General features: G+C 37.9%; 3 protein-coding genes and 3 long non-coding RNA genes across 8 annotated transcripts; 2 read left to right on the top strand and 4 right to left on the bottom strand.

The window, feature by feature from the left end:
• Nucleotides 1-5,309: 5,309 nt before the first annotated feature.
• On the bottom strand, nucleotides 5,310-27,645 carry Il7r (interleukin 7 receptor). 2 transcript variants are annotated; one of them, XM_059276567.1, is made up of 8 exons: nucleotides 27,564-27,645; nucleotides 23,196-23,334; nucleotides 14,502-14,659; nucleotides 10,421-10,578; nucleotides 8,661-8,829; nucleotides 7,728-7,821; nucleotides 6,522-6,597; nucleotides 5,310-6,150 (listed from the first exon to the last, which is right to left on the bottom strand). In XM_059276567.1, exons 1-8 carry the CDS (start codon nucleotides 27,643-27,645, stop codon nucleotides 5,641-5,643), a joined length of 1,386 nt encoding a protein of 461 aa, XP_059132550.1. In that variant the 3' UTR covers nucleotides 5,310-5,640. The 2 variants fall into 2 exon arrangements, with proteins under 2 accessions (XP_059132550.1, XP_059132549.1); XM_059276566.1 differs by lacking the exons at nucleotides 5,310-6,150; nucleotides 7,728-7,821 and having other exon boundaries at nucleotides 6,518-6,597.
• Nucleotides 27,646-44,531: 16,886 nt separating this feature from the next.
• LOC131921708 (small ribosomal subunit protein eS12-like) lies at nucleotides 44,532-44,990 on the bottom strand. The gene has a single exon (XM_059276437.1). It carries the CDS (start codon nucleotides 44,956-44,958, stop codon nucleotides 44,560-44,562), a length of 399 nt encoding a protein of 132 aa, XP_059132420.1. The 5' UTR covers nucleotides 44,959-44,990; the 3' UTR covers nucleotides 44,532-44,559.
• Nucleotides 44,991-66,579: 21,589 nt separating this feature from the next.
• Spef2 (sperm flagellar 2) lies at nucleotides 66,580-232,825 on the bottom strand. The gene is made up of 37 exons (XM_059276634.1): nucleotides 232,690-232,825; nucleotides 221,299-221,401; nucleotides 211,340-211,592; nucleotides 208,980-209,150; nucleotides 206,992-207,132; nucleotides 205,280-205,344; nucleotides 200,416-200,602; nucleotides 197,596-197,784; nucleotides 194,369-194,556; nucleotides 180,732-180,900; nucleotides 162,047-162,266; nucleotides 161,254-161,405; nucleotides 159,391-159,448; nucleotides 158,067-158,119; nucleotides 156,220-156,323; nucleotides 153,155-153,411; nucleotides 146,174-146,282; nucleotides 145,026-145,183; nucleotides 143,991-144,152; nucleotides 139,913-139,963; nucleotides 132,514-132,662; nucleotides 129,164-129,291; nucleotides 128,945-129,083; nucleotides 122,360-122,497; nucleotides 116,477-116,628; nucleotides 111,569-111,749; nucleotides 104,029-104,182; nucleotides 103,268-103,396; nucleotides 98,976-99,114; nucleotides 96,810-97,039; nucleotides 88,504-88,610; nucleotides 87,671-87,853; nucleotides 83,861-83,953; nucleotides 80,768-80,947; nucleotides 72,888-73,124; nucleotides 72,619-72,741; nucleotides 66,580-66,718 (listed from the first exon to the last, which is right to left on the bottom strand). Exons 1-37 carry the CDS (start codon nucleotides 232,745-232,747, stop codon nucleotides 66,629-66,631), a joined length of 5,400 nt encoding a protein of 1,799 aa, XP_059132617.1. The 5' UTR covers nucleotides 232,748-232,825; the 3' UTR covers nucleotides 66,580-66,628.
• On the top strand, nucleotides 165,474-181,775 carry LOC131921874 (uncharacterized). Of its 2 annotated transcripts, XR_009382128.1 has the most exons (4): nucleotides 165,474-165,845; nucleotides 171,898-171,967; nucleotides 178,760-179,040; nucleotides 181,304-181,775. It is a non-coding gene; the product is annotated as an uncharacterized LOC131921874 (long non-coding RNA). The 2 variants fall into 2 exon arrangements; XR_009382127.1 differs by lacking the exon at nucleotides 178,760-179,040.
• LOC131921875 (uncharacterized) lies at nucleotides 193,567-194,841 on the top strand. Its single transcript, XR_009382129.1, has 2 exons — nucleotides 193,567-193,778; nucleotides 194,671-194,841. It is a non-coding gene; the product is annotated as an uncharacterized LOC131921875 (long non-coding RNA).
• A 34,113-nt stretch (nucleotides 232,826-266,938) lies between the features above and the next one.
• LOC131921383 (uncharacterized) lies at nucleotides 266,939-278,375 on the bottom strand. Its single transcript, XR_009381983.1, has 3 exons — nucleotides 278,213-278,375; nucleotides 276,538-276,638; nucleotides 266,939-267,069 (listed from the first exon to the last, which is right to left on the bottom strand). It is a non-coding gene; the product is annotated as an uncharacterized LOC131921383 (long non-coding RNA).
• Nucleotides 278,376-288,358: the final 9,983 nt, after the last annotated feature.

The following is a 288,358-nucleotide window of genomic DNA, read 5'->3' as shown; positions in this document are numbered from 1 at the left end:
TGCTGAGCCCTCTCTCCAGCCCCCTCGTGAAGTTCTTAAGGCCATACTTCTTTGCAAGCACACCCAGCCTCTGTAGGGTAAATAGCAACATGTAAATTGCATCCTTCATTGTTGACCTCCATCTACTCTGTCATTTCAACCACTCACCAAGTGAGCCATTACTACCCATCTTGTTTTAAATACATTGGGGTTCCCATTAAGACTTGGCTGTGAGTACACCCTGTACAACTGCTTCTGCTAAGTGACATGTAAGCTCACAAAAGACAGTTATAGCTGTCCTCACTTGTTTAAGGCAGTAGAACTTATTATAATTATATTTAGGGAGCTAATGAATTTTGAATATACAAAGAAAGGCAGCTCTTGATCTAAGAGAACTACCTTAAAAATTCTGAGGACTTAATAACTGTACATTGCAGAAAAATTGCTGAAAAACTGGGGTGGAAGAATGATGGCAGAAATTCAAAGGATTGCAAATTTTTTTAAGAAAAGATGGAACTCTTCAATGATCTTGAACTCATTTCTTTTTTTTTTTTAATTTTTATTTTGCAATACAATTCAGTTCTACATATCAGCCACAGATTCCCTTGTTCTCCCCCCTCCCGCCCCCCTCACTTTCCCCCCAGCCCGCCCCCCCATTCCAATCTCCTCCAGGGCAAAGCCTTCCCCACAGACTGAGATCAACCTGGTGGACTCAGTCCAGGTAGGTCCAGTCCCCTCCTCCCAGGCCGAGCCAAGGGACCCTGCATAGGCCCCAGGTTTCAAACAGCCGACTCATGCAATGAGCACAGGACCCGGTGCCACTGCCTGGATGCCTCCCAAACAGATCAGGCCAATCAACTGTCTCACCCACTCAGAGGGCCTGATCCAGTTGGTGACCCCTCAGCCATTGGTTCATATTTCATGTGTTTCCATTTGTTTGGCTATTTGTCTCTGTGCTTTATCCGCCCTTGGTCTCAACAATTCTCGCTCATATAAACCCTCCTCATTCTCGCTAATTGGACTCCCAGAGATCCACCTGGGGCCTAGTCATGGATCTCTGCATCCAGATCCCTCAGTAGTTGGATGAGGTTTCTAGCATGACAATTAGGGTGTTTGGCCATCCCATCACCAGAGTAGGTCAGTTCGGACTGTCTCTCGACCATTGCCAGCAGTCTGTTGTGGGGGTATCTTTGTGGATTTCTGTGGGCCTCTCTAGCACTTTGTTTCTTCCTATTCTCATGTGGTCTTCATTTACCATGGTCTCCTATTCCTTGTTCTCCCTCTCTGTTGTTGATCCAGCTGGGATCTCCCACTCACCCAAGCTCTCTTTCCCTCGCCCCTCGCCCTTCACTACCCCCACTCATGTCCAGGCTGTTCATGTAGATCTCATTCCATTTCTCTGTCATTGGGCAATCCCTGTGTCTTTCTTGGGGTCCTGTTTTCCAGGTAGCCTCCCTGGTGATGTGAGTAGCAGTCCAGTCATCCTTGTTCCACATCTAGTATCCTGTTGAACTCATTTCTTATTTCAAAGAAATAAAAATATTAAAGAAAGTAGTTTGTTGATCAGTTTGTTGATGAAATTATGCTCATATTCCAGGAAGAATGGGCCTGGCCTTGTAATGTGTTTTGGTCTGAGTGTTGGTGTCCTCCCAATTCATGTAGAAATTTTAACTTTAACTGCTGCTGTGTTGGAAGTGAGATGGAGGGTCTTGCAAAAGAGGTCCGAGGTGCACAGTGAGAATCCAGTGCTATTTTGCTGAGAGCCTTCATCAGACCCCTACCATGCTGACACACTTCCCAGTTTCTAACACTGTAAGCAATGAGTTTGTGTAGATGTAACCAACCGTCTTATTAAATAAGAAACACAGAGCCGATTCAGAGAAGAAAGCCAAGAGGTCAGAACTAAGAGCCTTACCCTTCCTGCTTCAGCCAAGAGAGCTCTCCGAAAGGGACCTACTTCCTGAGTGTATGTCTTTATATAGTCTAGCTGTTCTGCCTTCTCATTGGTTGTAAACCCAAACACATGACTGCCCTCGTCACTGCCTGTCTGTAGAGACTTCCAGGTCTTCTATGGTTGGTATTGAGATTAAACGCGTGTGTCTCCAATGCTGGCTGTATACTTGAACACACAGAGATCTACCTAGCTCTGTCTACCAAGTGCTGGGATTAAAGGTGTGCACAACCACCGCCACGCTCTTGCTATGGCTCTAATAGCTCTGACCCCCGGGCAACTTTATTTATTAACATATAATTAAAATCACATTTCAGTACAAGTAAAATACCACCATAAGTTTGTGTTGTTTTTAATCTACCCAGACCATAGTGCTTTGTTAGAGTAGCTTAAATGGACCAAGAAACAACAGAATAAAAGGACATGTTTAAATTAAACATTCAAGATGAGTATGTTATCTTTATGGATCTGTGTTTTCTCTGTCTTTCTGAAGTAACACATTACTAGAGCCATCTGAGACAGTGGTGACTATATCAGTTGCTATACTTGTACATTCCTCTGAATACTTTTCCTCACAACTCCATGGCTTACTATGCTTTTTCTTATGTTGAGAAAAATCCCTGTGTGATCTCCAGGCTCAGTTACCTGGCATACTCCAGAGTCTTGCATTAGCATATGAAATGGGACTTTCATGTTGTCCTTGCTTGTATCTTCTTCCATATAGCCGTAACCTGTTTTGCAACATTTTAAAAATTATTATTTTATATGTGTGGGGGTGTTTTATTTGCTTGTATGTCTGTATCCCATGCATGCTTGATGCCCAGGGCGGCCAGAGTAGGGTGTTGTATCTCTGGAAATGGAGTTACATAAGTGCTTATTCACCATCAGGGTACTGGGATTTGTTCTTGGGTCCTCTGGAATGGAAGATCAAGCCAGTGTTTTTAACTGTTGAGTCATTTCTCCATTCTCTTTACCTGGTTTTGCTGTTCTTTTCTTCTGTCCTAACAGCGGGATCTCCATTGTATGTTGGGGATTCCCCTCCTCTGTAGCAATGCCTGCCTCTTACCATACATTTAAATCGCAGTTATTCTCTTTATCTATTGCTATGGCTCATGAAAGGGACAAACTTGCTGCTGTCAGCTACAGGCTCCTGCTCTGTTTTACTCTAGCAATCTGAGATGTGAAGTTGCTGGGTGTCATTGTTAAGACTCCCCAGGAGCAGATGACCCAGTGAAAGTAACTATTTTCAGTTTCTAGAGCTGTGAATCACAGAGATACAGGGAGACCCTGTAGCCTGCAAGATTGGCTATTCACCCTTCCAAATGTTTGTGAGCCATCTAATGTTTTTAGTAAACTCTCTGCTTAAAATTCACTTATTTTGCTAAATGCTAAAGATCTTGACTGATATTTTGCCACAAAACATTAGTGTGATATTTTAATACTACTTTGGTTTTTTTTTCTCCATATAGCTGTGGAGCTTGGAGTATCTAATTCCATTGTTCAGTGGCTAGCATAGTGTAAATGTAATGCAGTATGGCTTCTTAACAATTTGCTATTCTTAACTTATTGCTATTAGTTAATTATTGAATTGATTAAGAAATATCTCTCTGGAAACCCTAACCCACCAAACAACTTAAGAATGCTTTCATTAGCTAAGAGGCCTGTGCTGAACTGTAGGAATCTATTTATGTATAGTGATCACAGTCACAGAAGACAGTACAGCCGTAAAGATTTCCTTAGCTTTTAATGAAATGTGAAATGATAACACACACCATAAATCTTTCTATGTAACAGCTCTACAGACTACTAATAATGCATTTGAAAAGTGCACAGTCAACTCAGACAACTTTACTGTAGTGGCTGCTGGATGCTTTAAAGAACACCAAAGAAAAACTGCTGAGCTCACCAAAAAATGTCACCTGAGCTTTATCAATCCCAGGTTCCTTACTACATATTCTTAAGATTTTTGACAGTTCCAAATCTTAGCTCTGAAAAAAAACCTAAGTATACGTATCTGAAACAGCCTTTCTTGGATTTGAAGACACAAATTCCCATGGAAACCTCAATGAAGAAAGAGGCAAAGGCTTATAGAAAATAAATTGACTAACGAGAGAGTCCCTGGATCCAAGCATAGTTGATTGGTCAAATTAGATGCTTGCTTTTCATTGTTTTATTTCATATTACTTGGAAGTAGCAGTTGGCACCTCTGTTTTGCATATTATCTCTGACCAAGAGTTTTGGTTTTTCTTTTTGAAATCCAAGAATGAAATGGACAGAGCCAATCAGCAATGTACATCACATGCTGTTCCTGAGTATATAATTAAGCATTAGCAGCAGTTATGGTTATGTGAATATAATATATGGACTTAATACATGACCAGACAGACACATCAAATTCAAATAACCAATGTCAACACTGAAACTGAAATTAGTGCTAAGGATCCCAATGGCATCCTTCATTTACCCCCTGTTTCCTTCAGGAGATTGGTCATACACACTGGGGATACAAAGTTGTGGCTTATAGTCATGAATTAACATTTGAATTTGGGCAATTTACCTATCTTCTTTGTGTTTTCATGATCATAGTCTCAGCTGGGTTACTCATTGAAGTGTTCACATCCCCTCCTTCCTATAGTTCAGGCATCATCCAAGGCTACAGAACTTGGGGTAACTTGTAATGGTATCTACACACATGAGGGCTATTCCTCTGCTCACTGGTCAAATGTTGCTCTGTTGTAGATTGTCAGCAGCTCCTTCAATGGTCTATGGAGGCAGATGAATAATAGCAGCAGAAGGATCATGGTCTTGATAACTGACTCTGAAACTTCTTGGCTTAGAACTTATGGCTTCTAGAGTTTGTTTTCAAAAATAAACAAACAAAATCAAATGAGCTTGGTGGCTCTTTTCTTTCTCCCACTTCCTGTGACATGGTCATGGTACTTCACATCTATAATACATTTTTTCCTCTACTTTCTTCCTCATAGCCACTTTAATTAAGGAGACCACACATCCACATCTTTCTGAGACGGACCCAGTTTATGCTTACTGTTAATCATTTCTGATTTTCCCTTTCCAAAATGGCCCAGTTTTGATAATTACTATATAATCACCCACTTAAAGATGATGCTTGGCACTCAAGAATAGGACAGGTTCATGGCAAGGGAAGGCTGAAGTTAGAATGCATGCCTCACTTGCTGCTGAGAGGAAAACTTAGACAAATTATTTAAAATATTTACTCTCAACTTCAGCATCTCTGGCAAAGAGTATAACAATTATAATGGATGAACCCCCATTGCAGTATTATTGTGAGGAAGAAATGAGACGAACTGTGTAGAGAGCTGTATATATATAGTAAGTCCTACTGACAAAACTGCACTGTTAGGCTTCTTTTCTTTTATTCCTTCTTCCTGCATTCATCACAGCCTTCCATCTTCCCATTACTGTTTATTTAATTTGAGTTTTGTTCATATTTTTTAATTGGGTCATTTGAACTCTTAGGACTGAACCAACAAGGTAGAAGCAGATTCTTCCTGTTTTATGCAAATGTTTCTGAGCTAGGAGATCAAAATGATTTCTCAGAAAGTTGATGATGTGTAGCAAGGTCATCTTGACTTTATCTTCTGTGAGCTATGAGGGAGAGTAGGCCTTCAAGACTTTCCATCCCAGTGATCATTCTGTTTGTGATGGAAGGGTCTTCAGTTTCTCATAATTCACTTGTTTTGGTAAAAACTAGACATGGTGACATATGCCTCTTCTTGATTCAGTACTGAGGAAGAGGGGATAGGCTGTCTCTGAGAAACTGGTATCAGGATTCCTGACTGGAGAGGAAATGGTTGAGGGAGGGTGCCATTTGTGTTTCCAGGCCTTGGCAGCAAGTCTTGATACACATGAGACCCATTTCTTTCACCATCTCTGTAGTCAGGAGGCCTAGGCGAAGGGAATGTAGGGGTATTGCATCCACTCGGATTTCTATCCAGGAATCTGAGGGGTAACTCTCTCCCGAGAGTTTCTGGAGTGCTGACTGAAATTTCAGCTAGCCAGGTTGGGCTATGTACAGCTGCTCCGTGTCCCTGCTTTTCCAGCTCCTCAGGTGGAGGATCAGGTTGTGGAGGATGAACATTTTGCAGAAAGCTTTCTACTTCATCTCTGGATTGAATGCCATTTACCTCATGAATCTGGCAGTCAAGGAAACTTTCAGGATTGAAACTCACATTCAAATTCTATAGAGAAAGACAGGAGCATTAGTGGCTCTGGAAAGAGGTGTTAGTACACATTTAGTTCAGGAAAGTGAAAGAAAAAGTCTAAGAAACTCTCAGGAAAATTTACTGTGCAATGTTTGAAAATTGCCATCTTACTCTTCAGTTGGTTTGACTTCTGCCTGAGCTGTGATACTTCAAGTTTGAGTTAAACAATGATTGTGTCCCCACTCCCTGTCCTGTGTGTCTCAGCTTATCATTCCCCAGTATCCCATAGAGAGCCTCAGCAACGCAATGCATACAAGGCCAAAAGTTGAGTTTCAGTTTTCTGTTGTCTTGAATGTTCTTAGACTAAGATGTCATCAGTATGGTGTTTCTCTGCCACAAACACTTACCTTTTTTGGTTTCTTACATAGCTGTTCCAGAGTTTTCTTGTGATCAGGGAGACTGGGCCATACAATAGGCTTAATCCTAGAACCAGAGAGCATTCATAGATGAAACAATGCAAGAGAGAGAGCATACACTTGCCTCTTTCTCCTTATTGGAGGGAGATTGTAAAAGTAGGCTTCTGGTACTGGCTCTGCTACTGTTAGGTAGCAACTATGGACAAACGTCTTGCTTTCCGTGGAGAGTATCGCCCACTTGAACAAAGGAGGGCATAGAACAGAACTCATTGCTATTGATCAGTGTTGATATTGTCATCTTATTCATTTTATTTACTGGAAGTAACCGTTTTACTTTAATTCTAGCAGAAGTGGGGAATATGTTCTAAGCTATTCAAGTAAAGTTTTTATGGTAACATAAAGTATGTTACGCTGAGGGCATCTTCCTAGGATGCTGAGTAATTCCCTAGTGCATGACTCTATCACAGAGTAGAATACAAAAATCTTGAGAGTTTGTGTGCAGAAAGTCATGACATTAAATATACTCCCCATTAGAATTGGTAATTCCTCCTCTGTCCTTTAGAAGGCTGTGGGGAAAATGTTTGGAAAACTCTTCACAGAGAATCTTATTTGGGGGGCAAGGGCCTAGGGAGATGATTCAGTAAATAAACTATTTGCCATAGAAGCATGAAAACCTGAGTTCAGATACTCAGTGATGATGTGTGGCCTGGTGGAGACAGGCAGTACTCAGAGTTTACTGACAAGCTAGTCTGACCTAGTCAGTGCATTCCAGGTGTAGTGAAAGATCCTGTCTGAAAAAAACAAGGTGGAAAATGATTGAGTCAAACAAGCATTGTTGAGTGTTGGCTGCCTGTAGGCTAGCACACGTGTACATGTGCACACAGATGAACACATACACAGACAGACAGAAGGATATACCCACATCCCCCCACCCCCCATGCATGCACGGGGAGAGAGGGGGTGGTTAATATTTGGGGAATAATGTTTGTCTTACATCTAGTTGAAATATTTTTACTTTTTCTGAGATCAACTATATAAAAATGACTGGGATCTAAGAATAGGAGGGAGTGTACTTGCTACTCTAATTCCTGAAATGTCAATCTCTCCTTAAGATTTTCTAGATCAGCAAGTGGGGCCTAAGTCCTGCTTTTCTTTGACTACTCACGATCACCCTCTTGATTATTAAAGAGAACTCACCTTTTTTTCCATAGCACACAGGCTAAGATGACCAACAAAACCACAGAGAAAAAACTCAGAATGCTGACACTTGGCAAAACAGGGTCCCATCCCCCTAGAACACAAGGAGAGGCCATGGTTAGCATTCAGTAAGCAAACAATGTGGGAGTAGAGAGGGTAGATATTTCGGATGGTTTGAGTTTACTCAGTAACACAACCTCCCTTATTGTTTCTTGGAAACAGTTCTTTGATAGACAGGAAGAGTGGCGCTGCTCCACTTGAAATGTAAAGATGACCTTTCATGATGGCCTATAAACTCCTATCCAACTGCCAACACCCAAAGAAAAAAAGTGTAAATAAGAGTTGAAGGGATGAGTGTTCACCCTGAGGCTGCAATGAGCTGCAGAACGAGAGTGTGACGCTGGCATAGCGGGAATCAACTCCATCCTCCTCAAAGAAGTCCTGGGGGAGGTGCTTTGGGCAATTTCCTGAGACGTGTTCTCTGGTTTCGCTGGCTATTGCTTTTCCCATACCCCATAACATCTTATACTGAGAAAGGTTTGTAGTAGATAGTCATATTGGCCTGCTCACTTGCTATTAGCAAAGGTGTTACCTAGAGGGGTCACAGAGAGATCACACATGATCCCCGATAAAGATAGAAACGGCTGTGAGTAATAGTTCTTACAGATTCATTAGTAGATCCAGGAGAACCTGAGACAGTGGCATCAAAACAATCTGTATCCGTTATCAGGTTCTATGGATCCAGATCCCATTGCTCTTATTCCAGACAAGGGGCAAAGGAGGCAGGCAGAATATTCTCCAAAGAAAGTGGAAGAAAGCCCCCAGTGTCCTGACTTTTGGGTAATTTACATCAATCTCCTGCACAACCTCTGCTATACTTCAGTATATGAAGTCTTGTGGAGGGGGCACAGGGATGCTATTGCTTTTGATTACCTGGACTCCTGGGCTCTGGGGTCTCGAAGGTAGAACTTGGACTCCACTCACTCCAGAAACCTTTAAAGTATCTGGTATCAGGGATGGATCGGACTTTAATTTCATACACAGCTCTAGGTTGTAGCTTTCGCTCTAGGATTGTAGTTCTTGTATTCAATAAATATACATGCTAGGGTGGAAAAACAAGTTATATCACTTGATGTAAAAGACACGTTGCTTAAATCTCTTAACTCACTTTAGTACAAACGCTTTCAGCCGGGTCGCCACACTCTTGAAGTTCTTTCGTATTTCTGAAGTGAAAGAGTTCAACTATGCAAAAGGTTCAGCAGCAAAATGAGGGGCAGACTCAAGTGTTACTGAGAGAGGCGAAAGAGAACACTGACTGGGTGGGTTCTCAGCTGAATTATTTGGCTCACAGGTATTTCTCCCAATCCAGTATCTTTTTCTCTTTCCATGCACCAATGGGAAACAATGGGTAGGCTAGTGGACAGTAATCATTTCCTTCCCAAAAGATAACATCTTACACTGTGCAAAACAGTAAAGACAGAATGAATTTTCCAATACTATATCATTTTTAAGAAAAAAGATGTTATATCAGTTTTATAGACAAAAAGTAGTATCCAATTGTTATTTATATTTGTTTGACTCTGTTAATTGAATTTATAGATTTTATTTATGATAGTTTTCTAAGTTTTCTGTTCATTTACATGTCTGTTTGTCTCTAACTTAGTGATTTATTAATTTTTTTGTGCCAACAGACCATCTGTTAGCAGTCATATAGTAACTTAATATTAATTTTTGGTTTGACTAACAATTGTGTTTATGTGTGTTGACACAAACCTCCAAGAGAGGGTGGACATTTAATTTATATATTTTTAAACAGACAATAAGCTGATTGTCTTGAAATAATTTATTCATAATCCTCCTTCCTTCTACTAATGTTGCTTTCTCACTGGTGGCATCTTCAGATGACTAGTGAGAGAAAGGAGGATGAAAGTCATCCAGTTTGTGTATGAGTGCGGAGTAGGTAGAGAGAGAGGAAACATGTGCCTTGGACAGGAATGCAGGTCTATAAGTGGCATTCCTCAGCACACTGCAGAGTAATGTGGATGACCTGGCTCGAGCAAAGGGACGTTGAGCTTAAGGAAGCATTCTTTTATTCTTGAGAAAGAGTAGCCATCTCTTGGGGAAAAAAGAATATCTATGTGACATAGGGAGAGCTGAGGTTAAGCTGGTAGGTTAAGAGAAACCCAACTACCCAGGATACTCTGCGTCTCTCCCAGTTCATCTCCCAAACAGATGCTAAGAACAGCGAGATCTTTTCAACCTCTGTGGACTGTGAAGAAGCCGACTAAACATCTAGAAAATGAAGAGTGAATACAAATTGTTTCTTCTGTGACCGAAAACTTAGACATTAAAATAAAAACAAGAGACAGACAAGCCTTCTACCTCTTCTTCTGCTGACCTCCTGCTGACCCCAAAAACCCCAGAAAACAAAGAGCATGACTACTTCTTGGTTACGCTATGGAGAGTAACTATTTTTCCTGATTAACCCGTGAACTACAGGCTTTGTATAGTGAGGATCAGGATTGTCTGAGCATTCGTTCTTATCTAAATCTGAACCATGAAGATAAAATAGAGCAAGTTAGATGATGGTGAGCCAAGAAAGATGCAGGAGTTATGGGGTCTTCAGTGAGGATGATCTCAGGAGCCTGTCTGAGTAAAGTGTAAGTTTTATGAACATGATTGATCTACATTACCGTCCAGTTGCTTTCGCCCTTTTCTGGGCGGTAGGCCATGTCATGCATTAATTGTTTTACATACTTCTTTTTTGAGTGAGATGTATTAAATGTCACCAAAAAGTCATTTGCTTCTTTTCGATAAACTATGTCCAGGCCAAAAGGAGCCTCAGGTTTAACTGGAAAGAAACAGAAATGAAAGCTGTGTATGGAGCTACAAAGGACATAAGGACATTTAAGATTTTTCTTGTACTTTTTGACATTAAAATGTAATTACAACATTTCATACTTTCCTGTCCTGCCTCCAAACCCTCCCATACCCCTCCTTGTTCTATTTCAAGTTCATGACCTCTTTTCCATTAATTGCTGATAACTACACTTCTTAGAAGTCCATCCACCCCAGGGCTCTTTGTGTTAGGAGCTGGTCATTCACAAAGCCAAATATGTTTTTCCTTGATTCACATCCAGACATCATTGCCAGCCTTCCTGTGGCTGGTGTGGCCTTCTTAGTGTTGTGAATACTTAGAATTGTACCAGTTCCAACCTTGGCCTCCAAATCCTCCCGTGTATAATTCCCATATTGGTCCATTTCTATATACCAAGTCCTTTGGGAAAGATAATTGGGTCACAGTGTGGAGGAGGCCCTAAATGTTGCTTAGGGTAGCAATGGTCTGTGCAAGAAACAAACGTAAGAGTGTTAGACCACATGTTCAGGAATTGTTCGTTTTGATAGGTAGTGTTAATTTTACACGTGCACACGTGTGCGCAAGCATACACACAAACACACACACACACACACACACACACACACACACACACTTACTATCAGAATACTAGACTATGTGTTACTAATGAGCTCCAAAGTAAGAGAATTGCAAGGCTACATCTACATAGAAGTGCAGAGTCTGCCTCCTGGCCCTGGCTAGCAAATTCCAGAGTGGCCTCCAGACTTTCTCCTTGGTCAGTTTTAGTTAAGTCAACCTACTGCTCTGTAAGCCTCTGCCTGCTGTCTGTTTCCATCACAGAGTTGTTGTTCAGAAACAATATGCTAGGTAAGATAAACTCCTGGAAGGAGAAAGCTGTTGTACTAAGCAGCACAGACCCAGAGAAAATTATTGATTTTCTATTAAAACATCTGGATCTGGCTGTATGTTCCCCTTTGACCTGAGACAATTTTATCAATACACTTGAAACAAAGTAGGAAGGCAGGAAGCTGGACCTCCAGCCTTAGAGGCTAGGGGGATGCCTTAGTTAGGGCTTCTATTGCTGTGAAGAGACACCATGAACACAACTCTTATAAAGGAAAACATTTCACTGAGGGGGCAGCTTACAGTTCAGAGGTTCAGTCCATTATTATCACGGTGAGGAGCATGGCAGCATACAGACAGACATGGTTCTGACTATATCCTGATCAGAAGGCACCAGGAAATGGTCTGTCTCACTGGGAGAAGCTTGAGCATAGGAGACTGCAAAGCAAACCCTACAGTGACTATTCCCTCCAACAAGACCACACCTGAAATAGTGCCACTCCCTTTGGAGTCCGCTCTCTTTCAAACCACCACAGGGGAGGTGATGAATTGGAAGTGAGGGAGAAAGGTGTAGATGGTTAGGGTTTCTGGTTCTAAGATTCAATCAGGAGCATTTAATTTCAATTTGTGGAAATGATAATTCAATGACTGTGATGCCTCTTGAGGAGCTAGGAGAAGATAATCCTACAAGAAGCATCCTATCACTTTTCATCTTATTTGCTCAGGAGTGCAAGTACTTTCTAGTGCCCTAGCAGAGACCCACAACACCCCTCTCACAGGGACCTGTCCTACCAGCAGTGTGCAAACTCTGGCTCCCCTCATTGCTGCTCACGTAGGAGGTTAGTCTTGTGGTCTGCTGTGGGAGATGCAACATAGTCCTTGATGAGCACTGGGTAATTGGGAGCTGGGACCATGGATGGGGCAGGTATCCCCAGATCCTGTGGGTGTGTTCCCATGACTGCAGAGGCTTGTGTGTTTAGATGGCCTTATGCAAGGATGACAATAGACTTTCACCTGATGTTTCAGTGCTTTCTCAGAAGATCAAGAATTGTTACTTGCTCTGCTCACTCTCGAAAAATCATACCCTTGCTGGATAAATGATGAAACTTTAAGTAGGATGCCTTTGTGCAGTACACAAAATGAGCACTGATCCATAGAAACCTCATCTCTAAATGAATAAAACCAGCTTACTGCTGTGGGATGGTTTGTATGTCAAATTTCTCTGATTGGTCAATAAATAAAATGCTGATTGGCCAGTGGCCAGGCAGGAAGTATAGGTGGGACAAGGAGAGAGGAGAATTCTGGGAAGTGGAAGGCTGAGTCAGGGAGTCACTGCCAGCTGCCGCCAGGACAAGCAGTATGTGAAGACGCCGGTAAGCCACAAGCCATGTGGCAAGGTATAGATTTATAGAAATGGATTAATTTAAGATATAAGAACAGTTAGAAAGAAGCCTGCCATGGCCATACAGTTTATAAGCAATGTAAGTCTCTGTGTTTACTTGGTTGGGTCTGAGCGGCTGTGGGACTGGCGGGTGACAGAGATTTCTCCTGACCATGAATGGGCCCGGCAGTTAAACTCTAGCTACAGCTTACTCATGCTCAAAACACAAGGATAATGTTGGTTGGAACTCTTGCCTCATCTACCACTCATGCTGATCTAGCTCATGTCATTGTGTGGTCAAACATGTAAAGCCATCTGTCCAGTATTTCCTGTCTGTGACATCTGCTCTTTCCCTAAGACTATTGTTCAGACAGGGAACTTGTCTACTTTTATTCCTTGTCACCATAGTTAAACAAAGCAGAGGTAACTTTCTCATATCTAGTGAGAATTGCTTTGTTGTCTTTTCTTTTAGAGCAGTGAAAGCGATATTGAGAATAGGGGAAGAGAGTTCATAGCCTTTAAAACTAGCAAAAAATGCATTTCTATGATCATTCTGAATGTTTTCCCATACACATTCACTTGTAAATCTCCAGAGGTAGAAAAAATACAAGTAGTTAACATGTCATTTTCATGCACTCAAATTATAATTTAACTTGAATTGTAACTGCTTTTACTATTTATGTTTAATAAAATGTAAGTATGTATTCTGAGTCAAGTTAATTCAGCTATGTTTCATTCCTCATTTAATCTCTTTGGAAATATATTATAGTTCATCATGGCTGGACTGTGATCCTTATTTTTTTTTTAGTTAAATACTAATCCAATGATATTTTTAAAATATGATTAAAATTTAAGTCAGTAGATTTTGAGTGACAAGACTCCCTTTCATAGTGAGTAGGCATTGTTTAATCTATAAAAGGCTTTAAAGATAAAAGGTAGAAATTCCTTTAAGAAACAAGTCTGATTCAAGAATGCAATATATTCTTGTTTCTTGTCATGAGAACTTGGACTCAAGTCTGCAACGTCCACACTTAACCTGAATTTCTAGCTTCTTGCTTATCCTTAAGATTTTTAACTTACCACTGCTTCAATCACATGAACTAATTCTTAAAATTAATCTGTCTCTCAACTATCTATCTATCTGTCCGTCCATCCATCCATCCATCCATCCATCCAACTATCTATCTATCTATCTATCTATCTATCTATCTATCTATCTATCTATCTATTTCTTCCACCAGTAGAACTTTGACAAATATGGAAAATGTATATTTATTTTTAAAATGATTTGTTAATTAAGCTATGCACATTTGGAATATTATGTGAAAATGTAGAAAAGATTATAAGGCCTTCATGAGAAATAAATTCAAAAAGGAAAAGATGTGTGGGAAGATGATCCATGACTGCTTCAGTTACATTCCACATACTGATGTGTGTCTCCACCAATCTGTAGGTGTCATGTCAAACACCCTTTTTCATAGCTGAGTTTAAATATTCTCAGCATATTTCTCACAGTAGGAAGTCATGATTCAAGGGTCAAATTTTTCATTTACTAAAAATGAGTTAGAAAAGTTGCTATTGTCTATTACAAAGTGTTTTCATGATTTGCCTATTTTTAGCATACTGAAAGTCAAGACATGTGTTTGCAGCTATCCAAACCATGGCAATCATACCTTCATACACAACTTCTTACCTATCTTTGCTATGTCCATTCTTTTGCAAATTAAATTCCGTTTTTCAAGCTTCACACATATAGTGCTGCTACCAATCAGTAAGAATCTTCCTGTCTTTACAAAATATATCTCTTGCAGCTTATTAAGAGTTAGGCACTCCATCTCTAAAAGAGACCCACTGTAGAAACAAAAAGTCGGAAGTCTTTATTCAGGTGGAGTTTCTGTATACAATGAAATAACATCTTAGGCACATTTTAGCTGTGTGAATTCAACTTTAGTGTCTACAGATATATAGCTAGGTGAGATAATACTGCAGAGAAAAAGAGAATGAATTAAAATAATATAATTTCCTGCTCCGTAACTATTATTTCGTGCAAATTAGTCTAAAATAGTAAAAGCACGCTTGTGGAAATTAGGAGGAAAAAATCCATGTAGTTTTTAGACTTGATCATTGAGAATCAAATATTTTGTTTAAGTAATAAAGTAATTGGTATCTCTTGGGGATAAATAAAAAAACATCAGGGCTATAAGAAATACTGATATTATTCTTTCATATAGGATTAAAGGAAATGCTAAACTGGTTGAAATGTTTATATACATAAAACTACATATATTTAATAAGTAAACTGAGTGGTTTTCATAGGGACTTTGTGTTTTGCTTTGTTGTTTGACACAGAACAATTTTATATAGCCCTGGCTAGCCTAAAACTCATTATGTAGACCAGGCTGGCCCTGAACTCACAGAGATCTGCCTGCCCCTACCTCCATAGTGCTGAAGGCATGTACCACTATACACAGTGTCATGGGGACTTTGGCTAATGAAACTCAACAAGATATGCCAAGATATAAAAGTAAATTTGAGTGTAGTGGCTCATGACTCTAATGTCAACACATGGGGGATTGGGGTAGGAGGGTTGCTGTGGATTTGAGTCCAGCCTGGTCTACATAGTAATTTCTGTGGCACTATGGGTACAAAAATTATAAGTTACCAGTATGTGAAATGTCAGAAACATCATTATATATTATGTGGATATCAAAACGATAGGTAATCTAACAATTTGTGGGAGTTAATGTAATATTTTTTTGATGTGAAAACATTTTTAAAAATACAAGTTAGTGAAACTGACCCACACACAAACTGAATATCTCAATAGAAATCATATTCCTATTAACGCATACCCTCACAAATGTTACAGGTGCTGAATTCTGTCAAATGTTTAATAGGTATTACCAATATCACATAAATCATTCCACCAAATAAAGATGATCTATGTAATTCTTGAAACAAACTTACACTTGGCACTCAAACCTAGCAAAACATATAGGAAAGAAAATGGTCCCTAAAAAATGCCGACAGAGGTCTGGGGATGTATGTGATTCTCTTGGTAGTGTGCTTGCCTAGTTTGCTCAAAGCCATACATAAATCTGGGGTAGTGGAATATACCTGTAATCCCAACTCTCAAAACATGGAAAGAGGGATACTAGAAGTTCAAGATCATCCTCATTTACTTAATGGGATTAAGCCAGCATGGAATATATAAGACAGGTCCTTAAAATGTGTATGCAAAGTTCTTCAGAATGATAATGCTGCACTATGACAGGTGTGATGAGTACCCAGCAAAACAAAGTAGGTTCAGTATTCAGTGATCAATTGGCATCATTTACCACATTAACAGAATAAAATACTAAAAAGTTACTCCTCTTTAATGAAAGCAGAAAGCTTTTTGATAGAATCACATATTTATTCAGGATTAAAACTTCCTCAACCAACAAGAAATAGAATAAAGACACTTGTTCAAATCATTAAAAAGCTATTACAGAAAGTTAATATAAAACACAATGGTAACAAGAAATAGAATAATGACACGTGTTCAAATCAGTAAAATGCTATTACAGAAAGTTAATGTAAAACACAATGATAGAAGATCAGGGCAAGGTCGACAGTTCTCCTTGTCTATTCCTACACAGAAGTACACTGGATGTTCTCCTCAATTCATAAGAGAAGGGAAGCAAATACAAGTGCATGCAGATTTGAAAAGAAGAAACCACATTTATTTGGAGAAAAAAAACCCTATTTGTTCATATGGACATTTATAAAGATTTCTAACATAATGACAGGAACTAGTTTAATTCATCAAGGCCATCAGAAAACACCCAGCTGTGTTTCTATGGATAGCATCATCAAAAAAGTTAGAAAATGAAGTTTATTGCTGCTGGTTCCTTTGTGATAGTCATAGAAGGATGAAAGACTTAGAAACAAAATTTATAAAAAGATATTCAATGCCTTTGTACTGGAAATTACAAAACACATCAGAGAGATATTTGAATAAATCAAAATGAAAGAGAGCTAGGTTCATGTGCAAGCAAATTTACTACTGATAAATTACACTTTTCCCCTAACAGGTTTATATACTATTAATCAAAATCTTAGCAACACTTTAAAAAATAGTCTACCCAAAACAACACTGAAAAAAACTAGAACAAACATGGACAACTCAGAATATCTTAGTGTAGAATTATCATCCCTAATCTTATGCAATTTTATACATGTTTTTAATTTAAATCTAATATTTAAACAATAAAAATAAAAAATATAAGAAATGATCTTTCCAGTTTCGAGAGTAACCAGGTCTTTAGTACATTAAAAGAGAGAGAGAGGAGAGAGAGAGAGAGAGAGAGAGAGAGAGAGAGAGAGAGAGAGAGAGAGAGAAACACTCACGTAGTTCACCAAAGAAATCAAATCTTCTCAGTTTCCAAGACTTATAACATATTCCATTTTCACACACATATACACACACAGTGTTAGAAAGACAGAGAGTCAGATAGAAATACACACAGAGAGAAACGCACATACACAATTTCTATCTTTCATAGACAGAAACACAAACACATATATTCAGTCAGAGAGACACACACAGAGAGACACACACAGTCTCTCCCTTTCACACATGCATACATACAAGAACACATAGACACTCTCACACATACACACTCACACGAATCTGGTTAGTTGGAAGAATTCTTTGTGTGTGTGTGTGTGTGTGTGTGTGTGTGTGTGTGTGTGTGTGTGTAAGCAACTTATACTGAGGCATTCTGCCAAGATCTCTACTTCCAACTGAACCTAGCTTTCCCTCTTTTTGGAATGACTAAGATGGGCTTAAAGAGTGAAGAGCCAAGAGAAAAAACCTCATAAGGACAGTTCTTAAGAAGAGGGATATTAAACTTCAGGTATGTGAAAAGAGAAAAAACAGTAATCTTCCTTTTATTCTGTATCATTAATTTTTATGTGAGAATATATAACTTCATGATTTCTTTATTTTCCCCGTTACTCACTTGTCTACTTGTATGACATGCACTTATCAGTCAATTTCTAGATATAGGATTTTTCTTTCACATTGGAAGGTTGCCTTGCATATGTGTGGTAGTTAATCTTATGCCTAAGGAGCAACCAAAATTCTTACTTCAGGTTTCACCAGCCAGTAGTAGTTCTCATCAATGCAATAACATTACTATCTTTTCATACTTGATTTCTTTCACTCAGTTACGTGTTTAATAGTTTTATTCTAGGTGGTGCTTATCTTACACCTCATCTTTATAACTACTGAACACCAAGTCATTGTGTGAATATGTTACAAAGTTTAAATCTTTATAAAACAGTTCCTGGCCTCTGTACAGAAAGAAGAAGGTATCTGTATGGCTTAATATATATTTAATATTTGCAGAACCTTCTTTAAAATTTTATCCCCGCCAAAATGTAGTTTTTGTGAACTATCTGTAAGGATAAGGAATTGTTCAATACCCCTCTTCATCCCCAGAATCTCCATGTACATACAAGTGTGGTTGAAGGCAGTGTCCTTACTGAGAATTATCAGAAAAGAGTGAAATACAAAAAGCAACAAGGTAAACCAGATTCAAGGGAACAAATGTGGAGTGACAAGCTCAAAAGCCTGTCACTGATAGACTTTTAATTGCTACACTGCTGTGATCTGCTGAATTAGAATAGAAGAGAGAGCACTAGGGGAATATCAATTTCTGAGCTGGAGGTACTCATGCAATGTAGAGAAAACAGAAGTAAACAGACTTTATGCAAATACTTAGACTTAAAAATCTTTGTAAGTAACATATGAGCGAAATATTCAGCTATGGGTCTTGAACCTGTAGCAGCTTTCTGGTATTTTAAGAACTTAAACCAGACCATAAATGGTATCAGATCACTGTCATTTCACAGACAATGAAATTAATAAGTGATGGATAATAAGGGATTCAATATATCTGTCTAGGAACCTGGGCCCTTTGTGGAGAACTCCAATATCCAAGAACTGACTCTATGGAGAGGAAGCCATGCTAGGAGACTAAAATAAAGCAAGCAGATCACAATGGCTAGTCTTGGTTTGTGCTGTTGACCTCACTTCACACAACTGAAAAAATCTTACTATCAGCACCAGGGATAGTATTCAGGTCACTTACAAGAATTTATTTGATTTCTAACTGTGTATTACATGACTTAAGGATGGTTTTAGACTCTACTATCCAAAACAATAGCCACTCTCCGACATGTGTTTGTAAAACAATTGAAATGTGGCTGGTCCAAATTGCAAAGTGGTCTAAATGTAAAATGTACACTACATTTTGAACATTTTTCTATAAAAAGAGCATAAAATATCTCAGTATGCTATTCATGTTGGTTACATGTTGAATTAATAATTTCTGAATATATCAAATGAAGTCAAACATTTTATAGTTAATTTTATTTTTCCATTTTGAAAAGGGGGTTGCTAGAAAAAGCTGGTGAGATGGCTCAGTGGATATGGACTCTTGGTTGATCCACAGAACTCACATAGTGCCAAGAAAGAACTAAGATTCCTGGAGGATGTCTGTGACCTCCACATTTGCTCTCTGGCACCTGTGTACCTTCACACATAAATACATGCATATACACTAAATGTCATATATAAAAATATTTTTTAAAATATGCTACTAGAAATGTCAAAATTACCTATGTGCTCATAGATTCATGGATTGTACTATACTTACATAGTGCAGCGCTGTCTAGGGTATGTAAGGCAACAGAAAGCTCATAGTTACTATCCAAGTAGTACATACATGGGTCAAGATTTTGATCTTGTATGAGATTGCTTGGAACATGAGCCCTAAGTCATATTTACAAATCCAAAAGTAGAGAATGACTGCTAAGGATCATTTAACTTAAATTTTAATTCAATTTCCCTCTTCTTACACCTCCAGTCTTATGCAGTTTAATATAACAGATGAATTTGTCTTATCTGTGCAAACAGATGTTCAAACTGAAGGGCAAAAGGACAGAAAAACAAAACAAAGCAAATAAAAAAACAACAAACAAATAATGGCCCTGCAAGACAGGATGTAGCTTGAAAACATTGAATAATTAGAGAGATAGTATAGTTTACTGTCCAGGGAACTGAATAATTAACAATGCTTGATCAATATCACTACTTGGGACTATCACATCAGTTGGCCTGTGAAGATGACAGTCATGGAGGAAAACAGTGTGGCACATTTGAAGTTGCTTCTGTAGGTGGTATGTGGGATTAATCGCTGGAACCCAGAAAATGGAATCAAAAGAAGTGTGATTGCTTTTGTGGAAATGCATAGATGTTATATGAACACCCAAAGAGTAGGATCCTGAATTACAAGGCCTTTGGGAGCTACCTAGGTAATTGCAATGAGAGAGAGAGAGTCTTAACATCAAGACAGACCAAATTTCCCATTTTCAAAAGTAGCCAGAGTCTTATTAGAGATGCTTTGTGCTATTTGGGTACAGTGTCAAGAGGTCTGACTTCTTAAAGACAGATCTGACTTTTTCAATGCTGGCAGTAAACGCTTTTATGTGAATTGCACTGAAATATGAACCAAATGGTGATAGTCCTAAAAACAACAGTTGCCTTTGCTTTTTTCTATATTTATTTTCATATTAAAATGTTCATACTGAGAGAAAATTCAAATACTATTTACAGATTTCTACTATAGGCCAGACATTTACCAAATATAAGGCAGTTGCTATAATGGTAGTGAATATCTCCCTGGTCACAGGGTTAGTTGGCTTTGATTTGTGGATTCCACCACAGGTACCTCTTTCCAGAGCCCCTACTGAAATGTGACTGGCATTTCGGTGAATGAAGAAAAGGTGAGACGCTCCTCCAAGTAATGGTGGGTTATTCTAATATGTAATCTGCTAGACCTTTCCACCCTCTTTATCCTTCCCCCACTAATTCCCACAGGACCACAGCCTATAATGAGTAATTGTGTTTTTATAATCATTGTATCTGTCACTGTGAACTGTGAATTAGTCCACTGGTATACTAGTAATTCAGGTCTATGAATAACCTGATCCTACCCTGGAGATCAGTTAACTGAACACTAACTAATTTACTATCTATCTATCTATCTATCTATCTATCTATCTATCTATCTATCTATCTATCTATCTAATTAACTATCTAGTAAACTACTCCATTTCTTGTCCAGAGAGACTGGTGGTCAGATCTAGAACAGATGTTAAATTTACCACTTTCTGAGAGAAGGGACAAAGTATCTACCGGTGATTACCTGTGTAACAACTTCAGCCAATCCCAACTTCCACTTTATGCATTTATATGTTCTACAAAAGCTAGTTCCGTTTAAAAAAAAAAGAAACACACACATTCAGAATTCTTTAGTTACCGTCTTCTCAACCTAGAAGGTATATGAATGTCTTACTCAAAATGTATATGCTTTATGGAAATGTTAACGCTCTAGAAATTACTTTTACTTACTTGAGGTCAACATTCTGTTTCCCACTAAATATACCTTAAAACATATGTTACAGGAATATCTGTCCAACTGGAAAATACAAAGGGATGCTCTGTCAGATAAACTCAAGACACTAGAACAGTTGGTTACAGTGGGCAAGAACGTGGTTAAATATGTGAATGTAAGTGGGCAGAAAGGTCAGTCATGGCTTGCTCAGGTGAAACCACAGTGTTTGTGACAACCCACTGACAACCTGGTTGGAAAAGCTAAAGTCAAACCTCACAATGACCTGTGTGGAAGGGTCATTTTTTTCCATTAAAAAATGAGAACATTGTTTAGATGAATTATTTAGCTGATTTAGCAAGTTGGAGGATTGATTGTGAACCTCTGTATTTTGTTTTGGTTTGAGTGTGGGGCATGTATATATACATTTGTGTGTGTGTGTGTGTGTGTGTGTGTGTGTGTGTGTGTATGTATGTGTGTGTGTGTGTGTGCGCATATGCATGTGGGTGTTTTGCATGCACACACATGTGGAGGGCAGTGGTTAACACCTGGGGTCTTTCTCTTTCATTCTCCACTCTATACTTTTTGATACAGAGTCTCTCAATGAACCTGAAGGTCATTGACTAGACTCACTTGACTAGCCAGTAAGGATCCACCTGTCTTTACAACTCCCCAACACAGCCCAGGGGTGGGATTCCAAATACCACATTCAGCTTTTACATAGGTTCCAGGAATCCCAACTTAGGTCTTCTTGCTTGCATAGCAACCAATTTATTTTCTAAGCCATGTCTCTAGACCCTGGATATTTATGTGTTTGTTCTCCATAGAAAATGTGCTATGAAAGTGCAATAACAGAAACAGACTGAGGATATACTGTGACATTCAAATCCAAGATGTTGTTCATCCAGTGACTTCAGGGAAAAGCTGTGTGTAGATTCAGGAAACTGCTATAAATTCAGAAAAGTCAGAAGCTAGAGTTTATCTGGGTTGTAGGTGGCTAAGGACTGCCTTAGTGATCATGGAATTTATGAAGCCTTCTTTTACTACTGCAGATCTTGACATACTTTCCTCATCCGGAAACTTACAAAAAAAATGAGGTCATCTGATATGAATTTGGAAATAGCCACAGTCAGAACTTCATATTAGAGTATTTTTTTTCAAGTCACCAGAGATAGTAACCCTTGACAACAAGCAATGACTGGTGGGTGAGAAAGAAGATAAAACTCCCTGAGTTCTTTTCCAACTTTCAGACCAGAAGCTTTGCATTTTCTTTCCTCTAAGGCCATATGAAACCAAGAATTAATTTGTTCTTATGAATTATTGGAAGTTCGACATTGAATAGATCATCCAGAATTAAACTGTTTTAAGAGGGTGGGTATTTTAGATATATATTCACAGAATTATCATTTGATGTTCTTTCTCCAATTACTAATTAAACGTTGGAGGTTTGGTTTATTTGAGCTCTTTGTACATATTAAATTGTTTAAACACCACAACCTTCCTATCTCTAAATTTTTAGATGAAGCAATTGAGGAATATATGTTACAAAAGTTGCTGCAAATCAAAAAGTTATTAAACATTGGCATTGGAACTGGACTCCAGGCAAGTACACTACATAATGGAATTTGAAAATAGTCCACTGCCTTAAGGGAACGTTCTAGGAGATGTAGTCTTTAAATTACTGTGGATATGAAGGAATGTAGAATCTCTGAGAGCCACAGCACCATTTGTATGTTTCCTGGGGAACTAGCAACTGAAGTGAGAGTTACTTCACTTTAGTTTTTGTCAAAGGACAAAGCAGTTCAGGAAGTTTTGAGACTCCAATAATTTTTAGCATTTGATACTTAGGACAGACACTCCTTCCTTTGCAGGTGCTGAAGGGAACACTGATAAAGAAAGGCAGGAGATGGGTTTCTAAGGACCACGGAAACCATCTTCCTTACCATATTTGTAACTCCAGGTTGGTGCTGTTGATGTCTGGATCATCAAAGGCACAAGTCAATGAATGCTGATTGCCATCCACTTCCAACTGGCTGTAGCACCAGAAGGAGTAATCGTCAGGTTCTGCATCTTCTAGGTCTCCTGGGAAGAACAAAACAGCTGTTAAGGAGGCAAATGAATGCCTCAGTTGAAAACCTGAGACTCCTTAATAAAATGTCACTTGTGTGGCAGACATGAAGGAGGGCTTATAGTTTATCTAAATAAATAAATTGCAAGGACAAAGACAGTGACAAAGTTTCACACACACACACACACACACACACAAAACCCCAATATGCAGGTGCAGAGTACAGTGTTATAACTGAAAAACTTTTATCACAATCTAGGAATAAGTTCCAGGTGCATATTAGTTGTTCTACTATTGGACTAGTATGTTAGAAAATTAGATAGGGCATGGAAACACCTCTTTCCTTGTTCACATCTGAATTTCTTTGTTACACTTAAAAACCATATTTAGAAGGTATTTATTAAGGCTGTATTCTCTACTTCAGCCACTTGATCTAACACATGCAGGAAAGCCAATGCCTGGCAGATATAGAAGGTGCTAAATTTGATGAAAAAAATCCCCCGTGAGATTGTAAAATGTTGAAATTATCTTTTTTTTCACACTGAAGTGTTTACACATTTCAAATAGGAGCTCCTGTATTTCATTTGTATGACACCTAATCCAACCTTAGTTTTCAATGCTGGTCCTTTTGTTCCCTTCAAATTGTTATTTTCAAATGAAAGATGATAATAACTATTTTAGCTGTAAGTTCACATTCCTATGGGGTTGCTCACTGTCCCTTGAAAGGACATTACAACTAAGAGTATGAAATAATCTTGTCTTAAAACAACTGTAGCTGTAAAATAGTAAACCCTGAGGATGCCAATGTTTTTCCCTGTGTGATTAGAGGCTTTTTTTTCTTTCAGTTACTGTATTCTATAGATACTAGAAAGTGGGAAATGGAATTCTGTGTCTGTGTAGCCACTTTTGGAAACTGCAATTTTTTAAAGATATTATTTGATTTCCTAAACTGAGTGGGAGAGCCCATGATTAAGTATTTGTGTGTGTATATGTATAGATATATTTAATAGCAGAATAAGGTCAGAAAAAATCTTCCACTAGACACATTCTAATAAGGACCAGGAAAATCTAGAGCAATCAAAGGTTTATATCATAACGGCAGAATATGGAGGGCTCCTGGCAACTTCCAGGTATTTAATCTCACCCAAAGCTGAGATTTTATGCTTTTCAGGCTTTAGTACGGAAACACAACATACTAATAATGGGCTCCAGCTGAGGGTCTTGGCAAGCATATGCAGTTTTAATTGCTTTCTCTTTATTTAATTAACCCCAAAGGTGTATGGGAAAGTTAAAACAATTGGTTGTGAATAGACCAACCAGGTAAGCAACTATTCTGTGCAATAAATCTAACAGCTCACCTAAACACAGATAGTGGACACGGCTCACAGTCACGGGCATTTATCTTTCTATGCATTCCAAGAATCCAGTCATTTCACCACGGGAACACCGGCAAGTTTCTTTACACCTTTTCTGCATAATATGCTTTCCCCATTGACAGGGTTAAGTAACAAAGGAGCAGCACACATTTAAGAGCTCATACTTTGAAACGCGTTCACTTTTAATTTTCTAGCTTTAGGAAACTGCCACTCAGAGCTGTCCCCTTTCAGAATGGAATGGGGACAACACTCTGGGTGCGTTGCCTACTCTTACATGGCAGCTCACAGCTCTCATACTGTCCTATACTTTGCTTTTACTGGGACCTTTCATCAACTCTATGTAATATATGTGAATCACTATTTGGATTTAAACATTCTTTGGGCCATCTTTATTACACAATTTTCCAATATTTGACATGAGCCAGAAAAAGCTCACTTCTAGCAGATGTCAGGCACTAGCTGAAGAGAAGACTTCCACAGACTCCAACCACCCAGTCTGGCAACGTATGTCTCAAGTTATCTCACACAATATGCAAATAAGTGATCATACAAATTTTCCTGCAATCAAAGAATTTGTGTTTGAATGAGCAGTTCATTGGCTCTTTAACAGGTGTGTTATAGGGCACAGGTGCATTGTAACAAAAAAAAATGTTCCTATAAATACTAGTAAAATCACATGCCATTTGGGAGAATATTCTACTTGATGTGAGCTGAAGATCTCTTAACTAAGAGATCACAGTGGTTAAGTGATGTCATTTTGGAGCAGATGTGCATGTGAATTCTCACTCTTCTAACTTCATAGCTGTGCCCTTTCTGCATACTCAAACTCCCAAAGCTCATGTTCTGATACATATATGCACTTTATAGCAGTCATTGAATAGATCTACACGAAGATTTCTCTTAGATCACAGTAAGTCCTCGGCAAGGATCTGAGAGCTCTCTTACCATTTTTTGAGAAATCTGTATGAAAAGGTAAGATGTGAATTATCATTATGCAAATATACATGCAACATTTGGAGTTCTTTTGGAAAAAATATGTATCAACTGAAGCTGTTATTCTTACTGTGGTTTTGACATTACATGGATTATGAGTTAATGTATTAAGCATTCCATAGTAAGTATCCTTAATATTTAAGTAAGTATCTAAGCATTTAATAAAAAAAATTCTAAGTACAGAAATTTACAACATTTGGAATACATTTTATAAACAAGGTAGCATCATTTAGAAGGTTTTTCTCACAGAATGATTACTTGATTAACAGTGTAAACTGGGCTTTTGATGTTGCCTTTGCTTGTTTTGTTCATCCTTGTAGTTATGAGAAAACTAACTTTATCTTTCAACCAACAATAGCAAATTACTTGTGAATTCCTTCAAGCACCAAGTATTTTGATATGATTATGTGATTGCCTCTATGCTTTCTAATCGGATTTTTTTTTTTTTAAATTTAAAAGGCTGAAGTGAAAATCCAGTTTTCAGCAAGAATTTTTACTTATTTTAGAAACAGTGTGGCCAACAGGAAGAAATAGTGGCCAAGTGTGGCATCAAACAGCAATAAAGTCCTCATGCTTCCTGCTGTGTGTTTGCACGCAGTTAACATGAGATAATGACTCTCCCTCCCAAAGTGAGTCATGCTCAGTCACAGTGGAAAATGTCACTACAATTATGTTAGTAAGAAAATGCGAGGGTTTTCCATCTTTAGTAATTACTAGGTAAATGGACACAGATATATAAGCTTAGGAAAGCATGACTAAGGGAATTTGACTTAAAAAGAGCTGAACTAAGTCATAAGGCTGATGTGTATCGATATTGTCTATGAAGAAAAAGTATGCGTTTTGAGACAAGCTTTCAGTATGTAACTCAGGCTGGCCTGAAACTCATGATCTTCCTGTCTCAGCCTAAGTTTGCTGAGCATGCTCTGGGATTACAGGTATATGCTACTACACTCAATTTACAAACGCACATGTAGGACAGGCATGGTGGTGCATGCCTTTAATCCCAGCACTCAGTGGACAGAGGCAGTGTGTGTGTGTGTGTGTGTGTGTGTGTGTGTGTGTGTGTGTGTGTGTATACATACATCCTTTTTATGGTTTTTTTTTGTGTGTGAAAACAGCTGAATTTGTAGAAACAAATTTAAGGTTCAAGTTCAATGTGGCTCCCATGGCTTTTAGCACTGTTGAGCACACAGTCTTGTAATCAGAATGCATATTTTTAAGGAACTGGGATCTAAGTATTTTATGCATTGCAAAGAGAATTATGATGACCATATGATGGATCTGCTGGATACAAAAGCAATCCTGTGTATTTCAAATAAGACTTTACTCAGTGCTCTAGTGAATTATTCATTAGCAATCTAACATGAATCTGTCAAAGCTAAAGTTATTTCAAAGAAATACATTAGCAAGTAACTCCTATGTTCTAGACACTAGAGATATAGTTCTGGTGAATTCATAAACTGTTGCTTCTGGCCATTAATTTATTATGGATATTTATGGTTTTAGAAATCCATAAATAGTTAAGCAAAAAGATAGCTTGATTTCCCTAGCATGTACAATTTGGAAGAGATTCTGTAACAAGCACAATCAGAGAATTGATATGAGGGTTCTTTTCTGGGAGCACCAGCATTTATCCACATTTGTGAGCCAGTGTTTGAGAGAGATACAGTGCTTCTTGACAGTTCTTCTGCGTTACAAGCCATCTGTAGTATTGTCTTCTTACTATCTGTCCTGGTGATTAATGCAAACAACATAAGCATACACAAGCCAAGTTCTTGCTGCCCAGCTCTGGCCTATTATAGAACTAAGTAACCTGACCATATATGCTAGAGACGATCTAAAATCCTTTAAGAAAGAAGTTAGAAATGACTCACCATTCTGTGCATTGCCACTTTCTCCAGAAACAGCTTGAAGTAAACAGAAAACCGTAGCAAAAGCTCTACCCAGAACCAACATTCTGAGAGAGAGAAGAGAGAAGCAGCACGCTTGTGTGTGCAAATGAATGAGAGGGAGTGACTAAACCCAGTTCTGTGCCTTCTTAACCACAGACAGGGAACTATGAACACATCACAGAAAAATGCAAGTGCCAGAAACAGGAAGTCTGAGAAAAAGGATTGCTGCTGTAAGCAGAGGTAGAGGAAACGGAGAGGTAGAATGTGACATCTTTTTCTGTATCAGTATTCCTTGCAGCACCCAAACTTAACTGCTTACTTTCGAGCAAGGTGCTAGAATTCAAGTGATGGTTCAAGTGATCTCAGGGCTCACTTTCAGTGGATCACAAAACAAAAATCCAAACTCACAATGTTCGTCAACTGGTTGTTTGAAGGGACTTTGTTTTAGAAAAATAATGCTAGGATATAGCTGTCCCACTTAGGACTCAACCCCCAAGGGTCACTCCGTTTTTGGCTCGCTGAGCAGTTGGGAGTCTCCATGCTGTGAGAAAGACACTTCTCTGATGAGGAGTGGGGCTGCACTAGCCTATGGGTGTAAATATAAATACCTAGAAGACAATTTGATACTATTTCCTTTTAACAATTTAATATAAGTATGTTTTACCCTAGGGCCTATGACCTCTTCAGGCATGGGTTCTTGGCCAGGTTTATAGTACCAGACATGAATCACTCCCCTCAAAGGCTCAGAGAACATTACGGAAGAGAGGAGGGAAGGTTGGAGGAGCCAGAGGCCAGAGAGAGATACTGTGGAATTATCTATTCTAGAAATGACAGGACCTTTGCACTCATAATTTCATAGTAGCTATCGTTGCCTACGTAAGACTGGCACAAGAACAAACCAGTCAACATTGCCAACATGGATGGAGCATGGATTCAAGAGGTCCCATCCCTACCTGAGGAGCTACTGGCAACTTGATGAATACAGGGGGAGTAAGAATCAGTTTTCTTTAAAAGTGTGTCCCATGGTAGGCTGCCCAAGCTCTAGGGGATAGTTCTACACTCATGAACACAAGAGCAGCACTAACTGGGCTCTGTGGGTTTTTAAGGCAATAGAGGACATAAATTTGTGAAGGAGAGTAGGGCTCCTAGGGGAAGTAGGGGAGAGTGGAGGGTAGTTATGGTTTAAATACATTGTATACATACATGCCATTTCTAAAACCAAATAAGTTTACAAAATAAAGATCTCACACTTCACAAATTATTAAAGGTTCATTTAAAATATTTTACACTCAGTCTTTCAGTGTAGAAAAGCAGCAGTGTTTCTACTGCGTACTCTGCATATCTCTAGTACACACCTGTATTTAACTACTCAGTGCAGGCACGCATGGCTTATCAAATGCAAGTGTTAGCAAACTACGATCCAGGGACAAAACTGATCCTTGACCTTCTTTTGTAATTAATTGTTGGAATTCAGCGTTACCCAGTTGTTTGTGTATTGTCTACATCTGCTTTTTCCCAGCAATAGCAGAGATGGGTGGGCAAAGAGGAAACTTTATGATCTACGAACAGTAAAACTTGCCACCTGACTCCAGAAAACACCTTCTGATCTCTAAACAACGGCATAATTTCTCTCTCAGAATAAAATAAACAGAGTTTTATCACACGGGTTATCAACTTCTCGGGAACGTAGGTTCCATATAAACTTTATTGGCTCCAAGGCATGTAGGACAGAAGTCTGAGGCAGCCATAATTCAGACAGCCTGAAGTTGTATCTCAACCCACTTTGTTTTCAATATGGTCTCAAGGTGAAGTAGTAGTATTTGCTGAGAATGGATGACATTTTGTTAAGAGTTGCATTATTTTCTTTAAGTTCATTATCAGGATTAGTGTTGACGGGTTAGGAGTCCTTTTATAACTGGATGGATAGTATCTTTCCAATTTTTCAAAAGAATCAGGAAACCTGGACCCAGACCATAGAGCACAGTTGGGTTTTTTTGTTTGTTTTCTTTTTTTGTTTTTGTTTGTTTTATTTATTTTTTTTCATGGTGACTTTTTCTGGAAAGGAGCAGAAAGACTGATTGTAAAAGAAGGAGCTTAGAACATCTGAGTAGATAGGAAGTTATGGACTTCTGTTGTATCTCCACCATTACATAGGCCTATAAAATGGTTAAATTAACATAGATGAACAATTTCTCCCAGAGTTTGAATACAATTAGTCCTTGGAAGGTTAATGACTCAGCTTCTCTTGTAATGACTTATTGGGATGACATGATACAATAATAAGAAGACATGGGTTATTTATACTGTTCTCTGGAAACTTTTTCTCGGGTTTGAGGGGACCTTGGAGACAGATGTGATTTACACCTGTTATAATGTCATGCTCTTGACTACAAGCCACAGAGAAGTTTTAGGGAAAGAGTTCAACTCAGGTGGCATATTCTATCCCTGCTATGTGTTAGGGCCTCTTTCTGAAATTTCAAAAATTCTCCCAACTGAAATAAGAGATGATTTGGGGAATCAGGTAATCATTTATGCTCTTGTTTCTAATCTTGTTTTGAAAGCTTCATTAGAAGAAAACATATTCATAAAATCAGTGCGTTTTACACATTAAGCTTAATGTGTTTTCTAGAAATCTACAATAATAAATTCTCTCAAAACTATGAAAAATATTTAAGGAGAAATATACGTATGTATCTCCACCAACCAAGATCTCATAAGCTTCTCATGAACTGTAACTCCATGGGTGAGCAATTGGGTCATGTCTCTTTAAATTCTCTTGTTTATCATTTAAGTGGACTATCATTTTGATTGTATCTCTTTCCTTTAGTTGTGAAGATGTGAAAGAACAAAGTCAAGACATAATATTTTGGTACAGCATGTGCTAGTTTGCTCAGGGGATTTCCACTAGTGTGCTTACCCCCTTTGGGTGGGGCTGGGGATGCTGAAGGGACATCAGAGAGAAATCTAAATAAAGTGTGGGGAGCTTAAAGAAAAGTGAGAAACATCACCAATCCTTCTAAAGACTGTGGGCGAGCAATGGTAATTCTGTTTTCTTTACGTGGATCCTTTGAAGCTGACAAAAGGAGAACTTCCCTTTTTTGTAATCTGTCCTGTGTCCTCCACATGACAGGCATTTATTATATTGCTTTGTCAGTGTGGTTTGCAAGAAAAACGTGGACAGAAAGAAGAAAGAATGAGGATGAGGAAAAACTCTCTGGATATCTGAGATGTCAAGACCCAAGTACAGATGGTCCTTGGGTGTGGCAGTTTGCTCAAATCATTAAACTCCTCTCTTCAGTCATTACTCCTTTTCTTAGCCCTCTTTTATACATCTTTGGTCTGATGAGTTCTTAACTATGTGGTGCATCACTAAAAATGGATGCAGAGTCTGAGCATCTCATAGAACTTCCAGTACTACTTGTTCAAGTGTCTGGAATCTTCTCTGCTTTTGTAAGATGGTTCAGAGTATTTATAAAACAGGCAAAACATATAGAAAAGATGCTGATTTTTATATCACAAACTCTGTCTTCATATACAAACAAAAAGCACTGCTGTCTTGGAGAGCTGAACTTTCAGTGAGAGTCCAGATCCCAACATGCTGGAATTGGAGGGAGGGTTTTATGAATTCTTCATGTGAATACTCCTCATTCACTGATTCAGAATTCACCCAGAGAGACCCACATTACTTATTTCTTCCACTTAGGAGAGGTTAAAATATCTGCTGGAAAAAGATTAGGCTGAGCATCTTTTAAAAATGAATTATTGTTGTTTTTAGTCAGTATATAAAAGACTGGCTTTGTGATGACATTTTCATAAGTATGCATCCTTTTATGTTGGTGGTACTCACCCTAACTATTTTTTAACCCTCATTACCATGTTCTCTCCCTTCCCACAAGAGTTGCCCTTCTTCATGTCATTCATTCATATGCATATATATATATATATATATATATATATATATATATATATATATATAAATTCTGAAGATGAGAGAAAGCATGAGACATTGTTTTTCATCTTTTTTGTTTGTTTATTTTTTGTTTTTACATCCCAACCAAAGCTTCCCCCCTTCCTGTCTCCCCAGCTCCTCCCTCCCCATCTACTCTTCCTCCTCTGTTTCTCTTCAGATACAGGCAGGCCTCCCATGGATATCAGCCAGTCATGGTATATTAAGTTACAGATAGATTAGATATCTTCTCTTCTATTAAGGCTGGATGAGACAGTCCAGTAGGAGGAAAAGGTTCCAAGAGTAAGCAACAGAGTCAGAGACAGTCCCTGATCCCACTGTTTGGAGTATCACAAGAAGACCAAGTTTCACAACTGTAATATGAGTGCTTAGGCCAAGCTCATGCAGGCTCACTGGTTGTCAGTTTAGTCTCTGTGAGCCTCTATGAGTCCAGGTAAGTTGATCCTGTGGGTTTTCTTGTGGGTTCATGACCCCATTGACTCCTACGATCCTTCCTCCCCCTCTTCCGCAGGATTCCCCGAGCTCTGCCTAATGTTTGGCTGTGGGTCTTTGCATTTGTTTATATCAGTTGCTAGGTGAAGCCTCTGTGATGACAGTTGGGTTAGGCACCAATCTATGAGTATAGCAGAATATCGTTAGGAATCATTTCATTGACTTGTTTCTTGTTTTTGTTTTGTTTTGTTTCATTTTTTTGTTTTTGTTTTTTGCCAGTCATGTTTGGTTCTATACTAGGTCTTTGTGATATTCTGGCCTTCAGGGGTTAACTCTCTCTCAGAGTATGGGTCTCCAGCTGGGTCAGTCATTAGTTGGTTACTCCCACAATTTCTGTGCCATCTTGCACACCAACCCAGCCACAAACTCTTTGACCTACAATTTGCCCTGCCTATAAGAGGTGCTATTTTTCATCTCTTTAATCATAATGGTACTGTATTTTTCTTCTTCCTCCTCCCATTTACAAAACTTAACACAACACACACACACAATTAAGATTCCATAAATGAGAGAAATTATGCTTTTTTGTTTTCTTTCTGAGTTTGGCTTATTTTACTGAGTCCTATCTGCAACTTCATTCTTTTTCTTCCAAAAGACAAAATTTCATTTTTCATTATGCTTGAGAAGACTCCACATATTCCTTATCCATCCATCTGCTGTCAGTGAAAAAGTACTTCTCTGAAAATTTTTAGTTGAAGGCTATAAAACAGTCTTTACACATTCAGTAATATTCTCTAAATGAGGACAATTCAAAAGTCACTCACACTGAGCTTGTGTATTGAAGGACAATGAAGTGAAACAGCAGCCACAGTAATAGGTAGGGAGTGTTACAATAAGAATATCCTGGGTCCAAATTTGATGTTTGAGAAATACTTAAAAAACGGTTTCAAACACATTCTATCAGATCTGTACTAACCACCTCTTTTCACTATTTACCTTCCTTAATTAGCAGATTTTGTATTTAAGGCATGAAGCAGTGACATGAAAATACTCAAGGGTATCAAGTTGGTGAGGACGGTTGCAGGGAACCCATGTGCTCTAGTTCTAACCAAATAGAACTGTCTTAGCATTTTATCAGTTGTGCTGACTCAGTCCCTCCAGCTCTGAGGGGGAGTCCCAGCATTTTGAAGTTTCATTTCCAGGAGTACAACATTTTTCTTTCTGTGGCTCTTTTTACATTTCTCTTTCCTCATTACCTCACGTATTCAGGCCCGTGTCTTGTCCTTCCTTTCTTTCTTTCTTTCTTTCTTTCTTTCTTTCTTTCTTTCTTTCTTTCTTTCTTTCTTCTTTCTTTCTTTCTTTCTTTCTTTCTTTCTTTCTTTCTTTCTTTCTTTCTTTCTAGGCATAATGTAAAATGGCATAGTTGCTATGCCTTCATAAGGTTTCAGACTATCTTTGGGCATGGCAGACATAAAGTCTATGAGTACTGGTGGTTTGCTGCTTGCCAAAGACCTTTCTACAAATAAGTGAATAGTTTAACTTCAGGTTAAGCTCAAATTTTGATTAAAATACTAACAAGAGGGCTGGCTCTTAGGGAAAATCAGATGCTTCCAGGAAAGCTGCTCATGGTGCTCCTATAGGGATTGGAAGCAAGCATTGAATATCCCTTCAGCTACAGTCTCTCCTTCAGGCTATTGATGATGTCCTTGTCAGGAAAACCACCCCACAGTGGTTTGAGGAAGAGTCTGGGCTAAGAGACTGGTGCCTGATGATCTTGTGTTATGCCTCCATCTCTTGTCCTTACATCTACAAAACATTTTCTGAGAGACTTCAGATGATTGCCACCACGCTGCTAGCCATATTGTAACCCAGATGTGATCTGGAAATTACTCCTTACTTAAAACTTATTGGTCAGAAAAGTAGTTGCCATGATCACTTTAGTTTCAAAGGAAGAAAGGAAACGTAGTCTGAAAGAGGGTTTTTCTGTGGCCAACTAAAGCTAGAGTCCTCTAAATGAAAAGAAAAAGAGAATAGATAATGGGAAAGCAAGCATTTGGTAAAGTTACACATTTAGTAGCTGTGTGAATGTATTAGTCATGAAACACACAGGTAGCCACCACTGTTTCTACTTGCAGGGGGAAGGGGGCATTTGAGCTAGAAATTAAAGAGTGAAACATGAGTTTCTAAGTTGAGTGGATCAAGACCTAGGTGAAGGAGAATTTGCACTTGGCCAATGAGAATGTGAAGATTTTAATTACCTCACAACTATATTCTTTTATCTCAGGAAACATTAAACATAATCAAAATTCTCTAGATGATGTCTCAAATTTGGGTGTTCCATGAATTTCTTGAATTTTTAAGTAACATGAATCTCTAAAAGATTGCTTTTCTAGAGTTTCAAGAGTGACTGTGACCTAGAAGTTTTAATGTCAATGCACTAAGGAATTAATAGTAGAGCACAGCCAATAACTGTGGCCCTGGCTGTGAGAAAAACTGTGTAGTTTTATCTAAGACTGGATTTGAGTTTATAAGTCTTGTGATAGTATGCGATGCTGGGCAGTTAACTCACCTCCATCTTGGCAATTGGGTAGAGTAATGTCCAACAGCACGGCTTTGGCCTTCACCCGTGTGCTGCTCTCTATCTTCTCTACTGAGGAGCAGACGGGGGAAGACTGCCACTCTTAATCTCCGCCCGGTGACTGTAAAGAAGTTCCACTTTTCCTGCGCAGGCTTCCCAATACTGCCTGCTCTCTGAGCACTACCACTCCGTGTTCTAAGGCAACCCTCATCTTGACAAACAGCATGGAGTACCTACTTCTCTATCTAACCACTCTGTCCACTTCTGGAAAACAACAGCAAGGGGTTTAAGTCACCAAATGTAACTGGGATCTCATGGAAAAGCAGGGAGCCTTAGATTTTAAATTAGTGCTCATCTCGTGCCCATCTTGTGCATGTTCTGTTTTTTTTTCCATTGAACGGATTCACCTTTTCCAATTCATACACAGGTTTGAGTATCAACTGTTCATTTTGCCATTTCAAAGGCAAAATCTTATCTTAAGTAAAATTTCAGAAAGAATTATACAGTGTACTATGTCTGAGTTTTCAGAGTGTCTTGTTGTGAAGAGACACCATGACCATGACAAATCTTATAAAAGAAAACATCTAATTGGCTTGTTCACAGTTTCAGAGGTTTAATCCATTGTCCTGATAGCATGAAGCAAGATGAGATGCAAGAAGATGCTGGAGCAATAGCTGAGAACTGCATCTTGCTAAATAGGCACACACACACACACACACACACACACACACACACACACACACGACAGAGAGAGAGAGAGAGAGAGAGAGAGAGAGAGAGAGAGAGAGACTCTGGGCTTGGCTCTGGTTTTTGGAAGCTCAAAGCCCTAGTTTTTATCTCTTAAAATGTGATTGGATGTCAAATTGACATGGGGTGGGGTTGTTAGGGTTAATCTTGCCTGAAGGATTAACAGAAGAGGAAAAGCTATCCTGAATGTAGGGAGCACTACACCATGGGCTGGATTCCCAGACTGAATAAATAAATAGAGCTAAGCAGAAAACAATGAAAAAGAAAAAGAAAAAAGAAAGCCCAAAACCCTTCCTATTAGTCCAAGTAGACCATACTTCTTGATCCTTCTAATCCTTTCAAACAGTGCCACACTGTTCATGACTAAGCATCCAAATGCTTATGTGAGCCTGTAGAAGCCATTCTTATTCATATCACCACAAAGAAGGTTCTCTGGAAAGGATATAGGCCACCAAAAGATGTAGAAGAAAGAGAAGGAAAGTTGAGCCTATGGCCTGCGAGTCAAGTTCCAATGTTGATATTTTATAGAAACAAGTCACACTTTTCTTGTTCTAACCACAGGCTTTACTTTTCTTTATTGTTCTTCTCACCATCTCCTATTTTCATTCAAGGCCAAACATCTTGAATCTTTGATGCAAAAAAGAAAGTGTCAGCTGCCTCTATTGAAGTAAAGAATCCCATTCTGGATTTTATATATTAAAAGTCTGATCCTGCAAGTTAATAAGAGGTAGGATGAAAAGGGTAACAAAAGGAAGGATTCTCTCACTACAAGAAAAACACCTTGTGGTGAAGGTTCCAAGATGTGGAATCATTTCCAAATGAGAATCCACACACAACTCACTAACCTACACAGTCCTTCTGAGATTGTTAAACAGATGACTTTGATCAGTACTGAGCCAAGAGTAGAGGTTGAAGTTACTATTGCAGATGCCTAAGTCAGCTCTTTTAATAAACTGACTTAGTCAGTTGTTAAAAAGAAAGGATTCTCAATCCCTTTGCTCTTAAAATGCCAGTTCTTCAAACCTACAGACAAAGGGTTTATAGTGGGCTAGAAGACAACAGAAATAAAAAAAAAAGATGGACACAATTCCAGGGTAAAGGGCAATGGAGGATTTAAACAGAAAGTAATGGAGTTCAGAAGTTAGCCACACGTCGACATGTTGTTCTTCTTGGAATTTAGTCAGATCTCCCTCCCTCCATTCTGTAATCCAAAATATTGATATCACCAAGGACCCATGGGTCCTGGCAAAGATTTCACTTTAACAGACTCAACAGTTTCCCATTTGGCTGCAAAGTAGGGATAATAATTCAATGCTGTTCCTTTCTCTTTATGTCAGGACCATGCACTTAAAGGGAAATGACTCTGAGCCAAGATAATGGTACTTCTTGGTAAAACAGATTTCATATTGTAGCTCTCTATGTAGGATTTTGTTTTAAAAAATGATTTCTATGCTTAAAATTCAGAAAGCACTGCACTGAACTACCAGGAATGTGGCATGGACTTAGAATCATGCCAGAGTCACAATCTTCCTCTGGCAGAGTCTTTCATCGGTACTTCCCTAGTCTGCAAAATAGGGGCTGGTTAATTCCTATGACCATTATGCTATCAAAGTGCATCATTTAGTGCTGTCACATGTCATTTAATGCAAGCAAGTTCCTCCCCTGCCTGCTTTAATCACGAGGCTAACAAATGCAGCAAACTATAGTATAGAGCATTAAGTCATATGCCCCTGTTCCCATTCATGGCTCTCTCCCACCAAGTTTTCATTGCCCCAAGAGAACATTGTCATGCCAGAAAATACATCCTTTAAATTTCACTTTCCACTTCTAAAGCCACATTCTAGAAGGCAGGAAAGAGAACAGCTGTCAGGCAAAGCACACTTCCCCTTCCTACGTCATTCTAAACTAATTTACCACCCACACACACACACACACACACACACACACACACACACACACAGAGAGAGAGAGAGAGAGAGAGAGAGAGACAGAGAGACAGAGAGACAGAGAGACAGAGACAGAGAGACAGAGAGACAGACAGAGATGGAGAGACAGAGATAGACAGACAGACAGAGATAGAGAGACAGACAGAGATAGACAGACAGACAGAGACAGAGAGAGTGTTTATTAAGAACCTCTGAACTGGAAATGGTAGGTGAATACCGTGAGAATGAAGAGCAGGGTGAACGCTGACGGACCTGCAATTTGACACTTCACTGTTGCTGAGAAAACCCCCCATAAGGTTCAGGAGTTACAAGAGGGAAGATTAGCTTCTCAGAGTCCCTCTCCAGAAGACTTTAGTTGTCTCCCTCAGTCCACATGTCTCAGAAAGAATAACATTATTTATTTATTCCTAAAAGTTGCAAGGTATGGGACCAAGATGTTGTAAGGTGGAGGAGTTAAGTGGATACGTTCTATATACAAGGAGATCTTGAGACCAAAATTAAACTTGGTATACTCAGATTAGGATTAAGATGATGAACCATCAGCAAAATTTGCAGTGTGAAAATTTTTGTCTACTTTTGCAGGAAGGAGGTCTCTAATTTTACCCAAATTTCCAAATGTGTATGGTCTCAATGTTGTTAACAACTAATGTCTGCCTGGCTTGAAATGGGGAAGGAGAGGACGGACCAAAAAAATTCACAGTACTTATTGCCTTAGGACCCACGTCTGGCCCCTACGCTGTGGTTTTGTCATTTTTTATTCCCATTGGTTCTCAGTCCTGACAGAGCATCTGACTTATTATAGAATATGTAAAGTTTAGGATGTTCAGCTTTGTCCTTGGCCTGCAGCCCCAGCATGTGTTAGCATGGGGCTGGAGAGATAGTACCTTGCATAGAGGGGTGATGGAGGACCAGTGTTTCTTTCTTTCTGCTACTGCATCATGTGCTCCTACCAGGAGGCTGAGTTAAGATGTAGCTTCGGTCATCAGCTTTGATTCCTGGAGCCTCTACCCTCTCCTTGTCTGTCCGCACCAGCTACTGAAAACTCCTTTCTCTTGATTTAGTGGATTTGAACTTTCCCGAAGAACTCTTACGTTGAGAGTAAAAATAAACTAGATTAACAAGGAAATAAAGCCACCTGCAGAGCTTAGTTTTTCTCTTCCCTGTTCAGATGACCTAAGGAAGTCCCTCTACTATTGACTAAGCTGTTGCCACTCCTCTCAGATTCCTTGCCTTTGATGACCCCAAACCCAACTGGCAATCTACTCTCACTCTATCTCAAATCAACCTTCCATGTTCGATATTCCTATCTGTTTTCATTGGCTCTGGTAGTGCTCAAACGTTCTCCTCACTCTGCCTCCTGCCCCTCTGTAGAACTGGGCTGGCTGTTCTTCCTTAGTGTCACAAGGACCTGCCCTCCTAGACCAGCCGTACAACTCCAGGCAGCAGGCTACTGTAGCCACATCCTGACTGCTAGGGTGTCCCTCTCTGTCCCTTGTCCTATATCACATGCACCACTGTTTTCACCAACACTGCATAGCCGGCATACAGCTATTCTTGCCAGCACTGAGTCAAAGAACTCTTAGAGTCAGAATTTCCTATTACATCACCCTACTGATTTGGTACTTTGTATAGACAGACATAAAAATAACTCATGTCTGGGAAAGGAGGAGCTAAGGGATCCCCACTACTAATGATCATTCGTAGGCTTTCTTCCTTCCTTTTTACATTTTTTTGAAGTTGAAATATAATGACATCATTTTCCTGCTTCCCTTTCCTCTCTCCAACTTTTCCCAAGTACTCTTTTGCTCTCTTTGAAACCCATACTCTGTATTTAATTACATGTACATATGTATACACATATATATTCATAAATGTATAATATACAACCTACTCAGCTTATAAAATGTGACATGTCTGTATATGATTTTAGAGCTGACTACTGGATATTGGCTAACCAAATGAGGGGCTCTACTATTTACCTGACTCTTAGAATTTCGTAGTTTTCTGTAGTTTTTTTTGTCTATGGTTGAGACCCCATGATATTTTTTTCCCATTCCATGTTAGCAAGTCTATTAATGTCATCCTTGCTCAGGTCTTGTTTAAGCATCTATGATGATGAGACTTCATGTGCATAGCTTCTTTGACATTTTCTAGGAGACACAATCTTAGCAAATGTCCTGCTCCTCCTTCTCTCACAATCTTTCTGCCCTCTCTTCTGCCATGATTCCTGAACCTTAGAAGCAGGCATTATGTTGTAGATGTTTCAGTTGGTGCTGGTCACTTGTTCTCTTCATGTTGATTTGCTGTGGTTTTCTGTAACGGCCTCTGTGGCAAAAAGAGATTTCTTTGATGAGGAGTGAGACCTATGCTTATCTGTGAATATAAGAATACATATTTAGGCTGGGTGGTGGTGGCACATGCCTTTAATCCCAGCATTCGGGAGGCAGAGCCAGGCAGATCTCTGTGAGTTCAAGGCCAGCCTGGTCTACAGAGAGAGAGATCCGGGACAGGAACCAAAACTACACAGAAAAACCCTGTCTCAAAAAAAAAATATTTAGAATGCAGTTAGGAATTACATTGCTTTAACAGTGGTGATTGTGGATTCTTCTCCAAGATCTATGGGTTCACTAATCCCAGGCAGTTGACCAGGTTTTCAATACCAGGTATGATTTCCCTCTTTTTGAGCAGAACTTAAAGAGAGGTAGTGGTTACTGCCAAGGTGTGTGTGTCAGTGATGTATCCTTAGGGATATTGTGCCACGTTGGTCATACTTGTAGTCCACAAGCATCATGGTTGGATAGGACTATTGGTTGTTTCCTTTCTTTGGAAGCTTGCATCTGGTAACAAAGAAGCTAGTTTTCAGGAAGAAGGCTTTCAGGTCCTCTGAGTCTGTCTGAACTACATGGTGTCTGCACAGTAGAGATTTATCTTTAATGTCTGAGAAGCAGCTTTTAAGGGCAATAGAAATAAGCTATAATGCTTTGGTAGTATCTTGGATAACCCTGTCTAATAACTCAAAGGGGATGTCTCACGCCTGATGTTGTATTTTACTTAGATAGTCTGTAGTTACTTGGGGTAGTATTGTCAGTCAAGATGGAAAAATTTCATTTAAACTGTGTATGTATATATATATTTATATGTATTGGATGTAATTTTAGGTAAATAAATAATAATATGATTACTTATAATTTTTTCAGACATCCTTTGTTATTTTACTCGACCCTTCTCTTTCCTTCATCTATGTTTATTTCCCTCTTCTCTTCCTAGTTAAAGCCCCCTCCAATTTTTTTCCCATTTCCCCCTTCAAATCCCTTGTACCTTGCAATCCTCTTCTCCATTGCCTCTTCCTCCCTCCCTGCCACCGTCTATTTTGTTTTCTTGGTTCCTGCAATAACTGGAGGTTGCATACTCACATCTGAAGCTTTGTAGGTGGTAAGTGCAAATGAGGAAGAACATGAGACATTTATCCTTCTGGGGTTGGGAGGCTTTCCTTCTTTTTGGCTCCATGCTGGGATGTGAACTTCCTCCATTGGCTTCCACGATCCTCCTGCCTTTACCCTTCCTCAAGGTACAGCTGGTAGCCTTTGGCTGTATCGCTGACCGTTCTTGTTTTGGGAAATACAGAGTACATTAGCAGTCTCAGAGATGTTCTCCCCACTTCTCTGTAGTCAACATGTCTGGCATAAAGCAGAAGAGAACTGCCTCCTCTTGTGTGAGCATGTTCACCTCATGGAAAGGCCGTTAAGTGAGACTATCCCTCCTCTTTTCCATTGTGCTGTCCCTGTCTAAATCAGCTAACCCGAAACATCCCTTTTTAGAATCCTCAATCTATTCCATTAACATCTGTGCCTTCATCTTTATGCCAACAGGGTCCTGCTGCCATCTCTTTACCTCTGTAGTGAGCTTTGAAGTTGGGTGAGTTAGTATCCTGGCTTTGTTTCGCTTGGTTTTATTGTTTTCCTTAATCCCATTCACTTCCATGTGCACTTTAAGATCAGTTTGTTAATTTCTGAAAACAAGGTTGTGGTGGTATTGTGTTCTCCAAAATATTGTGTACCCTAATAAACTTATCTGGGGTCAGAGAACAGAAAAGCCTCTAGATACTTAGGATAGGCAGTGGTAGCACACGCCTTTAATCCTAGCATTCCAGAGGCAGAAATCCATGTGTTCAAGGATACAGCCAAGCATGGTGACTCACGCCTTTAATCCCAGAAAGCGAGCCTTTAATCCCAGGGAGCGGTGGTAGAAAGCAGAAAGGTATACAAGGCATGAGGACCAGAAACTAGAAGCATTTGGCTGGTTAAGCTTTTAGGTTTTGAGCAGCAGTTCAGCTGAGAGCCATTCGGATATGAGGACTCAGAGGCTTCCAGTCTGAGGAAACAAGATCAGCTGAGAAGTTGGCCAGGTGAGGTTAGCTGTGGCTTGTTCTGTCTCTCTGATCTTCCAGTGTTCACCCCAATAATTGGCCTCAGGTTTGTTTTTATTAATAAGAACTTTTAAGATTCATGCTACACAAGGCTGCTGGGATTTGGTTGGATTTCACATCATCAGAGGATGAAATTAGAAGTCATAGCCACCCTAAATCTTTTAGTCCAACCAAAGATGGTTGTTCACCCTTTTGTTTTTTTTAAACACTTCTTTCAATAATGTTTTGGCCGGGCGGTGGTGGCGCACGCCTTTAATCCCAGCACTCGGGAGGCAGAGCCAGGCGGATCTCTGTGAGTTCAAGGCCAGCCTGGGCTACCAAGTGAGTTCCAGGAAAGGCGCAAAGCTACACAGAGAAACCCTGTCTCGAAAAAACAAAAAACAAAAAAAACAAAAAAACAAAAAAAAAAAACCAAAATCAATAATGTTTTGTAGTTTTCAGTGTACTGGCTATACATTCAGTTGTTCAATACATTCCTATGTAATTTTTTCTCCCTGATGCTGTTTTAAATAAAAGTATTTTGATTTTCATTTTATGATATTAACTAGTTACATATAAAAACTGCAATTGCTTTAGGTATATTTGGTTTTGTTTTCTGCAGTATTTTGGAACCTCTTCACGAGCTCTAATGCTTTTCTTTTGAAGGCAGAGAATTTTATGTGTAAAAGATCTCATCATTTGCAAATACACTTATTTCTGTCTTTCCATTCTGAAGACATTTTACTTCTTTTAGTTATCTAATTGCCCTGGTTAGATGCTAGTGGCCTATGCTGAATAGACAGTGTTGGACTAGGCATCATTATCTTCTAGGATACTAGATGTGAAGGGCAGTCTTTCACCCATAAATATGATGCTAGCTATGGATTTTTCATAGATTTTCTTTGTCAGGTTAAGGGATTATCCTTGTTTTGTTAGGTATTTTAATTGTGATCAGTATTTGGATTTTTGTAAAAATGTATTGTGTATATCTACTGAGATGATTATGTAGGCTTTTTCAACTAATATAATACCTTAATTTTATCTATTTTCAGATGGCAAACCAACCTTCCATTTCTGAAATGAGTGTCATAGGTTTGTATGCTTATCATACTATGTGATTCAAATTTTGCTAGTAATTTGTGCATCAATTTTCATATAAGGAATTGATCTACTTTTTATGTGCTAACTTTATATGGTTTTGCAATAGTAGTTCTAGCATCATAGAATAAGATTGATATTATCCTAAGTTTCTTCTAGTTTTCTGGAAGAATTTGTCAAGTATTGAAATTGATTCTTCCTTAAATATTTAATATAACTCACCAACAAAGTAACCAAGACTTGTTCTTTTCTTTGTGGGAACATTTTTTAAAAATAATAAACTCAATCTGTTTAATAGGGTAGGAATACTGAGACATATTGCCTCTAGAGTCAGTTGTTTCTTTTCTGTTTTTTTAATGATTTAAATGAACAAATATGTAGGTACACAGTTTATTGGTATTCCTTATGATTAGTTTATTATGTAACCAGTGTATGTTTACAAGTTGCAGTAACAGTAGTGACATTTCCTCTTCCATTACTGATTTTAGTGATCTGAACATTTTCTCTCTTTTTATAATTAAAATTATAAATTAAAATATGGTAGAGGGAAGTTTCTCTGTATCTTGCCCAGTCCTGCAGCTGCTCAGTTCCAAGCAAACACACAGAGGCTTATGTTAATTACCAATTGTATGGCCTATGGCTCATGCTTCTTGTTAGCTAGCTCTTTCATCTTAAATTAACCCATTTCTATTAATCTATATGTTGCCATGTGGCCGTGGCATTACCAGTCTGCAAGTGGGCTGGCGTCTCTCTTGACTCCACCCTTCTTTGTCTCCGTCTTCAGTTTGAATGTACTGCCTAACCTTATTTTGCCTTGCCATTGATCAAACAGATTTATTTATCAACCAATGAGAGTAAACATATTCACAGTATACAGAAATACATCCCACAGCAAAATATAGTTACATCACTTCCCCCTTTTCTTTTCTCCTTCCAATCACTCTCATATACCTGCCCCTCATTCCCTCTCAAATTGATTTTCTTATTTTTGTTATTATTGTTACACACACACACACACACACACACACACACCAATATGTAAATACAATCTGGTGAGTTTGTTTAGTGTGACTTGTGTCTGGACACTTCATATTTGATAACCCATTAGGGGCTCATCTCTTGGAGAAGCTAATTCTCTCTCAGACTCATTACTTTCCTGTAGTTCTTTGTCTGTTTGATTGATTATCTCATAAAAGTGTGTGTCAATGTTTTGATCTTTTCACTGTCTGATTATATATAATATAAATATAAATATTTATAAATATGAATAGAAGTAACAAATTTTACTCATAAGACTATGGTAGAAGAGAAGCAGAGGGACCAGTGCTTTGGTAAAGTCTTGGTCTGCTATCTGATTGAGAAAAGTATTACTGACAACAAATTCATACTTTATCATCCTATTATGAATAACTAAAATCACAGCATGACTATAGAAAGAGATGAATCATAGTTCAGATGATGTGATTTAAGAGCTACACATGCCTCATGGGATTCCAATGAAGTTGATCAAGATCTCATATGTCACATGGTCTCATGATCATAGATATGCATATGAGGCAGAGATAATCCATCTTTGAAACTGTGCTGTATGTACTTCATGGTGGCTGTAAGTGTGGTGGAAGCATGTCTGACCAGGAGGACACTGAGATCTTCCCTTTGAGTGTTAGGGTGTAGACAAGAGTACTATGTAGCTGAGTGAGTAATGACTAGCTCTGTCCATGTGTAGTGGCAAGTGACCAGGATTTAGAACTGGCTTCATTTCTTTTCTTTCTTTTTTTTTTTTTTGAAGCAAAATTTTTATTTATTCATTTCTTGCACTTGAAGTACTCCTCGATGACATCCTTGGCCTGAGATTCTTTGCCATAGTCCTTAACCACTACACAACTGCAACCAACCACTTTCCGTGGTTTCCCCTCGCGATCGATTTTACAGAGGCCTACCCATTCCCCTAGTTTCTTGTTGTCATCAACCTTAATTAGGTTGATTTGGTGCTCAGCACAAAGTGCCTCCACCAACTTGACATACATAGGCTCATCACAATTGGATGCGAGCACACAGAGATGGGCTTGGCGCTTGTCTAACGCTTTGGCAGCTTCGCGGATGCCACGTGCCGGGCCATCGTGGATGGGGGCGGTCTTCAGCACCTCTTGTAGAGCAGTATTGACGTCCATTACACCTCCAGCAGCAATGCCTTCCTCGGCCATGGCGATGGATTACCGGTGAGGCCGAATCTTGAACGCACAATTCGGCGGCGGCAGGGGAAAAGCTTCATTTCTTCTATTTAAGAAAAAGATATCCTGATGTGACTCTATGGAGGAAATGTGGACATGGGTTTGGAGATCTTGAGTGGCCAGAGAACAGATGAGGCTGGGGACCAAAGGCAGAAGACACTGAACTGATGTGGCAACTGGCATACTATATAGACCTGTGAGCAAATTGAGTTTGGGCTACCTTACTGTGTGTTTTCATAAATGATAGCTCTGATATCTATTCTAAAGAAACTTGCAGTAAAATCAGCACCAGAGAGAGAGAGAGAGAGAGAGAGAGAGAGAGAGAGAGAGAGAGAGAGAGAGAGAGAGAGAGAGAGAGAGTCTGTATATGAAACATGATCAATCTTACACTGGCTGTATGGTACAAACAAGGCTTTAGAAAGTATGTTTTGGTTTTCATGGAGTGTTAGGGTTCTGGAAAATGCCTCTAGAGACACTAATAGTGGGTGCAATTGCACACTAACTGCTTCCATTGCAGTCAGTTTGGGTGCCTTGTTGATTTTTTTAAAATTGCCTAAATTCTATTCATAATGATGAGTGTAACTGTAGCTGAGTTACATTTTGTGAACTATCCAGCTACACCACTGCAAATTTCAATTTGTTGATACCATCTTGCTTTCCCTCAGGTTTCTTTCTACAGCTTAACCCTTTTTAGTTGTTCTTTGTTTTTAACATTTTACAAATCTTTTCTCAATTTTACAATAAAAAATTAACTTTGGCTGAGCGGTGGTGGCGCACGCCTTTAATCCCAGTACTCGGGAGGCAGAGCCAGGAGGAACTCTGTGAGTTCGAGGCCAGCCTGGGCTACCAAGTGAGTTCCAGGAAAGGCGCAAAGCTACACAGAGAAACCCTGTCTTGAAAAATCAAAAAAAAAAAAAAAAATTAACTTTGAAGATCTTTTGTCAGAAAGTGTAGCGCTCACGAGACTTCTGATATGATTTTTGCAGTATTATGGAATAAGTGGAACTCTTTAGGTATTTGATTTCCAAAGGCATTGTGTTCTAACCAGTTGCATTGTTTACTTGCCAAGGAAAAATTGTGTTACTCAACAAACATATTTATGTCAGGTGTAATTGTATTGCAATTAGCCACATTAAATACTGGGTGAACTAATAAACAGTCAATGTAAAACAAAAGTTATTATTCTATTAAGAAATATTTACATTGAAAAATGAAGTTGATTAATCCACTACATGGCAATACCATCATGACTAGGTATGATATGATTGCTATGGTTAACAGCATGCACATTTAAATGTATTATCATTCAGTTTCACAAGTATCATTAGTTAATTATTCCACTTAAAAGAAAGAAACAAGAATTTAATCACATGAGACTTTGTGACCAGACTGGGAAAAAGACATCAAACTCTTTATATTGAGGGAAAACTCATTATTTTTAAGTCAAGAAATCAGAAATTAATGCATTTAATGTACTTCAAATATAAATGTTTAGGTTATAATTTTCCTTAGTGAATCTGTTTGTTGTATTTTTTAGTTAACTGGCAATCAATCCCTGCTCCTGACAGGTCAAGAGTTTCTACAGAGGTCGAGTTTGTTATTTGTTTGTTTTGTGCAGGGATTATTTATTTTATTGATGCCTCATCAAAATAATTTTAAACGATTGCAAGAGTCCTGTTTCATAGGTTAAATGTCTAAAACCAAGTTATGGACTGAAAGTCACACAGTTAGAACTCTAAGGTTAAAAAAATAAACAATGAAGAGGTTAAATATCAAAATTCTGTCCTATACAAATTTTCTTAAATTATAATTCTTATTCATTAAAAACAAACCACCAAACAAAATAACTAAGGGCTAGAAGGATATCAAGAGATTTTTTTTTAAATGCACATTTAAAAGTAACATGAGTGGATGAAACAATTGAATCAATTAACCATAATTTAATATGTAAAAGACTATGGCTACTGGAGCACCACAGATCTAATAACAGGGAAGTTAAAAGGTGTTATCAAGAATGTGGCCATGCAAGCCATTCCTCTAAGTCTGTTTCTTTCTTTTTTGGTGGGGGCGAGATTAGCTTTTAAAAATTTTTGTTCTGTAAATGAAATTGCATAGAATGTAGTTTTAATGTAAATAGTAATGCCACTGTAAAGAAAAGCTTTGAGTGAATGCATTTAGCAGGACCTAGTGTGCAGCAAGTGTTCTGCAAAAGCCGGCTATAAATGCTGGCACAGCTAACAGATCTGTTTTCTTTGTGCTCATCTGAAACAAAGATAGGTTCTGCCACAAGTCCCTTTTGTTTATATGCAAACGGGAGCTTTTTAAATAGAGACCCACACATCAGTGATTCAAACTAAACCCATTAGATTAGTAATGCCTGGAGGTCAAACACACAGAGTTTATCTTCTTATATCTTCCTGAGCTGATCCTGAGTGGATGCAGTATATGAGCAACATCTTCCAGATCAGTATGGCCCTAGGAGGCTGCAAGAGTTGAAAGCCAGGGAACAGGGAGCAGAGCTCTCTGGAGTGATGTGAAAACTCACCGAGCTGATGGACGACAAGATGTCTTTCTTGGTATCTGCATTTATTTCTGTGTTTTGTCAGGGATGGGATGGACATACCTTACATATGTCTTTTCTTTTCATACGAGTTTTTGTTTGTCTCTATTTTGGCAAAATAAAAATTTTAAATGCTTTTATTGCCTATTTCCTGTTACTTTGATGCTTTTTTTATTCCCCCACTTTGAGTACTTTCTGGTTTTCTTTCACTGTTGCTCATAAGCTTATTCTCCTTTTTGGTCATCAACACGATAATTCACTGCTGTTTTTCACATTTGCAAATAAACTGGGATATGCATTCCAAACTATTTTTTTTATCATGCTTAAAGTTACAGTTATTGCAAATTAAAATTTCAAAGTTTGGAAAATTAAATTTTAAGAACTGAGTTGAAACAACAGAAAAGCATGTGGAAGCCATATTTAATGTTAGCCACAGACTCCCCATCAACTTGAAGAGTCTTAGTTCTTCGAACATTTAGTCACAAAGCATCCCTTCCAGTCTTTCGCCGATTAACATAGAAAAAAGAAACCAACGACCAATGTCATTACTCTTTCCTCTCAAATTTCTAGGTAGATATTTTCGTGATTATAAGAAATGTTTGTTGATGAAGCCACTGAAAGAACAGTGTCAATGCAGAGTAAGAATTAATTATGAATGTCAGCAGTAGTCAGCATCATCATTGTTTGAATCATGAATGGTTGTCTTTCAAAGGAAAAATTTGGAAGCATTGAACGCAGAGTGAAAGAATTCTAGGCAGAAGAGAGGATTGAGCAGCTCATTGTGGGGAAGCTTCCCAGTCAAAAAGCAGTGCAGCCAGGGTATTGCTTCTCCATGAGAGTAAGTTCTGAAGTTGTCAATCCTAAATGAGCTGCGTGAGAAAACACATATGTAGAGACTTTCTCTGTGGCTGCTGTCCTGTCCCTGTCCTTGCTGACATCCTCATCCTCATCACAGCTAAAGCCTCAGGACTCATACTCATGGCTTTTCAGATGGGTTCCACTTTCATGCAGAACATTGTGGCATCATAAACATAATTTTCCTTCTGATAAGGAAATGCCCCCAGGACACGAATTTTGATTACTGCCTCATCCCTCAGCTCTTACCTTCTTTCCTTATAGGTTCCCAAGCTTTTCTACATGTGTGCATCTTGAGACTGCATAGCAGGATTTGCAATGGTGGAAAAACAAACCCTTGTGCTTTCCATGATGGCAAATGTGTGTGTTGGTGTTATTCCAGTGAAACAAGTAAAGCAAAGGAATGTGTTCAGGAGCAAACTATTTTTATATTTAAAACTTTCAAATCTGGAAGGAGGTGACTTCAAGCCTTGTGAGAAGAGTGGGTTTTGAGTTTAAAAACAAGATTGTGTTTATTGGCCTTGCCTCGCATTCTTATTTTAATTCCAAGTGAAACTAATAATCTGAAATCCCTTTTGTCTGTATTTTCTCCCTGTCTCTCTTATAACTTGTTCAGCTCTGGTTGCCTACAACCATCCATCCCCTCTTTGGCTTGCAGTGAGCCACTATGTCAAAGGATCAGTATTTTAACCAATTCAGGTGGCCGCTAGCCATTCCCCAGTAATGTATCAACATGCTTGCTGAGCACCAAGTCAAGGTGCACAGGTAGGAAATTCACAGAGATGAGGTTTTCCTGTTTACACAGTTTAGACAACAGTTCTGTCTCAAAGCACAAGCTTTGTTCTTGTCATGCACCAGAAGTGTCTTTGGCTTTAGTCACTTTGAAATGGAGGCACAATGCAAAGCTGAGTTTTCAAAATGAGTAGAATTGAGTCTTGCTTTTCAGGCACTGAAAACACAGAAAAGCCTTCAGCAAGTTTTTAGCTGAAATGGAAAGCGTTCCTTTTGTCCTTCTAATAGGTTTCTAACGCCTAGTTTGGGGTTTGGCTCTTTCTTCCTACAGCCCTTGTTACTTTTCGGGCTATGAGGCAACCCATAGACTTAAGTCAGCATTTTGTCTTAGAACTGTGTTGATTTCAAGTTTTGCTTACAGATACAAATTGTTCAGGAACAAATGTGGGAACAAAGAACTTTGTTTACTCTGACAGTACTTCACTTGTGGTTTCTAGGTGTTAAAAACTTTTTTTTTCCTAATAAGGCAACATTCAAAACACATGTAATCAGTGCTTTGGCAATTGTGTAATAAAAAATCAATGGATTTGGGTAGGGAGATGATTTTCAAAGTTTTAAATGTGTGAGTCTCATCAAAGCTTCATCCTGTTTCATTTTAAGATGTGCACCAACTAGAGACTACTTTAGATGGAGTGGTGTTCCGCATCAAAAATATGCAGATGGGTTACATGAGATTTCCAACACTACTAGCTAGCGATGAAGTCCTACAAATAAGCTTTAAATCCAGAGAATTAAAACAGTTCATGAATCATCATTCATTAGAAAAGTTAATGAAAGAGAGGACTTTGTTGCCTTTTTTTTTTTCTTTTCTTAGACAGAGTCTTGCTATATATCCCAGGATGGCCTCAAACTCATGGCAGTCCTCCTGCTTCAGCTTTCTGAGTACTGAGATTATAGATATGACCAATCATGCCTACTTCAAGGCTGGGATTTTAGTTCTTAAGAATAATACATCATTAGAGGCACTAGTAGAAAAGTAGAAAATCATGGGAAAAGATGTCTTTGTCTGAAGAGGAAAAAATATGCTTCATAACAGCATTTTTCTGTCATTTTATTTCTGTCTGATTGAAGAAGCAGGTCCATAATGATTTTAATTTATGTTCCATCTCAACAAGTACTTTGCAGAAGTTTTTTTTAGAATTGGAAATAGATCAGCCCAGCCAGAAAGGTGAATGATTTGCAATTGTGCAAAACATTCCCATCAAAGTAGGTCAAGGCAGTGTCCTGCTAAGAATAACTCTTCTTGTTTAAGGAGTCCAGCTCTAGGGTGGATGATCTATGTAACATTTGACAACAGCAAGAAAGAAATTAGAGTTGTACAGTTTGCCCTCCAGAATGCTAAACTTCGTGTTTCAATGTATTAAACTACAATTGGATTGGACTACATGGCAGTCTGTCAGGCTCTCAGGTTGGTTGGAAACAGACAGTGTTAAGAGCAAAAGCAGCCTTTAGAGCAAAATCCCTGTCTCTATAATATCAAAGATCTCAAAATTTCAGTAAATAAAATAACCACGAGGGAGGCTTAATTATGGGATGACAATAAAAGAAATACTTCCTGGATTACAACATAGTTTAAAAACAAAGGGTCAAACAAACCAACCAACCTGACAAGGCTGGATTAAGAGATCAGCTTGTTTTACAAGTCTTTTAACTACTTAAGCATGAATAGCATTGACCTGTGAATTTGGTGCTGTTCTTACTAAAATTCGCCAAATGTTTGATAATGTTTTTTTCATTCATTCCAACTTCAAGGATGTTAATTGTTGATAATTTTCAAAGAAAATATCTACAGAAAAATGTTGTGAGAGAAAGCCCTTTGTCACATTCGTCTTACAAATGTGTGCTTGATGAATGTTATGGTTTTCTGTAATTAGAGTATATTCTATGTCAAACCATCAAAATTATACTTACCATGCAGCTACGAGCAAGGGTCACTTGTGTTTCACAGCACATTATTTGTGCATGGTGCCTTTTTGACTTATCATGAAATGCTCTCCCAGTACATCTTCTCCCTATATCCTCTTCCAATATTATTTGGGTGCATTTTCAGGGATCAGCAAGTCTAGAACCTAGAATTTTCAAGTGACATTAATATTCTTGAGATGCTAAAGAGAAAGAAAACAGAGTGAGGCTGTGTCACTGCAATGACTACTAGCCAAGCTAATGTCTCCTAGGGAGGAATGGGCCTGGACACCTACTGCCTAGTTGTAGGTTAATATTTGTCTGGAAGAAAGAGCAATGAATTAGAGACTGATTATTCTTAGTGAAGGCCCTCACCATTTCAACCAAGTAGACTTTTGGTCTTGTCTACTTAAAATGTGAAATATGTTTTTCATAGACAAAGTGAACACACACACACACACACACCAGGTCGTACAATTATATTTGCTAAAGAAGGTTAAATATTTATATTCAAACAGAACTATCTTTGTCCTAATCTATGGGCAGGACATTCTTTTATATATAATAATCATAATCATAATCATAATAAACAACAAAAAAAAAAAACAAAAGCAAAACACTTGAGAAAAGAAGGAAGCACATAACTAATACTTTGAATGTCTGGATATCACTGTACTTCACAATTGCCTGAAAAAGTAAACTTTTGAGTGAAATAACATATTTATTTAGACTCAATAGTTTTGCACTGAAACCCAGATAAAATCTGTGCCCAATATAGCACAAAGAAAGCTTAAGAAACTTGCATTCAGTTATATTCCTGAAATGGTTAAAGAATCTCCCTGGACTGCAAAACTAGGACTGTGGTTTGGAAACAATCTTTGATATGATCAGAAAATCTTCAAAACAAAATGCAAGTATGGCCATATTTTTTTTCTAGTTGATCTGCTGTATATGCATTTTAGGTGTCTGATTGTGTTCAGATGTGGGTAAGTAGTGAGGAGGAAGAAATAATACTTCTTAACTTTGAGGAAAAAAAAAACCTTTCAAATTGTGCATGCATCTCATGTACTTTGGTAATCTGTTCCACATTCTGCACCACAATGTGGGACAGGTAGTGTTAGGCGTTGTGTTCCTCAGAAACACAAGGGGAAGGAAGGATGAGAGTAAGCATTGAAGAAGTTTCTAGCAACAGATGGTAGGTTTCTGAACTAATTGATATAGAATCAGGTAATAGGACTTGAGGAAGATGTCAAGGAGATTTAATCATTGCAATGGTACTTGCCTTTAAAAGAAATTAATTTGCAGGGTGGTGTGCCCATATCACATCATCCTTGGTTGTCATTAAGGTTTCAGTCTTCACTGTCACTGAATTATTTGACAGAACAATCAGTCTGAGATCTCCATAGGTGCTGATCAGCTAAGCAAGACTCTTAAAAAAGTAATATCAATGCTATTTTGATAACTTAAGAAAGATAGAATATGCTTTGCTAGTATTGAAGCACTGTGTTTTTATCATAAAGGTATACATATTTAGTTTTTAAAGTTTTGTTATTTGAGATCTCATACATGAATATAATATGCTCTAATCAAACCCACCCTCACATCCTTCCCCCTTAAATGTTCACCCATTCCTCACATCACATTTCTCACCCAACGCTTTGTGTTCTCCTTTTTAAACTTATTGAATTCACTTAGTGTTGACAGCTTGTTCATGACTCGGGAGCTACATACTGTAACATGGCTAGCTTACTGGGGCCATAGCCGAAGGAAACTGATTGTCTCTTCCCCAGTAGTCATCAATTGTCAATAAAGCCTCAGTGAGGGACGGATCTTGGAGAGTCCTTCCCCCGTCCATGTTGGGATTGGACTGGGTTAATCTTGTGAAGCTCTTATGAAAAATGTTCTTGGTGTCAATAAGTGTTTTTCCAGAGTCAATATATGCAAACATGGTTATGTGCACATGTATAGTTTTACATCAATATAGCTGTAAATATTATTGTTGAATAAATTCTTCATTTTTTTGTGTGTGTTTTCCCTTGTACTATCAATTTGATTCTTCAATTTAGGATAATTCTTAGTGTGTATATGCCATAGTTATAGATTTATTTAGTGTGTGTGTGTGTGTGTAGTTGTGTGTACATGAGTGTAGGTACCCAAGGAGGACAGAGGATGACATTAGATTCCCTGGACCTGGCATTCCAGGTACTTGTGAGCTTCCTGATGTGGATGCTGGGGCCTGAACTCCAGTTCTGTGCAAGGGCAGATTCTTAACTACTGAGCCATCACTCCAGACCTCTTCCATATTTCTATATATGAAAACAGAATAATATGTAGATTCTATATACATAAACAAAGATATATAGGTAGTATTATTTCTTTCATCCTGGGAAAGTAAGATCCAAGCCCGACTTTAATGTTCATTCAACAATGTTCTGTGGAAATTTCTCTAAGTAAGTTAATTAATTACCTCTACAGTATTTTTCTCTTTTTTTTTTAAACACTACACTTCTTTATGTTACAAATATATTACAACTAATTCAATTATTTCCTGTAAATGAGCTTTTATTTCCTACTTATTTAATTGATTTCTTAAAATACACTTTTTGAGAGAGAATTTGCTGTGTAGCCCCGGCTAGGCGTGAACTTGCAATCTTCTGGTCTCACTTCTTGAGTGCTTGAATTAAAGGTTTGTGCCATCACACACAACTTACTATATATACATACCAACAGAACATGGTTTAAATATATTAAACTGTCAATGTTTATAGCTATGTTTCAAAATCTTTCCCTACATAGCAATACTGAATGGAATTTCTGTGTAGATTTCAAGTATTTAGTTTTAACAAATTTTATTTTGTACTTTTCAACATAGCTTGTGTTGATTCTCACTTACTTCATCATGTATGAGAGCAAATAAAGTGTTTGAAATAGTGTTCCAAGTGTATTTATGAACTAGACAAGCAGACAAAGAGATTTCTCTGAGATTGGAACCTGTTTTTAATGTGATCCCCAGTGACTCAGGTGTAATTAAGTAGCTGAAATTCCTGTTTTCAACCATTTGCCATCAGTTAAGCTGGAAGTCTAGTCATCCACTGCCCATCTCTAGATGAACAGTTAAGAACACAGTGGAGGGGTTGTTTCTTCGGTGGGAAATGTGAGAGCTGGCAGGCAAGCCTAGGATAAAAACTTACTTTTTAACCATACACGTGTGTGAAATGGAATCCCCCCATGTGTGCATTATCTACTTCAAGAAGGACTCTTTACAGTTATTTTTGCCTTCAAGTTTTCCTGGGAAGCTAATACTCTCACACACTACTACTACTAATGCTCTTATACCACTGTCCACCAGTTTAAGAGTTGTGATGTTAAGGGAAACCTTTCTAAACCACATATTTTAATTTTTGAGGATATGAAAATGTAGTGATGTCAATGAGGGTTTATTTGACAGAGGATACTTGGTAAAGTAGAGAGTGAGTCAGTGTCATAGGAAACTTTCAAACTTTTCCTACACTGTCCCATGGTTTGAACTATGACTTCTCCCTGCTCCATCTCCCCCTCCCATCCACTGTCAAATTTGCAGTAATGGCTCTTCTAGAAAAGCAAAAGTTACTAAATTTACTGAGATGTAGAGATGGGAAGACAGGTTTGAGATACCTCGACTGTAAGGCCTAATGTTAAATTTGTTGAGAGGGTGAGGTATGAAGACCCAAGCAAGCTTCTCTGCCATTTTAGGTTAGCTATGGAGCCCCCTCACCACAATGCTGGTTCCTGGAAGTCTACCTACATTGACATCCCTTTCCAGAACTGAAAAGGTGACTCAGAAGTTAAGAATCAGTTCCCAACATTAACCTCAGGTCTTATAATAGCAACTACAGCTCCAGTGGATCTGATACCTTCTTTTGACCTCTGCAATGGCCTGCATTGATGTGTGGATACTCATACACCACACACACACACACACACACACACACACACACACACTTAAAAATAAAATAAATCTTAAAGATGTCCCTTCCCGGCATCAGGAATGTATTGTAGATATGTTTTCTTCTTTGTTAAGATTTCATGAAGCCTACTTGAGAATATACAGAAAGCTAAGTGAGTGCTTATGGTTAAATTCCTCAAGTCTTTTAAACCTGGTTGTTTCAAGGGCCACCACCTCAAACGTGTGAATGGCCTTAATCTTAAAAGCAGATTTTCACATTTCTCTGATGTTCTATCTACTCACTTTCCCAGGGGCAACAGACACCTAAACATGTTACCTGGTGTTTCAGAGTAAGAGGATTTTCATCATGCTTTCACAGGCAAGCCTTGTTGCCATGAGAGAAGCTGCCATCCTTTATGTTCCATCAGATTTGCACCATTTCATCTGGGCGCTCTCATTCTTGCTGGTAAAATCCCCCTCAATCTATCTTCCAGAAGCACCGATCTCTAGATACAGCTAGAACGTGTAGGGATGGTGGTGAAGTACATAACATTCCCCAAGATGAAGGGAAATGACTCGGTCTCTCTTCTGTTCTTTTGCAGAAGCACCAAGCACCAGATGTTAGAAAAACAGCATTTAGCATGTACTTAAGTTTTCTCCTTTTTTTATGATTATTTCTGAGTTTACAACATAATTACATCATTTTCCTTTCCCTTTCCTCCCTTTGGCCCTCTTTGCTTTCTTTAAAATTAACACCCTCTTTTTCATAAATTGTTGTTAACATGCATATATGCATACCCCTATCTATATCCCTAAATTTGTAAGTACAACCTGTTCAGTCTGTATCATGTCACTCATATATATTTTTTCAGGGCTGACCATTTGGTACTGGATAACCAATTGTTGTGCTCTTCCTGGGGAAGACTATCTGTCTCCCTCTCTGCATTTCTTAGCTGCCTGTAGTGCTTCGTGTAAGATTTCTCTTTCCTGAGACCTTGAGTACAAGAAAGTTGTGACAGAAGATAAATCTGAGCAGTGGAATCTGACTGCTGGTCTCTGTCTGCTTCCTTCTGTGCTTAGGGTCCATCTTATACAGTATATTTTACTCCTGTTTATGAGCTGCTGAGTTCTAGAGTAGTGCTGAGGTGGTGTTCCATCTGTGGTGGAAAATCTAGGTTCATGAGAAATGATAGAAATGATAGCTTGTTGTCTAGACTTCTCTGAACCCTGGAACATCTGTGGGCCTGGTGAGTGACTTAATACCATCTACTCATTTCCTAAGGACATTCTAAGAACTAGAAGGCTAGGGACAAAGCCAGGATTGGCTTTGTTTTGGCCACTTCCTCCTGCTGTCTTGGGAGTTGAAAACAGAATGCAGAGCCCTCTGGAGAGAGAAGAAGCAACAGTGGTCATGTCACAGGTAAATTGAGGAAGGAGAAGAACCAGCTTCAGTTTCAGGTTCAGTAATGCCCATGTGAAACTCAGCTTTATATGTGTTTGGTATGGGAGGCTGGAGGCTGGAGGGTGGAGGCTGGGTTGGGAGATGATTGAGGACAGGAAGACAGAAGGAGAGCAAAGAATAGTCTATTTACCAAAGTTCCACTAAGCATGCTAATGAAGAATTTCAGGATAGGCATTGTATTTTTGCAAGTCTTATTTTACTTTGCAAAGAAGAAAAGGATTCAACAGTATCTGAAAACAAGGCAATTGCTGGGTATGGGGGTGTAGGGGGGGTCACACCTTTTGACTATGGTCTCTAAGACTTTCTGGTCTCTAAGAATTTCTGCAAGACAAGGGAAATTCTTTATGATGTCGGGGCTGCAGCCTGTTCGGAAAGGTTCACAAGCTACGGTTTGTAGACCAACAGTTTGATCACAATTAATGTCTAAATAGTTACTCATTACCACCTCAATTACCTTAGTCTAGCCCTCATCAGAGAGATGGGGTAGCTGCAAAAACCTGAGCTGACTTTTCCATTTCAATTTACTCTTGTGGTTAAAATTGATGGCTAGGTAAAAGTGCATTGCTGAACATCTTCCTTTTGCTACCAAACTTGCAGGCAATTGCATGATGCATCAAGAGATTGTGAAATTTGTTCACGTACTTATTCTCAGAGCCTGCTGTCCTACTTTACCACTTCCAGGTTTCTTCAACACTCAACCTCATCCCACGCAGAGGTTCAATGTCTCTCTTCTACTGCTCTCTGTCTAGCATGGGCGACGGGTGCAGGCAATGAGGAAGCAGACTCTAGAAAATGTTTTTAGCTCTATCATTGATCTAGTTGTACATCCCTAGACCTCCTGGGTTCAAATGGCTGGCAGCTGCAGACTTGGGAGGCACCATCTGGAGAAGACAGAAGCTAATAATGTTCTTTCTCCGTACATATACACGCTGTGTACTTATATACAATATATCAAGTCTGATATTCCTGGAGAGATACTTTGTGCACTGCGAGAAGAGGGCCTGGAATGTACTAGTCTCCCATGGTGGTGCAGCTTACTGACAGAAGAGACAATCTTCTGTAATTCAACCTCCCAGAGGATGGCTTATAAGGGAGCACAAGGCACTGGAGGAGTTGGAGGTGGAGGGAATGTTGAGATTGTCAGTATTGAGACCAGTAGTTCTCAATTTGCTTAAAATAATGTCCTTTCGCAAGTCTGACAGTGGGAAAGTGATAAGCCATAGGTCATGCAAAAGTGTCGTACACAATATTTATTTCTCTTATACAAAGTTGGGCCACATAGTATTATAAAACATTTGAATTAATTGCTAATATTTAAAACTCAAGAGACTTTGCAAAATATTCTGAATTTATTTTTAGGTAACTTTTGGTAGTAGCTAATTAATGTGTGACATAGGCCTTCTCAAACCCTGTGACCTCCCCAGCTAGCCCTCAGCATGAGGTTAATTGCTGTTTATCACAGTGCTTGCCCTTCATTTTCATTTAAAAAACATAAGGGAAAAGTGAAATTTATCCTGTTCTCCTTAAAAAAAAAATGGAAACATTAGAAAAGACAAGTAGGAAATCATTTTTAAAATTATTTGAGGAGGTAATTACAACATTTCTCCCTTCTCTTTCTTCCCTCCAAACCCTCCTATATACCTCTTCTGCAAATTCATGGCCTCTTTTATCACTAATTGTTATTATGTGCATGTGTGTACACATAAATATAACCCACGGAGTCTATATAATGTTGCTTGTATGCATGTCTTCAGGGATGACCATTTGGCAGTGTATCAGTTGGTGTGTTCATCCCTGGGGAAGACCAACTCCCAGGCTCCCATCTTTCCCCAGTTGCCTTTAGTTCTTCATAAAGGATTGAGACCTCAATGGTGGGCTAGATAAAAAAGTGGGCTTTTATCTATCCACTTTGTCATGTTCCTTGGTGTCACCCTTGTTCAGCTTACGTTTGAAAATCCATGTTGGTGAGACTTATTGATGTGGGAAATCACTTTAAGAATATCTGGGCTACTCCATATTTTGAAGAAGGCTACCCAGGAATCTAACATTTGTGTTCACAGCCTTAGCTTCAAATAGTCTCCTAATCATGCAATAAGAGAAACTTGAGAATTTTTGTCTACTGTATGTGCCTTTATTTGATCATTAAATCAAATTTAGATGTACAAAAGAAACTTGAATCATTATGGCCCTTCTGTTGCGGAGGCTTTTCTTGGGAAGTATAGTCTCAGAACTCAGCCTTTCTGAGATTGTCTAAAGTGTTTATCAGGGCAGAAGGACTGGGCTTTATGCTAATACGATTCCTGGTTCTGTAGGAAAATACCTGAAGTGATTTATAAAGAAGAGAAGTTTTCTTAGATTCACAGTTCCAACTGTGTGGTTAGGAGTTCAAGAGCAGAAGACTAGACCAGGGAAACAGTGGAGTCCAAATTCCTTCCCGGATAACAGCTCCAAATTCTTGCTAATTGTTCATACCTTTTCTTTTTTCGTTTTATCCCCAGGATAATAAAATACACGTCTTACAAGTGCCTGTAGGCCAAGAATAAGTGAGTAAATCTGCATGTCAAAAATAAAACGAAACCAAACCACAAAAACAATTGTTATGCAATAGCTTGTTTTCCTACCTCTTTAAGGAAATGTAATATATTAAAACCATGCTCATCAGCTTGGAGAAATTCACCTGCTTAAAATATAACAGTGGTATAATCTGACAAGTTGGTGCCTTGGCATTTTAAAGGAAGTTTCCAAGGCAGAAGGATCAAACTCCTAAAGGCAGAAATTCAGAAGGAAAATGCAAGGAGTTCCTGCAGCACTGGAAAGCTAAGCAATGCCTTCCAACGTGTGGAGGGGGCACGGCAGCAAAGACTTTAATTTGCAGGGACTTTGCTATGAAATGGGCTCAGACAGTGAAAGTGGAGGGGAGAGGAGTGAGTTCTCCGCCTCCAGAGCGCGTGGTGAAGTCTACCGTACACAAGAAGGATGTTGTGGTTTCTGCCTGGTTTGTGGGGGCACAGCAAGGTGAGGCTGTTTCAGAGATGGCGAGCGGCATAGCTGTCTCCCTGTGGTTAGTCTGAAGTGAGCAAAGATACAGCAAGTGTTTGAGCTGAGGTGCTCAAGGCACATCTTTGAGCGCCCTGGTCCCCTTTGGGGCTTTGAACTGCAGCCACAAGTCTGGGCCGGCATCTCTTTCGAGATTTGTTTTGAAGCAAGCTTGAAAACAAAATTTCCTTTGTACTTATGCTAAGAATCTGAGAGCAAATCTGCTTTGTAGACTTGCTTACCTCTGGCTCATCAGGATGCTCAGAGATGTCTCTGTGTCTTAAGGCTCTGTCAGGGAACTGCAATGAAAACTACTGGAAGGAGCTGTGCCCGCAGGCAACACGAGTGTTTATTAGAAAAATCTAGTGAGATGTGAAAGGAGGTGGAATAAATCCCAAACAATGTCAAGGTAGAGTCATAGAGGCTTTGTTTAGAAACAAACAAGCAGGAGAGAAGAGAGGAGAGGAGAAGAGAAGAGGGGAGGGGAGGGGGGAGGGGAGGGGAGGGGGAGGGGAGGGGAGGAGAGGAGGGGATGAGGGGAAGAGAGTATAGGAGGAGGAGAGGAGGAGAGGGGAGGGAAGAGGAGGGAAAGGGAGGGGAGAGGAAGAGAGGGGAGGGGAGGGCCCAGGGGAGGAGAAGAGAGTATGGGAGGAGGGGAGGGGAGAGAAGGGGAGAGGAGGGGAGGGGAGGGGAGGGCAGAGGGGAGGAGAAGAGAGGAGAGGAGAGGGGAAGAGCGGAGAGGAGGGGATGAGGGGAGGGGAGGAGAGTATGGGAGGAGGGAAGGGGAGAGGAGGAGAGGGGAGGGGAGGGGAGAGAAGGGTAGAGGAGGAGAGGGGAGGGGAGAGGACGGGAAGGGAGGGGAGAGGAGGAGAGGGGAGGGGAGGAGGAGAGGAGAAGAGAAGAGAGGAGAAGAGAAGAGAGGAGAGGGGAAGAGCGGAGAGGAGGGGATGAGGGGAGGGGAGGAGAGTATGGGAGGAGGGAAGGGGAGAGGAGGAGAGGGGAGAGGAGGAGAGGGGAGGGGAGGGGAGAGGAGGGGAGGGGAGAGGAGGGGAGGGGAGGAAACTCTGATGGCTGCTTCATAGTTGGCCTGTTTAGGCTCAAGATCCTAAAAAGAGCTGGTTGGAATAGTCTGTGGCTCTCACTAGCTTTCATGAATCCTTGCTTTCTAGTAAATATACTCTAATTTGGTTCTCTCTATAGAGTTGGTATAAATAGAGCATAAGATTAGGGGAAATGCCCCCTCCTAGAAATAACACAATTCGAGAAAATGGGAACAGAGTTACATATCTCCTCTCTGGGACATTAGTTTCCATTTTCTAGAACTGTGTTGCTGGGAGATGTCTTTCGTACATTAAGTCATTTCATGTTTATTAAGTGTGGAAGACAGATGCTATATTGGGTCAAGCTGCAATCTTAGGTATTGAATATGAGAAAAAACCATGACTAAGAAAGAAATCAGATTCTGCATAATATTCCAGGAGGTTTGGAAGTTGAGCTGGAGAGTAAGGCAAAGACTTTTAAACAAAGGTCTGACACTTTAAGGCAATTTCAGGAAAATGATGCTGTATGCTCTCAGAGGCTGGGCTTAGGGAGAAAACTGGATCTGTGGGGCGAAGGTCCAAAGAACAACAGGGACAACTTAGGGCTATTGCCAGGGTCTAGAAGGAAGTTCTGAGAGCCTTTAAGCCAGGGGTGACTGTTGTGAGGGACACTCACAGGAATAATCAGTAAGAGTTGGGTGTGAAGAAGGCAGAGTTAGACTAGAGAGACTCCTGGACGTTGCCCTTAGTACAGGACAAGAAGTCAGGAGAACTTTAGAGGTGACTGGGGCCACAGTCCTGCAGGCGAGTGCTCCATCTAACACCTGCACTCACTCTACCTTCCCTGGAATCTTCCCATAGAGAAGTCAGGCCTAGGCGGAGAGACAACTTAATGGCTGCTATTTCAGTTCTAAAGAAAGGTTTGTTCAAATACTGGTCAAGGAGTTCAAGAGGAAGGACAGACCCAAGTCAAAGTGGCCCACGGCGGGGAGAGTAGCCAAGGAGAGAGTCGAGAGAATGGCTCACTAGAGATGGACTTTCAGAAAAAGAAAGGCAGTGGTGAAGTACTGGGTTTCTGTCCTCCCAAACACCCCTGACACCTGGTACCCTTCCCAATGCTAAGGCATCTATACTTCCGGCAAGAGGGAGCTCATGGTGAACTTCATCAGGCTTTATTACTCACCACTATCAGGGAGCTGGGTTTATCCTTAGGGGAAAGCTACTTCATCTGAACAGTTTTGTGAATAGTTTACACCTTTATTTCTTAACAGTCGCAGCATGACTCACGTATCCTCATCCTCATCTAATCTTACTGCTTCTTGATTATTGTTTACATTGTCTCTAAATCTGAAGTTTCTCTTCTCAAAGCCAAGGACTTTTGAGTATCTTTGCAAATATACTGTGATTATTTATGTATAGATAACATGTAAACGTAATGACATATAATTATAACATAATGTCTATATTTAAGCATATATGATACAAAATATGAAAGCATAATATAGTATATATACAAAATACATGCATGTAACACATGTGACATATATATATAATAACCTATAATTATATGTAATATATACCATTTATTCATATATATAGCATAGGAATATATAAAACTGTATGGTCATGAACTGTTTGGACAATTGTAGTTGACATCTTGCCATAGTTGATCACAGAAAAATTACCTTGTCCCTTATTCTATCTGTCACACTGTCACTAATATTCTGAGGATATTGGTTTCCTGAAGGGTTACATAGCAGAGCATGCTGGGTTCAATTTAGTTTAAAATAAAAACCACTTTTATTTTTAAACACTTCTAAGACATACTTCCTCCACCCTGTGCTTGTGAAGTTGGTGTTTTATACACAAGCATAGAAAACAATGTAAGTGTGTGGCTTTGGGGGGTTGAGAAATTGGCTTCTAGTGTACATATATTATTTATAGCTTTGTAACTTCAGGCAGGTTACATAATCTACCTAACTCTCTTCTACATCATTTGCCATGATCAGTCTTGTGAATATCTGTGTCACAAATTGGTGAGAACTACATCATGAGACAAAGAGCTCTTAGTACATTCCTGGCTCAGAGCTAAACATCAATAGTATCATCTGATACTGTCTATTGTTGTGTTATTAATATCTCTATCTTGTTAGGTATATCTCACTTCTCAGGAAACTACTGGGTCTTTTCCTCTTATTAAACAGGATTTACTTCGAAACTCTTCTAACATAGTGGCAACAATAATTATAATGTACATGGAACAGATACCTCTCTGAATTTCTACATTGATTAACTGGGTCATAATGGTGACTAAGACATAAATGGATAATATCTCATTATTGTCCATGTAAGTCCACAAAAGTCACAGTTCATAAAAGATAGCAATTGATGTTAACTCATGAGATCATTACATCTTTGCTAATTTTACTCTACTATCTACAAATTCATTTTTCATTATGTTATATTTGTTTTTCCATATTCATGATATCCTATTCCCAAGGATATCATGAATGATTTGGGGAACAGGGTATCATTAATAATTTTTCAAAATGCCTGATTAATGCCCAAATACTCCATATCTAGGAAGAGATGGGCAGTAATACAGCTTCAGGTCTGGAGCTCTGTATAGCCAAGGAACACTGTGACCTTAAAGTTGGCAGGCAATTAATTATGAATTACTGACGATTATGGGAGTCAGAGATGAAGAAAAACTACTTGCTCCATTTACATGTAGATCAGAGTTAAAGATAAATATGTGGTTATAATAACCAAAAATTGACTTGTCTGTAGTATAAGAAGGAAAAATAAATTATTAGATAAAGAATAATGAGAGAAGTAAAAGTAGGGATCATGGAATCAAAAGAAGATAATTTTAAGAACAAGGGAGTGCTTAATAGTACGAATGTATGAAATGTATCTACAGATATATTTTCTATTCATTGATGTGACGAGAAGGCTATATACATTAATGGTTAAAATTCAGGTGCAAACCAAAGAAATAATGGAAAGCCTAAGTAACAAAAAGTTGTTTCTTTGAAATAATTAATAAATATTTAGCCAGAAAAAGTAAACATAAGTAAACGTAATTGACAAGCATAAAAAATAAAAATAGAATCCTCGCTCCAGAAACTGTCAATAGCAAACAGAGAAGAGGGGCTGGGGAGAGAGCTCCACTGGTTCAGTGATTTTCCTGCAAATGTAAGGACCTGAATGCCATCCCCAGAACACGTTAAAACATCTCTCTCTCTCTCTCTCTCTCTCTCTCTCTCTCTCTCTCTCTCTCTCTCTCTCTCTCCCTCATGCATTGTGCGTTCATGTAATCCCTGCACTGTAGAGTGGAAAAGGGAAGACCCCTGGGGTTCACTGGAGATCCTTGGTTCAATCAGGATCTATCTTGATTGACAAGTTCCAGGCCAGTGAGAGATCCTGTCTAGATGAACAAGGTAGGCAGCTCCTGAGAAATAACACTTAAAGTGGTCTTCTTCACATGCATGCACATGTACCTGAATACATACAAATACAAGGGAATATTAGAAAATGTTATAAAAACTAAACCTAAAAACTAAGATACAATTAAAACATTCCTTCAAAAACACTAAATAGAAAAAGATAAACTTAATGATCTCATTGCTACTAAGTTAATTCACAACTAGAACTTTTTCAATGAAGACAACACTAGGTCAGGAGTCTTTACTAGCAGTTACAGCCACTATCTAAGGAAGAAAATCTAATTCTAAAAGGCTTCTTTATAAAAGAGAAACTACATACCAACTTATGTCACAAGCTATAATTCATCTGATATGAGAACTAGATATTTTAGGAAAATGAAACTGCAGAGCAACATCTGTTTTAAATATAGATTTTAAAAATCCTCATAAAATGTTAGTGACTCAAATAAAATGCAAAATGTAACACATTTCTAGAATGTAAGCCTGCCTCATCACTCAAAATTTAACACAATATAGTTCCCCATATCCAGATACTAAAGAGGCAACATTATGTGATAATTTTAGATGCACAAAAATTGTCCTAAGACTTTTGTAATAAAACCTGGTGTCATAAAATAGGAAAAATGAGGTCACATCATACTCCAAAAGCAATCCGGAAGTACAAAGAGAAAGGATAGAGGAGGAACTACCATAGGGATAAGAAGAGCAGGGTGAAGAGAAGAATTATCCCAAGGTACTTGAGTCTTAACTATGTTTTTGTATGGAGAAGTAACCAAAAGATGAAGATAAAACAAACAGACAGAACCCTCTCAAAGACAACAAAATCAGAAAATAGTAATGAACTGAGATTTTTTTGAGGTTGAGATGGGAACAAGATCTATATCATAAGAACAAATAGAATTCAAAAAGTTCATTGCTCTGAGGTCACTGGCAAAAGGGAGAGTAATGATGAGAAGACATTGTTAGAGATAACAGGAAAGGTGAGAGGCTCATGGTTGGTAGTGCTCACACAGTTCCAGGAGCTCCCTCTGGGAAGGAAGTGATGTAGTGTAGAGCAAAGAGCACCAGTGGCTTTAGCATGATTCAGAAACTGGGTTTGAATCAGGCTCTGCCAGGGCTGATCCAGTATATGGAGTTTAACTTGTAAGCAATTCAGTATCCTTATCTGTAAAAGAGGGAAAATGATACTTGACCCCATATAGCATCACAAAGGTGAAATGTGGAAATGATGCATCATGGGACCTTGCACACATTCCACACCACAGAGCAGGTGCCTGGGTCCTTCCATTCTCCTTCTCTTTGCTTTTGTTTTCTGATTGTAAAAAAAATAAAAAACAAACAAACAACAAATAAACAAAAAAAAACAACAAAACAAAATGAACAAAAAATGGTGGTGCTAACATTTTAGAAAGATTTTTCCAATGTGAACCCAAACATGTGGGTAATGCAATGAGAAAATTTCTCAAGGAATGTAAACAAGAATAGAGCAGCAGGAAGAACAGATGAGAATAAAGTCATATGGGTCATACTGTGATTGTCAAGTGCCAACAAGAAATAAAGGTGAAAAACATGGGTGGTGCTGAGGAGAGTGATGACCTTGGTATGAGTTTGATGATGGGAAGAATTCAGCCATAGGGAGAGATGGTAAAGTATTCTGATGAGACCAAAGTTCTGTCAAAGTAAATGACCTCACAACAACTATCACAACAGTCGGAGATGACACCTACTTTGAACCTACAATGTGGAAAAGGTAATGACCTTCTTAGCATGACCTGTTGCAAGGTGTGACTGTATTGAAGAGGAAGAGATGGCTCCTTGAAGTAAGTGGACACAGAGCCAGACATGAAGAACTGTAAGCTTGAGCAGGACCTATAATTTCATAGAAGTGGAAGAAGACACATCTGGAGGTTGGCTGTGAGTAGATGGTTTATTCATGTCACCCTCCCAAACATGGACTATGAGAAGAGGAGGACCCACCAAGAGATCCTCAGAGAGAACAACAAAATGAGGAGACCAAGGAGGGCATCATAGAAGCCTAGCCACTCAGGAACATCACTACTCATTTTTATGACATTTTCTTGAGATGACGTCATTGAATTTGATTTCTCGTTAATCATGTAAACAACTGTCTATGAAGGAAATTTTTTTATTTTATTAGAAATAAGTAGAAATAGTTAAAAGTGCGACTGTTCTAGCAGCTCAGTGATGAACCTTTCTTCGTGGCTACTAGGATAAACATTCAAGTCTTACAGTATATAAAGCAAGAACTGTAAAATGGAAGAAAAGCTCTGCTTTAATACAGAGTTTTGAAAGGATTTTCAATATATTCCCCTAATATAATACTTCCCATAGGGAGTCTTCATGGCTTATGAGTACATTGGCTTTGGACATACTGTTTCTGGTAATTTCTATTTCCAGAATTACTTGAAAGTTCATTTTTATGTTTTTAATATTTTTCTCTTTTTAAGGTGTATGATTAAAATGTTCTCTGATTTAAAAAAGTTTCATTTTCAACTGAGAAGGAGTCACACCTTCACCTGTAATAATGATAATGTACATGACAGACACCATAGTCAATTTGATTATGAAGCTTTATTCTACATTATAAAAAAACCATAGCCTTCATTTCTTTTCCTCTGTAAGTCTTGAGGGTGACCTTTCTCCATCACTGCCTTGTGCATGTTCACTCCTTTGAAGAATCATTTTAATATCCTAAGAGAGAAAGAGCAAAGAAAAGTTACAAATGAAAATAATGAATGTATGACTGATGAACATTTTGTATGTGGCATGATTAAACATTTGCTTTTAATTTACTCCTTTCTTTTGTTTTCTTTGAGAAAAATGTTCCTCATTTCGTGTGAATTCTATTCTGAAACCAACCATGTAGCTGTATCCCTGGAATGATATCTAAGGGTTTCAAAAATTCTCCTTTCTAATCCTGTAATGGAGTTGTCATGTTAAGCAACATTTATAAAAGCAATTACTCAACTATGTCATATAGTGTGTAAACCAAAAGATTATTTTCCTATAAATGAGTAAGACAGTATTCACAGTCTATTAAAGAAAAATTATAATGCCAAATCAATCACATCTACACAGAAGTTTAAATATAGAAAATTTGAGCAGTGGATTTTTTTCTGGAATTTTCATACTTCTTCATTTGTTTCTATCAGTAATGTTCTAGAAATTTAATGTCTTAAAACACAGATTTTTTTCAAAATAAATGTAAGCTTATATATGTAGAATGAATACTATCGTATGCACAAAACACAAAAATTGCATAGTGATGGTAGTTTTAACTTTTAATTTTTTTTTTCAAAATTTAAGAAAGTGTTTTAAGAATCTAAGTTACTTTTTTCCCAGAGCTGATTTTCACGACTTTCAGCTTGTGGTCATCTTACCCATGAAGTCATGGGCTACTTCACTGTCTAGCTTGACTTCCATATCTGTCATACTGTCAGTCACTGCCAGGAAGCACACTGAATAATTCCCTTGAGGGACCCTGTTCCTTCAAAACACTGATCCCCTTAAAGGTAGAGGTCACCCCCTGAGTAAGCTAAGTGGAAAAGAACAGTGGCTCCTATTGATTTCTAGGTCCCACTTGGGACCATTCTACAGGGCAAGCATTAATGTTGGCCGACCTGAGTTAATTTGGGAACTAAGGCAGGAGTTCTGTGATTGACACTCCACAGCATGGGCAAAATGCTGAGATGTGCTCCAGATACACGACAACCAGCATTGGCTAAATTCGAGGTGAAACAGGGGGGCATAATCATCAGTGACAGTGACTGGTGAGAGGACTGATAGTGGCAGATGCCGGGCACTAGTGTTCTGAAAACAAAGCAAGGAAGCAGGTGTCATATATTTTAATAAGGATAAAAGTAAGATTGGAGAGTATGTCAAATCAGATGCCTGGGAGACAGAGTGGGTTGAAAACAACTTTCCAGTTATGATTACATTTGCATGAAGTTGTGCTGTGGGATGCTCTTTCTGTATGTGGTGAATATGTGTTGTTACCACTGGTTAATAAAGAAGCTGCTTTGGCCTATGGCAAGACGGGTTAGAGCCAGGCAGGAAATCCAAACAAAGATACAGGGAGAAGAAAGGCAGAGTCAGGGAAGACGCTGCTGGTGGCTGGAAGGAGCAAGATGTAACGGAACATAGGTAAAGCCATGAGACATGTGGAGATACATAGATTAATAGAAACGGGTTAATTTAAGATAAAAGAGCTAGTTAACAATAAGCCTGAGCCATAGTCCAAACAGTTTGTAATTCATATAAGCCTCTGTGTGTTTATTTGGGACCAATTGGTTGCAGGACACAGGAAAACTCTTGGCTACAAAATTGGGCTTTTATTTGTTTGTAGGACACTCTCTTGTGACACTTTGATCTGAACAGTAGAACAGTTGTTCCTATTTCCCACTGGAGATGTGCTTCGATTGGGAGATTTCTACACCAAAAACTCAGTTATTTGGCATTTGCTCACTATAAGAAATAGTTTTGGTTAAGTTATTGCTGGAGAAAAAGAATTTATCCAGTTATATTTGTCAGTGTACTTGTCATAAGAAATTGCTTCACAGCAATGTAGTTATGATGTTCTTGCTAATTTTGTAACATTTACCCCAAACATTTTTCTTAATAATTTAAGAATATTTTTGAACATACTTTCTTTGCACAAGGTCTGGAAGAGTAGAAGTTAAACATATGACACAAACTGCAAATCTGTAAAATCCAGCACCAAAATATGGAATTTCCAGTTGTATTCACCACTGACCCTTCCTGGAACTTCAGTTAGCTCTTCCCTTGGCTCTTGTCCATGGGAAAATGTGGTTTATAGCCAAAGAGATGAAAGGCATCTATCTCTTTGTCCATCTACCCATCACTTTGCGTGTTTCCTTACAATTGAAAGATTTCTTGGTTACTGATATTTCTATATCCCATAACAGTATCAGTAGTGGTATCTACTTTTATCTGCCAGGAACTGAGCTCAGCACTTTGTGCATGTCAGCTCATTTCATCCATACAAAAGCCCCATGAGAAAGGTACGATAGTTATCTCAATGTCACATTTGTGGAACAAATGCCCAGCACCACATATTTCCAAGATTCTATCATTCACTCTCATAAGTGCAGAGCCAGGCCACCTTAAAACAGAAGCAAAACTAAGGTGTGTTGCTCATTACATATAAACCATTTCTTAAAATATATATATTTTTGAAAGCTGTGGCTTGTAAACACAGACCTTGTAAACACAGAGCTGTTGAGCAACAGCCCCCGTCTTCCCACTGTTTATAACAGCAAACAACTTTTTAACCTTGAAAAACCACACTCTAGGTTTTGCTCTACTTATCTTGAACGATCTTCAAATAACATCACTGTGGTTAAGGTTCATTTAAAAATGCGATCTATTTACTTGTACATGGATATCTGGAGCAAAAAATAACAGTACAGGCGTGAGAGCCCCCCAAGTCTGCAATGTTTATTTCTTTCTGCTTTTTTCCTCCCTCCCTCCCTCCTTCCCTCCTTCCTTCCCTTCCTTCTTTTTCTGATCAGCAAAAATAGGAATGGAATGCCTTAGTGAAAAGAGACCTCCCTTTGATCTCAAATACCCATTTCAGGCTTTCCAGGTCATTGGCTCAACTCTTGCTGATAAAGTCTTATCAGTGAGAATCACATAGATTCTCACCCAGTCTTTTGATTACCACATCAGCCACTGCAGCGAAGTGGAGAAGGAAAGTAAGAGTTTAAGGATCTGACTCAGACTTACAAAGAAGCATTCTGCCACTGAGTTGACTCACTAATGGCTTGCTAGCTAATGGAGAAACGAGCTAGCTTTCCAGCGCGTTAAGTGATATTGGTACTAGGAGTCTGTTGAACTGCAGGATGGTTGGGAGGAGGGGTTCCCAGAAAGAGAGTGAAGTGAATGCATAAGAAGATGTTGGGAATGTCCAGAAGGAGTTTTGGTGATCAAGATGTCAAAACTCTCCTGGCATACTGTGGGTGGTGGCTTGGAATCTCTGACATCCTGCTACACTCCTGCAGAAGGAGGAGCTGTGAATGTCATACTTTGGTGTCAGGACCTGCATCAACACATCATCCTTGCTCTGCATCCTTGCTCTATCTGGGAGTCATCCAGCTTCTGTCCTCCAGTTCAAAACACATCTCATAGTGTTGCTATCACTAGACACTACTCTATAGGAAATAAACGCTTTCCAAAATGAGAGCAATATATCAGTTAGACGAATTCTGTAGCCTCTTGATGTCCCTGGGAACCTTGTGGCTCATCAGAGGCTGACTCTAAAAGCTGGTCATCCCAAGGGTTCTCCTTTCAGGCAGGAACCTGAGCAGAATCTTCTCTGGCCAGTTTAAAGGGCTGTCAAGCTGTTCAGACTTTGTAGGTGGTTTTCTTCCCATTAAGGGAGGAAATAATTGGGCTGTCATTTTATGCTCTTACTTATTCTGGGTAACAGAAAATGAAGTCTATTATACATGATTATAAGAGATTCAGTAATTATTTTACTAGATCAGATGAAGCCTCTCCCCTCATGTGGAACAGATCATTCAGGGTGAGATGGTGTCTAAATGATCAGCTATTGAACTCACTCTATTTTTAAAAAAATAGTAACATAATATGGTTATGTGATACGGAAATGTTTAGAGATGAAAAAATATAATAACATACTCCTATGCTAAGAAGCCGATTGATTCCTCAATTGTTTTATCAAATGATATTTGAAATTTGCTTTTATTTTTTTTAGTTTAATTACTCTTACTAAATCAAGGGAATCACCCTATACCCTTTGCAGAGAGCCTTTCAAGAGGTTGGATCCTGCTCCTCCATGCAGCCCTGCTTCTGTATCTTGGTCCAAGCCTGCCTTCTACCTGGGATGCCCCCATCACCCCATCTCAATAGGAAAACATATTCAGATTTTTCTCCCTCTTGCTTCCCAAACTCCAATTATCTCTACTTTCTGTGTAGCTTAATCCTTCTATGCTTTTAATACACAAAAGTTACAGTTTGAATACCTACAATTCCGTACTTAGTTTGTTTACATTCCGTCATTATTTTGCAATGCTTACATGTCAAAATTATATTGTAAACATAAGTAGAATTTTCACGGGGCAGCAGTCAAGTTTGTTACTCATTCCCCTGCCCCCAACTGGAACTTCTGCTGCTGAATCCAATGGTAGGAGCTCAGTATTGAACAAAATTCATAGCAGCCATTACATGTTTTCTGTGCATGATCCCAGCTAATCTTTTTTTAAATTTTTCTTTATTAAGAAATTTTCTACTCACTCCTCATGCTATCCACAGATCCCCCCTCCTCCCTCTTCCCACCCCCTAGTCCTATTTCCCAAGCCACCCCACATCCTCACATCCCCCAAATCGAGGTCTCCCATGGGGAGTCAGCAGAGCCCAGCTCACTGAGCCTAGGCAGGTCCAAGCCCCTTCCCAAGGCATCAAGGCTGTGCAAGGTGTCACACCACAGGCACCGGATTCCCAGAAGCCTGCCCATGCATCAGAGACAGATCCTGATCCCCCCTGCCTGGGTGCCCCCCAAACAGTTCAAGCCAAACAACCGTCTTCTGTGTCCAGAAGGCCTAGTCTCAGTCCCATGGGGGCTCCACAGCCACCAGTCCACAGTTCATGGGTTTCCACTAGTGTGGTCCAGGTAATCTTTACCAAAACATTTTACACAGAAATAATCATTATCTCTAGTTAATAGACAGGACAACCAGGTACCACCTTGGGGCAGGTAGTCCTGGGTTGTATAAAAAGGCAAGCTGAGTGAACCACAAGGAACAAACCAGTAAAAAGCATTCCTCTATTGCTTCTGTTCAGTTCCTGCCTCCAGGTTTCTACCTTGAGTTCCTGCCATGGCTTCTTCCTCTGATGATGATGGACTATAATCTCTAAACCAAATAAACCCTTTCCTCCCTAAGCTGCTTTTGGTCAGGGTGCCTTATCAGCAATAGAAAGCAAACTAATACACTTATATTACTACACTGACAATATATGCCATGGTTTGAAAATTATGGTGATTATACCAGCACTTGAATGGATAACCTAGTCTTGGTTAGTCCTTTTTGGCAAGAGGAGTCCTAGTCTCTACACCAGTGGTTCTACAATCTGTGAATTGCAACCCTCAAAAGACCACCAGAAAACACAGATATTTACATTATAATTCATAACAGAAGCAAAATTACAGTTATGAAATAGCAAGAAAAATGATTTTATGGTTGGGGGGGCGGTCGCCACAACACAAGGAACTGTGTTAAAGGTTGCACTGCTCTACACATTTCTATTGTAGACAAGCATCATTATTTGACTAAAATAATTCATATCCCTAGTAGTCCATATACTTGGCATTAACTATGACCTACAAACAACCCTGTGCTATACACCCAAGGTAACACCATGTACTAAGGATGTAAATCCATAATACTGAGAATTATTTCAACTGTGCATTAGTGTGCTGCCCTTGAGCATTATAGGCTGACTGCTTTGGGCAAGTCCAGCTTGTTCTCCTTCTTTAATAGTTCACAGTAGGAATGCACAGCATGCCCTTAGTTGGAATCACCTGGATTAGGACAGTTTTGACTCATACTCACAGGAATTTTATAGTCTACATAATTTGCAATCAGGTCCTGAACATAAGGATGTTTCAAGAGAATATTAACTTCAATTGGCTCCAGGTTCTTGGCACCCAGGTCCTGAAAAGTCTTTACGAAGTTCTTTAAAGAAGAACAAAAGTGAAGTTAATTTACTTTGCAATCTTGAAGTTATTTTAAAGTGGATTCATATAATAAAGTAATTCACCATAAGCTCTCTACAATACAATATGTTATTGAAGCAATTCCATGTAAACAGTCTAACCAACCTCTGAATAAATATTCTCTATCTTTAGGTAGCTGGCAAATCTGTTAGCATCCAGTACTTCATTTCCTCCTCCAAACACTTTGAGCAGGGTTTCCAGGGAAATCTTTTCAGTGTTTGCATTTTCCGGGATTTCTTCCTCCTTCTCATCTTTCTCCTCTTTGAGTTCCCGCTCCTCTCTAGTTACATTTTCCTCGGCTTCGGGAAATTCTTCGTTGGGACTCACAGTGGAGATGGAGGTCTGTCAAATCAAATGATGACAACATTCAGCCAGACTGAAGTACTTACAGCAATAGAGATGTTTCACCAACTCATTCACCATACAGGACCTGTGCAAAGGAAGGCCGGTGCTTATCACACAAATCCACTAAACAAACTGAAGAAGAAAATGCACTGACTACATTCAAAACCAGTGTCAAGATCCTAGAGCAGTTTAGTTTATAGTATCCAGAGGTCTCAGTGTGTGATGTGTGCCATTCATCCCAACCAATCCTCATGCTTACTACACTACCAGGTACATAAAATTCTTCATAAAGGTACACAGAAACAAATTAGTTTAATTGGTTCCCAATGTCTATAGATGATAGGTTTACTGTTGAAACTGATTTCACTTGAGGTTATGGCAAGTTCACATCCCAAGTCAGGTTGGGATTATTATTGGTGCTTTTCAAAATTTACTCAAGAGATCTGAATTCAGATGCTCTCATTTCATATATAGATAAGATGATGTTGCTTCTGAAACAACATCTTATATATGGAAAGTCATAAAAGTAATTGTGTCTCTTGACTCCATAGGTATAGATTAGGAATGACCCTGAATATTTGTGAACAAAAAGTTTTGAATACAGAAGTTAATTCAGTTTTTATAATAAAACAGATAATTTATAATCTCCAAAGTGGGGGAATAGTGATACAAATCATAGTTTTATGACGGGACACAATTCTGTTATAAAACTTACAGTTTGGAAGGATACCCAACCTAACAAGAATGCACTCACAGAGCAAATTCATAAAAATCCTAAAAAATATAGTAATAGATATACTAGAATCATTTTGTTATATGACCGCTTATCAATAAAATAAAGGACACATTATATTAAAGTATCAACAATAGTTATTATTCAAAATTTCTGCAGTAAATTTGTATGTATAGGGCCACACATGTGTATTTTCTAATGATAAAATAATCGATATTTACTTACTCAGCATAGAGAAATAAATTTTGGTTGGCCAGACATCTGTGAACACATGGATTCTGATTTTCCTTTACCACTAGGGATGGGGAACTGATAATTTAAGAGAGTGTAGATGTCTTTAACTACTCAATTCAATTGCTTCATTAATTGTTAGTTAAGTGCTTCCTAGATAAATGTGACATGCCATACCCAGCAGAATGAGGGCAATAAATTAAGCCTTTGGAAGTCATGTGTCCCCATAGAGGTTTTGGAGGTACCATTGCCAGAGTTAAAAAAATGACATACAATTGATTTAGATTGGGGAAGTCACCCACCTTGCTTTTGTTGGGAGTTTCTAGCTTTTGCTAAATAGAGAATTTAATTGAATTTTGAAAAGGGGGTAATCACGGTTGAATATTTGGTGATTAAATATATATTTCCACTTATTAAAATATTTATTTCTTTTTCCACTCACAATTATTAAAAGCTATGTAGTTAAATTCAGAAACAGATGTTAGTCTCTTTACTTTGGGTCCTTGGTAATTACTTCTTCAGTTACTCATCGGTAGGTTTCTAGGTCAGCAGAACATTTGGCAGAGTGAGATGAATATAGACTGGATGGAAAATTTCACGTTGAATAGATGCAGAATGAATGGATGTTTATGTGAAATGTAGTACAGGCCCTGTGACACAGTGTAGAGACAGAACCTGTGGGTGAATGAATCACTAGTTTGTTCAATAAGCAGGCAGTTTCAAAGTTAGGAAAACCTGGCCTCCTTGTCACCATGTATATAGTTAGGGACACACTTCCTTTTGAAAGACCTGATATACATACACATCATGGAATAAATAATTTTTGATCCAAAATGTAACAATTTATATATCCAACATTTTAGGGGAAAAAAATCTTTCACTTACTAATGCCAGAGGCTTTTTACAAAGTTCTTGTTGTTTTTGCCCTTTTGAACTTGGAATATACATTGTGGCCCAAAGGTAAGAGAGGAAAGGATGGAAGGACAGCCTCTGTGTTCTGAGAGGCATAAGTATAAAAGGAATATGCAAGAAAAGGAGTTCACTCTAACAGATGCTGGAAAGAGAAACCGTTGATGGCAGTGAGAAGAAAAGCCAGTGCTTTTGAATATTTACCCATGGCATCAGAACAGAGAGATCCATGCCACTTAAACAGAGGAGTGGGAGCACCTTGAGCACTGTGTTCTGCTGCTCTGACTCTCAGAGACTGACCTCAAAGCCTTTCAATAACTGTGTCCCTGAAATGATGCCTGTGCAACTTTCTGACCATACATTTCTGTTATTCACTCAGCTCAGGCCTAATCCTCTAACGCAGAAAATAATTTTGGTTCTGAGAACAAAAGCATCAAATGAAAGAGTGAATGAAGTATACGTGCTTTGAACTCCAGGGTCTTAAACATGCTGCCAAGAGGGGTTTAATGAGACCTCAGCAGTGTGGGAGCAGCAAACTAACAATCTATTAAGTCTAACACCACAGTCTCATACCACAGGGGTTCTAGAATTAGCCATTTTCCCCAAATTTCATTTACTTAAAGATTAAGTTCACCTAAACTAGTACATTCTTGATAAATGCTTTGCTCATGAACTTTTAAAAAAATTACCTAAGAAGCCATGGCTTTCCATAAAAGGTCTGGGCTACGTTGGATAAAAGCAGCATGGCAGTAAAGATACGGAAGGAAGGTATAAAATAAGGGGCAGGATTTCCCATTGTTATAATAGTATAGGCAGAAAGTAAAAGCAGAGATTTGATCAAATGCCTTGAGGGTGCATAGAGGTTGGTTGGAGGTGCTATTTCTGAGTGAGATCTTTGCAGACTCCTGGGATGAGGTTGCCCAGGAAACCAGAACACAGTTGGAAAGGACTCAGGAATGGGCGGGCATTACTGGGGATAAAACGCTATTCAGGAGTGAGTGGGAGTGAGTGAGGTGGGCAATTCTTGTATTCCGGAAGTGCTCAGAGTTCATTCCACGTCTGGAACAGTCCCTGAAGGCTCAAGAGAGACACGTCCCAACCTCCACAGCTGTCTTTGGTTTCTGTTGCATAATAGTTTACTTTCTAAACAATGTCCTTGTGCTTTGAGAGAGCTCTGAAGAGCTGCTCTCAGACAGAGCTACCTTCCTGGGTAGGAACGCTAACATGAGGTAGTGAATGAGTCAGGGACATCAGGGATGAGGGCCACCGATTCCATGTGACTTGGTGCCACCCACCACAGCAGTCACATGCTGCTACAGTAATAGCTTTGGCACAGCCTCTCACTTTTTGGTCTTTCTTACTCTGGGCAGAATGATTTGTCCCTCTCCTTGCCTCCTTGCTCCTGTAGCTGAGACTCCATTTCTTAGACATTCTGAGACACCACCATCTCTCCTGTTTTCTGGCTCTACTCACACATACTGAGCATTTGCTATATGCAGCTACTTTGGAGGACGTAAGACAGACTTGACTAGATCGCTGATGGGGATAATGTGGACCCAGGAGTCAATGGATAGACAAAGCCCTGCATGAATTATTGCATCTCCTTACTTCCCTCCTTTACCCCTTGGTTTAGTCTGTGCTCAGAAGAGCAGCCAGAGGGATTGTGAGATGATCCAAGTCAGGTAACTGTGCTCTTCCAATGATTTCATCTTTCAAAGGGCAGTGCTGAGCTAGGCTTTCCCTACAGCCCTTACTGTCAAGTTGTGCAAAGCCAGGAAAGTAGGGAAGACGAAGGCTAATAAATCACCTTATGAGAACCTTGTGGCAGAGAGAAAGGCTAGAAACGCTCCTGTCAAAGTCAGCTGGAACTGTCTGGAGCTGCTGGCCCAGGTTCATAGGTGCCTCCTCAGAGTGTCTAAAGGTAATTAGTGACTCCTAATAAACTTCATGTGTGGTGTTTTGAATAAGAGTGGCCCCCATAGGCTCATCTATTTGAATACATGATCATCAGGGAGAGGTACTACTGGAGAAGGATTAGGAGGTGTGGCTTTGTTGGAGGATGTGTGCTGCTGAGGGGTGGGCTTGAAGTTTCAGAAGAACAAACCAGGCCCAGAGCCATTTCTTTTCCTGCTGCCTGCAATTCCAGATGTAGAACTCTCAGTTGCACCTCCAGCACCACGCCTGCCCGCATGCCATCATGCTTGTTGCCTTGCTGATAAAGAACCAAATCTCTGAAACTGTAAGCAACCCCCCAATTCAATGTTTTCTTTCATAAAATTTGCCTTGGTCATGGTGTCTTTTCATAGCAATAGAACAGTGACCATGGCACCACGTAACAGGAGCATATACAGGAAAGCCCATGATACACAATGGTCTACAAAGCCCAATGTAAAGTAAAAGACCAATCCCTTGTACAATGAACTGATGAGCTTCAATTTTCTATAATCTTCTGTAATTACTATCGACTCTTTGACCGTGTGTCCCTGCTTGGTTCTTTATTGTGGAAACCCAGATAACTTGCTGAATGTCTGCTGTACCCAAAGATATTCCAACATATATCATATATCCATATATCACTGCTGGTATGGTTTTTTTTTTTTGAAACCTGCCCCCATCTCAGAGCCTTGTCAGGCTCTCTTCTCCCACCCCTCCAGGTGTCTTCCTTGGTTTTTGTCAACTTGACACAAATGTAGATATATCTAGAAAGAGGGAAACTCAGTTAAGGAAATCCCTCCCTAAGATTGCCTGAACACAAGTCTGTAGGGAATTTTTTATTTTTATTGTTGATTGATGTGGGAGGGCCCATCCCACTGCAGTGATGCTATTCCAGGGCAGGAGTTCCCAGGGTGCACAAGAAAGCAAACTGAGAAAGCTAGGAGGAGCAAGCCAGTGAGCAGCATTCCTCCATTGCTGCTGCTTTGGTTCCTGCCTTGAGTTCCTGTCCTGACTTCCCTCAGTGATGGACTATGAACCAAGAGCTGTGAGCTGAAATGAACCATTTCTTCCCTAAGGTGCTCTTGGTGTTTTTTGTTTGTTTGTTTTTTGCTTTTATTACAGTGAGGAATCCTAACAAAGACACTCAGCCTGTTTGTAAGACACTTCACAAAGGAGAACATATCTATCCAAAGTCTTGTATTCCCCCACCCACATATACTCCCATGTTTTTATTTGTTAGTCTTTTTGTTTAAAACCACCATCTGACATGTCTGTATTTTGCTTATTTAATCATTGCCTATCACCATCCTTCTGGGATGCTTTTTATTCACTGGTATAACCCAGGCACTGTGGCCCCCAGGAAATACAACTGCTCACTAAATGTTTATGGAAACAATGATACTTCTGTATCCTATGTGGGCTTCAGAACCCTCTGAGGTATGATTTAAAAGATACCCAGAAGAGGGAATGACAAGACCAAAGGCAAGAGGCACAATTGCCTCTTGAGACTGAGGTCCTACATTAATCTACTCTTTAGCCTGCACAGGTCTGGGTCCTATGGGGTCGCAGAGCTGAGAATGGTGGTGAACACAAGCCCCTATCCCTAACCCAGAAGATATCTCCAATTAATGACTGCTCACAAGTGAAAAATTAATTTTCTCCAAAGGAGTCTCTCTGTATATAAAAAACATATTTAAGCTCAGATGCCCCATGCCCAGCAGTAGATGGCCAACACAAAACATACCTAATGGTATTTTTAGTCTCACAACGCTTTGTCATGGCTTTTTTTACTTTTAAACTTTACAGGTCCTTTGCATATATATTTTGGTTTCTAGTTTTGTGTTTTTATGTGATTTCTGTGTATCTCTGCATCTATATATGTTTCTTGAACTTTTTCTTTGGTTCTTTTTCTTCAGTTTGCTTTTTTGTTTTCTCCTATTCTGGTTTGTTTGTTTTTTATATTTTATTATTATTATTTATTTGGACTGATTGTATCCTAATGAGAGAAAAAGAGAGGGTGTGGATTTGGGTAGATAAGGTAGTAGGGAGGATCTCAGAGGAGTTAAGAAAGGGAAAACCATATCAGAATATATTGTATTAAAAATGCACTTTCGCCGGGCGGTGGTGGCGCACGCCTTTAATCCCAGCACTCAGGAGGCAGAGCCAGGCGGATCTCTGTGAGTTCGAGGCCAGCCTGGGCTACCAAGAGAGTCCCAGGAAAGGCGCAAAGCTACACAGAGAAACCCTGTCTCGAAAAAACAAAAAACAAAAAAAAATGCACTTTCAATTAACATATATATGTATATATCTTTCTAGGCTTTTAAAAATATATGTTTATATATTCTTTAGTTTGAGTTATCTCCCTGTTTGATACATCATTACTTCATTTCTTAGGGTATGGATTAAGCAATTAGATGGAATACATTCAGGAAAGAAAACACATTTCTAGATCTTGCCCTAAGTTTGAGGAGGCAGAGTAAGACAAGTGCCTGCTGCCCACCAACATCCCCCCATACAGTCTTATGAGCCCAAGTGGAAGATGACTTCAAAGAAATTTTCACCTTACCATGTGAGCAAGATGGATATCAGAGGGAACAGGTGGGACAGAGAAGGGCAGCCACCATCTGAGATCAGGGAAATTCTCTGTCCCTGGTACAGCCATTTCACTGAGATCTCAGAGCAGGCTGCAATTCAGGCTTTAGTCATAAATCCAGTATTAGTTCAAAGGAAGCACAATCTATACAGAGATATAGAGACATCATTGTGAAAGTGACAAATGCCATTCTCAGGACAGATGCCCATACCTAAGTTACTAATGCAGGAAAATTCTAAAGTTTTCTACTCTGGAAAAGACCAATATTCCTTGCTTGTGTATTTACTACTGTGTAGGTGTTGAATCATTAGCTGCAGCATATGTATTTGAAGACCCCCTTTTTAGCTTATTGGGTACCAGTCATCCTCACCCTGGCCTGCTTCTTATTGTCAAACTGCAGTTTCAAATGTAACAGAGCCTATTTCTTCCTGTAAGTTAATGCTGTCAAGAGACTTCCCCAGTTCTTCCTGATCATCTCTACTATTGACAAATATATGTGAACAGGAAATAAGCATGGCCGGGACCCTGAGGGATCTGGACAACAGCCCCCTTGCCACTGAGACCACAAAGAGCACAGAAAGAAACACCATCAGGATTCTGCTCCTGGGAGAACAGATGGGCAATCAAAAGCCAGAAAGAAATGTAAGTGGGCACCAGAGAAGCATGTTAGTTTGTATCTGATGGGAGGTCTTTCGATCTGAAAATGGCAAGAAATAACAGGAGAATGGGTGGCTTCCAAATTAGCTAGAAAGTCTCTGTGCCCTTTGAGGGAAATGTGGCAAACGTCTGTGGTTTTGAGGCTAAAATGGTGTCAAAGGTCGTATTCTTGAGGGCAGTGTCCAAGGTCAGGGTTTGCTTCAGATCCATTTTTCATGTACTCTAAAACACTTGGATCAGATTAATAATCTATTTCCTTTTTGTTTATCATGATTGAAACTTCTTTCAAAACACAGTCTAGTCTGCTCCTTTGGGAGCAAACTTCAACCCCACCAAGAAACTTTGAACAGATGTTAATTTTTACTACAAACGTGTTTGGAAGAATTTGAGTCCCTGACTTTAATACGATTGAGGCAGGTTTACTGGAAGACCTGGTACATGTAAAGCATTGTGCTGAAGACCTGGCAAAACATGGTGAAAAAAAAGAAAGAAGCGAGTCCCTACCATCATGAGTTTTGATTGTTCTGGTGTCCTCACTTCCATCCAGACCCCAGAGTTGTTGCATTTGTGCCATGTAGTTACCTTTTCTGCAGTCAGCATAGGAGTTTCGATCTGCCGGAAGATGTGAGTTCCCACAGCCACACTGAGGGCCCTGTAGACACCTTCCATAGGGTCCGGGTGGCATGCGAAATACAGCAACATCTGAGTGTAGTCAAGCAGGGGTGGATCCTTCTCACTGTCAGCGAAGAGCCTAAAGAAGAACTGTCACATGCACAGTCTTTAACTAAACATAAAATAGGTTCACGGTATGGTGAAGAAGCAGACGGGGCAATGAGGAGCAGATAATCCGGGTAAGCCATCCTTACATTTACTGAAGCGTGAGACAGCAAGTGGGCATTACATCAGGCCACCCACTAACTGTGGCAATTGCTATGTGACACAAAATAACACAGATTCATTGCTTTAGCCATTTAACAAGTGCTTGCTGAGTACCTTAATGCGCTAGGCCTGGACTTTTTAAGTCTTTAAAAACAAGTAGTAAGGGACCAGCTTATGAGGAGTTAATTTTGCTATGGAACAGTGTTTGATGGACAAGACATTGATGCACTCCTAACTCGCTGTATCTGTGGTTACCTGCACAAAATTGGGCCTGTCAACATTTCACTGTAGAAGGGAGGAGTAAAGGTCTCCTGAGTTCCTACCCCTCTCTTAAGGACTTATTGATGGTTAATCAGTTGGTGGCGACAGAGGAAGTGGGATGCTTCTTCAGTGGTATAATTATTTAAATTGCTCATGCTCCAGTGAATATTCCCCCACCCGTGCTCATGTAGATGGCCCTATTTAAATCCAGTGGGTCATACATTTGAAAAAGACATAAAAATGGGAGGTCAGATGGTGACTTGTTGGGAGGAAAAAGGATTTCAGTAGGGAGAAGAGAGGAAGAGGGAACAGGGTGATAAGGGCTGAAAAGACTATTACAGATATATATATATATATATATATATATATATAAAATTATTAAAGAATAAAAAGTGACTTAAAAACAAACAAACAAAAAGCCCATAGTACAGAACATCTAAGTAATATTGTGGGGACCTCACAGTTCAGGAGCAGTGTGTAGTGTTCAGTTACATTTTACCAACACTGAGATGTTAAAAAGTGGTGCTGAGAATCCCTGAGGGGGTGTGTGTGTGTGTGTGTGTGTGTGTGTGTGCGTAAGCAGTACTCAGATAATCTTTTCTGTCCTGTGGACACTACACGGCATGTGTCCATATGTTCACTCACTGACATTGTCAGCCATCTTTACCCATGTGAACATCTTTTTCTCAGATTCCAGTCTGTCTCTTTTGCTCCATAAATTTCCTACCAGAATGTTAGAGCCACACCTTTCTATGTACCTAAAGTCATAGGTACATGTTCTATGTTTCTAAGTTCCACTGCTGAATAAAAAGCTACAAACACTGTCCGGGATTGACATTTCTAAACACTTTTAGCTTTCACAAAAAATAGTTTTCATGTGACCTGATGATCACAGCATTCTTCCCAAGTACTGAGGAATCTGTTCATATTACTGGAAGATGTGTTCATAAAGTCACGTGGAAACCATCTTCCAAGGGCTTTATATGAGGAACAAGTGTGGTGACACGTGCTTTAAATCCTAGCACTCAGGATGAAGAGTCAGGCAGATGTTTGTGAGTTCACGGTCACCACCATTTATGTAGCAAGTTCCAGGCCAGGCAGGGCTACACAGTGATACCTTTGTCCCAAAGAAAGAAATGATTCATGGGATAATTTATCTTAATCCTCCTGTTTCACATTAAAAACATCAACACACAACTATTAATCTTGCATGCCAACCACATATCTTGGACCTTGTTGATAATTACAGGGCTTCTCCTTCAACTTCTCTCCTGCTAGCACATAGCAGAAATGCTTAGGGGAAATAATCATGAGGTTTTAACTCCACACAAAGTTAACTAAGGAATGCTGAGAGTGGGAGAAATCGCCTACCCCAGGAAAAAACACACCAATTGGTTATCCAAAACCAAATGCTCAGCCCTGAAAAAATATGTACAAATAATATTGTGCAGACTGAGCAGGTTATATTTAGGAATATATATGTATTTACATATATGTATAGCAATTAATGAAAACAAGAGGCTATAAATTTGAAAGAGATCAAGGATGGGTGTATGGGAGAGTCTGGAGGGAGAAAAGGGAAGGGGAAAATGATGTAAAATGATCTCATTGAAAAATGATATCAAAAGTAAAGGAAAAATATTTTAAAAATTGAGTTCAATTGAAGGGAATTGCTTACTTAAATGTTATAAAGGAGTTATATCCAATTTTGTACTGCAATTTTGAGCTTATGACTGACTAAAATCTGAACCACCAATATATTATACAGAATTTGCTGTGATGTCTAAATCTACAATTCAGATATTCTATTATATCACTGAATGTGACTATGCATATATATAAAAAACACTCAGTTTTTTATATAGAAGTCAGAGTGACCTCAGATTTTAAGGTTTTACATCTATTGTGGCCTCAGGGGGAGCAGTAGATTATACTGCTGTTATTGATGTCATACTGAGCACAGCAAGCTACTTATGGACAAAGGTAATATTATATGTAAATCTTATTTTTTTAAACAAAATCAAACGATATGGGTAAGGCAAATACTTGCAAAATGATAGAATCTTGTCCCTCAATTTTAGAATTGGAAGAATGCTTATGAGTTTCAGAATTGGGAAAATTACTTATTAGATAGATGGGAAAACAAAACACAACCCAAGTGAGTCCATGGAAAGTTTCTGATAGTCATATAGGTAACAGAAGATTTTGGTCTCTGTCTCTTCTTCCTAGAATTTATCTACAAGGAACAATTCTCTGAATGAGTATTAAAGCTTGGACTTTGGAGAAACAACAAATGATCTAAAGTAAGTGCAGAATCAGGGAAAATTCCTTAAGGGGAAGAATGGAAGAAAATAACCATTGCCACATACTACATAAAAAAATTATCCAAGTAACATGTGTATGGTGGGTTTCTGGCTCTAAGCCCAGTATTTGGAAAGTTGATGCTGGGCTAGGCTTGCTGCACATTCTGAGTTACAGAATAATAATCATCTCAAAAAAATCAATAATAACAATAAAAAGAGTCTTACTAATTACCTCTATAAGATGTTCCTGCCTATTGAATGGCAAGGGATCAAGGGGATTATCTGGAACTTTTGCATCTTCATCTCCTGTAAACCACAGACCCGCCTACAAACAAACAAACAAAAATATATTTACATATAATGAAAATCCTTAATATACTGTGCAAAGATGTAACATCTCCTCTTAAAGTCAAAGATCTAAAGAATACTGTTCTACTCTCCATCCAGTGATCTCCAAAATACAGGGTAAAGAAGACACAAAGGGTCTGGAGAAAATAATAGATTTGCATTTGCATTATTTTTAATCTCATTCTTTTGCCATTTTTATTTTTATATTTGATAAAGTATCTGTTAGTGCTATCATACCAACATATATTACACAAATAAAAGTCAACATAGTAGGGATTCTAGTTATGTTTTAGTGTTTGGAGTGTGAAAATCCCTGGGAAGTTACTACCGCAGCTTAAGCTCTTACTGGCTACACTTTGCAGGGGGTCTGTGTGTTGATAAGCGCAGCCCTCATTCCCCATATCCTGGTCATATCTTCAAAGTGTCTTCCTATTCCCATTGGAGAATGCCTCCGCCATCTTTTCCTTCTTTCCATTTCCACTGCTACTACCCTGCTTTACAGCCATATGACCTCTGCCATGCATCAGCCACTCAGTTCTTTGTTTTCATTTCTAGTCTCTGTTACTTTTTTTTATGTGACCCTATTGAATTACTCAGACCTTCAATGCTGTTACACCAGTCTCTACTCAGATCCAGCGTCTGATCCTAGTCTTTAGATCACATTATCCTTTGTGTTGAAGGTGACTTCTGCACTCCTTTTCACTCATAAAAATCAATACTTCTTTCTAGAAGGTATTAGATCACACAGAGAGGCTCCTTTAATCTCTGTCTCCTTTAAGCTCCACTTGACCTGACTATACCACGACTTTGGCACTTCCTCCATTTTGTTTGAGTTGTCATTCATGTCTGCCAATTAACACCACACAAAAAGTGTTGAGTTAAAAGATTATATATTAAGAAACTAGAATTTTATATCTGGTAAGCTCTTCACACACACACACACACACACACACACACACACACACACACACACATACACACACACACAACTTGTACCTAGGTTGTCTTCCAGAGTGATAAGCAGTCCTTAATACTATCTACTACCAAGAGTTACTACATTGTCTACGCTCCATGCCTTCTTTTCTTCCTTCCAAGAACTGATAGCACTTTCTGTAATCATTAATGGTATCCCTGGGTTTCCTGTAGAAGTGAAGCATGGATTTCCTTTCTATGTTGGAAAGGAGACACTTTTACAACTAACAAATTAAAAAACAATACCGTATCTGATGGGAAAATATACTTGATAATGTCATTAGGAAGCTACTCTGTAGAGGAAACATCAATGAACTTGAAGACACAGCAACAAAAATTATACAAAATAACTCCAAAGTCTCAAAAATTTTAGTGATGTGAAATTTTAAGTTTGGATCTATGTAGTAATGCGCTTAAATTGCAAAGCAACATCCAGTTAACTGTGTATTGTCTTACTGGATTAATAGGTTATTTCTCTTTAAAATATGAAAAAGTTCTTGGCACTCTTATACTAACACTTGACCAAAGAATTTAGACTATTTGTGTTTCCTTAGAGAAGTTGTTCTGTGTTTATGTTGGTCCTAGAACACCTGAATGATTGAGCTCGCGGTAACTATATGTTCTCATCAGTAAAAGACAAGTTGATGCCTCAACAGTATATGATTCTACATGTTGTCCATCTCTAAATTATACAATTCCACAGTCTGAGTATTCCTCTACATAGGACCGTTTGTGACAGCGACAACAGGACCAGAAGCAGAAGGCAAACAAGACTTGACGCCCATTACCCAACCACAGGACATTGTCCAAACAACTTCCATTTTAGAAGTTTCAGAAATCAGCACATGTCTTAATGGCTGCTGTGGTGAACTGGGAAAGGAGGGGGGGGCTGGCAAACAGAGAGCAGAGCAGACAGCTCTTCCTTCCCAGAAAAGTTGATTTCAGCGCCACAGTTATGTTATTTTACTGGTCTAATGTGACATATTCAATAGTTCACATACAATTTTCCTCTAGAAATGGTTTTGACTTTTTCCCCCATGAAACACCATATTTTTTGTGTGTGTGTGTGAGAGCCATTGAGTGTTTGAAATCTGAGAGAGGCATGCAGTAAAGTCAAGTGCACATTCAGTGTCCTGGGAGATCTGGGAGTGGGAAGTAAAGGGAGACAGTCAACAATTCCCCAAACACAGACCGTGATCACATAAGTACATGAGTTCTCCTAGATGCATCGTCTAACATCCTGCAAAAAACTCACACTTTTGGTGAAGGATGGTTCTAGTTTTGGATCAGCGTTTTGGGAAAGGTTGCCAGCAGCCTTTGTTCTCTTGTTTGTAAAAGGATGATGCTCAATTTGATAGCCTGTGTCAACCAACAACTAAGGTTTGCACAAAGGTCCACTTCTTAAAAATCTTAAGCTATCTGGATACAGTGTAAGTTTCACTCTGCTGCTTTCATTTTCAAATAAAATCATCATAACAAACGGGGCGACCTTCCTAATTTGCTGTTTGAGAGGTACATACATCAGAGCTCAATTAGCCAAGCTAGCATCTTGATCAGCCTTAAAGAAACTCATTAGGATTCAAGTGTTTCTTCATTTGGCTCAGTGTGTGAGCACAGGAACCTCTAGGCTACCTAATGAAAAGGATGCCACCTATTATTTCTAAACAAGACAAGACTGGAAGCTCTGTAAGCTTTCTGTGAAATCACACACACACACACACACACACACACACACACACACACACACACACACACGGGAGAAAATTCTCTACAGATCAGCACCCTGCTTCAAAGTTAAGGCCTTATAAGCGACTCCTTCCTTTGTTGTCTCTAATGATATGGAATAATGGACAAGTTACATTCAGTTAATAGAGACAAAACAAGTAGTTCAGGCACCCCTGTCATTTATAGCATTCCATCACCAATCACAACATTCAAATTTTAAAAAGATGGATTAAATGTTCATATATCTGACCTGATGATTAGAAGAACTTCTATCTATCTATCTATCACCATTTATCATCCTAATGACCAATTATTTTCTTCAATCATTTGTAATCTGGCTCCTGTATTAAAACTTCCAGCAATCCTGCTCTATAGCAAGCCACCAGTTACAAAGAGCAGGTGCTGTGTTCTGGGTTACCCTTAGATGATTTCATCTGTTCCTGTTTTTCCACATCCATTTCTATAGCAGTGACTTAGAACTGCCTCTTGACCTGCTGTATCAGATGGGAAATTTCTGCCTGCATAGTCATAGACATTTTAAACTCAATCTGTCAAAACAAGTCCCATCATCCACTAGCCTCCTCATCCCAAAGGAAAAGAACAAACATCCTTCAGCCTCCATGTTCTTCACCACTGCTCTTGCTATTCTTGGGGGTATAGGGTACTGGACAGTGGGATTATTTAAAGCCCTGCATGTGGTTTTAATTTACATCCATAGGCAATTAACTACTGGTTGAGAACTCAGGAGAAGGAATAGTGAAGTTTTTGTGACTTTATTAAGGATCATTAGTTCTCCAGAAAATTTTGGCTTTATTATTTTTATTTTTTTCTGATGCTTTCCCTGAGGATGGAAGCCACACTCTTGCCTAGGACCTTGACTCTGTTTGTGCTGGCTGCATCGGAGCTTCTAAGGAGCACAACAGTGATCTGAAATGTGATGTGTCATCAGTGAGCTGGATCCTTGTTAGGACAAAGGGTTTCAGTATTAATGGTGTACCTGCTTATACTGTTCGAAAGTGATGGTGCCTGTCTGTGCTTCATCCATGTACTTAAACCTCTGCAGGGTCTCCAGGAGCTCCTCCTCAAGGGGCATTGGCCATGGCATTGCTGTGACCATCAAGAACTTCCTCCAGTCCACAAACTCTGAGTTTACTGTTAATAAGGATGTTATCTCCTGCAACTGGAAGAACACAGGGAATCTCACTGGAGTGTTTGTGTGACTAACTTGAAGCTCCTCCCACTAAGACTTTCAGAGTTTGGTTCTAAGGAAAGAGGGATTTTGCATTGGCAAGCAGAGCCAGTTCTGGCTCAGGTTTACTTTCATTTTCTGTTCTAACAACCGATCCACATCAGCTAATAACCAGAAAGGGTTTTATTTCTTTTTTGCTGTCTTGGCATTTACGGTGTTTGTTTACTGTGACTCATTCAGTTTACTCATGGGATTTCAGTTAACCTTGCGTCCTTTCACCAGTGGAAGGTTAAAGACTGGGAATGTAACATACTGACAGGGTAGCGCACTGTAACTATTGTATTTCCTAGGGCATTTATGAGATGACCGTGAGAAACAAGGACTCTCAAAATCATCTACTGTTACTTGTTAAGAGAGTTGCAAACTGATAGTAATTTAGTTGACTCTCTTAGTTTCTGAAATAGTTCAGCGTTTAGTCATCAATTATATGTCTTACTTTCAAATTCATCCACTCATTTGAATTTCAGAGATTTCTTGCTAGTGCCACTAGCTGGGTAAGCACTAGTTCTCTTAGAACTATTGACTGATCAACTAAGACCAGTATCAAAGCCTCTGGGATCCCAAACGAAGCAGAAGCTCACATCAGGTTGGGTGAGGTGCATCCAGCTACTAGGAAAGTTGTTGGTTCCAAAGTTCAGGGTCACCAAATCAAACAGAATGTCAGTGAATGCTTTATTTCCTATGATGCCTACAACACAAGGAAACACTTATTTATTGACTTTCTTAATTATTTAGCACTGCAACCATTACTTTAGAAAGAAGTTACTTTAAAAACATTAAAAAACAAAAGCAAAACTCTGATGTTCTTGTTATCTCTCCAAAGAGTCCTCTTTGGTCCAGGAAAAAACAAAAAAACAAAAATAAAACAAACAAACAAAAAGACATTCCTGATTGAGAAAATATTGAAATTGCATATTTAGGTTGAATTTTTAAGAGACATGCTAAATTTTGCTATACCCAGTAAAACACAGAGGTAAAACATTTCATATTTCGAACACATACAAACAAGATGACAATCATAAGGAAGGTAGCACCCATCTCCCCGTCTGTCCTCCAGTTAGCAATTGCTTGCTTTTGTAACTGCAGGGGGATTTAGATGGCTATTGAATTGAATTCAATGAGATTGCAGGTTCTAAATAAACATAAAATACCACTAAACATCCAACTGCCTTGCTCTTGTGCACTAATCTACGTTAGCATATCTACAAGACACAGCTCCTTAGATTCTTATTCCAAGTTGCATGCACATGCACTAGAAATAGAGAAACAAAATAAATAAACTTAAACAACAACAACAAATACATTTAGCCAACACACAGAGCAAAGGTACCTTCTAGAATTATGGCAGACCAGTTATATATATCCAGGTATTTGGCAGGTACACTGTATAGAGCTGTTCTTTTTTCAGGAATAACAAAGATGAATTAGACATAGCATTCTAACGTTTCCTTTTACATCTGAGTTTTCATAATATCTGTAAGTCCACTTGAACCTCACTGTTTCTTCTAACTTCTAGGGAAATGCAGTTATCCCTTTAAAATGTCAGTGATTCTAACCACATGTACAACTCCAAGATCTGTAAGGTAATATGATGAATGTCGAGAGTTCACTCTCAGTCTTTTGGTATAATTAACCATTCACAGGCAATTCTGAGATGATTTTTATATTATTTTAGTTTCACTGAAACATCTAATATTAGTCATGAGAACATTTTCCTGGGTAAAAAATTTCCCTGGAAATAAAAGTTTATATGATGCCACGAGTTTCAGATTATATAAATAAATTAGCCATGTCCTTTAAGATGTTAGAACCACAAATAAAATCTATTAAAACTGCAAAGAGAATCAAAGTACTTAAAATTCTGGTAATTATACAATATGTTCTAATGTCAACATTAGGAAACAAATGTTGCAAAATGATATTTTCAGTTTACATAGGAATTGTTTATCTGGAGATCTTAGTGTCAAATGTGAAAATCACTTTAACATTTAACCTTCTTACTAAGCTGTCCAAGGCATTTAGGCATATGATGCTTTCACATACCGTTGATAACAGTTTCAATGACAAAATTTGTTTGGAGGTAAATTTTTTAAAAATTCTATCAGTTTGGTCTGGTTAGTTACTCACTTCAATTAGAGTTTAGAACTATCCAGGAACAAGAGTCAGTTGTATGGCAAGTCTGAGATAACTAAGATCATCAGTCTGCTCACCCTTAGAGAAAATGCTCAGAAAGATAATATTGAAATAGTGCTTAGAAGTATCAGCCTTCACCAAAGAATTGAAACAAAAACCATTCCAACACAGAAGCAAAGTCAGAAAGTTATAGAAAAACAAGTCTGGATTTTTTTTCTTTGTACCTCTGTATATTTAGAAAATACCAAGTGTCTTTTGTGTCCGAGGTAAAGACTGACTGTTACTTTGCTTTAAATTTTTTGAAAGTTATTTATTTGTTTTTGCTGTGATCAGTAACAAAGTCAACATAAATCCCATCACTCATCACTTTCATCTTGGCTTTCTGAGTTTGATGAGCTGTCCAGATTGTGTCCCACATGGGCAACTGATGATTGTGTTCTTGTAGTCCATAAATGTATAGCTTTCCTAGGGTCAAAACTGCTGATGTCTGGAGAGTTCAGCTGGATGATTAGCATGTCTGTCAAGCTTTCAGCCTTGATTTTCTCATTCATGCATGAATGGGAGCGTTTCATCTGACTACATCCGCGTTCTGGTTCTGCTGAACTTGCAGGGAGGGCCAGAACTAAGTCAACAAGTGTTAGGATATTTGGATACTTATGTGAGTAAATGGAGTTCACAAAATCCCAGGTCAGCTTCCGAATGTTCTGAAATCTAGGAGGCAAGATGAAGGACAGGAAAGATTGAGAGACCTAACTTTCACCCAGCTACTGATACATGTCGCTTTATTCAGTTTGCTTTCTTATTCACCTGGCATATATTTCTAATTTTAACATGCTCCATTCTGTGTCTACTTCATCAGTTTTCACATTGGCAGCTTCTAGAACTGGTTCATAATGTGAAATCAGGATGGATATCTCTTTTTCTCCAAATTCTGCAATCCATACAGATAACAAAAATGTCACTTACCCAAATTAACATCATGCAATCAAAGAATAGTGAGTTCAGAGTTATTGGTGCCGATGGGTTACCTGGATTTATCCTTGTGGGCCATAGTTTAAAGCTTCCAATCATGGTTGCTCTCACCACATCTAGGCTGGCATCTCTGAAGCAATCTTGCAGCCTCTTGATAAGACGTGTTAAAACCACCTTTCTCACAGTAGAAATGTTTTCTTTCCCCTTGAGGCAGTTACCATGAAAGTGTGTGGCTGAATCCACCCTGCGTTCTTTTGGCCCTGGTCTGGGAGAAGATCACCCAAATAAAGAATTAAATGGGCGCATACCTGGAAAACAATTCCCCAAGTCAAACTGTCTACCTTGACAGACCCTCAGATGTTCTCAACCTGTCACCTTGATTGATATATCTGGAGCAATTCCAGTGTTGACTCCAAGGTAGCAAATACATCTGCAATTGAAGAATTTCTGTTCTGACTGGCACGGGACAGAACACTAAGAACACTAATGATGTCCATCAAGAAATGAGCAAATTTGATGATATCAGCTTGGAGAACACAATCTAGAAGTTCATTAGCTTTCTGTTGATTGGTATCATTTTTGCCTTTTTCTGCCTGTAATACAAGTTGGGAATGATATGGTGGGTACGTCTCCATCTCAAAAACCTTACTCCAAAGAATTCAGTAAAATTATTTCTTGATGTTCCAGAAAACATATTTCAAAATTACTTACTGAATGCAGTTGCTGAACAATTGCTGGGTATCCTTTTAGAAAGTTCTGGAGGGCAGCCTGCAGTCCATAAAGCCACGGTCTGCCTCCTATTTGAGAAGGCATCACAGGTTGAAGGTGGAGGCCTCTGAAGGCAGTTATCAGAGAATTCTTCAGGAGAGGAGAGTGGTGATAGAAGTGGTAAATATTGGTAAGGAGTTCCTCGAGGTTGTTGAACAGAGGGATACTCTGGAACACAGCTTTGTAAGACAGTTCTAGGTGATGTGCAAAGCAATACACACTTTGCACACATGGCTGTATTTTTCTCAAAAGCAGGGCCACTCTGTTCTCTCCCTCTATTCCAGGGAAATGATCGCTTCCAAAACCAACCAACTTCTTCGCCCAGTCTTGACTTGACAGCCTAAGTTGAAGATTCGTCTCTAGAGTTTTCTCGATAACAGTTTTCATTGTCAAAGGGTCCTTCTCTTCTACTGACTGTACCCCAACAATCTGACATTGTACTTTTCCTGAATGTGCAAATTGAACATAGACCATTGTGACTTCCTCAGTAAAACTGTCTGCAATTCCATCAGTAATGACAGAGAAAAATTTACTTTTTTCTAGCTTTTCTCTTAGATTTTTTCTTTCTACTTCGGCAATGAAATATGTAAATGTTCTTGCTGACTTATTAGTTCTGAAGACTGGGCCTATATCAACACCCTTCATATCATCCAACTTACACATCCAAATAAAGTCTTTGAGGGGACGTCCAGTCTTTGCTAGAGCATGGCATGATCTAAATAAGTTCTCTACTCTCCCAAGAGTCACTTTGCTCATGGTCCTTACCATCAGCTCAGTGGCAGCTCTGTTCACTGGAGAACCACTTGTTGCTTCCATCAGGGATGCCTTGGCATGGGCTTCACTGAGGTGATGTGCACTGAGAAATTCAGCCTTGAAGTTGTCGGTGCCATAGAAAAAACTCACTTGACTTCCCCCCGACTTTACTCCATGCTTACGACACAGGGCACAGAACATAAGGTTTAATAGCTCATCATATACAAGCCAGGGGTATTTTTTTAGCCAAATTTTCAAAAACTGATGATTTCTTTCTGGTAGGTAGTAGTCAAGTTTTCGTGACTTTTTCTGTTTTTTGGTGCCTGGAATCACAGCATCTGGAGCGTCTTTGCCTTTAAATAAAAACTCCACATGGTTATTTAAGAACTCCTCCCACTCACATCTGCCTCTTAAATACATGTACTCTTCTCATGTAATATATGTATTATATATATACATATATATGTATGAGAAGAAATACATATATGTGTATGTATTTATATATATATATATATATAAATATACACACACTTATGATAAATGCAGTTGGTATTGCTCAAATGCAATGAATATGGCTAATCATTTTGGCATGGGCAACCTACTTATGAGAGGGCTTGACTTGAAGAAAACATACTCCCCTTTCAGTAGCCACAGACTATAGCTCCTCAGCTAGGGGTGGAGCCTTTTGAGCCTTTCCATCTGTGCTGCAGTGTTGGCCGGAGTGGTTTTGTGAAGGCCATGTTTAGGTAATCAACAGCAAGAGCAATGACAATGAACATTACTTCTGCCGAGGAGACACCAAAGCTATGGTTAAGTATTTAGCACATATCTAAAATAAACAAACATACAGAATGCATATTCTTTTCAACTGGAGTATTGTTTGCTCATAATATGATCAAAGTTAGACCATAACTAACTTTGAATCATCAAAAACTCCACATCTCATAGGAGGCTCTGTACCTTCTGTCTAAATGACAACAGATATCCATGTGTGGGTTAGTTCTCCAGTGGACTGTGTTGGGGGCACTCCTCTGATAAAGACCCACCATCTGTTTCCCTGCAGTTTTCATACAACTGGGGAAGGAAATACAGGTCAGTCTCTTGACAATTCCCTCAACATTCATCTTCCTCTTCTCTTCGCTATACACTTTCTAAAGTTTATTCTTCCAAATTTAAATACCCTCTGCATCCCTGTCACCAATTACTCCATGATGCCTTAGATTTGCTAATCTTTTTCACCATATTTTTTCCCCTTGATCACTACACACCAATTCTCCCTTACTTTGCATTCATGTGCATTTTCCTAAATTTCATATTCTGTCTCATAATTAACCTACTGCCTTATATTATACTTTTCTTGGTCTGTCTTTTCAAGTCACACCCTAACTCTACCATAGCAAATGGTTTTCTTTTAATTATGTTTAAAGAAAATTTAGCTATTACTTACTTTCCCCTTTCCCTATCAGCTCTCTTGTGGTGGTTTGAATAAGAAAGACCTTATAAACTCATGTATTTGAATGCTTAGTCCGCAGTGAGTGGCACTGCTTGAGAAGGATTGGGAGATGAGGCCTTGTTTAGAGGAAGTGTGTCATTGGGGGTGGGCTTTGAGGTTTCAAAAGCACAAGCTAAGCCCAGTGTCACTCTCTTTCTGGTGCCTGGGTATCCAGATGCAGAGCTCTCAGCTACTTCTCTAGCACTACGTCTGCCTGTGTGCTGCCATGGTCCCTGTCATGATGATAATGAACTAAATCTCTGAAACTCTAAGCAAACCCCAGTTAAATACTTTCTTTTATAAGTGTTGCCAGTGACATGGTGTCTCTTCACGGCGATAGAACAGTGACCAAGACATCACTCTTGTTGTTTCAGCATTGTCTGAAAATGGTTCTACCCTATTTAGTATATTCAGAAAAAAGATAAATTGTATCTGCGGACATACTTTTATTTCAATGTTCCTAGAGTTTATGTGTTGAGGTATGTGTGTGTCAGGTTGTCAAATGCCACTTGCTATTTTAAACTCTTAGCTAGAATGTAATCTTTGACTTTGAGGCTATATTGAAGAATGTATAATGATATTCACCATAAATACTAGGCTCCCTTTAAAAATAATTAAGAATGACTTATAATTTTCGAAAGTCTACTTCCACCTACTCAAATGCCTCTAAATGCTTTTCATTAGCCCACTATATTGTATAGTTTCCTCTCAGTCACCATTACTTTGCATGTAAAAGAATATAGCATGGACAAAATTGTGGTGATATTTTATTTGTGCTGAAATGTGGTATTTTATTTGTATGTTAATAAATAAAGTTGCCTGGAGATCAGAGGTCAAATAGCCATAAAACAGAAGTCAGGCAGTGGTAACACACGCCCTTAATCTGATCACGTGGCAGGCAGAGTCTCTGTGTGGTCAAGGACACAGCCAAGCACGGTGACATGAGCCTTTAATCCCAGTACCAACCATAGAGACCTGGAGGTCTATATAGACAGACAGTGACAAGGAAGTCATGTGGCTGGGCTTCGAGCCAATGAGAAGGCAGAACAGGAAGGCAATAAAAACATGGGTTAGATGGGAAGAAGCTCTCTCTGTGGAAGCTACTGCTGGTGGTAAGCTAAAGCTAGTCGTGGCTATTGCTCTGATCTCTTTGGCTACTATCTCTGTATTTGGCTCTGTGTTTCTTATTTAATAAGACTGTTTAGAAATTCATCTGCACAAAATGAATAGCTACTGCAATTTCAAAATGAAATGATGTGACAAAAGGGCATTGTAGGGGCTGGAGACACTTACCTCAAGGACCTAAATTTACTTCCCAGTATCCACAATGGCTCACAACTACCTGTAGCCATAGTTCCAGGGCTTCTGATACCTGTCTCTGACCTCCACAAGCACCAGGCATGTACATGATGTATGTACACACTGCATGAAGGCATACACACACACACACACACACACACACACACACACTGAAATAAAAGTTTAAAAGGCATCGCAAAATTCACTTAAGGGGAAAAAGGATGGACTCTGCCTTGTTAGACGGTAACAGGATTTCTGAGTTGGCTTTTGACAAAGTTGGATTTTTGGTACCTGCTGCTGTCCACATTAATCTTGTTCAAATGTTGCCATCATGTCTATCCTTAGACACATTATGGTTTTTTTTTTTTTTTTTTTTTTTTTTTTTTTTTTTTTTTTTTTTTTTTTTTTTTATACATTGGAGGTATAAAGACTTCTCGAGCTCTTTGGTAAGCTGACACATGTCAGTGCATGTGTTCACACAAGCAAACATATGTACACCTTGATACCCATTGACCATTGCAAGGAAACCTATAGAGTGAGTTATCGCTGTTGTTATCAATGATATTTCCTATGGATTTCTGGAAATACTGGGACTAATTTTCAAAAAGTGAGACTGTGTTTATATTAAAGCCCATTGACTATCTCCGGGGAAGAAGGATGGTTTCCAGATAATTAGGACATTTTGGGGAAGTAAAATAAACCTATTTATGAAAGACAACTTAGTTCTCATATAAGATGAAGGAACCTCGAGTAGCAGAGTCCCAAAATTTATATGGCCATAGACACACCGCTTAACTGTTCCGTGACTGAATGTTTGATCCCAAAGATTATAGATGGTGATCCTACACACATCAGTCTGAATTACATAGGATATTAATTGGTGGGACTCACTGCAAAGGCATAGAACTGTAATGATAAACTATGAATGGATTCAAGAATTTGTGCAAAGAAAATATGTAAGCATTCATGTGAATGAATTAATTAGGCAAGTATCTACCAGTAACTCATTTGTTTCAATACAAGATCTATGAGGCACTGAAGGAGAAGGCCGTTCTAAGAAGGACATCCTTCATGTCCTAGTATCCCCTCACTGGGCTAGACAGAAACACAGACTCAGCATCTCTAATACATCTCTACTTAGAAGTGTTCACAAAGATTATCTTCCATATGTCGAATGGAGTCAAGCTCACTAGTGTGCCTCTAAGAGAGGAGGAAGCCAGGAGAAAAGAGTTGCCAGGGATGACTACTGCCACACTCCCACACTGCTGCAGTGTCGGTCAGTGCAACTTTCCTGCTTGTTTAATTCAGATGAATGTCATTTATAGCAAATATTTGACAAACTAGAACAGAGTAACATATCCTTGCCATGCCACACACTCCAACAGAGCTCACTGGTCTTCTGGCAAAGTAACAGTCACTACAGGCAATTTTAGTCACCTTGTGTCCCATCAGTGGTGATTCTTTTCTTACCTTTAGGTGCCATATCTAAGAACTGATCTCGGAGATTGTCCAGCTGTTCGATTGTCAGGGTCCCGTTTTCTTCCTTTTCTATTGGTGGAGGGCGGGTTGGTGGGATAGCATCTGGGAAGACTTTTATGTCTCCATTGATGTAGAACTCTTCTTGGCCTAAATAAATCTCATTTTGAATTTTTGTAGCTGTTTCAATGTAGTAGCGAGCTACTTCAGTCAATTTCTCTATACTAAAAATAGCAAAATGAATAGAGTGATCTCCATTGAAATTATTAGATTAATAGTTAATTTAATAAAACACACACAAAAGCTAACACTTTGCATGGTAAGTTAGATGATTTTATAGGTATTTAAAGCTTTTAATTTATCCTAGGCAAGGTACAAATTAATAAAGATAAAAAACAAAACACATCCTTATTAAGTAGCTAATATAGTTCAGTTTTATGTAAAGTCATTACTATCTACTCCCTCTTTAGGATGATTTACAAGAAACCACACGGATCATGGATATAAATAGTCAGTTAATAGTTAATGGCCTAATGGAATGCAATTTAAAGGGGTCTTAGGTATTAGACATAACTAAATGTACCACCACTGTAATGAAAAGATCTCATCTTGCTCTTATGATGAAAGATTGGAATTGAACATCAAAAGATAATGCATGCCTATTCTATTTTCATATGAGCAAAAAAATATCTATATACTGAAACTTTAAAAAGTGTTTTAAAGTTCCTGTCTTTGAAAAGATGCCCTTGAATTCAACTACTCCTAATGCACATTGTGAATGTCCATACAATATTTGCTAATTAGATGGTGGGTTAGAGTGTTCTGGTGCTTGGAGACACACAAGAAGAGTATCACATAGAACTTGAGTTTACGTAAATAAAGGGTGTCTCACAGGCTGAAACTTGGCCAGAACCAGAATATCAAATGGCTGTGCACCACCTAGTGGAAGGTTACTATGAGTGATTTTTAATACAGAAGAAAGAAAAATGCCAGGAAAATAGATTTGGGGTTCTAAGGGATTTGACAGTAATGCACTCTCCTCTCTCTCTCTCTCTCTCTCTCTCTCTCTCTCTCTCTCTCTCTCTCTCTCTCTCCCTCTCCCTCTCTCATCAGAAGCACTTTTTAATTTCATGTTTTGTGATTTCTTGTGGTCAGACGACACAGCATATTTAGATATATGCTGTATATATACATATATTTAGATATATGCCATAGATATACATAAAACAAATATGAGAACTGTAAGTGTATCACACAGAATTAATATGCATTTACACTTGATGCACAGATACATGGATGCCAGCTGTGAATCCCTAAGTACTCAGATGAATTGTGGCAGGCACAGACTAGAACCAAATATCACTAAAGCTAATAGTAAGCGGCTTGGCTGATAATGGTAGCAAGGTTACCCTATGGGGATGAGTGTGTTTGGATAGTTTTCAATTTCCTACTTTCTGTGGTGGAACAATAGCACTGAACAACTGGGCTGAAGGCTTTAACAGTAAAACTTTCATGATGAGAGACACAAAAGCTGTTTACAAATAGTAATTACTGCTTCTGAGAGCATTTGCCATTGGACGCCCATTCTCACACAACTGCAAAATTCTCAGAAAATGTTCACAATCTACCCTTTAATGTATATATTATAGGATCTAGCTAAAGCTGAAACTGGTGCACTAGCCTAGCTGGAGTCCTTCTTTTTGTAGATAAAGCTGATGAGCCCCAAGCAATCAGACTCGGTACTCACTTCTGGATAATTTGAGAATCCCAGTCTCCTGGATTAAAATGATCTGAGTATTACCTTGCAGACTAAAGCTCCCATTGAAGTGAGTGAAAACTGAACTCAAAAAATGAATGTGATCACAACAGAGCCCTCTGATGCACAATTTACTGCCAGAAAATAGTCAAAACGAATGTGATGGTGACATTCATTTTGAGTGTTTATAATAGGAGTGCCTGAAGCTTAAACTTCACACACACACACACACACACACACACACACACACACACACGCACACACACTTACTTTATAAAATTTAAATCTGTAGATATCTTAAACACTCTTGTTAATTTTTTCATTTCTGGCATTTAGTATGGTTTTTTGTTTTTTGTTTGTTTGTTTGTTTGTTTGTTTTTTAGCTGTTGGAGAACTTTACTTACCTGGCCATCTCATTTAAATACCTCTGGCCAAGCCACTTTTCCATGAACTTGTAGACATCAACCACCTTTGTCACTAACTCTTCAAGGACAGCCAAAGCTTTTGTCTTTATCAGTTCCAGACGAAACTGTGTGGCTACTTCTATTTAAAAAGAGAAATTGGTAAACTAAATAAACTGAACTCAGAAAGACAAGTAGTATGCTTTCTTATTCACATGGAATCTGTATTTTTAAAAGGCGTGGAAGGAGAATGGAGGGTATTTAGGAAGAGGAAGTATACTAGGGACAGGGCAGTCAAGAAAGAGTGACGAGGGATGGGTGTGATCAAATGGTGGTATATGCATGTATAAAAAGATCACAGTGAAGCCTCTTGTTTTGTAAAGTCAATATATACCAATAAATAAAAGAGAAAGTGAAATTCTTAATGTATTTTATATATACATGCATTTTTATAATGACCCAAATCTACTTACACCAATTACACTTTGGTTTATCAAGTTTCATTTAATACACCAATGTAGGTAAGGTGTCATCTATCTCGGAGAAGCAAAATGAAATGCTCAGTAAAGTCTTTTGTGAATTTAAACTAAGATTATTCATGAGCTTTATACTTAGTAGTGCTCTTTTAACAATACACTCTTTAATAAGTTTGATATCTACAAGATCACGTAATGATTCATTCTTAAGCCATAGCTTTAGCTGGGTCTTCCCTCCCTTCCTTTCCCCACTTCAATTCCAAATCCACCTCCATAGTGCTCAGAGTCACCAGAGCCATCTGTCTTCCGACAGATGTCAGTGCAATCACACTTCTGCTCAGGTGTCATCACCACCCAGCTTCTACAGGGAAGGGATCTTACATCTCTAGCTATTGAGGCAGGGTCTGATGGACAACAGTCCATGATTTGACTTCCCAGTCCCCAAGTCACTCCTTCCTGGCTTATCTCCTACATTTCATAGCTACTCACTGAGTAGTTTTTATATCCTCTTTGCTTTGTCCCATACCTCTGCTTTCTATTCCTGCCCCTGGTTTGTCTCCTGAGCACATTTCCCCATACTCTTCTGGTTCAGCTAACATTAGTTCCTCTGGGGAGTCTTCCTTGATGCCTCCTCATTTTGTCCCATATGCCTATTTCCAACATTTATATCTCTTTTCTTCTCCCCATCTTGTCCCATATGCCTATTTCCAACATTTATATCTCTTTTCTTCTCCCCATCTTGTCCCATATGCCTATTTCCAACATTTATATCTCTTTTCTTCTAGCTTGATTACGCTTTTTGGTTTGTTTTAAGCTCATGCATATGCACATATGTCTTGGGAGCTACCACAGGACACAGACTGCAGTGAAAAACTTGATAATTTTTGTAACATGAGGAAAATTTTTTTTATCTCATTGAGGATCTTGTATCAGGTGAATTCAAAGATGAAGCATACTGGAAGCCACTGGAATCAGGTGTGAAGACAGATTGAAGAGAGAAACATATGTTCTACTCTCCAGATGCCTTGCAGCTCCCTGGGTTCAGGTCATTTCTGATTTTCCCACTGGATTATGGGAGGTAGGTGGTGGTTTTTGTGGAACAATCCTTTTCTACACTATGATCATGTATTACTCTCATTGGTTAATAAAAAGCGAACAGGTCAGTAGCTGGGAAGGAAGTTAGTCAGGAAAGCCAAACTGAGAATGATGGGAAGAAGAAGGGCGTCATCAAGAGAGACACTGGCTAGCCACCAAGCAAGCAGGATGTGCAGAAAATGAAGTAACAAGCCATGAGCCATGTGGCAAAACATAAATAGAAATACGATTTAATTTAAATGTAAGAGTTAGTTAGTAACACGTCTGAGCTATTAGCTGAGCATTTATCATCTTTTTGTTTTGTTTTTTTTTTCGAGACAGGGTTTCTCTGTGTAGCTTTGTGCTTTTCCTAGAACTCACTTTGTAGCCCAAGCTGGTCTTGAACTCACAGAGATCCTCCTGCCTCTGCCTCCCAAGTGCTAGGATTAAAGGCATGGGCTACCACTGCCCGGCTTGCATTTATAGTTAATACAAGCCTCTGTGTGGTAATTTGGAAGCAGCTGCTGGGTATTTGGGAACAGGCCGTCAGGACTGGAAATGTTCATTTACAGATGGTAGAGTGGGTAGAGGGGTGAAGGGAGAATAATAAATAGAAACAAGAGCTAGAAAACATTATTATTTAATGTTCCCCTACTGAAAAACCTTCTAGTTGGCTCAACACAGCCATATTATATGTTAGGATCAAAGGGGAAAACACCAAGCACTCCCAAAAAGAGCAGGTCTACTGACTTGGTCCAAAATGACAGTCTTGTCTCAGCTCAATCTGACTCTAAGAGAGGATTGATGGTGGAAAGACAGAAGTTCCCTCTCATCATGTCTCAGGGACCTGTGAAAGTGGTTTCTGCCTGCCAAGAAAAGCCACTTTCCCTATTGGTACATACCTAAGGTGTAGAGCAAAGCCACTGGGCCACAAGTCCCCTCCCCCAACACCCTAAACTTCCAGGCTATTCTAGTTCACAGGATTCCATCCCCAACCCTGAGCTATGTGGGGTTTTCTTTATAATCCACAAGTGTTTTTCCTGCCCCTGCCCTGGCCCTTGCCAGTCTGCCCCAGAGTGGTAGTCATGGATGCTTTGAATTTCCCCCAAAGGCTTCTGGCTAATCCCTCTCTCATATCTAAAATAAAAACCTTCTCCTCCATGGATTGTAGCAGGCTTTCATGGACTGCCAGGCCCCAAATCACGACAGGGAGACTTATTATTGGTTGTGAATGCTTAGCCTTATCTTATTTTTGTCCCACTAGCTCTTCATCTATGTTTTGCCTCTGGGCTTTTTACCTTTCTTTCATTCCGTATGTCCAACTTTGCTGCTTCCTCTGTGTCTGGCTGGCTGGTGTCCCCATCTCTTTCTCCCTGGTTCTCCCTGGAGCCTATAGTTCTCTTCCTACTTATTGTCTCTGCCCACCAGCTGCACCCAACCGTCTACTGCTTAGCTATTGGCCATTCAACTTTTTATTAGACCCATCAGTTGCCTTCGGCAGACAAAGCATCTTTACATAGTCAAACAAATGCAGCAAAAACAAATGTAACACACCTTTACATAGTTAAAGTAATATTCCGCAACATAAACAAATGTAACACATCTTTGCATAGTTAAAGTAATATTCCACAACAATGGATGGGTCATTTTGGTGGCTTCTCTGTGCCCTGGCTTACATTACGGTTTTGTTACCTGGGATATTGACAATTATTCCTTTCCATAGACTATCTTTGCTCAAGTCCTGATATTCTAAATTCCATTCTGAATTGCACTAAAAGATAATCAGAAGAGCCATGGGAGAATAGGCAGAGTCATTGTTAAGTATAGGGGGGAAAAAAACCCTTAAACTTAAGGGAGATGTGAAGGCTCTTGACTGGTCTTTGTTCCTAGAAACTCGTTCTCAGAGCTTACTAGGCCAGGACTTCTTTTCTTTTTCTTTTTTAAATATTTATTTACTCTTTAAACTTTATGTGTATGAGTGTTTTGCCTGCCTAATATGTATGTACATCACGTGTGTGCCTGGTTCCAGCAGAGGTCAGAAGAAGGCATTGGATCCTCTGGAAACCGGAGTTATACATGGCTGTGAACCACCATGTGGGTGCTAGGAATTTAATCTGAATCCCTTAGAAGAGCTGTCAAAGCTCCTAACCACTGAGCAGTACAGGATTTATTTTCTTAATGAGAGAAGTGACTTACTCTTTTGCAATATAAAACCATCAATATTAGGCAGCTTCTACCATAATCCCATAAAACCATACCAACTTGCAATTTATTTATTTTTTTCTAGTCTTTGAAATTTGAATTACGATCTTTTTATCTTTCCTAAATATTTCTGACAGCCTGTTGATAAGTTAAACAAGGTTAATTAGGGAGCTAGGCACAGTGGTATATGTTTGTAATCTTTGCATTCAGGAGACAGACATAGTAGAACTGTTACTTCAAGAACAGAGAGCGCTACATAGCAAGTTTGAAGCCAGGCTGGGCTACAAAGCTAGACCTCACCTCAATAAATAAATAAGATAAATTAGGTTAAATTAAATACAGACTCATCTAACTCATACAACAGCACAACAGCCGGGCCTCGTATGGTCAAATGAAAACAACCATGTGAATGGTGTGTTTTCAGTATGTCTGCTTGAGTTCTCAAGGAACCAGCCTGAGACTACTGATGAGCCCTGTCTGGGCTAGTTGGCTACTGGTTTGCTCTCTACTGAAAGCATGATCTTATTTGATTCCTCCTCCTACCTTCCAAATGCAGGGCAGCCAGATGCTCTTCCTTAATCTTGAGCTTCAGTTCATTCTTCCTTTCGATTTCGGCTAGCTCCTCAGGCGATATTGTGATAGGACTGACTTCTGCCACGGGTGATGATTTACCTGAAAGGTCACTGAAATGTGGTGAGTGAATTACCAACCGATGAGTTTATAGACACGGCGCTTGGACAATATGATGACACAGCAAAATCTGTACAGTCCGAAACTGCTGGAGATTTTGGAACAAGGGGCTTTGGGCTCTCTGGGGTGGGTAACCAAGTATTTACAACCCTTCATTGAGAATTCTGTGAACTTTCTGGTCTTCATTCCTAACAAAACATGCTGTGTCTCATCTTAAGAAAAAAAGGTGAGTAGCAATGCAGAAGTGATTACAGAATTTTAAAAAATGACAAATTAGTCACTGCAGAATTACCACTTCTTAAAGCATTTTTTAAAAGCTGAGACCTGTAAACACAGAGCCTTTTAACTTCTGTAATAGATAGCAGTCCCCCTCTGCCCGGGTTTTTGGGTCACAAGTGCTAATACAGTTAGGGCTGCCTTTGAGATACATCTGCTGTTTACATCTGCTATTTGCTTAAATGAATTAGGTGGTGTTCATATGCAAAGCAGTTTGCCAACTGCAGCCACAGTTTAAAACAATGACTAGCACCCTGGCTGAGAGGCAAATGCACCTGGTTAAAGGCTCCTTTACTACAAAGAGATTTGAAGTGACCGGGTCCCAGTGCCATGAATACCTTTTCCTTTCTTTTCTGCCTTTTTCTTCTTGGGTGCCTCCTTCTCCTTCTTGGCTTTTTTATTTGTACCTGATTGAGGAGACTTTTCTTTGGAATCCACTGGAGGCGTTTCTTTTTCTTCTTCTATGTGCCTTTGATGGATTTCAGCAGCCACCTGTCAGGGTAACAGTATCTCAGTTAGGAGGATGTTCAGCAAATATGCTAACCTCTTGGATTTACTCACTTAGATTTCGCGGGAGCTTCATTCTTCTGTGAACGATGAGGCCCGTGTTCTCGCCCTTTGAGAAGCACACAGTTCTCTATGATTGGCTGATCTAGCCCTAAGTGCTAGTCCCCTGTTTGAAAGGAGGCTCTCATCCAGTTAATCCCTGATGGCCATGCAGTTTGTTTGTTTTTGTTTTTGTTTTTTTTGAGACTAAATTTCTCTGTGTAACAGCTCTGGCTGTCCTGGAACTTGCTTTGTAGACCAGGCTGGCCTTGCACTCACAGAGATCTGCCTGCCTCTGTCTCCTGAGTGCTGGGATTTACAGGCATTCACCACCATTGCCCAGCTAGCAATGCATTTTTATGTGCATTTATTTTGAACTCTAAGCTGGCAAATGTAGAGTTTTGCACATGTTCATTTAGTGCTGTCTCCACTGATAAACCAGCCTGCCTCCATCTTAGGCTTGAAAGCCATCTTACTGTAAAAACTAACTTCATTCCTGTTTACGATTAAATCTGTTTCTCAAGGAATGGGCTATGCCCCACCTGTAACCTTGTCCACAAATAGTTCTGTGCTGCCTATTCCAGGAAAGGCAACCTTGTCTTTGCTTCAAAAGGTTGTTATAGCCTCCTTGTTATGACCACCTCGCAACCATGTCTTTGTTTCAGGAGGTTGTTATGACCGACTTGCTATGCTTATACTGTGCTTCTGTAACCTTGGCTATTTGTCTACCAAATCTTCTATTTGGAAACCCCCTACTCCTGGAACTATAAAAGCCTCCATCTTCCCCATGTCCAAAGGTGATCTCTTGAACCTCACCTTAGGGAGAGACAGCCTGTGTACACAAATAAAAAAAAAGCTTGCTTTAATTAGTTTGGCCATGATTTGGATCAGTGATCTTTTTCCTTGAATCTGTGGTATTAACACCACCTCTATGAATTTAGCATTGGATCATCTTCCAAGTTCCTGTTATCTCATGGAGTCTAAGAAAAGCATTCTTGACTATATCCATTTCTGTCCTAGATTGCTTTCTACTGCTGTGATAAATACCATGACCAAGAGCAACCTGGAGAGGAAAAGGTTGATTTGGTTTGCACCTCCCAATGGCAGTCCATCATTAACGAAAGGCAAAGTAGGATCTCCATCAGGCATAGAGTCAAGAACTACAGGGGAACACTACTTACCACTCTGCTGCCCATGCCTTGCTCAGCTTGCTTTCTTAATCAAGCCAGGACCACCTGCCTTGGACCATGCCACCTCATACCAATTACTAATCAAGAAAATGTCCCACAGGCTTGTCTACAGGACAATCTAATAAAGACAATTCCCAAAATGATGGTTCCCCCTTTCCAGATGACTCTAACTTGTGTCAAACTGACAGAAAAATAACCAGCACTTTTCTTAAACTTTATTTCATAGCTGACCCTCTGTGGAGATTTTATTTATTTATTTTACATTTTAATCCTAACTGAATATTGTCCTATGAAGCTGTCATATTGCAAAAGCATGTTTGTTTACATCTTATGTCTGTGCAGTATAGATAAAATTTTCATGTCCCTCTAGCCAGTTCTGGAGAATGCATGTCCTACATCAGTGAATCATAAATACTTCAATCCTCTACTTCCATTCTACTTCTGGAACCCTCCCAGAAGATTCATTGTTTATGAAGATGATATTTGCCACTGGCTGACCTCAGAGTCTCTAGCTTCTTCTACACAGTGATTTTCCAAGTGTCTCCATTATAGTTAATCCTTCTCTCACTCTCATGAATGTCTGGATTATGGCTATATTATCACTCTATGCTGGTCACAGAATGGGGAAATGACATCCTCATACTGAGGCGATACAGAGCTTTACAGGGGCCTTTTCACCTCCTCTCTCTTTTAAGATTTGCTATAAACTTTAGATTATAGAAACCCTTGTCTCAGGGCTACATAAATAAACCCAGAAGACATTATTAATAAGCACAGGACATTAAATACTATATAATCTCTCTCTCTCTCTCTCTCTCTCTCTCTCTCTCTCTCTCTCTCTCTCACACACACACACACACACACACACACACACACACACACCACACATACACATTGAATTTATTGAAATATAGAGTTGAATGGTGGTTATCAGTGGTTGAAGGTGGATAGGGTGTAGAGAAAAATGTTAAAGGGTAAAATATTTTAGTCAGATGGAAGAAAGAAGTTATGATATACCTACTACATAGCATGGTGAAAGTAGTGAATAATGTATCTTATATTTCAAAATTGCTAGAGGAGCGGATTTTAAATGTTTACTCCACAAAAAAATTGACAAGTAAGTGAACTGGTATATGCATTACTAGTTTAGTTAATCATTTTCAAATGTCTATCAGTATCAAAACATCAAATTATAAGCATATATATAATTAACTGTTTATAAATTTAAAATTTAAGAATATATTTACATATAAAAATCTATTTATCTATCCTCTGTCTGTCTCTGTCTGTCTGCCTAGCTATCTATCTTTCTATCTATCTAGCTATAGAAAATCTCTATCTAAGGACTGTGCCACTCAGGTCTTTTCTGTTTTTAGAAATACTAGAACTAAGAACTAAGAACTAAGTTTATCTGACATTGGAGCAGTTAATATTATTTATGGGAACTCAGAAAAAGAGCTCAAAGGACTATATAAAACACATATGCATTTTGGAGGTCAGGGAATGAGAACCAATAAGACTATACATATTTATATAAACATTTGTGAGGTTCAGATCTGATAGGATTTCTGAGATTAATAGAATGAGGAAAATAAAGAGGAATAAAGGAGATGTATGGAAATATGGACAAGGCATATTTCCCTCAAAGGTATTTGCAATCTTGTTTGCAAAAAGGCCAGTAAGTTTCTGCCTTCTCCAGACTCCTGACACACTTTATGCTCATGGCCCAGAATGTAGCTGTTCCCAGCTATTCCATGGGTGTTAAGCCTTGTCACCCTAATGGGCTTTCATGCCCCCAGACCTGTTTGTGCTCTCCATAACTTTAGGTACATGTGCTCTATTTATGGAGGACAATGTTTCTTAAGTAATTGGTTTTTATTTTAAAATTGTAAGATGCTGCAGAAGGATCTGTCAAGAGCACTGGCACTTGAGATATCCAGAAAAGCTATACAGAACAAGCTAGTTTGGTTGGCTTGTTTCCCCCACACCCCCAGTCGATCTTTTGATAAACATGAATTTCATGTTATCTACTGTACTTTCATGTTCTTGGTAAAGTTGAAACTTGCTTGTTAACACCCCCCATTAAATTGCAAGCAATTTGTCTTTTTTTTTAAAATTTGTTCTTGCAAAATAGTGTAAGTTAGCAATTTCCTTTAAAATTGGACTTATCTCCTTGGCAACAAACTTGTGATGTTGTTGATGATGATGACGATGATGATGAAGGTAATGATTATCCTTAGCATTTTTCTTGTCCACTTCTCTCAAAGACCTCCAGATCTCTTTTAAAAATTAGAAGAATTTAGAATACTTTCTTTAAAGTAGCTGCTAAAGCTGGTAAGAACTTTAAACATAATGCTTGGACATGGTGGGTGTTAAATATGACTTCTCTGAAATCATTATATACCTATCAATTAGAAAGTTTTGCGAAAAATTAACATAGCACACTAAATGAATAGCTTTCGGTAAAATTGCCCCTTAGAAGAAACCTGAATTAAAGTGCAGTTCATTCCAATTGCACCAATCTCATTTAGAACTGTTTGCCTATATCCATTTTCTGAGTCACACCTGTCTCATTTGGAACTCAAAGTTCCCTTAAATGTTTGTTTTCTAGCAAGGCACTGTTTAATCATCCAAAGGTCTGGGTGCTAAACTCACGACTATCTCTTATTTTTTGTCTGCTTTGAATTGTATAACATTAGATTTATAGAAGTCTATTGCAACACAAAATTCTGGAATCATATATAATTCATATATAATAACAATAATGATATTAAGGGATTATTTTTTTCTATACTTGCTATGAGACATTCCAAAGTACAAAGGGAAAATGTATATTTTTAAGTACATTTCTAGCAAATGAACTATATTTATAGTTTCTAAAACATTTTTATATACAATACTTCCCTGAATTTCTTTCAATCATCTGAGAATTTTTTTTTTAATTACAGAGAAGAAATTGAAGACTTAGAGAACTAACAGATTTTCCAAGAAAACAAAGAAGACCATGTTTAATTGTGAGATGCAGCTAATACTCTGGCCGTATGTTCATCTCTCTGAGAATGCAGTATTTTCCCAGGTAATTTTAATGGACTATGTGTCACCTGCCCCTTCTGCTTCTGAACATCTATTAACAATGTAAATAATCCATGATCTTCCTGGTAAATCTATACCTGTTTTCCACTCTCTGGGACTTGGTGCCTGTGGTTTTTTTGTGGTAATCATTACTATCGTCATCTTTTATTGACTTTAATGTTGTGAGCATGGCACCAGCTGCAGCAGCATCTCAGGACTTACTGATAATTCAGGATTGTGTTAGGTGTGGGCATTGTACGAGATCAAGGTATATGAATAGTAGTAGAACCAAGTTAAGTATTCAGGAAAACACTAGCAGGATAAAAACTACAAAGCAAGGGTGGGACAGTGGCTTAGTGGATAGAGTGCTTGTTGAGCAAGGGTGAAGACCCGAGTTTGAATCTGTAGAAATAACACGAAGTTGGAGGCAGTGTTGGCCCTCTGTAGTCTCCGTGCAGTGGGATCAGAGGTGGAAGCAGGAGAATCCCCTGAAGGTCATGAGATGGTTAGCCTGGTATACATCCGTGGAAGAGGCAGAAGCAAACAACAAATAGACTATGTTGCAAAGAAAGTGGGAAGTGTGGAGAGACACCCAATGTTGTCCTCTGACCACTACACATGCACTATAGCAGGCACATACTCATACTTACACACATGAACATGCATACCAATCACACACACACACACACACACACACACACACACACATACACGATGAATACTAGGAGCCAAGTCACCGGGAGGAACATTAGAAACTACCAAGATCTGAAGAACTTAGGTTCATAGAGGGCAGGGGCTTCAGGAAACAAAACGCAGAAATAAAAACCATCAAGGTAGGAACTAGATGTAAGGACAACAAACAAAAATCAAACAAATAAAACTCCAGAGGGTCTAAGCAAGCACAAGTAGGAGGTCCACATTTTAGGAGGGCAAAGAACACTAAGCATGGCACTACAATGGTACAGGAAAAAATGAGCAGACCTGATCCAGTCAGTTATAAGGTTGAAGAGTTAGTGAGGGCAAGACACAGGAAGGCTGAGTCTCTGGGCCTCTAAGGCAAGGTTTGGGGTTCTATAGTGGCAAAGAGGATGGCCATATCATGCTCTTTTTTGTTTCTATCCATCCATCCATCCATCCATCCATCCATCCATCCATCCATCCATCTATCCATCCATCCATCCATCCATCTTAAGATGGCTAAGGTTTGGAAGGAGCTGAGGAGACCTAGCAGCTACACGCCTTCACAAATAGTTCCACTCCTCTCTGTGTACTGGTGTCGTGAGTAATATTTTACTGAGTCTGTGAAACCAGACAATTAATTACATTTCATGGATTTTTTTTTAAAGTGGGCAACATCCACATTTAAAGGTTCTTTAAAACAAATATGACGAGAGGAGTTTGAGATCACTCTGTGAGAGAAAAAAAAGAGAGCTGAGGAGAACAAAAGAAAGATGGGAAGAGCCGGGCGGTGGTGGCGCACGCCTTTAATCCCAGCACTTTGGAGGCAGAGCCAGGCAGATCTCTGTGAGTTCGAGGCCAGCCTGGTCTCCAAAGCGAGTTCCAGGAAAGGCGCAAAGCTACACAGAGAAACCCTGTCTCGAAAAACCAAAAAAAAAAAAAGATGGGAAGAAAGAAGACCTTGTTATTTTGTGGTAAGGTCAGACAAAGAAAACCCCAAGGGAAGTTAAGGAGGACATCCTACTGTGAGATTATGATGCTGTGGGATGGTCTGTATGTCAAATGCTCTGATTGGTCAATAAATAAAACACTGATTGGCCAGTGGCTAGGCAGGAAGTATAGGCGGGACAAGGAGGAGAATAAAGCTGGGAAGTGGAAGGCTGAGTCAGAGACACTGCCAGCTGCCGCGATGACAAACAGCATGTGAAGATGCCGGTAAGCCACAAGCCACATGGCAAGGTATAGATTAATAGAAATGGATTAATTTAAGCTATAAGAACAGTTAGCAAGAAGCCTGCCACGGCCATGCAGTTTGTAAGCAATATAAGTCTCTGTGTTTACTTGGTCGGGTCTGAGCGGCTGTGGGACTGGCAGGTGAGAGAGATTTGTCCTGACTGTGGGCCAGGCAGGAAAACTCTAGCTACACCTTGTTGTTTTGTGGTAAGGTCAGACAAAGAAAACCCCAAGGGAAGTTAAGGAGGACCTCCTACTGTGAGATTATGATGCAGGCTCTTCTTCCAAGTCTTTCAAAAGACCTTTGGGAAGGTTGATACTGTTTTCTGATTAGATGGTGTACTTCAGTAAAATCAAAGAATGCTTGGCACAAAAGGAAAATAAAAGCCAAGTGGGTAGAACAGAAACCAAGCAGTAGGCTGTCTACCTTTCTAGACTTTAGTTCTCCACTGTAAAAAGATAGTAATACTTACCCTATTGTGATTTAGAGAAAATAACAAGCAGACAGGTTGGAGTTGGGAAGTCGATGGGCTAATTGGGCTTTGTGTTTTCTTTCATGACTTTGTAAAGTACTTCTAAGAATTGTATTTTACTCACTGAAACTAAAATCAGTAGTATCACATAATAAAAACAAACAAATAAAAAAATCACCACCACCACCAACAACAAAACGTTAAATTTTTTTGGTTTTTCTAGGAAATAAAAATCTGGCCATGCTGGACCTCATTGTTAGATGACAAAGTTGGCCAGCACAGGGTAGGTAGCCCATGTCCCAGTCAACAAGGGTGTGGTTTCCATAGGGCCGCCATCACACCTTCTCATACTGTCTTATCTGCCAGTTGCCCTTCCTCCTTAACATTCTCTTGACATGTAGGCTTCTGCATTTGCAACCTAAGCCCGCACTAAAATGAATCTACGTATTGTCTGACTTCTTTCATGATTTTTAAAGACTTGTTGACTATATCTTTTAACTTCCTATTTCTTTCAGGGAAAGAAAATCTCCCAATAATCCCTTTAATAATGGTAATTCCTGAAAGCCATGAATTTATATAGCATGATTGTGACTATCAGATAAATGTTGTACTTGTACCATGTTACCAACCATGCCACTTAAACAGTAGGGTTACTGACAAGAAATGCAACTACAAGTGCTGCTTACCATGTGGGAGATGGCCACAGAAGCCTGCTGCCAGGTGTCTATTACGATCTTCTCATCTACCTCAAAGTTAGCTTCCAAACCTTCTAGTGATGGATCAATCTTGCCCTTCAGCAATGCTTTCACCTTTGGTTTGATGGTAACATTTTCGGGAGAAGTGGATATTCGAGGTACTAGAGGAATTCTTTGGGAAAAAGGAAAAAAAAAAAAAAGCAAACCAAAGAAACATAAGGTTTTCATTGAACAGAATTCTATTTTTATGACAGTGTTAGTTTGTACCTTTTGGTTGTGCTGCTTTAATTCATATTTCCAAAGTTTTCCTGGAAGAATTATTTTGAAGGGCTATGATTAGAAAGTGCTATATTAATCACACTTGCGTGGTCTATAAAATCTTGCTAATAATAGAAAACTCACAGCAAGCAACAACAAGACATTTTCCAGATTTAGTTCTTAATAATTAAAAGAGGCAGATCGGATAAGGATAACAGTGATTATGAAGAAAGACCCCCAAAATGTCTCATATTTTTGGTCATATTTCCAGGGCACATCTTCTCATGAGGGTAAATTAATATGGAAAAAGTAAATCTAATGAAACTTATCCAAGATGGTCAATATCACTTGGCATCCTGACATGAAAACTGGACTAACACAAATCTGACTGGGGCTGTTAAGCAGACGTGATGATGTTAGTGTGGTTGCCAAGGTGAAGGTTCAGAATTCCTGTTCTTTCTTGCTCATGGATAGTGAGGGTTTTCTCTTCAACAAGCACTGTGGCAAAATGTTAAGAGTGAAGCTTGTTCTCCATCTTCTCTTAACAGTATTCCTTCCTTAAGTGGAGATTTTAGAACAATTTCTGAGAATATACTATCGGTGATCCTAGCATCTCAGGGGTTAACTCAAGTACAAAGAGAGACCTAGGGTAGAGTGTTTATTGTAATTGGGGTCATCCTCTGGTGAAAAAAACATATAAAGGGCCTTAAGTTTGGAGAAGGAATTAAAAAAGAGTAACTCCAAAGATGACTTGGTTCAAAGTGTAACAAGAGAGTCAGGATCAACAGAAGGAATAACATTTGTTTTTATAGAGTCAAGAAGCAGGGGTTTGGAACAGGGATTTAAAAAGATAATTATGAACTCCAGAAAACAATTAGCTTGTTCTTGTTTGGAAGCATAAGATGAGATTTCTTGAACTTAACACTTTGATTTTCACAGAGTGTGGTGGTTTGAATGACAATACCACCATAGGTTCATATATTTGAATGCTTAGTCCTTAGTTGCTGAACTGTTTGGGGAGGATTAGGAGGTGTGGCCTTGGTTGTTGGAGTACATATGGTTTTGTTGGAGGAGGTGAGTCACTGGAGGTGGGCTTTGAGGTTGCAAAAACCCATGCCAGGCCCAGTGTTTCACTCTTTCTCCTTGCTTCCTACAGATCAGGGTGTAAATCTCACAGCTACTGCTCCAGTGCCATGCCTGTCTGCTTCCCCCCAGAATGATCATGAACTAACCCTCTAAAACTGTAATCAAGTTTCTAACTTGATGCTTTCTTTTTAGAAGAGTTGCTTTGGTCATGGAATATCCTCACAGCAGAAGAACAGTATCTATGACTCGGTACTTGGAATTCTGATGATCTAACATAACTATAAAGGCAATACATTGAAAATATACTTACAAATTGAATTATATCTTAATATCCAATTAATGCTAAATCAAAGTCATTCAAATTCCAATAAGTTCACTTGAAGTGTGTGTGTGTGTGTGTGTGTGTGTGTGTGTGACCATCTCTAGACACTTCACACAGCACAACACTTTGCTTTGCAGGACAGCAGTCATGGCATATCATTTAGAAGAAGACTTTGGGTTTATGACCCACTAATTTTAACCAGGATCATCTATTTGTGTGGCCACAGGTTTGAAATTATCCACTGGAGTTTAAGAGGCTTACTGTTGTCACACAGCTAAAGACAATGACTGTCCCCCCCTGAGAGTTCATCAGTTGCCAATGGTTCAGCAGAAAGATAAGATTTATGAGCTCCTATCCTACCTATCTTTGTCTGTTTTCAGGCCCAGTCTTGTTCAGGCCCAGTACAGGCAACTGCAGCTCCTGTGGGTTTTGTTTGCATTGGCAAGATATATATATATACATATACATATATATATATACATATATATATATATGTATATATATATATATATATCCATCCTGATGGTGGTATTTCTAGCCTCTCTCTCTACCTCCTGCCTTGTATATCCTTTCCATTTCCATTAAGTCCTTCTGCAGTATTCCCTGAGCCTTAGATGGTGTGGTACAAATGTAATGTTTCAGGTTGAGTGCTCATTTATTCTAAGCATCTTGAGCAGGCATGAGTCTCTGTACTCATGGGGAGAAAAGAATGACTTTTGTGTGAGGGAGATAAGAGAGGTAGAAAGTGATACTAATCAGAACTACAAGCATGTGAAATTGTCTACAAACAAATTTAATCAATGCAAACAGAAAGGGGATATGGAAATGAGAACAAAGGTGAATATATAGTAGTTCTATTTTAAAATTATAGGTAGTTGTTGATGAAAATGGGTTTAGAATTCATTTATTGGGAAGAAAAATGCCTGTAAGTATAGGTAGTTCTGTCACTATCAGGAGATATGAAATTAGGTATGCTACTTGAATTTCTGAGCCTCACTTCTTGGAATAATATAAGCACATTATTATTATGGCTGTTTTCATGAATAATTCTTTATCAACTAATACAGCTACTATTTTGAAAATGTTATATGGCCACCAGTATTATAGGATTGTTGGAAGGAATAAAGTAAAAAAAAACTATGCAAAACTGCTTAGCACTGTTTCTTTCTTTCTACATGTTACAGCCTGTGGTTATTTGGTTGGTGAGCTGCTTGGTGTATTGATTGAAAGATTGTTTCAACAGTTTTGCCACAGCAGTGATTTGAGGTTGAGATTGGTACAAAGTTGCTCTGCAAAAAATAAGAACTGTCTGTTCTTCTATGGGCTTATTGTACTAACCAACATTAATAGCTTCCCCATTATGCCTGGTTTGCCATTATGTGCTAAGAACAGAATGCACTGCCACTCTAGACACTGAAACTTGGTCTCTTTTGATGATTCTTATGGTTCCTATTGCCTCTGGTATTTATTATTGTTCTAATTTCAAAGTTTTCTTAGCAGCATGTTCAATGTTTTTTGTTTTATTTGGGAGAGGAAGAGGGTGCATGCTCACCCTTTTGTGTATTCTTGTATATATATATGGGCTTGACAGAAATATAATATTAGATGAAAGAATATGAGTGAAGAAATGGACTTTGGATCATTGCATAACCTATGTGGCAATGCCATCTAAAATTATTTTTGGAAAAAGAGAGGGATTAACAAAGTGAGAACATGAAATACTCACAATTAAAATATTGCACATAAGCAAGAGCAAACTATTATCTATTATATCCAACAACAAAAGAGGCCACCCTTTATTAACTGTTTGAGGACTAGATTTTAAGTATTTCAGTTTCCAGACATGATCCCATATATTTTGCAGATTCTATTTTCTGTAAATTTCCCAACAACCTTGCTTTTACAAGAATGAAAATTGAGGCGTACATTGAGATGCAGTGACTTGTCAGACAGGCGAGTTATCTTAACCCATTTACTTACGGTTAGTAAGTGACAGACTCAGGATTTAAACTAGACCAATCTGGTTTCAAAATATATTCATTATGCTATACTTTGCTTACACAACTCCTACACCTATGTTGACTGAGTAAACATCTAGGCAAAGAGGCTTCCTTTAAATATAAAATACATAACTCCTGTGCTTGGAGGTTTAAACACAGCATTTAGTGTCTGCATACTATTTTGTAAATCTAACTTCTGCTTGCACTTCCATCTTCATACCAAGATTATTTTTTTTCTCATGTTTTGCTTAATGATCACTAGGAAATACTATTTTAAGTTTTCCTAAATTTTAAATTTATTTTCAAATAACACATCTACTCCTAAATGATTTCAAATTCTGTTTTCAAGTGCTTTAAGACATATAAAATTAGGTAAAATTAGATCTTAGTGGTTAATGGCTGGAAACTACACCACGGGGATCACTATCACTCCCCTTGCCCTACCCTTTCATGACGCCATTTTCTCCATATCTTACATCTCAGAGTCTGAGTTATTGTCCTTCCTCCCCAGAACTCATCTATTATATCTATAAAAAATTTACTATCTTTTTGTTGCAGATGATTTATTTGGCTAAAAAATGTAATTTGTCTTCATCATACCACTAAGTTCCTGTTTCTGTGGGCAACAATCTGATGTTAGATTGTTAATATCTTTCAGTCTGGTAAGGTCATGATCACATACTATTAGACTTTTACAATTTTTCAATTTCCTCACCTGTAAAAGAATGGTGATCCCTTCCATTTTAATTCACATAATCTCTCTCTCTTCTCTCTCTTATACACACACAGACACACATACACGTACAGATACACACACAGAGACACGTGCATAGACACAGACACACACATACACATACACATACACATACACACACACACATGGTCCAGTTCTTTCTTTCATTTAAGTTCCTAATCCCTCACCAGAGGTCTTTGGATCTAAATGTATTTCTGAATACAGAAGTGACATACTGTCTAATATCCACAGCACAGTCCTGCAGGAAACGACATAGGAAACAGATGATACCTCTCTAGCCAAAGGAGTACATATTCACCAATAACAAGATAAATAATCATATCACGTCAAGCTAGTGTCACATCAAAGTTAGAGAAAAAAAAAGCTCAGCCTTTTAGAACATTTTGGGGTTTCCATTAAGAGGAACATTACTTATAATTTAAAAACCACAATGCTCTATGTTCAAAGAAATTACAGTGTAACACAATGGTCTGCCTTACCTAAGCTGGTTTTCTGAAATGTCTTTACTATCGAGCTGAATCAATGGGACCCGAGTAAATTTCTTATTGTCTTCTAGTGGGATTTTGGATTCCATTGCTCTGTAATAATCTTGGAGGAGTCTTTTGGTATCCTGGAAACGGTTCACTTCCGCCTTTAATACAGAAAGTGGATATCAATACCCAATTTAGAGCAGACTAATCTGTATGTATTTCTGTGACATCTATGTATACCGTAAATAGAAATTTTAAAACATGTTGGTTGAAAGTAATTTTCTAGAAATTAAGAAAGAGACTTGGTTATTTCTCTGTCCCTAAAGTTTTTATAACTATTTAAGAGAGCACATGACTTTGTATTCTATGTGTTTACTGAGTGTGATTCCATTTAACCAGGTGGCGGTTTGACACCTCTTGATAACTGGCACTAGATTCTTCCATCACTGATGTAGCTTCTTTGTCCTAGCAATAGTTCAGTTGCCTTGGGGTACCACAGACGCTGTATGTACGAGAACAAAATGAAACCAACAGCTAGGTTCGTTTCCTCTGGTGCAATATGAACTATTTGTGGAAACAGGACAAACAAGAGCACAAAGTGAAACAATAATTCTCTCAGTACTGTTTCCTGTCTTGCTTAGTGTGAACAGGATAGCCATAACTCGTAACTTCTCTGGTCCTTGCTGCTCCACACCTCTGTTGGCATGGCTAGAAGAGACCTTGGAGGAAGTCAAGGAGTTCAGAGGAGTTGGTTGTGAAACCATCAGCTATTATTCATGTGTGCCATCTCCTTGTTAGTTCAGGTTTGCCCTGGTGGCACACATGCACTGGGCATGTATACTGTGAGTCCCTAAACATCCCTAAAATGATACAAATGTAGACCCTGGATTTCCAACTGATTCTCTCTCTATTACATCATGTGGTGTGTGGGTCCTTCTTTTTGGTGAGGTACCTATTATCCCCAACTTTCCTTGGTTGGTGGGGTTGTGTGAGCAGATATGTGAAGCCATAAATCTTGGGCCTTCTATGCAGAGGTAATTCACAAAACTAGTTCACTGAAGAGCTAGATTTCTCTCTTGCTCGCTCGCTCATTTTTAAGGAAAAAAAACTTTTTAAAGTTTTGCTAAATGTAGCCCAAGGGCATTAATAAAGGGATTCCATATCACTTGGAGGCCTGCTCTTTTCTGAAGGGAGGACCAGTGGATCTGGGGGAAAAGGGAGGTAGTGAGAGGGAATGGGAGGCTGCGGTCAGAATGCATCATATGAGAGAAGAATAAAGAAAAAGAAAAACATGTCTCTAAACTATTCAGAAATAGACTTGCATTACCATATTGACTATTGACAATGAAGGGATGCCTGTTTTTGCATAGTAGTATACAATAAAAAAAACAGGTGAAATAAGATTGTTTTATAGAGAATATGATATATGGATTGTTTCTGCTTTTTACAATATTAAACTCTTCTAGCTAAATATCTTAAAGAAGTGGAAATTCATACATTTGCTTGGAGTCTATATTATAAAATAAGACTAACATTTATATATTATTTTAAATTTAAGTGGCCATGAAACCCATAAATTTTTCTTTATCATTGAGTTAAAATATTCTTACACAGAATTACCCCACAGTTTAATGAAAATTATTGGTATGTGTAAATTTTCAGTTTTGTAAAACTGCATGGAAAATTGTTTGATTACGTTATACACATGGGAACTCACACAATATCACATTTACAATGAATAAGATGCAAATCTAAACTTAGTATGTACATATTGAATATTTACAATTAATTTTGGAAAATTAAAGATAAGTGTGTGTGGGGCATTTACAAAAAGCTATTAGTCATTGAATCAATACTATTGGGCAAATAAAGTGATAAACCTGGCAAGTGTTTCTTCTGTAACTTAGAACTCTTCATTAATCACTAAGTTTGGGAGACTGTAGTTTATAGAATCAGTATTTGAAACTGTCTTGGGATCTGTCCCTAAGACTTTTCTTTTTATAGAAACTGTTTTGTATAAAATATTAACTCATCTTAAGGGGAACAACTTGATTCAAAATATAAACAAATTTGAATAGGATACCACACCATATTCAGAATTCTCCTTTAAGAAAAATTAATCAGGGTTCCTCTTATATTTACAACAAGTAAATAACCCTCTGTTACGTGGCTTCTTTGCTGCTGGAGTTTCAGATTTTGCTTTTCTTTTTGTGTGGTATTCTGGATTGAACCTAGGACCTCCAGCATTCTAAACAAGTATTTTTACTTTATGGTTGGTCAATATGCCAAGCCTTCCTTTTTTATTTATTTTTGAGATGGGATTTTATTATGTTTCCCAGATTAACCATGAACTGCCTGTTTGCCTGTAGGCCCTGATCTTGTGATCCTCCTCCCTCAGCCTCTTGGGTAGGTGTGACCTACAGGTTTTTGCACCAGTGCCAGCTTAGAAAAGCATTTCTAAACCTCACTGTGTGGAGAACTTGTTGCAGAGGCTGTGCATGAATATCTGTTGAATGAACAAGCAAAAACTTCCCAAGGTCAAGCAAGTTTCGAAATTGAATATTAATGTGCCAAAATGATTTCTTTATTTGTGGAGCACCTTAGTTTCTAAATATGTCAGCAGGCTCATCAATCTCCCAGAGAGGAGGATAGGTAGAGTCATGCCGCACTTCCCAAAGTCACTTACGTAACTGCAACATTTTCTGGAACAGCTTGGAAGGCAAGTTTCCAGGGAACCCACTTTTGGAAGCAATTATCTAGCTGCTTGTGAGCTAGCACATGGAACTGAAGCTTTGCTCAAGGCTTATTACCTTCTGTCCTTGACAAACATTAATAAGGCTTCTGATTTTGAGCGTCTTGGACAAAATGCAGGCTGCCTCAACTGTCTAGTAGTTGATGGGTTGTCCCATCACCACGTTCTTTCTCCATGTGCTGAGATGATAGTTACTTGTGAGCATGTCCACAGTTGGTTTTTACAGGGTTTATTGAGCAGTGCTAAACAAAGCTCTTTGTGTTCTATTCGTGAAGCTGAACTGTTTGGACAGTGTTGTTGACATAGTAGTGTTCCAGAAGGAATACTGAGTCTGCAGTCACGCTCAGTCTAGATGCAATGATTAGGCCAATAGTTCCACCCCATTCTCTTCTGTTTCCTTATCTATGGAATGAGGATGACACTCGAACCTTCAGCATAGTGCTGTTGTGACAGTTTACAGTGTTCTACTGGAAATTTCTGAGAGTAGTGCCCAGCATGTACTCTGCTATGCTACCTTATTTTATTTTGTCTGATGTGGGCATTGGTTCAATGTCTCAGGATAAGAACCTCAAATGTACATATTAGTGAACTCTTAGAGTCTTACCTATTCCACAGGAGTCATTTATGGCTCTGACTCATGAAAGTGACTCATGAAAGTCTACTGTACCTTCATTATTGGATTGTAGCTACTTTTTCCATAAGCATTTGGTAAAACCTGTTCATAATGTTTTCTCCCTACTTTTTCAAACTGGTGTCCCAAGCTTCTTCTCAGATGAGTTTAGGCTAGTTGGGCACTTTACTTAGTCCTTTGTGTAAACTATGCATTATGGTGCTAAGTGGACACCTTAATACACTTAATAATATGCTTAACAATGTCTCCATGTTGTCCTTTGGTTGAAACTCTTTTGAATCTATCTTATCTTCATAATCCAGCATTCTAACATGCCTTCATAGTTTTTCTTGTTCTGATATCCTGATTTCTTTAAACCTCCCACTTGGAAATAATATAGTTCTACTTCATTCCTAGTACTTTATTTAACACCTGACGAATACCTTTGTTTGTATGCACTCATATCCATTTGAGAAAGCTTGAATCAGACATACTGAGAATTAATAACAGAATATGATAACAGCATACTGTAATGAAAGTGATATGACCATAGATTTTCCTAAAGAATCTGTTGTGCTATGTTTCATTTTTTTGTATAGATATAAGATGACTGCAATGGCCATGTCATGTCATAAAAACAACATGAAATGAATTGCTTAAGCATCATGACAGCATTAGATTCCAGCATAAGGGCTACTTGAACAAAAGTATTTTGAAACCATAGTGGATGATCTGGTAAACTAGACAGTGAATAATGGAAAGAGAGAATACACAATGTTGATGAAATGAAAGGGGGGGATTTTTCATTCCAAGTGGGATAAAGCAGAATAAAATGTTGCAAAATGGAACACCAAAAGATTTACTTCGTCACTGTTGATACAAGGCACAGCTTTGCCCTATAGAATATGGGAGACAGTTTATTTTAAGCCAGATGTGAGTGGATGGTGAGGAAACATAGATTTAGGTTTCATTGCAGAAGAAGTTTCAGAGGTTCTAAAACAGTAAAAAATCAATTCATCTATCAAATAAATTGATGAGAAGATCAGTAGGTTAGTTATATTTTAACAGAAAAGCAAAACAACCCCCCCCCCCCACATACCTGTTGTCAAATAAAGGCAAATGAAACCATGGAAAGGGAAATAGAAAGGTGGGGGCTGCTATAATTCCTGAGGCTTTTGTGTTCTTCAGGTTTCTGTTGACTTTTCAGACCTGCCCATAGAGCAGGGATTGTCCCTTTGAAGGCTAAGATTACTAGAATGGATGGGTTATCTGTTTAGAAGAGATTTTCTGAACACCTACTATGTCTAAGTCAAAGATATAAGCAGAGATATTTTAACATCCTAAAGTATCTTCTAAGTTAATCAATTATAGATGATTCATTCATTCATTCATTCATTCATTCATTCATTCTCCCTCTTAACTATTCTCCTGTCAACAAAAATTAAGCATGGTTTGAACAAGATAGCCTTGACAGTCCCCTAAACATGAATAATTTTAGACAGGCTTTTCCCAAACTCAGCCCCTGGCCTCCATCAGTACTTTAGGAAACTAGTCCATTGTAAAGCTTTTTGTCTGTGTTTTTGAAATATATTTTAAGACAGGCCTTTTATCAGTTTTGTAAGTAAGGAGTGCCTTCCTCTAGCTCTAAAAACTGTCTTTGAAGTACAGTTATTTCTCAAGGCAGATTGCATTTCAAGGCTCCCATATGAGAGAAGGAAAGTAACTTCTGTGGATGTCTTCATTTGTAAACCTATCTCCTACAATGAAGATAGGAGGAAGTTCAATTAATAAACACAACTGGGGCTGGAGAGGTGTCTCAGAATTAAGAGAGTGTACCACTCATTCAGAGGACTATAGTTCCCGGCATCTACATTAGGTGGCTCACAGCTACCAAAAACCCCCAACTCTCAGGGGGATCCAAAGTTTTCTTCTTGTCTACACAGGCACTGAGCAGGTGCCCAAAGCTACACTCTGATGCATATAATTAAAAGCTTAAACATTACAAAGACAATTGATCTCACCCCTCATCCTGCCTCAACCCTTGATCTCTCAAAACCTTTCTATAGGCACTGTTTTGAGGGATCTGTCAGCTAAAGGCTAGTCAGCACTTTCTTTCCTTGTCACAGCAATTGTACCCATGGTTGTATTGTATCCCAGAAATTATGGCAGGGCAGCTCTCTTGGACTAAGTTGGCTGGCCACCTTTAAGTATTTGCGGGTCTGATCAAGTAAACATCCCAGTTCAAGACAGCATCCCTGCAGTCTCGCAAAACAAACACAGGGAAGCAGAAATGGCAAGTATCTGCTTGAGATACACTGTCTGTGTGGTTGCTTGGCTGGGATAAAAACACATTTTTTCTTAGCTAATTTTCTTGGCAAGCCAGAATGCATACCAGGTAGAGAATGCATACCACTCAGGGTGTTATGAGCAAAGTGATGCCTGAGCAGACCCCTAACATTCCCGAAGGAGTTGTTCCATGAGGAATAAGGCTGCAAAGGGAGTCTGTGTCACTGTGTCTGGCTGCTCCTACCTGCATCAGGGAAAAGAAGTGATTCATTGTTATTCCGACAGAGTCCTGCAGCCAGCTCTCATTAATGATATCAAGCCTCTCTTGCTCCGCCTCTTCCTTCCTGGCATCACAGATGTCCCACAGGCGGTCTCGTAGATCCTGAGTGGAAAGAGAAACAGCGTGGCTGTGTGTGGGAGTCATGCTTTGTGCAGCTTCGGTACCATGCACCTGAGATCCTTTGCCTCTGGAGATGTCCCTAAAGGAACCATGCCTGACAAGTTCATGTGTTAGATTCATTTATTCAGACAGCAATCACATCTCTTGCTCTCTCAGATCATATGCCCATAGTTCTCATAAATCCATTCCCATCACATTATCCATAGGTGGCTCTATTTGTGTGTTAGCTTTTTGTTAATAATCTTGTTTGGTTGAAAATCACTTTATTTAAATAAAAAAAAAACCCTGTGTATTGCTGGTGGAAAAAAATACAGCATTGCATTTGAACCAAGGACCTTAGTTTGTTCACTATCAGAGATAGGGCATCATTTACCAGAAAAATGTTTGAGATTAATGGGATGCTCAGCAACAGCTCAGCAGCATATCAGATTAAGAATAGTAAGAAAGAATATGAATAGGACAATGTATAGCATAATATTTATACATTGTAATTGACCTATAATATGGGCATTCAGAGATATTTCATTTATTTTACAATTTATATATAAGTATGCAAAAATTATAATGTCAAAATTATAGTGGTTCTGTGTATTGGATCCTTCTTAAATGTGTTGTTGACATATTTGCATCACCTATTAAATGCCTGAAAGCAACATGAGGTGGCTCATTATCTTTATTTTTATAAGAGGACACTGGGAATAGAGAAGGCATTTTCCTTGGGTAAGTAAATGGTGAAGCTAGGGTGTGAATCTTTGGGCCAGTAACGCGTAGCACTATGTTATGCATCAGAATTGATAGTAGATAAAAGAAGAATTGGAGATGGAAAGTGCTTAAGAGGCTGTTGTGGTTGTTAAATTGTTTCTAGGCAGATACACCTTATCATTCTGTCTTCATGTGTCCAATAATCCTTCCCCAGAGAAACGGTTTAATGGGGGAGGATAGATCCTTGGACATAGATGACATTGCTGCTGCCAAGTATCATGCTAATCTCATTGCCATATCTTTTCACCCATGGAATGGGATAGTTACTGGTGAGTACCTAAGATCGTTGATGTGCAGATAAAATTAGACAGTGGCCGCAACTAGTGCATGCTCAGTATTTAGAAATGACTGTTGCTGCGTTATACAATCACTGTGTCAAGACTGTAGCAGAGAAAGGGATGCAAATGTCTTAGTGACAGTAGTTCCAGCGTTTCTTTTCTTCAAGATCATCTACATATAAACTACAAAAATGTGAAAGGATAGAGCTGGTTTTTCAACCACCATTACCTGTACTGCGTTTACAAAATGGACCTGAAATCTGGTGTGGTGGTGCAAGCCTTGAATCCCAGCACTTGGGAGGCACAGGAAGGCAGATTTGGATTTGGGCTAGCCTGATTTATAGAGTTCCAAGGCTACACAGAGAAACCCTGTCTTAAAAAACCAAAAGAAAAAAAAAATGGATGTACAATAGCAGCCTCATCTCCAACCTAACTTTAACTCTTCGTGCCGTCAAGGGAAGGAAGTTTTGTTAGGCTTTACCATTTTCTCTACTGCTGAGGATCTACTGTTTCAAAGTCTTAGTATTTTGAACGAGGTTTCTTAAGTTCAAACATATCAAACCTCTCAAGTAGAAATCATACTTGGTTCCTAGAATCCATGAATATATCCTAATAACAAAAGTTTTGTCAAAAGAGTATGCATTGTCTTGTTCCTGCCTGGCCATGCTTGCCAGCAATGTTTTGGCCTGGGATCTGGGTTGGTATTTTAATTTTAATGTTTATTTTCCTTATTTGCCAAGTAGTCAAGTTATGTTTTCTATTCTCATTAATTCATTTCTCAAGTTTAATTTCTGTATTCTTCTTGAAACTATATTTTATATACATTCTTTCACATATTCAGACAAAATTATTCCAAGTAAATAAACGCTTTCTCTCACACACATACACTATATATATTTTTATATAGATATATCATACGTGCACACATGTATATGTTATCCAATGCTGACATCTCTGAGGATCATCTTAAAATATTTGTCTAGCTTTTTGTAAACAATTAAATGAGATCCTTATTATAGTTATTTATTTTAAATATTTAAAAGTAAAATGTGAAGCTATAAAAATAGTAAAAATAAAGGTTAAGTTATATTTAACCATAGGTTGGAATATTTTTAAATTGGCCAGTAAAGATATTATAATGAAAATTTATATTTTTATTTACATAAACACTAAAAACTTTCTGCATAAAAATTCACCTCAAATAATCAAAATCAAACTGGGAATATATTTATAATATACCATCAATGAATGGCATTTATCCATAATATATAAAGAAGACATACTAATCAAGAAAGAGAGCTGATTTCAGCAGAAAAGTTAGTAGGAATCACAATCAAGATCTGGAAGAAAGAAAATAAATGGCCATTAAACAAGAAAGAAAGGCTAACTTCAAATCCAAAAGGAAAAATACAAATTTTAAGAAAATTAATATTTTACCTGCTAAGTTGGCAAACATTTAAATATGATAGAATTAACATTGAATGCATTCACATTACCTGTTGCTTAAAGTAAAATTGAACTGTCTGTTGTTAATTTTTAAACTAAAAATTTTAACTTTTTACTAAATTAAAATAGGAATTTGTAAGTTCTCAGCATGTCTCAAACATATTAAACATAAGCATACTCTTTCATTCAATAATTTTACTTTTTATTTATGTTCTTAAAAATTAGCCCAAGAAAATTGTTTATTATTAATTGTGTCAGAGGTATGTAGTTGGTTGAAATTTTATGGTATAATTTTATATTAAAATTGGCACATAACAGCATTTTTAGTGAAATATGTTAATGATGGAGACATCTTCAACAAATTATAATGTTCACTACTCATGTACTTTAGTCATAAAAATGTTGTAGATGAAATTTTATTCATTAATAAAACCTTAATGTATTGATGAATGAAAAATGGAGAAGAGCAATATGTATAATATGCTACCATTTTTTGAAAATAATTAGGAGTGGTAAATATCTTGAATATACCTAGGTAATAATAGTGGCTCTTATTGGCAGAGATAATGTATTTTTTATAATTTCTACTCATTATCTAATTAATCTATAAGAAAAATATGGTGCATTTGGATTTAGAAAAGGAATAAAAGAAACAAATGACGTATTTGGACTACTAAATTTCCCCATTCTCTGCCAGCAACCATCTACTATGAGAAAGAGAAATACAGGAGAGCCACTTTAAGGCTGAATTTATGAATGGGTGGGCAAAAGATAGAAACAAAAAGCAGTTGTAAGATTTACTTAGATGCATGATTTTTTTTTCCCCTTGAGACAGGTTTTCTTTGTGTAGCTCTGGCTCTCCTGGAACTTGCTTTGTACACCAGGCTAGCCTCAAACTCACAGACTTCTGCCTGCCTTTGTCTTCCAAGTTCTGGGATCAAAGGCATGTGCCACTTCCCGGCTTAGATGCCTGATTTGGTGGAATGTTTAAGAATAGGTAACAGATGAACACCTCTTAGGTTAAAGCTTTTGGCACCTCCCCGTCATCAAAGCCATCATGCTGCCTTGCCATTTTTGTGAGAGATCACAAATAGGTTTCCCAACTGGTCTTCCTGATCTATCACTTCCCTACAGGAGCTTTTAAACCCATAAATCAAGGCTTCCTGTCTATACTATAAAATGACCCCAGGCCTTAGGTAATATAGTCCCACACAATCTCTCTGACCTCATCAGTAGCCCTCTTGTCCATGCTCACTTTGCTCTCTGCTTCTTGGTAGCCTCCACACACATCAAGACTCCTCCTGATCTCTCTGCCTTTGTTCCCCACTCTGCCTGATAAACCTTCCTCCGCATAAGCATGTGGTTCACTACAGTATCCCTGCCCTCAGTCCATTCAAATGTCTCTAAGCAGGATTTCCACATCCACAACAAGCAAAATAGTTACAGAAATGCTTCAGCTTCTTACCTGTTTCCTTGATGCCACCATAGATTTAAAAAACAAACATAACAATACACTCACCTTATGGTTATTGTTTTTTTATTATTCTGTCTCCTGGCTACCAGCATGAAAATATTTTGGAGTCGCAGACTTTGTTTTTACCTGTTAAACCCTAGTACTATGGACATAATAAATGCTTTAATATTTCCTGAACAAATGATGAACACTGAGGTAGAGTTTGTCAATATGTTTGTTATATAAATGAATATAGAGAAATCCTGTATAAAAATCTCCTCCCAGTTGATACATTTGATCTTGGAAGGACGCTGGTTAAGACTCAGGATATTCTAGGTCAGGTGTGGTGCACAGACCATTAATCCCAGCACTTGGGAGGTAGAGGCAGGTGGATCTATGTGAGTTTGAAGTCAGCCTGGTCAACACAGTGAGCTTTAGACCTTCTAAGGCTATATAGTGAGATCTTGCCTCAAACAAACTAACTCACTCAAGATGTTCTAAAGGGAGGTGAAATATCTTGTAGAGAAACTCAGCTCCTTAGAGTCAGGAAATTCTAAACAAAAGCTCATTAAAATTCAGGAAGTAAACAACCCAGAAGCCTGGAGAAGTCCCTCAAACTAAGGTGTCCGAGAGCTCCCCTCCCCCAAACAATACAGGTTATTGTCATTGCTCTTAGATGCTGACCAGAACTTGATAGTAAGACCCTACTGCTGAAGACACCACCTTTATTAGTCATAGGACCTAGAGAAATCAAGTCAGTATTGACCAGAAAGCATCTTCCCTTCATGCTAGCTCTCATAGTACTAAAAGATGCTGTGTAGACTGCTGGAGGAAAAAATGCCATCAATAACTTTATCCAGCTGTGAACACCCTGAGCTACATTAACATCACAGCTCCATCCAATAGCTTGGGGAGTATTTCAGGAGAGACTGTAGAAAGACTGTTAAGAGCCAGAGGTTGGGGAGGGCTGGAACAAATTAGTGTTTTCTGGACATGATAGAACTTTTGTACTCAAAAAGCTCACAGCAGCTGTGGTTGACTGCATAAGACCTGCACAAGATCAAGCCAATTAAAATTCTAGCATGGAGTTGGGGTTCATGAGCTCCCACCCCAGACTGAATTTCTATGGGCAATTGGTGGCTTCTGGAAGAAGGAGAGTCTGTTTTCTCTAGGGGTGTGTCTCCTGATAGTTTGACCATGCTCCGGTTGTGGCCCATACTCAGAAGCATAGGAGACAATGCAAACTGAATTTAATAAAAGAAGATAATTTGTGGGAGTTAGGGTGGTAGGGATCTTGATGAAGTTAAGGAGAGTTGAGGTGAATATGATCAAAATATGTTATATGAAATCCTCAAGGAATAATATTTTTAAAAGAAGTCCCCGAAACTGTCCAAATACATCGAACTACTCTATTCTCAAGCTTATAAAAGCACAAGGGACTATTGAAAGGCACTCCCAACTTGAAACAGGTAAGTCAGTCATGCTGCCTAGAAGAGGCTCCGACCATTCAAACTGCCTAAAAGAGGCAGAGAGTGATTGAGTCACCTGGAAGGGACACTCTCCAACCTGTCAAGCTGCTGGCAAGTTATGCAGTGAGCTCCAGGTTTCCAGGTTCTGTGAGCCATCACTCACGCTGGGTAAGCTTTCAATCCAAATGACCTTTGTGCCACGTCTACTCCTGGAAGTAACCCCTCACCAATACTCCTGTAAGGAACCACAATAGCTTACCAAGCTGGACTGTGGTAGCATCCTTACTTTTGTTCTGGATTCCCTATCTAGACACATTTCCTGAGGAATAGTGTCACACAAGATCACAATAATATTTGACTCTTTGTAACCAATACATAAGATAGGCTCAAGACATCCTTCTGATGGGATATGGGAGGGTGTCAATTTACACATGGGCCATGAAGGCTACAAAACTGAATGGGGGTTCTTGTGCACTAGAAGCCCTTCCCTAAAGCATCAAGGTAATACACTTGACTTGTGAACTTACAAAAAGAAAAAAAAAACACATCCACCTGCCTTCCAACTTCTAATTACTGTACTTGATGGAGATATAAACATATGTATAATATGTCAACAGACTTCAAAAGATCTAGGCAATAGAGGCAAGTATGGGTTGTCCCCATTTTCTTTCGGGCTGCTATTAAGCTATGCAACTAGATTCAGGATGGGCATGTAATAACATGAGGTGCAGCCACAGTAGGTGGACCAACAAAAAGGAGGACAGTCTGCAAAGCAGATACCAAGATTGCTCCTGCAATGTTGATGTCAGCTCCTCTTCTCAGAACTGGGCCGTATATGAATTCTGAACCCAAAATGCAGAGCAGCCAGTCCTTTGTGGAGTCCTTTGTGACTGGGTCAAAGTTCAAATCTAATTCCTAATGCTGTCATCCCCAAAGACAGAAAGGGGAATGGAGTGGGGGTGTAGAGGTGAGGAGATGAAAACGAGGCGACCCTGGCCCAGCAGGTCATAGCAGTCCTTACATTCACTCTTTGGTGTAGTTCAGCCTTGGTCTCTTCATCTTCCCACAGGTCTTCAGGAACCGAGTTGAAATCAGTCTGCCACTGAGATACAAAATCTTGCTTGTGATCTGGACGCCTTAGAAACTCCTTGAAACTTGTTCTGTAAGTAAGGAGGGGAATGAGATGGTTCCTTGTCCTACCTAATCATGACAAAATTCTGACTTTGGGCACTTTACTTACCTAGTTTCATATAAATAAGAAAGCATAGTGTGTTGGTTTTCTCTAAGATACCGAAGTACGGTTTTGATGTGGTTTATGTAGGATTTCTCTATCAGTTCCCAGTAAGGTACTAAAAAGGAAGGCAGTTCCTGTTAAACAGTAAAGCATAGAAGTCAGTGTTTCTGAAAATGAAAATTCTCAGACTAGTTGGGTCAAAAGAACATTAGTAATCAAGATCAAGTCCCAACTGCAACTGCCTGGAGCACATCTTCTAGAATGTTTTAGTCTTCATCTGTCTCCAGAAGAAGATAATTCCTCTTCCAGATAATCTGCATGTCTTAGCACAGACATTATTTCTTGTAGAAATCCTTCCCTGGCCCAATCAGTTTACAAGGTTATCCTCAGATCCTCTGAGCTTCTGTCTTAGTATCCTGCACTCCAGTTATTATAATACTCGCAATATTAATTCTGTTTGTGCTTTGTTCTAGAATACCAGCACTGTTCAGCCAGGGGCTGCCGTGGTCTTGATCAGCACTCTAAGTTTTTCCATATAATCACATGGTATGTGGGACCTGGCAAGTCCTCAAAGACTTGAATGAATGAATTGATTTCTTACATTTGCCTCAGCTGGAAAACTGTCTTGCTTGAAGAACACTTTGTGTTCCTGTCAGGGTGGGAACAAGTTGTTTCTGTTGCCTTCCACCAGGACAATCTTTACTTGCTGTGTATTATGTGGGACTCAGAAAGTTTTTCTTATGTTATCTCCAATCATGCAAACAAGCAATCAAATATAAAACCAATGCAAATGAAATAAAATTAAAAGTTTACATTATATTGAATATAAACTTGATATATAATTATCCTTTTTTATGACTATACATTTATTTACCCAAACATCGTCCATGAGGTACTTACAAATTATCTGGGTTAATTTTTTCTTCAATTACAAAATTCTAAATACTAGAAACTTTTTAATAGCTCCGTGAATCTCATGGATACATTAAAGATGACATTTCCAGACAGAATCCTCTGCTGTCACACAAAGCATGTCATTGAATAAGTTCTTTTCTTTGTTGAGCAGAAAATTGCTTTCCTGTATTTTCTGCATCTCAGCCTTCACTGTGGTATTTGGAGAAGAAAAGCCCATGCTCCTATTGCCTTTGCTATGACCACTTGATAAACATCACCAGACTGAGTCCTATTGGTGAAGACAGAGCCACGCTGGACCGAGAACAGATCCAACCTGTTCTATCATTACTTAAGTGCCTTACCATGTATTCCTAAGCTGATCACAAGGGAATCATTGAGGGTTTAGTCACCCTACATATCATTGCTTTAGAAAAAAGGCATTTTCCATCGAATAAGTCAGATTCCCCTAGCCTTGGGAGCTTATATTCTGGTGGGAGAGGAGAAAAGGTTACTCAGTTACAAATGATTAAGTAAAGCCGGGAGTCAGGGGCACACACCTTTAATCCCAGCACTCGGAAGCAGAGGCAGGAGGGCGAATCTCTGTGAGTTTGAGGCCAGCCTGGTCTACCCAGTGAGATCCAGGACAGGCACCAAAACAACATGGAGAAACCCTGTCTCAAAAAAAAAATAAAATCAAAATAAGCAACATAAGCTCATGTGTCTTCATCATAGCCCTCTTCTCTGGCCCTTCTGCTTCTTTCCATCTTGTTCGGTGATCTAAACAGCTTCAGCAAAGTTCCCTTTCTCTATTTCTTGACAAAAATATTCTATTCTTCTCTGGTGGCCCCTGTAGGACCCCCATGCAAGGGCTGTATCTTGAGTCACATGACTCTCTCTGTGTAGACATCCCCTTGAGATCAAGGAGGTCTTGTGTGCTTTTTTCCCCACTCTGAAGCATTAAGTTCACAGTGACTCTCAACTGTCTCTTGCTGTGAACGTACAAGCCTCATCTTTGTATATTTCCTGATGTATGGATGACATACTTGTAAACACTGTTCCATTTTCTTTCCTTGACATTCATCTGCTTCTTACAAGAGTCCATCCCAAGATTTATGCATGTGGGCTTATATCCTATTTCAATATTAATGATTTTTTATTTTAATTTTTGTCCTCTATAGTGTTATTTCCTTTGAGCGATCCCAAGGGATAAGATTTGAGTATTTTTGTTCTTCACTCCCCACCCAACACCCAATAATGATTATATTTTGTTCCGTCAGACTCCTTCTCTTCTGTTTCTGTCACAAACGCAGAACATTTTGAAAATGGGTGTGGAATGTGTCTCTCTCTGTCTGTATACATTTGAAGTAGCTTCTTCTTGGCTGAGTGACACCCATTATATATGACCATACATACATACATGCATATACTATTGTACCATTTAAATGTTTCATATTTAAATATTTTCCAATTTTACCCATGAGACTAGTTAATTAATTCATCAGAAATCTATCAAGAATATGTCACATACTGTTGACTATGTCTGGTTTTCCCATATGCTGCATAGTCTCTCCCCAAAGAACTTACAGCCTAACATGTGGGATTAAACATCCCCAGAGGGGATTAATACCAACTGCAACACAACTCCTGTAGTCAATGTGTGGCTCTCAGATGCCTGGTACAGATGGACCTTGCTGAGTTTATCAGTGCAAGAGACCAGTGTGGACTGGAATAAAAATAAAAAGATGGAACTGACTCTTGTAAACATCTCCTTGTCTTGTATTAGAAAAAAAGTGTGTGATTTCCCCAAGTTCATTGATTTATCTTTTGAATCCCCAGATCCAGGGAACAACTGCTTTACCTCTGTCATAGGAAAATGGCCCTTTGTGTACCTCCATGTCTAGCATACTTATTATGAGCTCTCTAGTCAGGTAGCTGTCTTAAGGTTTAGTTAGATTCATATGTTGCTTTCCTTTCCTAAAATGTCAGAGATTAAATTTCATCTGGAAGTATTATGCTTCATCTTGAAGCACTCATGCATTGATGGGGGACTGTAAATTTGCTGGGTATGCATGCAGCAGAAGTCATTCTTCTAGGAAACTGCATCTCTGCTTGTCCTCAGGGAGAAAATTGGTACTTAAAGAAGCTATTTGTTCTCCTGAGCTCAAAACTCAAGCGCAGTTTCAAAGTATGACCCAGAAACTCAAATCCACAGGAGAAATTGAAATGCAGTTCACTGACAAGCCTCTAGCAAATTTCTCACTCTTTCCCCACTTCAATACTGTGGATGGAATCCAAGATCTTCTGCACTCTACCAATGAGCTGCAACTCTTGGCTTATCTGAGTTTTTGATAAATAGATACACAGTTCTGACTTCAGAAGGATTGTTAGATGTTATAAATGTGGCAAAACTTGATGTTAAAAGGATAAATTATTCTATTCTTTTCATGATAAGGTTGCCATACCTCGGGTATAGGCTCATTCACATAGATCCACTCTTCTGATCCTGGCTTAGGTGGTCCTGGTGCTGTTGGTGTGGGTGATGTGTCTGCAGAGCCACCAGGTGATTTCTTTGCTGGTGCTTTTCCTCCTTGTGGTTTTCCTTTAGGAGAAACTTAAACACGCATATGAAATCATTCCAGTACAAGTAGGTGAACGGGACAGGTTTCTGAATATGACAAAGTCTATGATAGTTATGGGATTCGGGCCACCCATTGATTACTCTTGCCTTCTTCAGGCAGTTTTACCAACTGGAAGATATAATAGAATAAATGCCGCATTTGCCATGGTCCCTGCATTAACGGATATACCACTCTTAAGGAGTTGTTTTCTTATTTAAAGGAATCCAGCAACTGGAATCTGCCTGGCTATTGTAACTTCTGGCATTTTATGTTCACTCGTGTCTTGCTTCTCTAATTCATGTGTGGCTCTTATAAAATTTAGGCTTTACCACAAAGCATGTTTAATTTCCTATTGTAAAAACTGGCAATTAAATTCTTCATGCCAAATGAGAAGAAGGATGTCTAGAACATAGTGGGGCTTGTTTGTGTCCCTTGAGACCCAGAGCAGAGGTTAGAGAAAGATCATATGTAAGTTTTGTCCAGAGAAGGTAAGGCTACAGATGAGACAGATGAGAGAAGAGGCCAATGAAGAAGCCAAACCTTCTCATATTCTCTATAGGTTGAAAAGATTTCTGAAAAAAAAAATATTTCTTGCTATGGTCAGGCTTTAACTTTCAGCCTAGAAAATAAAGAAGAGAGGAAAAGAGGCACCGAGGGAGGTAGGAGGGGAAGGAAAATGTGAGAGTAAGGGAATAGAGGAGGAGGTAAGTAAGTAAGAGGAGGAGGAGGAGGAGAGGAGGAGGGGGGAAGAGGGGGAGAAGGAGTAAGTAGTCCGTGTTCTCATTTAGAATCTGAACAGAAATATACTTCTCTTTCTCTAATGAAGAGAGCAGTTACACAGTTGTCTCATATTGTGAGCACAGACACACTGGGAAAGGATCAATTTTTTTTTTTTTTAAGAAAGTCACTCAGCAGTCTAGCTAAAAATGTTCGTAATTTGATATATTTTCTGTATGACTCTTCACCATTCATTCTGAACTGTGACTTTTTTCTTTTTCGAGACAGGGTTTTTTTGTGTAGCTTTGGAGCCTATCCTGGACCTTGCTCTGTATATCAGGCTGGCCTCGAATTCACAGAGATCTGCTTGCCTCTGCCTCCTGAGTGCTGGAATTAAAGGTGTGTGCCATCACTGCCTGGCTTGGACTGTGACCATTTTAAGATAGAGTCCTCTAAGCAGCATCTCCAGAGGAAAAACTGTGTAATTATAAATTGAGGACTAGAATAAGCTTCCCCCCCCCCTTATTTTAAAAATATTTTGATCCTTTAGTGAAAATTAGGAGAGATGGAGTATTTTTTGGATAACTGTGCTTTGAGACCATATTAAATGTATCTAACATTTAGCAATAAAAATGCTGAGAGAAGGAGGATTTTCATTGGAAATAAATGTGTCTATACCTCAAGGAGTGAAAGAAGTTACTTTGAAATAAAATCTTTATTAGCTATTTAAATCTAATGAGGAACACCATTTGATGTATTCAAGTTCTATTCAATTTTAAGGCAAGGTAGTAGATCAATATTAAAAGTAAAGACCTGTTTAGATAGAGATGAATGAAATAACAAAAATACAAATAGTGGTGATTTAATAAAGAGCTGAGCAATTAAAAGTCAGAAGTTTAAAGCAAAATTTAAAACCAAGAATGCAAATAAGTAATTGTAGGATATAAGTAAACTGCATTGATGGATGAGAAGAGGACATTACAAAGATCTGGACATTTTCTAGTTAACTTAAGTGTTTCTCAGGGAGGGGAGAGAGTTGGGAGGTGACTTTTGTTGGGAGGAGGTAGACATAGAAAGTCTGATTTATATATTTTGAATCAAGATGTTATTATTATTGTCATCATCATCATTTGTTGCTTTTGAGTCCTAAAATATTCCCTGTGGGAACCTGATTTAATTAGTATTTTTCAAGTTGAAGTGAAAATATTGGTTAACAGTGATTACTTTCATATTTCTTAAGTTTGGCCATGTTTAGCAAACGCAACCTTTTGCTAAACTATACATAATATTTGTGGCTGACTAGGCTGCCAAGAACAGCTGCCAAAGTTAAGATGCAGGTCAGCTCCGATGAACATTTTAGCACAGAGGTGGAACAGATTGAAGGAACACAACCAGGGAGAGAAGGTCCCAGTGTTAGGTGAAGAGTCGGAGATTGAGCACACACCAGCACTGTGCTGAGAAGGAACATTGGCAAAGCTCATGGAGGAATGTGTTCTCTGCTCAGAGTCCTAGGATTTGTATTGTTCCTCATCACGGAGTCAGATATAAGTAACTATAAAGTAATAAGATTGAATATCTGAGATCATTTATGAAATCCACGTCTAATATAATTGTGCTTAGAATCTCATAAGTGATCAAACACCTGTACAGCTACAGCAAAATTGCAACACTCAAGGCTCAGGACGTACCACACAAGGAAGATTTTATAAGACAAGACCTGGAAGACCAGGGCATCTGCTGTGAGACTGTGTCTTACACATAGGACTGGGAAATTACACTCATGAAATCTCGGTAATATGGTAGCCTAAACTAGACCTGAACAGTGACAAGCCAACGTGGAAGGGGAAAGCTCACAAGGCTCCACACCTATATGAGGAGAAAAGTAATGACTGTTGAGAGATGGAGAATCACTCTTCCCAAGGGATGAGTCTCCTAACTGGTTATCCAGTCCCAGGTGGTCAATCCTACAAACATACACACAAGAGAAACAAGAAATGGACTTAAGAGGTCTTATTTATATATTTATATGAATGTATATGTGTAAAAATAATTAAAGAAAAAATTATAGAAGTGAGAATATATATTTAACAATAATACTTGAAGAGAAAATAATGAATTTGAGAAGTAGAGGGTAAACAGGAAGAGTTTGAGTGAAGACAGAAGGTATGGTGGGAATGATGCTAATACAGCAATTAGGCATGTATTTTAGAAAAAATAAGAATTTAAATTAAAAGGTAAATAAAAGTATGATGCCACTTATATTTTTATGTTTTAAAAAGAAAGTGAGAGAGGATATTTAGTTGGGAGATTGAGATGTAGGGATATAAGAGGAGTTAAATGTAAACATGAGGAAAATACATTGTTTAAAATTCTCAAGGAATTAGTAAAACATTTATAAAAAATTTTAAAGGACATGAAGTTGGGAGAGAGGTGTGTTAGGGGCAGGGTGAGCTGGCAAGGGGAATAGAAAGACTATGATTAAGAATGTTATGTACATGTGTGAAATTTTCAGATAATGTATAAAAATATTGTTTAAAAATAAGTATTTTAAGATCATCATAAGATTGAACAATTAAGATTTCAAAAGAAAAAAAAGGTAAAGACTGATCCAATACTCAGAGAATAAGAATGAGTCAATGATGTTACCAGTAAGAAATAATAAATAATAAGTTTGCCGGGCGGTGGTGGCGCACACCTTTAATCCCAGCATTCGGGAGGCAGAGACAGGCGGATCTCTGTGAGTTCGAGGCCAGCCTGGGCTACCAAGTGAGTCCCAGGAAAGGCGCAAAGCTACACAGAGAAACCCTGTCTCGAAAAACCAAAAAAAAAAAAAAAAGAAATAATAAGTTTGAAGAAAGAAGAAAAGAAATAATATCATGACTTGTAAGAGAGACAGTAAATATAACTGTGATTCAGTGGCCTGTGAGATTAAAAAAAATTGTATCCAGTATCAATAATATTAATTTCAAATATTAAAGAGTCAAATAGTATAACTTCCTATTTGAAGTAAATATTGTTTTGTTTGTTTCAAGACAGGGTTTCTCTGTATAACAGCTCTGGCTGTCCTGTGAAATAAATATTGTTATAAACACCAAAACAATAGAATTTCTACACTGTTGTAAGTAAGAGGACTTCTAAATCTGATTTAAAGTTCACCTCTAAAAATATTCCATTTATGTATTTAATGTTTGAGTATTTTGTCTGCATGTATGTAAGTGTACTACATTTCTGTGAAGGTGAGAAAAGGATCGCAGAGTCCCTGAAACCAGTGTTACAGATGATTGTGAGCCTCCATGTAGATGTTGGGAATGAAATCTGGGTCCTTTCTCAATAGTCCCTAAAATTCATTTTTTAAGATATCAAAAACACCGATGACAGCTTGAGTTGGAGAGGATGTCCAGTAAGGGGAACACTCCTCCACTGCTGGTGGGACTACAAACTTGTGCAGCCACTTTCGAAATCAATATGGTGCTTTCTCAGAAAATTGGGTATCAACTACCTCAAGACCCAGCAATACTACTCTTGGGCATATACCCAATCATACCACAAGGACACTTGCTCAACTATGTTCATAGCAACATTATTCATAAAAGCCAGAACCTGGAAAACAACCTAGATGTCCTTCAACCAAGAATGGATAAAGAACACGTGGTACATATACACAATGGAGTACTACTCAGTGGTTAAAAAAAAAAAAAAGACATCATGAATTTGTAGGCAAATAGATGGAACTAGAAAAAGTCAACCTGAGTAAGGTAACCCAGATCCAGAAAGACAAACATGGTATGTACTCACTCATAAGTGGATAGTAGATGCAAAGCAAAGGGTAACTAGGCTATAATCCACAACCCTAGAAAAACTAGATAACAAGGAGGACCCTAAGAGGAATGTATGAATCACCCTGGGAAGAGAAATAGATGAGATCTCCTGGGTAAACTGGGGGTGTGGGAGGGTAGAGTTGAGGGGATGGGGTTAGGAACATGAGGGATCTGGATGGTGGAGTTGGGTGAGGGACAAAGAAGGAAAGCAACTAAAGAGATATCTTGAGGGAGGGGGCCATTGTGGGGTCAGGGAGAAACTTGGTGCCAGAGAATCTCCCAAGAATCCACAAGGATGACCCCAGTTAAGACTCCTAGCAATAGTGGAGAGGGTGCCTGAACTGGCTTTCTCCTGTAATCAGATTGGTGACTACCCTAATTGTCATCATAGAACCTTCATCCATAGAAGCAGATGCAGAGAACCACAGCCAAGCACTGGGCCAAGCTCAGTGAGTCCAGTTGAAGAGAGGGAGGAGGGATTATATAAGCAAGATCATGATGGGGAAACCCATAGAGACAGCTTACCTGAGCTTGTGTGAGCTCATGGGCTCTCAACCCACAGCTAGGGAACCTGTATGGGAACAACCTAGGCCCTCTGCATGTGGGTGACAGTTGTGTAGCTTGGTCTGTTTGTGGGGCCCCTAGCTGTGGGACCAAGATCTGTTCCTGGCACATGAGCTGGCTTTTTGGAACCCATTCCCTGTGGTGGGCTGCCTCATTCAGCCTTGATGCAGCGAATAGGAGCCTGGTACTGTCTCAACTTGATAGGCCATGTTTTGTTGACTCCCATCACTCCCTTACCCTGAGGAGTGGATTGGGTGTGCAGTTAGAAAGGAGGTGTGTTGGGGAAATGGAAGGAGAGGAGGGAGGGAAACTGTGGTTGGTATGTAAAATAAATTTAAAAATTTTGATAAAAAGATATTATTTAACCTCATAAACTAGAAAATTAAAAGCTAAAATAAGTTGGAAATTCTTTAATTAAACTAAGCTAGTGAAAGCATATATTTTCCTGTTGAATTTGTATGGTTACTTATGGCTTGTTTAGAGTTTGTATGTTTCCAATTAAAGGTGCTCTTAGTGTTTTCATACTATTATGTCTAATTTATGATTTGGTGTCAAATATGTCTACGTGTAATTAATATCTCTTTCTCTTGGGCATATAATAATACATCCTTTGAGTTTAGTTTGGTGACAATTAAAAAGCAAGAGGTATGTAATAGAAAACGGGAAATTGCTTTGTTGGTAAACAATCAAGAGCTGAGTATAAATTACAGCAGTTAGAATTTCAATTAAAATGTATCTCAGTGTTTATTCACTAACTACCTCTAGTTACATAAGTCTATAATGTGACATAATCATGATGAGATTGTCTTTGACTGTAATGTTATAAAGGGATGTTCATTTCAGCATAAATATCCAAATACAGCTCATATAAATGTGTGCATATATGTGTGTGTGTGTATCACAACAATTAAGAGATGATTTAAATTTTAAATATAATTGTGATACAATGGCCTGTGAGATAAATAATCATGACATTATCAGTGGTATTAATTTCAAATATTAAGAACTGCATATATATATAATTATGACTGTTAAAGACTGTATATGTAGTACTGAGATATGTATTTAGATGAGAATAATATTTAGACTATTTTTTGATTAATCACTCACTTTTAGACTAACAATACATTGGCAGTTTATGATGGATAATAAAAGTACTCATCCCAAGACAATAATATTGGGAATGTACCCTGAAAGAAGTCAAGTTTACATATTCGTTGCACCTCAATCTTAAACTAGTCTTTAGCTATAGCAAAAACACAAATCTAACTAACATGCTTTTAGAGCCTAGATGTTTTCTACAAACTATTCATTCTGTGCTTCAAAAATAATACTCATCTTGTTTCAAACAAATAGGTAAAACAGATAAGTCTAAATGAAAGTAGAGTCAGAAAATAATGCAACTTAAAACATAAGATCAAAACCAGGGGAATATGAAGGCAGCAACTGTGGTCCCTGCCCTTGCACATGTTCTGAAACTCAGGTGCTACTGTGGCTCTAAACTTCTGGACAGCCAGGACAGGAAAATAGGAAACAAACAAAACCCACACTCATTATACAACCACTCAGTCAGTAGAAGGCAACTTTCCATGCTCCTTGATTTCAAATGAAATTTCTCACTTAGGATCTCATATATGAGCTATTGGGTGAGAAAATGACATCCTTGCATTCAGAAAAAGTAATAGCTGGTCATTATTGATACAATGTAAAGATTTAGCTCCACTTCTATTCTATTGTGTTAGAAAGAAAGAGGGGGACTGTGTGCCAAAGGGCTTGTTAGTGAATACAATTTAGCTAGAGGCCCAAGAAGGAGCAGCAGTGCCTTTCTGGGAGCGAAGCTTAGCTTCTGGATAACACCTGTAATACTTACGATGATTACTCTGCCTACTAGGCAACCACTTCATTATCTCTTAAAACTGTCACTTCTCTCAGCATGACCTTGGGTAAGCACTAGGCTGCACATAGTCTGAGGCTGGTTTCTTTGGAATGAGCTAATGACTTACGACTACCCCAAAGAAGCAGTGCCCAGATGGACTGCTGCTGTACCTTGTGGCTGTTTTCACTGAGACACTTATAAAATGCAGGAGCACATGTAACAATAGCTAACTTGATTTGTTGTACCTTTCCTTGGAATGCAGTCTCACCTTTCTTTCCTTTTACTTCATGTTGAGAGTCTTGCTTACCATGCTGGATTTCTAAACAAAATTCAACACAAAAATATCATTGGTGACTTACTTCAATAGCCCAGGCTGTTCAGTCTATAAGCAATCAATGATATTTGTGAACAGCATCAAATGGATTGTTTTTTTTTTCCTGTGAGTTGAAATCAATCTGAAGATAGACTCTACATTTACTTTTATTGAATGATGTTGTTCACAATTATATTCTATATTGCCACGATATGAAGTTTAATCTTAGCTTTAATATTGATATTTAGTGATAAGTTTGTTCATAATCTGTAATGGGAGTGTGGAATTCTTAAGGTAAATTGCAAGTCCATTTGAAGCACACAATTTATTTAAATTTATTGTAACAAATGACCTTTATTCAATAAGACTATGTTCCCCCAAGCAAGATGACTCAGCAAGTAAATGTGCTTGCCTCCTGATGATGCAAGCTTGATATTGTGAGTTCAACACTGAGAATCCACAGGAACGTGGGGAGAGACAACTGACTCAAAGTTCCACACCTTGCATACCATGCATACACATGCAACATACACACATTAATAATAATAATAATATAATAAGAAATAATAATAATAAAATGTTAAAAATATAAAAACCAGATCCCCAATAAAAATGAAACACTTGGAGAAAGATTTCAATAACAACATTGTTCTGATATGACCTATTTTTAATCTCCTTTTGGCCATACACTGTATTGCCTAATGACTTCTGTATTTCCAGTCTCACGGGCTCGAATTTACAATGCAAAGGATAATTTGGGCACATTTATCTTACATTCCCTAGAACCTAGTTAAAAGTATATTGCAGAAAGAGGGAAACGGGAAATGGACAATCTAGAGGTCAATACTATGTCTCCCAAATAGTAAATAAAGATTCAGTCCTTAAAAAGAATGTCACTACTACATGCTGCATTAGTTACCAAAATGCTCAATTATTCCCTTCTCTTGATCTTGGGATATGTACTTTATTCAATGAGCAAGTATGACAGTTTAAATTACTATGATGTAGAGAGCTCATCTTATCCATTTTGTGCTTGTTTAGAAGTGATAGTTAAAAATTTTGTAAATGCATGTTACTTTCATTTGAATATTTCCTCTCTGACAGCCAAAATTCCATATAAATAAACAAGTAAATGACATACAGGATTACCCTTGAAATATGTTTACCTAAAAGGACTTTTAAACATACACATATCTGACAACACATCTCATAGAGATATACATGTTTGGATCAGCTAATTGTTTTAAAGAAATAAATTTAATAATTAGAAAATTTTATGATAAAATTATTCTCAGTAACCAAATATATAATTAATTCTGTCCATTAGCACAAGATGACAGAAACAAATAAAATAAGACACTGGCCTTATAAATTTTGGGGAAAATTATTTCTGTTGGAAGTAATGTACTCTCTCATTTTTAAGGTTCGTTCCAAATATGTTCTGAAATCTCACTGTGTATGAATATGTGTGTGTGTGTGTGTGTGTGTGTGTGTGTGTGTGTATGTGTATGTTTGTGTGCCATATAACTCAGGCTGCCCTTAAGCTCACTATATAGCCAACGCTAGCCTTAAACACCTTATTTTCCTTGAATCTCTAGCAAATCCTAGGGTTACAGGTTTGCATTACCAGGCTCATCCTAAAAATGAAAAATTTTAAAAAATGTTAAATAATAGCATGGATATTATTATTTTATATTGAGAACTTTATTTCTAAATTAAATACTAACATTTGATGACAGATTTTATCATAGACCTTTCAATGGAGGGCAAATGTGAAGGTTGAATCCTAAGGACAATTGTAGCAGATAAAAAATGGATATCTGTATTCTAGAATTATACTTGGAACAAATCTGCTAGGATTGAGTGTATTGTGCCTCCTCTCCCAATTTTCATGCTAGTATTTTGGATGTCATTAAAAAAATACTATTTTTCTTTCATGTTAACTTTCTCCTTGAAAAAGTAAAGAAACCAGGTGGTGGTGGCATATGCCCTTAATCCCAGCACTGGGGAGGCAGAGCCAGGTGAATCTCCGTGAGTTTGAGGCCAGCCTGGTCTACAGAGCAAGATCCAGGATAGGCACCAAAACTACACAGAGAAATCAGAGAGAGAGAGAGAGAGAGAGAGAGAGAGAGAGAGAGAGAGAGAGAGAGAGAGAGAGAGAGAGAGAGAGAGAAAGAGAAAGCAAAATCCCTAACTTGCTTGGGCAAACTTTTTTTTTCTCTGAGCTGCTAGGCAGCTCTCTTCATTCTCATGCCCTATGCACTAAGACATCCCATCAGTACTGCTTTGTGCTTGAATGTAATTAGACAAGTGGAAATGAACCATTGTATAGATGTTTAAGGTCAGGGACCAGCTCTGCCCTTGCTGGAAAAAAAAAGAGACAGGTACAATCATCAGTGAAGCCAAAACAGATTTATTATTCCTCCAGTGTACACTATTCAAGGTTACAACTTTAAAATAGAAAATAAAGCCTCCGGGAACTTAATATTAAACTTAAATATTAAACTGTGTCAGAATCAGAAAGGCCAGAGATTGGTATCAGGGAAGGCACAGTTTTACACTGATATTCTGATTATAAGAAAGCTCAAAAGATCATGGTGGATAATTCTCCAGCATGTGAAAAAATGCCTTCTGAGTCTAAATCACATTTTAAAGGCTGGAATTTTTCTTCTAGATCTTTAAGTTATATTTTCTAATTCCTAATGAGTTTATATATATATATGTGTGTGTGTGTGTGTGTGTGTGTGTGTGTGTGTGTGTGTATGTATATGTATACACACATATAAGGCTTTACATTTCACTGTCTTATGGTAAAAGCATTTTTAATATTTACATATCTTGCAATTATGTAAGCCCGGATTTGTTGAAGCAAAAAGGTCTTTAATACATCATTATCTGTGCCACTTGAAATGACTTCAATCGTATGAAACAGAGCACATTATTTTGCATTACTTTATCTCAAAATTTTTCCTTACTATGATTAAATTGAATTTTGTAAAGAACTACAGAAATACGTCAAATTTCCATGCAGTGAAAATATTGTTAGGCAGTCATGACACACCAAGAATAGGTACTGAGCTAGACAACTGCACAGTTAACCACTTGGGAGGCCATGTCTCATGCAAAACTGATATTGGTGTCATACAAATATCACCAGGACAAATTTTGAACGTGTAAATTTTGTTATGTTCATTTTCTGTCATTTAATGTTAAATTTACAGTCCCAGTGGCTAAGGATCTAGAACAAATTTCATCTAAACTGTATGTTCTACAAGCCTGTTTTTCTATGAACTTCTAAGTTTACTGCGGTGTCAGGTGTGTGTGTGTGTGTGTGTGTGTGTGTGTGTGTGTGTGTGTGTGTACATGCCATGTAAGCATGTGGAGGTTAGAGAATGACTTTTGAGACCTGGTCCTTTATTTCCACTGCACAAGTCCTGGGGATGCGACGCGGGTGCCTGTACACATCGAACTACCTCGCTGGCCCCTTTCTGTAATCACCTTACTGAATATTTCTAGCTATACAGAAATTCAAGTATCTAATTAATGTTGTTTGTAGGGATATAAGAATATCCTGTCTGTACTGATTCTCAATTCATCCAAATGTTCTCACTTTTTACAAAAACAGCAGAGAGCTGTATCCTTCTGCCCTAAAACACTTCTTGTCACTCTACAAACTTCCTCTTCCTACCCCAGCTTATGTGCGAAGCAGCTACCTTGAGTGCTGTGACTCCACATGCCCTGTGGGACAGGTAAGACACTGAGCATTTTAAACAAATGGCTTTTCCTTGAACGAGGACGTAGCTCAGTGGTAGAGCATGTGCCCTGCTTGTGAGAGACCTGGTAGTATTCCTACCACCATAGATATTAAAATTAAATAAAAAAGAGCATTTTACTTCTGGACGAGGATATTTGTCTCACAGGATTGGAGTCACCAATGTCTGAATCTAGCGAAGTAGCCTGGTGCTGTAGCTCCTCATTCTTTTCTATGTGAAAATAAGAAACTGACAGAGTTATAAATCAGGTTGTCAGTCACCTGATGGTGTTCTTCCCTTTCCAGGAGAAATTTTTGACATCTCACGGTGAAGATGACTCTCCTTGTCTTTTTCTGCTTCAGGAGAAAGGGGAGAAGTAGTAGTAGGAGCCTCAGCAGATGCCGCCTTTTTATCAGTTTCTTTTTCTTCTAATTTCTTATCAACTTCAGAAGAATGATAAAAACAAACCAGCATTAGGAGTTCCAGGTATCTACTCTTTAATTTGAACTAACAAATATAAAAATTATTATCAAATTATAATTAGTAAAATTACAACTTTATATTATATTTGCTATAAAATTACAGCAAATATCACTGTACCTAACACTCATTCATAATTTGGGCTCTTCCTTATTTTTTTTTTTGCCTCATAGTTACGGTTATGGTAATGATTATAGGATGGGAGTGATGGAGTGTGTGTATTTGGGTGTATGTGTGCACGTGTGTGTTTAGAAAGTAAGAAAATGCTGGGGATCTGGTGTCAATTGTCCAAGTGAAATATAAGAATGGAATGAGAAAGGATTAGTTGAAGTGATCTAGAAGCCCAGCAAAGCAAGAAGTGCCTAAGAAGAGAGCAGTCCTGAGAGGCAGTGAACGCCTGCCATCGCATCTTGCGGGAGGCTCGCAGAAAGCCTCACAGGCAGGAGGATCACAGACAGCTGGAAGCCAGTCTGGCTTTACATAGTGAGTTCCACATCATCTTGGGATCTCAAGAAATGAAAATAAACAAACCAATAAATGAAAGGTTAAAGCAATGTGATAAAACATGTGTGTGGGGGAGTTTGGATATAAATGGGATAGCCCCTGCTAAGTCGAATACACTTACTCCAATGAATAATCACACGCCTGAGAATATAAAGGCAGCATTAATTGGATTCATTGAGTTGAAAATAATAATGATGACAAAAATGTGGGTGGGTATCTGAATGGGGGGGTGGATCTGTGAGAAGATGAGGAGGAGATGAATATTATCAAGATATAATGTGTGTTATTCTCAATGACTTAATATGTGTGCATACAATTATACATATAATTACCTTTGACCTTTTTATTTACTATTTCAGTAGAAAAAATTTCTTTTACTTTCTGGCATAAAGCCCCTTCATCTATTTCAGCATTTACTCTTGTCAAAATATTCTGTGGCTCTGTAAACCACTCTTCCAGCGATGACCAATTGTCCAAGAAGCCGACAATTCTGCAAAATCAGAATATTATATGAATATGTGACACCGATTTCAATGTTTGAATAAAGAGATATTAAACATAAAATGACATTTAGCATGATTTATTTGACAATTCATGATGAAGAAGTAGCCTGCCAATGGAATTCAAACCAAAAAAGTAACTTTATGAAATCTATAAGTGATGGATTTAATAGATTTAAATACTAAATTTAAAGAACTTGTCTGATGGCATCAAAGGATAATTTTTATAATTTTAGAAGTATGAGTGAAAAGGATTTAGAAATGTTACCCGTTCATTCAGTGACCATGTGACTTAAGTTCAGATCTCTGTTTAAAAACCAAAGACATCATCATGTACACTAATGGCAGAATCAGTCTGAGAACTCTTCTAACAGGACCACAGCCCCCACACTCAGGACATAGAATTTCTTTTCTTGGACATACAAAGTGAAAAGGTCTTTGTCGGAAGAGATGGCACAGACTAATTTACTTTACTAAAAAGCTTTCTTGAATCATATTTTTTTCATTCCTAGGACATAGACAGATTCATGTAGCTCAAATTACACTTCCTGTTTCATTTCTTATTTTTAGATCTCTCAGGCTTTCACGAAATTGCCTAATTTTGCCTACATTTTCTTTTCCAAAGGAAAATTACACACAATTCAAAGAATGCCACGTAACTTCATTTTAGTATAACAGATGGGCTACTACAAACTTTTCCAGTCTGACTAACAGCTCTGAAATTCTATAATCTTCATTGGTATTTTCTAAGTGTTTGCTGAATTCCCTGTAATTAACTTGTAAGTATTTTCTGATTGGCTTCTTTCCCCAGACTATAACAACTGTGGCTCCAAATATAAAAGCTTCCATATAAATATTTCACTCAGTGCAAAAACCTGTTTTGTTTTACCTGTCAAAGACTCAATGGTAGGGAATATATCTTTTTTTTGTATCCTCTTTGAATGGAAAGAAATAGAAAGGGCACAAAGTTTAAAACTGACCTATGGTGTATCTGATCTCTTAAGTGCCGGTCCACACTCTTATCTTGGCTTGTAGAAGCTCCATGATGACTAATGTTTTCATGAGAAATTTCATGTGAGATTTCCTTGGCTATGGTACAAAAATTACTTAATTAGATAATCAGCAAAACCAATCAAAATGCTACTTACTGCCAAAAAACATTTTTGCAAGATTCCAGGTAGATATGGCCATAGTTTGGTCTAATGTTATTTTAGTGTGTTTTTATTTAATTTTTTACATAGAATATATTTTGATCATATTCTTTTCCTTCCACACCTCCTTACCTACTCAACTTCTTGTTCTTTCTCAAAAAAAAAATAAAGGTCAAGACAAACATGCAGTAGGGCAAAAAATACCAGGACAAAACAAAACAAAAAGATACATGCATGAAACGTGTGTGTGTGTGTGTGTGTGTGTGTGTGTGTGTGTGTGTGTGCTTGAACACTCTCTCCTCTCTCTCTCTCTCTCTCTCTCACACACACACACACACACACACACACACACACACACACATACACTCACAGAAATAACAACAACAAAAGATACTGGGTCCATTTTGTGTTGACCAACTACTCTTGGGTATGAGGCCTGCCCTTTGATGTGGTATATATACCTACTGTCACTCCATTGGAAAAAAACTTACTTTCCCTTTCCAAGCAGGTATCGATTGCAAATACCTTCTTAGCTAGGGATGGGATTTTATTATGTTTACTTCCCCTTCTCTATGCTGCAATTGTGTCTTGTGTCTACTCATCAGGGTTACTGCATGCTATCATTATCACAGTCTCTATGATTTCATATGCGTTTCAATTCTGTTGTGTCTGGATGATGCTGTTTCTTTGGAGTCATCCACCACCTCTGGTCCTTAAAATCTTTGTGCCTCCTTTCCCACATAGATCCCTGAGCCTTTAAAGGAGCTGATTGATAGAGGCTCTCATTTAGGGCTGAGTGATTCAAAGCATCTAACTCTCTGTGCACTGTCCAGTTGTGTGTCTCTTTTCTAATTCCCATCTATGGAAAGGAGGAGTATATTTTATAAGGGTTGTGCGATGCCTTGATCTATGGTCATGGCAATATGGCATTAGGAGTAATTCTATGGCTATGTTCTTTTAGCAGAATAATAATAGTAGGTTTTCTTCTAGGGCCTTTGACCTATTTAGTCTCAGATTCTTGCCTATTTAAGTATAGTCAGGGATGGGTACCATCTCATAGAGTATGACTTAAATTCAACGGTTAAAAAGTGGTTGGTTACTCCCATAACATTTGTGCCACTGTTGCACTGATAGATCTTGTAGACAGGTCTTTGTTTATAGGTTACAGGGTTTGGAGATTGGTATTATTGATGCTTTTTTCCTTCTTTGGCATTGCTCAAAGTACCTTTAAATACCGTGATTGATAATCAGTAAGCATGAAACTTCTAGTTGGGCAATAGCTCTATTTATTATTTATCTATGATTGTGTGTGTGTGTGTGTGTGTGTGTGTGTGTGTGTGTGTGTGTGATTTCTTCAGCAATATGCCTAACCATCAGGTTATGGAAGGTAATCAAAAGTGTTGGCAATAGCCTATGATATTTGGGGTTTCTATGGGGCACTACTGGTCAACAAGTAGACTCAAGAAGATGTAACCTATTCCTGGCTGGAGGTAAATTTTACTTGGTGGCATAGGATATCTACTTGGATCATTATCTTCCTGATTACATGATGACTCTATTTAAATTCCCTTAGTATATTTATGTATTTTTAGGAAGCTTCTACACCAAGAGGTTTTTATGGAGGGCAGGGAAAAAGAAGGAATATAGGGAGGGAAAATGAACAACCAAGCCCACTTGAAAATCTATACTTAAATATGTTTTGAAGGAGGTTTAAAGTCAGAGAAGAGATGACCACTGTTGCAATAGTAGGGGTGACTATTGTAGGGTAACCAATTGTTTTATAAGTGGATTTGAAACCTGCTACATAGGATGGAGTTCATGCTTGCTACTGTATAACTGGCCAAAAACCCATTGATAGGGAGTTCATAGGCCCTATAGTAATACTTACTATTGTTATTTAACCAAATAACCATGCCTTCAAATCTCCTTCCAAATATTTATGTTTATACCCATAGATCTGAGATGTTCCCACACTTGGCCAGAGAAGCTCCTTTTTTTTTTTTTTTTTCAATAATCAGCAGTCAATACAGAAACTTGTAACTGGACAAATTATAGCAATAAGTAACTGTAAGTTATCAGTCTTAAATGGGACATTGCTAACTACCTTGACACATAAATCAAGGCTCAAAGAACCAAGAGTTAGCAGAAAGAATGTACAATCTGGAGATGAGGATGAATGCTATGAAATGCTGTCTTTAGGATATCACATGGGTATCACACTCATGAACTCACAACAACTGTGGTTACCTCTACAAGACCTTCACAAGATGAAGCCAACCAAAACCATAGTAGAGAAGGAGAAAAAGCTCACCAGGCCCCACCCCTGGCCTTTGGCACTTGATAGCTACTGATGGAGAGAATGAGAATCATTCTTCTTTGGGTGATATAGTCACTACTTGGTAGTCCATGCTCCACTGGATGGTCCCATACTCATGCATATGTGGCCATCACTAATGGTATTTATGGGTTATTAGAACAAAAGAAGAGGACACGAACTTGGGAGGGAAATGTGTTTGGGGGAACCTGCGGAGAGTTGGGTGGGAGAAATGTTGGATAGATACAAACATTTTATAGTGATATGTATGACATTCTCCAAGAATAAAATTTTTAAAATAACTGAATGAATATATTAATTATAGAAGAGCAGGTCATGAAATTTAAGAGGGGAAGAGAAGGACACAGGAGATGGAGGTGCACAAGCAGGCATGGAAATGGTGGCGATACAGTGTACTAATGTACTTAAATTCTCAAGTAAATTTAAGAAACAAATTGATTTAACATGCTTGAAGAGAAGCCCAAACAACAATAAGAAATTTAACGTAGTTTTAGAATAAGAATTCACATTTTCTCTTGGAAATGGGTGAGAAATGCAGCAAAACAGACTGAAGAGAAGCTGGGTTTTCAATATGGAATATCTTAGGATAGAGTGTTGGTGAGAAATTGTGAGATGCTGAAGTTAGGCTCAGGGACATGGGGAGGCTCTCTTAACTAAGAACTTCAAATGAGGGGCTGGGGAGCTCTTATTGCTCCTGCAAACAACCTAGGTCCAGTTGCCAGTACCCACATGGTAGCTTTCAAGCTGGCCCATAACTCCATTTCCAGAGGACCCAATGCTTTTTATTCTGATCTTTGTGAGTACTTTCACATTTATGATGCACATATAGCACATATACTCACAAAAGCACACACACACACACACACACACACACACACACACACACTCAATACACATACACACTAAATAATAAATAAAATTTTTAAAAAACACAAGCAAAATTAGCAAAGAAAGTCATGCTATATTCCCTACCAGTTGAAGTCTGGCCACCAAGATGCTAATGTATTCTGATTCCAGAATCAAACAACCAAGAATCAGCACCATTCCCTCCTGTCTCAGGACTCTGCCTGTGTTGCATTTTCTTGCTCTCTTAGCTATCACTACTAAGGTTCAGTGTGAACAGTTCATGATTTCATCTCTCTTCATTTCATTATAAGATATTCTGGCTTCCTAGATCCATGGAACGCTTTCCAGCTACTTACAGACCATGCTCCTGATAGCTCATATAATTTGTCACAGGACTGACTGGTTTTTTCATTTGAGGATGGACTATGTAACAGCTTAGTAAACTCTTTATTTCAGAGATGCCCCCTGTCTAAAAAGTTTGATTTAACAATATGAAAACATAAGGATGACAAAGGATGGATTGCTATGGATAACAAACTTGGAGAGAGAAAATTAGCACTTTGACGTAAAAATTAGAGTAAAATAAGGTGGCTATAAAGTCAAATATACATAAAACTACTGATACCTTCCTATAAAACTGTGAAATATTTATGCCTCTTTCTAGAATTATGAACTCCATTTAGAACACACATAAAGAAATTGACCATAAGAAACCAAAAATAATTAAAAACAATTTCAGCGACTCTCCTTGAGTTTCATTTCATTCAAAATACAAGATACTCATAAGCTGGTAATAAATAGAGAAATATCAAAGAAGAAAGAAAGCCTTGAATTAGACTAAAGGGAATTAGAATTAAAGCAAAACAGCATTAGAATGTGATTTAATAGCATTCAAGAAAATGAAAGACCTCATAAATATAGTAATCAGTTTCTTCCTATCTCCATTAATGATGAAACAAGATAAGATGGAAAGGATTTGGAATACAAAATCATGGTGATTTTTGTTGTTGTTGTTGTTGTTGTTGTTGTTATGAAACTTACTACATCCAAAGCCAAGAAAGAACACCTTGGACTAGATTAAAAGGGATGAGAATTGCTCAAAGCAAAAGAGCAGAGAAGAGGAAATTAACAGCATTCAAGGGCCCTCGCAGGGTGCAGCAATCAGCTGTTTCCCATCTACAGAATGGATGATTGAAAGAAAACTGTGGATGCTTTCTCAAGAGATGCTATCATCCCTGTCCGGTGGTCAATACCTCTCACATGTGCTGAGGATTTCAGCACATGAATTAGATCTCTCTTTCTTCCTCCCCTCCCTCTCCCTCCTCCCTCTCTCCTCCCACCTCTATCTCATATTCAGACATCGTCCCCCTTTCCTTCCATTTCCTACACTCACTACCGTGGTTCCAGGACTTTTAGTGGCCCATCTTTGTGATCTTAAATACTAACACTCTCAGTGTAAACTCTGATCCTTCTAGGACTCCAGTAGCTCATAGAGCTCTTCAACAGTGTCCAGTTCCAGAATCCCTACACCTGCCCTCCAGACTGACCACCATTGTCTTGTCTTTATTTCTAGCGTGGCTGAAGATTTCAACTTCTCTTTCTGTCTAACAACTTTAATTTATCTTTCTTACTGTCCTGGTTGTGGTTATTATCTGTCCTTCTTTCTGCTGTTTTGATAAAATACTCTGACAAAAAAAAAAACTCAGGGGAGAAGAACCTTAGTTCACAATTCCAGGTTATAGTCTATGACTGTGGGGAAGTCAAGGCAGAAACCTAGTGCTAGACATATCCATAGAAAAATAACTGCACACAATTTCAGGTTATAGTCCAGTACTGTGGAGAAGTCAAGGCCCTCATTGCGACTCTGTTTCCAGGTGAGTCTACACTGTGGCAAGTTGAGAATTTAAACTAACTCTTTTATCATTTCTCTTCCCAGAGTTAAACTATTGTAGGTATCTTTAAATTAAAACAACAACAACATCAAGAAGTCAAAAACAGCAGCCTTATCTTCAAAACTAATTATCATTAAGAAAATTATTTGGTTAACTCTGTGCCCTTTTCTCTAAGAGAGAAGAAGAAGAAAGGGAAGGAAAAGAAGAACAGATCGTAAGAATAAATCTAAAGTATTCTGACTCTATGCTGTCTGCCTTTCAGAGAAATGCTTCTAGCAAGTTATTTTCACTCACCCTCTCCTACCCCCTTGCCTCTATTTCCAGCTTCAACTCTCTGCAATCCAACTTCCCCTCCCCACTACCAATGAAACAGCTTTCATTGCTGTCACCAAAAAGGCCAAAACCGATGGGTGTGTTTCCACCCTTATCTCACTTTACTGTTCTATAACATGTACAGGAAGAACTCAGCTTACAGGGCTCTTGATAATGTGAAATGTTGTCTCAATTGAAGAAAATTCATAAAGCTGACTCTAAACAGAAGTAATTTGCATTGAATAGAAAATTTGCATTACAGAATAGTCAAGTCAAAGACATAGGTCAGGATAGAATCACTTGTTCCAAAACATCTAGGAGAAAGTACGCAGATCTCTACTGAAAAGATACCCAGTCATCTTTCACTCATTTCAAAGCCTTCCACAAACTTCCCTGACATTTACTACATACCAGACCAATCTTACATGATTAAGTCCAATTTCTTTAAGTATCCATGACAATACAATAGTCTTTTGGATGGGAAATTGAGGTTTAAGAAGGTTAAGGTCAGAGGATCATTGAGACTATGAGTTTAAAACCAGCCTAAGCATTAAAATGAGACCTTACTTCAGAAAAGAGAAAGTAGATAATAAAATAAATTTTAAAACAAAACAACAAAAACCACAACAAATTTTCTCAAGTACCTTATAAATGGGAAATTAAGGATTAAGGATATATACTTTTATCTTGGTAAATATTTAATATGTAGAATAAAATAATATTTTTACTTTGATAATAAGAAGTCAAATAAATCATGTGTTTTGGCCATAGTATTCAACTTTACCATATGAGGACTTCAAGCCATTGTTTCCTGCTCTTTAGAGTTAGAACAGAACCCAAGAAATGATGTTGTCAGATGCTCATAAATAACACAGATGTAGTTTTGTCAACATCATTGTGATATGAACTAGCTACAAATTGCTTCTCCATGTGCACAAATCTCACAGAGGAAACTTGGGCATGGAGAACTGTCAATTTGATGTAAAATTTCAGCAAAATGCTTATAATTGGCCTAGAATTCTCTCTTAGTTCCAGGTTTGGCTAATACTCAATACTGACAGTTAAAACAAGGAACAATGAACTCAATTGGGTAATTCTTTGAATGCTCAATTAAATAAATACTTTCTTATACTTTTAAATGGAAATATTCACTTAGTCAAAGAATAATTTTTATTTAATTTTTTCTTCATATAGTATATTTTGATCATGTTTTTTCCTCCCCCCAAAATCTCTCAGATCCTGTTCATCTTCTTGCCCACCCAATTTTATGTTCTCTTGCTCTTCAAAAAAAAATAAACAAAAACAGAAACAAAAACAAAAAACAAAACAACAAAAAAAAGAAAAATAGAGTCAAGGAAACAAATTTTAAAAGCACTTTTCATTATGAAAAAGTATAAAAATTTAAAATCAAGGCATTTGGCTTACCTATGATATCATTCATGCGATCCAGTGATGTATTATCTGAAATATCTAGTAATATGACAAAGTCGAACGCGGATGGGAGCGGAGTGGCTTCTTTGGAAGGGGTAGGACCCAAGGCCAGGGTGGGCATCTGGGCTTTCTTTTTCTCGGCCTCTTTGCATTTTTTTTTGTAGCCTGTCAATGCTTCTTCCAGAAGCTGAGCTTGGTTTAATGTCATTGGAAACCCATCAAGAACCCAGCTTTGGTTCACGGGCATATTCCTAAATTCAAACAGCACAATTCATTAGCATGTTGCTAGACACCGCTACTTTATGGAAGTTAGTAATACAATGAATGCCTTTATCTTCATTGCAGATTCATCCTATTGCATGAGTTTCAGGATTTTACAGCTAAAACATCAGGTTTTCCAATGTGTTCTAATCAATGATTTGTTTAAAATCCTTCTGTGAGTCCCTGTTGTCCTGCAAATCTATTTCAGAAGCCTTATCATCCTATTTAAAACTAAATGACCATGACTTATTTCTCCCAAACTTCTAAACTCTCACAATTTCAAATGCTTACAAGCAGATACCTTCACTATTATGTGAATACACATGTCATTATTTACTTTATACTCGTAGGCTGCACTTCCTCAGTACCTCAAGTTCCTCATCTATACAATGGGGTACTGTAAATTATCTCATTAGGAGTTTGTGAAGATGAACAGAAATGGCATATTTAATAAATCCAATACAGATCTTAGCCCATACTGAACACTCTCATTGCTAACCTGGAAGGGTGTCCACACCTTTCCCACTCCTATAACAGGCTGATTTTAACTCTTTACGCTCTTACTAATTTCACCATATGAATAAATTAGTCTTGACATAAAAAATTAAAGTTATTCTTTTAAAAATTATATTAAGTTGCATTATAAATTTCTGAAGTATTAAGGGTCTTATCTTTTTTCACTCAGCACGTTATCTTCGATAGACAATGTACAACCTATATTAAAAAGGACTTAGGTATTAACTTTGTTCTGTTATATATTCAAACTACACACAATTGATTTTTTTCTCTTATATTTTAAAGGCGTGACTTTATTTATTGCTATGCTAGCTCTTGTATTAAATGTCAGAATCACATTTCCAGAAGTTTCTAAGTCTTTCGGTGCCTACATGCACTCATTCTGACAGTGTAGCAGGAGGAAGAGGGGACTAAGTTCAGAAAGAGTTCATAACTTGATCAAAAGCAATAAAACTACAAATAGCCTCCTGTCTGACGATTCTCCGCACAGTTGCACACTTCCTTCTGGCACCTGCCTTCATCTCCTCTACTAGGTTATCATGAGCAGGAAAAGAGTGCATTGTACTTTCATGTCTTCTCCAGAGAGAGATCAAGCATTTGGCGCAGATTGGACTTACTAATTTATTTGCCTAAGACAGAGAAGAGAGTTCCTTTAAATGCTTGACCTCTTCTGAGATCTGCCATCTCAGTAGCCACAACAGAGGTAGAACTTAGAGCTACACTCATTCAATGCTAGATCGAGACAGCAGACATCAGGGAGCCATGAGGCCTGGCTTTAGATTTTGTTACATCACTACCCAGAACATCTAATGTTCTTTTGCTCATTGGACTAGACCAGAAGATTTTAAACTTATGACAGTTCTCTGGAGGTGTCTTAAGAGGAAATGGAAATGGTGTTCTGCGGTAGGAGGGTGATTGTGCTGTGGAGTGTGGATCCTCCAGATCCACTGAAACTCAAGTGAAGGGCTGCTTGCTGTTTTGCATATTCATTTGCTCCACAAACAAAGAGCACTGTGGTAAAGTGTACTTTATGTCAGTTCTGGGAAATGTGAGCATCAGAATCCCTCCAGCTCTAAGGGTAGCAGCCTTGAGTTCCAGTTGCTAGATACAAGAGTGAGAAGCCCCTTAAATCTTGAAAGCAGTCTTTTAAGATAACATAATGGAGGAGCTCATCCCAGAAGGATAGTAAAAATTCTATCAACTCTCCTTCCTCTGTGTCATAATGGTTCCCACATACCACAGCTAAGCAATTCCATTTCCACCACCCGATTCTTTCAACAGGACCCTTTACTCTTTTTTTTTTTTTCTCATCCTGTGTGGATTCTTTCCTTTATTATACAGACCAACTGGCCTCTTTGTAATAAACATGTATAACAAAGCGAGGTTGAGAGGAATCTTTTCTCTATAGAAAGGAGGACAGAGGAATTACAAAATGCAGGCTCTGAACTTTTCTCTTTCTCCCCTATCACACACTCTCCAGGTGTTACATGTATGTGCTTTGTCTAGCCTGTGTCCCACCACCTGTTGTCTTAGTACTGCTTAGCCTCCGCATCCCTGGACTCTATCCCTGCCCTCTTCCTGAAACGTAACACAAGCAAGTGCAGAAACCTGTGCCCATTCAGGCGGGATCTCCTTTCCTGCAACTTGTCCTTTGGCTTATCTAATTGCCCAATTTCCTCGCATTCCCCAAAGATACTGGAAGTTGACCCACATTTACATCAGGTAGAAGCCAAGGTTGGTCAGAGAGAAGAGAGATATAGGCATGTAAATCTATATATTTTCCTTTTATCTTAGGACTAATTTGGATATTAGAAACATTTGAATACTAAAAAGTTGCATCTTCTGTATTATTCTTCACATATCATTTTGTGGTAAACAATACATGAAATGGGATAGGGAGACAGCTGCTCAGCAATTAAAGTGTTTGCCAGGCAAGCATGACAACAGGAGCTCAGATTCTCAGAACTCATCATGTAAATGCTGGCTGGGTGTGGGGGACCCAACTATAATTCTGCCCTTAAAAGTTGGAGACAAGGGATCTCCAAGTAGGCTGGCTAGAGAGACTAACTTTTTTGTGCAGCTCAAGGTTGGACTGAGACTCCAATTCAAAGGATAAGGAAAGAAAAGAGGAGACAATTCCTGACATCAACCTCTGTACCATTTGCACGCACATTCTCACACACATGCACATGAACACAGGTCACACATAAGCACATACATCTATATACGTAGGAAAAAAGAATATATTAAATAGGTATGAGAAAGGAAACTGCAATACATACTTAATAGCATTTACCAAGATGTTAACCAGCAATATGTCTGGAATGCTCCGTCCTTTTTTAAGCAATTGTTCTGACTTTGCACCAAGTTGAGCTCGCACAGTGAGCTGTGGAGAGAAATGAAGAAGGGTAGGAGAGAGCCCACTGAAAAGGCCTGTTCCATTCAAGACGTCTGGAGTTAAACAATTTAGTATCCACGCTCTCTAATGAAGATACTGAGGACTTACCATACTTTTGGAGCCCGGGAAGTACTCAAGGAAAATCTGTACCAATTTTGAAACATTTTCTTTGGAGTTCCTTTCATTCTGAGATCTCCTCCTCTAATTTTCAGCTGCTCTAGCATGCCCAATTTTATCTCCTAACGCTTTCAATCATAACGATTCAGTTCTAACCACTCATATCAATGGGAGAATGTCTTCTGGGAAGACACATACCCACATGGCTTTCTTTCAGTGATCACATTCCAGATTTTCAGCTCCATTTTTCTTCTGCCTTGATGATTGCCCTTTCTTTTCCTATCACAAGCTCACTCTAGTGATTAACTTTTTGGTTTTGTCCAGAATTAGTAAGTATGATATTTATAAGGGGTTATTTCTGTACAAGCTATATAATGTCACTGAACATGAGCTTCTTGGGAGCCTGATCTTCACTCAGGCATTGGGAGTATTTTTATATCAAATGAGACTCTAGCTCAACTCCAAACCAGCATACTCTTATGACAAATGTGATAATAATAGTTACTTCTCAAGCAAGCTCTGACAGATCGAACTCATTTCTCTTATCTTTCTGATCTCAGCCTTTGTTAAGCACGTTGGTCACCCTGTGACAATCTACCCATTCATGTTGCTGGAGAGGCTTCCTACATCCAGTTGACTAATTCTCTTACCTCTTTCAATTTGCCTGAGTCATGCTTTCTCCACTGGGCCCACCTTAATTTAATACAGGAGCACTCTCTCCTTCCCCTCCCCCAAATGCTGCTGTCCTCTACTTTTCATTTTTTTCCTGAACCTGATCATATTTTACCATGCTCTTCAGTTCATCAACTAGTGTTTATGGCTGATTGCCTGCCCACCTCTATTAGAATGTGAACTCCATAAGAGCAGAGAACTCTCATTTTTTTTTATATATAGCCAAATACTACAGCACACAGGGAAAAGCATGTTCTTTTGAACTGAACTGAATATGGATTTGGATGCTTTCACAAAGCAGTAAGTAGAACTAGAGAAATAGGGCTGGAGAGATGGCTCAGCCGTTAAAGGCTAGGCTCACAACCAAAAATATAAGAACTAGAGAAATAAACCCAGACTTCCTGTTAATTCATATTTCAAATGAATAGATAAAAGTTACAGTGCTCTACTCATTGTTTTTTCTCTCAATAAGCCATAATGTTGATTGCTTGGTTGCAGAACCAACATTTTTTTATATTTAATCAATTCTGAAATCTGAATGATAAACTTGTTTGCCATGATGAAATTTATCATAAAACAATCATTTGTCATAAAAAAGTAATCAAAACATGAGATTAATGATGCCATTATTTCCCAAAAATTTAACCAATACTGTTTATGAAAATACTAGTTTCCTTAAGAAATACTATCAAGTGAATTAAAAAAAATCATATGTATAACTTTTCTAACCTGGTAAAATGGCATAGTAATTTCTACTGCTTTAGTTAGAAAAATATTAAAAATATAAACAACATCATAGAAAGTATTAACCACTCTTCTATCAAACATAATTTAAAACCAAATAGAAGGATGTTGTTCTTGCCATCTGAACATATTTCAAAAGAATACAAACTAGGACATATTTTAACGTCTGAGTAGGCAAAATTAGATTATAATACTTACACTTAAAAAACTGTCACTTGGTTTGGCACCTTCAGCTTCACTGCTCCTGACACCTATTAACAGGAAAGTAGTAAGAACAAAGTCCCAGCATTTGCATTTAAAAACCATGCCAGCACTTGGCCCTCTCTGGCTGGGGAATAAGGGCATCCGACTCGGCCATGGCTGATACACTCAGCAAGGATGCAATACAAGCACTACAGCAGGGCTTGTACTTTCAGTCCACAGCCCTTCAGATCCTGGCCACTATGTGGCTGGAAGCTTCCCACTTCCTACCTGACATGGTCTGAGCTCATAACAAATTCAAAATATACAATTTCAGTTTCTGCTTTGGTAACCAAACCAGCTTTCTCAAGAAAATATCAAAATGTTAATTCACTGCACGTTTACTTTCCTGGATTGTGAAGTTATAGATAAGAAACATTTTAGAAACATTTAGAAATTAGAATGAGCTTTTAGTTAAATTACATGGAAAAATGTTTTCAGAATATATTTATAGGGAAAAGTCACAATCGTAATATTAAAATAACCTCTTAAGATGCAAAATCACTGGAAAAAGGAAGAGAGTGCCATTCAAAAGAAATGGAAAAGCCACCTTAGAAAAAACTGAACAATTATTTTAAATCTGTGCATGATTCTATAGTGACAGTATATAACAGTGATCATGCAAGAGGAACTGAGCTTTATAATAAAATATAAACAAATTGAAATACATTAAAAGCTCCACTAACACACAAAGAAAAGTCATTTAATACTTAAACTGTTTTCCTTTAGTGATTATACAAATAATCTGATTCCCAAGGAGAGACCTTATAGTTGGGGTTAGTAAACTCCATTCAATTGCTATTGTCAAAGAATAAGAGCCAGCCCAGTTTAATGAATAGGGACCACTGTTCTCAGGAGTAGAAGAGAACAGAGTCTGAAGTCTTCCTCCATGCACAGAGCTCTGATGTTACCCTCTCATACACCCTTGAATAGGCGAAAAGGAAAAAAAAAATCAAGAAACCAAGAAAGTAGTGAGTGAATGTGAGGTCTCCTGGTTGCTTTCATAAAGGCAAAAGTGAGTAACTACTTTAAGGAAGAGAATGAAAATATTCATTGTAATTTCACCTTTCTCTTCAAATGTGAGCAATGACTATCTTGCAATGTATCTATAACCACACAGAGAAGTATTCAATTATCCACTGTTCACCATTTCTTCCCCTGGAATCATGTTTGTCGTTACATACATGCACTCTTACTGTTTCTGTATTTCTCTCTGTCATGCTGCAATATAAATGGTGGATGACTTGCTTCGACACATTACTTGCTAGCTATAAAGCTTTACCTTCTTTTAGGGATATCTCTGTCCCTGAAGCTGGAGGAACTGATAACGAATCTTGCACCTATGGTTAAAAAAAAAAGCAAACACACAGTTTTAATATGGTCGTGTTTTCATTCCATTTCCATTTCATTTCTTTCAGTTAGGTTTTGAGAGTAAACTGCTTTCTCTACATTAATGATATTAAACTGGGTTGAAATTTCTATCCTAAATGGTGATTTCCAAAAGCAAACAAAATTTGGTGAGTATTGAATTTATAAGAGACACAGAGTTACCTGTGCTGTGTAATCTTTCAAAGGCTTTCAATTTCTATGAAAATAAAGGAACTACTGTTTTGGAAATTAAAAAAAGGAACAGGGAAAATGTGTTGTTTATAGAAAAAAAATATTAAATGAATAATCCTAAAGCTGTCAGTCATGGCCATAGATAAATAAGCAAGAAAATGTGTATTATCCTTTACTCTTGATTAAATGCAAGTTTGCCATAATGGGAAAGAAGAAAGAACCACACAATGAAACAAATTTTCATAGCTCATGATTTACTACTATTTGTCTTGTAAATGAAAATCATTTAGAGTAGATTCTTTGTCAATTGATTCAATAGCTAGACAACATGGGGTAAGAGAAAGAGTAGTGGACTTCAAATCTAAGATTCAATAATGCAGGCTTCCACAAGTCTCTGACCTTGAGAAAACTAATCCATATGTAGGGTCTCTACTACTGTCTCTAGAAAAACTGAGAGCTGAACCATGTCAGTGGTTCTTAAAGTCACACAATATTCTTCTGACCCCCAAACAAGTAGGATTATATTTTTATGAAATATTATAACAAATTGCAATATTGATTTTAAATAAAGAAAATGTGATTAATTTAAGCCACTTGGAGTTCTGCCTGTACCCCTAGCCTAACTGAAATATGTCATGGGTTGGTATACTCTAGCTGTGGACTAAATTGATCCAACTAGCTGTTTTCATATGGTTCCTGGATATCATTCAAGCAACCTCCTATTGTGAGCCTAGAGACCAAGCCATGTGTCCTATTCTATACTTAACCATGTGGAGGTCCAACACCTGTCTGATCCACTACCAAGGTCCAGCTGTATAGTCTACATATTGGGAAACTCATTGCTCTCAACTTCCTGACTCTGAGTGGTGGAATGCCAGTCTAAGACTTAGTGATCTTAGATGCAGATGTAGGCCACTCTCCTAACAATTGCCATTCCATATATGTAAATTCCAACCTTCTACAAACCCCATTCCTCTGGCAGCTCCTGCCTCTGGATAGCATCTTCATCTTTTGCCATAGAATTTAAATGACCTCACTACTCTGGATGGTCCACCCAGGCAAATCAATTTAATGGGGTAGAGTGTAGTGGTATTTGCTCCGCCCATGACCTTGGGCTATAGGGCCCCAAAAAGGAAGTGCTTCCTGCTATTGTATATGACCTCTTAAAAGGGGCAGGGAGAAGGGGCATGCTTATTAAGATCAATCCACATGAGTCTACATAATGGGTAATAGGGATTTATTAAGATATAAATTGAGGAAATACACTCATATTTACAGAACATAGTGGACAGCTGAAGTCATCCTCTGATCTGACCAGGAGTGAATTCACCTCACAGGCAGGAGCAGGGAGCCCCTTCTCCCTCTCCTTTTAAGAGGTCAAGTCCAACAGCAGGACCCTATAGCCCAAGGTCATGGGTGGAGCTAATACCACTACAGTAGAGTTAGGAGGAGAATACCCTCTCTTGCTTCTTGGTCTGTAGAACCTAAACTATTCACCCTTTGTATTTTTCCTGGATGATCTTTGGATTCTATCCTAATCTATATCTGTAGTGTACCAGCTGAAGAAAACCAAAATCACACTTGCCTGTCTTCTGCTAATTTCTTTCACACCTGATAGAGGATCTCCTTTGTGTTCTTTCCGAACTGGTTTTATCCCACTGGCTTGTTCATTGTCATGAAATGCCCGGATAGCTTCCAGGACAAGAGTATCAATAGAAAGTACCTGAATAGAAAAGTCTAAAGTACAAAAGACAGTTTTTTAATATATCCTTGCCATCTGAGAATTGATACTATTGCATCTGTATTCTGCTTTAACAGTCTAACCCTGCTCTCTCCAGAGTTGTCCCTTGGATTAAGCTATTTTTTTCCTTGTAATAAAATTTACATTACATGGAATAAAATCACTTTAGCCAGTTGAAAGGGTACAACTCAGTGGCACCGAAAAATCCACTAAGCTGGGTGATCATCATGATTAATTACCTTATTCAGTTATTTATCATCTCACCTCAAAAGGAAATCCTCACCTATTATGCTGGCATACCTCTTCCCCAATCTGTGGTCCCAGTAAACAGGAATCATTTTCTATCTGCATGGATTTGTCTATTTTGAGACACCTCACAGAAGTTAAATTTATGTTACCTTCTGTCTCTGGTTTCTATTACTTAGCATAATGCTGGCAAGATTGAACATTTTGAAGCACATACCAGTACCTCGATCTTATATATGGAAAATCAGCCATTTGATTTTACTACTATAAAATTTTGATGAGAGCTATTCTCGAAATAGAATCTCTGGTATGACTCTTCTAGACATAGACAGTTGTGGCTACAGTCAATATAAATAGAATCTAATAAGGAAAAGAAAAAGGAAGGAAACACCTTCTTGTAGAGCCTTTAGAACAGTAGTTTTTCCACTGAGGGTTTTCCCCAGCAAGCATCCCTTCACAGCATATGAAGGTAATTCAGTTTCTGCTGCAGCATCTTGAGAGGGGATAGATTTTTCAATTAATCTCTGAAGCACATGTCCCAATATGTAATTGTTGGAGGGTGGTGAACTGTTAGCCATGTCTTCTGGTAAGGCCCACTCTCCAACCATGTTCTGCAAAAATAACAGTTAAACAAAACAAAATTGTTCTCAAAAAGCAGAATTGAAGCATGCATGGCGTTTAAATACTAAAATGGAGGAGGGAGCAGGGGAAGAAGAGGGAGAGGAAACTGTGTATGAGAGAAGACTCTGTTTTTAATAACATTTTTAAAAAGTGAATCCAAGTTGAAACAAATAGAACCCACCCAATTTTGTAATTAATTATATTGTGGAAAAATATCAATAACAACAATACTACCTTCATATTACAGAATATGAAATGAATTCTCTACAAAAATATTAGAAAACTTTAAAAACATTAGTTTTAGAAGTAGATATTTTGAGTTAACTGATAAAATTTATCTATTTTATATGATAGCAGTTAAGTTAGTTTAAAACATCTTTATTGAAACTAAAACAGAAGGTACTTTAATTATATACTAAAATAAGGAATGGAAGTAATTTTAAACTAACTACAAGAGACTGAAATGCAGTAAATTACAGACATAAAAGGGAAATAAAATTAGAAAGCAAATCCATGAGGTAATATTTATTAATAAATCCCTAGAACAAGAGTTATGGAAGCCATCTTGTTAATGGCTTGGCAGAAAGCTAAAGAACAACACGTATCTTTGTCTCATTGCAGTGGAAGAACAGTAGCATCAGGCTTGAAAATTATTAACTACTATGTAAATAAACCTTAAAGTTGTTAGAGAACTCTGTCTAGCATGACAGAAATGGCTTAATAGATACATTTTATTTTCTTAATTGAACAGAAATTTATTGTTGGAACTCTAGAATAATGAGATGGAAAGTTCTCCAATGCATTTGTTAAGGTTATTCCTCACTTTACACACACACACACACACACACACACACACACGCACGCACGCACGCACGCACGCACACACACACACACATACACACACTCATGTACATACACACGATATCAAAGATAATTGACAAGAACTTCATTTAAAAAAATTACAGCCAATAACACTGGAAAATGTTTTGTAAAAACCATGCATAGAATATTAAAATAAAACGAACACATTGTTTGTGGTATATCTTACTATTATTTGAAATTAGTATATATAACCTATATCTCAAACTCTCTGGGCTTTTAAAATTCAAGCGTGTTGGTTCAGTGGTGCAGATATGTCAAACTGGGCACCAAACGAATGTCAAAAAGTCTGAATTTCAAAAGGTAATGTTTTGTTAAACTAAAGATGATCAATTTTATAAGCACTTCAGATGTTTTACTTGTCTTAACCATTTCAACTAAGTTATCTCAGTCCAAATCATGCGGCTAAGAAGAACCCGAGGAAGGCACTAGGGAAAAGCATGAACCCCTCAGCATACTGTTCTCACGAAACCAAAATGCAAGCAACAATGTACCTTACATTTCTTTAGAAAATACAAACCAATTGATATATATCTGAATCGTCTGTCTTGCCCTAATAAGACAGCTCCTATTTTTCCTAAGGAAGAGTAAGTATGTTTATCTTGACTATGAGTGTATAATTTAATTCAAGTTTCCTATTTTCTGGATATGTTTAGGAACTATGCATTTAAAAAAAAATTATTGGCCAGAGTGAATCCCAAATTTGGGTACTATTTTTCATCTTAGCCTCATGATTGATGCATTGTTTAATAGTACTCCACAAAGCAATGAACAAGTCACATTTGGGGATTAAGAACAATTCTTTATGCTACATTATTAAACTTTTACCAATAATACACAATTGTTCAAAATGACATATTCTGTCTATACTTGGAGATGTTATCATAAATGAATGCATATTTTCAGATATTTTTAATTTTTACACGTGTGCATGTTCTTATGTATATGTCATATTAGCATGGTGCTAATGGAGGACAGAAGAGAGTATAGCAACTCCTAGAGCTGTAGTTACAGGTGGGTGTGAGCCACCCAACATGGGTGCTGGGAACAGACTGATTTTATCACCTCTCTAACCCCTTCCTAAACATTTTTAAGTAAGAAAAAAAAGTATTGATCATTATTGTTTTATCCCACTGAGGCCATTTTGGCAATACTTCTAAAACTTTAGTATGAATAAACAAACATTTTTCTATGTTCTTGACTCTTTTCTTTTGTCAATATTTTTAATATGCTGGATCTGATAAGAAAATACTTTCCAGAAAATAAATTATCAAGTTTGATAAGTGTTGTGGGTCATGTTCTTAGTCTAATGCCAGAATTCCTCACGTAACATCATTAGAGATAAAGAAATCCTTGAAGCAACAGTGCTTATCCTTGAAGCCAAGTATTCCTAAGGATTTTCTTTAAACTCAAGAAAATAAATCTATAATTATAATTAAAATTGTCTTTTTTCACTTCTATATGAATAATATTTTATTCTAAAGAATTATTTTCTTTTAGGATTGGGGATATAGTACAAAGGCAGAGCATTTGCCTTGCATGTAGAAGGTTCTAAGTTCAATTCCAAGCAACACACACATACAAAAAGAATAATTTTGTTTTAATTCAATAACTTTGGTTTGCTAGTCCATAATTTTGCTAGTGCATAATAGTCTGCACTGTCCAAATTTAAGTGCTGCATGATTGTGCATATTTTGCATTATAAAGAATTACTTGCTTCTGTTTTCGTTCACTGGAACTGTTCACATTTCTAAGTAGAGAAATGATGAAGACTTTATGTAAAGTGGCCAGTCAGGAAACAGCCAAAGAAGAAAACAAGAATAAAGTCTCTTATTACAAGTTGAAGTGATAGATGCCAAGGTTCTAATCATTTTTGAGTTGTGCAGACTTTTGATCTTTTCTAAAGGAAATAGTCTCACATGTAAATTGGATATCTCAGGTTCGCATAATGATTCTGCTTTTTGTGTGTTCTGTATTTTTATTAATCATTTACCTTGAGGCACAATTTAATCTTTGTAAGGGATTGTTGTAAAGATTAAATGAATTGATACTGTGTACAAGCCAATATAACCACTGACGACAAACACCGGGGGGGGGGGTTGTGGGGGGAGCTGGCAGGCACTGTTGGAGGCATTTAGCAGTAGCACATCTACAAAGACAAATGCCAGTCGGCCTTGCCTGAGTTAGAAAGTATGCTTCTTCACAAAGGGGTCAAGATAAAGCCCTTCTACATCACAGAGTTAGTTACAGATTATGGCCAAACACAATGGAATAGAACATTGCCTGTGAAGAGAACAGAATGTTCTGGCTCAGAAAAGAACTGGTCTGACCTATGGAGATAAGCAGAGAGAGATTGGGACAAGCACATTGAGCGGGATCACATGAAGGACAGCTTCTCCACATTGACCAAGGAAAAAGGAACAAGGAAATAATGAGTGAAAAGGAGATCAGAAAAATGGGGGCAGGGGGAGGAAATTGTGACTAAAGATGAAAGCTTTAACTACAATGACCTAAAGAGCTCAGGAAGAACCAGACTTTCTAACAGATTTTTATGTTTCCTATTTATGTAGCTATGATCAAAGTAATGTCATAAGATATAATTCATACTTTCAGATATTATTACAAATATATACATTGGGCTATTAGTTTCAAGATACTGAAGATACTAATGCCTGCAGTGGGTAAACTAGGTAAGTATCACTTGATACAAACCTTTAACAGGGTGTGATTGTGCTTTACAATATTACTTTGAATTAGGTAAGCTATCAAACAAATATGGGAATTGCTTAGGATGTCTTTATTATTTTTGTAATGCCTACATATATGCAATAAGTATGTATTTTTGAGATGTATGTGCAAGACTCAAGAGCTATCTCTCCTTGACAATTCACGTCTACTCAAAAACAGAGACCATGAAACTATAACAGTAAATAGTCGCTTCTCTTGGTGAAATAATATAACTAGTTCACTAGTATAGTTTTTAGTAATTGACCTACAATAAGCTTTCTGGAACCTGGTTCTGAATCTCTGAGCTCATAGCATGTACATACTATTCTTATCATCTTCACACAATATGTGGACCTACCACTCAGTTATGAATCCTGGATTCAAAGTGCTCACGTGCCTCTGTACTTTGTTGCAGAAACTTAAAATGTTTTTACCCAGAATTCTCTTTCTAATCATTTTCAGTCAGTCATATCATTTAGACTTCCTGTGGGATGATGTTTTTGAATCTTTGGACTTTTAATAGTCATTGTGAGCAATTGCAAACAGCTCTACTTTATGGGCTGAGGTTTGGGTACTTCAAGAGCAAGACATAGACCTTCTACTTCCTATAGATTCCCTCCTTGACTATATCATGGCCCCAGTTACTGGCTGCTACTGCTCTTGAGGTTGCATGCTTTCTAAACAGATCATTTACCTTCTTTTACAATAATAGCCACTGATAAAATGAAGTTGTGAATGTGTGTGTGTGATTATTATTTCTTGAAACTCTTTAATAATTAAAACTGAGAAGGTTGCTCTTCATTTACCATTTTTAATGGCAATGTAGTTTATATAGAGTTGGATAAACAGAATGTAGGCCTTGGGAGATGCCCATTATGAGTCCCTAAAAATCTTGATTTGACAGCAATGCAACATTCCATAAAACTACAACATTGGGTTATATCAATATACTTATTAGTGGTAGTCCAATGTGGCTTCTGTGGAATGATAGTCATATTCTAAAGGTCCAGAGGATCTGGTTTTTGTTTTTACAGATACTAAGACGAGTGCTTTTATGGCCTGGGGTGACCCAGGTAGACCAAGTCTGGAATGCTCTTGTCAATTTATAATTCAATTACAGATTAAAAGATTAAAGACATGGAAAAATCCCTTCCCTTTAAGACAGAAAAGGGTTTTTCCAGTGGAGGCAACATATGTCCTGTCTTCTACATATGCTGGTTTTCTTAGGTATTCTTGAAATGTAATGATTTAGAACTATTTGAAAATTTTCTATAATTCTATAGACATATTGTCTTGCTACAGTGGCAAAGACATAGGACAAAATATTCCAATAGACTTAATTCAAGAAACCATCTATTGTAATTTCATAAAATTAGTATATTCACCATTCAGAGCCAATTCATGGCAACTCCTCCAAAGGAAAAGAGTTAAGCTGCCTTCAATTTGCAGTTACTTTGGATGACTCTTATAAACCAATCTGAAGGAAATGAAGAATATCTGAGTCTGTGTCCCCTAAAACTCAGCCAGTGCTTGGACTAATATTCTAAGGGGTGACTAGATATCCAGTAATCCTCAAATTTCAGGTGACCTTGTTTTTATGTTAAACATGATGACTCTTTCAGGTTAGATCTTTCATATTTCATGATGGATAGAATAGTAGTAAGTTCAAGGCGTGAACAAAAATGGGAAGAATGGTAGAAATAATTCATCCATGAATTTAGAAATCATGTTCTAGGAAGGCCAGTGTAGAGCAATTAATTAAAACACTTATAGTGAAAAATTATGACTTGGACAACAGATAAGAATTCAGAGGGATCTGGGAACAATAGTGAAGCTGTAATCCTAGTATTTGGGAGGCTGAGGCAAGACGACTTCCAGCTTGTGCTCAACCTGGGATATATAATAACAATTTCCTAAAAACCAAACAAACAAAACACAAACAAAAGAGAAAGAAAAGCACTCTCAGGAAGCTATATTTCCAAGGCAGTGATGGATTTTGAACTTTTGCCCTCACATCTTGCCAAGGGGTTCTTTTCTGAACCCCACCAAGAACTCCTGGGGTTGTCCAGCTTCTTTTGGAATTGTTACACATCTTTCAAGACTGTGGCTTTCAAAATATTATGATTAGAACCCTCCTTTTTAAAATTTATTTTTTCTATTATCGGCTTGATACAGTATAAATTCTTATCCTAATAGTGAAATGTTTTATTGAGGCTTGCCCAGTAATTGAGTAAAACCAAAACTTATTATAAGCCACAGTCATCCTAGGGGCCCCCCTGCTACATAGCCTCCCCGGTTCTGTGGGTTGCAGTCTGATTGTTCTTTGCTTTATATCTAGAATCCACTTATGAGTGAGTACATACCATGTTTGTCCTTCTGGGTTTGGGTTACCTCACTCAGGATGACATTTCCTAGTTCCATCCATTTGCCTGAAAATTTCATGCTGTCATTGTTTTTCTCTGCTGAGTAGTACTCCATTGTGTATATGTACCACATTTTCTTAATCCATTCTTCAGTTGACAGGCATTTAAAGAAATGCTCAACATCCTTGGTCATCAGAGAAATATAAATCAAAATGACTCTGAGATACCACCTTACACCTGTCAGAATGGCTATGATCAAAAACACTAATGACAGTCAATGTTAGAGAGGATGCAGAGCAAAGGGAACACTCCTCTACTGTTGGTGGGAATGCAAACTTGTACAACCACTGTGGAAATAAGTATGGTGGTTTCTCAGAAAATTGGGAAACGATCTACCTCAAGACCCAGCCATACCACTCTTGGGCATATACCCAAGGAATGCTCAGTCATACCACAAAGATACATGCTCAGCTATGTTCATAGCAGCACTATTTGTAATAGCCAGAACCTGGAAATGACCTATATGCCCATCAACTGAAGAATAGAACCCTTCTTAAAAGGGCATTCTACATTGGTATATATAAGGCAGAGAAACAAAACTCTATAGTTAATGAGATATTTATACTTACTACATGTGATGTATATTATTTCCTATAGTACTGTATTGCTGTGGGATGTTCTGTATGGCAAATGTGTTGCTAATTAGTCAATAAATAAAACACTGATTGGCCATTGGCTAGGCAGGAAGTGTAGGTGGGACAAGGAGGAGAATAAAGCTGGGAAGTGGAAGGCTGAGTCGGAGAGACACTGCCAGCCACCACGATGAGAAACAGCATGTGAAGTTGCCGGTAAGCCACGAGCCATGTGGCAAGGTATAGATGAATGGAAATGGATTAATTTAAGCTGTAAGAACAGTTAGCAAGAAGCCTGCCATGGCCATACAGTTTGTAAGCAATATAAGTCTCTGTGTTTACTTGGTCGGGTCTGAGGCTGTGGGACTGGCAGGTGATAGAGATTTGTCCTGACTGTGGGCCAGGCAGGAAAACTCTAGCTACACTGTATTGCATTTTATTGTATTTATCTTGTTTTGTTCTGTTTCTACATATCTGGACAATAAATAATGATTATGACCCATGTATTGATAATTTTATTCATAAAGAATAAACATCTAAATAATATCAAATGCAATAAAAATTCAAGTGTTTTGGGAAATAGACCAATAAAGTATAGACTGACTCTGAATATTGACTGATTGAGAATCAATCAATTAGTGATATAGTTTATATGTGAACTGAAATAAATGAGTACCTCATAGACATTAAACTTTAGTAGTTTGATTATGTACAAAGATGGTTCAAATCTTTAAATAAGATGGACAGATATAATGGAACACCCAAACTATGAACAAGCTCAGAAAGCATCATTCTCATAAACAGAAGCTAGCAAGTATCTCAACAACATGCATGAAATTAGTTGATGTAGGAAGAATCTCTAAAAGGAACAGACTACCAAAATCTTCTAGAAATGAAAAACCAATTCAGCAATGTGGTAGATTACAAAATCAGCTTGAACAAATCAAAAGCTTTTCTGTACACCAACAATAAATATAGAGAGAGGAGATCATGGACACTCTCCCATTCACTATAGCCTAAAAGAAAATAAAATACCTAGGAAGAAACCTAACCCAGTAAGTGAAGGACCTCTACTCACACATCAGTAGAATTAACATTGTGAAAATAACCATTCTACCAACCCTAATTACTAACAGAAATACAAAATCTATCCTAAAATTCATATGCAACCAGAAAGACCCTGGATAATGAAAACAATTTTGGGCAAAAAGAACAAGGCTGGAAGGATTGTAATTACAGATCTTAAATTATATTATGGATTCATGGCAATAAAAACAATATGGTATTGACACAAAATGAGACATGTAGACCAATGGACTAAAATAAAAAACTCACACATAAACATATGGGACTTTTGTCATTTAATATTTGACAAAGATATCAAAAACATATGCTGGAAAAAGGAAAGCATCTTCAACAAATGCTTTGGTAAAACTAGATGTCCATATGCAGAACAAAATTTGACTCATATCTATTGCATTTCACAAAAACAAACTCCAAATGGATCAAAGACCTAAACCTGAAACTTGAAACACTAAAATTACTAGACGAAAACATAGGTAGTTCCCTACCCAATACAGGTATCAGAAAGGACTTCCTGAATAGGACTCAATTTGCTAAGAATTAAGGCCAAGTGGGACTACATGAAACTTAGCAGCTTACCCATAGCTAAAGAAAAAAAATCAACTGGGGGAAGAGGGAGCCCAGAGAGTGGGAGAGAATGTTTCCTAGCTATACATTGGGCAGAGGATTAATATCCAGAATATATAAAGAACTAAACTAAACTAAAATAAATGGCTCTTTCAAAAAATTGGCCTGGAACCTGAATATAGAGTAATCAAAAGAAGAATAAAATGGGGGAGGCTTCCATCAGTTACTGGATGTAGGTTCTATGATGACAATTAGGGTAGTCACTAATCTATAGTGATTATCCTGTATCCTTATAGGAGAAGGTAAGTTCAGGCACCCTCTCCATTATTGCTAGGAGTCTTAGCAGATGCAGGTAATCCACAATCAAGCACTGGGCTGAGCTTCAGTTGAAGGGATCACAGGAGCAAGTGAGGTCAAGATCATGATGGCAAAAATCACAGAGACAGCTGACGCATGCTAGTGGGAGCTCATGGACTCTGGCTTGTCAGCTGGGGAACATGCATGAGACCAAATTAGGCCCTCTGAATGTGGGTGACAGTTATGTGGCTAGATCTGTTTGAGGAGCCCCTAGCAGTGGGACCAGGACTTATCCTAGGTGCATGAAATAGCTTTTTTGGAACACATTCCCATGATGGGATGCTTTGCTCAGCCTTGACACAGGGGAGTAGCTTGGTCCTGCCTCCACTTAGTAGGGTAGACTTTGTTGACTCCCCAAGGGAGGCCTTAGCCTCTCTCAGGAGTGGATGGCGGAAAGTGGGGAATGGAAGAAGGGGAGGGAGGGGGAACTCGGATTGGTATGTAAAAAAAAAAAAAACCTTAAAAATAAATAAGTAAATAAATAAATAAAAGGAGGAGGCTAAGAAATATCTCAAAAAGTGTTCATCATCCCTAGCAATTAGGGAAATGCAGTAGGACTAGTAAAGATCAAGGGAACAACTAACAACAAATGCTGGAGAGGATGGAGCAGGGCTTATTTACTGTGGGTGGGTCTGCAGACTGATGCAGTCACTATGCAAGTTGGTGTAGACAATTCTCAGGAAGCTAAAATAAGTCTAGTATTTGTTCCAGCTGAACCACTCCTCAGTACAGGCCCAAAGGACTCAGCATCCCAGTCCACAGATATTTGCTCAGCCGTGTCCATTGCTGCTGTTTCCACAATAGCTAGGGAATAAAAATAAGCTAAAAGCCATACAACTGACAAATAGATAATGAAAATGTGGTAATATACACTATGGAATACTAGTCAGCTGTAAAGAAATCATGAACTTTGCAGGTATGTATGGATGTAACTAGAAGAGATCATATTACGTGATTTAGTGAGGTCACTCAGACTTGGAAAGGTAAGCATCGTGTGTTCTCTCTTATTGCAGGTACCTAGTTTCCAACCTTCAGATGTGAGGACAGAAAACAGGAAAGCAAAGTGGGACCATTGCCAGGATGGTAAGGTTAGGGAGCAACAGAGAGGGGGTTCACAGGGTGCAAGTGATCTGATCAGGGAAATGGGAAAAGGGGGGCTCCTTAGGGAGGTGGAGGGAGGTAGATACAGAAAAAGATGGGAAGAGGGTAAAGCAGAAAAGCAGAATACAAGTGATCTACTAGGGGAAATGGAAAAGGGCTCTTGAGGAAGGTAAATACAGGAAAAAGAAGGAGGTGGATAAAATAACATTAAGGACATCTGAAAAATTATTAGCAATTGTGTCTCCTAGTAAGGTCAAAAAGCTATACCCATAGAGTCTCACCAACATTATTGCCCAAATGTGAGCTGAACAAAGATGACATCATGGATGGAGAAAAGCCCATGAGGCCTCAACTCTACACAAAGAACTATAGGCAACTGAGGAAATGGGAGAGGTGGCCCTTCCCAGGGAAGAGCACACCAATTGATTGTTTGGTACCAAATGGTCAGCCCCAAAAGCGTACATACAGCATTATATGGACTTTAAAAGTTATATTTAGGAATATATATGTATTTACATACATATTTGTGCTTGTCATAATGGTGAATGTGTGTGTGTGTGTGTGAGAGAGAGAGAGAGAGAGGGAGAGAGGAGAGAAGAGAGAAGAGAGAAGAGAGAATAAACTAATTTGAAATGGGTGGGGAGAGGTATGGATACAGGAGGGTTTTGAGGGGAGAAAAGGAAGGGAGAAATGTTGTAATTAAATTATAATCCCTGGTACCTGGCTGTGGATCTCTGTATCTGCTTCCATCAGTTACTGGAGAAAGGCTCTATGATGACAGGGTATTAACCGATCTGATCACCGGGGTGAGCCAGTTCAATTCAGGCACCCTCTCTACAAGCTCCAACAGTCCAGTTGGAGAGAAGAGGGATGCTATGAGCAAGGGCATCAAGATTATGGTGGGGAAACCTGCAGAGATAACCAAACCAAACTAGTGGGAACTCATGAAATTTGGATCAACAGCTGTGGAGCCTGCATGGGACTGGGCTAGGCCTTCTGCATAGCAAGACAGTTGTGTAGCTTGATATGCTTAAGGGTCCCCCTGGCAGTAGGAGCAGAATCCATCCCTGGTGCATGAGGAGGTTTTTTGGAGCCCACTACCTATGATGGGACACCTCACACAGCCTTGAGGCAGGGGGAGGGGCTTAGACTTGCCTCTACTAAATGTACCTCCCCATGGGAGGCCTTATCTTCTTGTAGGAGGGAATGGAGGGTAGATTGAGAGGGGGAGACTGGAGGGGCGGGAGGAAGAGGGGGAACTTTGATTGGTATGTAAAATGAATAAAATTTTTCTTAACAGAAGAATAAATAAAAGAAAAAAAGAAAAATTAAAAAATTATAATCCCAAAAGTTTTTAAAGAAAAAAGAAGTTTGCACTTTAAGTGCATTGACGCTCCCTAAAGACGTGCATGTAAACATGGTACAAAAGGAGCCAAACAAAAGGAGGTATTAAGTGGTTTAAATGCAGTTCAAAGCTGTTACCACAGAACGCCAATGATTGGCTCCAGAGACAGACAAGGAATCCCCTGGGAATAGGGTTATTACTTGTATTGTTGGTTGTTTAGAAGCACTAAACGATTGTAAATGAATGTAAAACGTTCATACAAATTATTCATCATGATTGATTTGAAAGTTTGTGTCTCCTCTAAAGTCCATGTTGGAATTTAATTACCAACACAACAGTATTAAGAAGGTGGGCTGTTCTAGCAGGTAAACAGATGATGGGGGTGTTCACACTATGAGGTGCAGGAATAGAGCTTCATTAAGGCAAATAAGGAGCTGACCATGTGAGGTCAGGGTGAGCACAGTACTATCAGTGTGGTATGTTGGAAGTAGAGACTGAGCACTCACCAGACACCAAATCTGCCTGCAACTTGATCTTGGAATTTCCCATTTCCTGAATGATATTAATTTTGCTGTTTGTAAATATTTTTTTTAAAAAAGAAATAGAACATGGCTTTAAGAAATCATCTCCATTAGGCTAAAGAATTGCTTTCAAATGGCAGCAAAAAGCATTTCTTTTAAAATGAAATAAATGAGAAATAATTTATAAATGTGTGACATCTTAAACAACAACAGGCACAAGGAGAAAAAGATAAAACCACTTTTGAGCATAATAGTAAATAAGATTTCAGTTTTTATTTTATTTTCCTCAGAAAGGTGATGGATAAAAGGTTTTAATTTTTAACAAAGGAGCATCCTCAAATAAGACAAATAGTTAACATCACTTGAGGAAAAGGAAATCCAATATTACCTGTACTTGCATTAGCAGAAACTAAGATGTAAACATTTTCCCCTGAGGGAGTCCACACTCAGGAACTGCCCTGCCACAGTTGGACAGCAGAGGCAACCAAACATCATTCATCACAAACTAAAGGGAGTACACCAAAAATGTCAGCGAAGAAGACGTAAGAGGACTCGGACTGACTGAAATGAATGATAAACGGTGCTGGTTAGCTTGCGAAAAGGTCATGAGCCACGGCCACTCTACCTGGCAGCAGAGAGCTTTATTAGGAGGAAGAGGGGGTGTGGGAAGAACCAGGCCTGGGAAAGAGCATGTGTGGAGGTCAGAGAGAAAGATAGTGTGTGTGGGGGGGAGCAGAGCAGAGCAGAGAGAGGGTGGGGTCTGAGTCACGGCTCTTTAAGGCGCAGATTGTGTGACCACGCCGCACATAGGAGATCACCAGTGCACACTGATGTAAGACACAAGACCCTTTGCTTAACTCCTGAACTGTGCATGTACGGTCATGCAGCTGGAGTAAGGGCAGAATTCTAGCACTGAGGTCACTAGAAGCTGGGAAGGTGGGAAAGTATAAGCACGGGGCTGAGCCAAGGTTCCTGGAGTGGGTAAGAACCACTTGTTAACTAGGTAAGATCTTTGTGGAAGAAGTTGGGTGTGACCAGGTTGATTTCATACTCCTATAGTGGAATTTCCCTCAGGCCTACACTAAAGAGTGTATCAGAAGACTGACAGACATGTGAATCAGTCACAGGCGTTATTTCAGATATCTAGAGCAATTGCCTACCATGCTCCCAAGCCTTTAGAACCTCTTCTATGTCACCTTCGTTTTCATTTTCTAATCTAGTTTTAACCCAGCTTGCTTTGACCACTGGCCAACTGCAAAGGACTTGGCTCCACCCCACCTCTGCCTCTTCTTCTTTCTGGTCTCTTCAGAGAAACAATCTTGACCATCATGGTTCTCCGTGTGAAATCTCAACAAATCCTCACCCTTGATCTCTCTTGGCTGACCTTCCGGCAGTGTGGCCTGGTTTACAGAAGGCATTAAATATAATGGGATCACACCTCTTGCTGCTGGAACTTGAAAATTCTAGAGCCAGTACTCTAGGTCTTACACTTGGGAAAATTGGCTCTCAGGGGGAAAAGCCATCCTTCACAGCGGGGCAGGAATGAAGCTCCTAGTCCTCTTCAGCTGTCACTGTCTTCTCTCTCCATGCTTCCTCTCCTCCAACTACTCCAAAACCCTGAGGCTTGATATGTGTTTCATAACTAAGGTCCCTGCTAATGGAACAGCATTCAAAGGAAAAGCAGAAAGGATGGTTACATACCTTGCCTAACTGCTTATTCAGCTCATGTGATCTGACAGCCCCGCAGGGCTTCTAGAACACCATTTGGGAATGGTTTGAAAGCCAGGTTTCAATGGAAAAGTGATGTCATGGACCCTGCTTTCAAGAAGGTGGTAGAAGAAGAGGGTGATTAGCAAGGCTGCTACCATAGTCTGAAATTCCACCAAAGAACTCTTATGGGATGGGCTATGTATTGGAGGTTTCAGATCAGTTGTCAATGTTATATTTACTCAGGGAAAGGAGCCTGGCAGCTTTGATGTCACTTGAGTTCTAATCAGAGATGGGTGTGGTTAGGTATCTCCTGGAGAGTCTAGCCTTCAGATTCCAGAGAAGCCAGGAGATGAGAGTGCCTACCCTTTACTGAGATTGGCAGGGTGGGTGTATCTCCAGAATAAAGCTTGAATCTACTGCCAGGAAACACAAACTTAGCCCAATGGTCACAAAGGAAAAGCAGAAGTTGACTCCATTTCACTTGCTACTGGAACCCCACAGTTAGTTAAATAGTGTTTTTGCTAGAAGCAAGATTATAGGTAGCCAACACCTTGGCCTTTTATCTAATCCATCATTCATTCTGAACGATCTGGAAATGTAAAGAGGTCCTGATCTAAGAGTGCTATTTCTCAGTTATCCAGTGATTTGTGTCCTAACAGCAGCTTCCTTCAATCTTGCATGACCTAATATCACAGAAACAGTCATATTTGATACTAGCACACACAAAAGAAGACCCAGAACAATTTTATCAATGTTCTACTTATTTCTCTAAGGAAGTCTGAGTTTAGCATGATCAGTTACCCAACATTTAACACAGATCATTGTGAAGACCATAAGCCCACATTTCAGGGAGCCTGGCAACTTACTATGCAACCTAGTCACTTTATCTTATAACACCAGAAGCTCAAAAAGTTCATCAGTTGTAGCCAGCATAAAATTTCATCTTCTGAGATCTGAAACAGAAAACTTTATATATTAGGCAGCCACAGTCAATGGACTGGAGGTCTGATTACAAGGGGTAGCTAAAAAAAAAAAAAAAAAAACAGTCTGTGAAAAGTCCTTTGTCTTAAGAACTCAGTGTTGTTCAAATTCAATGAAGACACAGTGCAGACTGTATGGTAAGGGCTTGCCCTACTCTCAGAGTCCACATAGGCTCACAGTGACTCACTTGGGAGGTCAGTGAAGGAGCAGCTTAGTCATCACAAAACAACAGGTTCCTATACGATTCTTCATCTGTCCTGCAAGCTACACTGTCCCTTCTACAACCTTCCTTTGGAATGCAGAGAATCATAGCAGCCATTGCTTTCTAAATCACAATGTCCTGTGTTAATTAGAGAACAAAAAAAAACCCCAAAAGACTTTACTGTTGATGAATTTCTCCTGATACCCATGTGTCCTTGGAGAATATCATGTTGGACTTCATACCATATCTCCCTGTGCTAGGACCACAAAACAATTCTGATGGTTATGACCACCCTGATCTAAAACAACAACAACAAAACTCCAAGAAACAACTGTCTAAACTGCAGTATTCTTTGCAAAGAGAGCAGTCTACCTCAGATCACTTCTGTACTAACTCAAGGGTCTTGCTTCTCAAAAGAACTTGGAAGGATCTTTGACCCCTGATTTCAGCCATCCTCTGCTATTACCTAGAGACAATCAGACAGTAGACATGTTGAGGATTTCTCTGCTGTGGCAAAATTTGTAGACACTGAAATATTACCCTCTTACCCTGAAACCGTACACCAGGAGTAGAGATAAAACTTCAACTCAATAGGGAGGTGACATTTCAGCCATGAGTCACTGCAATTGTGATCCCACAGCACCCGATACTGTGTCCACCTGGCCTACAGGAGACTGCACCTGTCATTTATCAGGAGTGAAATGTGGAATAGAAACAAAGTGATGACTGAAATCTCCAAGTTCAAACAGGCTTCTTAGGAGAACAGTAACTCCTTCTCCCATTTAGTTTCTCATTCTCATTATTTGGTGAAAAACTCCTGGTGAAAAGAAATATCATTATATGCACATATTTGAAGATGAGAGTGTTATTAAAGGGACATGACTTTAGAGAATGGACCATAGCATTAAACATTAAACATATCACAAAGTCCAGTCATGGAAAGTCACAAGCAACCAACCACCACCAACTTAAACAATCATAAATCAAAACAGCATACTGTTATTAAAAGTAAAAATAGCCATGATAGAAAAATCATTGCCTAGAAGTTGAAGTAAGATAGATGATGTGCTAAAAAGAAAGTGGCTTTCTTTCAAATTATTAAAAGCTGGAGTTCTTCGTGTCATTCATGAACATCACTCTGTATCCTTTAAATCATCTCTGGATTGCTTAGAATACCCTAGGTGATGTAAGTCCTATGGAAAATAGGTTATTCAATTATATTGTCTTGGGAATAATCACAGGACGAAATGGTCTTTATGTGAAAAATTATTTGAGATACAGTTATTGGTTGACTCTGTGGATACAGAATCCAAGAATGTAGAAACTGACTGTAACTCCTAAACTCAGCAGGCAACTGTTAGTAAGATGCTTATGTAAAAACAGAATGCCATGGAAGAAGACTTTTCCCAGTAAGACCCACAGGCAGGACATCATTTGGGATTTGGGAGGATCACAAATTCACCAGGAGGAACCATGGGCCTGTCTGCTGTCTGTGATTGTGCTGATGGTTATGCTGGAAGGTCACTACTCATGTCTATTGGGTGTTAAAAGCTCCTTCCTATGCTTTAATAGATAATTCATTCTCTTTACCCCATGACAACTACCTGGGACCCACCCCCCAACCAGGGATGGCTATTTCATGATGCTCTTCCATCTTAGCAGATAGGAAGATTTCTAGAAACATTAGTCATTGGGTAGCACTTCTTAACAAGTAGTTATTCTAGAAATAGAGCACGATGGCAAGTTACCACAATAGTGTAAATTCTTAGAGTCCTGAGCTCAAACGTGGATGATGTAAGTTCTTTGGGGATAGAAGGCACAATTATCAATAAAGCATGTTAAGAATGCAAACGCTTCTGAAGTTCTGCATTTATATCTAGTATTAGAAATCTTGAACCAATTTATCAATAACAAATATGGGCAACTAGTCTATGACCTAAACCAGGATAAACTATTCTTCTGTATTTGCTGTAGACTGTTAAGACTAATAATATTTTTTATTTTTCTGTACATAGGAATATTTAGATGAAGTTCTTCAAGTGAACAAAGTTCTCATAATAGTGAACAGAATCTGAAAAATCAGTTTTTCTGACAATCTGCATAGGACCTAATTTAACTCTGCAGTTACGAAGAACAAAGCACATAAACAAGGAAACTTTAAGGAAATTTTCATTTCTAAAAAAACAGCAAAGACATTACACAAAAAGAACTGCACTGACTGACAGATATTCACAAACTCCTAACAAAAGTCGACAGTTTCCTGCCAACGAAACATGCCAGGGGCCTCAGGATGTGGGTAAGACAAATGTGTTCCTGTGGTAACCATTTCCCAAACAACAAAAATAGTTAAAAACACAGAGCCTTGCTCAGCTGTGGCCTACCTGGTACCCTGACTTGTGAAAGAAGGTACAGAGTGGACTAAACTGTTCCCACAAATAACTGAGAGACAAACACTATTTACAAATCAGCAAAAGCTGATAAAGAATTCTGCTTTAATTGGACAGCAATAGTTTTTGTTTGTTTGTTTGTTTGTTGTGTTTTGTTTTTTTGAGACAGGGTTTCTCTGTGTAGCTTTGGATCTCACTCTGTTAACTAGGCTGGCCTTGAACTCATAGAGATCCGCCTGCCTCTGCCTTCCAAGTGCTGGGATAAAAGGCATGTGCCACCACCACCCGGCAGCAATGACTTTTTAATCTATAATGGCAAGAAATACCTTAAACATAGTTTGACATTTATCAAAAAACATCTTTTCTCCTGTGACATTATCTTTTGGGTTAGCATACTAAAGCTGCACATACTATTCCACAGCCACATAAAATAAAATCTATATGTAGTTCTTAAGTTTCTACTCAATCCAAAATAAATAATAATCCTATCAAAGATATAAACATATTGTCATTCAATTAAGATAAAGATTACACTTCGTTTCCCATAGTCTGATATTGTTTCCTTAACTTTTTACACAGTCTTAACTTCCTTTAAGATCTACACATCCATACTATTTTGTCCATTTCCCTGGTTATTGTCATGAATTCATCTTATGAACCTGAGTTCGTGAGCCACAACTTTTATATCTTTACTACTAAGGGTGAGAGATGGGGAGAGTTGGGTAGTAAAATGAACTAGTATTTATTACTTAAATCTAATACACAGTGCATTTAACATTTATCATCTTAAATGAGCTTCGTAAGAACAAAATAAGATAGGTACATTATTATTTCATAAATTGAGGCACCAAACGTCTTCAGTGCTTAGGAATTAGATACCCAAGGTCTACAGTTAGCAGTGGACAATGCCCGATGTTTAATCCCAAAGATTTCCAGCAGCTTTCTAACAGGCAGGTGTGGTATTTCCATTTCCTTAAAATATTAATGATTTCTTTGAACTACTCTCTTAACTCAATACAAAATATATCATAAATAGTTATAAACCAACTATAGTATGCCTATACCAATTTATCACAGTGACTTCATAAATATGTATAATTTAAATTTAAAATAATATTGAACTGAAATATATATGTTAAATGTATAATTTGTATCCAATACTCTTGTTATTTGCACAAACTATTGTATGGATTTATGCCACTCTAAACCATAACCACCTTCTTTTCCATTTTGCCTGAAAAGCAATATATTACCAAGAAAAGTTACTTTGGAAATCACCTTTTAACAACGGTATTTGAAACAAAGATAGAAAGCTCATAAAAGAAAAATTCTAGCATGGTATCCTTCTGACATCTGTTTGCTCAGTGTATTACAGTTAACTATTTTTAGACTGCTCCAATATTACTGCGAACATCAGATAATAATGATCAATATTTTAAGCAGGTAAAACTTAGTTATATACATGGATTAATACAAGAGAAAATGCAAATGTAACATGCCTATTTTCATTAATAGGAATTAAGTAAAATACACAAATTAGCATTAAGGAAAGTAATTTATTATGTTTCATTTACTGAAATTATTCCATGTTAGTATGTACCTTATAGTCTTCATAATCGTTTCTATCAAGCAAGTTCCTTTTCTCCAGCTCTATAAGATATCCCCCGGTGGCCTCTGCAGCCCCATGTTTAAGAGAAGCCTGTTCATAGATGGGCTTTCCGCTAAAAAACAGTTCTTTCCAATCATGCATTATCTTATGTGGAATGAGACTACTGGGACAAAAAGAAAAAAAGGAAAGGATTATGAATACTTTAGTGAAATATACACCCCAATCACTGTTCTTTTTTTATAGTTATATAAATGATTCTGCTTCATTTGACTTAAACAGAAATGATTAATTCAAACAATTTTAAAGGTTATCACATGTACAATGTCAGAATTACCAACATACATTAGACTTTTTTGTTATGATGATATGCACATAAATAAACTGTTATCTTAAGGGAGCCTTGGTGTACATTTATTCTAGTCATTTCTAACAGAAGTAGAATGTTCGATCATTTAAATTATGTCCTAAGATTGCAGTCATTTGATGCCAAAGCTGGGAATTAAAAAGCCTAAGTTTTTGGATCACCCTCATTGCTTTAGATAAACTGTTCTTTTGCACCACAGATAATAAGAAAGGTTTGAAGAGCCAAGGACACCAAGCAACGCTTAAGTTCCAGACATTTCACAAGATAAAAGAGCAAATGCAATCCATAGTCTCCGATAACCAGCTCTGGGAAGAAGGGTAAAAGTGATGATGTAAACAAGAGATTCAGCTGAAAATCATACAATGGGAGACTGTAACAGCATGGCCTGACCAGATTTATTGGTTTGAGAAAAGCCTCTTTGAACAAATGTCTGCTAAGCTGAGGCCTAAAGAATGTCTCAGAGGAAACCAGGACAGAGTGACCGGAAAACATCTCTGAGAGGAACAAAATGTGTGAAAGGAAGAGGTTGGCATGACTCTGAAAATGTCTCTTTTAAAAAAATGGTTCATCTAGAATTTGAAATCACAACAAAAAAAAGTTGTATTTGCAACATAGATGGACCTTGAAGAAATGCTAAGTGAATAAATAACCCTGATACAAAAGGACAGATATTCTGTGCTTCCATGAATACAACATGCCTAGAAAGGATGTATTTGAGGACATAAATTAAAATAGAGGCCATCAAGAGCTGGAAGGGTTGGTGCAGGGATCTGTTATTCAATGGGTACAGATCTAAAAACCTTTCTTGTTTAAAGGGTTGTGTATGTGGTCAGGTCAGGGGTCTTGAAAAATCAGCTCTCATCGTACTTGGGCATCGATTCTCTTTTCTTACTCCATCACTTGCCAGAGTGGAAAGCTAAAATTACCTGTGTTCCTTCTTGCAGTATTTTAATATTTCTTTTAGTGGTGATTTCAATATGACATTTGTGGAGGTGGTCTGGCTTTGTGATTGCAACCCACTAAATTACTCCACATATTTCACTCACAAAAATAAATGAAAAAAAAAAAAAGCCAGCTATCTGGCCTTTACTGTAATGTTTCTCACACAGAAGGATGCAGTGACAGCCACAGCTACAAAGGCTGCTAAAGCAGAAGTGCTTTTGAAAGCAGTCTCTCTAGTCTTCATGGCCGTTCTTAGTTGGTGGAGCGATTTGTCTGGTTAATTCCGATAACGAACGAGACTCTGGCATGCTAACTAGTTACGCGACCCCCGAGAGGTCGGCATCCCCCAACTTCTTAGAGGGACAAGTGGCTTTCAGCCACCCGAGATTGAGCAATAACAGGTCTGTGATGCCCTTGATATTGATATGTTGATAACCTTGCTCCTTGGGACTCCAACCTCACATTCCCCCAACCCCATGTGCTGAGGTTCCAGGGGAAGAAGAAAAACACTTGCAGTGGCTTCTGGCCTGAACGTCACCCTTTCTTCTTAATTGTAATTCTTCTTTTATAAAAATAATATTCCATTAATCCTTAGAGAATTTTATACACTATATTGATCATGTTCACACCCCAGTTCTCCCATATCTGCTCCCTTTCCCCTCTAGTTCATGTCCCTTTAAAATTTTTTAATGTTTTAAATTGAAATTGAATTACATCACTTCCCCCATTCCTTCCCTCCCCTCCATCCCCTCCCAGTTGCCCTCTCTCAAACCCCTTCCGTACCCCCTTACTCTCAGGTTGATAGCCTCTTTTTATTATATTTCAACTACCACCACTTTGCTAGACCAGCATTCTACATCTTATCTACCATCCCTCATCCAAGAGGCTACTCTTTATAGCAAATTGAGGCCATTACAGAAAACCATACTAAAGGCAATACCAAGGTTAAAAGATTTGGGGGTCCTGAGTTCAACATCTTCATCACAGCTTCTGCATCTATGCCTCAAGGGAATGTCACAGAAGAGGGGGCAGACATATTGTAAGAGCCAGGGTATCTGGAAATGTGCTATGAAACAGACTCTCCTAGAAATGGCTGCATAAACAAGACCTGAACAATAATAATATCAATATTATGCTAACATGGGTGGGACAAATGTTTGTGGGAAACCATCCCTAGGCACAGAACTATAAGCAATTAACTCTAATTCTTTTTTTTTCCCTTTCTTTTTTAGTTTTTTGAGACAGGATTTCTCTATGTAGTTTTGGTGCCTATCCTGGATCTCACTCTGTAGACCAGGCTGGCCTTGAACTCACAGAGATCTGCCTGGCTCTGCCTCCCAAGTGCTAGGATTAAAGGCGTGTGCCACCACCGCCTGGTATTTTTTTCTGTTTTTATTTTATTTTTCCTAATTCTTAAGATTAACTGTGACTTCAGAACTTCTCCGTGGTTCAGAAAACATGCTGTTCTTCTTAGAGTATCTGAGTTCAGTTCCCAGCATCCGTAGCAGGCAACTAACAACTGTCTATAACTCTAGCTCCAAGGGACCTGATACCCTCTTCCAAGTTCTGTGGGCACTATCATACTCATATATTCGTACATAAATAAAAATGTTAAAAATTATTCATTAAAAAGGTATGTGTACATTTGGACTAGCTATTCCATTTTCTTAAATGATCCAAATTCTATCAGCTTACCCCATAAAAGTAAAATTTTGCTTTGTTTTTACAATCATGATTTGGCATTGATATAGTTTAGACACAGAACACTTGAAAAACCTCAGAATTACTAGTGTGACATTTCTATAGCCTTATTCTCTTCTCTCCCAACAACCCCTTGTTTAGAGACAGTCCCAGTTTCTATAATTCTCTAACTTTAAAAGTGCTATATAACTAGGCTGGAGAAATGGTTCAAGCAGTAAAGTTCTTGCCTTGTAAGCAAGAGGACACAAATTCAAACCCCAGAACCAACACAAAAAAGCCTGGTGTGATAGTATACTGTTGCACTCTTGGCACTGAGAATGCAGAAATAGGTAGATCCCTGGCTTGATGGGCAGCCAGACTAGCCTACCTGCTGAGCTCCAAAATCAGTGAGAGATCCTTAAAAAATGTGGTGGGAGTGAGAGATTTTCCAAAGCCTGATTAACTTGAGCTCAATCTCCAGCAACCATTACAGAAGGAGAGAATTAACTTCTGTAAGTTTGTCCTCTGGCCTTCTCCCAACCTGACACACCCACACTCAGTCACCTGAATACACACACACACACACACACACACACACACACACACACACACACACAAGATCTAATGTGTGAGCATGGTGGTACATGCTATAATCCCCACACTCAAGAGGCTGAGGCAGGGTGTTTTTGAGTTGCTGGCTAAGACCCAGGCTATATAGCTATAAATGGAATCATATTGTTCATAAGCTTTAGGGATTAGCTTTTCACTTAGCATAATATCTGGCGATTCTATCAGGGTGTGTCATGTACAAATAATTTATTCTTTTTATTGCTCAGTATATGTCATGGTATGGGCATACCACAATTTAACACCACTTGCTGAAAGACACACGGGTCACTATTAGTATTAAGCTATTACTATATGGATTTTATAAGCTTATGTTCATAGGCTTTTTGGGTCAATATACATCTGAAGCTCTTAAGGAAAAGTATCCACATGGAAGTTGTATGTTCAGCTTTTTAGAAAACTGCCAAACTATTTTCCAGAAGGGCTTTACCATTTTTACACTCACTAATGACGAATGAGTGACTTTCTACATATCAGTGTGAGTAGCATTTGGTGTCATTCTCCTTCATTTTAGACTTTCTGATAAGTGCGTGTAACGGTCTCTCACTGTGATCTTGGTTTAAATTCCTCTAATGTCTGATAAAGTTGAAATTTCTGTATGTGTTGTTCAGTAATACGCTATTTTCTTTCTTCAATGAATTTTCTAGTTTGGACAGATTTTGTTTTGCTTTCTGGTAAAGTTTTTGTGTATTTCTTTCTGTTTCTTGAAATTACATACTCTTTGGTAATTTCCTATATGAATACAGTGTATTCATACCCATCTCACCCCATTATCAAACTCCTGCTGGATCTATGCCCTCATATCATGCTCCTCCTAAGTTCATTTCTTCTTCTTCCTCCTCCTCTTCCTCTCTTTTCTTCTTCACAATGCACTGAGAGTACAGTTATTGCTGTCTGTACGCCCATGGATAAAGGGTCAGCAGCTGGAGCATGGACAGCCTATGCATGGCCCACACTACTGAAGCAAACCGTGACGCCTTGCCACTGACCGAGGAGCCTTTGGCAGGTGACAGCTTTGGGGGGCAGGGAAGTCAGTTGTTTTTCTTCCGCAACTTTAGAGAATGTACATGCCAGCCATCATCCCTCTGTTCACATTATGTTCTATAAATACTCGATCCAACCCTGTGTTTTACTGTCTTTTTCAAAGCAGCTTTTTAACTTTATAAAAGTCCATTTATTGACTTATACTTTTTGCACAGCAAAAGGTTTTCCATTGTAATGAAGTAGAGTCTGTCAAGTTTCTCTTACAAATCATGGTTTGGGTATCATATCTAAGGCTATTCACAGGACAACAAAACACTTCTCTCATGTGAAAAATTTTATACCCTATTTTACATTTCTACCGAGGACTCACATTCATTGAATTTTTATATGTTATGTGAAAAGTATATATAACCGGTCAATTAAAATTTTTATTTTTGTGCCTGTGCATATCAATTGCACCAGTATTATTTCCTAACAAGGCTGTCTTTCTTTCATCAAATTATTTTAGAATCTTACCCCAATCAGGTGGGTCATTTTGTGGTGTTCTGTATTTGGACTTCTCTATTCTGATCGGCTGATACGTGTGCTGGCCCTTCTACCAACAGATCATACTCTTCATTATCTCATGAATCACAGAACTGGGGAATTCATCCTTTCCAATACATTCTTCCTTTTTAGTTACTTTATTTCTCATATGAATGTAATAATAGTCTCATCTATATTTACAAAATAAAGGGGTAATAGTAACTTCATTAAATGAATTGGAATTTGATCATTTTTCTTCTCTGGATGGCATGTGTATAATTGTTTGGGAAATGAAGTCTAGCTATTAATTCTCCAAGTGTCTGGGAGAAATCTTTAATAACATCTGGGACTGAAATTTCTTTTTGAAGACTTTTAAAGTTACAAATTTAATTTCCTTAAGGGCTATAAGCCTATACAAATTCAGCTAGTTATTGAGCCTGCCCAATTTCATGGAGGTGCTTTGCAGCATCTGTGTTTTCTGAGAAATCAGCTCATCTCTTCTGTTAGCACAGGCAAGTGTGCTCAGTGATTCACACTCTTCTTTCTAATCCTTCTGGTGTCTAATAGCTCTGAGGTAAAACCTGCTTTGTTCCTGATACTCATAGGTTGTGTCATCTCTCTTTCTGCTTCTTGTTATTTCCTTCCTTTTCACTTTGAGTTCATTTCTCCCTCCCTAGTTTACATTCCTGAGGTGGCAGCATCAATGATGCAAAACTTAACATCTTTTTTACAGAATAGTTTATGTTGCAAATTTCTGCCAGCACTGTCCTTGCTGTGTCTCAAAAGATTTCCTGTGTTGTATTTTCAATTCTTCTCATCCAATATACTTTTATATTTCCCTTAAGAGTTACTATTAGATCTGAGGATTATTTATTTAGAAATGTGTTTTTAATTTTGTACTTAGAGTTTCTCCTCTCATTTTTTTATTATTTATTTTTTTTAAGTTTTTCTTTCATTTTACATACCAATCCCAGTTCTCCCTCCCTCCCCTTCTCCTGTCTCCCTCACCTTTCCCCATCCCACCCCCATCCACTCCTCAGAGAGGGTAAGGCCTCCCTCGGGGAGTCAACAAAGTCTGGCATACTAAGCTGAGGCAGAACCAAGGCCCTTCTCCCTGTGTCAAGGCTGAGCAAGGTATCTAACCCTAGGGAATGTGTTCCAAAAAGCCATTTCCTGCACCTGGGATAAGTCCTGGTACTACTACCATTGGCTCCCCAAACAGATCTAGCCACATAATTGAGAAGTTTCTGTAAGGCAAAGGACACAGTCAATAAGACAAAATGGCAGCCTACAATGGGAAAAGATCTTCACCAACTCCACATGTCACAGAGGGCTGATCTTCAAAATATATAAAGAACTTAAGAAACTAGACCTCAAAAGATCAAATAATCCAATTAGAAAATGAGGTACAGATAAAAATAGAGAAATCTCAACAGAAGAATCTCATATGGCTGAAAGACATTCAAGGAATTGTTCAACATCCTTTGTCATCACGGAAATGTAAATCAAAATGACTCTGAGATACCATCTTACACCTCTCAGAATGGCTAAGATCAAAAACACAGATGACAGCTTATGTTGGAGAGGATGTCCAGTAAGGGGAACACTCTTCCACTGTTGGTGGGAATGTAAACTTGTATAGCCACTCTGGAAATCAGTGTGACGGTTTATCAGAAAATTGGGAATCAACCTATTTCAAGACCCAGCAATACCACTCTTGGGCATATATCAAAAAGATTCTCAATCATACCACAAGGTCACTTGCTCAGCCATGTTCATAGCAGCATTACTTGTAATAGGCAGAATATGAAAACAACTTAGATGCCTCTCAACCAAAGAACAGATAAGGAAAATGTGGTACATTTACACAATGAAGTATTACTCAGTGGTGAAAAACAATAATGTCATAAAATTTGTAGGCGAATGGATGGAACTAGAAAGAATCATTCTGAGTGAGGAAATCCAGACACAGAAAGACAAACATGGAATGTACTCACTCTTAAATGGATATTAGATGCAAAGAAAAGGATAACCAGGCTACAATCCACAATCCCAGAGAAACTAGGTAAAAAGAGAATCTCCTCTCATTTTTTTCTTTGATAATTTTATACAAAGAATTCTGACCACATTCACTTCCATCCATAATCCCTCCCTAACTACTCATCTTTTGTCTCTACTTTTACCAATTAAGTCCAATTTTTGGTGTCTATATTTTCACTGATATGTGGCCTTCTGCTGAACCATGGCTGAACTACCTTGATTTCTCTTTTGATTCCATTCCTCAAAAACTATATTCCAAGTTTTAAGTGTTTTCAGCTTGTTGAGGTTTATTCTATGCTATCAATTCTCAATCTGTGAGATACGACGCCTTTTTGAGTCACATATCAGATATTCTGCATTTCAGATACTAACTTGATTCATAACAATAGCAAAAATTATAGCTAAGTATCAATGAAATAATTTTATGGTTGGGTGTCACTACAACACGAGGAACTGTATTAAAAGGTCACAGCATTAGGAAGGTTTAAAACCACTATATCTATGCCCTGGAATATTGAATTAGTCAAAGTTCTCTAGAGGAAAATAACTGATAGAATGAATATCTGTCTATCCTATCCTATCCTATCTATCTATCTATCTATCTATCTATCTATCTATCTATCTATCAATCTACGTATCTATCTAGTTTATTAGAGTGGATTACAGTTTTTACAATCTATCTATCTATCTATCTATCTATCTATCTATCTATCTATCTATCTATCTATCTAGTTTATTAGAGTGGATTACAGTCCTTACAGTCCAGCTAGTATAAGAATGGCTATCAATGAAAAGTCCAAGAATAGAGTAGTTGTTCAGTCAACAAGGCTGGTTGTCTCATCCAGTCTTCAGTATATGCCCAAATCATAAAGTAGGCTCTACTGTCAGTGAAGGAATGAACTTGCTAGCAAGAGTGAGAGCAAGCAGACAGAGAGAGTTTCCTTCTTCATGTCCTTTATATAAGCTGTCATTAGAAGGTGGGGCCCAGATTAGAGGTGGACCTTCCCACGTCAGAAGATCTGGATTAAAAGTAGGTCTTTGCACCTCAAATGATTTAATTAAGAAAAAAACCCTCACAAATGTACCTAGCCACAGGGGTTTTAGTTGATTCCAGATGTAGTCAAGTTGACAACCAAGAATAGTCATCACACACACACACACACACACACACACACACACACACACACACCACATTATATCTGTACATACAGTTTCTGTAGGGTTTGATTGTAATCAATATTATCCTGTTACTGGATGAAGTGTGTTATGACAGTTATTAGAGCTGATTGGTTGGCAGTTCTGGTTTCTACTACAGCATTGCTGAGTTTCTGAGAAATTTCTGTAAGTTGTTGAGGTCTCCATCTATGGTTAAAGGTCTTTTCCATCTGTTTTTGATCAGATTTGCTTCCCATTTTGAAGTTGGAATATCAGAGGAAACATGACAAAGATGCTGTGACTTTTCGTTGCATAGACCCCTTTATAATATGTGATGTTCTTCTCTGTTTCTGGTGATTTTCTTTGTTCTAATGCCTATTGTGTCTGATATCAATATGAAATCCCTTGTTTTATTTTGATTAATATATACAACATATATTACATATATATGTAACATATAATACACACACACACACACACACATATCCCCTAATCTGCCTATGTCATTTTATTTGAAATTAATTTCTTCGAGATGTCATAAACTTTGGTTATATTTTTTGATCTCCTAATCACTGCCTTTAGATTACTATATTTAGAGATGAAATTACTATATGAAGGTAAAGTCTACTAATTTCATGGAGTTTTAATTCTTTCTGTTTATTTTCCCTGTTTACTATGGATTAAATGATTATTTCTTCAAATCTATTTTAATCTCTCTGTAACATAACCTGTACAGGTTACTTAGCATATGTGATACACATGATCTTGTGCAAATACAGTTTCTACATCTACTAGCATCATTTATCACTGACAGAAAACAAAGAAACATGGCCTCCTTTGCCTCTTTAAATTCATCAGATTGTAACGAAAAGTTTTCACTGTGCACATTGAGAAGTGCATTGCACAGTGTGTGTTGCAGTGTGTGTGGTGCACAGTGTGTGCACTGCAGTGTATGTACTGCCGTGTGCATTGCACAGTGTGTGTGTTGCAGTGTGTGTTGCACAGTGTGTGCATTGCAGTGTGTGTTGCACAGTGTGTGCACTGCAGTGTGTGCACTGCAGTGTGTGTTGCACAGTGTGTGCATTGCAGTGTGCACTGCAGTGTGTTGCACAGTGTGCACTGCAGTGTGTGTGTTGCACAGTGTGTGCACTGCAGTGTGTGTTGCACAGTGTGTGCATTGCAGTGTGTGTTGCACAGTGTGTGCATTGCAGTGTGTGTTGCACAGTGTGTGCATTGCCATGTGTGTGTGTTGCACAGTGTGTACACTGCAGTGTGTGTGTTGCACAGTGTGTCCACTGCAGTGTGTGTGTTACACAGTGTGTGCATTACACAGTGTCATACTTTCGCCTCACTTGATCTGCCTTCTCAGGAGGAGACGGGAAGCTCTTCTCACTCATCTTGTTGTTTATGGTGTTCTTTCTCTGCTTTGCCTATTTCAAGTTTTGTTTTATAAGGGAACTTCTTTCCTGGTAAGAAAACATCTCTTAGCTACCCGCTGAAGGTTAGACATGCCGGCAGCAAATGTTCTTAGTAACCATCACCTAACAATGTCAGATTTCCCCTTCATTCATGATAGGTTTCTTTAAAATTTTTAAAAATTTTTATTTTATTTGTTTGAGTGTTTTGCCTGCATGTTATGTTTGTACAGCACATGTATGGCTGGTTCCTGCAGAGGTCAGAAAAAGACACCGAATTCCTTGGAACTGGGGTAAAGGATAGTGTGACCCACGCTGTGGATGCTGGAGATTAGACCTGGGTCCTCTGCAAAAGCAACAAATGCTCTCATATTCTGAGCCATCTTTCCAGGCCCTGGAGTATACTACTCTGGGCTGAGAGTTCTTTGCTCTATCACTTGAAACTGTGTCACTTCTGGTTTCTGGGAAGAAGTGATCTGTCATTCAAAATACTTTTCTCTATGGGCATTTCCTTGGGGGGCCATGGTGCCTTCTTTTCCAAGTTTTCATAAATTTAGTTATGATATGCCTCTATATGAACTTAGTTGGATTTATCTTATTTGGAGTTTGCTTGACTTTTTAAATCTATATGTTGATGTCTCTTGGCAAGTTCAAGAAATTTTTTGATATTATTTTTGAGCACTCCAGCCCAATTTAATTTCTACTCCAGGACTGAAATAATATGTGTGATACTCTGGGTCTTGAGTTATCTCCATAGCCTATGGACTGGGAGCTTGGTTATCTCACTGGCACTATCAGCAAGGAATGGGACTGTCAGTGGTAAGATTAAACAACCATGAACTACAACTTCTGAAGCTATGGCTTACAAATAAAGATTTCATCTTTACAAGATGTTTCATCTCAGCATTTTTAGCAGTGACAGAAGACAGACATGACACCGGTGACCAGTCCCTGGATGGGACCCTGTTTAATTTTCCACCCTGCTGTTTCTGTTAATCGAGTTGGACAGTTTCTATTGGCCTGTTTTCTAGTCATTTCATCTTTTCTCTGTCCATTTCATTCTGCTGATGAACCCAACCGCTGAGCTCTTATTTCGGGTGCTGTACATTTCCATTATAAAATTTCCATTTAAATACTAATTTTTTATTGCATCTCTGTTCTTTGACTACACTTTTCCATTTGTTTCAAGCAGCTCATAATTGCTCACTGAAACACTTTGCCATGGCTGCTTAAAATTCTTAATTAGATAATTTGAAGACCTCTGTCATCTGAGTGTTGACATCTGTACTCATTTCCTAGGGCTGTTAGAACAATCTACCACAAACTGGGTGGAGAAAAGAAGAGTAATTGGTTGTCTCATACAGCGTTGAAAGCTTGGATTTTTAACTTGAGATGTCATCAAGCCCAGGTCACCTCTGAAAACCATGGTGAATCCTTTGTTGCCTTTCTTATTTCTTGATGATTTGCTGGACATATTTGGCTTTTCTTGGCTTGTGGCTCAATAACTCATTGACTTCCTCGTAACAGGGCACCTTTGTTGTGTATCTTTTCTCTTTCTTACAATGATACCAATACCAGTTATGTTGGATTAACCAACATCTCACCATAACCAATCATCTCTGAAATGTTCCTGACTCCAAACAGGGTCACATTTAATATTTGATGGAAAAAGCAGGTCAGTATGTAACAGCATTATACATCATCTTTTTACTTCCAGTCTGAACTCTTTCTGGCTCTTGACATAATGGACAACATAACTTTTTTTTTTTTTTGTCATGGTTTAGAATACTTTGCATCTCAGTTTTGATTGCTTTTTCTGACAGTGTTCTGGCAAAGGAAAATGGAAATATTGCCTTGTTAATGGCAAGTGTGGGTAAAAATCCCTAAGTGCCTTCCCTGACACAAAAGAAAAGGGGACAATGGCAACTCTTGGGAGGAAGTAGAAATTTTGCTTTCACAGAGTCTCCATGAATTCTACTGTAGAGACCTTTGTATCCCTGTGGAATGTTTCTACTAGGCCCTCTCTGACACGTGGCATTGAGACTGCATGGGTTTTTCTGCCATGCTCAGGTAGAAATAGAAACCCATGCCTCCCGCCTGACCTTCCTGCCACCATCCTGATATATAGGTGACATCCCTTTTTTACATTGCAAGGGTCCATGAGGATTCCTATTCTTGTTGGCATGAGTAGAGGTGAGATTACATTTTTGCCCACAAAATCTGGAAATCTGGATAGAAAACAGTTGTTATCTGAAATTTTTCATTTTGATAGCTTATTTCTTTATTGAAAAACATATACCATTAACATGCCTGAAACAAAAAATGCAGGTTTTATATAGGACATTTGAAGCAAAAAGAAAATACACAAAGGCCATTACTTCACAATTTGTTAGACTTTCTCTATGTTTTCCTTTTCTATGTGTGATTTATAACTAGAGGTTTAAATGTATTTAGTGGGAGCAATAGGGATAAGTGTATTTATTCTCCTTTCCCCAAACAGAATCAGGTTTGCTTTTATGTCTTAAAATAATGGACCTGTGTTTGCTTAGAGATTTCCATATCTAATTATGCATTTTTTCATTTTTGACTTATTTCATTTTTAACATAAAAATATTTTAGTTCTTGCAATATAATCGATTTTTAGCTATTGTATTATTTTGTGTCACTCTTTTCCTATTTATTTCATTCATCACTTCTGCATATTTTTGTTCTTACAGTTTTGGAACCTTGAATTTATATTAATGTATAATATAATATATTAGAATATATGTTATATATATTATTATAATATCATATATAATTATTCATAGTAAAATTATAATATAACAACATAAAAGTATTATATTAAAACTTTACTGTTTAACTCCTTCATTTTTTATTGTAATTTGCGTTCTGTTTATTGAGTAGTAATGTAATTGTAACTTCAAGATGATGTCATTACACGATTATGTTTAATAAGCAGCTTTAGAAAGCAGACAAGCAGATAAAACCCTCTTTACACATAGGAGAGATGGGATATTTTTCATCTTCTCTCTGCTGATTCCATGAGTCATTGGCTCCTGTTCCTTTCATTATGAGGTCATAAGAAGATCTGTAAACTGCAGTTGTACGCCAGCTAATGGGATGCAGGACCCTTGTGCTGTGGAATCACTCTCCCTGAGGTTCAACTTTTTTTCTGCTTCAGCTTCTAGCAAGGCATCATAAATAACAGGCCTATGAGTCTAACTATTACATTTGCCTGAAAGTCTTCACTGAGGACTGTCTTCACTAGACTCAGTAGACAAAGAAAAACATACTTTTGTGAAGGTAACTTGAGAAAACTCTCTGAATGTCATGGAAAGTTTCCTATTGTACAGACCTAAAATAGAAATGGAAATCACACAGCAGATTGTCTCTCTGTTTTCTTTAGAACTAGGAAGGTAAGGGACAATAAGGGACCGATCTGCTGCCTAACTAAGCTTCAATGCATTCTTTATTTGTAACTTCCTACTTTAGATTTACATTATTTAATTTTTTTACTTCAAATTGTTATACTGGCTTTTCATTTTTAATATTTTGATGATTTCATTGTAAATATGTTGATTCCTTCTAGACAAAGGGTATGACAAAAATAATTCACATTAGTAGATAGTCTCCAAATAATTTCACCCACCAGTAAGTTTGAAGGGTTTCATATATGGTAATTATGATCTTGGAAAGTAATTTAGACATAACTTATGAATAGATAAAGACATGTTTTACCCTAAACAATGCCAGAAAGTTATCATTTTCCTCGCCTCTGCCTCTTATTCTCCATTCACGAAATAATCTACCTACTGGTTGTATCTACTTTGAAGTCTTACCGTTCTTGTATCTATCGTGACTCTGTTACACTAATTTTGCAAAGTGATACTTACTTATTTGTCAGCAACCGATAGTCTGCCACTTTAGTGCACAAATCAAGTATTTGATCCAAAACTTCTGCACATATCCCATAATGCTTCTGAAAGCGCACTTGAGCTCTTTCCGCAGCCATCCTTTCATGAATTTCCTTCTCCCTGAAGGTTTGTTCTGCGAAATCAATCTTGGCTTGTTTGGCAAGAGCCTAAGAGCACAAAGACAAACTTTAAGTCGTGATTATTATGAAATTGTTCACAGGAAGATAAAGTCATAATATAAAAAATAATCTTTAAATAAAACAAAATCTCTTTTACATCAGGGTTTAACTCATCAAGAATCGGCTTTCGCTCCTTAATACACTCAGTATCGGTGACAGCAAAAGCAGTGTTGGACTCCATGTTCAGCTCATCAACAAGACAGACTACAGTGGAAAGTGGTGTGGATGGGAAAAGACCAGTGTCACAAAAATAAATTGGATCTTAGGCTTTCCTGAAGGTGTCTCAATTACATCATTTGCCAAGAGTCAAATGTCACAGAGAAATGTTAGTCTGGGTCAGCTGGCCCTTACACATTTGTGACCAGGGCCCTTCACCAGCAACACATTCAAGTTGACCACCGTCCTTCACTTCTCAGTATTAACTTACTGATTGGCTAAATATGGGGTAATTAGATTTCAGTGCCTTGAGATAACACACTCAACACATTTTAAGTGTGTTTAAGTCCTTGCTACCTTAGTCTTTGTAAATTTGTAACATTCATTTGTAGAAACATCTATGTCTACAAAAAGCACTTAAATATTTAAACACCTTAACACTACCTTCCACTTGGTGTATATGATCACAATAATTTCGTTTAAATCATTCTTTACGTAAAATGCAGGCTAGCCAAGTCGGAAAGCAACACGAAGCTTAGTTGAAAAGATTCAAATAATCAAGTGATGCCTTTGGGAAAACTTTACCAGCTGCTTCAGAAATCAGATCACTTGCTTAAACTGCCTCACTAATAGGATCTAACTCCTGTGATTTAATTCAGCCAGTAGAAAATAGAAATAAATGTGGGTGCTGGAGGAACTGCCTACAAATTCAAGCCCCAGCTTGGGCACAGAATTCAAGTTATTTGAGAACTCCAACAAGTCATTTATTCTCATTAAGCCTCAATTTCCTCAAAGGAGGGATATTAATAATTTTAGTATACTCAGAAAAATTAACTGAACAATTTCATCTGAACAAGTAGTTTTTATCCAATCCTGCTGATAAGTGATAAGATTTATGATAATAGATTGCTGTGGAAAGTCCAACATTTGTTTAACTGTTGCTGTCTTATTTGGCCTATTTATTTTTAACTTCACTGGGATGGATGACGTCTATGATCAGGCCAGTGTGTTTGGTAGACTCAGGAATGACACTAGAGTTGTTCATTGCTTGTTTCAGAGGCCCTGTGTCCACGTAGAGTGAGTACAAGTTAGACAAGGAGCTTTATGACATGTTCCTTGATATCAAGAAGAGCTTGGATAAGAGAGGAACTTGACATTGATGGGAATTTACGGTGACAGTAACACTAAAACAGATAGTGAAGCTGGTTCTCCACAGGAACCAGACACTCGAAGGAAACAATAGAATCTCCCTATCAGCAACAGAACAGTTTCCATCCTGGGCTGCTGCTGCTGCTGCTAACTCCTGACTCCTCTTCCTCCACCATGCCTTCCTTCCTTCCGCCCTCCTCCCTTCCTGTCTTCCTCTCTCTCATCGTGGCTTCATCTTTGTCTTACTTCTTTTCCATTCACCTAGTTGGTCTCCCTAGTACATTTACCCCTGCCATCCACTCTGTGCTAGAGTGGATACTTTCCTATCTCATCACATCAATGCATGTAGCATCCCTAAAAGAAGAATGAGGAAATATAAAAGAAGTCTGTGGGCATAGTAATCCTCAATAGTGTTGAGCTTTGGCTACAGAGACCTACAGGAAGGCTCTGCTTCTGACAAGCTATTGTGACTTTTAAACTTTTGGCTTCTCTTTCCTATGTGTCAAACTTAGATACAGATAGTACTCATGTGTATTTTTTTTTGCAGGAGTTATATATGCATGTAATGAGCATAGTGCAATTGTGATTTGAAGGGAATGCTCAAAATGTTGCGATTAATTATTCATAACAGTAGGTGGCACCAAAATTTAAAATCAAGAGCTACTAGTTAAGATGAAATGTGCTTTATTGTGGAGTATCACAGAAGGAAGCAGCAAGCTGGTGAGCTGAATACCATTTCCCTATTTACTGAAAGACCCTTTCTGCTGTTCAGACACATGTAAAAAATGTTTAATGACAGCAATGCAAACTATCTGAAGTGTTGAGCACAGGAGCTTCATGCCTTTGCAGTCAAGTTTGACAAATTGATAAATGAGTTCTCAAAAGGAAAATAGACAAAAGCCAAAGTAATACACTGACAAACAAGTCTATTTTTGTTATGAGAAACCATACACATAAAGTGCAGGAGACATAGGCTATAGTAAATGAGTAACAGATTAGATATTTTGATTTTCAAGTTTCAAAATAATACCATAATAGCAAAGAACATACCCAGGAGACAGTTCTTGAACTCTGGGTACTCTTCTCACTTACAATAAATTAGAGTGCCCCCTGCCTTCCCACAGATTATTATAGTCTAGAAGAAGGAGCAGTACAATACAGGCTTGGGAAATACAGTCCTATGAAAAGGTGACGAACTATTTAAATCTAACTTTCTCACTGAAAGAAAGCCTCTTAAAAGTTCTCTTTCTGCCTCAGAATAATTGCCTAAAATTGTCCGTACCAGTGCCCACACTAGTAACTTTTGCAAACGTTAGAGATGAGGAAGCCCCTTGGGTGTCTGAGGTTAAAACGTAATGATTCAAGGACATGAAAATAGATCATCAGCATTGGCCTTCTGTCAGCAACATTGTATCTGAAGAAAGTGCAGAGACGTGTTTTAGATACTCAAGGAAAATATAGATGAAGCAAGTATTTCAAACTCACAAGCATGTACGGAAGCACACACCATCACCAACACGCAGGAACTCACAGAATATTAATACAGTTCTCTCAAAGGCTAGCAAAATGACTAGAGACAAGTGAACACGGGACTGATGGCAAGCATGCAATGCTTAGAATCAAATCAGCTGGTGGAGCGTGTACTATATTAGGTGGCTGCCTCCTCCCTTGTCAGTTATAAGCTGGCTATCAGATATGATTTTTAGTGGGGATTTTATTTACCGCTTCTCGATCAAGAGCATCCTGGAAATCCTTAAGTCGTCTTTCTTCATATTGTTTCTCTCTGAAGATTCTATTTTGCCACAACACTTCCTTTTCGTGCCGCACATGCATGAGCTGCACCGCGATCCTGCGCTCCTGCTGGGACTGACGCATCAGCCGGTGAATCAACTGCTCTTCCCGATAGGCCTCCTGTGAATACCAGCATGGGAGCCAATGACTTATGACTTATCCAAGCCAAGTCCGGATTATCCACTGGACTCAGAAGTCAGCGTGCAAATAATGTGTGAAAGGCATGACAGCTGTCTAAGTCAACCTCTGCCCTTTAGTTTAAATTTAAACCCCGCCATGCACGCATATGCACACACACACTACAATGAACTGCAATAGAGTTTACTTTATCACAGAAGTCTAATACTAGATCTTTCTAGAAACATTATGGTATTGAAACTCACAACTGCTTCCAATAAGTTGTTAGTTCCTTTAAAATCTAGCAAAAACAAATCATGTCAGTTTTCAAAGTTTTCTGAACAAGGGGTGCAATTCTCCATTTATAATTATGTTTCTAACATCTGGAAATCAGGTATATGCACTTTAATATAATGACTCTGTAAAGATGATGAAGGTAAATACAGAACTGGTGCCTTTCCAGGGTGACAAGTCAAAAATCTGGGTAAGAAAAGCTAAAACTCAATGAACAATGAAGCCTGGAGAGGGGGGAAGTGACCTATCACTCATCTTAGGCAATCTCAGTGGTCAGTGTGAAGCAGAAAGTGGATGTGTTCTTGGCTGATTTCAGGAGAATGGAAAGGAAGTGAACAGAGGAAAAAGCATTAACTGGGAATTAGATTGGCTGCTGCATCCTCACTTGTACCATTATCTGGCTGTGTGCTTTGTACAAGTAGTTCAGATTTTCAGGGCACCCTTTCTTATTAGGTGGTAATGAGGGACTTAGACAAAAAAAAAAAAAAAAAAAAAAAACAAAAAACAAAAAAAACAAAAAAAAACAGTTCTCCAAGCCACCAGGATTTCTTTGTCTAAATAGAAGTATCATATGAAAAAAAAAGAGGTAATTGTAGTTCTCAGTGGAGACTTGAAAGAATACTGGTGTTTCTACTTTAACACCTAATGATCCAGTGATTTGTAGAAAAACTCTTGGATCAATAATGACACTGTCTCAAAGGATCTCTACAGCTATAGCGATATAGGAGGAATAGTACACAGTTTTGTTTTGTTTTTTTTTTCAGAGTAAGACACAAACCACAATCTAAGGTAAATGCTGAAACCTGAACTTTAGGCTTACATTAAAACTTTAAATTGAAGTTCAACAGAAAATGAATGAGACATTTGTTCTGTTTATAGGATGTCTTAGATAAAGTCATGAACAATTTCACAACAGGTGTTCTGTCTAGTTATTATATTCTAAAAATAGGTCAGTGTTAATAATTTCTATCCCCTTATTATCCATTACTAGAAAAAGAGCAGAATGAAAAAATGGCCACATGTTCTTCACTTCAGTTATTCATAGCTCTGCATTGTGCCCATATATGAATATCCAGCAGAAGAATCTATTGCTCTACTCCTTAAATATGACATATGGTGTGACCATTAACTTGAACTGATAATCGAGACATCAGCCAAAAACAAAAAAAGCCATGAAAAAACAACAAAAACCAAAGCAACAACCATAAAAACATCAAAAGACCCTTGAGGTTTGACCTCTAAAATTCTTGTTACAGTCATTGAATACATGACCTGTTCTACTAGAAAATGAAAGACTTTAAGAGAAGGTACTTTTCTTCTGAGCAGGATCTCATCAGGATTTGGGGGTCAGCCAGCACTAGCAAGCCACCAGCTGATGCCTTAACAGTCCAGCCAAGAGGAGCAGGAAAGTACAGCTGAGCCCACCCGCTGGTACCCACTAAATTGTGGTCTAGTTTGGAATAGACAAGTCACAGTCTCAAACATATTTTTTTAAAATATGAAATTGCTTCATTATTCTAAATGAATTCTATAAGATTAGGCTGTGTTTTCATAGCAAGATATTTTAGCTGTCCAAATGTACTCTGGCTAGCCAGCCCTTATAAGGAACATCCTGGTGTGGTGACACCAGTTTGGATTATTGCTGAGATTAAATTGGGAAAAAGAGAAAGAGAGAGTATCATGGGATGGCTGCATCAAGGCTACATGTGTTTTTCCAGTTTGAAGATCCATAAGGACCTTCACATAAATGTTAAGTGGGAAGGCTTTTGTTGCTATTGTTCTATTATGGAAGTAGTTCATGTTTCAGAAGTGGATTGTTTACTAAAATTTTAGTGAAGTGTAAGATAGTTTCTCATATAAACTTACAAATTAAGATATGTGATGGTTGCTAGTAAGGAAGTCAACAATCCCAGAACATAGTTGTATCATCCTGTATTTAGAATGAATAAATGAAAACAATAGGATTCACTTCTATCTTAATTGTATTTACATATTTGGGGGGAGATTTCAAAGAATACATAATCTAGAATATCCTCAATTTGATTATAGGTTTTTCCACTTCTCCTATGAGGTATAACTAGGTGTTAACTTGAGTAACAGTTAACCAGTTTTCCAACTGACTGTCATGGAGGAATTTGCCACTGTACTACTTATGAATACCTAAGTACTCAAGATCTATAGTCACTAACGAGGAAGGAGGGTACTTTGAACATTTATAACTAAGGGTTTTGCTTTTCTAATGTGAGGATCTACCTACGACATCCGACTCAGAGAGACAGACAACATGTCATGTAAAATGCTTATTTGTATAAACACAAGACCTCTTAATGTAGAACTCACCTCCTGTGCTTCATGGGCAATTAACTGGTCCATCAACAACCTCCGCCGTCTTTTTTCCCTTTGCTCACGCGCAAATGCATCTTCTTCTAGGCGTTTCTGGATCTTTTTAATGTAGTCATCATCTGAGTAAGTGTTTAACAAATCAGTAGTTGTCTGGTCTGTTGTTTCTAAAGAAGTCTTGGATGCACTAAGGGTAACAAATCATTGTTAGATTTTAACACAATGTAATTACATGCCCTTTCATTGTGATCATGGGAGACTTCTGGAGGAGGCTCCTTTCAGTTTGTTGTTAATCTATTGATACAAGCATTGGTTAAACATTGAAGCCTATAGCCTATTTGTAGATTACATTTGCTTTAGATCAGTATTTATCTCTACCTCTCTGAGGTCCTTAACATAGCTTTTTCTTAAGCACATCTCTTCTTTTCTCAGTTCTTATACTCTTCATTCTAATGAGAGATTCTGGTTTCTTTCCTGCATCTTTCCATTGGCCTCTTGCTTCTCCTATTTTAAGTCAACACTAGGCAAACTGTAGATGATTCAAATGTCAGTGAAGACACATCAGTGACAATAGACTAGACATAATCAATGTTAGCTTATTGGGAATACTGTACCCGTATGGATGACTCCATTCACTATTATTCTGTTCTCACCTACAATGGTGAAGTTAGTCTAAGTACTCCCAGATGGACTTATGACTTCTTAGGGCAGTGGCCCAGCTTTTTCTAGGAACTTAGAAGTTCAGAGTTGGCCTGCTTATCAAGACTCAGCACAGGCCTGATATGGCATCAGCACAGGTCTTCCCAAAAGAAGATGAACACCTTAAGTTCAGTGAAACAAATGGTTCTTTGGCATTAAGTTTATAGTCATTAAAAGTTATCATTAAAAACAAAAGAAGCAATGTGCATAACAATTGAATCATTAATACTCATCTGCATATGTCTTTAAAAGGCCATTAGAATGCCATAGTACAGCTGCATAAAATAAATGATAATGTTACTTGCCAAGAAATAGTGAGTTTATATTATGAATCATCATTTTTATGTTATCACTAACACACTTAATTTAGAAAAAAAAAACAGAATTTATTTAGAAAAAAAGGGCATGTTAAAAGTGTTTCAAGTAATATTCAGAATTACTACTGCACAAACATCTTTAGTGTGAGATTAATACACATATATTACATAGATCCTATTAGAGTCTAGATCACAATTAGTTCATTTGCTGCTCCCAGATAAAATTTGGGCCTATGGAAAAAGTATTCTCTTCTTGTTCTCTGTACAAACTATTGGTATGTGCTAAATTCCACAACTACGCAGAGAATCATTGTAAGATGTAGTTATAAAACATTATGATTCTGATGATTTTATCCACAGGAGGTCCAGACACGGTTGTATTCTGTCCTGAGAAGCGCTAAGGATAAACTGTTTTAGAACACAGCACACAGGTGGTCAAAGGCAGAGCTGACCTTTGCTTATTAAGATTTAATACAATGAAAGCCCATCGTAGTGGCTCAGGCCTATAATCTCCACACTTGCGAGATAAAGGCAAGTGAATTTCTGTGAGTTCCATGCCATCATGGTTAACATAGTAAGCTTCATGCCATCCAGGACTACATAGTGAGACCCCCTACCTACAAAATAAATAAAAACATCCTTTGGACCAGTTTCAAAAGCATTTTAAAGGTTAGTATAATTAAATGTTTATGGAAGTTATGTGGTCATTCAGCAAAATTCTTACTACTTTGTGCTGTTACAAAGATTCTGTTCTAGATTAAGTATAGGCTAATTGCTTCCTAAACACTGTGTTTATACTGCTCAAAATCTACCTAGTTCATGAATTCTCTGTTATTTATCAATCCATTCATCCTCCCAACCACCCACCTATTCACCCATCATCTCACAAGCTATCAAAGGCTCTAAATGCAAGGTAATTACAAGGAGCTGGAAATGTTGCATTCCCCAATTCAAGGATTATACAATTAAAAAATGCATTAAAGTATTACCTTGTATCTCATAAATATATATTTGCTAATCAAAAATTAAAGTCATATTGAAAGACATAAAAATGCTGGCTATGCTGATTGGATTTGTTTAATTAATATCTATATACAACAAATTGTCACACCGTATGAATTTGGAAAATTAAATTATTAAAAAAAATTCTTAAAAATAAAGCTATATGGTAGTTTCATTGAAGAAATATTTATTTTGTTACATATGGGCATCTTGAAGATAGTGGTTATGTTTTATCAATAGCTGATTGTTTGCCAAACATTCATATATAATAATGGATTTTTATGTAGGAATTATCGGTACAGAAATTTTGTCAAATATATATTTTCATAATTACTTGGTATATCTATCACACCAAATGCCAAACTGCAGCATCCGAAAAAGCTCAGCTAAGTAAAGAGATTACTGATAGGATTTACTAGTTGTCTAAAACAACACCTAATGAATAGGAGACAGGCGAGAGTGGGGCAGTCAGAGCAGCTCCACATTGCCAGCGCCAAAGCTTTCCATTTTCCACCAAAGGAAAAGGATGGGCTTTGAGGTGACAGCCCTTGTCTCTGAGGGACTTTTCAGGCGTGGGCCACAAAAGAGGCAGCAGCTGAAACCGTTCACACACATACACACACACGTGTAAGAATAATAAAGAAAAAAGGGATATCAATTTGAGAGTAGGGGGACATGAGTGGGATTAGAGGCAGGGTACCTGGTAGGGGCTGGAGAGAGGAAAAGGAAAGGGGAAAGTGGTGCAATCCTATGATATTAAAAAATATATCACAAAGATTTTAACACTTCTTTTTGCAACAAATTAGCCTGAAGTTTCTAAATGATTCCAGAATACCCCGAGCTAAAACTTCAAAATGAATTTTAACAGCAGTTTGTGATAAAAAGGCTTTAAAAAAGCCTATGGTCCTACAACTTTGGTTTTCTTTCTCAGTTTGCTTTAGACCAACGCTTCCTGGTAAATTTCTTGTTGTGGCCATCAGAGAAGCTATTTGTGCAGCACACTGCAAGAGATTTCTTTCCAGGTGAGGCTGCTCCGAGCTACAGAGAACTGACTCCGTGGTGACTCTCCAGCTGTGCTGTGTCCTACACTGCTGCTCTGAGACGGGGGACTGACTCTATTCTATGTCCACTCCCAAGTGCTCTTGGAAATTACTGGCAGGATTAAATGGAACCTTCTGGGAAACACACAGAGTAAGCAAACAAAAACCAACAAACAAATAAATAAACAAAACAAAAACAAAAAAAGGAATTAAAAAGTAGCCTAAACAAAGTACCTTCCATGCTTATAGATCAAAAGAATCAATATTATGAAAGTGGTTACATTACATTATCGAAAGCAGTGTATAGATTCTGCATGTTCACCACCAAAATTCTTCATAGAACTAGGAAAGATTACAAAGTTCATGAAGACTCTTTATACCCAAAGCAATTTGAGAAAAAAAGAGACATTTTGACAATATTTTAATACCTGATTTCAAAATGTAAGACAGAGATATAGCAAAAAAATCCACTATAATAAAGCTAAGAAAACAGACAAGTACACCAATGGGTTGGAATACAATATCCAAAAATAAATGCATGAGGCTACAGCCGCTTCGGTTTTGACACAGGTACCAAACTTGCATTGGAGGAAAAATTAGCCTCCTCTGCAAATATTGCAGTGTAACCTAAATAGCCACATGTAAAGAGTAATACTCATTCCCTTTCACTTGTCTTATATAAAAGTCGATTAAAAACGGCTCAAAGACTGTAATGTAAGACTCAAAGGTTTGAAACTGCAGGGGATATAGGTACAGATAAGAACTCATGGTAGAGGACTAAATAGCCCAGGAAACGGTAGCAAACATTGATAAATGGACTTGAATGAAATTCAAAAGCTCCCACATGGCAAGCAAGACAAGAAACTGGGAAGAGACAAAGGTGGAGTGACAGATGTTCCTTGTCATCCTGGGCTCTGGTTTTAGGGGACAGTAGCCATACTAATAAAGGGCATGGGGATCAAGGCAGGGCGTCAGGAATTTGTACAGAGGGTAGTAGACAGGAAAATGGGTATATTTTCCATGTTACCTGATTTTCTTTCCATAGCTGACTTCCTACTATTCTTTCCTAACTCTCCATTCTTCACGGGACTCCATAATTCGCTCGTTCAGAAACATTAAAATGGAACTCAAGTGTGTTGTTTACTTGTGTATTTTTCCTCTAATATAGAATTCTTTAACACCGTATAAGATGTAAGTATATAGAGATTGGTTAGTTTCCATTTTTAAAGGCAGAAAGCCCTACACTGCTCCCACAAGAGTGGCCTCTAATGGGTTATTTTCAAGGAACTACAATGAGAAATAAAAGGATATGAGACATGGTTATATTTAGGTAAATGAAGCTATCAAGGAGGCACAATTTACAGAAGAAAACTCATAAAATTGCATAACATTTGGTGAAAAACTTCATTCAACAACACATTATTGCTATACTCTGTGATAAACACAGAGAGTGTGGTATGAAATAAATCAAACTAGAGTCCAATTAAGGCTTTCCTACAGCACATTTAAATTAGTGTAACAATTAGTAAATGTTTTAAAATGTATTTGAACTCAGAAAAATAAACACAGCACAGAAAAGTACATGGATTTTACATTTCCTGATACTCACTTTTCCAGTCTAGATCAAAATGGTTAGTGAGTAAATAATGTGAATTTTAAGTCACGTTATCTTCTCTTCTTTTGTATACTCCTTTAATAATCCTCCAAAGTGGAAGATCCTTCAGTAACTTTGCTACATAATCTATTTGTAAGTATTCAAAGTTATTCATGGCACATTTTTTTCTGATATAAAACATTATATCCTACCTTTCTTTGGCTTGGAGATCCTTTTTTATTAGGGCTTCAAATTTCTTAATCTCATTGGCCACGTCCTTTAAAGAAAATTCACCATCAGTTTCCTGCCTTTAAAAGCCATTGGAAAACTTCATTTTCAACCAGTTTTAAACCATAACACATAGTACTAATCCAAAATAATTAGGAGCAAGATAAGACAAGTTGCCTTCAGGGATACATTTATAATTCTGATTCATTCTTTTAGATGAGACTAACCTAAAACAATACAGAAGTTGTCTAACTTGAATCATTTAATTCATGACTCTATCTCTCTTTTTAAAATTGTGTGTACATGTGTATGTGTATGTATGTGATGTGCGAATGCACACACGTGCATATGTCTCTCTCTCTCTCTCTCTCTCTCTCTCTCTCTCTCTCTCTCTCTCTGTGTGTGTGTGTGTGTGTGTGTGTGTGTGTGTGTGTGTGTGTGTGTGTGTGTACAGACTACTGCCCCTGTGGAGGTGAGACAGTTTTAGTCCTTACTTCCAATATTATTTTGGACAGGATCTCTTGTTCTCTGCTAGGAATTCTCCTGTCTCTGGTCCCATCTCACAACAGGAGTACTGGGATTGCAGACACAAGCTACCACATGTCTGCTTGTGCAGCAGGTAGTTTAGTTAATAATCCATCTCCCCAGAAGAGACTAATTTTAACAGTGCACCAAAGGTAATTAATGAAGTTGAAGTTATCAGAGTCCATGCTTTTTAAATATAAATATTTCTTGCAAGTGTTTGTGTTAAGTGTTTTAAACATTTCCCATGCAATCTCACTTACTCTATGAACTTTCCTTAAATATTTTTAGCTCATGTTTATGTACTACTAATAAACTTTTATCAACTCAGGGAACTTTAGTTTTTAACTATAAGAATGGATCCAGAAAAATATGTGGATAATATTCCTAAAATCCAAGTATGAGGTATTTTGTTAGAATTTAAAAAGTAATATATAGATTAATATATGGTAGGTTTAGGGATGAGTGACCTGGGCCCTATCTTCTTCACAGCAGCCTTGTACTACAATAAAACATGTCAGCATTTAGGTTTCAGTTTCCTCATTTATAAACGGAAGATGATGATACTATACTGAGAGAAACATGTACGAGTCAATAAAATGTGAGGTGGTAATCCACATCTTGACTAATGTTGAATTAATAATAACCTTTGTAACCTTTCTTAGGCCAACACATAATATAAACAGTCAGGAATTATCATCAAAATGTAGTATTGCTTCTCCATGACATAACTAAATTTTATCCTATTGGAATGTTGACACTAAGTGTGATCGAGTAAAATATCTCCAGTGCTGGCATTTTAGTTTAAAATGTGTTAACAGCAACAAGTCAATTAACATTTCTGGTACTCATAACAAACTACATTGGACGGTAAAGAGGAATGGTATGTTCACAACTGCATCATATCAGACTCCCTATAAACACGGGACTCCAAGTAGACAATCCTATGTTGGGAGTTTGATCTCCCTGGCCTAAAGTTATACCCTGCTACTGAATAAACAGTAGTAAAATGAAATGGGTATGCACTAGCTGGTGGAATTTTGGATAAAAACGAGAAGTACCAAGGAACTTTGTAAAGAAAATAAGAATCTTTAGAAGGTTTCTGCACATTACAGAGAAAAACTATTCTTTATCTAAGAGGAAAACAAGACAACAGCAAGGGACCACAACTTACCTCTGCCTCTTTTTTCTTTTTCATCAGTTTTTGAGCCTCAAGTGCTTTCAAAGTACGATTGGATTCAGGCTTAGGGATCTGTATAATGGCTGCTTGGATTTTGGCCATTATCTCATTCTGTCGTCTTCTGTTTAAACGTTGCTGAGTATGGCATATGTATTAATTAATTTTTTCAGCTTGTCAAAATAATAGTCATGTAATATGTGTACAGATATACATATACATAAGATATTTGTTGAAAATTTCAGAACTTAGCAATTAAGGAATGCACAAACTGTCACAATTGTATAATATCAGGAAGTTATTGTCAACATTATTTACTCTGAAAACTATAATGCTAAAACACAATATTGAAATATTAAAATTATAACTAAATGTTGTATGTATTGTTATTATGTGTGTTGGAACATGAATCGTCAGGGACTCTAAATACAAAGATGATTATATTTCTGTCCCAGTGCCACCTTCATGACTAGCCCAATCATGAGAAAAAGAAATTCTTTCTCTCATGAAGCTCCCAAGGACTGTATAGACCCAACAGCTTCCAATAGAAAAGACAGCTTCCCCAAACCCATCCCCCTACGCATGAGTTCAGGGGCAAACTCAACTACTGGCCTGACACTAAAATATAAAGCATCATTGGATTATCTCTTAAGAAGACAGACAATAATTATTTTAAGGACAATATGAACAGGATGATATAATTGAAAGAAAAAGATATAAAACATAATAAAATAAAACTAAGTATCTTATTTTATGATAACATAAAAGTATATATCTCTACTAAAAGCATTGTATTAGAATTAAATTCACCAATTCTTACATCAAAAGATAAGGAAATTTAATTTACCACTTAAACACAGAAATTACAATTTTAAAGCTTTTATTTCACTTTCTAAAAATATAACTGTTTTAATTGCCTTATGTTTATTTCTTTGTTTTAATAAAACCAGGAAAATACAGGTTTGTCGTATTTACTTCCCATGGTCACGTTTCACGTTCTCTCTTGGGCAGTGTCCCACACCCTTTTTCTTTCTTTGGAGATTTCCTGCATTAGACTTGGCTTTCCAAAAGCTGAACTGGCTGGTTCAACACCAATCAGTCCCAGCACTTGACCTCAACTTAAACACTGGACTTAGAGTGTCCAGTCTCTACCACGCAAAGGCATTGAAGAATGACTCTGCCCTCTGGCAAGTAACAGAAGGCTTCCTAAAGTTTGCCTCTTGAATGTTTCCCTCCTTCCTCACAAGAAGCTGCCTCTACTCAGGATATATTAATTTCTTGTCATCTTAATAAATTTCAAATGGAATAGGACAAATCATGATTCCATTGCCTGTAGTTTACACATTCCATAATCCAGCCATTGGAAATCTTTTAAAAGTCTTTAACGATGATTTTTTTTTCTCCTGTATCTTTAAAGACACAGATCATTAAAGATTTTTCAAAGAGGTTGGAGAAGCAGTGGTGAGTTACACAAAGTCCTTATCGAGGACAGTGAAGTTAAGATGCTCAAGATAGTTGGAAAGGGAAGCAAGCGGAGAAGTAACCTATCAAAAAGAAGCACAGCAGGATGTAGCGATCTGGGGATTGCAGAAAAGGGGTCAGAGAGGGGCATGGCGAAGTGTTTCTTCTCTCTTCCGTAGGGATACAATAGTAGAGGCCCTTCGGCCAGTACTGTAGCTAGTAGCAGATCATTTCCCAAAGAGGTGAGGCACAAATTTCATCCCGTGAAAGAAATAAAGTTATTCTGAGAGGCAGCTAATGGTTCTCAGCCACCAGTGCAAGTGAGAATGAGGGAGTATAAAGATGGAGAGGAGAAAGTATGGGAAGAGGAAGGCTATGGTAAGGCAAAGCAAAGCCATGAATCACAGCATGCAATCTATCTACACAGCTGCTTATGAAATGTGTACTTATTACAGGCAGAGGTAAATCAAGAGTAGTATACTAGGTATTAATGAATTTCCAGAAAAAAAAATGTTCTAGAGAACCTTTTCGATATTAAAGTGTCTTTGCTCTTCCTCGAGTTTTTGAAATTTTTCAAACTTCTCAATATTCATTCGGGCAAGCTCTTCTTTCATCTGTTTACATTTTTCTTGAAACCTGCATGTAACCCGCATCAGATTGAAGTCAGTTTGGCGTGGGATCAGGTTTTTAAGTCTCTAAATGAAGAAAGCATTTCAGAGGTTTCTGTTACTGGAGAATAAAAGGTGTACCGGCATTGCAATCGCACGTAAGCTTTTGTGTTACAAATAAATTTTATACACGCCATTGTGTTGATCGTTAAAATAAATGAAATATAATATATTAACATATATTAATCACTAAGATCTTTACTTGGTCAATAAAAACAATATTCATATCTCTTCTTATAAAATAGTGTCATATACATATTTACATTTTTGCCTGCTCTTGATTTTTATCTTGTTTCCTTGATCAAAAGACCTCTTTACTTTTGACCCTCATACAACATAGAATTTTTCCCTAGACTAACAATTGTGTCAGTTTCTGTGAAATGTATTTCACACTTCCTTTGAGCTTCTATTCCCCAAGCTATTGCCTTTATTTTCTTATTTCCTTTACCTCCATGTTTCTTGAGAAGATAGTGTGTCCGCCCTTCTCCCCCATCTTTAGACTATGATGTATACCACTCTACAGAAACATTTTTCCCTTTGTAGCACGCAAACCTGAAGTGGGTTGGGGCTTTCCCAATGTTATTCACTTGCAAGTGCTTGGCAAGAAATGGGGACTCAATAAATATCTACACAATGGATGCCTGACTCTGGAAGCTCTTTACAGTTGGTTGCATATTGTCTTCTTTAAGCTACACGAAAGTCCAGTGTCATGGCAGGCAGAAATAATCATTCTTGCTTATACAGCTGGGGAAACTGTGTTAAAAGTTTCTCAGTGACTGAATTGAGTTTACCAAGCTTATTCATGAAGAAAAATCCAGCATTGAGTTACTTAGCTTTATGCCTAACCTAGTACCTAACCTGCCCATGGATTCTCAGTTTACTTTACTACCAGATTAATAGTGGCATCCAATTAAAGTAGAGTAATTTGAAAATGGAGGTAGCTCCCTTATCTGTTATGCCATTGTTACTTTGTAAATTAAAATGTAAAGTTTTCCTGTTTCCATTTAAGGCTTTGTGTGAGTACAGCATGGACTACTAATCCAGAAGACTGGAAACATTGACCTTCCACTTCACTCATCTCAAAAAAGGAAAAAAAAAAAAGGCACTGGAGAGATTGCCAACTAAAAAGTGCTAAAATTTCATCAAAATACATTTTCTGCAAATTTAAAATGCTCAAGTATTTACCAGGCATTTTCCTTGAATTTGAAGTACTCAGACTTTAAGATCATATGACTAACAAATAAGGACTAGTTAGCCAGCAGTGTAGGGTAGGCACCAAGAGGTTAACACATGTGCACTACTAGTCACAAAGGAAGAATCCATGTGAGTTGGGTCAACAGCAGGGATGGGAAAGGAATGTTGGGACGGAGGAGAGATAAGATTGGGGTGTTTGGGTGGAAAAAAGGGCAGGAATAGTCTAGACATGTTTAAGGACACTTTCAATGAACATAAATGAAATAGACTTTGTGCTGAGTAATACAGAGAAGCAGTGTTGAGATTGTTTAGTCAATGCAAAGTTCATTTTCAGATGGTGATACAATATATACAAAACAGAAGTCTGTGCCGAAGAACCTCATTATGTATCAGAAAGCCTGACACTCAGGAGACATGCTAGCAGGTTCCTGCAGTGGCCCCTAAAGAAATCTGAGCCACCCTAATAGCAGGAGACAGGGAGGGGAAAGGAGGACATAGAAAGTACTGGTTGGTGTATGTGCAGACTCAGCAGGTTATATTTGGATGCATATATATAATATATATATATATATATAATATTTGGATGCATATATATATGTGTGTGTGTGTGTGTGTGTGTGTGTGTGTGTGTGTGTGTGTGTGTAATAATAGGTGAAAAATAAGGAAAGCATGAATTTAGAAGGGACCAAGGAGGGGTATATTGGACAGTTTGGAGGGAGGAAAGGGAAAGGAGAAATGATGTAATCATATTACAGTCTCAAACATAAAAGAGAAAATGTACTGGGAAGTAGGAAGAGACTTGGATACTAAGTATCTGTAGTGTGGAGAGGAAACAGGAAGACAGAAGGGGTAGATAAACAAATGGAAAACATTAGCATAAAGTAACACCTGGAATGGCCAATGATACAAGTAGCTTCAGTGGAGTTTCCCCAAGACTACAATCTCACAGCCAGTTTGCTTCACCACCTTTTTCCAGATTAATAATGACATCCAGTGTCTATTAGGTCTCTTTATGTACCCACCTCTCGAAAAGCCTCACTTCTGAGTTCCTGAAGCCTTATGTTTGTCTGGGGTTGCATGGTTTGTATTTCTAATCCAGTCAGCCCGGTTTTCTTCTTTTTCTGAAGAGCAATGTACAACTGATAGAGAAGTTTCGTTGCTGCCCCTGGCTTCTCTGTGATGATGCTTTGGGCCACATTCTGATCAAACTGCACACCCAGCAGGTGAAGTGTTGGCTCCAAGCGGGAGAAATTATTAAGTTTGGCAGTTGAACCCCTAAATGCGACAATATGTTCATAATATACATTAACATCGAATTAAAAACAAACACCAAATGTCAGAAGTACTGTTAGGACACAACACTGTGAATTATCCCACAACCCTTAAATGCGTCCTTTTTCTTAAATGATTCAGTGATGAAAATGCATGGAGACATTTTCCCATTGGCTATGTTTACCTGAAATTTATTATTTTGTACAATCTAAATTTCATTAATTTTATATATTTTATGTTGCAAATTGACAATAAGATTTTTGCATAGGGAGTAAGTACAAAAACAGTCAACCAAATGCATTTCTCTAGGTGGATAAAAAGACTACAGTTTTGAAAATTACATTTTATTCTAAAGGCAAAATTACAATACAAATGCCCATTGCATTGAGTTATCATTTATTATTGCTAAAAACTTAAATTAGTCCTAAAATTTATATTGACAAGCCTAACAATGATCCTCTCAGACACTGTCTATAATTTTTAATTAAATGATATTATCTATGGAATCCATTATGTTACCCTTCTGTATGTGGTTTATAGTAATTCATTTTACTCTCTCAATTAGCATTTCATTAAATAACAATAGGTACTGAGGATATACCTATTTATTAACTTTAATTAATTACAAAGGTTTATTGACATATGGGGCTAGAGAGATATCTCACAATCCCTTGCTGTACTTCCAGAGGACATGAGTTTGACTCCCAGAACATACATGTCAGCTCACAGCTATCTCTAACTCCAGTTTCAGGGGATCCAGTGCCATCTTCTGGCCTACATAGACATTAGGATTCATTTGGTGCACACACACAAAATAATTAAATTAAAAAATTATCAAAGTATTAAAATGAATAAGATGTAGTTGTTACTTTTAGGTGCTCATAGTTAATTAGAAATATATTTAAATCAAAAGCAATAAAATTGATATGTTGCTTCAGAAGTCTGAAATGGTCTGTGGGTGTTCATGTTTAATGAATCTGACGATAGGAGGAACAGATATTCAATGCATTATAACTGCTGTGACTCTATTATCAACCCAGATACACTTATCAGTTCTAGCCTTTGACCTGGTTTCTTCTTATCTTAGCTTCCAACATTCAAATTTGTTCTTTACTACAAAAAAGCATATAGAGTATACTTGAATGCAAATCAAAGTTCATACTAAAAGTTGTTACTCAGAATCCAGAGTTGCCATATATTTGAGTGATTGTGCAAAACATGTGCAGAGTCTCATATACCTTACCTACCATACATATTCAGAAAAACGGAGACTGAGAGTTATCTCTCCAACTTAGGTCTGTGTTGTATGTTGGACTGCAATATTTAGAGACATTGTAATACAGAAGGGAGAATACAAAAGCAATCACTAATCATTTCCATTTTTTCAAAGCTTATTCCTACTGCCAAAAGAACTGACCCCTTCCTCTCACTTGGTTTACATAGCTTCCTGAATATAGTGTTTACCTGTTAATATTATACAAGTTTGGCTTACTGTTTGTTTTTAAGATGGTGTTAATGAACTAGTGCAACTACCAGGTATATAACAATAATCCTCCCTGGAAGACTTAATGAATATTCTAAATTCCCAATAAGTCAAATTTTGAGGAACACAACTTGAAGGGCCCCAGGAGATCTGTGACTGTTGAGGCATCTGCACAACCAGCACAGTAGAATGACCAGCTCTTGTTTTTGAACACAGAAAAACAGCTGGGACATCTTTGCTCTGGAGACAGAGCATATGATGCAAACAATGACCTCGGCGGGAACACGGAATGTGCCCTGGGAAAAGTCCTTGCCCTCTGCTTACACTCTTTGCTTGCTAAGGGACTTAAGTCTCTTCTGCTGCATGCCACCAAGCAACATAACACACTTCCTCTCAACATGAGAACAGCTACCCTCCAAAAGGTATTTCCTTATTCCCTATTTGTTTTCCTTTTAACTGATCTGCTTTGGCAAAACTAACATGGTTTTAAAGCAAAGAATCCTCTCAGAGTTGGGCAAGTTATTCTCAAAAGTGAGTCATTTCTAAGACGTGTAACTTCACGTTTTTAGCGGCATACAATTTATAATTTTCATTTCTGACCACAATAAAGATATTAGACAAACTGCATAACTCGTGATCATATACCTTGTCTTAGGATTTCTACTACTCTGAAAAAAAAACCTACCATGTCCAAAAGTAACTTGGGGAGGAAAGGGTTTATTTTCATCTTATACACCCAAATAATCGTCCTTCACCGAAGGAAGTCAGGAGAGGAACCTGGAGGTGGGAAGTGATGCAGCAGCCATTTCGGAGTGCTGCTTACTGGCTTACTCTCCACGGCTTGTGAGTTTAGAGCTGCCACACCTCAATATCCACACAGCATTGCTTCCAAGGTCCCCCATGGATGTCAAAATCTACTAATAAAATGGCAATAATATTTTCATATAATTTAAGTTCATGCTCTCCTATAGTTTAATTCTTCTCTAGATTACAGTGGAATTTCCCTGGATATTTTCAGCCCATGCTTGAATCCATGGATAAAGAATGTAGCTGTGGAAGACTCACTATGTCCCTAAAATATTGCATGAGAAATGAGATTGGGATGGTCCTTTAAAATTTCTATGGCCATTTAGATATAGATTGTGATGCTGATTTTTTCATTATGGAAATGATATTGTAAATTTACCAAGGGTGGGGATAGTGCTTGAGTGCAACTTTAAGGATATTTCAATATATTTGAAGAGTGTTCTAGTTTACTTTGGTTGATGTAATACACATTATGACCAAAAACAAGCTAGGGGGAAAATTTTATTTGCTTTACACTTTCTAAATCACAGGACGTCATTGAGGAAGTCACAGTGGGGGAATGAAGACAGGAACTGAGGAATGCTGCTCACTGCTTTGCTCTCTATGGAATGCTCAGCTTGCTTTCTTATCCAAGCCAGGTGCCTAAGGGTGGAACCACTCATGGTGGGCTTGGTCCTCCTGCATCATCATTAATAAAGAAAATGTCCCACTGACATGCTCACAGGCCAATCTGATAGAGGCAATTCTTCAAGTTCTTGCTTCCCAGGCCATTCCAGTGTTTGTCAAGTTGACAAAACCTAACCAGCACAAGAAGCTAACATTTGTTAAGTCATTTTCCAATAATTTTGGACACCTATCTTTAGCAGTTACTCCAATAAGAACTGACACAAACAAATAATCATAACTTAATATGATAAGGAAAAGTATCACCTAAATGTCATTAGAACAGAAAGAAGACAAAGAGCAAAAGCTGCTGGCAAAATTAAGAAGTTTAAAGAAGGGTGGACTTTTAGTTGGACCCTAAAAATGAATTAGAGTTTTTCATGGAAAAAGTGAAAGAATAGTAATATGCAAAGATACATGCCTGGGTTAGAATGAGAATGGCTCCCATAGGCTCATATATTTGAATGTTTGGTCCCCAGATGGCAGAACTGTTTGGGATGGTGTGGTGGTTTGAACGAAAATTACCCTCAAAGGTAGTGGCACTATTGGGAGGTGTGGCTTTGTTGGAGTACATGTTGCCTCATTGGAGGAAGCGTGTCACTATGGAGGCAGGCTTCGAGGTCTCATATATGCTCAAGCTTTGCTCACTGTGATACTCAGACCATTTCCTGTTGCCTACAAGGTGTAGGACTCAAAGTGACTTCTCTAGTATCATGTCTGCCTGCACACCACCATGTCCCACCATGATGATGATGGACTGAACCTCGAAACTTTAAGCCACCTCACTTAAATATTTTCCTTTATAAGAGTTGCTGTAGTTATGGTATCTCTTCACAGCAATAGAAACCCTAACTAAGACAGATGGATTATGAAGTGTGGACTTATTGGAGATGGTATGTCACTGAGGCTGGGCTTTGAGGATTTACCAACCCACACCATTACTATTTAGCTTAACGTCCCACTCCTCTTTCTTTTTTCTCTTTCTTCTCTCTGTGCATCATGCCTGTGGATAGAGATGTAAGGTCTCAGCTACTGCTCCAGCACCACGCCAGCCTGCCTGCTGCCATGCTCTCTGTCATGCCGTAATGATCACGGACTCTAACCCTCTGCAACTATGAACCCCAGCAAATTGCTTTCTAAGTTACTTTGGACATGGTGTCTCTTTACAGCAATAGAGAAGTAACAAAGACAATGCATGATGAAACAAAAATACATAGTGTGTGTGCAGACCAGACAAATTTCAGGTAGGGTTCTATTAGTGGGCAAGATGTTTGAAATGTGTACCCTCTTAGAATTTACCTAGAGACTTAGACATTCATCAATTCCAAATAATAATAATAATTACTGAAATTTCTCTTAACTTGAAGTTGGGCCTATTAGGTCATTAAGATGCAGAGAAAAATAATGGGGTATCCTTAACTTGAAGGGATTTGAATATGTGATGTTTGAATCACAAAGAAACTGGAACCAAGAAAAACAGTACAAAAACATGTAACTGTGTGATACAAGTTTCTAAAGTACATGAAGCCTGTGTGCATGAGCCCATCTGACGGCACAGAAGAGGAAAGGAGAGTGTGAGCACACCCGGGAGGCTGGGCTAGAGGTAAAGGTGGTAACAAAAGGGACACAGGACTAGAAGGTCAGGCAGAGGAAGCAGCTGAGGACAACTATGAAAAACCTGCCCAAAGTGCCATGAGGGAGAGGAATGTGGGCACAGCATTTTTTTTTGTTTTGTTTTGTTTTTTGTTTTGTTTTGTTTTGTTTTGTTTTGCTTTGTTTTTTATTGACTGAAATATCCCTATGTTCTAGAAGCTTAAGAAAGGAGCTGGGAAGGGAGAGAGAGAGAGAGAGAGAGAGAGAGAGAGAGAGAGAGAGAGAGAGAGAGAGAGAGAGAGGGAGAAAGAGAGAGAGAGAGAGGTGAGAGGGGGCACGAAAATATGCTCAACGGTATGAAAATATGTTTACAATCTATGGCTTCTATTGTTTCATATGATTCCTTCCTGTACAACTGCTGGAATCTAGGTTTATGACGAAATGAGTCACCTATGAAGAGGATGTATCAGATAACTTTTGGCACAGACAATTTTACTATAGGAATGTGTGAGTGGGAAGTGTCGCTAAAAAGTGATTTGTGTTAGGTTACTGAGAATGGGAGGGGAGAAGTGAAGTGTTTGCTGGGCGAGCATGAGAATCTGGGTTCCACTATCAGAATTCATGTGAAAATACTGATGTGGTACCCAACACTTGTAATTCCAGCGCTGGGGAGATGGAGGCAGGAGGAACCCTGGTGCTCAATAGCTAAGCATTCCTGCTCCGGACCCAGTGAGCATTTCAAAAAACAAGGTGGACTGTTCCTGAGGAATGGAAGGAGAACTAAGATGGTCCTTGGGCCTACCATATACATGTGTATGAGTGCACACATGCACACACACACACACACACACACACACACACACACACACACACACCAGCAGCAGCAGCAGAATGAATACCTCAATAACTGACCTGCTTAAAGACCGAAAGACCTCAGACAAAAATTTAAAAAATCACCCTTTCAAAACTGTGAAAATCAGAGATCAGACAAGGACTTGCAACAATTCAAAGAACAGATATTTAAGAACACGTCCACAAGACATACGCACTGGGGCAATAGTGACAACAATACTATAGGGTAAGAAGTTGCTGTTTTTTAATTGGTTTTAAGGATTACTTCATGGGATAGCATGCAAACTGACACTGTTAATGAGGGCAAGAACCTGGGGTGAGTTAGGTCATGAGCCCAGGGGGAAACGTACTACTATTCTTCTATTAAATGATCACAGCGATAAAATTACTCCTGATAACATTGCTGTGCCCATAGACTGATGGATGGATCACTTAAGCCTCATCGGAGAAGCTCTTTCTCTTGCAGTGGATGGCAATTCCTACAGAGACTTACAAATGGACAATGTGAAGAGAGCGGGAGAATTTGAAGCACTCAGCCCCCAATTAATTGTCTTTATCACACCTCTTCCTCAGTGCTCATGGATCCACACTGAGCATGATGCAGAAGGGGTGGAAGAGCCAGAGGTTGTGGACAACATCAAGGAAACCCTGTTTCCAAGACACATTGTTGCAGGTTTACATATGAACTCAAAGAGTCTGTGACAAAAGACCTTCACAAGGCCAATCAAGTCAAAAACCCAGCATGGCGAAAAGGAAGTGGACACAGAGTCCCACTTTAACAAGAAGCCATGGACAGCTGCTGAGAGAGCGAAAATCCGTTTGCTTCAGTTGGGGGACGCTGGTCCATCAACATACTCCAGGGCAGCTCATGCTCTGCAGCAGTTGACTAACACAAAATGGACGCTATGTTTACTGGTATGTGTTCTTTCTGTTATCGTTTTTAAGACAGAAAGAATTTGAAGTTGGGTTGGAGTGGCAGCATCTGTGAGAAGGTGGATGGGAAAGAATACAATCAAAATATATTGTATAAAGTTTTTTAAAATGAAAAAAAATGAACATGGTGTTTGATCTCTATAATAGTTTTTTTTTTGTCATTTCACATCATTTTATCCCCCCTTTCCTTTTAATTCCAAGGCAGTCTCCAAATACAGCAGCAGTAGCTATAAAATCCAGCAATCAACAGAGAAGGCAAACAGATCTGAAAGCTCCTCAACAAAGATCCTATGTTTCAAGCACTGCCACTATTTGACCTGCATGACAGTGCTGTAGAAAAATCCATTTTTTTGTGGATTTTTCATTATTTGATCTGTCATAAAGATTACTTATTGGGTAAAGTCACATTCCAAGGGTATTAGTACAGAGTAATTAGTGGCACATGTGCAAGATTCTAGCTGCCTGGCATGGTGCTATCAGTTACGCTAAACAAGGGCTTTCTCAAAACTAGAGAGACTTAAGAATGAGCTGTGCTGAGTCAGAAGTTCTTGTAGTTCCCAAGCAATGATCTGCAAGGCAACATACACGCGTGCAAGAGTATGGGCTCCTGGAAAAGACTTGAGGTATTCAAAACATCTCATGTCTCTCACCTGGTTAAGGTGTTAATACGGGAAGTAATGACTAAGGCAGAACTCGACATTTCCAAAGCAAAACATGATTCAACACTCTCACAGTCACTCAGCAAAGGCAGACTAACTGTTCAAAATGTGCACTGGCTGATCACTAAGTTATCAGGCAGAGGATATAGATACTGAATACAGTGAGGAATAGAGGCTTTACAGAATGTGTGTCCCAAAGTCAATAAGGAAACAAAACGTCGATGAAATTGCATCCACAGCAGACAGCAACAACAGCCAAAACTGCAAAAATCTGAGTCAGCACATTGGTATTTTGAATGAGATGTCCCCCTACAAGTCTTGGGCATTTGAATACTTAGTCCCTAGTTGGTAGCTGTTTACAGAGGATTGGGAGGTGTGACCACTGGGATCCAGCTTTGAGGTTTCAAAAGACTTACTCAATTTTGAGTTAAGTCTCCCAACTCGTTGCTTGTGGATGAAGATGTGAGTGCTGGGCTGTTACTCCAGCATCATGCTTGACCGCCTACCTGTTGCCATGATCCCCACTGTAGTAGTGATGGACTCTTATCCTTCCAGAACTAGAAGTTTAAAATAATCTCTTCCTTTTAAAAGTTGCTTTGGGCCTGGTGCCTTTTCACAGCAATAGATAAGTAACTAAGACAGTGCATTATATCATTTCCTATCCTCAATGCTCAATAATTATCACACATGCAGATAAACAAGAAAGTATGGATCACACATAAGAAAAAGACCCAGTAGAAGCTCTCTGACAAAGTCTACAAAAACATTTTAAAAGGGATATTAAAATATTTTCAAAAGCTAAAAGAAATTACTTTTTTAATTAGAAGAATGAGGAAAAACTCTCAACAATAAAGAAATAAGAATTATAAAAATAAGAAGCAAATAGAATTTTAGAGTTTAGAATTACTACTGAAAGTTGGTCCAGCTAGTGTGGTTAGCAGTGACCAAGACTCAGGAATGAAACACTCACCACAAGAATTCAACCACAGGTATAATTGGCTAGAAGAAAGAATAAAAAAACCCAAGGGTATATCAGCTGAAATTATTCAGGTATAGAACAATAAGAAAAAAAAAAAAACAAGACATGAGCACAATTTCAAAATGCCAAACACTATCCAACAAAATGGAAAAAAAATGTACCTCAAGGACATCATAACAAAGTTATAATTTAAACTATGCAATGGAAAAATATTTGCAAATCATTTATCTGACGACAAACTTACCTTGAAATATGAAAATAACATAAAACAACAAGAATGCAATCTGATTTAAAACAAGTAGAATATCAAAATAGACATTACATCAATGAAGATGAATAAATGAATAATAAGATGTAAAGATATTTAACAGCATTAGAGATCAGGGAAATGCGATTTAAAATCATAATGCACTACACGTTCAGCCTATTAGGATGGCTATGAAGAGAGGAGAGGTGGGGAGGAAGTACAAACAGCAGCAGAGTGGAAACTGTAATCAGAATATATTGTATGAAAAAAGTCAATTTTCAACAAAAATAATATGGAAAAAGGCGATCACAAATGTCGATAAGAATGTAGTGAAACTGAAACCCTTGTATGCTGCTACTGTAGATTTAAACAGTGTGGCTGCTTTATCAAACAGCTTATATGTGCTTTCATACATACATACATATATTTATGATGTATACATGATGTATATACAGTTATATACATATATATATGTGTCACAGCAATGACACTCCTAGTCATATAGTCAAGAGGAACAAATACTCAAAGGGAATAAGAATATAACCATGCACAATACAACATTCATAATAAATAATAAATCCAGTGAAAAAAAGCTCAAATATCTATCTACAGATAAACAAAATGTGGCATGTCATACCCATGGAATTGAGGAATTGAAAATTTCCCAGCAAGTAAGTAGTAATGAAGAAGAGGCACATAGATGAGCCTTGAGACTTGATCTTAAGTGGGAAAAGCCAAACAAAATGTGTCCTTTTTCTGACACATTTCTTTACTCCATTGGTAAGCACCATGCGTAGCTGGAAAATCCAGAGACTGGAAGCTTAAACGCACCAGGGCCTCAGTATCATAAATATGTAAATATACTAAAACCAATCACACTGAGCCATAAACTTTCAAATGACAAATTACAGTCTAAAATTATATTTCAATATTACTAAGACAAATTGTGTGTTTTTATTAACAGTTAAGTCCTATTGTATATTTTTAAAACACAATAATACTGATTGGTCACCAAGGAAACTACATTGCATTCTGTTTCTATCCTTTAATGAAGGAAGAATCAGGGCTGGAGAGATGACTTGGGAGTTAAGAATGCTGGCTATTCTACCAGAGGACCTGGGTTTGATTCCCAGCACCCACATGGCAGCTCACAACTGTCTGTAACTCCAGTCTCATGGGATTTGACAGCTTCTTCTGGCCTCCGTGGACACTGCACGCATATGGTGCACAGACATACAGGCAAGCACTTGTACACATAAAATGAAAATAAATAAAAATCTCAAAACAAGAAAGAACCCTGCAGTAACAAAAGAAAGGAGAAATCTGGGCTAGGACTACAGAGGTATGGAAGGAGTAAAACTGTGACTTTCCTACAGAAGCAGTCTTGTTGCAAACACATTCATTCCTCTCCTTTGTATTCTGGAGACAACAAAGGTCTAAAGGCCAAAAAATATTGACTTTTTTTTTTTGACGAATAGAATAACTTTACTAACCTGCTCTCTGAAAATTCTGAAAAATCACTCTGAAGTTCAAACTTGTACAGAACTTCTCCAATTAGATAGCCATTTGAAAATGCCTTTGCAAATGACTTGGGACCTGAATTTTAAAACATTGAAATAAAATAGTAAATTATAGTGTGATGTATGTAATCAAACCAGCATAACTGAGCACACACACACACACACCATGTCCTGAATATATTTATAGAAACATCTTTTAATAACCAATGTAAAAGGTTTAACAGTAGACATTATTGTTATCCCCAAAGATAAACCAGTAGTTGATGGTAAACAAAATTTTAAAAGAAGTAGAATTTTTTTTAATTAACATTAAACAAAACACAATACAATTAATAAGTAACCTTAATCTAAAACAACTGTCAAGGTATTCTACGAAACTGTGCTCTAAAAACGTAGGCAATGTCTCCAACCTACAGGGATAGTACATTCTGTCTAATTGAGATGCAATCTAATTTTTTTAAAATATAGATTTAATTTAACCTGTAAAGTAGTGGGAAATGTACTAAAAATCATCCATAGTCTTAAAAATAATCCTTAATGGACACAATAGAAATCTTGTTTCACGGTTCAGACAGGTCAACACTGTCCAATTGATGTGCAATGGAATGATGGCAGTTCCTCAGAACAGAATTCTCAAAAGAAAAAAAAGATGGCTAAGAAATATTTTTAAATGTATTCAACATCTTTAATAATTAGTACAATGCAAATACAACAACTTTGAGATTTCATCTTTCTGCAGTCAGAATGGTTAAGGTCAACCCAATGACTTACAACAAATGCTGATGAGGACGTGGAGAAGGATGAACCCTTAGTTATTGTTGGTGAGACTGCAGGTTGGCACAGCCACTGGGTAAAACAGTCCAGAGAATTCTCAAAAATCCAAGAATATATCTACCATATGACCTAACCATACCATTCCCTGGTATATTCCTGAAGGATTCCGCATCATATTCTAGATACTTTCTCATCAATCTATTCACAATAGGCTAGGAAATAGAAACCACCTAAATGTCCTTCAAATGATGAATAGATGATGAAAAATTGGTACATATAGACAATATTCTATTTAGCTGTAGAGAAACATGAAATTATGGGATTTGCAGGTAAATGGATGAAATGGAAAACTATGGCACAGAGGCAAGCCAGATACAGAAAAACAAATATCACATGTCCTTATTTATTCTTCCTTAAGTATGGATGCAAAGAGGTTGGTAGTAGGGGAGTCAGACACGCTGATCTCAAAGGCCTCACTCAGGGAACTCTATGCCCACCGTAAGTATTTTCATATCTGATCCCAGCACACAATTTTATATAAAAATTTCTTGATATTTCTTCTCATAGTACTTAATCTGGATGATGTTCCAATTTAATGGTGATTCAACATGATCATACTTTTTTCTTTATGGATGTTTCCTCTAAAGTGGCAGGTCTGGCACTCATCAGTGGCTTTAAGTACGCTTGCTCTCAAGAGACCAGGTTGATTGTTGTCTTAAAGCTATTCATCACAGAACACATTCAAAGTTTATAGATTTAGGCTCCCAATCAGTCCCATTTGCCCTTGAAAATTTTTTCTTAAAGAGTGGACACCTCTGGGATGACAATTCATAATTCATACTACACACTACTACCTCTATGAAATAAGCTTGTCCTTCATAACCAAGGAATCCACTGTCCTTAACTTAACATGGCAACACTTGTGACGCCATCAAAGAACCTTGTGATGATTGGCATGATCTTTCATTAAATGAAAGTGCCATCTGATATGATTTTTTGATTATCTAAAGCTGATAAAATCCCAAGGCTTACTTCCTCATTAGGACAGACTGTGCTAACATTTCCTCCTATACTGTTGTTACTTTCCATGCCCTTGAAGATCTCCTGATGCACCAGAGCTGTTCCCTGGGTCAGCTGCCACCACTATCCTCCATGGCCATTCCATCTCTACTGCTAATTGCATCTTTCTTTCCAGTTTCCTCACCAGTCTCTTCTGTAATCCATCCCTATTCTCTTAGTTTTCTCGTAAGCCATTTGACCTGGAGCCATTGTCAGACTGTAGCGATATCTTTTTTTCCAGGTCCCTAGCTCTTTGGGGTTTGGGTTCAATTTTTAAGCACACTTCTTTCTGTTCAGAAGCTATTGCTCTGTCTCCTCCCTTGACTGCTGCCTGCTGTAGCTTGCCCTGTGCTTGTTTAAGCCAATCCAATGCCTGGAATTCAGCCCACAAATAACTAGGATATAGACTAGTAGTATTCTGTCACCCTTGATACAGCCGATAAATGGGCAGTAGCAAAGTATTTGCTATAAACATGATTTGCTTAAAAATACTCACAATCCACTTCCTTTGAAATGACATAGAATATTAATTATACAACTCCAATATAGATAAAATAGAGGTGTTTATGGCATAAAGTCAAAGGAGTAATCAGTTATTTATCTTGCTGTCAGAACAATTCATAATAAATATAATATAAAACGTTGGTCAGCGGGTTCTCATGCATAAAGGACTTCAGATTTATGGTGTCAGTATGAAGGATTACACTGAAAAAAATATATTAAATGGTAAGATCAACAAAGAAGTTAGTACAAAATGGAAAAAACAAGAAAGAATAAGTGCAAACAATGAAGCAAAGAAAGGAAAAGGGAAGAAAAGCATAGGCATTAGGGATATGTAGATTAAGAGGACAATGTGGAATGAATTGATAAGACATTGCTCCCTTTCAATCTACATATTCCTACAAGACATAACAAGCCAAAGAGAAAGGGAGCAACGTAAGTAAAGGGTAAATCAGGGAGAAGCATAGTAAGAAAAACAGGGAAAGCATTTCTCCTTTTAGTTTTATTGTGCTTTTTTCCTCCCATTCAGTATCACTAAGCAGTATGACTAATTCCATAGTAACCACCTCCATGAATTAATTGTACTACCAGTTGTCATTTCCAATGTGAAGAAGTGACAAGTTGACTCCAGGACAATGGACAGTAAATAGTCTAAGAAATGTGATAAAGGGCACTACTCATCTTTAAGACAGTTTATTTTTCATCTGGATCATGGTTGTTTAGCAGAAACTCAGCCCCACCTACAACCATACAAGCCATAGGTCTGGTGCTCATCACTGAAATTGACATGTGATAAAATCTTTAATGTCATCCTCTGTGACAGGTCTGTCATGCTCCAGTAGCAGGTGAGAGCCTGTGCACTTCTCTACCAATGTGGACCAGTGCTAGTTGAAGAAAACACGTAAAGCCATCCACAGTCCAAAGTGGTAGTGAAGGATCTGGAAGAAGGGACTTTGTTTTATTCCTGGTCTGTGTACATGCCACTTAACCTTACCTAATTGAACATCCATAGTTTTTTTTTTTTTTTTTTTTTTTTTTTTTTTTTTTTTTTTTTTTTTTTTATGTGTAAAAGAGGAAGACTGGATCCTCGGCCATAAAGAATTATTTGAGAATTACATGAGACATTGCACATATAGTGCCCGGAGTCATGACTGATTCACAATGTGCTCAGCAGTGATTTTATTATCATGATTACACTCTTCTAAAAAGATGGGTCATGTTAGCTGTACAGACTCCACACTGAGTAACAGATCTTCAATGGTGATGTAACATGAACACTTCTCCAAAGGGTATTTCAATGTCCAGAAAGCAAACATTTGACACTGCCCTGAAACCCAGATGTGAGTTCACCATAGGGCCAGGTATAACACCTTCACCATTCTGGTCAAGCATCTAGAATCAGTTGATTTGTACAGAAAAATATTGACTGTTTGCATTCAGTGAGATAAATAAACACTAAAAAGGCCCATAACACTTCGCATTAGATATTTCAACTAAATAAATAAAGAACATATTTCAGACAATTCTGGTTTAGAGATTGTAGATAAAAGATAAAAAACCATACCACTTTATGCTCAGTGGCATTTGCTCCCTTATGACAAGAGGAAAGATCCTGTCTACATCCCAAGCGCATGTTTTAAAATCAAGCAAATTTATTTTCCTTTGAAAGAGATAAAGGTCACTGCTGGCAGCTGGAAAATGGCCCATTTCTAAGAGCCCTTCGCATTCCTCAGAGCTGGCCAGCACTCACGGAAAGACCTTGGCCTGCTTGTGCTGAGCATAACCAATTTCACAGCATACTAACTGCAGATAAGGCTCATTTGTGGTCCTGGGGATCAAACAACACACCCACTGTAATTATGTCTAAACTCAGACAAAACCAAGAGACTGTCCAGGACACGAATGGGACTGAACCTCCCTAATCTGACCAGTATTAGTGATGGCCGATTTCTCACTGATCACCGCTCTACCCTGCTTGCTTTTCCCTATTGCTAGGTATGTCATCAAGCCACAAAATCAGAGAATTTCCTCATTTTTGAGAGGGTCAGACTCAGCATAAAGCGCCACTTCCAGGAACCCTCCTCCACAACACTCACTGGGAGCCCAAATACTTCCTAACACCCTCACAGAGAGCCTGCACACATTCTCACCTTGCAAGCACTCAATAAGCCTGCTTCACCCAGCTGTAGCTGTGTCCTGTGGCTTTTGCCTGGAGTGCCTTGACCAATTTCTCTTCAAATGACAAAAATGGTTGACCTTTACAATTCTCTCCACGGAAGGAAGGTTTCATCAGAATCTCAAGGTTTATATTGGAAATGAAATCTTAATTTTTATGTTATAGAATTTCAATTATGAAAATACTTGGCATCATTATTGTCATGAAACTCTGGTCTTGAAGCATTAGTTCTGGTTTACACAATGCTGGCTGTTTTTTACACTTGCCATATTGATGTTTGCTATCGCTAGTGAAAGGATCCTGTGTTTTAATAAAGGAAAATGCTGCTTAGTAGCTAGAAAATACAGATATAGTATTTTCTACCAGAAGTGATATGGTTTATAATGACCCTGACAATGAACTAGCAGAAAATGTGAGCTTTAATGACACTCTGTAAAAGGGGAAGGGATCTAGAGACAGCCAGTTTAATGTCCTACCTGGACAACTGTAAACCAAGCTCTCTTCAGATATGACTTAATTTATGTGTTAATACACCAAGGAAGCACGAAACGATCTCTTGTCGTTTTTCAGTTTACATTACTGCAGCAGAACAACAGAAAACATTCACTTATTTAAAGTCTTTTCTCACATTTCCAAAAGTGAGAAAGTTCAGTACCAAAGTGTCAGAACCTGGCAAAGGCCTTTTGGCTGCATCGCAACATGGTACGAGGTGCAAGTACAGGGTTAGTATGCAAGGTGGACACAGATAGAGACCAAGTTTATCGTCTCATCAGGATGCCGCCCCAACAACGTTACTGTGAGCACCATCAGGAAGGGAATTAAATTTTAGCCTAAGTTTTGACACGGACTGTGAACACGTGACAAGGCCTGAGACTCATTTTCAGATCTAAAATAATATTATTTTATAATATGGTAGGATCACAATACATCATAAAATATGTATTCAGTAGGACTACTTATACAGCTCCATTTTAAAAAGTAAAACTTGAGATTAAAAAGAAATAAACCCATGAAAGTATCTAAATAAAGTATAACCAGCTGAGCATGGTGGTGCAGGTCCAGAATCCCAGCACTCAGGGGCTGAGACAGGTGGATTGTCATTTGTTCTAGGCTATCTAAGGCAGGGATGATAAACTATGTCTCAAAAGTCATCCAAGTGAACAATAAAGTATGCCCATAAAATTGAAGGCAATTCTCAAGAACTATTAATATTCAACATAGAAAGACTAAATTGGGCCTTGGGGAACCCAACTGTTAATAATAAACAAGGAGCTTAGAATATTTCATAAAACACAAAATTGAACTATTTAATTAAAAATCATGTGAACAATATTCCTTGTGCATACTGGGTGACAACGCAACTGTGTACTCTAATAACAGGAGAATTTACAGTGATTGAAATTTCAGAGGCTTTCAGCTGCAGAAGGAAACGAGAGAATACTTTCAAATATTGTGTCGTCCTCAAATATTGTGGGGTGGGAAGTATGAAGCAAATATAATCTAATCCCATTTTAATCAATATATTGATAAAAATGTGTCCATCAGAAACATAATAAAAACCAAACATCGGCTTGGTTTGAGGATTGTCTGATAATAGATCATTCTAACTGACAACAAGCAATTTGATCTATAAATGTGTTTTCCTCTGAGTGTGCCAGGCAAACAAAGTTATGGATCCTGTTAATTTTCCAATAATACTTAGTTTGATGGCCTTCTCCCCATAAGAAATTGTCACCCCATAATAGAAAATCTACAACGATTAGCATCAGAGAATTCCTCAGAACTTCCTTATATTAGTAAAACTGAGCTTGCTCACTCACAATGCTAGAAAATGCTGAAATAAAGCTTACTGAGTATCTAGCAGATGTCAGCCATGGTTGTCAATAGTTATCATCAATGATAACCTGCCATCTTCTCAAATACACATTACTTATGTCTTCTCTGGCACAAAATAATAGTATCTAAAGATTATTATTCCCATTTCAGATTTCAAGACATAAAGGTATTTATTTCCTGAATGCAGCTTTCTCTTTAGTGTGCCTTGATAGTATCAATAATAATGTTTTGACCATGGAAGATATTAAAATAGACATAATAAGTTTACTTAGATTTTTCAATTTATCCATGGTCAAAGTCCAAGAGACATGCACTGTTAGCTATGATTCTCCTTATATTAATCTGATCTATACAAATAATTTGAAACTGTATATCTTCATTAGGGTTACTATTGCTATGATGAAACACTATGACCAACAGCAAGTTGGGGAGGAAAGGGTTTATTTGACGTATGCTTCCATATCCATAGTCCATCACTGAAGGAAGTTAGGAAAGGAATTCAAGCAGGATGGGAACCACCTGGAAGCAGGAGCTGATGCAAAGGCCACAAAGGGTGGTTGCTTACTAGCTTGCTTCCCATGTCTTGCTCAGCCTACTTTCCCTCCCTCTGTCCCTCGCTCCCTTTCCTTCCTCCCTTTCTTCTCTCTCTCTCTCTCTCTCTCTCTCTCTCTCTCTCTCTCTCTCTCTCTCTCTCTCTCTCTCTCTCTCCTTTCCTTTCTTTCTTTTTAAATTCATCTATTTATTTTACACCCTGGTCTCAGCCTTCCCACTGTCCTCCCTCCCTCCCTTTCCTTCCTCTCTTCTCTCTCTCTCTCTCTCTCTCTCTCTCTCTCTTCCTTTCCTTTTTTTCTTTTTTTAAATTCATCTATTTATTTTACACCCTGGCCACAGCCTTCCCACCAACCTCCCTCCCAATCCCTCTTCCCCAAATTGCTCCTCCCCTCAATCCCTTCCTTTTCCAGCTCCATCCAGGAAAGGGCAGATCTCTTATGAGTATTGGTAAACATGGCATATCAAATTGCAGAAAGACTAAGCAACAGGAGAAGGAAGTTCAGGCTACTTATCTGCTACTGCTAGGAGTCTAAGCTGAGGTCCTCCCTACAGACTTCTTGGGTAATTCCCCTGCACCAGGCTTCTGCCGAACCCTAAATGCCCACCAGCAGTCTCCCTCAGCACTCTCCCCCCACTTCACCTCCCCAACCTGATCACTCATGTTCCTATCCCCACCTGCCCTCAGTCCACTCATGAAATCTCTTTTATTTCCCCTTCCCAGGAAGATCTGGATGTCCCCCCATGAACCTTCCTTGTTACCTTGTCTCTCTGGTTCTGTCAATTGTAGCATAGTTATCCTTTATTTTACAGCTAATATCCACTTATGAGTGAGTACACACCATGTTTGTCTTTATTGGTCTGGGTTACCTCACTCATTATTAAAAAACTAATTCTTGAATTCCAGTTTACCATTTTGGATATTACATTGTATTGTAGTTTAAGAGATCCTATTAAGTTGTACAAATAAGCACTATTTCCAAGGAAAATGATTCAATTAAAGATATCTTATTGAAGGCTATTAGGTTTCATTGACTAGATTGGAGTCTCCCTCCATTAGGATTAATCAACTCTACAGGGACTCCCAAGAACATACACTACCACCTGCCCCAGTGGAAGATGACGATTCTTGATTTAGATTTTTGGAATGTCTTTTCTCTATTGCGAATAAGCAGGGTAGTTCAGAACCTAGTTTTCAAGATAATCTAGAAATCAATAACTTTGGCTGTATCTCAAACAAACAGAGATTATTTAGCCTTATTAAGGCACTTATGTGGCATCCTCATCTTGTTTCTTTGCTCCACAAACAATGAACAGACTGAACCACTCTTAATCAAACACTAATAATCCCATCCTTGCTGCTTAACCATCTGGGAATTGACTTATGTCTTGAAACCTTATAAATTGCCAGGGAAGCTAAGTGGTTAAAATTCAATACTTTAAAAGAAAAAACTCTAAATTGGATGACACCCCTTAAAAGTGAGTTTAAATGAATGTTTGAAGGTAGATGGATTGATCAATAGACACTAATAAATATTCCTAAATGTAAACACTAATATAGAATATAGTATCTAAAAGCAAAAGTCAAATATCTACGTTAATATCTTAGCTCTACAATCTATTAACTGCACATCCCTGACCAATTCCCAAATGTTCTCATTATCATCTTTACTTGGAGACATTACTTTATGCTTGTTTTTAACATCAAATAAAAAGATAGTTTAAAAATGTCTTAGCATATTCTATGTTACAAATATACAAATATTCAGTAGCCTGTAACTATTTTCTTATTATTTCAACTATATTTTTATTTGAGAAAAACCCTTCAAAGAGTCCATAAAATACTTTATTATAAAAGCATCCATGTTTTAACTGAAGTTTTTTTCTCTTATTTTTTCATGAAGTTTGATTTCTCATTTCAATATTATACTGAATTTTCCTTTTAAACTCTAAAAGCAACACAAGCTCAATCCAAATAATAGAAATGCATGAAGGCAATATATAAATGACTGCCTCCTCAGGGTAACCAGCATTGACATTTGGATTATATCTGCACATATACTTATGTTAAAATAAATCACAATATGAAGATTTATGGACATGTTAACAATATAGAACAGCAGAGTACATGTGTTTCTTTTCCCTAATCCCTGTGTATATGTTTGTATATGTATTTTATAGTTGATAAAACTATAATTACACTAGTTACAATAAGCTACAATATTTTTACTCAAATAAATACACAAAAATCTGTTACATCAATACATGTATCCCATTCATTCAACAGTTGCACAGTACTCCATGGCATAAAAGAACATGGTTTATGTAACTATTACTCTGTTTAAGGCTATTCAGATGATTTCTGTTCCAGAATCAAATATAAATACAAATCTTTGTTCAAATATCTTATGTTGATTTTTTTTAAATGAGTGAAGTTGACAAGTTAGATCTTTACTCACTATGCCCGTGCCAAGTGCTATTCAATGTTTTACATGTATGATGCCATGTAACCTAGATACAACCAACTGATGAAGCATCATTACAAATGCTGTTTTTAAGTACAGTGAACTTTAGGCTACTGGCTAGTGATGGTGAAGAAGATATTTAGAGCTAGGCAGTCAGGTCTCCAATCCCCTTACACAGCTGTTATCCAGAGATCACCAAATTATTTTCTTCAACTTATACTGTTTCATTACATCATATGTTTTACAAAGTATTAAAAATTTTCCATCACACCTCAAAGAACAGCTTACCTAACCAGAAGACTTCTACAAGAGTCTGTGTGTTCACTTAGGTACACAGGAATCCTATCTCCATTACAAACACAACTGAATATATTCCCTGTACTCTGAATAGCCCTTTACATGCATAATTTGGCTATATCAGAGACTGCCTCCTTAGACATCTTGCAGCAATTGGGATTCAGCAATGGCTGTATTGCTAGTGTTCAAAATGAAATTAGCAGGGGGTGTCTCTGCTAACAATTTCCAGATTTATACTTGAGGAAAAAAGATGCTGGGAATTTTCCACTCATAGCTTGTGGTGTTATAATTTTTATTTACAATGTCTCCAAGCTTTTAATCTTCACAGAATGAGGTCATACTTCCTCCCAAAATCAAATTTCTCAAACTTATTAGCATCTAGTGTTTGCATGTTTATGATTAATTTTATTTACTTTTTTCCAAAAGTGTTTTACTCAACAAGGGTTCTAGGGACTTGAAGAAATGGAGTGAATTTTATTATCAAAGTGAACCAACTTAAGCTAGGAAATGTGCAACTGCTCTCTCAGAATAGTGCAACATAAGGTGTGATACTGCAGTTTTAGACAATATGAAGAGAGAGGAAGAAGAAATGATAAATGCTAAATATTGTCCTGAGTTTAGCATCATATTTGAGAGAGAAACTCTCTGAGGCGCAAAGAGATAGAACACTGAGAAGGAATTTATTATTGCTCATAGCAGGGTGGAGGTGGTTTAGCAAATAATACATATAATATTTATGCCTCAAGAAACGCAACTTGGGATGCTATGTGTTGAAGATCCTTGGGCTGACAATAGATATTTCACACCCGCACAAACACTTCTGATCTGGCAGCATCTATGAATGACCCAGGGCTGAACTGGCATCACTGCCCCCATCGGTAGCAATTGGCAGGAAGGCAAGGGTTCCTCTGGGAAGACAGATTGAAATGATTTGTCCTGAAAATGTCTTGCCTTGAGGAAAATCCATAGCAATTGAAAACGAGTTCCCTCTGGAGAGACAATAATCCCTCCCCCAAAGAGGAGAAAGAGCATACTGAAGTGCTAGGCTTGGAAGTGTTGGTTTTCACCAAATCTGACCTGTTTGTAACTTTCTGGGTCATAAGAATTTAGGAGCTTCTGCTACAGCTTTATGCCTTTGATAAAATTAAGTAAGGTTAGCTTAGAAAAGGGTGGATGGTATTTCAAACAGCTAAAGTTTAGAACTGGTTAACGTTTCTAAAACTGGCAAATGTTAACATATTCTACATCAACTCATTTGCTGTTAAAGAGAGAGTGTGATTGGATCTAATTTACACTGGAGGAAACAGAAAAAGTGTTAACTCCCGAAAGCACTTCCTGCTCCTCCGTGGGCTTGTCCTGCACCTCTTAATGCAGATGTCCTGGAAGCAAAGCCAGAGTCAGACTACAGACAGGAACCAAGATTCCTCCGCATCGGAGCAGGCCAGTTTGTCAAACTTGGGCCTCCCTGGCTGCTTAGAAATATAGACTAGGTTAGAAACTCTGAGGGCTGAGACCTCGTGATGGGTGCGGGTGGTAATGCCAGAGGCAGGATGAAAAGAGAAGGTCCCAGGTGGCTAGGTAGGACTGAAGAGTGCTGGCCCTCACTGGGGGCGCTGCTAGCCACTCAGGGGACACTTTCCATCAGCGTCTCCCCACCCCCCACTTCCCTGCTCCCCTTCTCGCTTGCCCTAGGCTGTGGTCACTCACTCACGGTCCGGGACACCTTCAAATCCCGGTTGAGCCAATGGCACAGGATCTCCGACATAGCTCACTGGCGACTTCGACCACTAGCAGGTGCTAGGAATTTGCCAGGAATGCAATCTGCGGGACTGCGTCTTCCCGTCGCCCAGGACAACCAGTTGCTAAGGAAGCGCAACCAGGCTGGAGTTAGGTAACCGGCTCAGAGAGGAAGAGACACCAGAGCCTCGCCAAAGATACAGAAATTGTTGTCTGCCCCCTACTGGCTTGTAAGACCTGAGCTTATGCTAGTGAACAAGGCTCTCAAGAGTCTGAACAGCAATTATAATATTAAATAAAAAGTTTCTTAAAAAAATTATCAGTTGAATTAAAAACTTTCATTTTTCTTCCGTAAATATTCAAGGGTAGATTATAAAGAGTTACTTGAGATCATAAGCTGATTTGAAAAACGATAATGTGTACTGAAATGCAATTTGTTTTATAAAAGCACTACTTCAAATTATTCATTGTAATATTTTTTGTAATTTTAATTTTATACTATCAATAAAGTCCAAGCTTCCCAATCAGATATGTGTGAGTCTTTCTGTTGGGCTTTGATCTCACAAGTTCTTTGCCCAAAAGTAATGACTTACCTTCTTTGAACCTTGCCGTTCCTTCCTATAGATACAGATGCAATGCTTGCTTTGCAAGTTGTCAGAATTAAATGAAAATTCATACTCTGATGCCTGGCTCCCAGTACAAGCTCAGCATATGCTTCAAACTTGCCTTTTCTTCTAAGGCTATGTGAGGTTTTGTATTTTATCTGTGCACTGAATTTGAGTATTTCAGAAGTTTTTAGACAATTATTTCATATAGCTGTTTTGAATTTAGTCATGAGCGGTTCTACATCTATCGCCACGTAGAGACTCATGTAGGTTTTAAAATCTCAGTTGGTCTTTCACATGTCTCTCATTCATTTCTTCACTTTCTCATCACCTTCAATCACTATTTTCCTTTCCTAGGGTTATCTTACAATGGCCTTACTCAATTGACAGACACTGATGCAATAAATCTGTTTGCCTTCATGGCCACAGTAATTACCAGACTAAGTGTTCTCTTTATTCTGTCCTGTATAACTGGTACAATTCCTAAAGTTTTGTCATCTCTCTTCATTTAGAAATTTCCATGAACTTCACTAAATTGCCTAGACACTGTGACTCCTTCAGTGAGGCAGTGAAGAATCCTTAAGGGGAACAGTATAGGATTGATTTGAGTAGAAAATAACAGAAGGCATTGAATGTAATAAGACAAAATATGTGTATATGCTTTATATATGTAGTTGTGTGTGTATTAAGTTTTTGTATGTATGTTTGCATGTGGAGTATAAGATATTTCTTACCAGGTAACAATGGATAGTTACAAATGCATGGTCACACAGACAGCTTTGATTAAACTGCTTGCGACACAAAACCATAACAGAAAGTCATGAATGTGAGACAGGAATTTGTAAGAGAAGGTGATGTTCAGACAGATGTGATAAGATCAAAGAAGGTGTAGTGAGAATATCCACAATGAATTTTGTGCTTGTGCGCAAGTATGCACAAACACACTCAACTGCCAATGAATGAATTTAGTCAATAATAATTGTTTTAATTTTTTAACGCAGTGTACTAGAAGACAAAGACCAACTGAAAGTTCTTTATGTTCTAGTTTCAACTCAAACTTGTTAATGAGCCGCAAATTTTTATTGTAGTCCCAAAGTCACTAACCTCCATACTTCAACTCTTGATAAGATTTTTATTATGATTTAAATTTACTATGCATCAAATTATCCTGTATTTCTGAATACTTCTGACCCACTAATCTTATTTAAACTTATTATTTCCTCTGCTTTACAAACCTTAGTAGTTTCTGCTTTTGAACTAAAATTAAATGATAGGCTTTCCCAGTTACTCTATTGCTGTGGGATGTCTTTCTGTATATTGTGAATATATGCTGTTCCCATTGATTGGTAAATAAAGCTGCATTGGCCTATGGCAGAGCAGGATGGAGCCAGGTGGAAAATCCAAGAGAGAGAGTGAGAGGAGAAAGAATAATGGGACAAATGCCGAATTGCTGTCTAAGGAGCAATGTGTAATGGGACACAGGTAAGGCCACAGAACACACAGCGATACATAGATAAATAGAAATGGGTTAATTTAAGATGAAAGAGCTAGCTACCAAGAAGCCTACCATAGGCCATACAGTTGATAATTAATGTAAGCCTCTGAGTGATTATTTTATAAGCGGCTATGAGACTGTGGGGCCAGGTGGGACTTGGGAAACTTCTGCTACACTTTATAATGCAGGTTGTTCTATTCAGTGAATGTTTAATTCTACATTACAGCCCATTTAATTCTATCATGAGCAACAACATGTCATGCAAATTCCTGACTTTTAATGACTAATTGTACCAAATCCTGTTATTTAACTGACATCAGATTTCTTTCCCAAAGTTACTCAGATAATACTCAGTGACTGACATTTCTTCTCAGGTCCAATTGACTCAGATGTACCAGTAGAAACCAAATGGACACATTTGTTTTCTATTTTTGCAAATCTAGAACTGTTGAAATTCTGTGGTATGAATCAGTGTGCCAAGAGGCCTTTTAACACACATCACTTAATTTACAATATACGAATTATGTTGTGCAATTTATTATTCCTTTGTGTTATGGGCTGGGTGCAATTCCTCTGGACTTAAAATGGTAATCACAAAAGGATGTGTGAACAAGGGAAATGACTCTTCCCATGTTTTGCTTTTGTAGTTATGACCATACTGGAAATCAGTGTGTAAGTTTTTCAAATTCTAAAAATAGGTCAACCATATGACCCAGCTATAATATTCCTGAGGACACACCTAAGAGGCACTATATACTATTGTAGAGATAATTGCTTATCTGTGTTCACTGCTACTCTATTCACAATATCTAGGAAAGGGAAGTAGCTTAAATGTCCATCAAATGAGGAATGGATAATGAAATAAAATACACACAGGTATTTATTGCTCTACAAAGAAAATGAAATTATTACATGTAAGTGGAGAGAGCTTGAAAAAGTTAAACAGGGTAAGGTAAACCAAGTCCAGAGAGAAAAATAATGCATGTTCTCTTTCATATGTGTATCTTAACCTTTAATGTTTATGTGTTTAACTTAAAGTACTGGAAAAAGCCAATAAACTGGAAAATTACTTCTGGGGTGGGAAGAATGATTTTAAGAGAGGGGAGATAGGTGAGTATGGTTGTATGAAGAGGAAAAGGGAAACCATGGAGTGTGGCTTAGTAGGGGGAAATGGGAGGGGTTCTAGTTTCATTTACCTTGCTAAGATAAAAGGTAACTAAGGGACCAAAGGATCTGTAATAATCATTTATCAGTTGCTGTGGCAAAACAACATGACCAAAGCAACCTAAAGAATAAACAGTTCATTTTGGCTTAAGGTTCCAGAGGGATGAGAGTCTATCATGATGGAGAAGTATGACATCACCAGCAAGCAAGGGGCAGGAGCAGGCAGGGAAGAGCTCACATCTTCAAATGCTAGCACATAGGAGAGAGGGTGAACTGGAAGTTCATGAGACTTTACACTCTCAAAGCCTGCCCCCAGTGAGTCCTTCCTCCATCAAGGCTCCACCTCCTAAACCTTCCCAACACCACCACCAACTGGTAACTAATTGTTCAGTACCTGGACAGTTCTCATTTCTCATTCAAATCACCACAATGTCTATTTATGCTTACAATTCCAAGTTATATCCCATTGTGTTGAGAAGTCATGGCAGGAGCTTCAAACAACTAGTCACATCACATCCCTAGTCAAGAGCAGAGAAAAATAAATACATATGTTTGCTTGCTTGCTTGGGCTCAGCCATATCTATTCATTTCTATACAGTTCAGAATGCCCTGCCTAAAGAATGGTGAACCATTGTGGGTTGGATCTTACCACATTATTGATCCCACTTAAAACAGTTCCCTGCAGACATATCCCCAGACCAACTCAAATGTCATCAACCCTTCATTGAAACACTCTTCCTAGAAGATTTTAAGTTGTTTTAAGTTAACAACGGAGGTTCATAATAACAGGAAGTTTGGGGAGAGAAGAGGATGGAGGGAAGGATAACTGATACTTAAGATGTTTGAAAAGGCCATATGTAAATTTACTATTTTATACAATATACCTGACACATATATTTAATGGACTAACCTTATATGGGGTAGAGATAATGCTCTTCCTTAATGCTGGGTGTGGAATATCTCCCTTCTAATTCTTGGCCCTCAGGGGTCCTCTTCTAATCCCTCATAATAATGTAATCTATTATCATTGCTCTTATTTACTCACCATAACATGATAGTAAAACCCTATTGTTTAAGACACCACAGATTTGAGTCATAGGAGAAGGGGAAAGCAAGCTAGTACCAACCTGTAAGCTTCCTTTCTCCTGGCTTAGCTCTCATAGTCAGGAAAGGCACTCTGTAGGATTCTGGTAAAGAAAAACCATCACCAGCCTTAGCCCACTGTGAACCTTGTGACCTACAATGATGATCAGCTTTGAAATATATGCCTCTTGTTGCAACAATGGCATGAATGTTATGTGGATAACCAACTACTTTCTGGCTAGATTTGAGGCCCATTTCACAGGACAGTACTCAGGCTTGGTACTGCAAAACTGGCCAAGGACCCATGTCTGAAGAGGTCAAGGACCATAGGGGAAGGCCTATATTATTTTGCTGAATAAACATATATCAAACTGCCTTCTAAATATTTATCTTTCACCCACAGATTCATTCTGCTTTAAGCCCTTATCAGAGAAGCTTTATTTTGCAAAAATTGACTGTACTTCATGCAGAGATTCATGACTGGTCAAAGTACATGAAATCAGTGATGGTAGAGTGTTAGGCCCAAAGTGGAAACAACACCTATATCATATTCCCTCCCCTCAAGACTGAGAGAGCATCATGGAAAATGGGGTAGAGATAAGACACAAAGATGAAAGAAGACTGTACAGAAACACATTGTGTCTCTGGACGTGAGAGGTTGTTGCATTTACAAACTCATAGCAACTGTGGTTCCTTGTACAAGACCTGCCTGCATGAGATAAACCTAATCAAATTCCCAGCACGGATGGGAGAGGTACCCACAAGTCTCCATCCCTATTTGAGGAGCTGAGACAGTTGAGGGCCACTGGTAGGTTGCTCATGCTCTAGGGGGTAACCTTACACTATTCACAAAGGGCTACACTAATTGTTCTCAGTAACCCATGAAAAATTGGAGGAAATATGAAGTTTAGAAGGAGACGAAATGAGAGAATCTGAGAGGAGTTGGAGGAGGAAGGGGGTGAAGATGACCAAAATACATTGTACACATGTATGAAATTCTCATTAAATAAATAAATGAACCCTTTAAAAATATTCTGTGAATTGTATGTCTTAGCCTCACCCCCTAATTCAGAGGGTGATGATATGAGTCCAATCCTACATTAAGGTAGAAGAAGAGAACTGATTCCACAAAGTTACCCTTTCGCCTCCAAATACACTCTGTGGAATGTGCACACCAACATACACACACACGCACACACACACAAAATTAAAAATTTTAAGAAGAAAATTACAACCTACCAGAGCTCAATCAACAAACAATAATGAGAGTCCCTTCTCATATTACTTTATACTTTCTCACATTCTTCTGGTGTCTTTTGAACCCAATACATCTTTCTTCACTTAAGATGATCAGTGCTGCAGCACTCTTCTAAGAAAAAGCACCCAGAGGGTCCTCAGTAAGTATGAATGTTTGCTTTCAAAACAAGGATGACAACAGTTTATGTGATTTCTCCCACAACACGTATGTGTCATTCACTGAATGTCCGTAACAATGCATAATTGATTACGTACTTAATTCTGGGTCATCAGGAGCTAATAACCTTCCCTGGTACTTGAGAAACAGCCCCAGGAAAACTGTAAGATCTCAGTATCAGAGGACTTATCCTTCCTTTTTTTTAAATTTCATTTTGTTTATTATTATTGCATGCGAGGGAAGGGCACATAAACATGAGCCACACAGAGCGTGTGGAAGATAGAGGGTAAACTGTAGAAGTCCGTTCATTTGTTTCACCACTCCAGTTCCAGGGATGGAACTCAGGTCGCTGGACTGCTGGACTTGGCCTACCCAGCGAGCTCCCCCACCCCCCGTATCCCTGACCACACTGCAGATCACAGGAAGAAAGAGATCAGTTGGTTGAGAGCTCTAATGGAACCATAAGACCATCGATTCAACCTCTGTGACATTCACTAAGTGATGACATCTAGTGGCACCTGATTGTTTTGATGACAATATAACTGAGACCAGAGTAGATGTAGAAGGTTAAGTTTGTTCTTTGATAGCATTTGAAATGGTAAGGTAAGCATTGTTTATTTTTGTCCCTGTATGAGTTTATACAGTAATAATTCACATGGTTCTACTAAAATGGAAAAATAACATGATTGATAAAGGGTTCTGAATATGATTTGAATTAATCAAATTTTACTGAATGTAAAAATTTACAACAGAAGAATACTAAACCAAGGAATGTATTTTATATACATTTTTAAGCACCAGTACTGACTATATGAAGTTAGTATAGGCTTTAGGTCTGGTTAATTTTAGTTTATTTTTACCTACATGTGTTGCTTTATAATAAAGTTTTTTTAAACTTGATTTTTATTTATTCTTTGAGTCTTTAACATCATGCATCTCCATCCCATTCATTTCCCCATGCCTTTGTATCCACCCTCTGCCCTTGCAACTTCCACTCCCCAAATAAAATAAAATAAAATTTAAGAAGAAAACAAAAAAGTAAAGAAAAGAAAAATCAATCTTGTCATGGAAGCTGCAGTGTGACACAGTAAGTCATACAGTCATCAATTTTATCCATATATCTTTACTTTCAAGTGTTCATTGCGAAGAGTCACTTGTCTAGTTCTAGGACTCTGGTTTCTGCTACAATATAGGAAGGAGTTGGGCCCTCTCTGCAACTCCTCTGGGTTATCCTGGTGTTGCTCTGTGTTGTGGAGATCCTACAGCTTTGGGTCTGCAGGACTGGTCCCTTCACATGCTCCGGAAGATCACAGATGGGGTGGATGTTGGGGTGGGTCAGCTCATAATGCTGGTTCTGAGCCTGGGTAGTTGCAGGGTTGGTCAGCTCACCAGCTCTTTCTTGTCCTCACCACCAGGGTGAGCACTCTGCCCTGGCTAGTTCACCTCTTGCAGCTATGAGCAAGGGGTTGGGCCAATTCACCTGCTTTTGTGTCCTCAGAGTTGGTTCTCCAACACCTACACCTTTAAGGCCAGTTCTACTGTATTGCCCAGGCATGGTATAGGGGCCACTGTGCTACAGTTGATGAAGGGGCAGGACCAGCTCTCCTGCTCTGATGAGCTCAGGGCCAGCTCTCCTACCTGCTTCAGGCATTGATGGGAGCGGCGGGAGGGGGACATCTCTCTCCCGCCCATGCTGCCACATGACAGATGAGTAATGGAGACAGTTCTCTCAAGCTCATGACTTCAGAGCTGACTCACCCACACCTTGGCCAACAGGGCTGGCTCTATTGTGCTGCCCAGGCAAGGTACAGGGCCTGTTCTCTCAAGTGTTGCAGCTGGTGGGGACAAGGGCAGCTCTCTTTAAAATTATTTTTTTTTTTAAGTTAACATAACTATACAACACACAGCTATGTTCATTTGCTTCTATGTGTATTCTCCGATGTATATTCTTATTTCATCATATTTTTTGAGATTTCTGAACTGTTATACCTGCTGTGTGTCAGAGTTTCTTCCCTTAACACAAAGCTAGTTGCTTATTTTTTGGATTAATATAATCAAAGATTCTGAAATGCTGGACAGCTTAGCAGGAAATGAGTGATCTTTTTGATACATTAGGTTTTATTCAGTTAAGTTGTCATTGGATTTTTTGAAGTTCTCCTATTCCTAATTGAAATTTTTTGTTGTTACATTTTCAGATAGACTATCAAAACATTAGCAAATTCATACTCATTTCACTAGACTACTACCTTTCTGTTGGCATGTGTGGTATCTTGTATTCCAAGAAATATCACCATAATAATTTTGTAAGAAGTTTTGGAGTAGAGGTAGAGAAACCTGGTATTTTAGTAGCATTTTTCCATATATAGCCACCATTAAGTAAGATATAATATGCTATGATTTAGTTTTCTTGATTGTTTAACTTTTAGCTTTTATTGAGGGAGGTATAGCCACGGAAACTCTTCTCCACTGGAATAAAACAATGTCATAAGACTATAGCGGTTTATGAAACCAGAGAGAAGAAATATATATTCTGTACTGAGCGGTGCTTTCCAGACTCTCGGATTTTGTCATTTGGTAACATTCCAACTGCATATTTGAAAGTGTGTTAAAGCTGTCAATTTTATGTGTGGGTTTTTTTTTTTGTGTGTGTGTGTGAGAAATAACATAAAAGCAAATAGTGCCATATTCTCTGGCATGTTTTGCATGTGCAACATTTTGTACTCAAAGAAATAGGAAGCATAAAATCTGATGAAAATTTTAGCGATAGTGTCTTTATAGACTGGGTCCATGGTTGCCCAACTTCCCAAAAGCTTGATATAAAGACAGTGCTAATGAAAGATTCTCAGTCTCCATGGTGTTTGCAGCCTTCCTGTTTAGAGAGCTGAAAGTGTTTGTGTGTGGGTGTGTGGGTGTGTGTACATCTATGAATGCCTATTATTGCTTGTGTCAATTTCTTCTTTTAAGGTATCAACTACATGTTCATTGCTTAAGGAAAAATAGATGTTGAAAGAAATATGGAAATTGTACATTACAAATTTTAATTGAATCTGGAAGTTTTTTCTACAAAATCCATATCCACAAACTTCACCTGAAAATTTCATGGAAGAGCACAGTCTTTACTGTGTTCAATTTGGAAAGATAAAAATGTTCCTTTCAATTGTATACCCAGGAGATACTGATGAATTTTTGTATATTTAACCTGGATATTTAAATCATACTATTCTAAATTTCATCACAAAGTAAAATCCAAAGTGAGACATACATTTGTTTCTGGTTACTAGAAAATTTTATACTTATATTCTTAAGGATTTGATCCATGCCTGTGATTTTTCAATTCATTAATCAATTCATCCAAAGCAGTGATTCTCAACCTTCCTAATGCTGCAAACACTTAATACAGTTCATCATGTTGTACTGACCCTCAACCATAAAATTATTTCCATTGATACTTTATAACTGTAATGTTATAACCGTAATTTTGCTACTGTAATGAATCATGTAAATATCTGTTATTCAGGATATCTGATATGTGACCCCTGTGAAAGGGTCATTTGACCCCAAAGGGGGTCATGACCCACAGGTTGAGTACCATTCATCTAAGGCTTAAGAAACTGGATCAAATTTTACCAAAAAGAGATGCTGACACATAAATAAACTTCAGTTTTTCTGCTTAGTCATCTTCTAGTCTTTTCCATCAAGGTAATAACAGCCATACAGAAAATTAATTCATTCTAACGTACCCCAGATGTGGGAAAGACAAAGTGTGATGAAATTATAATGAAAATGCATCTATATTCTTAAAAGCACTGATTTGTTTATGCCTAATTAGCTTTTGGAAAGTGGAACTCAGTGTTCAAGTTCTATTAACTCAATCTACCTTCCAGCTAGATCTCTTTTTAAATTCCTGCTAAGTTTATAAAATAACTCTTATTAAAGATACTTATGACATCCCCAAGGACAAAGCAAGATTTTAATAACAACTAGGAAATTAACAATTATTATGCATGCAAAAATTATCATAATGTGATTACTAATAATTACAATGTTATATTAATCCCACAGAACCTTTATTTATCAGTTAAGGTATGTAGACAAAAGGGTTCATGAGGACAATTCTGCAAACATACAAGATTTATTAGTTACTCAGGGAAATAACTTCTTCTGGTCTTCCAATGACTCATATTTTACAACCTTTTCATATTGTTTCAAACTGATGAACGGTCTGATTTTAGTGAGGTGTATTAAGGTTCACTGCTGCTTTACTTGGTCATGCCCTACCAACTGATGAGAAAAATCACAAGTGTTGTTATTTTATCAATTGATTATCTTAATGCTTGTGTTGTTGGTATTCTGTTCAGAAAGTCCTTTCCCAAGGCAATGAATTCAGTCTTACTCCTGATTTATCTCCTATAAAATTCAGGTTATGCGGTCAGGTGTTGAGATCCTTGATACATTTGGAGTTGAGTTTTGTGCAGGGGGATAGCTATGCATCTATTTTTATTCTTCTGCATGCAGCTATCCAGTTTTATGAGCACCATTTGTTGAAGGTGCTGTTTTTCCTCAAGTGTGTATTTTTGGCTTATCAAAATCAGCTGTCCATAAAAATATAGAATTCTGTCTGATTCTTAAATTCTATTCCATTGATAATCATTTTTATTTTTATGCCAATACCATACTGGTTTTTGTTATTATTAAAGCTCTGTAATACAACTTAAAATGAAATGCTAATAACTCCAGCAGTGGTTTTATTAGTCAGGATTGTTTTAGCTACGCAAGGTTGTTCGTGTTTCCTAACAAAGTTGTAGATTTGAAAAAAAAAAAACCTGTGAAGAGTTGTTTTGGAATTTTGATGGGAATTGCATTCAATCTGTAGGTTGTTTTTGATAGAACAGCCATGTTCACAATATTAATCCTACTGATTCATAAGCTTGGGAGATCTTTCCATCTTCTGATGTTTTCTGTGATTTTTTTTCCAATTTCTTTAAGTTTTTGTTGTACAAGTCTTTCACTTGGGTTAGAGTTATCTCAAGCTAAAAAGCTTCTGTATATCAAAGGACAACTACATGGAAAGAAAGTGGCAGCCTAGAGAGTAGGAATAAATCTTTAACAATCATATATCTGACAGAGGACTAGCCTTTAGAACATATAAAGAATGAAAAGAAACTGAACATCAAGAAAATAAACAGCTCAATAAAAGTGGGGTACAGAACCAAACAAGAGGTTCTTGAAGCTGAAACTCAGATGGTAGAGAAACATGTAGACAATGTTCAACATCCTTAACCATCAGGAAATGGAAACCAAAAGGACATTGATTTCATCTTACTGCAGTCATAATGACCAAGATCAATAAAGCAAATGATAGCACATTTGTTGATGCTGAAGAGGATGAGAGGGAAAGGAAAACTCATCCATTGCTAGTGAGAGGAAAAACTGTGATGACCCCCCCCCCAAAAAAAAGAAGCTGAAAACTCAAAATCCAGCCATACAGTTCTTGGGCATATACTCAAATTACTCTTCATTCTACTGTATAGATTCTTTCTAATTTATGTTCATTGCTGTTCTATTCATAATAGCCAGAAACTGGAAACAGCTTACATATTCATCAACTAACAAGTAGACAATGAAAGTGTAGCACATTTACACAGTAGAATATTATACATCTGTTAAGAAAAAGGAAATTATGAAATTTGCAGGTAAATGGATGGAGCTAGAAATAATCATCCTGAGTAAGGTAACTCAGACCCTCAAAAGACAAACGTTGCACATTTTCTCTCATATGTAGATGTTAGTTTTTAAGCTTTAGAAATGTGTACTTTAATCTAAACAACCACAGAAGTTAGGTAGCTAGCAAAGGACCAGGATGGGGAAGGGGATCTTTCAAGGAAGAAATAATTGAATATAATATTGTAAAGAGATGCAGGGAAACTAGAATCAGGAACTAGACTTGGGGGGAGGTTAGGGTAAAGAAGGGAATATGGGGAGACGGAACCAACACTAAAAGTCTTTTGAAAAGCCATATGGAAACCTACTACTGTAGAAGCTTCCTAAAATGGATATGTACATAAATGGAATTTAAAGGAAGTCACCATATAATGGGGGAGGCAGTTCTCCAAATGACATCTTATGCCACCAGGCAAAACTTCCAGTGCCTGGTTGTACCTTGATGAGTTACTGGAGAAAGGGGTCTCAGAGAATCCAGCTCCAAACATCTCAGACTATTGCTCAGACTATTGGTTACTCTCCACAATTTGATGTTAAGGTCCTATTGCTGAAGACAGCACTTATGTCATTGAATATGGAGAAGTAGAGCTGCTACCCAGCTGGAAGCTTCACCCCTATTGACTAGCCTTTCACGGTGCTGGAAGTTACCTTTTTCACACTACAGGAAGAGAAAAGTAATCATCAATATCATTGGCTTCAAATCCCGTTATATACATTTCTGTTTTCAAAATACACTGGAACACTAATGGCACAAATGTTATGGAAGTGCCCATTTTTTTTAATTGAATTTAAGGTACGTTAAGATGGAACCCATGCTTAACACTGTTAAGGCCAAGAACCTGAGACTAGATAGGTGATGGGCCTTGAGGGAAACCTTCTACTACTATTCTGCTAAAGGAACATAGTAAAAGAAAAAAAACACCTAATGACTATATGCATAGATCACTCAGCCCTCATCAAAGAAGCTTCCTTCAGTATGGTAATAAACACAGAGACACACAACTGGACAATGTGAATAAAATGACTTCGGATCACTCAGCCCTAGATTGGGATATCTCTATCCAAACCTGCTTCTCAAACTCAGCTATCTATGCCGAAGTGGAGGTGAAAAGGTTATAAAAGCCAGAGGTGGTGGTAACTCCAAGGAAACAGAGTCATCCAAATACAACAGAGTTGAAACACATACAAACGCACAGAGACTGTGACAACATGAGCAAGACCTACACAGGTTCAATCAAGACAAAAATCCCAGAGTGTGAAAGAGGGAGTAGATACAAATTCCTACCCCTAACCAAGAAACTATGGACAATTGATACCTGTTGGGAAGTGAAAACCAATTTCCTCCAAAGGAGAGTCACTGGATGTATCAACCACACTCCAGAGCAGGCCCTATGACCAGGAGTCCTTGGCCAACACAAAATGAACTCCATGTTGTTTTTGTGTACTTTCTGTTTTGTTTTATTTTGTTTTGGTGTTTTTGTCTTGTTGGTTGTTGGTTTATTTTGATTTTAAGTTTTTGTTTTAGTTTTGAGAGAGACAGAGAAAGAGAGCGAGAGAACTTGAAGTTGCTTGGGTAGTGATGGGATGATTTGAGTGGAGTTGCAGGAGAAGAAAGAATATGATTAAAATATATGAAAAATTATAATTGAAAAGTTGTTTTTTAATTTTTACAGTACTTTTCATTACTATTACTTTACTCTGATTTAAGAGATCCTATTTGTGTTTCCCAACTGCTTGTTTTGTTAGAAGTCATAGTTATTTACAACATCATACCTGTTAATTTCAAGCATCATTATCATCTGAGCCTACCCATGATGCTTAATCAGATTCTTCATACAGTTTCTCTTGTCATTTGATGTGGCTTGTAAGGTTTTGATGTAAATTATGCATGAAGTCTACAGGATAGCTAAATGGGTAAGAAGGTTTGCTGCCAAGCCTGATGGCCTGAATTTGAATTCTGGACCTATTACTTTGGAAGGAAAATCAGACTCCTGTAAGTTAACCTCTGACCTACACACATACACAAATAAAAGAATAAATGTAATTTCATTTTCATTTTTAAAACCTTTTAAGATTTAATTTATTATTATTGTTTGTGTGTGTGTGTGTGTGTGTGTGTGTGTGTGTGTGTGTGTGTGTCCACATAGTCCAGGAATAGATTCCCCTAGATTTTAAGTTACAGATAGTTGTGGACTGCTTGATATAGGTGCTGAGCACCAAACTCTGGATCTCTGTAATGGCACCAAGTGCTTTTAAACACTGAGCCATAACTCCAGATTGCCGTAATTGGAAAATTAAAAGAAAACAAAAACAAAAATAAAAACAAACCTGAAGATATAAAGTGGAAGCTCTGCAATAACTGGTTTTATATTAATGTACAAAGCACTTGGGATATGGCTAGTGCTTGTCCTGGCTGCAGTTGGTAGCCTTCACATTCCTCTGATGTCCTTGTTTTTACATCTTCTTTACATAGCCTGTTCTCTGTAGCTCCTGCAGCTTCAGTCTATTTTACTATACTGGAGTTCTGTTGATGTGATAGTAAAATGTTAGGAAGGGAAACAGTATAATTTCAGATGAATTTCCATTATCTTGGTGAAATTGTTTCTGTGTGAGAGCTTAAAGAAGTGTTTCTTAGCTTTATTATTTTATCATTTCCTTAGGCATGTTAGAAGGTCTAGAAGGTTCAGAAAAATCTTCCTCTGCATGAGGAAAAGCTCATACCAACTCTCATTTTTTATAGAGGAGGCCTTTGCTAAGAAGGCTGTTTTGTCAGAGCTATGAGAAGACACATAAGGAGTCTTCACAATGAAGACATTGGCTAAGCTCCTGGAGGTAAAACCAGTGAAAACGAGTACATTAATTACTTCATCTCAACTCTGTACTTTTCATGCATTGTTCTCTCACATGTCAAGTTACCGAAGGTACCATTTAAACATTCCTAGCACTTAGAGGCTCTTGCAGTGTCTGTTTCAGATAAGATGGTCTAGGCTATAATTGTTCACATCTGGCACTTTCTACATTTTGGCATTGCAGTTTGCCCTCAGTTTTAAGATATGACTTGGAAATGTCATTAAAATTTTATTTGTTTCCTGTTCTGAGAAAGAGAATGACTACTTGCAAGCCCTCTCAATGTTGGCGGTAGACCAGAAACACCAGAATGAACATTGGAGAGAGAGAGAGAGAGAGAATTTGCCCATGTTACTGACCACATCACCTTCATGCTTAAGCCTAGGGCAGTTGTTTTCGAACCAAAGTATAATAGAATGGCATCAAAGACCTAATAGGATCAGGTTCATCATTTGTGTGTATCTACCATTACAACTCTGAGTGTCTAGAGTGCTTTTCTTCACTTCTTCCATGGGTTATAATATTGAAATCTCACTTATCTTATTCAGATATCAGGCCAAATGTCAATTCTTCTGTATTTCTATACCTTTATTTACTCAGCTTTGCTCTACATTATTTTTTTGGAGAAATTTGTTTGCCTGTCCTGTTGGCTTACTTTTTTTTTTAACTAAAGCAGACCATTATTTATGTATATTTGTTTGTGTTCCTGATAATCTTATTAAGCTATAAGACATTTAAAGGTGAGGGCTTTATGGACCCCATAAGTATTGCCACTAGTCATATAAGAATAACTGAAGGAAGATCAATAAATTTAATTATTTGTTAATTGAATGGTGTAAGTGGAAAGTATTTCATATTTCAAAAGACCCTGAAGTTACTTTCTGTATTTATAATTTTCATAACAACTGAAGAAAAAATAGCCTAGAAATAATTTCTTATCTTCAGAAATAAGTGATATTTCTTTAAAGAAATCCTGTTCATATTTTAAATGGAAGAGAATACACTTTGAAGCAAGGTGCATTAAGTAAAAGTAGTATTACAAAACATAATGAGGGAAGGAGAGATAGCTCAGGGGTAATATTTGATGCTCAAGCATAAAAACCTAAGTTTGGGCTCCCAGGACCTATATAAAATCAGTGCTGAACTATATATACCTGTAACTCCAGCACTGTGAATCTAAGAAAGTGGACCCCAGGGAGGTGCTGTCAGTCAGCAGAGCTGAAAAGAGCTCATCTCAAGGGAATATGGTAGAGAATGATAGAAATGGCGTCCAATGTCCTCCTCTGACATCTGCATGCATTCATATAGAAGTATGCACATGCACTTGCACACCACTCACACATAGTTAAAAATGAAACCACTATGCACAATTATGCACAACTCTATCACCTGCTGATTGATTCAGGTTAACCAGTTCCAGGTACAGTCAACTTCACTGGCCACAATATTGTCGTATTTGCTTTTCTCATTGCTATAACTACATACCTAGCAAAACAACCTAAGGCAGATTTCAGTACATGATTCAAGGAGTAGTGTTGTTCTAGTGGGGACCAGCTCTTGTGTTGGGGGAAGATAATAATTGCTCAGATCTTAGGGCATCAGAAAGCAGAGAAAGGGGAACATATATTCTAACTTTATTTTTTTCTCATTATATTCAGTGTGGGATCCTAGCACAAGTGATGGTACCACCCACTTTCAGAGCCTATCTTCCTCCCTCAGTTAATTCCCCATGGACAAGACCTCATAGAAACACAAAACTTGTACATTTTTAAATGTTCCTTAGTTCATTCACATCAATATACAAACTTAACTACCACGAATATTCATATTCAGTCTGCAAGTTTGTAGCAGATCTTCAAGTATATAGATGTTGCTATGTGCCTTCTCACAGCACTCTTTTGGGAGAGATTTGCCAGATAATTATTTGAAGCTCTTCTTAGGCTTGTTTGTGCTAAAGTTCCACCTGGCTGTAAACGTACTGTGAAAAAATTGGAGGTCTGCATCAGGTCCGTCCCCTCGGAGATCAGGGGACCCTGAGGGAAGAGGGGGAGGAAAGAGTGTAGCAGTCGGAGGGGATGGAGGACACCAGGAGAATATGGCTCATGGAATCAATTAAGTGGGCCTCACATGGGCTCACAGAGGCTGGAGAAGCAAGCATGGGCCTGCACGGTTCTGAACCACATACTCTTGTGTCTATATTACAGCTCGGTGTTATTGTGGGATTCCTAACAGTAGGTGTGGGTGTATATCTTACTCTTTAGCCTGCTCTTGAGACTCTCTTTCGTGTTGGGTTGCCCTGTCCAGCCTCAAAATGAGGGATTTTGCCTTGTCTTGTTGTATCTTCTTTTATCCTAGTTGTCTGTCATCTCTTGGAGGCCTGCTCTTTTCTGAAGAGGAAATGGAGAGGAAGTGGGACTGGGGAGGAAGGCAGGTGTGGGGGAACTGGAAGGAATAGAGAGAGGGAAAACTGTGGTTGGGATGGATTGTATCAGAGAATTTATTTTCAATAAAAAAATTAAAAAAATAAAACAACTTTTACATTTAAAAAATCCCAAGAAATGTTTGTTTTAACTGTTATTGCATCTGGTCATAGAATAATTTCCAGTTCCTGTATTTGTACATGTAGTGATTCACTGTACTGAAGGTTCACAAACAGAAGTGTCTAATTTATCTTCATCACCACCAAGAGTAGAAGGAAAGTCACATTACACTGTATCTTAAATTAGAAGTCCCTTCACTCAGTACAGATGAACACGTAGTTTCTAATGAATACTAAAACTATTTGCTAATGCTGACTTGAACTTGCTAGTAGTAGCCCTTAATGAAAAAACTAATTTAGTATAATTTATAGACCTTATTTGCATGATTAACTTATGATTTGGCAGTAAAGAACACTACAAGCCAGTAAGTAAATTATGAACTTCATGCATCATCAGAGTTCATAAAAGAAGCAAGCAGTTCATAAGACTATATCAGGAAGCAGAAAAAAATGAATGAAAATGATGAATTTTCCTAGCTCCAAAGTATGGTAATTTTTTGCTTTAGAACTAAAATTTAATTCATTCAGGCCATCCATAAAAATCTACAATGCATTAGAATGACTTATCATTACCTGTCATTTGCCACTCATATGTCTGAATGACTCTTAATAGCTAGTGTGCTTTCTATGTATGCTTAAATAAATGAAGAAAATGCCATGGATGGTAAAAATATAACTATTACTCAAGAATATTAAATGTAGCTCTTGTGCATTTTTAAAGCATCTCACATATCTTCCAAAAAACAGATATAAACTGCCTTTAAAACATCTGAGTATGTATATGGTTTCTCTAGAGAAACCCCAGCTTATTTTTTTATGGATTTTTATGTTTGTCTAGTTATTCCATTAGAGCTTGTCCTAATGATGAAGTTCAGTGAAGAAGTCTCAAAGTGAAGGTGATTCAGAAAGAGTTCTTTGACCTCTCCCTTGATAGAACTATTCTATTTTCTAATTCTATGAATGGCTTCACCATCTGGCTACTTCCCTAACCCAGAATCAGACATTCAGAAAACAAACAAACAAACCAACAAACAAAAAACCATTTTCTTCATCTCTTTTATTCAGTTCCTGGCCAATCCCTGTTGCAACTCCCTCCCATTTTTTGTTTAATTCTCCTCACATGAACTAATATCAATTTGTTTTCTTATTCTGATATGTAATTTTTACCCTGGATTGAGATAATGTTCTTATAATATAAGAATAATTTTTCTATCTTATGATTCAAATATTTTAAATGATTCCTGGTCTCCTAGATGACCAAGTGCATATTCTTCTGTACAAGATACTGCAGATATCAATGAGGAAGGGAGAGGCAAGAATTTTGGCAATATTTTTAGGTAATGATGAAGTCACAAACAATACAGTGGAAAGAGAAGAGAATTTTAAAGAGGACTTAGACAGGATAGGAGGTGAGGAGAAGTAATGTGATAGTGAACACAGAAATGGGAGAAGGTTTAGAAAACAAGTGGGTTCATTCATGTGTGACATACTTGAGACCCTCATGCGTTCGCACTTTGTCCAGGGGGACAGCTGTGTTAACATGTTGCATCTGAACCTCAGCCAAGGGGCCTGATCTGAAGGCAATGGTAGAATCAAGGTAAAACCATTATTAGATAAAGTGGCCTATAGGAGGATTATGGAGAGAGCCTCAGAGACAACTGAGGATATACAGACAAGGGATATAATGAACGTGTCTGAGGGAGGACCATGAGAAAGGTGAGTTCATGAGAGACAAACAACTCTTTAAGACTGACTACCTGGTATTATCAAATATAAAAAAGGTGAGTAAGCCCCAAGATAAGGAGCAAGAGAGTGCAAGCTGGAAGAATGTCATTGGTGACTTACCTGTAACCATGAGACATAATAGTAAAAAGAACAGTATCAGAGCTACAGTGCAAGGCTAGGAAAAAGAATGGGTTATATAGCAAAGCTAAAAAGACTAGTGTGTCTCTGACAGTTTTGCCTGTGCTTGGGACCCTTTTCCTCCTACTGTATTGCCAAGTCCATCTGTGATATGAGGTTTGTGTCCAGTCTTATAGGCAGGTTTGGTATAAAACCCTGGGAATCCTGCCTTTTTTTTTTTAAGGGAAGCAGAGGAGGAGTTGATCTTGGGGAGAGGAGAGGTGGGTGGAGAGACTGGAAGGAGTGGAGGGAGGATAAACTACAGTTGGGATGTAATGTATGAGGGAAGAATAAAAATTTAAATAAATACATAAACAAACAAATAAAAATGGCAAAATTAGACAAAATTTCTAGAAGAAGAAAAGAGAGATCATGATTAATGAAAGGTCTTCTAAACTAATATCACCATTTTAATATAATTAGTCTGACAAAATTTTAATGTATACAATGGAAAGGTTTTCAAAGTCAGTAATTCAAACAATGATACGAGATTCAAAGGCAGGGCTACTTTAAGGTACCATGGGCCACCTGCCAGCCTGGGAAAGATGGACTTTGGAAATAAAACAAAATCTGACTCAGAATTTGACACTCATGGGCAATAAAAACGTGAGTTATTAGCTAGTATCCCTGATTCTCCCTACTTCACCCACATTACATAGTATAAACAGAGATGTGACAGAAACAGTAGCTGTTATGTTAAATCTTAAATTTAAGGTATGAAATTTGAAAGTTAATTATCAGACTAGTTTAATAATCCAGAACTAAAGGCTCATAATTGTTTAACTTTTTCAATTTGTTGTTGCATCATAACATTGTGAAAGAGAAAACAAACAACTGTAGTTTCCAATACCACTTTCAGTTTTGATAATTCACTAGAAATACAGAACACACGGTAAGCTATTCTGCTGGTGGTCTGGTTTATAACAGGAAAGAAATATAAATTAAAATCAGCCAAGGCCATATGTGTAGACTGCAGAGTCCTGGGAAGAACCAATTTCAGAGCTTCTATTGTCTTCTCTGTGTGGTACTCAAGACATGTTTTCCTGGCCTGTGTGGGACATGTGCCTGGTACTGCCAATGGTGAAGATCACTAGGCCTCAAAGTTCAAAATTGTACTGAGACTCTATTATAGAAGAATATTGATATATCAATTTATTTTCAACATGGATTATTCAGAGTGATATGATGTAATACCTTAATGGCATTAGCAGACCTCCAGCCACGAATGATATTTTAACGCTATCCTCAGTGAACTAAGGTACTGGTAAACAAGACATTCTTACCAGACATGAAGTTATTCCCAACACAGACATACACAGACACACAGACACACAGACATACACTCTCTCTCTTTCTCTCTCTCTCTCTCTCTCTCTCTCTCTCTCTCTCTCTCTCTCTCTCTCTCTCACACACACACACACACACACACACACACACATGTGCTTTTTGAAACAAGGTTAAATTCTTTATCAAACACTTGGATGTATAAGATTGCTTCATATCAAAGTATGTAACCAAATTTGAAATGATTACCTTGTACCTGAGCATTTGGAGGAGGTAGAGTAAATACCCTTTAGACACTAATTTATATATAAATGGCCTGAAAGCTGACCAGATTTGAATCTGAACTCAGGCCTAATGGGGTCCTGGTATTTTCACCTAAAGTTGTCCTAAGAACCCATTGCTCACAAATAACTATTTAGTAACTTAGAGAAATAGGGCTTTTTAATCTATGAAGGGACAGTAATAGTTCATTATTGTGTGGGGAGTTAGAAAACTGTTACTGCTTTTGGTGTCCAAAGGGGGTTAATTTTGTGCTAGATGATTAATAATATACAGGGTTGAATTTTTTAAGCGATGTATTTTCCACCTACAGTTTAAAGAGATTAAAATCCTGAATTAAATAAATATAACCCATCTCAAGGAAGCACATAGTAACTAGAGATATGAAAGAAGTGGATTACTTGCTACAAAAAGTTAATGAATTTGCATTTGTTGCCATCTTTTCTCTCTTACTATGGGATACTTTCAAATTGCTTAGTCTTATCTAGTTATTTCTATTTTCTCCTTTTTGATTTTCACTTATCAGGTGAAGAAGTTATAGTAAAAAATAAATATGCTGGATAATGTTAATTGTTACTAAAAGTCATACAAATCTAGCTGTGAAGGGCTTTGTACATATCTTCTAGAAGTAAAGCAGAAATCTACGAAATAGATCTTTGAGGAATGGATATTAATAACTGTTGTTTGATTTCTACCACCATTATGAAACTGAAGTTTCACAAGATGCATAAAAAATCATTCAAGTTGATACTTTTTAATTTTATTTTATCATTTTTATGTGTTCAGGTGTTCCTGCATACATGTTTATGTACCACGTGCATGCCTGGTGTTTACAGAGGTCAAAAGATGGCATCAGATCCCCTGGATATAGAGTTACAGACAGTTGTAAGCTTCTGTGTCGGTGATGGGATTCAAACCTGGGTCTTCTGGGAAATCAGCCAGTGCTCTTAACCACTGAGCCATCTCTACAGACCCACAAGTTGTTACTTTTAGTATACAGTTTTGTATTAATTAAAGATACAGCATGCTATAGCTTAGGCTTTTATGAACAGAAAATTACTATATGAATTTTATTTTCCTATAATTCCTAATGATTTAAATCCTCTGCCTTTGATAACTTTTTCCTTTTTAAAATTATTTTTATTAAGAAATTTTTTATTCATTTGCATACCAAATACAGATCCCCTTCTTCCCTTCCTCGCGCCCATCCAGCCTCTCCTCCCCCAACCCACTTCTCATTCCCTCCTACAAGAAGGTAAGGCCTCCCATGGGGAGTCAGCAGAACCTGAAACATTCAGTAGAGGCAGGTCCAAGCCCCTCCCCATGTCTCAAGACTGTGCAAGGTGTCCCATCATAGGTAGTGGGCTCCGAAAAGCCTGCGCATTCACCAGGGATGGATCCTGATCCTAAATTTTAAAACACTCACACAAACACCTATTTCTGTGTTACAAATTATCCCCAAGATTAATAACTTTAGAAGCAAGTACATTAATTATCTCACAGCTCCTGTGTGAGGGGCCGAGTACGAATTAGTTGAGTTGTCTGCTTCAAGGCCTCTCATGAATCCACAATCAAAACTTGAACAGGTTGTGTTCTCATTTCAAAACTAGCCTGGAGAATGATCCATTTTCAAGCTTACTCATGGACTTGTTGGTTGAATTCAGTTCCCCTAAGACCATCAGACTGGGGTCTCAGCTTGCAAACATCTGAGACCATCCTCAGGTTCTTGCTATCAGGATAAGCTCTTTAAAAAGCCAGGAAGCTGAATGTTAAGGTTAAAAAAAGAAAGAAAACTCCTGCTTCTGTTCTGATCTACAAAATGCTATTGGAACAGCTAATTCATGCACTGGAGGCAAGATTACAGGTCCAAACACATGAAAATAGGTGAGACTGAAAGTGTACATACTAAGTTTCAGTGTTCATTGGAAACTATGTCACAGGCTCCCTCCCATAACCAAAAGCATCCAAGATAATGGGTAAGACCTCTACTAAATATCAGATGTGATTAGCACATCTTTTCTAGAAGGTCTATGTGACTCCTAGACATCATCTGCCATTTATGTGAAATGTGTGTGCTTTCTGATCGGTCAAGTATCAAATGAACAAATCTATTATTCTGTGGAGTGCACATGCCGGGCCAATGGGTAACCTTCTTCAACTGGGTGAGAGCAGCACAGCCTACAATCAGTATTTCTTCTGAGTGCTTTCAGCAGGAAAGGTTTTCACCACCCATTAAAGTGCTTGATTGATCTGCTAGAGCACAGAATTGTATCTATCAGAAATGTGTTTCCTGCAATTCCTGTTTTATTGATTCACTGATGATTGATAGCTATGCACTGACACAATAAAGTTGAGGTTAAAAACAGAAATCTAGAAAATGTCTACAAAAGTGACACTTAAAACAAATAGGGTGTAAACACCACGGAGCAATGTGTTCCAGGTTCTTTTATGACATGATGAGACACAGAGACTATCCCTGGGTCTTCCAGCTATTGGCGTCCTTGGTATGACGTGGCCATTCATGATCCAGTAGTAAAGAACTGAACAACTTGTACCCAGTAAATTTTTACTTTTCCAACTTCTAATCTCCTTCCAAATTTCTTGTTTACAACATTATCCTAATTGATTATTTTCCAAATCCTATGGCCCTTAATTTCTCTTTTTCACAGTAACCTTGTAAATCCTATCAATGTTATAGTTTAAAATTATACCTGTGGTTTATGACTTTTAAAAGTATACATCAACTTATTGTTAGGAATTATGTAAACCAGGCATGATACTACATGTCTTTAAGCCTACCTAGGGGGCTAAGGGAGGAAGAAGGCAGCAAGTTCAAGGCCTGTCTGGGGAAAATGGTGAGATCCTGTCTCAAAATAAAGTAGGAAGTCCTAGAAATGGAACTCAGTGACAGAGCACTTGTTTAGCATACATGGAAACACAGATTGATTCTCCAGTACAATGGAAAATTTATGTTATAGACTTCATAAAAATATAGATGATTGATAGATATTTGTATTAATAGAGACATGTATTTTATGTTTTATCTTTCTTAAAAATATGTAATTTATTTTAAATTAAAATGCAGGACTTGTCAATACAATACTTCTTATTTTTAGGCCAAAATATATCTAGGTTTAGATTGAAATTATAAAAAATATATGCAGATGTAGGGATAGACATAGGATAGGTATAGGTACAGACACATATGAAACAGACAGACACAGACAGACACAGACAGAGGCAGATAAAAACAAAGACACAGATACAGAGATAAAGGGAGGGAGATGTGCCTCAGCAGTTACAAGTGCCTGCCCCTTTTACAGAGGACTAGAGTTCAGTTCCCAGAACCCATTCCAAGTTGCTCAAAACCACCTTTAACTCTAGCTTGGGGGGGATTAAAGCCCTCATCGGTCCTTTGCAGGCACCCCCATGTACTTGTGCAGGCACATACTCTCACACACAAAAATCAAATCAAATAAACATTTAAAAACATAAAATGTTTCTATAAGAGCATGTATGAAATTCTTATACTGAACATTTGAAAAATCACCAATTCCTTGTTAGTAATATGTTCTTATATTAAAAACAATTAATAAAAAGAAAGTTTTAGTGAATATTTTCAAACATTTTTAGATCGTCTGTTATGGTTGAGGAGCATCTTTACTCTAATTAAACAAAAAAGTGATAAATGTTTTCATCATTTTATTTTCACTTCTTTGCCTGGGATTTGGAGAGCCTGCAGAAATCACTAGATGCTATATAGAAACTTTAACTATAAATTATTATATTTACTGTAGAAATATTGAAGCAAATTATAGGCATATATCATTGTATCTTTGTTATGATGGCCTATTTTAATATCAATATTTGTTTTGTTTACTCCTTTTTGGTCTTGGTGCATGTGAGACTTAGAACAAAGCTAAGAGGCACACTTCTGGGTGTGTCTGTGAAGGTGTTTCCAAAGACTGACTGAGTGAGAAAGTCTCACCCTTAAAATGGTAACACCTTCCAGCTGGTACCCCTGAGAAAGGAGATTTATTACTGCTCCTATAATCCTCTACTGAGTTAGGACTCCAGCTTGCTCAACTTCCTATGTGGACTGAGTACCAGTGACTCTTAAGGAAACTTACAGGCCTCCAGGGCTGGTCTGGGGCTTCTGAGGCTTCCAGTTTTGTGACCTGAACAGATACCAGGATTTTTTTTTTTTCCATTTTAATGTGCACATGTCCATTACTGGATAACCCAGCCCACATTGTGTAAGATAATCTAATAAATCTCTTATTATTACATATGACTCAGTTACTTTTCTACTTCTGTGAGAGGACATTTGACCAAAGCAACTCCCAAAAGAAAACTTTAAATTGGAGCTTGTGGTTTCAGAGGGTTAGCATCCATGACCATCAGGGTAGGAAACCATGCACCCATAGCTGTGAATTTACTCCTTGAGATACAAGCATAAGGAGGAGAAAGATGGAGAGTGGGAGGGAGGGAGGGAAGGAGAGAAGGAGAGAAAGAGAGAGAGAGGGAGGGAGGGAAGAAGGAGAGAAAGAGAGAGAGAGAGAGATTCTGAATGAGGGAGTCTTTTGAAGCCTCAAGGCTCATCCCCAATGACACACATCTTAATTCTTCCCTAACAGTTCCACCAACTGTGGACTGAGTATTCAAGTATATAAGCATATGGTGGCCATTCTGATTCAATCCACAACAATATGTATCTACTTTACCAGTTATAATCCTATGGAAACCTTGCCTAATACAATGTGTGTGTGGGTACACCTGATGAAATAGTCACTTGTTAGTTTGGCAAACTAAATTAACTCATTTCAACCATAAGCATGTAAAGTATTAGAGAGAAATTACCGTTTAAACATATTAAACATTAAAATATAACTACTTCTTAAAGAAAGAATAGCTGTCCCTTGTATCATGCCACATTGTAAAATTTCACAAAGACAGTTACAATGGAAGAAAGACAGATAAGGAAAGCAGCAGACATCGACCAGAATGGCTGTGGTCCAGCTGCAGCAGGTTTGGATTAGACGCATGCAAAGGTCCCTGGAGAATGGTCTTATAAGCTTCTGAAAGGTAGAACTAGAGCTACGCACATGGCATAAAGCTGTAAACCTAAATTCCTTACACCTGCTAAAGAAGTCTGCATACCATCGCAGGGGCGTACTGTGAACACTCACTTCATTTCGAAGGTGTTTGAGAACTTGAAGAATAGACAAATTAATCCACAACTATATGCAAGCTTTAGGTAATATTATTTATTATATTTGTATGAGTGGTGTTAGAGTTAAAACAGAGACTAGCATAAAGGAAAGGTTGTTTTGGAAAAGTCATTAACAATATTACCCAATTGTGAACCATGTAAATTGTAATAATAACAGGTATGTCAAGGTACACACATATGTCAAGATACACACATGGGTACAGCAGTGATATGAATGTTTTGGGTTTAAGCAACTGTTTTCTAATTGGATTTAAGGCCCATTCCACAAGAGAAAACACATTTCTGGTACTCTAAACCTGGCTGAAAATCCAGGGTTGGGGAACTCATTGGCCCCAGGGATGAACCTACTATTATTATTTTGCCGAATGCAGACAATATCAAACCTCATCCACAAACTCACATCTCATTTAGTGAGATTAGTACAGCTCTTGGACCCCAAAAGAGCAGTTTCACTGTGTAGTAGATGGTGATTAATGTCAGGGACAAGGATAGAATCTCTAGTTAGTGGAAAAATACAGACCCCCATAAGACAGGGAACTAGATCATCTTACAGTCAGGTTGCCTAGCAACAGGACATTGAGGCAGAGCCCTTGACCTTTTCACCCTGTAAACATCCTATGCAAATATCCTTAGCTTGCCCCACCTTATGCAGATGACAGCTTCTTGCTCCCCCCACCCTGCAGAAACTATATAAACCCTCTTGGAGAAAAATAAAGTTGCACCTTGATCAGAATCCAGACTTGGTGTGTTTCCTTGTATCTCCTGTCCCTATCATTCCGTCCTTAGGGTGGTCGAGAACCCGTTGAAGCCCTGCAGGCGGGGCAGATTAACACAGAAATTCAAAACTGGTCAAAGTGCAGAGAATAAATGGTTGTGGGGCAGCCTGCTACAGACAGGACATCTATATCGCACTCTCTTCCCAAAGCTCAGGGACCATTAAAGAAGAGTAGGTGGAAATATTCTAAGGAGCAGAGGTTGTTGGAGGATCAGAGGAAATAATGTCTTCTGGACATAACAGGTATGTTGTACTCATGAGCTCACAGTCGCCCTGGTTATCTGCATAACTTCAAATCAGTCAATATTCTGGAAGGAGTTCATGAGCCCCAACTCCTAACTGAGGAGTTATGGACAGTTGATAGATTCTGGCAGAAGGAGAGTCAGTTTTCTTTAAGGCCATCGCTCCTGGTAGGTTAATCAAGCTCCAGTGAATGTTGACACACCCAGACAGCACAAATTAGAATCAATGGGTTATTAATTATTTTAAATGGAGGATATGGAGATGGAGCAAGGAAGTAGGGGGGAAGAGAAGAGTTAAGGAGAGGATTGGGGGTAAATGTTATCAAAATACATTCCATGAGGTTCTTAAAGAATTAATAAAATTATTCTTGAATAGGATTGAGTAAAACTAGTCAAAAGTTGTAAAAAAAAAAGTTGTATTGGCAACACAATAAAATAGAAAAATGAGGAAAGGTAAATATATTCTCATAAGGTCAAGCACAAACAGATCTCAAGCAATTGGACATAGCTATTAAAGTAGAAGGTCCACTAAATACAATGAATAATTCATTTTAAATATCGTTCTTAAGCTAGAATCAAGATGTTGCTTAGGGAGATAATGGAAAAGCCATTAACATAAACTATCAATCATTCTTTTATTTGCTTGTTTTTGTTTTTGTTTTTTGTGACAGGGTTTCTATGTTTAAAAGCCCTGGCTGTCCTGGATCTCGCTCTGTAGACCAGGATGGCTTCAAACTCACAGAGATCCACCTGCTTCTGCCTTCCGAGTGCTGGGATTAAAGGTGTGCACCATCACCGCTGGGCTTATCAATTGTTCTAAAATATATAATATTTTAAGTTATTCTCCACTTGATTAGATAATTTTTTTTAATCAATAGAAGCTTACACTGACCACAGATTTTTTTTTATTTTATCTTTTGGCAGCTAATTATTACTATGCTTTGAATAAATGTTGCTTGGTAGAGGCAAGTGAAGAATCAGTATGTAATCCTTGTAAATTGTCTATCTATGCTTTGTACCTGCAAATTTGTTTTTATATTAAAAGTATTAAGATACCAGTTTCATTCTTACTAAGACTGTTCTTTTAATCTCAGAATGTTTTTCACAATCATTCCTTGTACTTTCTTTGTCCTTTACCTCCTTTCCTGTTTTCTTCTTGATTAATCATATTTTTATTTTTGATGTTTTCTATTTTCTTTGTATGTAAGTCACAGAGCCGCAGTCCGGGGGGAGGCTTTGCCCTGGAGGAGGTGGGAGTGGGGGGTGGGCTGGGAGGAAGATGAGGGGGGCGGGAGGGAGAGAACAGGGGAATCCGTGGCTGATATGTAGAACTGAACTGTATTGCAAAATAAAAAAAAAGGCTTTAAATATGTACAAAATATCTAATGTCACGTAAAAATTGTACAAAAATCATCAAAAAGGTTCTTTTGAGGGGCTTTAGTTAAAACACCACAAATAAGACGAAAACACTGTCTTTTACATCTAGGGTACAGATTATTTTTCCACAGTAAGTTATGTCAAATCTCTTTATCTTTAAAACACCTTGCTACTACTTCAAAATAAAACTGACCCGCAACTAAAAAAAAAAAAAAAAAAAGTGATTAGGAAAACAACACAAGCATACTAAACAATATCAGTCATAGACACAGCAGCAAATCTTTAATGAAATAATAGCAACTTGGATGTTACAATGTGTTAAAATAATAACATCTACACCCACAATCAGTCACAAGTTTATAAACCTTGTATAACATGTAAAAATCAATAAGTGTAATCTATCACATTAAGAGGCTAAGGGAGAAAAAAAAATCATATCTCAATATTCATGGAAAAGCATTTGACAAAATCTGATGCCCATTCCTGATAGAAACTCACAGAAAACTGAAATTAAAGAGTGAGTTATACAGCTTATAAACAAGCAGTTGTTTTATAATATTGGCATATTTAAACTACACACAAATACGACATCACCCTCTCTTGGTTTGCTTGTTTTGTTTTGTTTTGCTTGAGAACAGCTCTCTGTATGTAGATCTGGCTGTCCTGGAATTCACTATGTAGACCAGGCTGGCCTCAAACTCACAGAGATCTACCTGCTTCTGCTTCTGGAGTGCTGGGATTAAAGGCTTCATGACATCATACTTAATGGTGGAAACTCAAAGCATGCCCTCATAGAGCAAGAAGGGAGGAGGGAACAAATGTATCTGTTTTCTCACCATGGCTATTCAGCAATGTACTTACGGTCCTGGATAGCATGTAAAGGTAAGACAGCAAAACTAGAGAGATGGAAGGATTGTTCGGAAGTTAAGAGCATGTACTGCTCTAACAGAAGAACCAAGTTCAGTTCCCAACACACATGACATGTCTATATCTCCCCGTGCATCTCCAGTGCATCTGATGCCCTCTAATGGCCCCCATAGACACCTGCATTCACATGCACAACCCAAACAGACACAGCCAAGCAAACAAACACAGTTAAAAAGAAATTAGGGCTGGTGAGATGGCTCAGCAGGAAAAGGCGCTTGTTACCAAGCCCGATGACTTGAGTTTGATTATTTCATTAGAACAATGTCTGATACATAACAAGTTGTTTGTCACTGATATCCATATTGTAGTTATTTAACCATAGAAAGATTGCTGGACATACATAATTCTGTAATGAGATCCTGGGCACTGGTAGTTTTTTTTTTTTTAATTTAACTCTAGAACAGTGGTTCTCAACCTTCCTAATGCTGTAACCCTTTAATACAGTTCCTCACATTGTGATGACCCCCAAATAGAAAATTATTTTCATTGCTACTTCATAATTATAATTTTGTGACTGTTATGAATCATAATGTAAATATCTGTGTTTTCCGTTAGTCTTAGGTGACCCCAGTGCAAGGGTCATTTGACTTCCCAAAGGGTTTGCAACCCACAGGTTGAGAACCATTGTTCTAGAAAAAAATACAGTGTTATTTCAGCTGGTCATACCCACTGCATTCTTTCTGGACCTTGATTACTTAACAAATCAAAGTTTAGATTTTGTATAAAAAGTTGTGCCCAAGTCTTTCTTTATGGGATATCATTTTTCTGACGTTCTGTTTGAGGCAACTATTTGCCCAATGTGAAAATCAGGCTTGAGACTTCTGCTGTGATGTGGATCACCACCAACCATTTTAGAACCTGGAAACTATGAATGTTGATGAGTTAAAATTACACAATGCATCAAACTATTATTGTTGTTTTTGCCAGTTTAAATAAAGATCAATTTATAGTAAACTGATATTTTCACTGCTGTAGTTTTTTCAGTATGATGACAATTTACTTGTTAATAAATCCTCAGCATTAAGAACAAAAGCCATTAATGTTTAATGTTTTCATAATTCTTTTTATTGGGGATTTTTATGGCCCCTTTTCAAAGTATTTTATAGAAGTGGTAATTTGCTACTTAGTGTCCTGGGGCAAACTGGATAGTGAGATATTTGTTAAATCAATACCTTCGTTTCAAGCAGATTCTGATCTGAAAAAAAGAGCACAGCAACTGGTTACCAAATGGCCAGACCTGAAGACATTCATGCAAGCAATATTATACAGACTAGGCAGGTTATATTTGGGAATATACATGTATATATGTATATGTATTATGTATATATAATTATGAATTATGTATAGTAACATGTACATAATACAATTATGAATTGCGTATATTAACATATACATAATACAATTATGAATTGTGTACATTAACATATGCATAATATAATTATGAATTGTGTATATTAACATATATACACAATGCATTATATATGCATATGTAATCATGATAAAACATAGAGAGCAGGAATCTGAAAGAGAGCAAGGATGAGTAGTATATGGCAGGGTTTAGTGGGAGGAAAGGGACTGGACAACTTTTCTAAGTATATTATATTCTCAAAAAAAAGTAGAGCAAACCTCCTCTCTTTTATAAGTAGGAGATGGGAAGAGAAAATGTATTTCATGTTTCATGATCAGATTCAAAAGATCCCAGTGTATCTTTACTTATAAAGTAGAAAAGTTTTCCTGTAACCATCTTTTTGTGTTTCTCTCCCTGTTAAGTTGGGAGGAAGATGAAGTGTGGTTGAAGCTGGAGCCCAAAGGTTCCGGTTGTCCAGCGATTTCTCCACTTGCTATTTTAGAACAGTGCTTCTCCAAGTCTCGGGCACCTTTTCTAAGAGTGGGTATAATGAGAAGCAGATTCCTAAGAGAACTAAGGTGTTTCATTCCTATTTGCCTTTCCCCATGAGTGTGTGGTGGTATAGCTCTGAGGCTTCAGGGGAGGCATATCACTACACACAGTACACACAGAGGACAACCTAGCCATTTTCTATGAAACCAAAGCTTAAAAGACTTTGCAAAATGGCGGGGAAAATGCCAGTCTTCTTACAAAATACTTTTCTTCAAGATAACACATTTTTATAAAGATATGTCTTTTAGGTTAATATGTAATGGGTTGTTATTTTAAATGAGTTAATGGTACATATTTAACATTTTTATTTAATTTCTTTCACACAGCATATTTTGATCATATTCTTTCCTTTCCCCAAATTCCTCCAAGGGTCTCCCTATTTTCTTATCTACCAAGCTTCATGTTCTAGCTTCTGCCACCATGGTGTTCTGCCTTTTGTCAGGCCCAAAGCAAGGGATCCAGCAGACACTGGCCTGACAGCTTTGAAACTGTGAGCCAATGTTATTAATCCCCTCTTATAAACTGCTCATTTGGGATATTGCTCCACAGTGATGAAATTAACACAATTAACACAAAGAAGGTATTAACACAAACACATTTATGGATATTAAATGCTTAGGGTGGGAGTATGTATAGAGTCTGTATTTATGGCGTACATTTCATTTTTCAGACAGTATCCGATCTTTCTGAACTGAGATGGTGGTTTGGACTGCAGAGGTTTAAAGCACAGATTTCAGAGTCAGGCAGCCCAAGTTGAGACCTCAGTTTCTCAGTAGACTTGTTCTCTTCATTTCTACACTCTCATCAATAGGATGAAGATTATCAGAAGGGGAACCAACTACTACTCCATGGCCTTGCTATGAAGATAAAATTAATTCCTATTTGTTAACATCTAATTAGTGCTTGGCTCTGTGCCTGGATGCATAGTACATACCTTCAGAGCAGTCAACTTAGATGCCACAGAACAAAAAGGATTTCAGCTGGTAAACATTCACTTCATTGGGAGTAGATCAGAGTCAGTTGCTAAGAAGGAAAATCAATCAAATAAACAAATAAACAACAAAAATAACAAAAAGCCAGACTCTAGGCTCTGAGCTGAGACCCTGTCTATAGACAAGTCTCACACCCTCTTCAAAGGTCAACAAAATGGGAAGTTTCAGAACTAAGGAAAATGGACTTCAAACAACCTCTCAAAAGAAATGCTCAGTCTTTCAAACTTTGAAGGAGGCTTTTCCTGAAAAGCCAACTTGTACCGGATTGAAAACATAGCCTTCTGAACCCAGCATCTGTACCTTCATCTTTGAAAAAAGACCACAAGTTCTTGGCTGCAAGACATTCTAATAGAGCAAATAACTCATAACCATCTTACACAGCCAGGTCCTTCCCAGGGGCCACCTTAATAATGCACATTAAAAAAAAGAGTTTGAAATGGGAAAATGGGAAGAAATTAAAAATATTTTTCCTAGAGAAAATTCAATTAATATCTAAATAAAAGAAACTTTTATTTCCTTTGGCATTTATATTAATCTGTTTTAACCATGTTAAGCAAACTCAGAATGCTTTTGAAAACACTCTTGCTAAATACTTTGTAATATTTAAGTTCCAATTAAATGTTCTATTTATTTACTAATCTTATTTAAAAATAGGGCCTGTTAACATGTATTAAATTTATAACTCATAGTTTGGAATATATGATTCTATAATTTTTTAAACAATAAACCTTTTTTTTTTTACCAATTATGTATTTAGAAATAAATAATGGGTTTTGTATTTTAAAGAGAGATAATTTAATTTGTTATAATTAATTATCTCACAATAGCTAAGTGTCACAGCTGCAGTGGAAATGGTTTTGTTTCTATGTGGTTCTAGATAGTTTAGTTAGGGAAAATTATTTCCTGGGTGCAAATGCCTTATTGTTTGTTCCACCGAAATACAAGTCTGAGTTGTCATTTTTAGAATTTTTATAATGCAACTTCAGAACGATTGGAGAAAGGTTAGCTGTTTAGTATTGTGATGTTCAAATACTGAGAATCCAACAGATATACAGATAATGACCAGGATGGAGCCTCTTCTTCTATGAGGAAAGTGAAGTATGCTACTTTTAAAAATGTTTCAAATGAATTCTCTCCCTCAAGATGTCACATTAGTGAGCCTTGAAGTTCAATATCCAGGAGCAGCTTTTCTTCTTTCTGTTCCATTAAAGAACAATGGGAAAGACTATGTAGATTGGCTTTTGTTGCGAGATCTTGAATTGAACACTTATAGTTTTAACGTGGTGCCTCTACTAAGAGCTTGTGAATCATCTTGTATATGTAAGTTTTTAGGCGACCTCTACCCTGAGCCATGAGAAATAAAGATTGCTGGAGTTACTGACGTGTCCCTTGGTTCTTTTAAATGAAAATGTTTTGCAGAGAGAGCAAAAATGAACTCATACAAACTGAGTGGAAAGTTAAGTTATTCTGGCTTGTTTAAGATTTCGGATGAGACTCTAGAAACTTCTCTGTCTGTCAATCAATCTATTTAAAACAGCCGTGGACATAAGTAGCTGCAGAAAGGATAGAACCTTGGTCATCACTGCCAGAGCTGAAGCCAGAATCCGTGGGCACCCACATAGCAAGCCTGTGGCACATGGTAACCACAATGAGGTGGGAGGCATGGCTCAGCGCTTCTCCAATCCTTCTTGCTTTGTGAGTTAGCTTGTCACCATTTTCCTCTCTGTTCAGGTGATATTATTTCATTTATACAAAATGTATTTGTTGGATACCCTTTGTATATCACACACTGTTCTAGGCTCTGGATAGCACCAATGGAGTTCAGTTGAGACCATGATCCTGAAAAAAAATAGTGAAGATAAAATAATTACCCCAGTCTTTATGAATGTCAGGGAGATATTTCTGCAAAGAACTGTCCCAACACAGATATCAAGGATGATCCTATTTTACTTTCCCACATCAAGGCCAGAAACAAGGACATGTCCTCCAAAATCCCATTGTTTGCCATATGATGATAGCAAATATTTATGGACTGTTTTCTCTTACTGTTTGATATGAGTAAAATGTGTGTGCAGTAAACAGAAAATTTAAAAATTCCTGCCCTTCTGATACTAGCATTCAATGGGGAGTTAGGCAGATAATGAGAAACACACAGATACACAGACATAGACACATACACACACACACACACACACACACACACACACACACATACACATTTGTACTTTGGTAATTATTTAGAAGAAAAAAATTAATTGAAAGGTAGAAATTATTTAATATGGACTATGTGTTAGCATGTTTCTACTGAGACTAAATAATTTATAAAGAGAAGAAATTTATTTCTCACAGATAATGGGATTTAGGACATCTAAGACCACAGTGCTGGTAGGATGACTGTATGGTGAGGGCCCCCTTCCCTGCTCTTAGGATGGTACCTTGCAGGTAGATCAATCTTAAGGAGAAAACATAGAATCACACGGTGGAAGGCAGATAGGATTCTCAGTCAGTTATGTTTGGCTTATTTCTAAGGAGGTAAATGCTGCTTTCCAAGTCAGTTTCTAAGATTCCTTCCTTAACAAAAACAAGAAGAAAGTTTTAACATGGATTTTCGCATGGATCATACCATATGGGTGCTCGAAATCTATACCAGGTTGGATGTCAAGGACATGTGCAAATGATTAGGCAGAAGAGTCTGAGGGAAATGAACCAGATAGCTAAGAGGCCATTGTATAACTTGAGAAGGGATAACAAAGGAGGTAATAAAGCAAGAATCAGAAGGCTTCTAGAGCTCTTGCTAGACTCCGATTGATGGAGGCATGGGATTCTTCAGAAAGAGAGCCTTGCTGAGGCCAAATGGCACCTTTTAGAACCCTGTTAAGTAGCACTCATTTGAAGTGAGTCTTATTCTAAAGTTTCCCTTGTCTCTATTGAAGACAATTAACTGAAAGTAAAGCATCTGTAAATTTACTTACAACTGGGAGGTCAAATTATTGAATACAAACTTCACAGCCTTCAAAGCTGAGGCTTTTGATTTGCAAGGCTCTGGTACATACAATGTAGCTACAGATGGTACATTGGAAGGAGAATAGATGAGATGTTGTATGGTCTGGTCAGTACAGACTAAATAAAGGTCTTCCTGTCTCAGGGATGAATGGTGCAAGGAAATGGTAACCGAAAGAATTATTGTATCATGTGCTTTTATTTCTTGCCTAGACTAAGTTTCTATGAACGAATGGTGATAGTAAAACATTTGGATCTCTTTGGGAATCTGAACCCAGAGAAAAGTTGAACCTCATTTACATTGTGAGGAATTCCTGGGAATTTTTATGTCTCCAAGTAGCACTTTTTGCCTGTTCCTTTCTTCCCAAGGTAGCAGGGAAACAGAAATGATAGCATCATATGTTCAGAGAGGGCTGTGACTTGATCCCCCGATGCTGCCTCAACATGATGTGTGGTTAAGAGTGCAGAAGAATAAGAAAGAATAACAATTCACTGCAGCTTCAGTGAATTGAGAAGTAGCTGAGTGGACCACAGTTTGAGCATCTTCCCCATTGGATTGAGAAAGATGCAGATAGTAATAGGACTGAGACTGAAGAACTGAGAGTGTAGGGACATACATGTACCTTAATGGAGACTTAGTATGCAGAGACAGCGGAAACAGATGACAGTGATCACGTATCAGAAGCTTCCCTAGCCAATAATGGTAGGACAGTGACCACAACTCAACTGAGGCTTTGAAGTCTTCAAGGGAGAGAAGTGGCAATGGGGTAAAAGGAAATCCTCACTCCCTCACTCTACTGAGTACACACCAGAGGCAGCTGAGACAAATTTTGTTTACCATCTGTTTTCTACTGAGAGGTGAAATATGATCTTGAAGATTTCACTCCTGAGCATGTGGTCTGGAGGACCAAATGTTCTATTACTTTATTATTATGTTTCCTTGTTGCTAAGTAGTGAAACAAGCCCACTGTGTAGCTCTGTTTATTTCTTTCTATATTTTGTTCCCCTGTTTCTGGAAGAAGCCCTTTAATCCCCATTTTAGGCTTTGTAACTTTGGTCGTTTGGTAAGCATCCTTTTGTTACTCTGTGCCCTTCTAGTGAAAATCTCCGTGGGCATTCCTTCACATTAGGAAGAGGGACCATATGTAATTCAACTCAAATCAATGAAGCACCCTTCCTATTCTGAGGGCTGTCATGCTGAACAAACTCAGGAAATGGTGCTGTCACGGTGTTCATCCCAGTTGACGCTTTCTTCAGTGGGGAATGCGACATTCTCCTTCCACACGCATCTGCTCTTTGACAACCTGTATATAGTTCCTCACATTATTTTTGTACACTTATTTTATATTCATACGTATTACTTCAATCTTAAACTAATAAATTTAGTAGATAAGGCATAATTTATGCAACTTTTATCTTTGGCTTCAGACAGTGTGTTTACGCAATTTTACTATTAAAAATGAACATTTTGGAGTACAATGATTCCATCACATGTTGAGTTGTTGCTTTAGGATACATTCCCAGGGATAAGTCAAAGGGTGTGGTCATTCTCCAGGCTTTTAATGCTCAGCTAAAAATTGTTTTCCACAGATATTGCTATGATTCACATTCTTATTAGCTGCATGAGAATGGCTTTTTTCTTTTTTTCTTTCTTCCTTCTTTTTTTTTTCTTCTGCAGCATTCCCAGTATTAAGAACCCTTATTCATGAAATGGCAAATTGAAAGAGACTAAGATAATGATTGAGCTACAGGAAGTGAAATTCTGTACATCCTAGAAGGAGCAATTTGTCATTGTCTTTCTGAAATAACATTAGAAACATGTACACTATGTGAGCTGGGGTTTCAGTTCAAAAACGTTCATAGCAATAAATGGACAGCATGTGCAAAAATGAACACTGAAGAATGTTTTGGTATTGTAAAACAGTGAAAACTAAGAACAACTTAAATGTCTAGGAATTGCTGATAAATGACTTAAATCCTTAAATGTTAAAACGTTACAAAACTACTAACAAGGTCATGAAATAATTTTAACATGGAATATTAGTGAGATGTTAAGTAAAAACACACTATGAAATCCATATATTTTAAAAATTATTTTTAAACTACATCTTCATTACTTTTCTTAATGTGTAGGAAGATATTCCAAAACATTAATATTACCTTTGGGGATATTTCTGTTTTATTTGTGCTATTATACTATATTTTATAATTTTTAATAATTAACAAATTTTACATATTATAACATCAAATTTTTCTATCAGATATTACTTTATGTCTCATTACTTTTGTCTGACAAATATTTATTTATGTATTGCTTTGCTACTATTTTTAGAAATATATGTATATTTCAGTTTTCACCCTTATGAAAAAAATCTTGAGTGAACTTAAGGTCATTTAATGTTTTTACAAATTTGGCCCTTATTTTCTGGCAACAGGTTATATATGCATATTTATCCTTATTTTTCATGATGCTGAGCAGTCGTGACATATTTCTCCACATTAGCCATTTATACTTCCGTTAATTCTTGCTTTAGCATTATAAAGATGCCTTTTCCCTTGAAATCTTTTCCTGCCATCCTTTACCTTATCACATTCCAATTTATTAATTTAGTTTTTAGTAATCTTAGGTTTTCTTTTTTTAATTAAGAAAAATTTTATTCATTTTGCAAACCAATCTAAGATTCCCCTCTTCCTTCCTCCAACCCCTCCAAGCCCCCCTCCACCTTAAGGCTGTGTGAGGTGTCCCATCATAGGTAGTGGGCTCCAAAAAGCCCACTCTTGCACCAGGGATGGATTCTGACCTTACTGCCAGAGGGTCCCTTAAGCGGATCAAGTTATACAACTGTCTCTCTATGCAGAGGGCCTAGTCCAGTCCCAGGCAGACTCCATAGCTGTTGATCTAAATTTCATGAGTTCCCACTAGTTTGGTTTGGTTGTCTCTGTAGTAATCAAATTGGTGAATATCCTAACTGTCATCATAGAGCCTTTCTCCAGTCTGATGGAAGCAGATGCAGAGATCCACAGCCAAACACCAGGCAGAGGTCCATGGGGTCCAGTCAAAGAGAGAGAAGAGGGATTCTATGAGCGAGTGCATCAAGATCATGATAGGAAACCTGCAGAGTAATCTTAGGTTTTCAAGGCACATGATTCACAAGTTGTTTTTTATGGTGGTATTTTATTTGTACTGAAATGTGATTTTAATTGTATGTTAATAAATAAAGTTGCCCAGGGGTCAGAGCTATTAGAGCCATAGCAAGAGCATGGCAGTGGTGGTGCATGCCTTTAATCCCAGCACTTGGTAGACAGAGCTAGGTAGATCTCTGTGTGTAAAAGGATACAGCCAGCATTGTAGACACATGCCTTTAATCTCAATCCCAACCATAGAAGACCTGGAAGTCTCTACAGACAGGCAGTGACAAGGCATGCATGTGTTTGGGTTTACAACCAATGAGAAGGCAGAACAGAAAGACTATATAAAGACAAACACACAGGAAGTAGTTCCCTTTCAGGGAGCTCTCTTGGCTGAAGAGGATCACTGAAGCAGGAAGGGTAAGGCTCTTAGCTTTGACCTCTTGGCTTTCTTCTCTGAATCGGCTCTGTGTTTCTTATTTAATAAGACGGTTGGTTACATCTACAGGTTTTGCTTCCTATTTGGTCTTTACACTGTACTTCCCTTTCTCATATGTTGACATTATCTACAAGAAAAGTTTAAGGACATTAGCTGATGATCCTGCAGTGCCCAATGACCATCTTTAGTTTTCTGGTACTTAGAGACAAGGTTCTTAGATCACAAGAAATATGCCAAACTATATATCAAAAAATTCTGTTTCATTCTCACAAAATGTATTATTTCAAAAGAAGAAATAATAAAATCCTTACTTTGAGTTTCATAATTATTGGTCTAGAATTTTTTCCAAAAAATCAATACAGATAATATCACCATCTTAAGTATTTTTTTATATTTCAATTATAATTATTCATGATAATCAACTTCATATGTAATTATGTTTAAAAAACTTATTTCCTTATATTTACAGCTTTTAAATCATCTTAAAATTTGAAAAGCAACCATCAGCCTTTTCATGTTTATATTATTTTATATTTAAATGATGCTAAAGACATTATCAACATACATCAATCTTAACAAGCAAGTACAGATGAGTGAAAAAGGAGGAAGACATTTGATGCATTTTGGGGATATTGTGGGCTATTGACTACCACCAGCATTTATTGGTTACAGTTTAGGGATATTCTAAATGCAGCAATGAGCTCACATTCATAAAACAAAAAATTCCATGGCTTAAAACATCCATTAAGATGAAGGTTGAGAAATTCTGTGTGAATAAAAACATAAACTGCGGGAAGAAGAGGGATTCTATGAGCAAGTGCATCAGGCTCATGATAGGGAAACATGCAGGGACAACCAAACCAAACTGGAGGGAACTCATGAAAGTTGGATCAGTGGCTGTGGAGCCTGCATGGGACTGGACTAGGTCCTCTGCATGGCAAGACAGTTGTGTGGCTTGATCTGCTTGGGGTCCCCCTTAGCGGTAGGATCAGAATCCATCTCTGGTGCATGAGTGGGCTTTTTGGAGCCCACTACCTAAGATGAGACACCTCGTGCAGCCTTGAGGCAGGGGGAAGGGCTTGGACTTGCCTCTACTGGATGTGCCTCCCCATGGGAGGCCTTGCTTTCTTGTGGGTGTGAGAGGGGGATGAGTTGGGAGGAGGAGGCTGGGGGTGCCGGAGGAGGGAAGAGGGGGACCTTTGATTGGTGTGTAAAATGAAAGAAAAAAATTTCTTAATAAAAACTAGGGGGAAAAGTTTTAAATATATGTATTTCATTTAGAATACTCAAAGAGGTTAAATCTAATTATTTAAAAATTAATGTACTTCCTATTTTTCCAGTTGTTGGCAGTTAACCTGAAGCATTGCCATTTTCTCTGATCCTCTAGAAAATGCAAATGTCCCAGCCCCATACAAGACCCACTGGAGTTGATTTTCACATGCACGTCTAGGTTGAACTAGACTGTGCTGGGTGCAGTGATGATGGAGACTGCAGCATTTCCTTCTTTATGTTGTCTTTAATAAACAGAATGTTGTTTAAACTACCCATGCAGGTACAACAACTGTTACAATTGAAACAAGTGTTCCTTCTCTTTGTAATCAAAAGAATGAAATTCAGTACCTTTGTGTGACTTTCAGAAGTATGGTAGAAGTACCATGCAGCTACCGCCTTGCCTGTGGGAGCTTGCACTATTTGGATTCTTCATTGGAATGTCCTTTGAAAGTTCAGCAGCTCTATGTGAAGCATGAACCACACAATATGCTATTACTCTGGCTGACAGCACTAACTGAGCATGTCTTCAGTTGACCAGAGCTCCACCTAACATCTGGCTACAAGGCTTTCAGAGATAACAAGTGAGAACTCCCAACTGAACTTCACTTGAATTCCTAACCACAAAATTGTAGGTAAATGGTTGATTTCAGATGGTTAATATTGAGATGATTCTTATAATAATAGGTGTAGTGTTTGCTCATAGGAATCATGTTGTCCAACTCTTGCTCTGAGCCTCCCATAGTACTGACTACTTATTTCATATTGTTAACCATACTTGTCTAATCGTAAAGAACTTAATGATCTCAACTTGCAAAAATACCATTTGCCTGATTGCACTTTGTTTTCAAAGCTCAGTAACACAACTGAGGTGAATGGAAGTGGAGATGAATTTAGTCAATATTGTTAGGGTTGGCAGGATTGCACAAGTGGAATTAAAGACAATAGCTTTAGGTTCCTGAACCCATGAAGAGCCTAGGTACAAGCTGACCAGAAAGGATTATCCATGTCAAACAAAGAGCGATGAAACGAGAGAATAAGAAAATTGTTGGCTATTTCTGCAGTAGTCATTTATGAATTTGACATTGTTCCACATTTTGTTGCAGGGCAAGAGTTTTTCCTTGGAATCATAACAAAAATCATAATTTTATGAAAGTAGCAAGACTGTTCTCAGCTACTAAACTCTTTTGGTATCTACCCAGGAATAGCTTTATTACTGTTGTGAATGTCTGTGAGTAATTAGGATACAGAGAAAATTTTGATTAAAATATTAAATCAGGGGTAAGCACAATTACACCTTTAAGAAGAAAGCTCAATTTTAAGGAAGCAAGTAATCATCTTACATATGAACAATTATCTTGATAGTGTCATGATCAGATGTCTGCTGTTCCCATGGATATATGTTGTGTCTTGGCCTCAAAATTGTGTTTCACTTGTGGTTTAATGTTTTTTATTTGGCAACTACAAGTGTTTGTTACTGTCAGTTCCATTGTTTCATTGTTGATTTCTTTTTATCTTTTACACTTGTATGTAAGATCACAAAAAGCTAAGCTACAAAAAAACTTCATTGATTAGATTTTTGTTTAACTCTGAAAAAGATCATTGGTGCATTTTAAGATTGTTTGTCCTGTTTTATGTATTAAATATAGAGAAAAAGATTCTTAGAAATTTCCAATTTGTGTCTTTTATCAAAATGAAAAATAAAAGATAACCATTCACAAGTAGTATTGTGACATATTAAGTAGATGCTCTGAGGCTGACGTAGTCCTGAGTAATGAGCAGATGTGTACACATTTATTTTTGGTTCTACCTTGATATCAATAGCTGCAAAAAGGACCATGGCTCTGTCTAAATTCCATCAGGGAGCTATAATGGACCACAACACTTTTAGCCCGACACATAATTTAACATAAAATTTCTTGTATTTTAGAATATCCATGTCATTTTCTCAGTAGTATGGACTTACTTTTCTGTTTACCCACTTACTCACTATATTAACACACCTGAAAAGCATTCCAGTATGGGTGCTTAAAACCAAACTCTCGTCCTCTGCAAGAGCAGCAACTGCTTTTAACTACTAAGCCATCTCTCTGGCTCCCAGACTAAAATTACTTAAACTGTGGATTCTAACCCCATGTAGGGTCACATAATGGAATGTGGGGTGGTCACTAAAAGTGGCAGTAGTATATCGTTTCTGAACATGCAATAACCAGAAAACTGATTCAAAATCAAATGTGGAATCAATGCTGGATATTTCTGGTAGCACTTTCCCAGGTGCAAGCTTCATGGTGTGTCCTCACTGAACATGCAAATATACACTTTGCATTGTGAATAGTGGAAATTTTCTATACATTGCATCACCATCCATGGACACAAGTTGTTTATTGAAGAAGACAGGTAGTGGTTTTGACTGTATGTGTATTCTCATCATGATTTAAGAGGATCAAGGCATCCTTGTTTTGTGGTAAGCCTTACTCATTATCATCATCATCATCATCATCATTTTTTTTGTGTGTGTAGGGGTGTTTTGCATGCCTATGTGCTGTGTATCACATGCATACATTGCCTCTGAAGGCAACAAGAGGGCGCCAGATGCCCTGAAACTGGAGTTAAGGATGGTTATGAACTGCCATATTGATGTTGAGAATGAGCCACCATATTGGTGCGGGGAATCAAACCCAGGTCTTGGAGAGCACAGCCAGTGTTCTTAATCACTGAGCCATCTCTCCAGCCCCAAGTCTTACTTTTGAATCTTTTCCCACAACAACAGGTATTTGGGGTTTATATGGAATGGAAACTGCTATAACAACAGCCCCATTCTCTTCCCCAAGTCTTACTTTTGAATCTTTTCCCACAACAACAGGTATTTGGGGTTTATATGGAATGGAAACTGCTATAACAACAGCCCCATCCTCTTCCACCTTTATTGCTCTTAGCTCAGGACTAGTGTTGACTTTCTCCTGAAAGACATTTCAGTTGCCTAGAAAACACTTCCTGCTACATTCCTTCCCATGAATGGCCCAGGGAATAAATAGCTTAGCTGTATCCTGAAAACACAGTACTGAAGGAAAAAATTTCTCTGTTGGGAGTTGAGCTGTGTAAAAGTCAAATAGATTCTAAAAAGCATAACACAAACACAATACAGTCACTAATGACTGAAGAAAAGATGAAAAAGATTAATTCAAATAGGCCTCATATTTTCTTCATATCAAAGATTCAGATTCAGTGTAGAAAGGAGTGAAATAAAATATAAGTGATAAGTATATTCAAAATACATGTTTTATTTCCTGATAATTGTCATATAAAAACACTCTTTTGATATTCTATATATGGGCCCTGTATTTCCAACTGAAACCTTAATACGTGATGTAATGGTCTAGAGTTAAAGGCCATTGATGGGCAAGAACATAATACTCCATGATCTATAGAACAAGAATAATGCATTTTACTTCTACTTTTCTTTATACAAACATGTATTAACCATCTTGGATCACCCAAAGGCCCATTCTGCTTTTGGAACCAAATTGTTAATTTGATATTATATATTTCTTTGTTTCTTGTGATACATTTTTATGAACACAGCTCCTGTATTCAAATGTTCTATTGCTATAAAGAGACACCATAATCAACTACTATGAAAGAAAGAGTTTAATTGGTGGATTGCTAAAAATTTTAGAGGGTTAGTCAATGATCATCATGGTGGAAAGTAGACAGGCATGAAACTGGAGCAGTAGCAGAGAGCATTACAACTACAGGCAGCAGGGAGAGTGATAGAGACACAAAAAGAGAGAAACAGACATACAGCAAAACAGGAGAGACAGAAAGACAGAGACAGAGAGAAAGACTGGGTCTATCACAGGCTTTTGAAACCACAAAATACCTTATCAATACCTCTTAGAACAAGGTCACAGTTCCAATAAGGCCACGCCTCCTAATCCTTCTTAAACAGTTCAATATTTTCCTAAACAAGGGTCCAAGGATTTAAATATATGAGCCTATGTGGGCATTCTCATTCAAACAACATCATCAAAGGTTTGGATTCCTCTTATAATTTCTGTGTCAATATACAGCCTACAATGCCAACAACATATCTCTAAAGGTCATCATAAATTTCTTGCACTCTGTATTTTCTGTAGTTTAATTTCTGCTTTCTAAAATTAGAAAGAATAAGAATGAACACCACAAAGTTTAATTGAACTTACTGTGTATTTTTTCATTTAACAAACGCTATGTTTTGTCTTCATGGCTGTCAACTTATTTCTTCAATTTACCTTTCTTAGATTGAGAACCCAACAATGGGGGTCTGGAATAGAGTTGGAATACATGGTGGAATAAGTTGAAGAACATTAAAGAAAAAATACTACCCCATGTTACCACTCAAGTTCTTAACATCTTCACAAATCAAAACAGAATAATTTTATTGCTTTTGGTGATGTCATCGATGTCCAGAAAAATTTATTTCACTCAAGTGTGTTAATCATAGATTGAGTTACTTTGATTATTATGTTTTGTCCTGACCTCTGGCTTCAGGACAAGTTTTTAAGTCTCACAGCACAATTTCCCAGCATTGTGCTCAACAAAAAACCATGAAGCTTCCTTTGTCAACTTTAACTATGTGTCACTGTGCAATAAAAGTCATGAATTGTGGCATTATTCTTTTGTAGAGTCATCTCTCTCAAAGAAGTAATGCTCTCCCATTAAAGTTTTAAAAATTGCTTTAGAGACTTGGGGCATTAGAACTGCCTGAGAATTGCAAAGCTGGAAAAACACTGGTTCTCTAGAGTTATAAAAAAAAGCCCTTATATATTTATTAAAATAATTTAATGTCTCCTCATTCCATTTTCTTACACTTTATGATTTGGGGTCATAAAACCAACACAAGATACACTGGCACTTTATGACAAAACTATAGGGATAGTAACAGTCAGTGAAGGGATCACATCCATTCGTGATTATTTCCTTCAAATCTACTCCATTCCAGATGCACAGTGTGAAATCTAGGCAGAATTATGTATGTATACAGTCCCTGAAATTGAGGCAGGAATTCTGAAACGAATGAGACCTATATATGGTATCTTAGGATGAGTTTATTAAATACAAGCCCAAGCCATAGATTTTTCTGGAAAGTGTTTACAGAGTGTATACTTGTTGGCAAAGAAGAGTGAGAGAAGAATGGGGTGGGAGAAAACAACAACTGTGTTTTCAATTAGACAATGGCTTCTGCCTGGCCCCATAGGGAAATTCTATCTTTGGCATGGTCCCATCAAGCAAATGGCAGATGTTTGGCAACCATATATTAGTCATTGATCATTAGTTGTTTCTCTTTCCCTTATCCAAAGAACAAGGAGTACTGTCTTTTAGACAAGGAGGCTACAATTTGGACAATAACAATTCTTATAGCATCTTGGCAATATGTATTGTGGGCCAAAAAATGGGATCTAGTCATAGCATCAGTACTAAAATCTCTCACTGATACTGTCTCTATGCCTACGTGAATCTAAGGCTGCTGTTCAAACACAAGGAAAAGGTCAAACTAATGACATAGGAATGCAGTTTGAGCTATACCACCCAATGTACTCTGCTTACTCTTTGAGGCAAACTGAAGAAGCTACTAAGATTCAAAAATTATATTCCTTTTAAAAATTTTAATTAAAATATAATTATGCTATCTTCACCTCTCTCTCTCCTCCCTCTAACCCCTCTCACACCCCCCAAAATACATGGCTTCTTTTTCTTTAATTAGTATTACTACATGCACACACATACAGACGTACATTTATGTGCAAACAAGTAAAAACATAAATAAAAGCTGTTGCTGGTGATAATGTACTTTTAGGACTGACCACTCAGTATTGGATAACCAATTAGGGAGCTCACCCTGGAGAAGAGTAATTCTCCCTCTTTCTAGTGATGTTAATGTCCTGTAGCTCTCCATCTAGGGGTATAGCCTCTTGAGATTTCTCCCATTCACATTGGCGTGTCAAAAGCTGATTTTGTCTTCTAGATAATGACAAAAAATTAAATTTCTTCCAAGATAGTTTTCTATAATTTTGAATTGGCAATGTTTTAGTTGTTTTTCTACTACTGTGATAAGAGAAAACTAATAGGGCTTATAGTTTCATACAGTTAAAGGCCATGATGGTGATCAAAGGCATGGCAGCAGTAAAACCTTATGGCTCACATCTCCAAACACAAGCATGAGTGTGGTGATATTGTGTCCCCCAATAGATTGTGCACCCTAATAAACTAACTTGGGGTCAAAAAATAGAACATCCACTAGATAGACGTAGAAACCAGAAAGTGGTGGCACACACACACACACACACACACACACACACACACACACACACACCTTTAATCCTAGCATTCTGGAGGCAGAGATCCATCCAGATCTCTTGTGAGTTCAAAGCCACACTTTGAACAATGTCACACAGCCAGGCATGGTGACACATAGCTTTAATCCCAGGAAGTGACGGCAGGAAGCAGAAAGATATATAAGGCGTGAGGACCAGGAACTGGAGCCTTTTTTAAGCTTTTAGCTTTTAGCAGCAGTTCAGCTGGGACACATTCGGATGAGGATTCAGAGGTTTTCAGTCTGAGGAAACAAGATCAGCTGAGGAATTGGCAAAGTGAGGTTGGATTTGGCTTGTTCTGTTTCTCTCATCTTTCAGAATTTACGCCAATACCTGGCTCTGGATTTGTTTTTATTAATAAGACCTGTTAGAAATTCGTGCTACACATGAGGCAGAGCGGCACACTGGAATTGACATCTCTTGAAACATCAAAACTTACCCACTAGCAGTTACACACTTCTTCCAACAAGGCCATGCCTCTTAATTCTTCTCAAACAATTTTGCTAACTAGAGACCAAACATTCAAACATATGACCCAATAGGGGGTCATTTTCATTCAAACTACCACAAGCTATTTAAAAATTTAAAATTTTTTTTTTTAAATTTGTCTTTGAAAATTTTATATATGTACATATAATGCATTCTAATTGCTATCCCATTCCTCACCCCCTCTTATCTCCTTCTATACCCCTTTATTTCCCCATCTCCCTCCAAATCCCCCCATTTCTCCCTATGAAACCTTTTGTTTTGCTTTGTGATTTACTAAGATACTTTAATTGGAATAAATTTTATAAATAGATGATATCTTACGTAGTGTGCTGGAAAACTAACACATTAATCAACAATGAAAAGTAACATATTTTGTTGCTTACAATAGGAATTAATTCTAACTATTCACAGTGTTTAAAACAGCGAACTCTAACCAGTGGGACCCTCCAAAGGGATAATGTGGAGGAGAAACGCATGACGCATGCTATGAGAAGCCGCACAGAGCAAAAGAGGAAATCAGCAGTTTCGATCCAGAATAGCCACCAGTTTCCCAGGACACCTCGCGATTAATCGTCCGACTTGAGGAGGTATTCCTAGTTTCAAAGTGCTGCCATTTGAAGGGACTCAGTCAAGACCTATCACTGTGGTGATGACTTCTCTATTTGCCTTCTTTTACCTTTTGGAGATGGCTCTGTCTTTTCCTAACCCCATGACTCCCTATGCGACTCTCACTTCAGACCCACTATTGTATTTAAAAATGATTTGTTTCTCTTTCTTTCTTCTACTAGTCTTTCATTTTCTAAAATCCATGTACTGGCATATAATATGATACAACAGTTATCCAGTACATATTTTTGGAAAGACAGAACAATGTGGACTCTTTAAAAGTCAAGTGACTTACACAAAGTCTTTATCAATTTCCTGATCCAGCAGTAATTGTTGGAACAAATTACTTCATGTTTAGTGGCTTAAATCAACACAAATTTTACAGCTCTAAAGTTAAGAAGTTAGAAAAAAAATCAGTCTCATGGGAGATGCAGGTTTCTCTGGGGACAATTTGTTTCCTTGTTTTATTGAGCATCTAGAGACGCTTGTATGGCTTGTCTTGTTTGCTCTTTTGTCTTTGTCAAACCCAGCAGCACAGCATCCTCCAATACCTTCCTCTGTTCCTCCTCACATTTACTTTCAATGACTCTTCCTGGACCTCAACTTTCCCATCATCTTATAATAAAGCTTGTGTAATTTCATTCTTCTCACCTGAATATTCTAGAAAAAACTCCCCATCTCCATGGGGGGGTGATCCTTCACTGAGGAGGAAAAAGATGAGCAATGGAAAAGGAGAGTGTGAAAGGAAAGGTAAATGACACAAAGGGGTTTTGAAAAAGTGACAGGAAAACATATTTTAGAAGCTTAGTTATACATACCCCCCCCTCTCTCTCTCACACACACACACACACTTTAGATGGAGTGATACCACATGGAATGACAATCTTCCCCTAGGAGCCACACATTATCTAACAAGAAACCCAGTGTTGGGCAAAAAGAAATTACACAGGCTTTTTTCCAGGTGTTGTTAGGGAGTTGTCTTGGGAACCAAATGAGAATAACTATTATCCTTGGTTGCATCACAGAACTTGATGCTAAGATTCTACTACAGAAGACACTACATACTTTGGAGAGAGGACTTAGAGGAATTGAGCTGAAATTGACTTGGAAGCCTGTTTCCTAAAAAACTATCTTTCATGATGCTTTTAGTACCCATATGGATGATCTTTGGCACCTCTTCATCTCAAAATTCAAAATCACATTTATAATATTTTTTAAAAAACATAATGGCACATACTCTTTATAGATTCCAAAAATTAGTACCTAATGTCTTTGGGACTTTTAACTTACTCTATGAGATCGGCAAAATTGAAATACATTGTACAATGATAATAATCATGAAAGTCATTCAATCCTATTTAATATGGGCAACAGTAAATCATCCAGGATCAGGACTGAATTCCTGCTGCGTCATATGTGACTTTGAGCAAATGATTTAATAGCTCCATCTTTCTTACCTAATCTGCAATATGCCGTTAATCCAAAGATCCCCACAGACTGCAGGTAAGGAGTAAATGAGTCAGAACAGGAAAGCATTTAGCAAATAATTCGTACTTAGTTATTTCCCATAATTACCTACTGATAAAACTTGTAAGAATAGTAGGGGCAAAGCAGGACTCTAATATGTCCGGTATTATTCTCTTTCCTTTACATTCAAAATTAATTCCTTTTAAAGTACAGCAAAAGGTAGAAATTTGCTGAGAATTTGTATTATGATGAAAGGACATCTAAATAACCTCCATAAACTAATGGAATCAATACACTAAGGGTAAGAGGTGCAAGCAGCAGAAATCCTGAAGAGGAACAAAGGGGAACTTCGTTCTAAATAGTTTCACTTGCAATCATAGAAATTTAGAATTGATTTCTAAGAAAAAAACACAAAAGCAAATAGCAGAAGTGCTTTTAAATTGATAGTAATGGCTTAAAAGATGACTAGAGGAAAGAGGTTGATTTTGGAGTCAAATGGGTACAATTTGCTAATCTAAGTAATCCTTTTCAGTGTCCACAGTTGCATTCTTGGGTGACAGGAAACACTATCATGATAGCAAAGGATTCTGTAGAATTCTGTTGCTTCTACAAGAAACAGTTGAACCCACTTGCAACAAAGGGCATCCTCCCAGCAATCATGATATAGGGTTTCATCTTGCTGAAGATGGTTTGTCTATTTCTTACTATTAATTGAGACTCAAAGAAAATTTCTAGGGGAAGATATTTATGAGTTTCAATCTGCATTGCATCAACTGTAAACATGATTAAGCAGAAGGAGGATGTAGGCAAAAATTGGGAGAGCATAAGACAAGTCAATTTATAGGAAGAACAGTCTAGAATTACATAAAATAGAGACTCAAAATCTGGAAGTCCTCTAAAGTTTCTCCTGAACAGTTTTCTACCCCAAATGGTCATTTTCAAATAAAAGTGTTCCCCCATTTTGACTCCCCTAAACTTACACAGGAGTTGTGGTATTTTATTAGAGAATAACATGTCTATGTGAAGCTTTATTTTTCCCTTGCTGATTCTGTAATGAATGCTATTCCCGTTCAGGTCTTACCTCTAGCAGTTCTTATCAATTTCCTTGTTATTTTGATTCTACTGAAATCACTTCTTTGGTATCAAATCCTATTGGGATTCTTCTTATTGCTTCTCTGTGACTGAATTGTAGAAAAGCTTCCTGAAGAAGCTATCGACCTACCTTTTTATTACAGTCAGCATTATTTATTCTCACTGAGGGTGCCAGATTGTGAACAAACCTTAATAACTTTGCAGGTTGGGAGACTCAAATCCAGCAGGTTTCAGAGTGTGCTCAAAATCTGCACTTCTTAAAATGCTATCATCAGTTCTGCTTACAAAATTGTGGCGATTCCTAGTTTAAGTAATGTACAAGTTAGCATGAGAACCTCTGTAGGATGGCATGTAGCCAATCATAAGGGAGGCACAATTGTCCTGACTCTTATACCCTTATTAAATAAAACCTCTTTCCCCCCTGTAATGCTGGGGATAATATCCCAAGGCTTTCACGGGCTAGACAACTGCACTGTCATTGAGTGATACCTCAAGCACAGAATTTAAACTATCTAGACTAAGAAGACTTTAAAGGGAAGAGTTTAATTAAGTTGTTATAGTTGTCTCAGCAATATGAGCAGAGAGCAGTTGGTGAAATGTCCATAGAGTCTAAGGAACACAGTTGTGCTATAGTGTTGGGATCAAACCCACAGACTCATGCCATCTAGCTAAGTGCTTAATATTCTTAGCACCAGTAAACCCCTCCCAGTAAAACCTGCACTGGCCATAGGTAAGAAGAGTGAGAAAACCAAAGTGAGTAGGATAGAAGGATTGCCTGTAAAATGCTTCTGCCTTTTGATGAATGGTTCCAGAAGCAGAAAGTGGAAGGGCCTTGATGACGAATGTTTGGCACGTGAGAGTCAAGTGAATATAACCTTCTCTTTCCTATTAGTTTAGATTGAACATGTGTGTGAAAAGAAAAAAACCTCCTCTTGTCTATTCTCTATTGTCACATCTGTAGTTAATTTAGGACATCTCAGAATTCCTTCTTCAGCCTGCAGTAGCCTGGTGTGTGGATACTCAGCCCGTACATATGCACGCTCATTTACAGTGTATGCTATAATGCTGATTTATATCTAAACATGTGAGAAATGTTACACTTCAGCTAAGAAATGAAAGGACAAAATACAAATCCCTTCATAGCTTGGATTTTCAAAATCATTTGATAATTTATCATATCAAAATCATAGTATATTCTAACAAAATATGATCACTAAAGGTATAATTAAAAATAACAACAGAGGGTAATCTGGAGTGCTATAGTGGCCAGTGTTTTTAATTATCTTTTTCCTTCCTTTCTACTTATGCTATTTTATGAATTGCATGTATCTGTGAAGCTGCTCATGCACTCATGCTCTGTGTCCTCTCTTTCTTGAGTTGTTTTATTTTGTTTGCTCAATTTGTTATGTTTGTGATTTTTTGTGTGTGTGTCAGGGTCTTGATTATATAACTCAGGCTGGCCCAGAACTTACTATGTAGTCTAGGCTGGCCTTGAATGTATGTTCTTCCTCCTCCACATCCAGAGTACTCTAATTACAGATGTGTACCAGAAATGGCTTTGCCATCATTGCCAATCTTGTTTCTTCCTTTGTATATTTTTTTAAAATTATAACTAACAAGAACTATATCGACAATAATAAAAATCACAATGCCAGCAACTCCTGAGTTTCAGGAAACACCCAATAAGTGTTGAGCTCTTACATATAAGTTACTTTAATACAGAATGGCCTTATGGGAAAGAAGTTATTACTACTCAGGCTTTAATGATGAGGGAAGAGGGGGTACCATAAAATAAAATAACCAAGAACACAAACAACTGAAAAGTGGATTTGGCTGAGACTACTCATGGAATTTGACTACAAAAATCCATGCCTCCATTAAATATAAAGTGAAGTGACATTTGCAGCACATGTTCCTTGTCACCTTTTCTTGATGCTCTGGGGCCAGATTCCCATTTCTTCATTCACTAAGTATTCATTCCTTGTCCACATTACAATCTAAGAACTGGAAACCATAACAGAAAGGTATGTGAACCTCAGAATGACTAGCTGAAAAGAGACAATGTGATTTAAAACAAAGTCATGACAACTAATTAATGAATGAGAACATTATTTGCAGACCAGCACTTATTTGCTGGGGATGAAGAGGAGAGTTTTAATGTCACGTCTTTAGAAACTTTTCTTCTTGCCTTTCCAGTCATTCCTTGGCAGGCTGAAGTACTCTTTGGTCTCTAGGATATTGTGCAAATATCTGAGGATGTTGTAGAAAATGTTAAAAAAAAATATGTAAAGAAGTCACTTTAATCCCCATCCACACTAAGCATCCAAAAATCAGTCCTGCAGAATTTTTTTCTTGGAAGTAATTTAAAAATAGAGCATTGTATTCCATCTTTGGGGAAGTACCATGAGGACTACTTTCTAGAGGATGATTATGTTGGAGTTGGAAGAAATCTCTGATTTAAGATGGAAGGTCTTGCCCTGATGGAGGCTGGTAGAAGCTGAGCAAAGCTTTACTGTCCTCCCCCTGAAAACAAAGGAGCCATGTTGAATTTCATACAAGTCTTTTGGGTGAAAGTCTTCATGTACTGTCTTCTTTAGTCCAACCAGCGTGAATATTCTTGATGAAGCTACTAGATATTTGCCACATTAGAACATCTGGGTCCTAAGGCAGTAGGTTTAGAGTGGACAGGCCTTGGGTGGAGTAAAACGCTTTAGCTTGAGAGCAGAGAGAATGCAACTGACATGAGAGGAATGTGGAGCTTCACTCTGATCCATACACACACATAATCAAAGACACATAGACTGTTGCCATAGAAAAATATACCCACTTACATATTTACTCTCAAATCCTCACTTTCACAAGTATTACAGAAAGTGAAGGAGAATTGCTTTTTTTTTTTTTTGTAAAGAATGATGCAGAAGCACATTTCAGTAAATCATTTTGAATTCCCCATCTGTGTACTTCAGTTCACTGGAGGCCTTTGTAATGACCTAAGTCAGTACAGATTAGATGTCCTTCCTTAGGGCCAACCACCTTAATAAAAAATTATTGCTCAAGGCGATAATTGTACCCCAGAACCTCCCAGAGAGCTTATAAAAGTGCTGACTCCCTGAACCTCTGAATTCAATAGGATTGAGGTGGAGCCTGAATTCTGGCATTTCTAACAAGTTCCTGGAGATTCTCTTGTGTCAGTTCTTATGTTGAGGATCAATGCCTTGAAACATTTAGAAACTTGATCATTAATTATCACCTTGAAGATTTCCCTGAAATATTGGTGGCCTCGTTATTGTGGGTATTTTACCAGAGCTGAGAATAAAAGTCATACAAGCATATTCTCAAGACCTGGTAACATCATATACGAAAATATTCGAGGCTTATACTTCTTTCAAGTAGGTGCTTTTATTAGTCTTGTTTTTTAAAGCAGTAGGCACAGAGAAGTTAAACAGGCTGTCCAAGGCCATGCAGCTGGAAGATGACATTGCCAGACACAGCTAGAATTTGAAGTTCATATTCACGATATACTGGAAAGCACTGAGTTCTCTGAGAAATGCTAAGACACAGATGTTCTCAGGGTATACTGGCTGTATAGAATGTCAATGGCAACTTGTTTTTTCACTATGATAAACCATTGCAACATTCTCGAAGGGAAATAAAAGCTGAATGTACAAACCTCTGCAAAGATGGAGGACCCTGGAGACTTATAAATGTAGTCAAACTTCCCTGGGAAAAGAACATAATGATGCACCCAAGTTCCACAACCTCATGCCTGTAGTTGTTTTTTTGTTGTTGCTTTGTTTTTTTTTTTTTTGTTTTGTTTTGTTTTTTTTCCTCTTTAGCTCTTTTTCTTTAGTGGACCCTGCCACCCGGCTCCCAAATAAATACATGGAGGCTTATTTTTTCCTATAAATGCCTGGCCATAGCTTGACTTGTTTCTAGCCAGTTTTTCTTAACTTTAATTATCTGGTCTACTTTTGCCCCTGGGCTTTCACTTTTTTCTATTCTATAAACCTTTCTTTACTTCTTACTCCATAGCTTGCTGTGTAGCTAGCTATGTGGCTGCCCCTGAAGTCCCTCTCTCCTCCTTTTCTCACTCCCCAATCCTTCTTTCCAAATTTCTCCTCCTATTTATTCTCTCTGCCTGCCAGCCCTGCCTATCCTTTCTCCTGCCTTGCTATTGGGCATTTAGCTCTTTATTAGACCAATAAGGTGTTTTAGACAGGAAAAGAAACACAGCTTCACAGAGTTAAACAAATGCAACATAAAAGAATGCAACATATCTTTGCATCATTAAACAAATGTTCCACAGCATAAACAAATGCAACATATCTTAAAATAATATTCCACAATACATGCCAACATTTTTTGGATTTCAATTATTCCAAGGCTTCCCTTCAATTATTAATTATGATCACAATCCTCCCAAGACCTACAAGGCCTTTCCAATGTTTTCCCCAAGGCACCATACTTCTCTGACTCTGTCCCTATCCCTCTTCATTGTCTATACACCTATTCCTGTTAACAGCCTTATCAGTGACCTTTCCATCACAAGGCCCTAGCGAGGAGTTAAGAATATATTCTTGGAAATCTCAACCCTCCCCCTCTGACCAGGTTTCTCCATGCCTCTTGTTCTCATGGGACAAGTTTAAAATGTGCCATCTTCTATGTGGTGACCTTGGTCTGGACTTGAGTAACAACATGGTCTTTGGTCCTCTCAGCCTGTAGTTACTAATAACTTCTTGTTTCTTCTCATCACTGATCTTATTACTATCACATTTGACTTCATAGTCTTCTACTATTCACAACTAATTTCACATTTTAATTTCCTTTATTTTAAATACAATAACTGTATTTATACCCTTATTGTTCCATGAGATACATATTATGTATTGGCACCAGCCTCAGAGGGTGGCCTTCCTTTTCTTACATGCAGATGAGTTTCTCCTCAGGGACGTTTGTGTTAGTGGCAGCAAAGGTGAAGTCATTAACCTCAATTACTTTGTACAGCTTATCCCACAAGACATTTTTTATTCCTTGCAATGTGAATTCTAATTTTTATAATGCTTTGGTTTTGTTGTCTTTAACTATGTTATTTTTTCTCATCTTAAATTATTTCTCCTTTTTTATTTTGTTTTCTTCTTATACCTTTCTATTTCTATTTTTGAATAAGTCATGTATGGTTTAAATTGATGAAAAGACATATTTAAATTTTCTTTTCATGATATTTATTAGCTTATTAGTTTTACACCAAATAACTTCATTCTAATACCCAAATAACACATATATTTCTATCTCTACACTCAAATTTTCTAATTTCAGATGTTAAATAACAATTCTAGAATATTTTAAAATGTGCTTAAACTTAATGTATTTCATTTGTGAAAAATAAACAGTCGTACATTTTCAAATCATGTTTTAACAAAGTTTTAGAAAATTGTATATGACAATAAAATTTGAACAAACATAAAATGCTAGAATTAAAAGTATACTCCACATTTAAGTAGTCTGGAGGATATGTTTATGAAATGGATGATTAAAAATCAAATAGGAAGAAAAAGTAATCTTATATCCTAAATAACTACAAGAAGAGGTCCTGCGATTAAAAATTATCCCTAATTTCTGTCCTTCAGTTGAATGAGCTACTAAATTATTTTGAATAATGGATGGATGTGATGGACATTTTTCCCATTTTATTATTCATTCTTGGTCATTTTTCAACAACTATGGAAATAATTTTTATCATTATAGTGGCACTCTAAATTTGAGCACAGTCTTCACAATGGACTAATGAGAGTTCTGATCTAAGAATTACAGTATCCATGCACCAACAAAAAAATCTCACAGCAATTAGTGTCATTTGTTCAGCTGGAGTCCTACTATCTTATCTAAGAAAATATGGTCTTAATAATTAAGGTCAGGACATTACAAAGCATGTGTTTTTTTTCCTTTGTAACAATGTAATGGAAGTGTGTAATAGGAAAAAAAAACAGGGTTGAGGAATTTGAAGACAGAACACAAA

This window comes from Peromyscus eremicus, chromosome 11 (genome assembly GCF_949786415.1).
Source record: "Peromyscus eremicus chromosome 11, PerEre_H2_v1, whole genome shotgun sequence".
In the NCBI taxonomy this organism is placed as follows: Eukaryota; Metazoa; Chordata; class Mammalia; order Rodentia; family Cricetidae; genus Peromyscus; species Peromyscus eremicus.
This window is presented reverse-complemented; position numbering and strand designations above follow the sequence as displayed.

Bases quoted from the DNA above. Each gene is read 5' to 3' on its own strand.
- LOC131921708 (XM_059276437.1), bottom strand. From the start codon at position 44,958: ATGGCCGAGGAAGGCATTGCTGCTGGAGGTGTAATGGACGTCAATACT.
- Spef2 (XM_059276634.1), bottom strand. From the start codon at position 232,747: ATGTCGGAGATCCTGTGCCATTGGCTCAACCGGGATTTGAAGGTGTCC. The intron at 194,557-197,595 runs GTAAATAAAATC...TTGTGCTCTTAG, and splicing joins ATGCTCTTGATCGAGAAGCG to GCTCTTGCCAAACAAGCCAA. The intron at 72,742-72,887 runs GTTGGTTAGACT...TCTTCTTTAAAG, and splicing joins TAGAGAATATTTATTCAGAG to AACTTCGTAAAGACTTTTCA.
- Il7r (XM_059276567.1), bottom strand. From the start codon at position 27,645: ATGTTGGTTCTGGGTAGAGCTTTTGCTACGGTTTTCTGTTTACTTCAA. The intron at 7,822-8,660 runs GTAATCAAAAGC...CTTGTGTTCTAG, and splicing joins CCCAGAGCCCAGGAGTCCAG to GGGGATGGGACCCTGTTTTG. The intron at 6,151-6,521 runs GTAAGTGTTTGT...CTTTCTCTATAG, and splicing joins TATGTAAGAAACCAAAAAAG to AATTTGAATGTGAGTTTCAA.